General features: G+C 41.0%; 2 protein-coding genes across 7 annotated transcripts in view; one reads left to right on the top strand and one right to left on the bottom strand.

Moving 5' to 3' along the window:
* The first annotated feature begins 81,882 nt into the window (after positions 1-81,882).
* CALD1 (caldesmon 1) lies at positions 81,883-279,919 on the top strand. 6 transcript variants are annotated; one of them, XM_067306724.1, is made up of 17 exons: positions 81,889-82,088; positions 125,118-125,202; positions 160,754-160,847; positions 184,171-184,282; positions 247,570-247,716; positions 249,367-250,465; positions 251,121-251,204; positions 256,273-256,421; positions 261,013-261,265; positions 263,151-263,291; positions 270,960-271,003; positions 271,102-271,180; positions 272,070-272,207; positions 273,195-273,290; positions 276,274-276,357; positions 276,666-276,699; positions 278,252-279,919. In XM_067306724.1, the coding sequence occupies exons 4-17, from the start codon at positions 184,212-184,214 to the stop codon at positions 278,281-278,283; spliced, it is 2,451 nt and encodes an 816-aa protein (XP_067162825.1). In that variant the 5' UTR covers positions 81,889-82,088; positions 125,118-125,202; positions 160,754-160,847; positions 184,171-184,211; the 3' UTR covers positions 278,284-279,919. The 6 variants fall into 6 exon arrangements, with proteins under 6 accessions (XP_067162843.1, XP_067162848.1, XP_067162825.1 ...); XM_067306732.1 differs by lacking the exon at positions 125,118-125,202 and having other exon boundaries at positions 278,255-279,919; XM_067306716.1 differs by lacking the exon at positions 125,118-125,202.
* A 1,603-nt stretch (positions 279,920-281,522) lies between these two features.
* LOC106488362 (aldo-keto reductase family 1 member B1-like) overlaps positions 281,523-288,358 on the bottom strand; it is a 10,378-nt gene continuing 3,542 nt past the window's right edge. Inside the window, exons 5-10 of the mRNA XM_013947216.2 lie at positions 287,683-287,805; positions 284,892-284,998; positions 284,606-284,687; positions 283,448-283,531; positions 282,414-282,496; positions 281,523-282,054 (exon numbers count right to left, since the gene is read on the bottom strand). Of these exons, the coding sequence (XP_013802670.2) occupies positions 282,012-282,054; positions 282,414-282,496; positions 283,448-283,531; positions 284,606-284,687; positions 284,892-284,998; positions 287,683-287,805 (522 nt within the window). The 3' untranslated portion in view covers positions 281,523-282,011. The remainder of the gene's footprint in view (positions 282,055-282,413; positions 282,497-283,447; positions 283,532-284,605; positions 284,688-284,891; positions 284,999-287,682; positions 287,806-288,358) is intronic.

Raw genomic sequence — 288,358 nt, 5'->3', positions numbered from 1 at the left:
CTGTATATCTAGATGAACAAGAATAGAAAACAACCGAATGAATTATTCTGTGAGTACCTCCTGGTCAGCAAAAATGAGCTAAATAATACAAATACTTCCGTGAGCAGCAGAACAGAAGACAGCAGCGTTCTCTATGGAGAGAACCAAATCTTGCTTGATTGACTTTTTCACTCAGTTTTACTAAGATTTTATCCAATTTCTGAATATTTTGTAAAAATTTGCCTCCTCCAAGGAGTATTTTGCAGGGCTTTGGGGGCTGCTTCATTCAAAGTTAGAGATCAAGATCACAAGTAATTAGGCCCAAACCTGTGACTCCTCCACCCTCAGTCTCTCCTCTCCCCAGCTGTCACTTTTTACAAGACTTGCAGGAACTTAAGTGGGTTCAAAATTTATCAGAGGAACAGACATGACGCATGACTGACAGTCCTGTTTTCCACAGAAAACAAGGCAAAAAATTCATAGGTGGAGATTATAAAATAGCTTTTCAGGCCCTCCTAAAAAGCACTTCCCCAAAGACCATAAAATATTGAATGTATGTACTTCTTCCCCTTGTAAGACCCTAAAGGAAGTATGAAGTTTGCCTGTGAGGATGCAGTCAAACATGAGTTGGAAACTTCTTGTGTCATAATTTGTACAGATACTTATTGAGATAAAAGAGATCATAAGGAGCCTTTTCTACCATCTCCTGTATGATTTGGAAGTCTCCCATCTAACCCCTCAACAAGCCTAGCTGTGCTTAGCTCTGTAAAAAGCAGACAGGAGCAGGCATATTTCAAACAAACACCATGTGCTACTATTGTCAAGAGTTGGTTAATTTTTTTCCCCTTAGAGTATTTCAGAAGACAAAAAATTTTTTTTTGTTGAGAAAAAAATGAAATGACAAACCACAACTTTGGGGTACAAATATTTTGTTTATAAAAACTGGAAATGATTTTGGAAAGTGGTTTTAAAAGATTCTTTCTTAATAGAAAATGGTTTAAAAAAACAGGGAAAACTAAATTTTAAGTCTGGTCTTCTTTGTCCAAAGTGAAAACATTTTGTGAGGGAAAAAAAGGAGAAAAAAAGAGCTTTTGTTAACTTCTACAAAAATACTTGGCATTTAAAAAAATATTTCTATGTCTTTGTTTGCATCTTTCTCTGCATCTTAATTGTCGTCATTGTCTTCCCAGTATGCAACATTATTTATCAAGGAATTTTGTTAAATATGTCATACTCTCAAAGGAAGGTGGCAAAGGGGAAGTGAAGGAAGGTGGCTGTTGCAAGACAGCATTCCTGGGTGCAAGGGACTGCTAAAGCTTTATGCAAGGCAGATAAATATGTCATAGAAGATCTTCCCACAAAGAATGTTTGCAATGAGTTGTCCTTTTCTCTCTTTAAAGTATAGCATATATGTCATCTTGCCAAATCATTGCTCTCACATCAAACTGCTTTCCATATTGAGAAACTTCATATCGCCTTGTAAAATTGCAGCTCTCCATAGACAGTTGAAAGCTCAGGATGGCACTGGGGTCTGGGATGGGATAATTTGCTGTTTGTACGTATGCATACAGTCTGGGCATATGCATACTCCTAACAGTTCACCAAAGTCTCACTCTGATTCTGGGCTGTCAAATACTGGGGAGAAATGAACTGCAATATATAATTTATTTTGAACATGAGACAGTCTCTGTAGGCTTTTATAATTTCCTCTGCTAGTAGGCTCAATTACTATTTGTGCTGTCATTTCTTTTAGTGGCAGACATAGCTAGCAGAAGTAGACAACACGGCCAATAAATAAGATTGCCCAACACTTTTAAAGAATGGTTAGGCTTGTCTAGATTCTAGTTTCACTTGTTAATATTTTTGTTAAACTTTAACCCTGCAGATCAATATTTTCCACACCAGGAGTTTGCCTCAGATTGGAGCGTCTAAAGTCGAATCACAAATGGCTTGCTGAGTGTCCGGTTAGGAAAATCACTATTTTTGCCAATGTGAAAAGTTGCAGGGAGAAGGAGGAGGATGCAGTCTGTCCTGTACATGGAAGGGCTGGGAAGGAGGTGGCAGGATGAGCAGACCGGTGACAATTAGTGACCGGGAGGGAGGTGACAACTGAAATGCAACTGAGGCAGAAAAAGTTGGGATGGCACAGATCCCAACTGAAACTCAGCATTTCTTTTCTATTGGCCAACAAGTGGCCCTAAAGTGGAGTTTGTTCTTTCCTTGAATGTGGTTCATACTGGCTACATCCATATTGGTGTGGAGCCCCAAGTGTGCTGTGGCGCTGAGGGTTCTCTCAAGACATGGCCTGTGGTGTCCGTGTCGTTCTTACAGACAGCTTGAACTGAGGCGCCTGTAAACCTTGTCTGCCCTTGTGACAGGCAATATTTGGGCCCTTCTAGAAGGACTGGAGGCCACCCTACCTGCATCAATCATTTGTCAGCTTTTCATGGGCACGGGAAGCTGCCCACAGCCTGAGGGCCTGCCCACATGGCAGGTAAATGATTATGAGTGAACTCTAAAAGTCCAGGCTTTTCCTGTAAATATCTGTATGTACAAAACAAGGGGCACATGCATCCCCATGCAGAGTGGATAGGCTGCTTCAGAGCCATCCCTCTTGTTGTGGTGTCTTTGATGGTACGTGATGTGGAAAAATGCTGAGTCTATTCTTGGGTGTAGCCTTGTTGCTCTTGTGCAGCCATGTAGATGCTTCTTTGGAGGATAAGGGCCAGTTTGTTAGCTTGTGTGGTGCATGTCTTTCTTTGCCATAGATCTAATGCCGTGGGAAAACAAGAATAAGCCCAGCAGTGGCTTTAACTGCCTACACTGACCTGCGGCTGCCAGATAAACTGCAGAAATTTTCGCTTCCACATCAGTAACTCCTATCCTGAGAGACACTGAAATGCTCCAGCTTTCTTATCTAGTCCTCTCTCCAAACTGATGGTCCTCCATGCTAGACCCTCTGTGCTGGTGATATCCAGGAGGACTTTATTTAATGACTGAAAATGCCACGTAATCCTGCAAGGGAGAACCAACAATGGCTGCACAGAGATGCCTTTCAGGCCTTCAAGCAAAGAAACCTGGCAGCTGCCCACAGTGGGGTTGCAGCATGTGAGCTGTCCTAGCACCACCATGAACTGCCGAGAAGGCAGGAAGCCCTAGCCAGTGGGGCTCTTCTGGAGAAGAGAAATGCTTTCACCACCAAAAATTACAGCGTTCCTCAGGAAACAAAGTCAGCATGAGCCTGGTTAATAAAGGTTGTTTTAAACTCTCAAGCAGTCACAGCGTTCTTGAGAGTGGGGAGCTAAGGAAGAAGTGGGTGAAAGTAATCCCTCTGAATTCGAAGAGCTTTACCATATGAGTATTACCCAGGGAGTTCCCCCTAGTTTTCAAGTATTGCTCAGCTACTTTGCTGTGACACTGACATTGCTAGAATAAGCCTACGAGACAGGGGCAAACACTGTCCATGGTTTTCAGGGGCTTGCAAATGAAGTTTTGTCCCAGTTCTGAGTCTCGTGTTATAGCACTTTGGTATATATTCTACTATCTGGATACTCTTGCTCCATCTAGTGAGTAAATTTATTGCTCATCCTGACTTCATTTTGGCTGTAGAGGGGGCCTGGGGAAAAGTAACATAATTTATGAATTTGACCTATGCAAACATGGGAATTACCCAGGAAGATTTTAAGTTTGATTTTTTCGGAAGGGTAAGAATGAAAACGATTTCTGCTTACAGCTGCTCATTGACATGTCTTTAAATTTTTCTTTAAAAGACTTGAGGGTTTTTTTTAATGAACTTTCCCATGAAAATCTATTTGTGTTTATATTCAGTGGGCAGATTTACTTGTTATGTGAAGCAAATGAGGGGGAGAGATAAATGAAAAAAGTTGGTTTAAGTACTTTAACTATATCTGTTGCAACTCATCTTTTCTGTTCTTGCTCAGCAGCCAAAAAGGCATTCCTCTTTTATAAAAGAGAGAACACAAGGGCACCAGCTCACAGGTCTCTAATGCAATAAAAGTCATCTCAGAGACCTCCAGGAGGGGCCCCATCCTGCTGGGCACTGTTGAGAGAAGAGCAGAGGTGTGGCATAGTGGCAGAGAGCTGCTCAGGACCTGCTCTGATGAAACCCCAAGGAGGCTCAGCAAGGTCTGGGTTTGCCACTTCTTCCTTCCTTCCTGCCTTGTCTTTTCACCTCTGAGACCATCTTCCCTACCCCTGGCCAGACACATCTCATGCCATATTCATCTCTTCCCTTTTCCCTTTGTATTTCCAAAAGATATCTGTTGAAACTGTGAGAGGAAAGCAGAGAGAGGGAAAAAAAGAAGCCGTGGCATTTTTGCTGTGGGTTTGTTTTCGGGATCCCATTTGATACTCATGGAAGAAAACCGTGCTCCTTCCAGCTGGCTCTGAGTGAGACCAGGCGGTCTGGCAGGCCCCGTGGGTGCATGCCCTGGCCTTACCTGCCCTGGGCACTGCACTCACCCCACTGCTTTCTCTGCTTGTGTCCCACGACCTTGCTGGCCACTGCAGCCCTCTCCCTCCACTCCTGTCTGGGCCTGGCTGTGGCTGGTGGCCACGGCTGGCAAGGTGGCCCTGCTGGTGGCATGCCCAAAAGCTCTGCGGGGTCACCCTCCACCACCTCCTGCTTGAGCCCCGTGGCCATGCATGACCAGGCTGGAGGCAGCACGACCAAGTACTGTTTGCTCCGTCAGAGCATGCAGGTGGTTTATGGAGTGGTGACAATGTGATGTGCATATTTCAACCAGATGTGATGGCTATGTAACATGGTAGCAGCGGGGACACTTGACTGCACAGTAAGTGCCATTTTCTTTGGGTAGAAGTTTCCTAATTTTATTTGAAAACTCCTGTTATTACTTCTGAGGTTGGTTAAGCTCATGTAATTGATATCCACCATATATAAATATATATATATATACATGTATATATCCTGAAAGCATACAAGTCAAAGACATAGGGCTTCCATGTCTAGCAGGATTTTCTGCTTTTAAGTGAAAACAGTTTTTTATTTTGAAAAAAAAAAATTTAGTAAGGAAAATTTCCACTGCCCCCCTCCAACAAAAACCCTGAAAGAAATCTCAGTACTATTTTGTGCCTGTTATGACCAAATTTATACAGAATTTACAGAGAGTAACTCAAAGCTTTTGCAGGGCCTTTACTGCTTTCTTTATTGGTTCAGCATTAAAAGCCATAATAACAGAGATAGATAGTATATTAGCCATTTAGAGAGGGCCTGATCCAGGTGTTCCCTTTATACAGGGCTCTGTGCTGTTAAATATCTGCAGTGCAATTCTTCTGCACCATACCATTTTCATATTTTCTTGAGCAGTAGGATACTATTTTGCTAAATTCTGGTGTACGAGGGTTGGAAGCAAAGATAGAGGAAGTCTGTTCCCGTATTTACCTTCAGCCCTCCCCTGTGCACAATGTGACTCTGGCAGCCATCCAGGTATAAAGTAGGATGGAGCTGGGCCACTGTTGGCCTGGGGACCTGTGGCCTCCCAGGACAACCATGCTGAAGGGAGTATATCAGTTCAGTACATAGTGCTCTGGCATCTCTTGTCACTATTGACTGTAACTGGATGCTAAAATCCTGCTTTTCTGGAGAGTTATAAATGCCCAGGTGACATTTGCTGCAGTGTTTGTCCTGGTGTCCCGCCATAGCCAAATTCCAGGTCAGGCAGTTGGTTTCTCTTACTGTGCAGCTTCAGATTGACACTGCTCCTTTGCTTCTTCCATTTTAGACAGTCATTTATGCAATTATGTGCCATTAGGTCACTTTGCAGCTCTATCTGTGAGATGGCTGTAGGTCATTTGTCAGTCATATATAGACACTATGGACATTAACAGTGGAGGTAAAGGGGCTTATTTATTATTTCTAAATATCCATGATCAAAAGTATTGAAGAAGCAGACTATATAATTGTCATAGTTAGGAGAGGTCATGGCTGCCTGACTTGAGCTTTTTCACTTACTTTTGTGGGTTTGGTGGCCTTGCATGACCTCCGCAGCTCACAATGAAAATGCTGCACTCTCATCCCATGTGTCCCTTGAGTCTGATTCAGGGATTTCTACTTTCTTACCTATGGACTATCATGAACCCTGTGGTCTTTAATCCCATCATCAAAAGCTCCAGATTTGCATTTCTGCCTAGTGAGCAGAATACCATTTGCAGGTAAAAAATAAATAACAAAAATTAGAAATCTATCTACATGCTTTGAAACAGTGGAGACAGACATAGTTTATTGTGAAACCAGTTTGCTGTTGAAGCCAGTGATTGCTTTGTGTACCAGATCTTGGGCTGAGGAGCAGAGGAGCTAAAGAATTAATGCAGAAAAGCAGAGGGAAGGAAATACAGATGAGGAAAACTTCTGGATGAATTAGAAATTGTAGAAATCTGACAATAAAGTATTAGTGTTGCTCCAAGGCAATGGTGAAAGCATTCAGAGGGCAAAAGAGAGGCAGATTAAAACAAAGTGTGCGCGCTGACTGACTGCTCATTTTTCAGTCTTGTGAAAGAGAAATGAATACACTTTGGTGAAGAATACCAAGGAAAAGCCTTCAAAATATCTGGTCACCTGAGTCTTCTGCTTATGTCTGGGAGCTGGCAGGAATCGTGTGAAGAACCGTATCATTTGTTGTACTTACTGTCTCTTGGTAGGTGCTTTAATCGTTGCCACGGGGTTCAAACAAAGGTTAGATATGCCATGATTATGTTAAGGAAACAGGGGACAATTGGATTGGACAGAGAACTACTTTTAAAAGACTGAAAACTGTCCTGGAAGATTTGGTATTTAATTCATCAGTTTACCTAACAGATAACCAGGCATTTCCTGTAGTGAACACAACCAAAGGCTTTTAGCTGTGCATGGGAAAGTGAGGGTGAATTAAGGAAGCTCAAGTGGTTCCTAAACAGAAGTACAGAGAAAGATAGATTACAAGAAAAGGCTTGTGAATTTACAAAGTGCTCGTGGAGAAAAAAGCAAGATGTTACAGTGGGTGGCAGCTACTGAGCAGCCATTTGGGATAGCTAGTGTACAAGACAGCAGGTAATTTATCAAAGGTAAAAGAGCCTGTCTGTGGAGCTATTTAAAACATAGTTTCCTGAGTAAAACTTAACCAGTCATCTGATCATTTTCCAGAATTTCTGTTTTTTTGAAGGCTTTATGTTGAAGGACATTCATTTCCCTTGAAATATTTCATGTGTGAACCTAGTTGGATGTACCTGGAATCAAACTTGCCTTGCAAACCACTCCAGAACATTTTAGCTGGTATTTTGACCCGGAAATGGAAGTGCTGAGACAGCACCTGAGGAGGCTGTTCATATGGTGTCTTCAGTATGGGCTAAGCTGGAAATATCAGATATTTAGGGCAAAAAACAGGAAGAATTCAGGCAGAGAGAATAGACCAAATGCTGTGAAATGCAAGTCCTGCTGAAAATCAAGAAGTAGCTTGGGAGCTTGGCATTTCTCATGCAGTATGGAGTCATGATGCTGGGGGAACGGGAGCCGGGGCAAAGATTCCTACTGTCACAAATGCACAAGGGGATCCTTATGGAGCACAAGCTCTGTCTTCAGTCTCCTGCAAAAGGCCCCATCTCTTGCCACAAAGAACCTTTTGGACTCCTGATACAGAGGGAGGAACGCTGCCTGGAAATCGCTGCCTCCACACTGCCAGCGCTCGGGTTTCCCCCGGGAGACTTCTCAGCCGGGATCTGGTCTGCTCTCTCTGAGCTTGGCTGCCCTGACAGAGTCACAGCCCAAGGAGTTTATGGCAATTTAGTAGTTGGCAAAACCCAGTTTAGTCCAGGTTGTGCTTAAAAAAAAAGCAGGTATTTTGATTTTCTCTTTTAGAATCCTAAACACCCATTTTAGAAGGAATATATATCTAAAGACATTTCCTTACATAAAAGAACTTTATGAAATTGAAAAATCATCTGCATTGTGAAAAGGTGCTTTCCCTTGAAATGCTATCTGAGGGGAAAACGCACAACCAGCTAGCTTTCTAAGTGACTGATGCAAAATCCTTCCTCCCCCACCAGGCAACTGCTGCAGACAAACTGTGCCCTTGCTATAAAGCTTTGGTTCAACTTCATATTCTCTAACATTTTGAATATTCTGATCTGAGGCTTATGTTTGCATTCCTTTTCAGGCGCTATACAGCTCAGACCCAAGCTTTCCTGGCATTCAAAGACCAAACAACACCTCCACATGCTCAGGGCTGGGGAGGCAAAATTCCTTCATGTTTGCAAAGGGTAAATGACACCCTTTTTTCAAGTTACATGCCCGTGTCCTAGCCCTGGTTCATCGCTTGCCGTGCCTGGGACCATGGACCCTGCTACCAGCACCCAGCTCTGTGCCCTCTACCATTATGATCATTTAAGACATCAAGAACTAATAGGACTGGTCCTTGCCTTTTAAGCTTGGGAACATGCAGCAGACAGTTTTATTCCTGTATGCTGATTCTAAACCATTAAACTTGATTATGCATTTTTATTCAAACTTTCTACTCTTTCAAAGGACTAAACAGTGCAATTCTGCCCAGGGTGTTTGGAAGCAGTATAAAAGTACAAACACTATTGGCAACCCGTTTCTGCTATTTTTGCAGTTTATTTTAATTAGTAACCAAACTTAAATAAAATTTTTCAACTCTGTATTTTTTTATTCCAAATCCTTAATGTCTTCCAGATCCACTCCAGGTTCACTGGACTGGGTGGTAACTAAGCCTTAAATTTGATCCAGAGGAAACTGCCATGCCCATTTTGAGCATTCTTTACTTGCTTACTTTTGCTCTTTTATTTTTAGCTATATTTTGTATTGCATTTCTCTCTGTGTGTGCATTTTATAATTATTACAGACTTTTCATTCTTATGTGGTATTGATTCTTGGCACTGAACTTAAAGGCTGGAATTGAGAAAACTATGAAATTACTGCATCAGCACAACCACTTGAAAGTCTCTGTTGTGTACCCAACTCTGCATTTGTCTAACCTCTGTTCAACCACTGTGCAGGATCCTATTTAATATATTCATCAGCTGAATATATTCAGACAGAAAAGGAGAGAGGGGTGAGAATATCAATCAGTTGTCATTTACCTGGTTAACTGTGGTCCAGAATTTGCCTGCTTAGCCTTAGAATGCAAAACATTCAAAACTTTCTTGCAAGTGAAACTTAAAAAAGGTGGAGTCATGATGACCAAACAATAAAAACAAAAAAAGTCTTTTTTTTAGTATGTTCTATGCCAATGAATTCCCCTGCAAGGAGTCTATTTTATTAAATGGAAGTGCAGAAGAAATGATTCCTTCTTTATTCAGAGGTGGGTTTCCCTCCATGAGGCCCAGGATGGGCAAGCTCTGTGCCAGTGACAGGTGTTGTGCACATGAAAATATCTCGACTTTGAAATCCAGTGCTTTGCATCTTCTCAGGAAGTTAGAAACAAAGAGAGAAAGTTTATATGCGTAGGGAAAAGAGATTTTTCAGTTTCCCAGTTAGACTCCGCGTGCTTTGGAAAGGTATTAAAATAATCTTCTTTCAAGCTGTGTTGTTCTTGTTTAGCAAAGGTATTCTGTATCATGAGGTATCTCTTAGGAGACTACCTTTGCACCCAGCACAGTTAAGACTCATGTTAACTAGTGGGTCTTCACAAAAAAATGAGGGTCTTGATGTTAGCTCTGGTGACTCCCCGGGTGACACAGGTATGACATCGGACAGTGGCCTTAGCTCCAGACCCGGGGAGGCTGACTGGAGAGGTGGTGCTCTGGCACCTGAGCCAGCGTGTCTTTGCTTTAGTTGTTGCAATGCTGACTGGACCAAAGAAGCACAGAGAGCCTCACATGCACTGTCCTTATAAATTCATTTTGCTTTGTGGACATAAGAGGCCCCATTGTGGACAACAGATGCTCAGCTTTGCAGCAGAGATGGAAGTTTGCAGCTCTGTCTGAGGGGGGGAATCGCTGCTGTGTTCTCCCTTCCCAGAGGCTGCTTCCTCCTCTTCCTTCCCTTCTTCCACACTGCGCAGCATCGCCACTGCTCCTTGAGTCCTTCTCTGTTAGCTCAAAGAGCAGAGGCCTGTACTTCTGGTAGGGATAGTATTTCAAATGCTGAGGTAATGATTTACCCAGTAAAACTAGAAATCTTTACACCACAAATGTTACCTGCACCAATACCATTTTGTCAGTCATTGCAGACTGTCTTCAGTAGTCTAGGGGTGTTAAAGGAGTGTTTCTGTTTGGGTGTGAGGAGTCATGGTCTACTGACTGGATAAGCATCTCAACCATGTTGCTGCATATCTATCAAATTACGTGCTACCTGGTAAATGAGGGATGCTGGTATTCCACCATGGCTCTTTACGTGTGTGTGTGTGTGTGTGTGTGTGTGCGCGTGTGCGCGTGTGCACCATGCACTTGTGTGTGAAGCAACCAGCACACTGAATGTGTGAGCATTTAATATACTTGCATTACATTGCTGGATGATGCCCCTTGTGACACCTGGGACTGTTTCTAAAACTTAGCGCCTGCAATCAGCGATGTTGAGTTGTGGCTCTGCTAGGAGACCACGGCCCTCCAGAGCCCCAGCGGGAGCGGTGGTGTCCCCCTTCAGCAGGGGTGGTAGCATTCCCTATCAGCGGGGTCTGTCCTCCGGAGAAGGCTTTGGTTTCTCCTTTCCAAAGGCCTTGCAGCCAGCAAGCCCCAGCCCCAAACCTCACAGTCTGACCTCTCATTTTCAAGCCACTTCCAATTCAGCACCCCGTGTGACTGCAGGAGCAGAAGAGCCACTCCTCTTGCCCATGCAGAGCAGCGGCAAACTGGGGAGGAGAAAGATAATTTTGTTTCCCATTTCCTTTCCAAAGTGAAAGGATACTCTATTCTGGAAGTATGCTTGACCAAGGAATAAGGCACAGAGGGTGAGGAGGGCAAGAAGCCACATGGGCACAGCAGTTACCTGCCAGAAAGGAGGCATCATGTTCACAGGATGTTAAATTCTTTTTTTATATTAAATTAATATACAGGGAGTATTATAGATATTCCTTTTCCATCTTAACCACACTTAGAGAGACTTAAGTTATTAATGCCAAATATAATAAAAATGTGTCCTAATCTGGGTTGAGTTTCTGTTTCTCATTTGCTCCTTGCCATCTTATATTTCTCTACCCCTCTTTCCTACCAGCACCTCTGTTTATATTGTGAGTCTTTCTTGTGTGTCTTGGTCTCCATACTTCCCTAGGCCCTGTTCCTTTCTCAGATTTTCTTTAGCCTTCTGCTCTCCTGTTAGCTGCAAATTGCCTTTTGAATATTTGCTTCCATTCCTTTATTAGCATGTTAATTTACTTATTTCTGGAGGACTGTGGCCAAGTGTTGGGGAGGATTTTTTCTTCTTCATCTTGTTTTAATTCTCTGCTCATTGTCTTGTATCACTTCCTCCCTTCTGTGTTGTGGAAACCTGTGAGAACCTGGCCTGACTACAGCACCATTTGCCTCATGTTAGATTGTCCAGGGGGTCCGAGCTTTATCCTCTTGCCTTTGGCTCCCTGCAAAGCTGAAGAATAACCTGAGCCTCAGGGACTACTGGAGCTACAACACTCTCAAATGCAGCAGGTGAATGCACGCAAAACGTGTTATCCTAAAGTCCAAATCAGTGCTTTGTCTACTTGCTTCTACCAATAACACCAAAGAAGCAGAGTCAGAGAATTAGGAAGGGGAGATCTGTAAAGCATGCTGCAGCAAGCGAGGGTCTCCATCCCCCCCATCTTTGTGGGAATGATGGGGGGGGATGTGAAGAAAATACTGTCATGAAAAATGGCTTATAAAAATCCTGTGTTCTGTTACAGACCTAAGTTAGTCCAAATCCTCTTCGCTTTTTTTTTTCTTCTTTTCTAGTGCATGATTTGAGAAGGTTCAAATATTTCACTGAGACAGTAAAATTTGTAGAAAGACAGGAAAATCTGAAAGCATTTTCACTGAACTTTTTAAAGGAAATCTCTCTGATAATTTTTTGTTGTTGTTGCTACCAGCTACAGAAATGTAATCCATCTAATAATAACATGTGTCAGCATAGGACCATGCCATTTCCTCATGCAAGTTCCCAAAGCACTTTTCAGACCATATATAGGGATCATTCACCTACCTCTTGGGCAGAAGGCACTGTGCCATTTAATAATGCCAACGGCACGTTACTATTAGCCCTGAAGAGGGGAAGTGAAGAATCATTTTTCCTATTGGATGACAATGGAAATTCTTATGCAGGCAGAAATGTGGTTACCTCAGGCATAATTTACTGCACTGAGGGACACCCAGGGCTCCCTCTCAGAGAAGAAATGTGCTAGAGGGCATTTAATAACCAGAAATGTTCAGAGTCTCCATTTATCGTGTCGGCTGTAGGACAACATTTGCTCCTTTCTCCTCAAAGTCATCTGGGGATTGATTTAAACTAGCAATAAGCATATTGGGAGGCAGTAGAAACATCAAAGGACAGTAAGGATTACAGCTGTTTTCCAAAGTATTTATTCACAGAGTGAGTGTATCTGATCCTCTACTTGATGAGCTGACAGTCACATTAAATGCTGCTTCATGGGTCAGTGGGGCAAGATGCTGGAGGTAACTTTGATATTAGTCTTTCTCTGTAACCATCTGTCTTTCATCATCAATAAGTTTCCCAATGATTTACCGTTCAGGCTCAAACTGTTCTTACTTGATCTCTGTCCAAAATTGATTGTTTGAAATATTAGTCATTCATCAACCATTCCTGAAGCCAGATATGGGAACAAAATAAATAATACCTCCCCAAAAGTGTAGTGGTTTCCTCTTTAAGAAAAAGGCTGGTGAGACAGAATGGACTGCCTCGAGGGTGTCCAGAGGCAGCCAGCACTGCTTTAATTTGTGTCTAAATAAAAAAACTGAGCCCTAAGCAAGAGGGAGTCCTGGGAGACAGTCAGCAGCCTGCATGTGGTGAAGCCACTGGTAGGTGACTGCATCCTGGACCTGAAGGGAAACCGAGACAGTAGACAAGAATGTAGGAACCCCCCCTGCTAAGCATTTACAGAAGGAAATGGGTATCTGTAGGGTTTGCTTGACTGAACTCGCTCCCTGTTTCTTTTTTCACTTCTTGTTCTTTCCGCATAGACAAAAAGAACAGCTTATTCCTTCCCTCTTTGGCTGTGATACTGTTCCTTATCAAAGGTTGTCCCCCCTACAGCAAACCTTGGTATGGCAAAAAGATCTTCAAGGAAGGGGGGGTGGGGGTGGGCTACTTTCATGTCCACTTTCTATGAGGGACATTTATCAAAAGGGCTGTCCTCTGGACAGGAGGCATCTTGAGGAAGTGGGTAATGCTCCTGCAGATGTGGAATGCCACAAATGAAGGGAGACAGTTCCCAGGTCAGAGTGGAAATATCTTACACTGCAGTCAAATATTTAAACTGTCCCTACTAATCCTGAGCTACCCCAGAGTTTGGTTTGAGCTAATTATAATTTCCCAGCACTATGTAGCAGCACAGAGCGTCAGGTGGGCTCTGAGTCCTCTGGTGACCAGGCAGACTTCCTGGGTCTGGGGGTGTCACAGCTGAAGAATGAGTAAGTGCAGTTAGCTTATGTCTAAGCAAACAGTTACCATTTTGAGTGCAGTGCAGAGCTACTCAGAGAGTCAAAGGTGAGAGAAAAGTCCACTTGAGGGGAGCATCAGGAGGGCAGGTGTGAGCAGGGGACAAGAGCCCAGGGACTGGAGGAGGGACTGGGTTCAAAGACCGAGTTTCTGAAAGGGAAGAAGGCAGGTAGGGCTGATGAAAATAGCTGAGTTTTGCTCATATTACCTTTCCATAGGGTGGAAGGCAGAATATGTGCAGGATGTGGATGAAATGCAGTCCTTGGAGGTGAAGTAGAGATGTTAGGCAGGACCAAGAGCTCAAGTGCATCCAGCAGCAGCACTCGCTAGGGTGCTGGGTGGGATGTCTCGTCAAAGTCTTGCTGAAGACCCAGGCACTGCCTGACAGAGAAGAGAGTCTGAGGGCCTTTAGTGCTGAGATGACCAGGGAAATAGTCTGCATCCCCATGAGGACAGGCTTGGATACAGTCCCAGTGGTCCTGAGGGCTGTGCAGCATCTGCCCATTACAAGGTGTGAGTGAGTGTCCATGTCTAGCGATCCAGGTGGAGATAGGTTGGTTTAGCCCTTTCTGTTCTCGTGGTAAATCCACCACTGGCTGGGTGAACTATGGAAAAGAGAAGTAGAATAGATGATACATCCCTTAACAGAGGACAAAAACAGGTCCAAGGAGCCACCAGCCTTGCTTCACCATCAAACCCAGCTGAGGTGCTGAGGAGAGGAGGTGTTTCCTAGCACGGGCTGAGAGACCACCAGCGAAAAGGTGATTTTTGTGAGGTATGAGAATGTTAAGTGGTGAAGTGAGGATAGGACAGGGAGAAGCAGCGTGAAAAAGGTTTCTGTTGTCTCTTATGGTCAGGAAAATAGTTTTGTGTTTGAAGATAAACTGAGCCCTGAGGAGAAGGAGCTGATCCAGGCTCTGTGGGTGGTGTCAGCCCTTCCCCGATTACAGAGATGGGCCAACAGTGTACAACTGAGTACATTTTTGTGTGTGTTTGGATTACTCCAAAATGCTTTTTCTTTTAAACCTTGACGTGTGCTTTCCCCCAAGGGATTAATATTGTTTGAACTGTTTTGGTCAGCTGACAATAGAAAGCCGACCATGAGTGAGTTTTTGCGTAAAATCCACTGGTGTGCTTTGGCTGCATTGCACCATCCTTTCAATGCAAAACAGACTGAACGAAGCAGTGAATCTGCTCCAGTTTGTTTTTATAACTGCAGGTTTGGTGAAAGAAGAACGCCTGGAGGTGTGTGCAGTCGTGGATGCAGGGCTGTGTAACCATTTCCTCATAAGTAAAAGATATCGCAGGTAAGGGGAGTTGTAGGAGACAGTGAGTACCGAGAGAGGAATGCTACACACCAGGAGAGAGGCCATGTGTGACACTGGCCTGCTGCACTGCATTTATCTGCAACCATCCCCATTCCACAGAAATTTTATGTATTAGCAGCTGGCTGCCCATTTGTGTGTTGCCTAAATGAACAGCTGCTTAACCTTCCTCAGAGAGGGCCCTAGAGCAGGTGAGGGGCACCAGAAAGCTTTTGAGATACCACCATCCTCTTGAATAAAGCAGCTGCTGACAGGTTACGTACAAAAGTTTGGTTGATTGAAAGAGGCCTTTAAATGGGGAACCCCACTCCATGATGCTTCAAGTTTCCTCCCACAACTTAATTTTCCTGCTTATAATATGATGAATAGCAGTTTGTGAACTTGCCAGCCTTGGTGTAATGCATCCTTGAATGAATGTTATGGGGGTTTCTGTTTTGATTTTTTTGTGTTTGCTTTTTCATTGCAGTTGGCAGTGTGGTAACTGGTTACTTCAAGTCAGTGGGCTCAATGGTATGCAGTCTGAATTTCTCCCCACTTTCTTAAAGTGGTCTTGGACAGCTATGCAAAAATCCACTTTCGAAATGCTTGCTGTCTTATACTTCTCTGTGACAGCAACTTCTGCTATTAGGAACTTCATAGTGTGTGTGCTATGGTTAATAATTTAATAATTTAATAAAAAAGATGATGAGCAATTCCTTTCATCCTCCTTTCATAGCCAGGAGACAATTGTGATCTGTAGTTATACTAAAAAGATGGGTGGGACTCCGATTCCTTTTGCTGCAGGTTGTAAACCTGCCAACCCAGTTACTTTCTGGAAAAAGCTTATTGTTTTTCTTGGCAATCCAGTGACCTAGTCAGTTCTAGATATCATGCAGCTGTATAATACCAGATCAATTTGTGCACCTATGACAGCCAAGCACACATAAGTTTAAAAAGTGGCTGCTGCACATTCACAGGGAGTCTAGCAAGGATGCATTTGGCTTGCTATGCATGAGCAGGTCCATTGTGCATGCTGGTATCAGACCTCCTTGGGGCTGACCACACGCAGCACTTAGGAGTCCGGTTGATAGAGCAGGAATTCAAGATACTGCTACAGTACAGCTAATACTGATTGATGCTCAACTAGCCCTACAGGTTTTTGTCACGCTGCCACAGCTTTTGCATAGGTGAAAGGTGATCCAGAGCTTGCTTATGCTCCAGGAACTCTAAATGAAAATTTAGCAAATATTGTCCTTCATAAAAATGTCAGATGTGTTTCATAATGAGATCTCTCAGGACAGGATAAACACAATTATTTTGCATGTGCAAGACAAAATGAGAGATATGGATCTTTTTAATGTCTATACTGCTCAAGTTCAAAAGCAAATGCTAGTCCCCAGAGTGTGATGCATTGCCATTTTAAAGCTGTGAGTTAGTATTTCCATTCAGTGTGTTGAAAACCTATTGCACTGTGGGGACAAAAACCACAACCCATTGTGCTCAGAATGAAGAACAATACTTGAGCAAAGACATGGCTTTTTTTTCCCCCTAAAGTAAGCCAAACCCACTATCTAAAACGTATTTAAAAAATCCAGCTGAAGAGAGAGCATAATGAGGGTTCATGTTGTGTCCTGTCACTTTTAAAGGGCTAATAGCCTTGGCAGTCTTATTTTAGGTCATGTCACTAGGGAGAAGTTGACATACAAGTAAGGAGGACCCAATGTGTAGTCTGACGTGGTACAGTATAGATAAAGCAAACTATCATTGGTCCCCTGTAGCAGTACTGCTTTAATGGAGTTGGCAAAGAAGTATGCTCTCTACAAGTACCAGCTAAAGCACTTAGTGCTGCTGTGGGAATTTCTCTCCTATTTTATGTTCCTGAAATTCACTTTTGGCACCTTCAGCCAGAGCTGAAGGGATAAATCCAGCTCATTAGGGGTCTAATCCAAAACCCATGGATATCACTGAGAGATTCTGCCAGCAACAGGGCTTACTTGAGTTTATTAATGAGTTGGTATCTCTCCTCCACATGTATCTGTGATTTAATTACTAGTGAGTACCACGACCTGCCCCTTCTCTAAGGGACAGCTGCAGGATTCAGAGTAGTGGGTTTTAGCTCCCCCTCTCAAAAAGACTCATCATTTGTTTTTCTCTGTATCTATTAGCCAAAAAGACACTATCTGAACCGAAAACACATTCCTTTTTTTTACTTTGACTCCTTGTAATGTTATGACACGTCCCTCAGATATCAGCACTGTTAAATGTCAACAAATTAATGTCCTTTCAGGCCTGGCATGGGCACTCCCGGATCCTGTTGGCCCCTTTTGCTACGGAGAGCAGCAGGGTGCCTCCAGCTGAGGCTCTGAGCCCAGGAATGCTCCCGTCCTGCACCTCCCACCCCACAGTATTCCCCTTTGTTGTGGCTGAGCAGCAGCACTGCCGGTCAGTGCCCACACAGCTCGGAAAGCTGCCTCTTCTTCTGCAGGAGCAGGAGAAAATGGCTGTCATCAAATTTACTTGCCTTTGCTGGCAGAACTCGCAAAAAATATTGGGTCCAAATTGGACCTAACCTGGTCATTCCTCCTGCCCAGATTTATATGCTTTACAAAAGCAGATGCAGGTCTTGAATAATATCACCTGAGTTGCATTTGCAATGAAAAAGCCTGTCCGAAACCCTGACCTGGCAGTGTTGTACACTATGCTTGCACACAGTTAAGAGATTGGTGCTAATGCAGGAAACTACAGCCTAAAAAGGCTGAAGGAGGGTAGAAAAATCCATTTAAAGAGCTAGAGGACTGAGGTGTGGAGAAAGTTTAAGTGAATTTTCTGCACCATCCTACTACAGCCTTAAGTTATGACACAACAAGGAACCTGTTTTGCTTCAGTGGATTAACCACAGGACTATCTTTTTTTGAGAAAAAAGACCCAAAAGGTGCCTTAGCAAATTTGTTGCCATCCTATGTTGAGCAATTGTGCTGAAAAAGGCAAAGAGTGAATGAGCTTTGTCCTGCGGCTAGTAGCAAGAGCTGTGGCTCTGGTACAGCCAGTAAATACTCACATAAGTGAGTGTGTGTCCAAGGCCTGGACTCAGGATTTACATCAGTGTGAGAGATACCAGAATCTGGATTCTTGAAGTCTGGGGATTTATAAAATGGTTATTTTAATCACATGATTAGAATTTAGATAAACATTCAGTGAGTAACCAAGGCATGTCCCCCAAACAAAGTGAGTCAGACACACCATTTAAGGGAAATAAAAGGGGAAGAGTTTCATTCCAGCTCAAGGCTTATCCCAAAAGCATTCCAGCACTCGGTTTGAGGCACTGGCAACAGGAAGCTGAGTCTTACAAGCTTCCTCATATACGTTTGTCTGCAGAAAAACTATGTGACTTTACTGCTGTACGATAGTCTTCCAGGCAACATGTTACCTTTATAATATGCTGATGTGGTTTTCTTAAGTAGCTCCTATGTATGCTCATGGGCAAGAAATATTCACATTAATTGTGTGTGAAAATCCCACCTCCTGCCCTGTGCTGAAGTGTGTAATCTGCTGAAGTACCCCACTTAATTTTTGGGCTTGGGGATCTAAAATTTTAGAAACAAATGTGCTGTATCTGATTTTTTGTGGTCCCCAAGCCATCAGCCTAATTATACGAGTGGAATGGAGGGAGTGAAGGAGAACTTTGAGTGCTTGTTAATCAATTGTACTTTCATGCCTGACTCTTGTTTTCTTTATGCATCCTGATGTTCCTTCTGTTCTCTGTTGGCTTGTAGTACTACGTTTTGAGGGACAAGAGCTAAATTCAGGGTGAATTTAGGCATGGAGAAAATACATTTTTGATACTTTAATGCCACCCTTGTCTTTTAATGCATGGAAATTGCTGCCTGGTCTCCTGTGAAGTCAGTTTACACTAAGGTCAAAGTCTTGCAAATATTCAATTAGGAGACCAGTCAAGTATGTGGGATTAAGTTGTTTATATAAACGTTTGCAGAACCAGAGTGTGAGTTCACAGGCAGGCAGGCATGGGAGCTTTGGTTTCCCAGCTGATCCATAAAAAGGGTCAAACATAGTATACTGATAAACATAGTACACTGACAAAAAGCTGGCCAGTCTCAATCCAGTCCTGACTGAAGCTTCTAGTACCAATTCCCTGCTGTTTATGCAGGTTACATTTGAAGCTGATGAGATTGTAATATGTATCATTTAAAAAAAAAATCAGTCTCTTAGCTGGGCACCACTGCACAGCTCTACACACAAATACATACCTGGGAGTATAAAAGCAGAATCCACTTTAAGTATAGCAAGAGTTCCCTTCTGACTGCCAAGGAGCAGGACTGATGTAAGCTCCTTGCAGGTGAGAGCAGGCGAGAGTGGAACAGGTCCCATGGACTAAGAGCTGAAGACAGCTTGGTAGCACCACTCTCTAGGGTTTTCTGCAATCATTTTCCTTTTTTTCTGCTTCCAGTACCAAACTTCGGAAAGAAGCCAGAGAAAGTGGCTAGTTTTCAAACCAGAGGAAGCCAAAGACTTCCATGAGAGTAGGAGAAAATAAATTCCTGTTGGGGAGGCAAGCAAATGCTTTCTCAAACCCTACCTGAATTTTGGTGGGCCAGAGCAAGACTGATGGAGTTACCCTTCATATACTGCCATTTCAGACACTCCCCGGCATGGATGTCTGTGGGGTCTGAGATAGTACCAGGCACAAGAAATGGGTAACAACAAACCCATTTAGCTCCATCTCCACCACTAGTGCATGTCTCAGCTCCAGACCAAATGAACAGAGACCCTGTGCCCTATGCTCACCTTGGGGAACCTGACTTTTCCTGAATGTCATTGCAGTTTTAATTTTAAAAAATGATGCATAGAGAAATAAATGTGTAGGTCCAAGAGGAAGCACCTAGTACTTTTAACTTGGCCTCCTATGTGGCTTAACCCATGCTCTTTACATCCTTTCCTAATGGTGCTGTGCAGCAGAAGGGTGCAGTGAGGACAGTGTCTTGCCCTGAGGGTGATGCCACTTCATGGGGGACTAGAATGTGTTGGGAAATAGAGGAAAAATGAAGACTTCAATATGTGGAAAGTATTTGGTGCCTGTTTCCCTAATTTCCACGCTGGTCAGGGCAAGGAAAAACGAAGTGATTGGTGAACAAGCAAGACCACTGATTTTACCCACCCCCACGTGCCAGAAGGAGGAGCGACTGCAGCAACTCTCTGTGAGTAGCCAGCATGAAAGGATAGGGAAGTCCCTCGTGCACTTGTATTTTTTAGGACAGTTCCCTCGGACAGCTTGTGGTTACACTGCTGAAAATATGCAACTGGGATCTTCTGAGAGGAAAGGTGCTTTGTCAGTGCAATATACTGCTTCTGTTGCTGCACTTGAATTTTTTTCTAAGCAGTGGTATCTATACCGGAGTTATTAATAGACTGAATTGTCCAAGCAGGGATTCTTCACCCTTCCTGATACAAATTATGCACTGTATGCCCGTTGCTACAGCGTGTACAGCTATGTTACAGCTAGTACAGTCTGTTTTTCACTAAGTGCATCAGTGAACAATGTTTAAACAATGTTTTTAAAAAAAGTACTGGCAACAAAGAGATGACTTATCATTTGCAACTTTAAAAAGGAGCCTGCAGCTGTACGAATCTGGAAATAATATAAACTTAACCCACAGGACTGTTGCATTGGTTTTAGAAGAGCTTACTTTAAAGTTGGTATGTGGACTCACTAAGAGACTGAGTGGTTGGCAAGGATGCTAACGATTTATGGAATGTGTCTTTGGAAAGGATTAAAGCAAAAAACATGTTGCTTCTTAGCAGCTCTGAGCTAGTTATATAGCTCTAAGGGGCGAGCGTTAAATTTTAAGCATCCAGTATGTAAAGCTTTAAAGAATAAACTTTTTTCTTCCCTTGCTCTGGTGCTTGGGATCAAATTCAGTCCAGACTGGATAGACTAAAAATCATTCCCATCTGATGTCCAGGAAAAGGTCAGGAGCTAAAGGAGTACTGGCAGTGGCAAAGCAGTTCCCAGCTTGCCTAAGTACTATTTGTGAACTGCCCAAGATAACAGTTAGCATTTTTGCTCTAAAAGTCCCAAGCCTCATATAACTGTGTCTCTTCAGTAATTTTCTCCCTCTATGTTGCTTTTCGAAACTGCTTTACACCAAGTAAAAACACAATTAAAACTGAAGCCTGAGAACTTGACTAAAATATAAAAGCTCCATGATTTGGCTGGGAAGTCTTTCATTTTCTGCATTCATTGGCCCTGTAGTGACTCGATCTAGGTGCTCATGCTCCAGTTTCTCGCCATGTCACTGGCTCCATCCTCTTCCTGTGGCATAAGCAATCCTAAATCAGCTTGAAATGACAGTGACAAATCTCTCTAATTGACACCATCTTTCTCTGCCTGTAATGGAGATTCCCTGCTACTAATGAAACTAACTCTGTTTTTTCCCTGTGTGTGTGTGAATGGATGTGTCGCTGCATCTGTGTGTGTTTGCAGAAGACACTAGGAGAGGACTTGCTGCCAAAATCAACTTTCTATTCAGTGCTGAGGAGAGGAGAGGCCCAGCATTTTTCTCAGCCCTAATGTTGGGGACTAACTGTGCCAGTGCTGCTCCTCCTTGGGAAATCGCAGTTTCACTGCTCCTTTGGGATATGCATAAGGGACAAGTGGCCCCCTCAGAGATAGAGTTAAGCCCACGAAAGGCTTCAGACATCAAAAGGATGCTCTGGTGTATGTTCAGTGCAAAGGGCAACGTGTGTTGCAGGGGCTGTTGTTCATCTGTTGTGCCATTCCTAAGCACAGGGACAGACCCAGACAGCTGCAAAGCAGTAGTTTGCTCCATTTCCAGGGAGCATCTTCAAGCCAGCTACCACTGGAAATCTATTCGTGATGGCCATGGTTATGGAGCATCTGACAATACTGGTAGTCCAAAATGTAGACAAAACTACAGCCACTTTCACACTTGAGGGCAGGTGCCTTAGGAAATGGGAGATACATATCTAATGACAAAAGTTGTTGGAAATAACTTTCCCAAGAGGAACAGTGTCCCTTTTCCCACCAGCATTGCTGCCGTCCCCTAGCAATCTGCTCTTTCTCCACATGCTCATTTGGCTAGGCAAAAAAGAAACCTGGTTCATGATGACACTTCTGTGTGATGTGCAGGTGTCTTATGTGCTACCTGTCATCTACCATGCAGGTCTTGGTGACTTCAGGAGTAAACTCATAGGTAGGTGGAGTCTGAGCCCCAGGTGGGGAGTGGGGGCTTTGGACGTGGATGAGCACCTTAGTGGGTCTGAGCCATTTTGGAGGACTTCCATTGACTATGGCAATTTCTTATTGGGATCCTGTTTCTCTCCAGCTTTTCATGGATTCCACAATTGAGTCCTGTGGAGCTAACAGGAATACGCTAGACAAGATGAGTTAAGTTTAAGGGTGATCAAAGTGAAAACTTTCCTCCAGAAGTTGCACCAAATGGCCAGGCTGTCTTTGTGATCTAACTTTGAAATCCTTCATGGGTCACTATAGAAACTAACAGTGCTATTGAATAATTCATTCTATTTTAAATTTATTCAGCAATCTTTAAGAGAATGTGAGTAAACATAAAATTATCCCTAAGGATTTTTTATGACTTTGTTTTCAGAGTTTAGAAAATATTCTGATAATGCTTGCTTTGACAGTGAATGTGTAGATCAGTGCAACAGAAGCAGAGTGTCCTGTATTGTTTGTGAGGCTCTGAGAAGGAATCAGTTGGCTAAAACACAGAGAGATGAACAACTCTTTCTTCTTTAAAGGGAAAATCCTAAAGCTAATGATTTCTGTATTTAGAATAAGGGAATTTACCTCTAATTCTATGATATGTTATTGAAAACTCCATCTTTTTCCCTTACCATGTTGCCTATTCCGATAAAGTCCCTAGAAAAGGTAGAGACAGATGCTCATTGCTAGGCACCTGAGTGCACTAATAAGCCTTAATGGCCCTGACCAGCCACACCTGGGCCCTCCACCACACCCTGCTCTGGGCTCAGGAGCCCCATTTAAGATCAGTGGGCTGTATTCACTCTCTGCTTGAGCTATGTTCTGGAGGTGCTGGTTTCTAGTGGTGTGTCTGGCTTTGCCTTGTGGCTGGACCTTGGATCTGGGCTGTAGGTAGCTTGCTTGTCTCTTAGATGGGCCCCTTGGACATGTGTTGTAGCTTGTGTCTGGCCTTAACTCCTGGATGGACTTTGGCCCCATGCTGTAGCCTTGTCTCCAGCCCTGTCTCTGGCCCTGTGTCTTGCTGCTCCTGATGGGACTCCCTGGCTAGATCCTGGTCCTGGTTTATCTCTTGCTGTGTCTGGGGCTGTTGATGGACCCTGCTGCCAGCACCCTGCAGGACTGTGCTCCATTGCTTAACATTCTGCCTGTGGTGGGATCGCACTTGGCTCCTGGCTTGCCTGCTCTTGGGAGCTTCTTGCTTTGGTGTTTGACTTAGCTCCTCTGTGCTTTGCTGAGGTGAGAAGAGAATGTGTAGGTACTAACAAAGTTAAGAATATGAATACTAATCTGTTAATGATTGAATTGCTGAAGCCTGATTTCTGCCCCCCCTCCCAGTGGGTTTAAGATTATGGAGTTTTAGAGCTATTTTCCATTCCCTTTTCCCACACAGACTATTTTTGAGCTGTTTTTGTGCTTCCCCCAGCTACTGGTTGGGTGAAGGAAGATAATGTGCCATGTCTGGTTTCGAGTTGCAAGCGTGCTGCTTGGCTACCTGGAAAGTCAAACAGCACAGATAAGCTGCAGCCTTGCTGTCAAAATGGGATGCCAATGTGTGTTCCTATCCTCAGGTCCAGCTGCAGATTTTTCACAAAACTTCATGGAATTTAGTAGGTTTTTTTGAGCACTTCTGTTAAAATGACTTGAAACTATTCAACTGGTTCAAAATCCCTTGCATGGGAGGGGTGGAAAATAATGGATGTGTGGAAGATGGACAGCTTATTTCCACAGGTGACTAGGCTGAAAAGGGATCTATCCTTTCAGTGGTGAAGGGAGTGTGAAGAATCAACTTGAAATTAGTAGAAAGTTTTCTTTCTTCTTGGACATGGGGAATGAGGAGTGTGGCCTTTGAATCTGGGCCAATAGAAAGAAGTAGGGTGAAGATTGCAGGTCAGGGGACCTGGTGACAGAAGGAAAGGTGAAAGATCTGCCTCAGTTCAAAGCGGGATGAAACATGAAGAAAACTTGATTTGAAAGCTGAATAATGTTCTAGTCAGTGTAAGTGCTCTGGCCTGAGCTCTGGTGTTGGGCGGAGGAGAGAATGGCCTCCAGCTCACCACCTGGGCTGAAGTAGATTAGTAAGGAGCTACTTAATGCCATTTTCTGCTGAACAAGAGTCAGGGATTAGTGTACCAAGCCTGCGCTGCATTTGTATTCTGTGAGAGTCTAAGTTTTGGGTGTCAGGGTAATGAAATGTTGGTGTCTTCAAGGGATGATAGTACAGCTGAACTGTACCAGTCTACCTAAGATGAAAGGTTACTGTGAGCAAAGTTATTGCAAGGGACATGCACTGGGATATGCCTCAGCTTTTAAGGTGGTGAGTTCCTGCCTGTGTGGGATGCCATGCGTGTATGTGCTGGGGGACTGGGGTTTCCAGACATGAGGTAGCCTTTGAAGGTTTAATGCTAAGCATGTATCTAGCAGTATCAGGACTTCCCTCCTTCAAGAAGGCGGCTGTCCTATGGCCAGGAGTGACTTTCAAGCAGTAAAACATTCAGTGGGGGGAAGGGAGGTTGCAACATCCCTGCTATCACCAAAACACTAGTCTGTAATGGTTTGGGAGTGGAGCATAGAAATAACCCAGGAAGGGAACTTGGCCATTTTTTGGTGGTGGTGTTTCCCCAGTGACAAGGCTTCTGTTCAAAGGCTCTGAATACTCTTGGCGGCTTCTGGCACTAAAGATTTTGCAAGGATATAGTACATTGTGACATGAAGACACTTGGATATCTTTGTGTTTGGAGGTGCTTTGTGTCCCCAGGGTGGCTGGCTGCAAAAGGCAGCCGTTTGGGGAATCCCTCACAGAGGGCAATGGAGCTGAGAACTCTGGTCATGATTGGTAAAGCTGAAAACTTTATAATGGGTTTAGTGATAGAGCCACAAGACCTGAGCAAGCAATGCTTCTCCCATAGGCTGCAGGCCACTGTGTCTGAATTGTGACACTTCTCTAGTTACTGTCAGCCATCTTAGCTGGAGGTCTAGCAGAGAGGAAGGTTGAATGGACACTGGATATTTGCACCAGTGCAGGGCAAACTGAACAAACTGCTGGCTACTAGTAACACTAATGGTTATTGTGTTGTCTGGGACTGCTGGTGTTTGTCAGACATTCTCTCCACAATTCTCAATATCTGAACCTTTTCTTGCTGCTGTCAACAAGATGTTGAGAGAATGCTGAGAATCTGAAGGATTTATCTGATCTACATAAATGTCTAGAAGCTCTTGGAAAATTGCTCCTGCCTGATATTTCAATTGTTCTCAATGCTTACTTTAAGATAGTGATAAGCAAGCTTCAAAAACATTGTTGGTAATAAGTACTCTTGCAAAAGCTGTTCTATTTGTCTGAACAGTCCTTGAAGAGGTAAATGGTATTTGTGGTGTAGAGCCAGCATGGCTCATGACCTTGCACATGCCAGGTCTCCTGAAGTGTTTAATATGGATCTTGGCACAGGGAGACACTGGACTACGAAGTTGTAGAAGTACCAAAAAGGAATTATGTCTTAAAAATGTGCTGGACATGCCAGACTGAGCTGATGCTTGTATGCTGTGTGGCTCCTGTAGGCTCAGAGATACATATCTCCCAGATCTGGATTTAGTACAGCAGCTGCAGGCAGGACTGTAGCTTGCTTTTGGTCAAAGCAGTTATTCTACCTCTCTTTACTTATAGGCAAAAAGGCCTTTGAGACCCAGTAAACTTCCTTCTGTCTTTCCTCAATCTCTTAAGACAAATGTCCTAAATAAGGAAGAATTTCACTTGTTTTCCTCTTACCAGCAGCTTGTACTGTCCTGTTGCTGGCATCTCCTTTGCTCTGACAAATCTATATAGCTTGATGCTTCTTGTGGGCAGCTCTCTCAGAGTATGTATACTTATTACAGTGTTGCAGGCTGCTCTCACTGCAGCATGTTAATCAACCCCAAACTGTTATTAATAGGAAAAATAATTCGGGGTCCAAGGAGGAGAGCCTGATTTAGGATTAGAAAGGGTTTTCAGACTGGAATGGTGGAAAGAAGATTGATTGCTAGAGATGAGGCAGCTATCTAGAGGATATGGATCTGGCTTTTCGTTTGGATGCAAGGGCATTGAGGGGGAAGAGGAAAAGGAGTGGGTTTAACTTGAACGCTTTCAAGAAGAAACTTGTGTTGCAAGAGTTTTAACCAGCTGTGATGGCTGAGTTTAATGAAAAGGATTATCTTAAAAGTGCTTTTAAAAATATGGGACCTAGGGTGGTGGCAAGGAAAAGGTACTCTTAAGGAACAAACACCTCACCTGTACCAAAAGGCAGGCAGAGTTGAAGATGATACAAAGCATTCATGCTGCTTTGAGTAATAACTGCAATAAGCACAATCCCAGGTGCACCCTGCTGCCTTCTCCATGAGTGGCCCTTGACTTATTTGGGACTCATGAGAAATGTGGACTACTGCAGAGGAGTTGCATCATCTGCGACTTGTGGAAGTTTATCTTCATTGCCTTGTTAAAACTCCTTCTGAAAAGGACAATGTAGGGAGGCTAGATCAGTTCATGTGAAATTGTGGGTTCAAGAACCGAGCTGTCCTTGTACTCTCTTCTGTGGGCTTTATTGCTCTTATGACCCCTGGAAAACCCTCACTTCTGGAAAAGGATCCAAAGCTAATTACAAGGGTCACTTTTGTGGCACTAGCTGAATGGGAAATGCAATTGCTCCACACTTGCACAAACAGAGGCCTGGGAGCAGCTGCCTGCCTCCATGGGACCAGCTTGCTGTGCCTGGCTGGAGAATGAGAGGGACAAGGTCTGAAAGAAGTTTCACAAGAAACTCCTTTATTAAAACAAGTGGGCTTATGAACTTGCATGCTTAGATAAGAAATATGTGCCTTAATGTGATTCTACTCTACTCAGTTCTGAGGGAGGTCTTCAGACTTCAGTCCCAGGGCTTAATTTTCAAGGCTCTGTAAAGACATGTAACAATTAATGCTCTGATACCCTGCTGCTTCTATTGCTGCACAATTAATGTGAAATTAAATTGATTAGATGATATCATTACCTCAGAAAAGGCAGCTTAAGTATCCCTTTTCTGGTTATGATGTCATTATGGGTGTTCTGGTTTATTTTGGCAACTGTTTGAGCTTGAAACAATCATGTTTAAATGAAAACAATTGGACGTCTTATACTACCTACAGCTTTTTTAGTAGATTACTTCTCTGAAAAGAGGTCTTCATTAATCCCTGGAGATGGCAGACCTGATTAAATTTGATCATTCTTGGGCTTTTGGGTTCAAAATCTGAATTTAGATCTGAACTTGGTTCTGCTCTTCAGGCTGAAATGTAAGAAAGGTTAGGTGTGACAGTGAATTAATCCAATATTGACAATACTGAACATTCCAGTATTATGAGTCAGGCTCCTCCCAGTTCTGCACTTGGCTTAAGTTAATGAAAATTAGCAAAAATACGAAGTTATCTATATTTGCTGTTCAGTTTTGAACCTGCAGGGCTATACTTGGGTTGCATTTTGTAGTTTTCTTTCCATGCAATAGTAAAGCTATATTTTTCTAGGGAAGCCTATAATTCTCATATGAGCTTTTGTCTCCAGGTGCTCTCAAAATATTGCCAATTGTCAAAAAACTAAAATAAACAAGATGGTTTAAACAACATAGAACAATGGTCCTGTTAAACTGTTCATAGTTGATATTAGGGCAGCCTGTGGGAACTGAATGAATTTCATTCAGATCTTTTTCTTGTTTTTTTGTGCATTTATGTTGTTACTGAGTAAATGATGGCTGCTGTGAAACAGGGGGAAGGAGGGTTAGTTCTGATACCTCTGAATAATATTGAATTGTGGGTTTTGGTCAATAAAGTAAAGAATATTTCACCTCTCTTAGCATAGTATAATTCTGTCTGGTGAATGTCTCCTTGGTGCTTGGTCTTATCAATCTTCATGCTCTTTATGTACTCTGGTGCTTTCTGCCCTCCTTAGTTTTGTGCTCCTATTGCCTTTGATGATCCTTGAAAACATTGAAAATTCCCCATTGCTCAGCATCCTGTGAGGAGGGGAAGTACTGATCTCACTTCAAAAATGAGTTCATAGTAGCCTCAGATGACTAGAATACTTGCCCAGATCATGCAGTAAGATGTTTTCAATGGCAGGAGAAAATCATGGTAAACCTGCCTATCAGGGTTCATATTTACACTGGAAACATTTTCTAATCAGTTACAGAAATTGCAAAAAACATGAAAGCTTTCCTAAACTTCTTGCATCTATACTATGATTCTAGTCCCAACAAAAATGCAGATGTAACTGGATTTGTTTCTTAGAATGATTTAAAATTAAGCATGCACTGTAGGTCTAATCAGATATTTAATGGCTCTACCTGAACCAATTCTAAATCCTGTGAAACCACACTTACAAAACAGAATGCCTCTGTTCCTCCTGCTCTAACCACAGGAGAATGTGTCCTTGCAGGACAGGATTCTGCTGTTCTCAGTTTATTAATAGAGCATGTTCAGAGTCTGGCTTTTTGCACATGTGTTTTATTGCAGAATACTTTGTTAATTCTTAAGTCTCTCGTCTTCAAACAAGACAAACCCATGTAATCAATCTCAGATCCAGGATTCTGCTTACCTGCTGTTGTCTGAACCCATAGACTCTGTTTGCCCTGGAGCTTTTTTGTCTTCTTGGCAGCTGCTCTCATTCCAATTACAACATATCCTTGGAAATTCAATACCTCATTTTTCTATTATTTAAATTATGGCTCACATTGTAGTTCAATGAATTTAATTAAAGCATTTCCTTACACATATGGTGTCCATGTGGACAGGGAATAAAAACATCTAATCTTAAAACTAGGCATATGTAATAATTGCAACACAAGATTGTTCGTTCTTATTACATCCTTCAGGTAAGATGAATGCTCATTGCCTGGAGGAAGACATAATCTATATGAGCTGGTTTTTATTCCCTCATCTGCTACCTAAGGATTTATCTGTTTTAAATGATGAACAACCATATTGAGAGGAAGTTATAAGCCAGTTTGAAAGTCTAGGAATAACTAAATATGGGGAAACTAAATGTCTGGGCTAGTGTGTAGAAACACTGCCAAATGGCACCAAAACCTGCAATGGGCATCCTCTTCCAGAACCAGCTGTGCTGGTTGCTATTGCTCCTGGTGGAGATGACTGTCACTTTGTGCTTGATGCATATGTGACCTGTTTCAGCCAAGTGAGTCAGGCCACTGTGAAGAGTGTCCACTGATAAAATGAATCTTCTGAACTGCAGCAGGCTGGGAAGGGGCATTAGCAGAGGCGGGGGAGCTACTCTGAAGCACAGGCAGTAAGAGCTCTCTGCATAATCAACTTGCACATGGACAAAGCAGGATGGAAAAGGAGTCTATTCACAGCCTTGAACTCCCTGCCCTCAGGCTATTATGCAAAATAAAAAGTGAACATAGGGTAAACTGTAGTTATGAAGGACTTTGCACTGAAGTAGGATGCAGCATGAACTACACTAGTGTGAGAGCCAGCTATAAAATCAGAATGCTCTGTGCCCTAGCAGTACCTGTGCTAATGCGCATTTTCCTTGAACACGTTTGCTACTTGCTGTTCTCTCCAAGTACCCTTCTGGGACTGGGCTGTTAACCTGATTAATTAGGAAACTAGGAACTTCATAGGATTCTTTTATTTTAAACTTTCTTTGCAGTTTTTAATGCTTTCTCATCTTAAATATTAGTTATAGCTACAGAATTTTTCCTATCTCATGCTACAACATCTTGGTCTTTGTTTTGGTGACTTTAATGATCTAGTAAAAGCTTCAGCTGCAATGCTCTTAGACCCTGTGCCCTCCTGTTTAAAAAGCCAACTGAAACAAATGGATAGACTCCGGTGGCATTTAATGGGCTTGGAATCGGGTCCTTGAATATGAGACTAGCCATCTCCTTGTGAGAAAGGTGTTGGGGAGCAGCAGCAGTGGCTGCTGGTCCCTGGGGGCCGTGGTGGCAGTGGGGACTCCCCAGACCAGTCTGGGGTGGTGGGGCTGGGTCAGGAGGCCCCCCTGTAGATGGGGGCAGGAGGTTGGTGGGGAACCAAGGCTGGGCCAGGAGGTCCCCACACAGGTGGCAGGGGGCCCCCCTCTGTGGTTGGGGTTGGTGGGGCCTGTGGCCAGGCCGAGCAGTGGGGCTGTAGGCCAGGCCTGGCCTCCCCTCACCCCTGCCATGGGGCAGGGGGCAGGCAGGGTCTCCCCCTGGTACCCCTGGGGGTGCTCCCCCAGGGGACTCAGGGTTGTCTCCCCCTGTCCCCCCCACGCTGCCCTCAGCTGAAGCCCTGGGAGCAGGGTGATGTGCCTGGGGCCCTCATGAAAGCTGCAGGCTGCTGAAAGGGGATTGTGATGAAAAACATTGAAAGTGCTGAATCTGACTGATGTTTCTCACAACTTTGTGGTAGGAGTTTACTGTATTTGGAAAATCCAAAGCTGATTTGTAAGCATCTCTTCTGAAAAAAGTACTTTAGCCTAACTTCCTAATGAACTTAAGTGTACATGACCTGAGATTTCCTCTCTTTCTCTCCCCAGGTTTCTTCAAGCCTGAGGGTTAAATTTGGCTCAAGCTGGCTGGAGGATTGACATCTCAAAAATGGTGAGTTCTGATTTTTTTTTTTTTTTTTTTGAAATAATTACTGAAGCCGTGGATGCCATGTGAATTCAGTGTTTGGTTTGTCCCACCAGCTGGCTAGTGGGTGTGTGAAAGCTAGCTGGTCCATCAGCCCCACAGCTGGGAACCAACTCTGTTATGTACTACCCCTTGGGTGGCCAGCGGCTGGGTGCTACAAGAGGAGCTGAAGGTGCAAAGATGCCCACGGGATATAGTGAAGTGAATTTGCAGGTGGAGCAAGAGGTGAGGGCTGAAGCTGTTAAGGAGCTCTGGTTGAAGAAGCTGCAAGGATTTTGGTGATGCTAGGAAGGAAAGTTCCCAGGTATGGGCTATAATCCATAGATAACTGGCCCTCATTAGCGCTATTGGTTATGGAGCAACTTGTTTGGTTTTCATAGGAATGCCTGAGCTGTCACGATGAACTGGGCTACTGGTCTGTCTCGTCTGGTAACGTCTCCCTGAGAATGGCCAGTATCGGATGCATCAAGAGAAAATTGCAGGTGACAGTTGTGGAATGATTACTTGGGGCTAGGCAGTGACTGTTATGTGTCAAACCTCCTCCTTTCCCATCCTTGGTTCAGTTTCCTGCTCATTGCTGCTTCCTTCAGGAGTAGAAGGTGCTGTGCCTTTGGGGTGTGTGAATGTTTGGGATGTGCTGAGGCTGCTCTTGTCCCAGGCAGAGGTTGACACTGACTCTACGGTCAATCCCTTTGCTGTTTTGTCAAGCCTAGAGTGTCTATGAAGTCTTTCCTTCACTCCCATTCTATGTGCTCTTTGAGGGGAAAAAAATAACACAAATGCAAAACCAGCCACTAGATGTCTAAAATAACACAAACGCTATCACAAGTCCAGCAGCAAAATTACTATTCAATTAAATGTACAATCAAGCCTTCAAATGACAGGAAACTCAAAAATTAATATGTGAAATAGGCAGATTCAGCTGTTTGTCCCTTATGAGCCACTGAAGCACAGGTTTTTGAATAAAAGGTGAAATATACTGTGCAGCAATAGTGTTATAACACCTTAAAAGCAGGGTCACCTGACTTTAAGATCACCTACACTTGACAGCATGTGATAATGTTTTGAGTTAAACCGTTTCTGTAGTTGCATGTACTGAGGAAAAGTAATAGAAGTTAGGTACACAACTACAAGATCTCTGAACAGAGGTGAAGGCACTTTAGAAACAAGATTTAGTTGCAACTTTTTTTTTGCTGAATTATCCTAACAAGGAAACTAAATCAAGCTAAGTATAATGAGTGGTTAGCTTATAATCCATCACTTGTTTTCCTAAAACATGAATTTTTGTAGCACTTCCATCTACTATGATTTCAAAGTATATCTCAATGTAGTAACTGCTTTCCCAGCTAAGAAAATACTTTCATTTTTGCTTGAATATAGTGCCAGTCTTTTCTACTTTACCTTTCCATGGAATCAGCGAAAACAATGTGTTGCCAGCCATGCTGGGCACAAAAATCCCAGTTGCATCTGGCAGAAACTTGGGGTAAATCTATTGTAAAACAAAATTTGGAGGAAGTTGTTCTACTTTAATAGTGATCAATTCCAGAAACTCACATTTGTGAGCTTCTGGTGAATCCTTTAAATGTGTGAAAATATCACTAATGAGTGTTTGAAAAAGGGCCTCTTCAGTCAGTCTGCCTCTACTTGGAGGATATTGCTGGAGGTAATGAAAGCATGCAAAGCATGCTCTATTTATAACTTAAAATGTGTGGTATCAGTGCCTGTCCACATGAGCCTGTCATGTTTGCAGAGCAGTTACCCAGCTGTTCTGTTCTGGAAGTGCAACAAAGACTACATGGGCTGTGCAGCCTCCTCCCAAGCCCCTATATTTCAACAAGTGAAAAACAAAAGGGTGTATCACACATGTCCAACCATTATGGGCTGTTAGTCAGAACATGCTGTGTGCTGCAGGAGTCTGCTGGCTTCAGCATATGCTGGATGAGGGCCTTTGGCAGCATCACAGGCTCCACCATCAGCAGTGTCTTCTACTCTGTGCATGTGTCAAAAAAGTGAAAGTGTCAAATGCTCTGTTTGTTTGCATGTTACTCTTGAAAGCTGGGTGTGGTGGTGGGACACCCCCTTTTCCCTCAACAAGCTGAAAGAAAACTGGCTAAATAACTTGTTGTTGATTGCTCATCCTAAACAAGTGGGTTTTGTTAAAAACAGATTTAGTTTGGACTTTGCAAGGGAACAATGTATATCATCTAGCAAATAATCTTCCAGCTCTATTAGCAGAGCTCTCTTGATGCTCAAGCAAAACTTTCAAAAGCACTGTGTGGTGCTACCTCCCCTGCCCCAAAGTGTCTTCATGTGGTTTTGTTTCAGATTGCATTTTATTGAGTGGATATAGATTATTATGTAAAAAGTTCCATAACTCAATTCTATGCTAATATTTATGTACTTTGCTTTCCTGATAACTTATGGATGCTGTTTGCCTCCTTGTTTCTGTTGCTCTGCAGTGGTAGAGCCCAAGTTCTTGGATCGGTTTACTAATATTCAGAAATTGAGTAACACTGAATAACCACTCCCTTTTGGAGCTGTTAAAATACTTTTTCTACTTATTTTACAGACGGACAGCTGAGGCAGTGTGGTGAGCTGCATAAACATCTCTGCTCTGCAGAGTATTGGTAGAGTTGAAAAGAGAATCCAGGGTCTTTGGGACAGTGACCCTTTTATGGGGCAATTTCCTACCAGAGCACTCATTTTTGTACAAAACCACAATGAAATTTAAATGGCAAGTTTTTCTGATAAGCAAATCCAGTCAGCTGCATTGTCCTATCACACTGATCAGTTTCCTGTTCTTATATAGGACTTCTTCACTTTACTGGGAGAAATTCATGTTTACTGGCTTTAATTTCTGCTAAACCTGCAGAAGCCAATGGATGGAGAGAGAAGGGACTTTTCTGTCCTTGTTTATTATCAGTGGTGATGGTGTTTATACACTTCCGTCTGGCTACCCTTGTGGCTCCTTGCTGAGGCTGAAGGCCTCACCTGCTTTGCAGGAGCACTGTTGATATGTGAGACTTAGCTTGACCACTTAACCATTAGATCACAAGATGGGTTTGCAGGCCTAGCAGTTAGGGTGGTGTAGCCTCATCTCTAATTCTGAATGTAAACTGCTTGCAGTTATTTGGAAACCGATATGTGGCAGTCTCTGAGGAGGCCATTCTGACGAGGTTATTCTTGGAGAGCTGCACATGTACAGTTAATTGTAGCTCTGGATGGGTGTGGGGTTTGGGATAAAGACAGCACACCCTTACTGCTGGTGTCTGCAGCACAGCTCTCATGTTTCTCTGCTGAAGCTGTTGGGAGCCAGGTTATTTTCCTAATGTATTCTTAAGATCACTTATATAGATCCTAACATACTCCAGGTGAGCAGGCTTTGTTACCTTCCTTTGCTCTCCCCAATACTTCTAGCACATCCACACCTAGAGTGCCATTAGCTGTGCCATACTACTAGCTCCCAGTGCTTATTGGCAGAGGACATGACACTTGCATTACAAATAACTTCTGCCAGCACTGCTATCTGTGCATAGACTCTCATCTGACTGTTTAGGCAATCTGTCAGGCCTTCTGGGCTTAGAGTAAACTATGTATATTTAAAAAAAAAAAAAATCAGTCCCCAGCACAGCTGGCTCACTTTAAGGGAACCCAGTTCCTGGGAAGAGAAATCCTCCGGTCTCCTTATATGGAAGGAATGGTTTTGGTATCTGTTAGGAAATGCACAGCACTAGTCACACTAAGCTGCTTTTTAGTATTCTGAATACTAAATTGCTGCTTATTTTTTCCATATATATATATGAGAGAGATGGTAGATGACATAATTGATGCCTTCTCCAAGCTGTAGGCAAATGGCAAGAAACTCTTAATGTTGCTTGGCAACTTTTACTTTTTTTAATGTGCTTGTTAGGCCTGCTTCCTCTGTGCAGGTTTTGAGTTGCTCAGTGATGAGCATGTGCACAATGAAGGATTAGAAAAAATGCATGAACAAAACCTTTATATAAATATAAATCACTGAGAAGGAAACCACATACAGTTTACATTACTGCATGTTTTAAAATTGGTCCAGTATCTCACATTTCTGATTTTAGTTAGAATGAATAGCTTTTTTTAATCACCAATTAGCCACTTGGTGCAGGGCTTACCTCATGCTGCTTTCATGCCTAAATAGCCAGACTGAAGCATGGCCCAACAGACACCTTTGCCCCAAATGACTGAAATAGTCAGGTCCTGCCCAGAGGATTGGGAGGAAAAAACCTGCTCTAAATAGTCTATTGTGTGAGAATGTAGGAGTCTGAATTAATGTCACCCTGTGTCTTGTTTAATACAGTGCAAGTACCTGACTTAACTGTTTTAAGTGTTTTGCATGGGCTTTGCACAGGGGTGCATTAGTGCACAAGGTGCACTAAAGCAGCGGAAAGGTGAGACCCTTTGGAAAGGCTAGAGTTAGTCTTGGGGGAGATCTTCCAAAAGCATCTGTGGTCAGACTAAACTTCCCCATGGTAATGTATTGCCAGATGGTCACTCTAAATCATGGCTAGCAGGGATGTTTCCAGGAAGCTGGAAGCAGGGAAGTACTCTGAGGCTGTAGAGAAGACCTCTGCTGAAAACTGCAGTATGGGTAAACCAGTCACATTTATACAGATGAATTTAGCTTGGTGTTGTGGGCTCTCTCTCCAAAGACACAGGAGAAGGTAACTAATCCCTTTGCTGTTGTACATCCAGCTTGCCACTAAATTGGATAAGGGAGTGAATGCTCAGTGTAATAACTTGTTACCTCTTTCTGGTCTTCCCTTCCAAGCTGTTTGCTCTTTACCCAGAGGGATGCTGGGTTCCTCTCTGAGGATCTTGCCTATGCTGTGCCACCTGTCCAGGTGATGGTTCTAACTTTGAGGATTAGCTCTATTAGAAGATTTTAAATCTAAATGGCAACTTTTTTTGTCAGTAGCTCTGGGTATGTTACATGAGTTCTTCTTTTGTGGATGCTAGTAATAAATATTCTGTAACATGTATTTCTTTAAATCAACTTTTATGATCCCAGAATAGAATCCACCTTGGGTTTCTCCTTCCCTGTGTCCCTGGTCCCAGCAGGCAGTGAGGGTATTGCCTCATGTTGTCTGTTCTGGAACTCGGCCTGTGTATGGCCCACTGCCTTTTTGTAGGTATTATGGATTTTCTGGTTTCTCCATCTATTTATTACCTTTGAATAACAATTCCTGACATTCCAGGTCTTTTATTTTCAGTTCTGTAATGAATTTCCCACTTTTTTCCATTAGTTTTTACAAAAAAGTAATACAAACACCTTTTAAGAGAAACAAGACATACAGCAGTCAAGGGCTGGACAAATCCCTGTATTACTGATTTTAGCATAGTTGTATAGAGTGAACTCAGCATTTGATCTTCATTTCAGACATCATTCTACCTTAAGAACTCTAAGCTGTTATCTCGTTATAACAACTTGTACATTAGAGTGAGCCTAGCTCTACTGAGGTTTCTAGTTGCTAGGATTTGCTGCTTTAAGAGTTCAAAGTAATGTCATCTTACAGAGAAAATATTCATTTATTAAATGTTTGTTCTTAAAATTTTAATTTCAATAAACTTTGTTTAAAGCCACAGCTACTCAATTTTAATCTACAATCCCTTTTTACTGCAGAGCCTTTTTGTCTTTTCTTGTCATGTTGCTTGAGCACTCTTTGCTAGTCTTAGCACTAGAGGCAACCATTTCATGATGAAGAGGTAGAAATGCTTAGAATAGCAAGATCTGTCTGGATTTCACCTTGTCACAGGCTTGCTGCTGGATTGTACCCATGAATGGACTGAAAGACATTTAAATTGGCACGCAAGTGTTCGTGAAATATCACACTTGAATAGCACATTTGCCAGCTGAATAGCTATTACATGATGAATTGTGTGTTGTTTTGTAGGGGTAGCTCAGCAGGTTGTGGAAGTCTTTTCTATAAGACAGAGGTTTGAACAGAGCTCCTGGTGATGGTGGCTATTTACTCAAAGCACAGCTGAAATGAGCTTGATGTACATGGGTATCTCTGGGGAGAGAACAGATACCAGCCATAATAGCCTTAATAGGTAAGAGTGGCCTTTTAAAATAAGGTGGTCACTTACAGAAATGTCACTACCAAAAACAAATATTCTGGGATTGAGGGTTTCTATAAAGAAGATAGATATTAGGTGTTTTACTGGTACTGTGCTGATGCAGTGCTGTTTTGTATAGCTGATTATCTAGAATTAGCTTGTTTTGTGACTGCTGTATTCTTAGGAGACAAACACATACTTGAAATGCCGCAGTACTTTGGATATTATGAACTGGAAGTTCCCTTTTTCAATCTGGGGCTGCTCTATTGCAGCAAACTGCCTTGCTCCAAAGGGAGAATTTAACTTGTGTGCTTAGACATTTAACCACAGAAGCTGACCAAGCTGGTGAGATGCAAGTAGCTTTTCTGTGCACCACCTGGGTCTCTTACTGGAGGTAATGGTGGGGATTCCCAGGGAGCCTGACATGGCCGGAGCTCTGTTTCTTTTGCTAGTGATTTGCTTGCAGGAGACATTTCACCTTTCTGAAGGGAACTGTCTCTGTAAACTGATGATAACTTCTGAATACTTACCTTCTTTCTGTAAGTCTTCAAAGCCCCTGTAGAATGGAACTAGTGTTGTTAGCCAAACATTCTCACCTTTGACAACTAAAACTGGCTCAGCTGGCCCAGGCTTCATGAAAAGCAGAATAACAACTGCCAATGTCTTCCAAAGTCAGTACTTGAAAGTTGACCTGAGGTTCAGAGGTGTTGAGTGACCCCAGGTTCAGTACTGTCCACCTTTCAGACTTGGATCACACAGATGCATACCACACTTCTGATATTGGTAGCTGTTTTTATTTTTGTTAGTCCTTTCTAGAGTGACTGGATTATCTTGGAAGTGTACGTGATTACCCTGAGGGGGCAAAGTTGCATAAAGTACTCATGTCTTGTATGAAGTCTAGATTCTAATCACCTTGATGGTACTAAATGCCTTATTTTTTTAACTAGGCATTGGAATGAATGCAACTTATTTTTAGACTGAGGTAAGAATGTGCATCAGAACATGGCTCTTCTAGTAATGGTGAGAAATGGAAAGAAACATTGCCATTTCTCATAATGCAATTACCATACACCATTAAGCATGTGCTGATAAACTTGAAATAGTCTTACATTATTCATTAGGTGTATGCACTCATTAATATAGTCATCATAAAATAAACAGGGGAGTGTCCAGTATGGGGAAAATTTTAGAGAACAAGAGCTCACACTATGCAAAGTTATGATAAGTGTCTCCTGTGGCATAATTCTAACTCTTACCATCTGTGATTCCCTGTTGCTACGACAACTTAAAGTTAAATATTAAATAGTCCAAAAACAGGAAAAGCACAGCAGGGAATGTCTGTCCTGAAAGAAAACAAGCCTTCAATGTGACCAAGCAATGGCAGGAAAAGGACTGATGAGAACTTCAGGAGCTTTAGTTTAGAGAATTTTCAATATGCAAGGGTGGGTGGGAGAAGGATCCCAAAACAGTGTTTATAAGTGGTTTTAGCTGTGCTACCAAAACATTATCAGATGCTCTGTGCTGTACTTGTCATCTGTTTTCAACTTTGAGCTTGAGAAGTAATTTTACTTTAACTGGTAGATTTGTGTATTTATAAAAATAAATGATTTTACATTTTTGACAGATGTGTTTTTGATTTCTTGTTGAGCTAGGAGGAATGAAGAGCCTTTCTGATGCAGTTTTAAAAAGCTATGAGCACTGTAGTGATGCCACTCAAATAGTATTACAAATGAGTGTTTAGTCCAAAAAGAAGGCTTAAAAAGAGAGGTCTGCTGCCAGGCCAGCACAGGAGCTGTTTCCTGTGGCTCCTTTCTGAGAAATATGGGAACTGAGAGCAATGCAGCAGGAAAAGCTGACCAGGAAAAGAAAGGGTGAAAGACTGGGCATGCGGTTGTGGGGGGGATATGAACTCTTTAAGAAACTTAAGGTATTGAGAAATGTCAGAGTGCTTTAGGGACTTTGCTCTGTTATTGCTAATTGGTTAACTGGGGAAGCCCTACCTAAAGAAATCCCTAGGGGAGGAAAGACCTTCGCATGGGAAGGAAAGTCATGCTTGGGGACACTGCTAACTGTTCTAGGTGTGTCCTTGCTTCAGTCTAATTGCAGTGAGGACTTGTTTAGCTTCCTTGGTGAGTGTTTCTATTCCTGTATGTTCTTTAGTGTTACCTTTTTTCCATTTGGTAGTCACTTCAAGAGTGATTTATGAGAAGAGATGAGAAAACAAACTCTGATTTGATATTAAGCAATAGCCAGGGAAGCTAGATGTAATCACTGCTGCACAACCTTCTGCAGAGTTCTGTATTCAGTGCATGCATCATGGGGGACTGACTTAATGTACAAGATCTCACTTGAGCTTGGAAATGAACACAGCCTAGCTATACAAAACCACCTGGGAATCCAGGCACCCTCAATGTAGATCAAGGTTTGTGGCTGGGCTCAAGGTGAATATGAGATTGTAGGGACAGAATAAGCCAAGAGACTTTGTTTGGCCCTACTATCACTTATGATCTTACAGGGAGGTTTTTATCTCCAGCCTTGTGGTTTGCTCTATGATAATGATGCTAATGAATACAAATTCTAAAAGGCAGCCAAATGTAGATGCTTTGATTTGTAAGAAAGCTCTGACCAGCTAGAACTAACTTTTAGGGAGGAAAGTCATGTGAGTGGCAGATACAGCTACTGTATGTCTGTTTTCCTGGACATGTCATCTTTTCTTCCTCTTTCATTCTCTGCCTTCTCACAAACTGTAATATGAGTCTTGTATATTTGGCCAGAGCTGCTGATCAGTGCTGCCCTTAATCTACTGTATATCTAGAAATCGTGGATGCTTCCATGGCACAAAACCAGGCTGACTACACAGCTTCTGTGCAATGAGACAGCTGCTCTGGAAGTATTAAGAGCTCTTGACTATGTTCAGGATAGCTGCTGTAGGTATGCAGTAAGCTGCATGTACATCAAGCTTCCCCCAAAACATCTCTGGGAGGCATTTGGGATAGGTTCATGGCTTTCTGCATGGGTGCATAAATTACTTCTGCCCAGCTAATTGGCACAGGAATGTGGTATCCTGTGTGCTGCTCTGTTGTGACTGGGAAGTCTTCCCAAGTCTTGCTGTGATCTGGAAAAGACACACTACTTTATCATCACTGACGCAGCTCTTCTGAGGCTTGCTGTCCTAGTCCCAGGTGCCCAAAGGAAAGCCTAGTAGAGTACTTTCTCTGAGGCCCTCTGTTTTGGGAAGTGGGAAGGGATTCCAATGCATTGACCTATTAGGATATATTACAAGATAGTTTCAGCCTTACCTTGGTGCTCAGAATGTGTCCATGCTTGATTCCCCAAGTATATGTGACAACCTGAAAAGATTCCCCAAATCCCATTGCTTTGACTCTACTTCTGCCAATAAAACAGCTTATCCAAAGCTTCAACCACTTCATCCAGTCCACAAATATTCATTGTGCAAAAGGGCTTCTTCATAGCCTTTAGAGGAATATTGTGCAGTCTTGTGAGCCTCGCTCTTAGCTTTTCTTATACTCCTGTTTCCACTTGCTTAGTTTGTGGAGAATCCATGCTCATACTGAAGTGCTTTCTGGCATGCTGCAGGAAGGAAGGGTTTTCCAGGAGTCTTGGTAACAAGCCAGTTGCTTGAAAGTTCTGCCGGAAACACTGCTTGGAAGTTGCAGAGAGAATAAAACTTTCATATATCTGCTCAAAATAGGCCATTATTCAAGAGTATATCTAGCTGGATGTGGTAGAGATGCACACATAAGCATGCTGTGTTTGACTGCTCCGTGTGTACATTAGCACAGACAGTGTGCTTGGCTGTCTCTTCTTACTACTGAAGATGAAATGTTTCCTGCTTTGAGGAATTTACAATCTAGATGGACATTTCACTAAGAAAATCCAACAGCAGCCCAGGATGGAAGAGTTCATTTTAGGAAGTTTATTGCTGTGTTTCATGATGGTGATGACATAATTTTTACATGGAGGAACAGGATTTATGCTGATGTACTTTCAGCTTTTATGCCAATCTCCTTATGTATTGCATTAGATCTCTGCTGCACAGGTTTGAAGTCTCAGCTAGATTAAGATATCTGATCTCTCTGCTTCCCCAAAATTCCACTGTGTTGTCAAATGGAAGTAGAAAGCTGGTGGAAGACAAAACTGCAAAAGGCCTGCTGTGTTTCACCAGGATTTACTCTGACATCTGTATGTAGCTAGCTGAATTTTTTTTCTTTGACCCATATAGCATCATAAATGAGATCAGCAGTCAGCAACACATTCTCTATTCATCTAGAGAATTCCAATTACTGCTTCATGGGGGGGAGTGATAGCCATGCACTTAGATATTTGTGTCTATACAATCCTCTGCATTGGTATGATGGCAAACACGTAGCATTAAATAAGCTTATTGCAGCTCTGGGAGGAGAGCTAAGGGAAAACTTACTCTGTTTAAAGTTTTGCTGTAATGCTTTACTGCTTTGAAAACTTCAAATGTTTACAGAACTTTCAAATATTTGGTTCCTGAAGCTAAGCCTTGTCTTTAATGTAGCTGAATGCTTAGATGCTCCAGAAGTTGCCTAGCTCCTTACTGGCATAAAAGCCAAACTCCAGATAGCTATGAACTCTTGCTGTCCCCTTAATACAAAGCCCTTATCTTGCCCTGTCAGTCCAGGGCTTTATAGCATGGATCCATTTGTTTTCAAGAAAACTTGAGCCTTGTTTTGCATGAACTGAAGTAGAGTCTGGAGCCAATTTAAACCTCTATGTAGTTTTGCATTTGGACTATAAGGAATATACAGTTTCATATGTATTTGAGAAACTCGTACAGAATTTAGTGTTTTTGACTGAATCTTGCTTTGCCGTTAAACCGTGTTATCTTGTCTTTCCTTTGTTTTGGAGATGTATTATTAAATTAAAACTGAAAGATGTAGTAACTGCTTCCAAGTTCTAAAAGACACTTTCTTCCTTATCTTATCTCCTTAAACTTCTATCTTGTACAGACTGCAATAGTTTCATACTTGCTGTTCAAGAGTCCATGAATCTGGAGAACTCATGATGACTATCATTTTTATTCTGCTGGGTACTTTAAAAGTTGTAATGAGACTGTGTGGTAAAGTTAATAGAGCCTCCTGGTTATTCTCACAGTACTTGTAGAATTACTTGGTGTCATGACTTCATATCCAGATGACTGTATAAAATAGGAGTACTTTTAATGCTTATTGTCTTATAGAGGGGGAGAGAGATTTTTTTTTTTAAACCTATTGGTGCCATGAAAATGCAATTGCTTTATTGGGAAAACAACTTGGAGCTTTTTCAAATGTTGATGAATACCATGCCAAGACTTTTCTGTATTCAATAAAAAAAAGTTCAAGGCATAAAGCACTGGACAGATGGGAGGAAAAATCACTTTTGCTTGCAGAGGATTGATGTACCAACCTTTCATTCCATTTCCGACATGCTTGTGATTTTTGAGATTTTTTTAAATCTGGTTACAGGCATTTCTTGAATAATAAAAACAATTTTGGGTTCCTTAAAACATTAAGATTCAATATAGCATATCAGTAAGAAGTTCATAAATATTAAGTTGCACATGGCCCTCTGCAGAATACTCTGCAAAAAGTTTTGTGAAATAAACTTTTTACTCAAAAATATTGGCCTTCTTACTGCTTTCTCCTAATAACTGGTGTTGTGTATAAGTAGCTTTCCTATTGCACTGTATTTTTATTAATCAAGAGGGAGGGGAGGAAATGACATGTCAGTATGGTTTTCATCAGAAATGGTTCTCTGTTTTTGCAGATGTTTACTGCTTGGAGCAGTTGATGTTATTACATTGTCTTTCTTACCAGTTGGTTTCAGGTGACTTGCCCATCATATATTTCATCATAAGTTATACTCTGATTATTCATGAACTACAGCACTAAAGTGTGCCCCATGATAAATACCCTCTTTCCTAGTTTACAGTATTTCTCCTCTAAGGCCCCCTCTAACCCTTCCTTCAGCATCAGTCTTCATCCCTTCTTTGTCTTAACAAAAAAACAATGTATGTGACTTACTGCACTGAAATAACTATGCTGAAAAGGTCAACATTTCCCCAGAGTTTGTTTATATTCCCATGTTAAGGATAATACAGTTTATCCTTATAGAACACTAATAACTGCATGATCTTGGATACTATTGTGTGGCCCTAGGGAAAAGGATGACTTGTGCCTCATCACCAACACGTGATTGGAAGCCTTTTGAATCTGGATTTGCTAGATCCTGACATGGATTTATTGGGTTTTCAAAGTCTTTCTGTGGAAAGAAGCAAGTAAATACATAAGCATGGTTATGTGTATGATATGCAGTCCCATGTAATCAGAAGCAAGCATGAAATATAATCTGAGTAACACGTTGCTCTAGTCTAGCTCAGTTTAAGAGGCCACTGAAGTTGATGAGAATTTTTTGAGTCTGGGATTCTTCCTGGGGTGCTGTAGCATCATTGGAGGCCTTGGCTGAATAAAAGCCTGTCTGTTACTGACTAGAGTGAATGCCTTTTATGTTGAGGCCTATTTTTAGAAATGATTGCTGTGTGGTTGTTCCTCATGCACGTGTACAGACCTACTGTTCATAAACGTATGCCACAAAATGCACATTCCTTATAGACTGGCAAATCCCTAGTAGCTCCCCAGCACTGTCAGGCCCAGCAGTAGTGGGATCAAGTGCCTAGCCCCAGACCTGGTGGCAGTGGGTGTTTCATCTCTACGCCATGCATGCAGCAGTCGCTCAGTGCATGCTCAGCAACCCCTGGTCTGGAAAGCCAGGGGACCTCTTCTCAAGGGGACAGAACAATACTGTCTCACACAGACTAAGCACCTCTAATAATCAAGAATTAAGACTTCCTTTTACTCTAGCAGAAATCTGTGGCTCTTTTGAATCATAATTCCTATCAATGATGGATGCTCTGTTCATGTCCCTCCATGTAACGTAGGGGTTGCCTGACTGGAGCAGAGGAAACCCAATAGTCTTTGTCTATGGGCAGCATTAGCTGCTTCAGAGGCACATGATATATGCTCAGGCCACAATACCAGCTGCAGACATATTCTGCATCCTCTCTGCCTAGAGAAGCCCAGGATTTTCCTTCTGCAAGGAATAACTTTACAGTAAATGAATTAGGGTTAACATTTCCCCAATTTATTAATTGCCAAGTGAATAAGCTCCAAAGCATGGAAAAATGCAAGTTTTTAGATGTTAGCAACATACAAGCATATAACTGGGCCTAAGTGCTTTTGCAAAAGGTCATAACAGCTCTGTTAAGTAGTCATATTTCACTGTAATCTTTGGTTGATGTTGTTAGTAACAAAAATTACTGTGCAAAAATAAATGCCTTGAAATTCCTTAGTAAGACAAAGAATAAAAATGGTGTATATATATAAATGTCTGACACTACTTTATCTGAAAACCCAGTGCATCTTTTACATGTACTTGATCACAACCTTCTCTCCTGAAGATACTAAACTATATAGTTTCTGGCTTGTGTGTAAAATACAGGTGGTGGGGAGCTATTTTGCCTGTTAACAGAAATTTTGATAGCTTACAGCTTGGCAAGCAGGTGGTGATTAGCAACACCATGGAAAAAAGTGACAAGGTGATACCTTCCACCTGTACAACTGCCTAGGCTCTTCAGAGTTCTGCAAGTGTATGGAAGTTGCTCCCTCAAAATGCCTCACTCTGCTGTTATTATTTTAAGTTTAAATTCAACTCTCAAAGGTATGTGTGAGGCTGCAGAGCATTTTCTTACAGATAGGATGTGCTCATCAGTTGTATTTTATGCCAACTATGCAGTAATCCTTCTATATAAAGTATATGGTAACTAGGCATGGAACCTGAGTCAGAGCTTTGGCCTTAGGGAGTTTAATTCAGTTGATTGTAGTGTTACTGGGAAAACTAATTCTAAAGTTTTAGACTGAGATCCAATGTCCTCCACAGTATTTGAGCATTCACACATGAGATTTTGGGAGAAGCCCATTTCTAATATTCACAGTAATTTATCATTTTAACGGACATACTTGGAGCACAGTAGAATTGTAGGTTTAAACAAAAGGAGAAGAGGATATTAAAAGATCCAGTGGGCCACATCCAAGTCCTCTGTTTCCCCCCCTCTCTGTTTCCCCCCCCTTCCCCCCCTTCCCCCCTCTTCCCCCCCTTCTTCCCCCCCTTCTTCCCCCCCCCTCTCTCTCCTGCCTTTCATGGAATGCGGCCCACTGTAGAAATACTTCTTGAATTCTTTTCTTTGGAAACGCTGACAAAAATTAATATGCCCCTAAAGTGAAACAGACTTGGGAAACAAAACAAAACTCAGCCTCTTATAATTGTTTAAGCCAAAGGAAGTGCAGAAGCTAAACAAATACCATGAGAATGGTAAGAGAAGATTTATGCTTTCAGTTTTCATGCTTTAAAGTATGAATAATAGAGATAAGGTAAAAGCAGTGGTAGATTAGCTAATTAAAATAATGCTGGTGGCATACCAAAAATGTAGACTTTAAAATGTTCAGAGCCTAACTGGTATTTAGTGCATATTTTGAAAAGTGGTGATTTTAGAGCCTTCCTAAAGATGGCTGGTTTTGGACCCTAATTCTGGAATTTGTGTGTGGTTGCAGCAGTTCACCCCTATGAGCAGATTTGTTCAGAGCTGTAGTGAGTTCTTGCAGTGCAACAGTGAATGGTAGAAGTAAGACCTTTGGGGCTCGAATCCAATGTAAAATCTGGTAGGATACACCTCTGCTAGGATTAAGTCACCTGAAAATTGATGCAACTGTTTTCCTACAGCACATTTATGCTGTTAGTACGCCAGAATCTTTGTATATCTTTGTAGGCAGGTGAAAATAGGATTTTTGATTTGATACATTACTGTCTGCTTAAATGCGTTTGGTAATTCATCACACTAAGTGTGTCACCTTTTAGAGTGGGAAGATAAAGAAGTCAGGAGGTTACTGAGGCATATGTCTTGTTGCAGTCGAGTACTAAATGAAATGAAGCATGTGGAAAAATTTACTATGAAGCTTTTTTGAAAGCTGAGCACCTTCACCTTTTGCTGGGAAGGAATTGCTCCTTAGTGAATGGCATTTTACTTTGCTGTTTGAATTTGTGTGGAATTGTTTCCACTGTGAAAGTATGTAGTGTGTCATGACTTTGTAGCGATGCTGCTGTTTTTGCAAAATGTCATGCAAATGGTAATTGTCAGGATACAAAAATAGGATCCTGGAAGTCATCCTGAAAAACATCATGAAAAATAACATGCTTTCTTGTATGTGTTAACTGCACTGATTCAAGTGATGTTGAATCCCTACTTGCAGGATGATTCTGTCACCTTTTTTTTTTTTTTTTTTTTTGGAGAAGTTACTCTGGGTACAGCACTTTTGTGGGAAATCCCTGTTCCTCAAACTGAGAATAGTCTTGCTGCTGATTTAAATGGTGCCAGTCAGTTTAGCTTTAAAAGTAATGGGCTTAATCCTGCAGGAAGGCAGTGCTTTGCGTGAATAAAGGATGTCAAAATTCTTTTTTTTTCTGCTGTTCTGGGTGGACTACATTAGTAGGTGTGGAAAGACTATTTTTGTAGTTGGGGAGAAAAGCTGCTTCAAAAACCTACTTTTTTGGAACGCAATAATGGGCATTTACATAGGTTTTAGTGCTTGAATTTTGGCCTTTGTAGATAAATCCAGTTTCCACTTCTCAGCAGAGAAAGACTGTAAATGCCTGCTATCCAGTTATGATTTGCAATGTAAGGTACAAAGTCCAGAGCTTCTCTTTGAACGGGTGGGAACCTCACACACACACTGATCCTAGTAAGCCATGAGCACTTGGAGCTCTCAGTGCTCAGTACTATTGAAATTATACTGGAAATAGTTTCTGGACAGGCACCAAAAATCCTGAGGGTTTAAGTCAAGGAAAATCCCTCTTACCTTGCAAGTAACTTGCAGCAATAAATGTAAAATGAAGTCTGCATTAGATCATTGTAGCTACTTACTGCAGTACACTGTGGTTAGGAAGAGGAATATATTATTCATTCCTTCACTGTATACATTCCAGAAAAAATGTATTTGATTTTATTTATAGGCACTTCTGTGGTGCTCATCATCACAGTATCATTTTATTGCTCTTTGGGCATTCATACCTTTAATGGAAAAGGACAGATGTTTTGCTAGTTGCCTCATTAGTTTTGCAAGTGAAGGCACATTACTGAAATTCAGCTCAGGTCTAAATTGTTACTCTAATTAAAATAACTAATTTTTATTTTAAGGAATTCCACTGTTGTGCAGTAAGTGACAGGTTTCTCAGCAGCAATAAAACAATGATTGTATTCTTCATGTTTCTTTAACTGCCCTGAGTATTAATTGTGAAACTAAATTGTAATAAAGCTCTGCTATGCATAGTTTTCCTGATTTGTAACTGTTTGTTTCTCTAGACATTTGTTTATTCTGGTTAAGGGAATACATGATGGGAAGTGCAGCTGCTTGGAAAATGTTAATCCCTTTAGTGGTCTGCTTCTCTCCTTGTCTTGAAATGCTGATGACACTGAAAAGAATTTTAATAAAAATCCTTTTGTGAAAGTTTAATTCAGGAAAGAAAATCTTAGTCATAAATTTTCAACTGAAATAGTAAAAACTATGTGGAGAAGTGAAATTCTCACTTAAACTTGATCACTGACATTTACCCCTGCAATCCCTTACCATCCTAGGATGCACCTCTTTGCTGGTGGGGCTGCTGTGCAGTGCATCATGAGAAGCTCAGACTGGCTCAGATACATGGCCCAAAATGAATGATGCTTTGAGACACCTGTCCTCCTACTCTTCAGATGCAAGGTCTTAGCATTTCTGAAGAGAAGCTTTTCAGATGAAAACCGAAGTCTATTTTATTTTTGTGTTATTTTTGGTGCAAAAATTTAGTAGTTTTTAGTAGAAAATATGATTTTCAGAGAAAAAGACCATCCTACTAAAAGCACAAATTTCTACATCAAAATTTTTCTAAATGGAATTTTTCAGTAAGCCCCAAAAGAAAATCATGAAGTCTGAAGTCCTAACCCACTGCTGCCACTGATTTGCTGTTTAAAATCAACAATTTGATTCTTCTTCTATTACAGATAATACCACTGACCCACCAATTGTGTGTATATTTATATATATGTATATATTTCTATGAAAAGATTAAACTCCTCATATACTTTGCATGCTTGTAACACTATATGTAACTTTTAATGCTATTATATCCTTTTGCTAATCCTTTGGGCCAAAATTATCTCTGGTATATGACCCAAACTGCCAAAATGAGAACAGGAAGATCATTTAGCAAAAAGCAGTGCAGCTGTCAAGTCTTTCATCTATGTTATTAATACATCATGTGTGGTCTCTCTGAAAATTGAAAAGCAAGCTGAAAACTTTGACTCTCATAAAACATATATACAATGAGTATGTCTTCTGGTATATGTTTCCTAAAGTTTTTGCCAGTCTTGAAAATGTTGCAACTTGCAAGAAAGCCTGAAGCTAAAAAGAACGTGCTAAGTAAAGAATACAATGAAAAGAACAGGAAGAGACCTGATATGGGGGAGAAAAATATTTATTTTGGTCAGAGTGAGGGACAAATCTTGTGTTGTCTCTGAGTAACCCTGGGGATGCTCCTTTTCTTTGACAAAGGAAGAGAAAACATGCGGGGTAGATGGCTTTCCAAGAACAAGGAATAGGAGAAGAACAAGTTGCCAAAAGGTAGTTGAGATGCTGAAACTGCTAAGGATGAACTTTCTCCTTAAGCTTGCCTTAAGCTAGCTTTCTCTTATCTGTTCTTTTGCCGCTGTGTTTCCAGCTTTGTCATAAGGAAGCTAACCTTTTCCTTTGTGAGAATAAACTTGCCTTATTTTTATGCTTCATCTTCTACTGTTATAAGAGAGGTTTCAGGGGAAGCTGATAGGCCATGGAGACTTCAAAGCTGTGGGCAGCTCCACTCTGAAGTCCTGATAACTAAGCGCCAAGTGTGAGGAAAGACTTCCTTGGCACATGTAGACTCATGACCCTTTTTGGCTAGCAGGAGACAGTGGGAAGATTGCTTATGGTGGCTAAATAGACCCCACCAGTGTAACATGCACACTATCGGATTGTATGAGGAATAAACTTGGACATTTACGCCTAATGGAGATATTGTTTCTAACACTGTCACTTAGCCCAAGCTTTGGAGATTTGACATATTTAAATACAGCATGGGCACCACAGATATAATGCAAGTTTATCTTCCCTTAAATGTGCTTCTTGTGATGCTATCCTAGGGAGAATACCCTCCTGAAAGCAGAGGGTTTCAATGTTCAGATGTTACAGGGAATTTGTTGTGAGCATCTCTTAGATATAGAAATAACCTGCTCATTAATAACATCTCATAAGCCAAATCTTGTATGACAGTGCTGTAAGCACAGAATGCAACACATTAGAAATATAAAGTATAGGCTCTTTGTAAAATTGGTGATATTGGTTATAAAGCTTAGAGTTGGTCTCCTGATGTTATCGATGTTTGTTCATTCATTCCATTTAGGTGGGTGACTTTAAGAGTCTTGACTGAGTCTGATACATTGACTACTGAATTTTAACTTCAGTGGAGCAGGAGATTCTTGCTGCATCCTAAGAACTGCTGCTTTTCTGGCATACTGGATGCCCCACACCAACGAACAAAAGCCTCCTGCATGGTGCTGACTGTGTTTTTTTTCAATAGAAATAGAAGAGTAAGAGTGTGTGGCTGGAGTGATATGTCCTGGTTGTGAAAGGTTTACATGTATTTGTCCACCTAGCTGTGAGCTGGTGTTAGGATTCTCGGGTCCCTCTAACTTGTATCTCTGAGAAATGAACCAGAAATGGGCTGAGTCTACATGGCTGGGAGACATCAGAGCTATAGGAAGCTGTCTCAGTTTCAGCAAGTGGTATTCTGTTTTCCAGCTCAGAACTAAATTTCTCGGTATGTTGTTGGGGAACGTACCAAATCAGGCTTTCTCCCGCAGTATGATACTCACAAACTCTCTATTGGGTGAGGTGTAAAAATGAGCTTATAGCACTTTTCTCTGGCTTAGCAGTGTAATGTCTTGATGAAAAGAGCAAATTTCAGCTCACTGACTTATGCTCTTCCTAGCTGAAATTATTTCTGCATCTTCCTCCTTCTTTCACTCTGTGCGCAGTTGTTTGTTGGTGCTGTACGTTGCTAAACAATTCCCGTATCTCTTAATTGGTTAGATCTGTTCAGAGGTAAGCAACGTGACTCCTGTACAAGTCTCTGAAACTGTTTTGATTGTCTATCATGAAGGGTACCGTGCAATGTGAAATTTGTTTAGCTAGGGATTTAAGTATGTTTTCAATTCAACAGGTAGCCTCCCTCTCCTTATTGCGCAAACCCCATCAATTCAAACTTAATTTCTTTTCAGACGTATTTGAACTGCAGTTTTTGTTCCTTGTCCTCCAAATACATCCTCTCTGCTAAGAGACAGTAATGTGCCCCATTATGTACATTATAGTTACATTTCAGTGATTATTTCCTTTTGGAGTCTTTGCAGAGACTTCAAACAAGAAAGTCAACTGTAGCATAGACATATGTCTAGTAGGAATTTTACTGAGACCACCAACTCATTTCACATAGGTCATCAAATGGCTTTCAAAGCACCCACTGTCTTGGACTGGTTTTGAACCATTGACTTAGGGTGGAAATATTTCATATCCCATTACTAATCCCCTGAGCCAGCTGGCCTCCCACCCCCATGGTCATTATTTTTAAGGAAAATCAATTAAGTACAGAAACTCAGTTTTGTGTTCTTTCACTTAGGTCTCTAGCATTCTGTGGTATGTCAGGGAACCTTTACGAAGTCTGGGAAAAATGTAAAATAATCAGGAGACTGCAAAGGGGGGAAGCTTGCTTTCCTTTCTAAACCTGCAGCAAAAATTATATACTTAACTAGCAAAAATGTCTGGTAATGTTACACACTAATTATGACTTTCTTAATGCTGCTTGAATTCCATTGCTCCTCTCCAGACTGGCTGGGCTATTTGGTTTCAAGGGTTTTTTTTCTTTCTTCCATCTTTCTTTGTTTTTTAAGTCTAGAAAGAATTGTGCTCTGCAGCCGAGTGTTGTGTATAAAGCAACTTATGGGCTCCCTTTGAATCTCATAGGGAGCATTTTCATCTGATGAGTCAGAGGAGCAATAAGAACTTGTCAGAGGATGTGGATGTCTAATCATTGCAAAGCATAGACTTCAGTGGGAGATTGACAGTCAGGGTATTTTTGATGAAAATAAAATTGCTGAAGGATGATTTAATGGCCAGAATAATGTTTCTAGTGCTGACAAGTTTTTACTGTATTCAGTAGTATTCAGTGTTGCCATAATTCTTCACCAGCCCAGAATGTTACCATATACTTGCAGAAATTCCAGTGGTGGTGACTTCACTTCAGAGGATTAAGTATTTGTGGCAGTCTCCATCTTTCCAGAAATGAACAGATCTCTGACAAACAACGCATACAGGCATGCACTGATTTTTCTGTTTGTTACTTCAGCATTTTCTTCCCAATAAAGGTCATGAGACTGGCACTTGAAGTACAAGGTACCTCAGTATTTCAGGTAGCTATATCCTTAAAAAATATGGAGGTAAAAATGGAATAGTAGAAGTTTATAGAACAATATTATGGGAACTTGACATACTGTCTGGAAAATATGTCTGGAAAACTGTGGGTTTCCTCTTTACTCATATGCCTCTAAGTGGACCTGTTTTATTGCAATGCCAATAAATAATTTAAGCCAGTTATATTAGACATTTGTGATCCCATCTATTAGGATAGACTTTTTCTGTTATGCTAGTTATGCTGATAGAAGTTTGCTTTTTATCTGACAGTTCTATCATGGATAGCATTACTCTAAACTTTAGTCTTTATTGGATGGCTGCCTTATACCTAACTAATGCTCTTATAACCTCTTCTGCACAGAGCACCCATGAGAGTTCATTAAGAGCTGTAATGGAAGAGATGGCTGGTCTTGTTGCCATGGCACACAAGCTAGTTAGGAAAGAGGCAGCTTGTTCCTCATTCTACTAAAGGCTTTCTGTCTTCCCTTCGGAGTAGTCTTTAAGCCCATTCTGTATCTGTAGCTCTTTAATTGGAAAATGAGTATAATATCTTCCAGAGGTTAGGAAACTATGTTCAAAAATGTTTGCCCTTGAGAATCTCTTCTGGAAATAGCTATATTGGTGCAAAATACAAATTGTTTTTCAAATTTGATATTGCTATATATTGCTCTGCCAGCATTTCATGGTGTGTGACTATGCTCTTTTTTGCTTCCCCCCCCCCCCCCCCCACTTTGTAGCCTCTTAGAGATCAAATGATAATCATATCTCATCCCCAGCATCAGTTTTCTGGTGACTTATTCTGTTCTATAAAAGTCAAAAAGCAGTGTTTCTCCACCACCATCCTTCAGCAGCAAGTAAATGATGGAGCTGTTCTAATTTCTTCACTTCACCTAAAGCATAAGTCTTCATCACATCTAAAGAATCTTTCACCGTCCAATAAATGGTCTAATTTGTTATGATTAATCTTATATTTCTATCCAAACCACTAACTTACCATTTTCCCCTCCTTGTTCACACACCCAGAGCATTGTACACCATTTTCATTTGTCTGTCTATATACATCTGTCAGGTCCATTTTTACTATATTAGTCACAGTTGTCATCTCTGGAAACACTGGGATAAGCTATTCTGGTTCTGGAATAGTGAGGAAAGAGAAGCTTTATTAGCTCTTTTGAGTGAGAGACAATACTTCAAAGTTGTGCTGTGACAATAAAAATGTGCTAGAATTCCCGGTGGCTCTAGCTAAGTCTAATTTTAGCCTAAAAGCTTATGCAAGATTTGTGGCTAGCTAATTAAAGACAGTATGGTGGAAGGCACTAAAAAGCTGCCAGTTTTAACTAAAAGAAAGTTACCTCAGCATTTGCAATGTTCTTTAGTACTCCCATTTATCCTGTAACTCTTAATTACTGCAATTAGGGAATTACTTCAATTTGGAAGACTTCCTTTAGGGCCTGACCTCTCAGTAAGCTCTTTAAGTGGATGGATCCTGCTACTTTACACAAGCTTCCTGGAAGTCCATAGGCTTAGTGACAGTTCAACATGACAATTTAATTGCTGGATCAGCACTTCTGTTGGCCAGGCAAGTTCCAAAAGGCCACTGCTGTGCTGTTCTGATTTAAAAGCTATTTAGTATTTTTTACTGTCTTAGAGAATCTTGTTGTGCCTTCTGTATAGGTTGTGAGATGCAAATACTCTTCTCTCCAGCAAACTTCTCTGTGAAATATATTCCATGTTGCTTAATAAGTGTTGTTGAGATCTTCTATTTGATTTTTAACTGAGTGGGATTGTAGTTAAAAATGCAATCAGAGCTGTGACTTGGTAAATTCGGTACATCTTCCTGTGCATGGGGATTTGAAGGGACAGGGTGCAAATGCAATTGTGATACCATAGAGCCTGTTCCAAAGCTGAATGACAGCAAAGATTTTGGATCCTTTTGGTAAGGTTGTGTCATGTGATCAATGACAAACTTCCCCCGGCCACCTTCTGTAAGAGCAGCATTCATGTAAAGAGGTTACTTTTAACTTCTTCTGACTTTGGTGATTAAATGCAGTGAGATATGTTTAATGGTTATTAGATTTCAGATAGCTATGGAAAGAACAAAAAGCCAAACCACCTAAGGATAGCTATTCTCCATTCAGTGCAGTATGTGCATGGAAAAGAATAAATGAGATATGAAGGAAAAGTTGTATTTTCATACAAAGCTTCTTTGGTCACCATGTCCGATTTCTGTGGGTAAACCAGAGTCTTCTCACCCTTTGCATGTTTTCACATTTGTCTTGTGTGTGATTGGAGTGAGACACCTCCAGCAAGCTCTGCTGCAAGGAAGCAGTGGGAAAAGCTCCAGCCTGGCTTTATGAAAGCATTATTGTAGATATGTCAGCTGTCAGCAGCTTCCTTTCCTCTGATATCCTACCCCTCTTGGTTCTAGAAAGCCCTTTCCTGAATATGTGATAGTGTCTGCTCTCTCTCCGTTAAATGCAAATGTTGTCAGAAGCACTGGGAAATGATTCTGTCCATTATGCTGGTGGGCTGCTGGTGTAAATGGAGCAAGTTCCTCTGAAGTTGCTGTGGCTTTGCTGATTTACATGCAAATAATTTGTTGACATATTTTCATAGACTATTTCCACGTTGTGTCTGGAAGGAGAGTGATTAATACACGTCTCATATTTCCTGCTGATATGTGCTGACTTGACCTCTTCTGTTTGTTCTATTTCTGTTGAGCTTCCCTCTGCAAGACAAAGCCACTGTAATAATTTCCCTTTCCTCTTAATTTTTTTCAAAGTTAAAATGATAGCCCACAATAAAGGCACTTTTGTTAGGACTACGAAACATTTTACCCCCCCAGTCTTTTCTTTGTTCCAGAACTTGTTGATTTTTTTCATGCTTCTTGCCCTGTCTCCTCTTCCCCACCTCAGACTGCCTGCCAAATCCCAATTTACATTGCTGTCATGATACAGCAGAAGTCATGCCTGTCCTAAAAATCACTAGTGTCCTCCTTCATGTACTTGAAACACTGAAGTCCTGTAGAGTATTGAAACAAATGGAGGTGAAAAGGTTTTTTTCTCTTTTTGGTTGATGTTTTGTTTCACTGAGTAGTGCAGGGTCTGTCATTTAGGCTGATATTCATCATGCTGAACTTTAGCTGCCCAAAGCATCTAGACTGACTTTCTTGTCTAGAATTCCTCTGTGGTCAGTGGAGAGAGAAATACTTTCAGAAGAAGTCTTTATCTATTCCAATATGGGATGAATTATTCCTGGAAGATGCCTATCTTTCTCTTAGGCTAAAATCTAGGGCAATTCTCCTCCTGGGATAGAAGGGAGAGAAGATGGGCACGTGCCTGGAATATCACAACGTAGCCCAAAGGGAAAAAAATCCCATAAGAATTATTGCAATAAAAAATGAGATAAAGGTACAGAGTGGGTCACAATGCATGGAACAATTTATCAGCCGCTTTCTAGTATCAAAGTATGTAGCTGAGGCATTTTGTAATTTTGGGGAAGGTGTTTATAAGGTTTCTCTTTCTGTAAGAATTTAGACAGCTCTGAGTATCTTATAATGAGAAAAAAATGCAAGGAGAAATCACTGTGATTGTATATCCCAGAGTTATTGCATGCTTTAGGTCCTGAGCATTCGGCTCTCCTTGGTCTCCTCTATGAGAGACAGAAGCGTTGCTGACTCTCATGGGCAAAGGGTGTTACTGTATTTGAATAGCACATGCAGTGTGAATAATAGTGGGAAATTAGGAACAAAGACCATATGAACTTCTGATAAGCAGTTCAGCTATGCACCAAAACATAAACATTTGGCAAAACTGTCTGGCACACGTTTCATATTTCAAAAGTTGAGTTACAGTTTCTAAAAGCTTAAGGGCTTTGATGTTCTCCAGTTCCTCCAAGATCCTAAAACAATCTGAGGAATGGATTCTCTCCTCTAAAAACTTATGAAATGTTTGGGAATTTTTACTTTCATCTTTACCAAAGCAAAGTATTGAGAAGAGTAAAACAGAGAAAAAAAAATTGAAATATACAGAGAGTATCCAGGTCAAGGCTTATCAAAAGTTCCAGAGTTTTTGGCTCAAGAGACATTTGATACAAACAAAATAAAATGAAAAAAGTGCAAATCAACTGTCCAGGATCACTGGTCCTTATTCAAGAAAAACCACCTGTAAAATGAAATTTTGTTGAAAAAGCTATGCATGCATCAAGTCCTTGCTCTGTTTGATAGGAAGAGTTGGAGAAATGTCTACTCAATGTTCGTGTGAAACCACCCCCCCCAAAAAACGTGCTTCATATTGATTATTTTCTGACTCTAATGCTGAGCAAATTATAATGACAGTGTTTTCAGAAAAGATGTGGCATGTAGAACTGTAGACAGCTTCTGCTCTACCAGCACAAGAACTGCATCTTTTACAGTGTAAACCCAATAACTTTGACTTACTCGGGTTCCTCTCTCTGCCTGTCAACTTGAACCTCAAGGAAGAGACCAGAGTAAATTTTCAGTGCAGTCTGCTAGTGCTAACTCTTCTCTTCACTGTATTTCCAAATTTCCAATTCCCTGTATTTCTAAGGGAAATCAGTTTGACTTTGGGTCTGGGTACTGATGGTCTTCCTGAATCTCTGAGGTTGAACAGATACGAAGGGAAGTCTCTATATAAAAAGTATTCTGTTGTGATTTTTTTTTTTTTTTTTTGTGAGATGGGGGGTGGAATTCAGGGGAAATCTGTCATCAATATATTAGAGTGAGACAGGCAGTAAAAGTACATTACAACCTTATATGTTACTCCTGATTTGAGGAGGATGCTGTGAGCGACATGAACTTAGACGGCTATGGTCTAAATCTTCAGTGGAGGCAAGTGGATAGCAGACTGAGGCATAAAAGAAAGTCACTAGCATGCGACTTTCCAACAAACGTCTCATTTACATAGTGTGGGCTTCAAGTGCTACGCAGTCTGAAGAGTGATATTTTATGGTCATTCTGACTGGTTGAAGTGACAGGCCACAGAAAGGTCTGTTTGCTATTCCCAGCACTACTGCTGAGTTGGATTTGGATGCTGAGTGTGCCTGTTCCTAAGCCCTGCTGTCTCTGTGTGACAAGCAAATAATAATACCACTCTGAACTGAGACTGCTAATTAGCATTAGTTGTATTATTTATTGTAGGGTTTCCTTCAAAAATTGGGTGCAAGTTTTCCTAACTAAGATTTGAACAAGTATTTCAAAGCCCTGTTAGGTTGTTGGGAAAAGTAACTGAGGAATAAGGGAATCTATTTTGGGGAGGACAGAATAGATGGAAGAATTTTGGGGTTGCAAGCAGAGAGCCAAGAAATAGAATTCATCATATGAAAAGCCAGCTAAATGCATGGGTAAAAAAAGCTAAGATAGGAAAGGTATTTGTAATCTGGTCCAGCAATCAATGGGGCTTGCTCAGTGGTAGATCCTTAGCTGGCCGGAGTGGCTAAAGGGAGCTGGACAGCTGGCCAAAGGAGGTGCCTGGGAATGAAAGATGCTAGTGGCAGAGCTGAGGCTTTGCTGGTTTTCCAGCATGTCCAGGAGGCCTTGCTGGGTTTGGCTTGCTCAGGATGGCCAGCTGGGGAGAAACCTGACCAGGACAGTTGAGGCCAGGTTTTCCTCTGAGAACCTCCTGCTGGGTGCAGAGCAGCTCTGGTGTCATGACTTTAGAAAGCGAAGGAAAGAGCTCTGTTCAGCATCCGGGTAACCAGATTCGGCACACCTGAATCTTTCACACCCAGATAAGATGTGCCCCTTGGGTGGAGAAACCATTAGAATAATCTTGTGGTGGCACCTGAAGGTCAGGGCCCCATTTTATGAAGTATTAGACAAACATCTACCAGAGAAACTGTTCTTGTCCTGGGGAGCACAGAGCTTCAATGCAATGTGGGAAGGTGGCTTGGAAGGGGGTTCAGGAGGCCTGAGCTCAGTTCCCAGTCTCTGCTACAGACTTGCTGCTTATTATGGTGATTTTAATAATTACTTGAAAATAAAGAGCTGAAATACTTTGCCTGCCTCTGTAGTTTGGAGAAGATGCTAATTCTGTATGTGATAATAGTGAAAGGTTCAGGTCTTCCATCAAGGGGAGCCACACAGGAGGGTGCAGAGATTGTTCCCTGGGACTGACTAGGAGAGATGCTCTCCCTCTACTTGGAAATTGTCTAAGAACATTCAAAGACTCCTGAGGCCCCCAGACCAAAAAAACCCAAACTGTTTGCCATCACACACTACAGCAAGAGATGTGGTTTGGGATGAAAATGTGGATTTTACTCATATGGTGCATAAATCTGTGAAGGAGCTATGGAAGGGGATATCCACAAAAAAGTCCAAATGTTTGGAATGCTTATTTTTTTCTTAATAGCTATGTTTTTATTGTCACAAAAACTTTTAGTGTTTCTTTCTGGAGTTCTTCAAGCTTAGGGACTAGCGCTGTATGTGGGGGAAATGTGGAAGAATAGCATAGAATTGCCCACATGCAGCTTATGTACAATAAAAAAAACCCAACTACTACTGCTCCCCTACTTTAAATTGTTCTTTTGTTTGGAAAATAAGTATCTGCAAGCAGAACTCCTAATAGTCTCAACTTGTCAGCTCAGCAGTACTGTCTTCTGACCAAAGCGCAGGCTCACTTTGTGGGCCTAACTAGAGAAGGAGATTCCAGAAAATTAGTTTAGCATGTCAGTTCACCATGGATGTCCAGACTTTGGGGGGAGGAATGAATGGAGGCACAGTTCTCCTTTAACTCGTTCAGACTACATGGGTTCACAACTGCCCTCTGATTTACACACATGCTGAGCTCAGGGGAGCTGCACAGGTGTATGTGAAGGCAAAAACAGGCAAATTTGTGTTTGTTTTAAAAGCAGTGCAGATCTGGACTATGCAGCCAGATCTGTGCTACTCAAGATGCATGCTTTATGTCCAGCTTCATACCTGAGGCTGGATTACAGAATGTGTTGTTAGTTCGAAGTGCCTTTGTACAGTTGCCAAACAAGGAACAGGCTCATTGCTTATTCTCCAAATCAAAAATATATCATAAAAAGCAGCATAACACAGAATTAGAGTTGCATGGTTTAAACATTAAGCAGTCAGCAGAAGCAGAAGGGAACACTTCTGCAGCAACATTAACCCTAAGCCAGGCTATTTCTATTACTGTTGTTCCAGGTAGAGATGCAGCGCACCACCTGCACTTGCTGTTGATGAAATCAGCAGTGACATTTCTGTGTGATGGGAGAGGAATGGAGCCTTTAATGTGCTGGTATGAGGTTATACCAAGCTGTGACTGTAAACCCTAGTAGTGCATTTGGTTTAAATCTTTGTAGCTGCAATTGCCCTAAAGCCATGCCATTAACTGGTGAGGGATGTCCCTAGAGATGGCACAGTTGTTCTGCATGGATGGACATGGAGGCCACAACTTTGGTTACTTAGGTGAAACATGCAGCTTGATATTGTTTGTGGGCTGTTAATAATGACCCTAAGCCTGAAGTATGTGTGCAAGTCTGGAAGCTACAGAAGTAACTTTTTGTTGTTGTTTGTAAAATAGAGGGCTATAGTATGGAGTTATCGAAACACAGTAAGTGTGGCTTCCTGGTAATGACAGCTACATCTCAAGCCCATCCCTACTCTTGTTTTTCCAGGCAGGTAGCTGGGCTGACTTTGGCAGCAAGTTCAGTTTGAGCCTAGCAAGAGACAGGCTGGGTTGAAGAATTAACATCTGACTCATCTTTTCATACCCAGGAAGGTCATAACTGAACTTCAGTTAATTAGGGTCTTCGGTGAATTGAATTGCATTTATATATGTAAATGCAACTTGAGACACTGACAGTTCTTTTAAATATTTCAGATTTTCATCAATGAATATCTATCTGGCCATGCCATTTAACATGCTGCTTTGAGATACACGCTCTGTAAATTGATTAAGAAGCTTGAGCCCACAGATTGTAGATTTCCCCCCCCAGCCCATGTAAGTATAGTTTTAAGTACAGGCCTGTAGTCACAGCTGAAATGGCCTTGAAAGCTGGTCAAGAGCAGCAAGAGCAAATAACTCCATTTGGCAAACACAGTCAAAGGCTCCACTTCACTGTTATTTGCAGATATTCCAGGCTCTATGGGTTTGATTGAAACTCATAATTTAAGATTCCAGATTAACAGTCCAAGAAATAAATCTTTTTTTTCCCCCTTCCTGTTCTGCTCCACACTGCTCTATTTTCATTTGGAGCAGATCTTTGTCTCCTGAGGGGGGAGGGGGGGGAAACAAACCCAAACCCTGGAAGAACAATGGCTGTTAAGCTTGCACAGTAGCTGCTGGGTAGCGGCTGACATGGCAAGACTCCTGTGTGGGCAATGTAAATGCCTACAGGAAGCCAGCAGGCATGTTTCAGGCTGTGCAGTTGCCCAGAAAAGCCTGTGGTAGGAGAATAGCAAGGGAAAAAGATGCCAAAAATGGCAGCTTCATTTCAAAATCTCTGAAGAATGAATTTATCATAAAAGCAAAAGGGGATTTTTTTTGTTTTGTTTTATCAGCCTAAGGAGATGGACCTTGAGGAGGAGTATCGGGGTAGTGTTAATCATGTTTAAGCACACCAGTTTAGAAGCAGTGATGGAAAATTAACTATTGCTGAGATTGATCTGATGAGTTACTGATTCTTTGCTTTTTTGTGATTGGTTAAACTCAGGCCATGTTGTCAGAAGTCATGTTTTGCTTAGGGACATTGGTTACAGATCATATGCTCCCTTTATTTCTTTCGCTTATGCAATTAGGAAAAACTGCTGTGTGTAGTCAGGATCTTTGTTAGCACCATTCTCTGGCAGTCAAACTGATCTGCTAGACTGAGTGAGTTAAACTGAGGCAGTTTTGAATGTGGATGGCGAAAGCCACGTTCCTGATGCAGAAAGTCTTTCCGTCAAATGTGGAACTACCGTTCCAAAGCCTGGAGCTTCTCAGTGAAGCAGTTGTAAGAACTTTTTCATGTGGTCCAAGCAACATGTTTTCTTCTCAGTTTTGGAAACAGCTGAAACAATTTTTTTGCTGAAACATCTAAAAAAAACCCCCATCAAGTAGCATGAGACAAACAGTATGAGAGACTTCTGCCCAAACAGTTAACATTGAACAAAATTATAAGCTACTGAAAAAGAGGTGTCCTGTAATGGAAAATGTTATGCAGGTTGAAGTAGATGTGCAGCTGCCACTGGCACGCAGAACTGTAAAGCTGTAGGTGGCTTGTTTTTCTCTGCCTTCCCATCCAGCTTGCACAAGCTGCATTTGCCACAAAAGTATTTTTGCATGAAATGTAAAACTAAGAGGAGAATTCACAAGCTAGTTGGTTTAAAAAAAAAGAAAAACCAAAAAATCAGTATAATTATATACATCTTCAAATGGTACCTTCCAACTTTGCTAGGGGAAGTACTTCATACTCAGATTCTACAAAGAGTTTTTTTGAAGCAGCATGTAGAACATCTAAAAACGTTAGTTTTGATTCACTGATTTCGCTTAGTCACTGGAATTGCTTTCAAAGGCTGGTGTCTTCCTTGGTTAGACCTTTCTACCTCCAGAAAAATACTGAGAGGGACTTTGGGGCTCACATTTCTGGGTTAGCAGGCTGCAGTTTCAACCCCTTTAGCTCCTGTCTGTGAATACCAAGAAAGGGAGGGGAAAAAGAGAAAGTCCCAGGCCCCTGTCCTGCCCTCCACTCAGCAGTCTGCTTTCCTCCCATTGCCACCGGGCAATAAATTGAGGGAGAGGGTGGCAGAGGGGCAGCTCCTAGGGTAGAGCAGAGAGGGGCAGAGTAATTAATTTGCCTGGGAGTCCAATGGAGCTCTCTGCTGCCCTGCTTCTCCTCTTGCTTCTTTCTCATCTCGGCCACAGAAGATGACATAATTTCTCTACAAAGTGCCACAGTTCTGGGAACTTTTAGACTTTGAAGACTCATAAAGGTTCCATTACTCTTCTAATTAGGAAATAAAGAGTGCTTGTTATTTTGTAAGGGGCAAAGGGCTTAAGCCTTTTAAGCAATTATTTCCGTAGTGCAATACTACCCAAAATTGTGAAATGAAAATTGAAGCCAAAGAGGCTAAGATCCCAACAATTGGTTTGACACAAAAAACAAGGGAAAAAGCCCACAAGATTTAATTGCCCCTTTTGTAGTAGTCCTTCTTGCCAGAATGCAAACCCTCCCAAACTTCTGGAAGAATTAGGTTAGCAAGAGCAAATGAAAGAATTTAGAGACTCATGAAGGGTTACAACAACAAGCAGAAGGTTATTCGCAGAAACTGGATGTGCAAACTCCCCAGTGCATATGAACTGTGAAAGAGAGGAGTAAGAAAACAATGACCTAGTTTTGCCAAAATACTCAAATTATAGGAGCAAGAGGCACAGACATTGCTAAATATCAGAGCTTTCCTAGCTATTTCTACCACTGCGTGAAGAATGTGTGACTTTCTTCCTCTGACACTTTTGAGCTCAATGAATGTTTACATAGAGATTTAGTGATTCTCTCTCAGGAGAATGTAGGAAGAGGCAAATATCTGCAGGATCAGGCTTTGCAAATGTCTTCAAGCCCAGATGAAAGCTTCCCTCTTGATTCTGTTTATCACTTTTTCTTTATCTGTACAACTCTTACTTTCAAAAGCAATCAATTTAAAATCAGTCATAATAAATTGATATACCACTGACAGACTGATGCAGGTACCAGCCTTCCCAGTTTACTCCGTAATAAGGAGGAAGAGCTTAGGAATGAAAAACTGGATTTCTGGCCAGCTACCCCCCAGTGCAAGCTGCGGAGTAGTAGATGTGCATCCATTCAGAGAACATGGTAGCCATGCAGAAACTGTTGCTCACCAAAATCTGTACCTCTTTCAGCTTAGAAAGGATTGTACTGGCCTCTCTTGAGTTCAGCAGATCACAGAATCACAGAATCGCTGAGGTTGGAAGGGACCTCTGGAGATCATCTAGTCCAACCCCCCTGCTCAAGCAGGGTCACCTAGAGCACGTTGCACAGGATTGCATCCAGGTGCGTTTTGAATATCTCCAGAGAAGGAGACTCCACCACCTCTCGGGGCAACCTGTTCCAGTGCTCTGTCACCCTCACAGTGAAAAAGTTTTTCCTCATGTTCAGATGGAAGTGTCTGTGTTTCAGTTTGTGCCCATTGCCTCGCGTCCTGTCGTTCGGCACCACTGAAAAGAGTCTGGTCCCATCCTCTCGACGCCCTCCCTTCAGATACTTGTACACGTTGATAAGATCTCCTCTCAGCCTTCTCTTCTCCAAGCTAAACAGGCCCAGCTCTCTCAGCCTTTCCTCATAAGAGAGATGCTCTAGTCCCCTAATCATCTTTGTAGCCCTTTACTGGACTTGCTCCAGTAGTGCCACATCCCTCTTGTACTGGGGAGCCCAGAACTGGACGCAGTACTCCAGACGTGGCCTCACCAGGTCTGAGTAGAGGGGGAGAATCACCTCCCTCGACCTGCTGGCAACACTCTTCCTGATGCACCCCAGGATGCCATTGGCCTTCTTGGCCACAAGGACACATTGCTGCCTCATGCTTAACTTGGTGTCCACCAGCACTCCCAGGTCCTTCTCCGCAGAGCTGCTTTCCAGCAGGTCAACCCCCAACCTGTACTGGTGCATGGGGTTATTCCTCCCCAGGTGCAGGACCCTGCACTTGCCTTTGTTGAACTTCATGAGGTTCCTCTCTGCCCACCTCTCCAGCCTGTCCAGGTCTCTCTGAATGGCAGCACAGCCCTCTGGGGTATCGGCCACTCCTCCCAGTTTTGTATCATCAGCAAACTTGCTGAGGGTGCACTCTGTCCCTTCATCCAGGTCATTGATGAAGAAGTTGAGCAAGACTGGACCCAGTACTGACCCCTGGGGGACACCACTAGCTACAGGCCTCCAACTAGACTCTGCGTCGCTGATCACAACCCTCTGAGCTCTGCCATTCAGCCAGTTCTCAATCCACCTCACTGTCCACTCATCCAGCCCACACTTCCTGAGCTTGTCTATGAGGACGTTATGGGAGACAGTGTCGAAGGCCTTGCTGAAGTCAAGGTAGACAACATCCACTGCTCTCCCCTCATCTACCCAGCCAGTCATTCCATCATAGAAGGCTATCAGATTGGTTAGGCATGATTTCCCCTTGGTGAAGCCATGCTGACTACTCCTGATCACCTTCTTTTCCTCCACATGCGTGGAGATGGCTTCCAGGATGAGCTGCTCCATCACCTTTCCAGGGATGGAGGTGAGGCTGACTGGCCTGTAGTTCCCTGGGTCCCCCTTCTTGCCCTTTTTGAAGACTGGGGTGACATTGGCCTTCTTCCAGTCCTCAGGCACCTCTCCTGTCCTCCAAGACCTTTCAAAGATGATGGAGAGTGGCTTAGCAATAACGTCCGCCAGCTCCCTCGGCACTCGTGGGTGCATCCCATCAGGGCCCATGGATTTGTGGGTGTCAAGTTTGCTTAAATGATCTCTAACCCACTCCTCCTCCACCAAGGGAAAGTCTTCCTTCCTCCAGACTTTCTCTCTTGTCTCCAGGATCTGGGGTTCCTGAGGGCTGGCCTGAGCAGTAAAGACTGAAGCAAAGAAGGCATTCAGTAACTCTGCCTTCTCTGTATCCTTCGTCACCAGGGCACCCACCCCATTCAGCAATGGGCCCGCATTTTCCCTAGTCTTCCTCTTGCTGCTGATGTATTTGAAGAAGCCCTTCTTGCTGTCCTTGACATCTCTAGCCAGATTTAATTCCAAACGGGCCTTAGCCTTCCTCGTCGCATCCCTGCATACTCTGACAACGTTCCTATATTCCTCCCAAGTGGCCTGTCCCCCTTTCCACTTTCTGTATACTTCCTTCTTCTGGTTGAGTTTTGCCAGGAGCTCCTTGCTCATCCATGCAGGTCTCCTGCCTCCTTTGCTTGACTTCCTACTCATACGGATGCACCGCTCTTGAGCCTGGAGGAAGTGATGTTTGAATATTAACCAGCTCTCTTGAACACCCCTTCCTTCTAGGGCCCTAACCCATGGGATTCCTCCAAGTAGGTCCCTGAAGAGGCCAAAGTTTGCTCTCCTGAAGTCCAGGGTTGCGATCCTACTTGGTGCCCTGCTGCCTCCTCGCAGGATCCTGAACTCCACGATCTCATGGTCACTGCAGCCAAGGCAGCCCCCGACCTTCACATCTTCCACCAGTCCTTCTTTGTTTGTTAGTACGAGGTCCAGCAGCACACCTCTCCTTGTTGGCTCCTCCACCACCTGTGTCAAGAAGATCCCTGAATTCAGTAGAGCTTGAAATCCCCTTGGGGGTTTCATATCCCCCCTTAGCGTGCCTCCTCTTTTCTAGATGGTTATTCTTCTCAGCACTATATATTCAAGACACTAAAGTAAGATGGTCCAACAAATCAATTCTTTGAGGCAATGGATAGCAGTGGAAGAGCTAACAGTGTTGTTGGCACTGAGAAGAAATAGCATATGATTTTTATTAATGGGATATATTTACAATAATTAAAAGAATTGTTTCAGGCTCTGCAGACTCAGGTGGAGACTGCAGCTGGTTTAACTTTCCTTTGCAATATTTAAGTACAGGCTCTTTTTCAGTTTAAAATGAAGCTTCCTGAGTCTCCACAGGATTGCTCCCTGCAAGCCCTTGATGCTGCCCTAGAGAAGTTTAAATTCATAAGTGGGGTCCTGCTAACTGTGTAGCTCTAGTCACCTCCATGCACAAGGGGGAGTCCTGACGGTGACAGAGGAGGAACAGCAAGTGTAGCAAGAGGATGAAAAATGGTGAATGGGACACAATACAATTAAATGTGTTTGGAGAGCTAGTCTTTACCTCACTGGGCCTGAATATACCTTCTCTTAGAAGCCAAACAAGGCTTCAGTGTGGCAGGTATCTGGATGGGAGACCACCTGAAAAGTCCTATAAATCACAGACACTCATCAAAGTGAGTTTCAAAATGAGAGTGAGCTTGAAAACCTTCATTTGCTTTTGATTTAACAAAGGGAGAAGCGGCATATTGTCTCTAGAGAATTAGCCTGTGCATTCTCAGCAGTTGTCATGTTTGTGTGTGTATTTTAAGGAAAGAATTAAAGTTGAAAATAACCTTAGGAGACTCCAGACAAAGGGGGTGGAGGAAGACAAAAATCCAGCTTTCCATTTCACTTAGGAATATTCCTACACCTTTAGAAGAGGCAATATGAATGTCTTAAAACAACAGGGAAAGAGTTCAGCCAGTTCCTCAGAGTTATAAAATCCTTCATCACTCATTACTGTCCCACTCGATTTACACTGCCTAAGGTGGACCAGCCACACTTAGGTGCTATGATAGCCAAATACATAACAATAAAAAGCTAAAAAAGTCATAAAAATTTTACACAGAGGATGTGTCCAGCATAAACAGCTCGCAACATGTGTCGAACTCGCAGAATAGGTGTCTGGGGCTGAGCGATCAGCGTCTGTGGAGCAAGAAACAGCTATTGTTTTTAAAAAATAAATCATATGCTACACTACACAATCTAAATGTATAATAGTTCTGACCCTGGTGCCCCTCTTCTGGTTTTGTACTGGGCTCTAGCAGCACATAGCAATATCGCACCAAAATTTTGGAGTGTTTCCATTTTGGCAAAAAGCGCTGCTTGAGGGAGATAAGCTGGGTTGCTAAGGTACTGGGATGTGGGAGAGACTGGTTTAAGTCTTTGCTCCCCTGATTCAGGACGCAGTTTTTCTTTCCAGACTTTTTCAAACCAATTAGAGCAGAGACTGGACTCAGCTCATCCATACTGCAAGTCAGTACTGGGAGAGGTTTGCTTTTGCTGTAGTACACAGGAAGCCAAAAATATTAAATTGAAATACAAATTTAACTTTGAGAGTTCCACTGAGTGATGTGATAAATCGTCTGAGAATTGCACTTCTGTACATATTCCCACTGAATGCATATTTTGTGCATATAATATATTATATCAGCATGCCTTTATAGCCTTGGATACTCCTTGTTAAATATGAACTTACAGTAACTACATTTGGGGAGCACAAAGGCTTTTTTGGGGGACTGAGCCCCCTCCCCAGCCTTGTCTGTTTACTTGGCTGAGCAAAGCCTGCTGGCTGTAGGATCTGCTGCTGTTCTCTAGGCAGTAAATACTCGCTAGGTAGAAGTGATTTGTGAGCAAGTGGGCTTTGGCTAGGCATGAAGACTGAAGAGCTTGACACCTCATCAAGGACTGCAGTGATGAAGGAGATGTGTCTGAGGCCCAGTGCTTCTTATGTCTCTTCTGCAACAGTGCTGTACATAGACTATCCTTGATCCAGGTTGGGCTGAAAGGATCCATCAGGTGTTTGCATTGCCTAGAGGAAGCTTGCAACATAAAAGAAGCAGAGCTGTGCACTTTTAAATGGTTTAGGTGAAGGCTTTGCACCTCTGGGGAGAGAGAGAGACAGGCAGACGGTGGCTTAGTAATGATGACAGAAGGAATGATGGGTGGGAATGAAATATAGCATTTTCATGCATTTTAAGAAGGAGAGCTAAAATGCGTTAAAAAGGAGAGGTTTGGAAATTGTGTCTGACTTAATTGATTTATTCCTATTATTTATTAGGTGTAAAATATGCTATATTTGTAAATGTTTTCTTGTACCCACTGGAGACGCTGTACAACACTACATTGTATTGCTAATTAGCTATGGGCAATTGAGCTACAACCTTTAATGGAGCTCTCCCATGGAATGGGATGCACACTTAGCTGTTATATTGAGCCTTAGCAGCCCATTGACCTTTAAATTTGTTGAGCCTGGGTGATGTTCAGATTTGTTGGGGCATATGTGTACACATGGCCTTTCAGCAAGTTTCTGGGTTTCAGGATTCATCTCTGGTTCCCTTCTGTGGGGGACTAGGACTCTGACACTCAGTTCCCTCAGGTTTTGTATGAACTCATCTATCTAGTTCACGCCATCTCCAGAGCTCTACTCTTACTCATTTTCTTGGATTATTGTTTTGCCTTGTGGGGACTTCATGATGGATGGTGAAAGCAAAGCAATGTGGGTATGTTGCAAAGGCACTTTTAAACCACATGTACACTGTCTGGACTGTCTGGAGTCTGGACTCCTCCCTTCTTCCTCCCTCTCAGTCCTGATTTCTGTTGATTTCTGCTCTTTTGTGTGTTGATTTCTCTTTTAACAGCCTTTTTTTTTTCTCTTGTTTCCCACCGGGATTGATCATGCTTAGCTTGCTCCAGCCTGCACCTCTTCCTGCTGAGCATAGTCTTTACTGACTCAAGGGCTCCAGGCCAGCAGATTCTTTTAGGCTGAGTTAGAAAGACAATGGCTCTTGACAACTGTTATTGTTTTATCAAGACTTAATGATGGGGCCATCTGCACCCATCATCTGTCTTCCCACAAATCCCTTGGCCCAGATTACCTCCTGTCCCCATGCTGCATGCATCATAACAGTAATATGATGGGCGGAAGATCATTTAATATCAATAATGTAGATATCTTCTGCAGCCTTAGCAGGTGCTAAGGTTTTGTAAATGTCTTTTTTCCATCCATGCATCCCCTGGCCATATTATATGTAAACTTAATATCCCCGATTGCCATACAAGCTATACAAAGATGAGGAATGACTCAGAATGTTGATGAGAACCTTGATGTTCCTGTCTCCATAGAGAGTGATCGTTTGGGAATGTTTACAGACTATAAAGCCAGGGAAGATGAGGAAGAAGGACAACTGAAAACTCAGTTTAGAGAGTACATCTATGAACATGCAGATGGATACAACTGTGTTACACGGTTTGGGTAAGTCCTTTTTTCAGAAAAAGGAAAAGGAATGGAGGCATCTGTAATGATGTTTGCTGGCAGGCAGCATTGAACAGAAATTATCAGCACTGTTTTGAAATAATCAAGAATGGGTAAATCTATGCATCAGAAGGGATAGATAAGGGTAAGACATAGCTTATGGCATGTGGTTGTATTCCAAAGTCCTTACTCTGATTCAAAATGCCCCCCCAGCTCTCCATCGGTGGTGCCATACTCCAGGCTTGTACCCGCATAAGGGCTTACCACAGCCCAGGCCTGGGTTTGGATTTGGGACTATAACATTGTGGCAGAAAAGGATGATTGCAAAGATATATGACTTTAAACAGGGAGGATGCTCTAAAGCCAAGTGGAAGCTAAGGAAGCAAACTGGAATCAGAAGTTACAATGGTTATTATCAGGGAATATCATGAAAAAAGATGGACTCCTTACCAGTACTTTTCTTGATGCTTATGTTTTTTTCTGTTATGAATGAATCAAGGGGAATAAAATACAGCTAAAATGAACAACTCTGTAATAACATAAAAAGGACAATATTAACAAGCCACAGAAAATCTAGCGATACCAGAAGTTTCGGTGATCGGTAGTTGCTTGACTGAACTGTCCAAGTACCTGGATGAGCCTAACACATTGTGTACTTTCTGCCTCTGCATATTCTTGCATCTGATGTTTATGTCTTATAGAAAAAAAGGAAAAAGAGGCTGGAGAGAAATCTTGTGAGGTAATTTTTCTTTGAGATCTTCTACAGAATTCACTTAAAGTCATTTATAGAAAATGTTATAAGGAAAACATTTTGTTTAAAAGAAAGAATCAATGTAAAGACTTTATGAAAGATGGACATTTTAAAATATCTTCTAAAAATCAAAATTCTTGTGTGAGAAAAGACCTCTCTGATGGTGTTGCCTTGTTACTGAGGGAAACGCAGCCATCTGGGTTGTTTTTGTTTTGTTTGTTCATCTGTTTTCACCAGTTGCTCATATGATATGCTCTGAGGGCTGCCAAACCCTCTCAAATCTTGGGTGGCCTGGGCCTGAAACAATAAGCGGTCCAACTTCCCATACTATTGCAATTTGTAGCCACCAATATATTTTTTTCCTGATTGAATTTGGACAGAGAGATTCTAAAAATCTTTTCTTCCTTGCAGAAAATGAATCAAAATGTCTTTTGCTAATCCTTCTGAGCATATGAGTTCATGTCCATAAGCCAGAATTCATACCATATGATTTTTATGATCAATCACAACTAATCTGGAAGATAATTTGAAAAAGCAATGGGGAAATAGGTCACTGAACTGCTAAACACTTTTTTGGATATTTCTCTGTGCTACTTCACAGCTCCTTTATGGCTTCAAAAAGAGACTGTGGTAGTAAACAATTAATAGTGTTACTGCTGAAGCTAAAATTTTTCATTGGAATCACTTCCTATAGATTCCATGAAGCTAAAGAATTCATAGAAATATATTGATTTTGACTTTTTTTGATTAAATATTGTTGAAGAAATTTTGAATGCAAGTGAAGTGCTTTCTTCTGATATTTATCACAATTTCTGATAGTTATACTTTAATAAAAAGTGCAATGAGGAGTTAGAAAGGAAGTCCTTTGACATTGCCAGAGGAAGCACTTTTGAAATTTCTCTTAACTGGAAATTTTTATTCTTCCTTCCAATTGAATAATGAACTCAAGGAAAGTTTTGAAATGTTGGAATTCCATAAGGAACAGGCATTTGGGACTTTGACTAGCTCAGAGAAGTGTTTGAATAGCATTTTGTCCATTCATGGCATTGTGCAAATGTTATTTAATGTTGAGTTAACTTTGACGTCACGTCTGTTGATAGGGGGAGTATGGCTTCTTTGCATTGCTTACATTTCCCTTGCTGGTATTTCACAACAGCTCTTCGTGGCTTCAGACAGATGCAGAGCACAGTGAACGCCTGTGGGATTCTGCAGCTGAGTGCTGTGCAAACTGAGGCGTAAACTCTCATTATGGGGGCTGAGGAGAATGAACAAATCATCTCAGTGTGATTTTATGAGTTTCTGGCATATACTGAAGGCTGGATGACAATATTTTGAAAATTTATGGTGTGTACAGCCACCCCACAGCCTACTTATGTCATCAGCAATGCAATTGTTTTGTATTCTGGTCTAAGCTCTGTCTGAGATGGGTCTGGTATCTAGCTGAAGACTGATGAATTTGTCTATGATATGATCAGAAATGGAAAGTGTAACCAATCAGACTTTACAGGGACTTGGGCAAGCTATATGTTTCTTTGATATTTTCATTTCAAGGATCTCTGTAAGGAAACACCTTGTGATTCTGAAGAAGCGTTCAATTGATATAACTGTTCAAAGGCCAAGTGTCAGTTTTTCTAGTCAAATATGGAGTATTTGAGACTTGTTTTGAGCACTAAAAGATTGCAACCAAATGCAGGAAAGTTTCTGACCCATGATCACTTTAAAGCCTCCTTAAAAACAAAGGCTTCTTCTCAGAAAACCTATCAACTGTGATAATTTTTTGCTTGTGGTGTTATGGCATGTTAAGTTCTGGAAAGAGTCAAGAGCATGTGATATTTTTCCTAACAAATACAAACAATAGCTATTAGTTAGGAATGCATTCGCACATGCTGACACTCAGAAGCCACTCTAAGTCATGATATACGGATGTTTAACTTGCTGGTTATAATATCGTACGTGGAAGATGCTGGCAAGGAGAGGTCCCTTTCCTTCACCCTTAAACATTTAATGGTAATGACGAGACTTTTGTAAAGGTGAGCATAATTCTTTCCGTGTTTGTGCTTATTGTTTAAAGAAAAAGCTCATCCATTATTTTTTGTTTATGGAATTTATCTCTGTGACTGAAAATAATAAAGGTATTAAGCATAAGCTGCTAGTGACTGGTTTAGGTCATCGGTATCTAAACTTGCAACACTGGGAATTGCTCTTAATGGCTTGCGAGACTGAGTATTAGAAATAAGAAGAATGTGGTAATGGTGCTAGTTCAATAAAGGGTAGCATATGATAATCAAGAGTGTTTCATGCAAGAATAAGTTATTTTCTGTATGGCAAAAATATAATGAATGCCTAGCCAAATGTTCTTAAAGATGTGGCTTTACAATCTTAAATGATGAAAAAGTATGAGTATTCAAAGACTATTTCTTTGCAAGTTTTAGGACCTAAGACCCCTATTTTTTCTGAGCCAAGCTATGAGAAGATCTACATTGAGAGGGATACTCTGAACATGTATATCACAGGGGCATCTCTCTGCCAGTCTTTTCTGGTAAAGTATTAAACAGAAATCCAGTGCTAGAGCCTGTATGATGACAAAGAACATGTTTTATCCCATGAAAATCTGTGACCTGCTTAAATTACTTTGTTCCTACTGATGTTGCTAAAGAAGATAAGCAGCGTTTCTTACAGTAGTTATTCAAAGTATTTGGAAGTAATTCTTGTGTCCACAGTAACCACTGCAAAAAGACACAGGAGCATTACAGTGTTCCCTTACATTATATGGGTTGTCTGACATCGTGGTATCTCATGAAATACCATGACTTACAAAAGAAGAATTCCTGAAACCCAGTTGGAACATTACATTAGTATCACATTTCCATTCTTCCTGTAACAGAACTGGAGGAAGATCATGATGAGCACTTAAAAAAGGACTTCAAATATAAATACAAAGGACTGAGGGGGGAAAGATGAAAGTACTCTCCTAGCACAGCATATTTTTTATTTGATATCAGTGCACTCCATCCAGCTGACACTGGATGCTCAATTGCTGTGAATTACTCTTCAAGAAACAGTTAAGAGACAATTTGACTTTTTGTGATTTTGATCCATCTTTAACAACAGGATAAAAAAAGCAAATATCAATATGTTGAAGGTCACACTAAACTTCAGGAGTCCACAGCTTATCACAGAAAATACACTCCAGCCATTCTGGAAAAGGAAGGGACTAAGCAAAGTTGAAGAGATCAGATATTTTAGTGAGCACTTGATGAACACTGATAACAGAAGAGGCAGAAGGTCACAAAGCAATTTTTCAGGCAAGCATGACTGCTGCCTAGAGGATTAAAGCTAGTACTTTCAATTCCATCTTCACACCAAAGTGCAGGCCAAAGCAGATTTGATATAATGTGCTCAAAGCAGCAAGTTACACTGTGCATCAACCTTAATTTTATGATAAACTGAGGCTACAGTACATGCATAGCATCATGCAGAGATTTAATCTCTTGGAAGCAAAGTAATTTTGAAATGCAGAGGAACTGGAGACTGGAACTGTGAGAAACATATTAGCTGTTACTTCTCTTTCCTGTATGCTTCTTTAGTTACCTCATCATGTGTTACGCCAGTGATTTAGCTTATACAGACAAATAGCATAGCTGTCTGCAGTTCAAAGCCCAGCTTCCCTCTGATAGTTTCCCTTTGAAAAATTTTGTCATCCAACTTTGTCAATAGACACAACTGAGACTTACTTATAAGGGGATAGGAAATGTAAAATGAAATGTAATTTCAAAATGTGCAGTGTGGAAGGTCTGTACTGATTCTATTTTTTGAATTCATATATATTTGTTTTATCTGAAATGAAGCTGCTACAGGAAATTGCCTGTCACAGGACATTACCCAGAACTCTTAAGAGGAAGTTGGGTGTGTCTGGATTTGGAGAGGAGCAAGTCTCATGCTGGATAGTTAGTAAAAAACCACAACCCCTCTCTTTCCATATGAGAGGGGGCAGGGAAAGACATTCCACTGTGTACGCAATGTGCCACATCCTTCATAGCAGCTCATGTTAGGGGTGATGCTGGTGTGGAGTCGTGCCTGTGCAGGAACGATTGCTGTGTACCTGGGGATCTCACCTGTGTGTATCCCTTGACCTGCTGCTGCAGCATAAATGAAGGGAACACTTCATGGGAACTTGACTCATGATTGAGATTATTAGGCAATGTTGCAATAGAAATAGTCATCATTTCAGTGACCCCTTTCACAGCTTTGGGACAAGACCACTTGGCAGTATGTGTGTTTCTACACAAATGTTAGGGGCTCTGTGTGGTCCTAAATCCAATTCTTTAAGTTGGTCCATGGTATTATGGAAGTCATTGCTATTTTTTTCTTCATTTGCTTCCTCTTCTCTTTTGCTTTTAATTCTTTACCTTCTTTTGAAGCAGATATTGCTGTTCCTCTTCAGTCTTCTGGATAAACCCAAGGTCAGATGGAGCTTTTGGCTTAGTGCAGTGCCTATGACAGGCAACACTCTTTCAATGCTGTTGAGGCTCTGCCTGATGTACCTGCTTCTTTCCTATAGCTTCCTTGTCACTGGTGATACCAGAAATTTTGCTTTTCCAGCCAAGTGGCAAAGACATCTTCTGTCCAGAGGGATTGCATAGCTGGAAGACTGAGGGAAGATGTATTTTGTTTGAAATCTGTAATTCCTTCCACAAGAACTGCTGTGTTACCTAGATAAGCTACAGCTGGCTTTAGCTGGCTCCTAATTGTGGCTCTGTCATTGCATTACACAAGCTAACAGTGTGTGATGCAGTGCCCTGGAGATCTTATTTTAAACAACTTGTTGCTCATTAGCACCTATAGCACTTGCATAGCACATGCACGACTTATCTAGTGAATTCTTTCTGATCTGGGACAGTGCAGATCTACCACTCTGGATGTAATAGCAATAGAAGTGTGAAAATGGGGGCTGTGTTCCCTTGTGCACCCCAGTCTTCACCCTTTTGTTCTGCTTAGTGCCGTGGCTGCTGAGGTATCTGACAAGTCTTTTTTTCCAGTCTTCTGCCTTGCAAACTTCTACCTTTTTTCTCTGTGCTGTACAGTACCACAGCTTCTTCCTGCCTGTCAAACACACTCCTTCCTTGCCCTCTTTCCAGCTCTCTAACTTCCCTGGCTCCCTTTGCTATGAACGAAGGTACGTGTTGGCAGCCTCGTGTGAGCTACCCCACAGCTGGTCTTAAGGCAAGCTTCCTTTCTCTGTGGGGAGGTTGCTCATCTTGATGGGGATCAGACCAAGATGGAGAACTCTTGGGTTCCCTTCTTGGCTCTGCCAGATGCTGATGGTATGATGCTCTGCGAGTTACTGAAAGCCAGATCCATGTAGGTGCTTAAATGTTGGGGAACTTAAGTGCCTAACTAAGAGCTAACTGTCTGAGTATCTACATGGATCCAAGCTCTAGACCTTCTGTACCTCAGTTCCCATCTATAAAAAGGGAGCAATACTTCTTGCTTTATCCTTCTTGGTTTTACCTGTTTGAAGTTTAAGCCTGTTACTGTGTTTCTCTTTATAGATGTGCAGTGGGGTCAGAACTGGTTGGAGTTTCTTGGGTCATGGGGACATATAGAGATATGTATGAAAAGACATCTAGCATGAACAGGATGGAAAGCAGCAACTGTGTTCAAGCTCTTCCTCTTATGCATGTGCCTCATGGGTATAATGGGGACAGTAATAGATTTGCTATGTGAGGCAAATACCAGGGGAAACAGGTATTCTTGCCAGCAGCCTACCAGTTATCTCTACTGGATTGTGCTGAGTAAGCGCTGACTTCAGCTGCCTGAGATGCCTTGCTTTCTACCATGCCTTGCCATCCCTAGGGGCATGGCCATGGAGAAGCAGCTGCAAGTGTTGGATTCTGTTATAGCAGCCAGAGCTGCACAGGAGACCTAAGCGAGGATCAAAAACATTGTTTTCAAACATGGGCATGTGTGGAACTTAAATGTACTTTGCCCACTAAAGACATGTTTTTCATTTGAGTCCAAGTTAATGACCGAGACCTAACCTTTACTTATTGCCTGAGCCAAACTGCTGAAGCTGAATAGTTTATTAGCATCAGAGGACAAAGGACCTGGTTCTCCCATTGCTGTAACAATGGGAGACGTCAGAGAATATTGATTTTATTAGGCTGACACTTGGTTTATCCTAGACTAAGTCAGAGGAGAATCAAGGCCAAGGAATATGCCTTACCCTCAAAATGCCCCTACTAGCAGCTGTGCAATTTGTAACTTGGTTGCAAAAGTAAATGATGGCACCATCTTTTCTGCCTGGAAAACGATACTTAAAAGAAAGCCAGTTTTGCAAAGGAGGAGTGTACGCAGTGCAATTGTTTTGAGCAAGTTCACTGATTTTTCTCAAATCAGGACAAACAGAGAATGTATTCAAATTTGCTGAACATTGCTAATTTCATTGCACATAATTTTTCATAGCTGGTAACGGAAAACGGGTGCTTGGAAAAAGATACACATCTGTTGTTCATAGTTTGTGAGAGAAGTGGGCATGCCCTTCATGAAGAGAGGTGTCCCCGAGTGCAGAGTTCTCTTACACTTTCTGCGCAGGCTAACATATGGTAAGGAAAAAAGTCCTGCTTCCCAAAGCAATCCAGAAGAGCTCTTCTCTTTCTCTCTACTAATGTGCAAATGGGCTGTGAGGTCTCCGTTCTTTGGGGGGCGCTGTGTACTTGTAGCTAGGCTTAGTTTCATACTGGAAATGTGCAGATATGTTGTTTTCTTCTGGAATTTGTGCCATTACATTGTTTGTTTTTAGTAAGGTGAATTCACTATGTCCATGATTATTTTTTCTTACTATTGTGGGTAAAATATTTCTTTCCAGCAGGTTTTGGTTCCCTTTTTTGACTATTTTTTAATTGATAAATAGGCCTTGATGATATATATAGCCAGCTAAATCAAGAGAAATAAAAATGCCATGCTTGGTAGAAATGAGCAGATACTCCAAAACAAAATGAGAGTGATAGGTAATTATACGCATGTCTTTTCATTCCTTAAATCCAAGGTGAGGGAGTGCTCTTCTTGGAAAATTTGGACTGATCCCTACTGTCAGGGTGCTGGGATCAGACTCAGTTCCTCATACCTAGGGGGTCTCTTCACTCAATATGTTTATGCAAGCTGTGGCTGGTACCATATTCCACCCTCCATTCTTTGTTTGGTTAACATGACCTAGACTGTAAACACTGTTCTTGACTGCTATGCCTTAAATGGGATCCACTGGTGTTTTCTTTTATTGTTTTTGTTATCATTCAGAACACACTTAGTGCCTTTCAGGAAGGAAAGAGAGCACTGTCCTTGACGCCATGGGGATTTGGTGGCACTTCAGAAGGGGCTTGGCACTTTGGGATCCCTATTTGTCAGTGGATCTCTTCCAGACCTGCTAGCATTGATGATGTGAATGGTCCTTTGGAGGGGTCCAGCTCTTCTGCTGGGTATACAGGAGTCCTAGGGAAGACTCATGTAGGCAGGTACCTGTGTTAAGCAAGATGCACATCCCACTTAATATCTACATACTAGTCCTTGTTATCATGTCCAAACAGCATTAGCTTCTTGTTTCTAGCTACCTGACGTACTGTACACATCCCTAAGTTTGAAGAGACACTTGTATTTCTCAGACAGCTCTCTTTTGTGGTAGCTTTTACACCTTCTTTGCATGCACTGGTGACTTTGAAGTCCTATGGATAGTGCTGCTTAAGGCCAAAAGATGCTGCCTGAAGCAGCCTGTGTAAAATTTTCCTAAAAGCTTACCTCTGCCTCTCTGACATAGAAACAGCTTGTCTGTGCCCAGGAGGTAATCATAAGGATGACCAAATCTGCTCACGGTGTGTGGGCTTCTCCCTCATGTGCTTTGGAGCAATTCCCCAGACAGACCTGCCAGCTGGGTGGCTTGCTCACAAATCTTAGCTTACTCACCTTCATGTCAGATGCACGCAGCTGTGAGCACCACCATCTGTGCTGTATCCTCTGTATATAAGATGAGGTTGATTTCAGATGAGCTGTGGAACAGCATAGCCATAGCATTATTTAGAATACGTGTGCTGGGGTGGGGGGAACCCATGCTGTACTCTCTTTATATTGTGAGGGGATATGAGGAAACGTGCGGAGAGGCAGACTATGCATGTCACTCTGGCCTGGAGCAAGAGAGGAGATGCAAACTGTCTCAGGGTGCATGGCACATTTCCTGCACACTGCTCTCTTGCACCAAGGGAGGAAGAAAGCAAGTCCCACAGGAGAGGGTGCCCCCACCTATCATCTCAGATCTGCCCAGGGTCTGAAGGGCGTGGAGCATCAGCAGAGGTCTGTGTCTATCATCTATTGACTGCTCCTCATGCTGACTTTTCTCTGGGTAGTGGGGTATTGCTTCTCACCTGACCCAATCCTTAGGGCAGCCGTGTCCTTTCAGGGCCAGTGGAGGCTTATTCCTTCTTCCTCCCTGTTCAGGCAAGCAACACAAATCTCACCCAGCTTGCTGTGTATAACAGGGCTTTCTGCAAGATCTTTTCAGGATGAACATCTCGTGTAATATCACAACAGTTCCTCTGTTCTGAACCACTTTAACCATTGCCTTCCGTTTAATGAGCACTTTATGTTTGGGAGGGGCTGAAAATGATGAATGACACAGGTCCTTCTTGTATTTCAGGGGTGCTTGAAGATACTCAGCATCATGTTGGATGGTCTAATATATGGTGAGAAGCAGGTGAGGCATGTTTAATGTTGCCAGGGAAGGGGGGGGACCTACCTTTCTTCTCAAGATGCAGCCTTCTGATGCCTCTTTTAGCTCACCAGTGGCTGTACAGGGGGCAGGACCAAGGCCCTGCCCCTGCTAAGTGCAGCCATGTGCCTTTCTGGGGATATATTTTGCCATTAAAAGTATTAAAGCTCACTTCCCTCCCCCATCCTGCTCAAAGAGCAGCAAACCTTTATTTACAATAAACTGTTGCACTGCACAGCTACAGCAAGAGTGATGCAAAGGGAAGCCAAAAATGCATAGATGAAAGTGCTGCCCCATCAGATCTGAGGGTGTTTGTTAGAGTGAAAACTGTGTTTTGCTGTAACCATAGTTGCCGGACTCAATGGATACTGACCCTTACCATGTAATGGGATTATAATCTTTTGTACCTGTGACCCATGTCAGCACTCCAGTGTGTCACACCTTTGTTATTGGTATCAGGACTGGAAATAAAGACACTTTCTTGCCAGTGGGCCTGAGTGACAGACACATCTTCATTCCCATGGCACCAAGGGAAGCCTCCCTCTCTGTTTCTGTCTCTGCACTAGGGAACGTGGTCAGGCACTCCTAGCACAGACCTCACTATTGTGTTTCTCCCAAGTGGAGCTTTGGTCTCCCAGCCTAAACACCGAGCAGCTATTCTAGCTGGGAGCCGTGGAAGCTCCTTTCTAAAGATGGAAATATGCGTTGAGTGCTAGAATGGTTTGACTCATCATTAGCTGCACCTAAAAAGATGGGCTTTGGGGATGTGAAGTAATGGCCAAACGTGCTGGATACAGACTGGAAAAATGGCATGTTTCCCCATGGCATATTTGGTGCTCAGTGCATCTGTTGGACTGTGGGAACGTGCAAAGGTGGGGAATGCATCTCCTCTCTGTTTCTGGAATCTAAAATGTAGCTGAAGATGCTGTAGTGACAGAGGTGGTCTGTGACTCAGTACTACTCAGTAATGGCTGCATCTGCCAAGTCGAATAAAGGAAAAAAATTCAGGAAGCCCAATAATAAAAAGAGACTTTATTTTGAAAAGCAAAAAATTAGTCCTCTCCAAATACCTCAAACATTTTTGCCAGACAGGGAGCACTGTTCTGCTCTTGCAGCCAGCTTTGGGGAGAAGGAACTAAGATGACTGGAACAGCAATAATCCAAGCGGCCCCTTTGGCCACTGCTGCCTGCAGGGTCCTGAAGGCTCTGCAATGCTAAAATGCAAATTTTGCAGAGTAACTGTATGCAGCAACCAGACCTGCCTCCCAGGGGATGATTTATAGTGTACTTTCTAGACCACAGACTTACCTCAGCTTTAGATTGTAAATTTTGTAGGAAAAATTGATAAACCTTAGAGAGCCACAGTCTCGACAGAGATTTCCAGGTATTTCTAATATGATTCTTCTGAGGAGTGACTGCAGGCCTAGGCCTCCAAGAATGCTCTAACAGCCCTGCACATGCAATCACTTCGGCTCTTATCATAAGCAGTCCCACCCTTGTCTTGAGTTATCATGCTGAAGAGCTTAGCAATGAGCACTTGCAGGTCCCTCACTTACTGTAATAAGGTATCGATATTAAATTGTGCTTGGTTGTGGGGTTTCATTTTTGCATGTACAATATTTTCTCTGCCTTATATCTGTAAGCAGAAGGTGGATGATTCAGCCCAGCATGTTTCCTGTTGTGTGTGATGACATGAAGAGGGTCTCTTTCCACATCCTGACTGTCAGGGGCTGTCGGTGAAGGCAGAGGGGATGGCTAGAAGAGCAAGCCTGGTGATGAGGGCAAGGTCCACCATGATAGTTCCCTCATTTCCTACTATTGTAGGTTTAGGTATATTCTAACTATGTATTTACTATAGGCACTTACAGGTTGGACCTAGTCATACCGTGCAATGAGGCATCTGCTAGAAATATAATTCAACTTTATTAATAGCTCAGGTTTTCAAAAAAAATTGCCAGGAAAACTATGGAATCTGTGCAATTTCACTGGTTTTGAACTTTTCAGTTTTGGCACTTAAAAGTTCCTGTAAGTGAAAATTAGCACAACTAGAAGGATGCAAGCTTTACTTTTCATGGCACCATTTCACCAAAATGAAATTGGTGTTTTCTGCAGAAATCTACTGGAAAAATGACCTAGAACATGAAAAGTTTGGAATGCTTTGACAACAGAGCACCAAAACTTGTGTTAAATCTCTTTCAGAAAAGGTAATTGATTTCAGCCTTAGGTGGAATATAACTGCTGAGTCCCTGTTGCAGGGGACACTGAGATTGCAGGAATCAGTGGCCATGCTGGAAGGAGAACCTTTGGGTACTTCTAGTGTTCAGTTTCTTGCTTGGATCATCAGCATCTTTTAATCCTGTTTACTCCTTAGCCTGTATTCTTTAATATTTTGCATTCTGAATATCTGGGAGATGGTAGGATCAATACAGATTTGTCATTTCCTCCTAAATAAGTTCACCTACTTCATTTGGCTATTGATACACAGGCTAGTAATTTCTGTAGTTAATGGAATGACAGAGGATAAAGCTTTTTATTCTCCCTTGTCTAAAAAATCCTGCTAACAAAGTTATATGTATGCTCTGTATTTTAGATTTAAAATCATCACAATAACATCACAGGAGACCTCTGGTATTAGAAAAAGATTCCAAAGTATTGTTAAAATAAAGAAAAAAAATGTGTAATTCCAAAAGCAAACATCAATTTTTTTACTGCATCAAATAAAGTTGTGAAATTTAAAATAACAGTAGAATAATTGTGATTGTTTGGTGTAAATCTGCATAGCTTGGCCCTTGTTTAATTTTTTTCATGTTATAAAGATTAGTTTACTGTCTGTGTACTGAATTTTTTTTGCGTTATACATGTGACTAAATCCATGGGACCCAATGACCAGAAAAAAAAAAACCAAAAACAAAACCAGAAAGGCATTAAAATAGTTTAGCCCATTCAGGTGCAAAGTCATCTTGCACATATTTTCCCCCTAACTGTGTATGTTATTGTCAAATATGAATCTGCAGAATATCTCCTGGTCTGGAATCCTGTCCTCTTTGAGCAGTCAGAAGTTCTCTTTCAGCCTTGCTTCCTGGCTGCTGCGTGTTCATGTTTGGGTCTATGAACAGCACTGTTTTCCCAAGGAATAATTTTTGTATTTCTTTTCACTCTTTCATAATTAGTTTATGGAGCTCATTTGTTTCCAGCATCAATCTGCATTTGTTCTTTCATTTTTTAAGCTACCTGCATAATTTGCAAAGTTATCAATAGCACTGTGTGATCAGTCTGCAGGTTTCTTTTGATATTCTATGAGAAAAAAACAAAAACAAAAAAAGGCATTGGGATAAAAATGAATCTAAGCTTACTTTATCTATGTTAATGAAGGACAGTGAAAAGCATTCTCCAGAATATGCAGAATACATATAGCTATCCTCACAGTAAATGAACTTACTTTAATATATAGATATACAGCTGTATGCCTAGAAACTGAACTTGTTCAGCTGACTCCTCCAACTTGCTACGGATCATTGTCAAAGTTTTGAATCCCTTTTAATGTTGTTTTTCAGAACATGGATATTCTATATGTAACTTCTGTTGCACTATTTGAAATGGAAATGGGCTGTGAAGCCTGCCAACTCATCTTTCATGTGCCTTTCCTGCTGGTGTCTCTTTTTCTGCAGAATCAAGCTTGCACAGCAGAGCGTTTCTATGTTCCCTTGTACATGTGGTGCTCGTTTAAAAAAAAACACAATGAAGTTTAGCTGTGGTGAAACTATTTATTTGTTTTTTTTTAACTGATGCAAAAAGTAAATATGTTTACTGTGTCCCTTTCCATTCAGTGTATTTCCTTTTTTAAGCTCCATTTGTGTTCAACAAGACAGCCTCTTTCTCCAAGATTAACATTTCTTATGATTGTTCCTGACAGAGGATTTACTTTCAGAGGCCCTGCTAAGGATAACCAAAAAAGGGCATGTAGCAAGACAGTTTTGGCAGCTTGCATGAATTTTCGGAGCTTTTTAGGTCTTGGTTTTCTGATGAGTGGCTTCCTGAGCATGCCTAGGGAATGACAGGCATCTCTGCAGGCAGGCTGAACCCACCTTGGCTTGCGCGTACTCATTGGCTGCCTATTAGAATAAATTGAGGACAATGCATACCGCTGCCTGCCAATTGTAAACATAAGGGATATGTATTCACTTAGCATTGACTTTTGGGAGGGGCCAAGGAAAGGCTGTAGTTTTATTGAATAGGGCCGTGTGTGAGGCTGCTGGTGTGCCTTTCTCGCTGCGCTCCTGCCCAGGCAGCCGGTTATTCATTTCCTTCCTACTAGCTGAAAACTTTGCAGCTGCAGAGGTAAGGGCTTGAGATACGTGTTTGTCTGGGAGCGGTCTGATCTGCCTGCGTTTGCGTTATGGCTAAGGATTAAGCAGCATGCTAAATCCAGTGAGACTGGAAAGAGTCCGAGAGTGTCGGATGCTGTTTCCCCCCTCTCCTCTCCTCTCCTCTCCCCTTGGCCCCCCTGTGCAGATGTTCAGTGTGGACCAAGGGAGATGGGCTCCTGCGCCGGAGGCAGGGGGTGCGACACGGGGCGCAGGGCAGCACCCAGTGCCAGCCCAGGTCCTGCTCCCCAAGCGGGCTTGCCAGCAGAGCTATAACCTCTATGTCCTTTCTTTAATTCTTCTTAAAAAAAAAATAAAAAGAAATAAAAAGGATTTTGGTGTGGTGATGGCTGGTGAATTGCTTTTTATTTCGCAACCTGAGACCTGGGCTTTCAGGGCAGCGCAACCGTAAAGGCAGTGTAACTGATACAGATACAGTAAAGCTCTGGTTAATGTAACCGGGCTGATACTTGCTGCAGCAGATGTCTGTCATGGCAGCCTTTCATAGAAGTTTTGTTGACGATAGACGGCATCCGTTTTTGTTTCCAGCCTTCAACTTGCACAGCAGCGTATTGCCAGAATGTTTCAGTGAAGTTGTCTTTCCTGTTAAAAGGGGGAAAAAAAATGCACTTGGGTGGGACTGGGGCTCTAAAAGTATCAGTCTGGGTGTGCGTCAGTCAGGCTGCAGCTCCAGAAAGCAGCGAGCAGACTTTTATTTCGAGCTCCTTTGACATGCTCAGATGGTTTGAAAGCGTCGTGCAAGGCTGATTGCCAGTAGTGTGATACTCTGCATAGCCGGGAACTTCTTGGAGAAAGAGCTGGGAGCATGAAGGGAGGGATGGAGCTAGCTGTAGATTGATGTCTGTGTCAAGAGAGATGGGCAGAGACTGACCAAACTAATAAGCACTGACCCAACTGGCAGCTATGAGAGTGATTATTCTCTTATGTCCTATTTCACGTATTATTTGGAAGGACAGGCAGGATAACTCTTCTAAAATGACTTTTTTTGTGGAGTATTTATTGCCAGTGTGCAGTTTTTTTCTGACAGTTTTGCCTATCAGAGAAGGTTTCTATTGCTAAAAGGCATATAGCAGAATAAATAAAAGAACAGTTAAAATAATGCATTCCCTCCTTGGCAGCAGCTCAAAGAAAATAAGGTGACAGAGTGTTTCTTTTGTGAAAAACGTCTTTATTATAACTTGTCTGTTTTAGATACCATACTGTGAACGTCTGTGCTTGTGTGATTTGGCATCAAGGAGGTCTGAGATCCAGCATCAATTCTTTTTCTCTCTCATTAAATTTAGCAGTAGGTTGCTGTGTGAGTGTATGCATCTGTAAACAAGTTTCATACTTTTTTCTCTTGCAATTGGGAGACAGTATGGGATCCTACAACTACATACACCAAAACCAATCAAATGCACTTATGTCTTGACATAAATTACAATGGCATGATCCTTCAAGGAAGTAAATGGTCCATTTGCTTAATTAAGATTGCATTAAAGGCAAAGTGGGACAGGACTATTCTCAGTATATTTGAGGAAAGTACAGGTCTGCCTTTCCTTATGAGGCAGGTATCTTAGTCAATCAAACCTGCGCATGGTAATGTAATGTCTAATGTTCTGGCCATCCTGACGGTGGGGAAGAAACACTGGACAGGTTGCTTGTGAACAGGAGACAGAGCTGACACCATTTGTTTCCTGAAAACTCCCCTTTGTTGCAGCCTGCAGTGACAAGGCATCAGTTCCACAGCCTTCATTCATGGGATTAGTCTTGGTGAAATCAATCCCGTCATTAACAAATGACGGATCTGATGTAAGGAGCCAGAATACACTTCAGCGTGGTCTGAATACACTTTGACAACGAGCAATGTAAACACATATTAGGAGAATAAGAGAGTTTCTGCAACTGCAATGTCATACGCCCACAGAAGTATTCTGACACAGAGCAGCCTAAGGAAGAGATAACTTCCCTTGTAATTTTATTTCTTGCCCAGCCGTGATGCAAAGTGCAATAGTGGTACTGAAAGCTAATTGATTTGAAAGGGAAAAGGGGTGGGGGGGGGGTCTAAGTCCCTTTGGCTGGCACTAGAGGGAAAATTAAAGTGCATGAAGACAAGAGGGTTTCTAATTCCTCCAAGTCTCGTTTGCAGGGCCACGGCATGCGCGGCATGGAGGAATGCTGGCCAGCAGCTGTTCAGACCTGTACGGGATTAGGGGCAGCACTACTAATTGCTTGAGATGCCCCAGTTAGTACTGAGGACCCAAAGGAGGGCAAAGCGGCAGTAGTGGTGTACAGAGGGAGCCCTGGTGCCTCCAGGACCCCACTGCAGGTGGGGAGAATAGAAAGACGGGGCAAGGCTCTTTTTGTTGGCTGCCCCCTGGGATGGTAGCTTTTATTGTATGAAGAGATGGACGGCAGGGAGACTCTGCCAAGAGCCTGGCTAGAAGCCCTCCAAGTTTCCCGTCCCTGTGTACAGCTGGGCTGGCTCTGCCTCCTGGGGTTGTCTTTGCACAGCCTGGTGCAGCAGCACAGTGGCAGGGTTGGAGGGCACCAGGCTTAGCCAGCCAAGCAAGCAGGGCTGGGCACTGTTTCTGCATGTTTGCCGGTGCTGGGAGTTGAAGGCTGCTGGGCAAACACCAGAACTTACCCTGACTGCTGCATGTTAGAGCATCTCCAGATGGTTGTGGCTGTGGTGCTGCTGGCTTTGAGTGGCTTGTATGGCTGGGAGGAAGTAGTGCAACTCCTCCTCTTCTGTGAACACTGGTACTGGTTCACCTTTTCTTACCTGAGTGGTGTGAGTCTGTGCTCTGTCACATGTAAAACCTCCCTGCTCTCATGGAGCCTTAAAATGTCCCTTGTCCTGGAGGGCTTTTGCTTCCCAAGAGGATCTATGCCACTGCAGAAAACTGAAAGCCTGCAGGACTTCCCTCCTAGAGGACAAATAGGATTTGAAAGTCCTGGGTCTGTTTAAAGTACACTGCTTTATTAGTAGTTGTTTCCATAAAACATATTCTGTTGGTTGCCCGAGTTGTAATTTGTATTAAAGATCAGTGGAGTTGTGTTAACTCCTATCTGCCAGGAGTCCAACCTGGTACATTTGATTACTGCATACGAACAAAGAGGGGCAGGAAACCATATATGCATAAGAAAGAGAAGGCCAAGCTCCATTAGCTCTCCATCTGCAGTGCTTGTATGGACTCTCTCCGGTGTCAGAGAAAGCACCAAAAAAGGTAACAGGACAGAATGTGCAATCCTGTGAACCTTTCATTGCCTTTGAAGAGAGCTTTATGTATGGGGAGTTTGCAGGATTGGGCTCCAGGTGTATAAAGCCTGAGGCAGACAGGCCTGTGACTGCAAAGAGTGAGAGTCTATCTTCAAAGCAGGTTTTCATTTTTCAAAAATTGTCTCTTCTTAGTAACTACCCCCTGGCAGCTTGTAACAAGAAAGCTGCTTCCTTACTAGAGCTCCCACCTTCAGTAATGTTCATGTGCAAAGACAGGTTTGCTGGTTTAGTTCATACCTCCTGGGTGGTTTAAAGCTTTTCCTTTTCCCCACAATCTGGTGAGAATGGATTTTAGGCATAACTGTACTGGAAACAAGTCACCTATCTATATGCTGTCACTTACTCTTTGGGTGCTGGTGCTTTGCAAGACGCTGTAGCTGTTGCATGCTTCCAAATGGTTTGTAAGGGATTTAGCTGAAGCTGAAATTTGACTCAAAGGCATTTGAAGATCAGATTAGCTTTGACCTTTCTGGATGAAACACTGAGGTCGTATGAATGTTGAACTATATAACAATTTCTTTTTGCCTTTCCTAAAGCTTTGCTATAGTTCAACTAGCCAAAGCTCACTGGGGACACTCAGTATATTACAATTCGAGATCCCCCTTGAGTTTGCTCCTACTTTTCTTGAAATGGGATTTGATTAACCAAAAAGGTTAGGGCACGTAACACTGTCAATTAGCTGCTAGCTGTGGTATGTTAGCTGTGTGGTTTGCATCCTGAGTAAGGAAGTGCTTCTTTTCATGTGCTTTTTCTTTGGAACTGTGTTTAGTGCTGATAAATTGTGTGGGACTGGCAGCGCGGCTGCCGAACAGATATCAGAACTAGCAGCTCAGGCCCTAGCACATCCCTCTCCCAGCACATCACTCGTTGGCTCCGAGAAATGCAGCCTTCTGGATTTTTTCACTTGCAAACCTCCTGACTTCTGCTTTTGTCTCGCAGCAATGGCTGTGTATGCAGCCGCAGTAGTGCCCAGCTGCAAGCCCCTGCCTCTTGCTGAGCTCCCCGGAGGTGAGGCGGGTAGGCTTTGAGCCGGGTATCCACCTCCTCTGCTTCTGGCCAGGCATCACCACCGCCAACAGCTGGCATCTTTCCCCCCTCCCTGCCCCCTGAATCTGCTTTTTCCGTTCTGCCCATGAACCATAGGGAAACCTCCTGTTCAGAAAATCCTGCCTATAGTTTTCATGGGAGTTTGCATTGAAGCCAGGAACTTCTGCTCCTGTGAACTGCTCTGCTGATTTGTAGTGAGGGCAGCAGCAAATAATTGAGGAAGTAGAGGGAGGAGAGAAAGGAAAAAGAAGGCCCTATCTTAAACCGCTGCAGTCATTTCTTCTTTGAATCTTTTTTCCTGTGGTCATAAATACCCGGTGATTCACTTAACGTCTGCGTGTCTGTTTCTGTATCTTTAAGTAAAGGATAATTTGTGTCATTTTGTATTTAGCCCATGGGGCTACTGAGGCTTAATTCGTTAAAGCATTTGTAGTCCTGAAACATCAAGTTTAAGCACTGGCTTAATTCTTATTTTTGATTGATCTCCCAGCAAGAATATATCAGGTTTTTTTGCTTGTTTACAAATTTATATGTTCCACTAGAATTTAACTGTTTTTCTAGGTTACAGGCATAGGAACCCCGAAGCCCAGTGAATAAATTGCAAAATGGAACAGACTCAGTATTGACAATGAGCGGAAATGTTTGACTGGAATTTCTTGGGTGACTGCAGATTTAACTGCACTGATTTAAAAATGCACTGGTATACGCAGGTAGGGTTTGCACTTGCTTCATCTGAGACGATCTTCTGTAAAGTTGTCAGGTATATACCAAAATGAGGGCTCTCTGAGGAAGATGATAGCTTTTACTTGAAGTTATGAAGTAGTGTCATAAGTCTGGAAGAGAAATGACTTTGACAAGCTGACAAGCTGTTGAACCTTATCTGCTTGTCCGGTTTTGTGTTGACACAAGAACATTTGAAATTGGAACTCCTGAGGCCAGGACAGGCTGCAGCAGGGAAAATAGGAAAGATTTCAGGCAATGGAAACGTCATTACATGTTTCCCCACCCTCTTGTGTACAGAATACAAATAATGTGCATTTCCCTTGAGACTTGCTGTGGAGGGTGTGAAGCAAAGTGGAACCCACCCGTTTGCACATTTTCTGGATTATGTCCTTAAATGGAAAAAAAAAATCTTTGGAATTTAGCTCATAGAAGGTTTATAAATAGATTTGTGGAGATAAAGTTTTGTTGTAAATGCTCTGTTCTTGCATCTATTTTGGAGAGTAACCCTGTAGGCCCACAAATAGGAAGAAGCAGGGGGGTATTGCGAAATGCAGCAAAACAGTTTCATTACAGATAGACATGCATGTACACGCATGTGTGTGCACGCTTGCACACCCCTCCATCTGCACTGACCCTCCCATACGTGGAGATCTAAAGGACATGGAAATCACTGAGTGCACTTTTAAAAATTAAATAACTTGGGGTTAGGGAGGATTAGCGTTCATGATTCATCAGATTGGTAAGGGAGTCTGGACCTATGACAGCACTTTAAATGTTCTGAGATTTGTTGGAAGCTTTTGGTATATCCTTCTCCGAAGCAGCTGGTCCTGGCTCCGGGGAAGCTGCTGGGCTGGATGAGCCCTTGCTTTGTGTTTGAACGGCAGTGCCTATGCTCCCTTACAAGTCAAGGTTCAGCTCTGCAGCCTCGTACAAGGCGGATTGCAATCAGCTTCAAAGGGGATTTTGCCCATGTGAAGGAGTGTGTGATCAGGCCCTTGTTTGTTTCTTATTTGCAAGGCTTTGATGTTCCCCTTGTCTTTCTGGGACTGCCACGGGGCATGTTACTACCCTTTTCCCACTTCATTCTTTTCTTTGACAGCGAGCTCTCTAATGGTGAAATGGTCCTCCTCCCTTCCCGGATTTTTTTTTTCTTTTTGAAAGTCACTGTGTTCACTTTGGTAAAATCTCTCTTTCACCCCAGAAGCAAAGGCAGGACCTCTGTTAATTCCTCACCATTTCAGAGGACACAGCAGTGCTTGTTTGATAACCCAGATCATCACCTTCTAATACAAGCAGTCGTACCATGCACAATTTCTTTACGATCTTCTGGGATCAGCTACAGATCTCTTCCTGCATCTTCAGTTCACCCTAAAATAATGAACCAATGATAACCTGCTTTCTCTCAGCAATTTCAAAAACCATTGAGCTAGGAGAAAGTTGTGGCCTCTTCCCATCCTAGTTAAAGCTTGTAGGTATGGAAAAAAATTTCCTAGGACTTGGCTGCAACACGTGGAAGTGGGAGTGAGCTGGCTGAGACCAGAGGACGCCTTTGGTCAGCTCTCGGAGACCTGAATAGCTCAACAGAGCTCAGCCCCTCCGTCACCAGGCCAAGGTGGGCGTCCTTTGGGGCACTGCACCCCCAGGTGCTGAGGATGGCAAGGAGAGAGCTGGCTGCAGCATCGGTCTGCGGGAGCAGCTCAGCCCCATCCAGAGAGCCCCACCCCTGCTAGCAAAATGAGGGGTTTCATTCAGATGTCTGATAAGCCCCAGCTGTTGCTTTGCCACTTCAAACAAACCTGGATTAGAAAGACTGAAGTGCAGCATTTTAATTGCTGTAAATATGAATAAGAGTGTTTAGGCAATCCAGATGATACCAAGCCAAGCATTTCTGTGGCTAACATATATTACACTAACAAAAGCAGCCCAGCTGAGAATTTCCCTCCCACTATCCCCAATAACTTAACACATCAATTGTCTGCGTTTTGCTGTCACTGTATTGGTGAAGATGGGGGAGAAGTTTTAACCTGGACACCAGCTGACCTGAATCTGATCTCGCTTTTTGCAGCTGTATAGTGATGTAAACTGTATTGTTAGTTTAAAAATATATATATATATCGTGTCTGATCTCAGTTATCTTAGCGTAAATCTGCTTGATTTCCTTGAGCTACTCAGAATTCACAGTGGGCTGTTCGGTATCAGAAGCTGACCCTTTTTGTTTTCCTTTCTGTACATCCTCTAAAGGACAAGAGCGGCAGGAAATTGGGTCAAAATACCAATAATGAGCGTTCATTGGGAAATGATATTTCGTACAAGAGAGGGCACTGCAAAACCAGAAAGCCAGTAAAACTCCATTGCTCATTTGTTCCCTGGTGATTAAAAGGCCCTGCCATATATGGGAAAGGTCTGCGCTTCATTCACTGCAACCACAATAGTAAATGGCTTATTCACTGGACGCAGCATGCGAGCAAGGAGCAATGGTTTCTGACAATGAAAAGGAAAAGCAGCAACTTTTGGTTGCAGTTCATTTGCAGGTTTCTCCACTGTGTGATATTAAAAGCTCGGTGACTAGTTTTTTGTTCCTTTATTTAGATCCATGTAAACTGCAGTCAGTTTGTTTTGCTATTTAACCCCCTTCCCCCATAAACCCAGACACATCAGCCTATTTCCTCTCTTTCCCCCCATACAACCCAAACAAGAAAAAGACATTTCCTCTACCACTATAAATAAATGTAGCTCCTCTGTCTTCAGTGTATCTGTTGCGGATTTATATAAGCTAAAGGCTGGGATTAGCAGATGAAATCTTATTCTCACCCCTGGGTATAGAAAACACTAACTTCAACAAAAGCAATGATAAATGCTGGTTTTACAGAGGCAGTGATGGGACCACAGGAGTGAAGGAAGTGTCCTTGCTTGGGTTATGTATCAATAGGGATGAGTTTTGGGGCAGGAAAGGATCAGTGTGCATGTATTCCCCTCCCTGAGAAGCATCTGCCTCATGCTTTGGGGGGGGGGGGGCTGCAGAACGGCTCCCCAGTGCCTGCACCTTTCAGAGATCTTCCTGCCACCACATCGGGTTCTGCAGTGAAACCCTATGCAGACACCATTAAGACGCTAAGTCATTGGACCATAGTCGTGTTTACATTCTTGCTTTTCAGTTTATTTTATTTAGAGATCAGTACTCTCTCAGCCGTCGAGGTTGTGGGGATAAAATAGTCAGACTAGTTGCATTTTTATTTCACGAAGAGAAAGACGGTTAAGTGATTCCAGCACTGGAGCTACATCGGGTTCTCTCTGAGCTGCAGACTTTCCCTGAGTTTTTATTGTTTGTGTTACATTAAGTGAGTACCTTAGAAAGAGTATTTTTCTGTCATATGGGGAGATTTAGAGTTTATAGACAGCATCCTTACCCCTCTGACATTTTGATGTGAAGCCTCAGATCTCTGTGGCCAGATGGGCTGATTGATTGGTCTGATCTCCCAAATCACAGGCATCACTGGACATTATCCGGTTACTCGTGTTTTGAGGCCATGAGTGAAACATCTTAAGCTGGCAGGGTTGAAATGGGCACCTGCCCTTCAACTGTTAAAGTTACCTGCCTGTTGCTACAGGACAAACAGCTGGATTTGAAGCCTGACCTTTGCTCATCCAAAATGTTGCTGTGCCTCTCCTGGAAGGAGCACAGCCTGTGTCAGAGGTGTGGTTCAGCCTCTCTGTTTGTACACATCTGTGCCTCTCTACAATTTCCGGAAAGGGTAACTGGCAACATGAATTTTTGTCCATGTCAAGAAAGCAGAGTTTCTTACAGGTGACCAGCCATGGGGTGGTAACAGATTTACCCCCAGCAGTCCAGGCTGGCTATTGACTGGCAGCCTGCAAGTGGTTTGGCATCTCGTTACCAGCCTTTGGACACACGGCACTGCTAGTATTTCTAGTCTTAAGGAAAATAGACCTTTGATAGCTGTTTACAATAGTTAAAGTTTCTGATACCTCTCTTCAATGAGAAGAGGGTTGTTTTGTTGTTCTTTGTTTCTTTAATATGAAACTGGCTCCCTCCACTTCATCCGAAGGCTCAGGTTCCCTTAAGTCAAGGAGAAGGAGGGTGTAAAGCAGAGCCTGCTTTGAGATGGTGTTGCTTTTCATCTCTGGACTGCAGTGCTTCTAAGAAGGCACCATTTGATCATTATTGTGAAGCTATGCTTTCTAAGACTGCTGCCTGCTGAAGCCCTACAGGAACTCTAATTCAGCCAAAAAAAGCACTGTCAGGTTGTGAAAACTGAAAACAGCCCGATAATGTGGTAGTAACACATGAATGCTTCTGTTTTCTGGCTGTTGAAAGGTTTGGGGAGCCAATTTGGAGACCAAAATAACTAGATATTTAGTCTCCTTCAAATTTCTCCATTTAGGAGCTGGATTGTGAGAAGCTTTGCATTATGTCAGCTTCTTGAATGGTTTCTGGAACCTCTGGAAAAAGCCTCTGAATAACAAGCAAATTGAGTGCAATAAGTATTAATGTATGATTGAATGAACTGTTTATTTCTTCCATATCTACCATCTTCAGTCTTCCTGAGCGCAAATGTAGGATGTGAGACTGTTTTGTTTTTCTTTCTCTTTCCTTTTTTAAGAGGCAGTGTAAATGATGCATGATTTGGAGTGACTTTTTACTCCCTTTTTCCCCTCCCCCTTAAGTGATTTGCGGCTGAGTTTGGTGTTTGTACAGTCTTGTACCGGCTACCTGTAGAGAAGCTGTACAGAAGTTTTTCTTCAACTCTGCTGCTCTGCCCTGGCCCCTGACTGGGAGTTTTCCTTCCCTTTGTTTGATGGTGTCTTTTAGTAAAGGCTGTCAAAGTCGTCTTTTTACAAGATAAGTTTTTTGATTTGCACTGATATTTTTTAGCACAACACCCTTCCTTGTGGTGTTGCTTGTTGCCTTGAAGCTTTCAGTTCATTGTCTAGCAAAGGACTTCCATGTTCAGTAAAGATGTTTATTGCTTCACCTATCAAACCAAAAAGCTAGTGTGACACTCTTCAGCCATCTACTCTAAGCAACGTTCTAAGCATCGACTCTAAGGACTTCCAAAATGAGCAGTTATTTATTTTTTTTTTTTTCAATTCACTACCATCTGTAATAGATGTGAACTCATTTCTTGGAGTCTGTATGTAGCTAACTTAATATTAACAAGAAGGGAGGGAATAACTGTGTTTGCCTTCTGTATCAGAATGTTTGATAAAGATCAGTTCAAGTTAGTAAAAAATGAAAGGAATTTGCTATATGTGTAAGAAATATGTTTCTTTATAATGAACAGATTGAACTGGTGACAGACTATGAATCTGACTTATATGACAAAATACAGTTATACACTCCTGAAAGCCTGGAGACTGGTGTGATGAACTGGAAAAAACATTATAATCTGAGTACATTATTTCTCTCTCTCCTGTGAGCCTTCAAGTCAGTGGAAAGGCACTGATGGAAAGACTGTTGGCATTAGCAGGCATGGAAGTGGTTTCATCAATCTTGGTTCGGTGCTTACAGTTCGCTGAGGTTGAATTTAAATCTTTATGTTCAGGTTTTTTCCTTGATACAGAATTAAATACCAGAGGCTATAGGCATAAAAAAAAAAAGAAAAAAAACCCAACCGGGAAAGACATATTAGGTCATCTTGTCCCTTTTCTCTCAGCAGTGCAGGACGACTCCCTAAAGTATATTCACACCTGTTTTGTCCATAAACACCTCTGTTTATTAACAAAATACAATAGCTGTAGTTTTTCAGTGAGGATTGGGATAGTTTGCTGTACTTTCTAGTTTTTAGCAGGGGGAAATAGCTATCATTCTAAAATGTATTTCTTGGCCTTTGGATATTGCTCATGTGAATTCAAGCAAAAAACCCTAATGAATGGAAACTTGTAGAAGAGTTAATGGCAGCTGGTTTTATTATGGACCATGGCTCTGACATGATCTCATGCTAGTTTAATACAAGTGTTACCTCACTGACTTCAATGGAACTGCTTTTCATTTGTAAGGGAGTAAATGAGGCCAGAATCAGTCAGAGACCAAGTGAGACTTTCTGGGAGAGAGGTTTAGTTTGGGGAATGTACTTTACATACATATAAAATATATGGGCATACTTGCATCATCACAGTAAATGTATCAGGCCACCTGGGAGAAAGGGCAAATTCTGCTTGGAATAGCACGAGTGTAAATCCAGAATGAGACTAAGATAATTTGCCAGGGAGGGCTGAAGAAGTACCTCATTATTCAGAGTGTTATGCCTAGTCGCCTTTATACTGGAATTCTGACGTTTCCTTGATGAGATGGTTGGGAAATGTGGCAGAATACGTGTGTTCTGCAGGGAACTTTAGTTTTTTGGCTTCTTAATTTCAACTGTATCAAATTAAAAGAGAAGTTGTGCTGACTATTATCCAGCTCAGACAAAAGCACCACATGTGCAGTCATTCTGCCTTGAAACTATCAAAGCAAACAGTGAAATAGGAACCAGTTACTTTTTTTTGTCAAACCTCTCTTCAGAATTGTGCAATAGTACATCCTACTTAAAGTTCAGTCTTCAACTAGCTAAATCTTGCAAAGTTCTAGGAAGTCTGCTGTGCTCTACTGAAAGTATAGTTTTGGCCCCCAAAAGGGATAAGAAACTTTAAACTTCTTGAAGAACTTCTTGAAGTCCAGCAGATATGTTACTTTACAGCAGGATTCTTGGGTACTGTAGTAAGTGTGCAACTGTGAAATAGTCTTTGCTTTTGCTCTGTGTGTGAGGAAAGAGCTGAAAAAGTGACACTGATCGATTAAGAGTGAAGACAGGCCGGGGCAGAGGTTTTATCTTCTCAGTTAACTAGTCTTGTTATTTGCTTCTTGTGTTTTGGTTCATTGCTATCCAAAAAAACCCATGTCTAGGAAACATGCACATGTCTTCAGTGAGAGCTTTGAAAAGCTGTGTTTTGTTTTTCCACCAATAAATGAAGATGATGAAGCTTGATCTTCAGGTCAGAATTGAGGGGAGAAAGCAAAAAAGTATGGGAAATGTTTTAAATCATCCTATCTGCTTCTGGAAAGGGGAGCTCTTATGGAGAAAATTAAAATCAGTCCTGTCTATTATAGTGTTCTTGCTGCTCACTATCTGGGCCAAAGCTAATTGCACAGGCCATAGGAAACATGCAGCAAAAGCTAGCATCCCTGTGGTTCATGCAAGTGCTAATTATTCCCCGTGGTGATGCAGAAATGTGTCCTTACAGAACTGGACTGAAATTACCAACTTGTTTCACATAGGGTGGTATTCTGTCATCGAACAGAAATGACTTCTGCTAGCTGCAGTGCTCTGCCAGATTCACAGTGGTAGGCGTGAAGTAAAGGCCCTGTGGCTCAGAGGATTTTTACTGAGATATTTAGTCCTTTCTGGACCTTCCTTCTGAGCAAATTAAGTGCGGATGAGAGAGAAATGTCCTTGTAGCAGAGTCTCATTTGAAAACAGCACATACAAATTATTTGCCTGATTGCTTCTAGTGTGCTTCTGTCCCGACAAATGATATCCCTGCTATATCCATACTGTCTTTAACTGAACAGAGCTTGCCTAAATGCAAATTGATCTAAAAAATATTGTGCACATCAGAAGTACCTCCACTGAGACAAAATTGGCCGAGGCAGTGGGGAAAACCAGTAAAAGAGGTGAGGCAGAAACCAGGAATTCTCATTCCTAGAGCAAGACACACAGGTCTAAACTGTGTTCGCATCCCAAGACATTCTCTTAGGCCTACTATTTATTTACCATTTTTCTCATAGCTCCTAGGACTATTTACTAGGACTGCCATATTGACCACAACAGAGGAAATAAGTAAATAGCAAAGTTTTTGTCTGTGAAGAATGGTTAAAATTTAAGAGCATTTTAACACATTTACAGACACTAGGAAAGAAAAAAAAAGCTAAGTGTATTGCATACAGAGTTATCTGCTGAACATTCTTCTTCATGAAGATTTTTATTGGCAAAAGATGTAAATAGGTGTTATCTAGTGACTTGAAAGTTATGAGAGGTGATGCCTTTTATTTGATACCGAATTCCCCTTTCACTAACTTGTTAAGTCCAAGGTTAGTATGGAGTGTTATGGTATTCCATCCAAAGTAGTCTGGCCACCCTTGATCAATTTAATTTTTGATCAGTAAAATTTCATGGTAAGAGATGTTGAATCAGACTCCTACTGCTGTATACTTGCTGCTGCCAATAATACTAAGATGGTCTACATCTGTGGAATTGTGTTATATCTGCCTTACTGGATTGTTTTTTAAGGAATCAACTGGGATTCCACCTCAAAGCCTGTCTGAGGCACAGATGGACAAGAAGCTATATGGAAATAGTTGTGTTCCTCATACAACTTTGGTGCCGCTTGCTCTACCAGGAGCATAAACATACCTCTCTGAAATATCAGAAAGAAAAGCTTTATGCACCAGATGTGACTTTGCATTTATACAGGTGCAACTGGTTTCAACTGAAGGGCCATTTTGAAGAGAGATGGAATGTCTCATTTATATCATTGATATAAATTACGTTTTGGCATTTACATGAGTGGTAGAAAACAAACACACTCCACTTGTGTTGGTGCTCTTGTTGTGTGCATGAAAGGAGACCTGTCCTCCTTACCCTTATGCATTTTCTGTAAGGATATAATGCCCCTATTCAGTATTCATAAAGAATGTAGTAGCTACCCAGCTTGGCTGCTTGATGAAGAGAGGCAGTTGCAGAATTCCACCCACCTGAAATCACTGATTTTTGCAAATGGAAATTGTTTATACATTTTTCTTCATTAAAAAGAAATGTAAATAGTGGTTTACAACATTTAGATGGATAGCATCAGCCGAATGTTGTTCCTGTTCACTGCATGCTCTTTTAGTATGAACTTACAATATGCATCATACAAAAATCTGACTGGGATGTCCAATGTTAAGTGCAAGTTCCCAATATAAATATGAAATTTTGCCAAGCCGAATTAAGCTCCTTAGGTGGTGTCAGGAGGGTTTTTGTTGGTTTGTTTATTTTTTTGCAAGGGGAGGGATGGAGGAAACTCTAACCCGAAATAAGATACAATTCTCTAACTCTTCAGGATTAGGCCTTGAATTACACTGTTGTATTAAGCATCTAAAGACTGAATTCAAATCACTATCTAACATTCACCTTTTCAATTCAGTGATGTCTAGAAATTCTTTTGGGAACCAGCCACACTCTTAGCAAATTGCTTCCTAACAAGGCAAGGGTATCAAGTCAAAACTTGGGGTTTGCCAGCAGTACTGAGTGTGCATCATGTCTCAGACATGCTGGCTTGTCTAAACTGAGTCACAACATTAAAACTGCTTTTTTTAAAAATTGCTTGTTCTCTTACATGATTGCTCTATTTTGTATGCGTTTTGCTTCACTTGAGCTTTATTGATAAGGCATTACTTCTGGTTTAATAATATCACAGCACATAAAGCTTCTGGACAATTTCTTTAAGTAGCTATTGGACAATTACTCTGTAGTCTTTTACAGCTTTTTGCAAGCAAGTGAAAAATGCCTGGCCTAGCAATTAGAGACCAGGTTTACGTCAGTTGAAAAGCTTATTCCATTTCTAACCAATTGTGATACTACAGAATATATCTCTGGAAGTGACACAAAAAGAACAATTGTTCCCATCTCCCTCAAGAGATTAAAACAAGCTCATAGGTGCAGTAGAGTACCAAAGTAAAAGTTTAATAGAGAAAAATGCCCATTCTGAAAATCCTGTGCACAATATTCAGAGACAACGCATGAAATACCTTATTAGAAGTGTTGTACATCAGAAGTGGTATGTACTCTCTGTGCTTATTTATACTTTGAAGCGTGACATTTCCAACAGCTTTTGTAAGCAATCATTCTGATATTGGAGCATCCCATGACACATGCACAATAAAATCTGAATTGCTCCAATACCACACTTTTAGGATCTCCTAAGTTTGGGTTGTTACTTGCTCTCCTAAAAGAACAGTTGGTTGCTGACTGTTGTGGGGATTTCATCAGTGTCTATTCAATTCTGTTTCCCTATATTAATATCTGATACAGGCCCCCCAAAGACACATATGCCTGGCTTTGCTTTTTACTCATCTGAGTGTGGTCAGTTGCTTACAATGCCAAGTTCATAGTTGTGCTCCACATTGGCGATTGAGGGGAAGAAGGTCTGAAATTTGATTTTGAGTGCTGCTTTGCCCTGAGGCTGTTTAGTCATGCTGTGTTGCTAGAAGTACCGGACTTTGTTAGGAACCTCAGGTGTTGACTCAGAATATTGTCATTCTTGTGCATAAAATTATGTAGATTGAAAACACTTATTTAGAGGAGCACAAAGATATATACATTAAGCTAATTGCTGTCTGATTATTGTAGCCTTGTTAATGTAATGAGAACAGAGAGAAAGGAAAATGAGGTACTTTGAGCTACAAGGTAAGAAATATGGATCCTGTAGTGTATGCTAAGTACAGTATTACATTTGTTAAATGTGTGTATGGTTAGTGGCTTTAAGCACTGGATGCTGTCTTTGATTATAACAGTGCTGAACTTTATCTGCAAAATTGAAACCTCTGATTCTGTAGTACATCAGTAAGTGAAACCTAAGCACACACAATCTGTAAAAATAAATGCAATTACTTTAGCAAATGTATTACAGCTGGCAAGGTTTAATGTTGAGATACCTGTTTCTTATAGCTTGACTAGTGTCAGAAGACAGAGGTGATGGCTTGAGCTGGGCAATGCAGACAGAATGGAGCAGAAAAATTATTGCCCCACATTCTTCTGACTGTACCTTAAAGTGAATTGAACTGAGTTATAGTTCTGGCCTTTGACACCTCTTCCCACTGTTTTCTTCTGTTTAAAGCATCTTGGTAAGGGAAGCTTTTTAATTTCAAAAAGCTCTGGTAAAATTGTAGTTAAATGGACTGCTTCAAAGTGAACACTTGATCTCTTCTAAGGCGTAAGGAACAGCAGATGGGACTCTGTACTCCATTTTTGGTGCTGCTTTGGTTTTTCCTTGGTGACCTCAGCAGATTTTTCAGCCTTGTTTTACTTATCTTTATGAAAATCCAAAGGGTCTGTTTTAGCAGCACTGGGGTAAAGAATGGATAGCAGCAAAAGCACCTCAGTGTGGATCAGAGTTTGATGGGGTGATAGTGGTGAGCTCTTGAAAGGGTGTGGAAGATATCCTGGTGGTAGGGGCACTGACACAAATCCCAGCATAGATGGGCGTAGCACTCTTCATTATTCTCCCGATTCTCCCAAACAGACTTTGGGGGCATTTCCTATTGCAGGTAGGACCTTACTCCTCTGCTACAATAATGTGCAAGGGTGTGCTTATTCCCCAGTCTTTTGGAAATTTCTATTAGAGATCCTATTTCTTACAGGAGTGTTCTGTTTTGAGACTTAATTAGTGTTTACAGAGTGCTTAGGGATTCTTTAATGAAAGGTGCTCTGGAAGTGTTAAGTGCATTGTCATATTGTTGACTAAAGTGATGCCCACAAGAATTAGTGACTAGATAAGGCTATAATCAACTGCTAAGCTTTTTCTGCTCTTTGATCTTGCAGGTTTCTAATTCCTTCTTTTCAACGTAGTTTTACATCCCCCCCCCCACCCCCCGCCTTGCAAAGAGTGTGCGTTCCTAAAGTGATGTGGGCCAGCCCATTTGGGGTGACTAATCCAAACAATTGGGATAAATTATTAGGTTTAAAATTTCAGTCTCGACTTAGTGCACCAAGTTTTTTAGAATTTCAGTCTGGGTGGTATAACAATATTTAGAAATGCTATGTTGAGTAGCTAGTGTAGGTTACGGGACAAGACTACTAATAAATAACTAGTAGTTAGCCCATCAGTTAAAGTACTTCTCTCCCTTTTAGGAAAAAAAATATCAGATTTAAAGCAGTCAAGGGTCTCTGTATTACAGCCAGCCCAGCAGAGGGGTGACAGCTACAGGAAGAGAAGGCTCAAAGAGGCTTCCTGTGCATTTCAGACACTGCAAGGAGCAGCTGTAATCATAGCGTTTGCACTCCTGCAGACAGATGTGTAATCATCCCTCAGCATTGCACAGTGGAGGAGAAGCATCATTCCCAGTGTGTGGTCCATACTGAGGCATGGGTGCAAGGAGTTGCAGCCAGCACATCTCATACCCCTGCAGTAATTCTGTTCCCCAAGGAGGCTTTTATGGCAGTAACAACAATCCTTAGGGATGCCCTGGCCTGTGCTGGGGTCACCTGGGCTGCTCTGTCTCTGATTTAGGGGTGCATAAGTTGCTGCCTGTCTGTCTTGGCTCCAGTTTTGTCTCTGGGACCAGCCTGAACCTGGCTGCTGGAGCATTTAGAGTAGAGGCACATGGCTTCTCCTTCTTTGGGGCTACTCCATGGGGAGTTAGCAGAGGGAGAGTACACACTGGACCTTTTCTGAGAGTTGCTCTCATTCTTGTATTGACGTGTCCTGGTCTTTCCAAGAGATGTTTTCTTCCTGTGAGGTGTTGCTGGGAGTGCCTTGTGGAGTTGGTAGTAACTCTGTAGCCTGATCTTATCCCTGCTACCTCTCATGCTTCATCTGGAAAGCAAAGCTGCAGTAGAGGCCTAAACTCTGTGTTGTTTTTTTTTTTAAGAAGGAAAATTGCAGCTTTGGAGTGATCTGCAGATGTTATATGGGCAAAATTCCTGCTCAGAATGGTTCCCAGGGCAGTCTATGTTGTGTATGGCCCCTAAGCCCAAGCAACTCATAGCTGAGATTTGTTTTGTTTGCTTGCAAAAGAAAATTAATATATCATGATGGGCAATGCATGGCATATAAGTCAAACTACACAAACAACTGAGGATTTTTTGTGTTCTTATATCTGTCCATGGATAATATTTAGAAAACAAAGTCCTTTGAAAACCTTAAGGAATTTTGGCTGCATTTCAGAAATGGTAGAGCTAAGTCAATAAAATGCTCGGTAGAGATTGTATGTCCCCAAACGTATTTTATCTTGACAGGTTATATAGTATTGAGAGCTGCAGCCATGACTTGAAGCCAAGTTAGGAAAAGAACACTTCTGTTACAGGGCTGTATTTGATGGGAATCGGAGGAGGGGAAGGGAGAGAATAGAGTATGCTCTGAGAATGCCAAATGCAGAAAGCTTCCCTAAGTCGAATTCTAGGGTTGTATAAATCATTACAACTCTACTGTCATCAATAGGTCTTTACTGATTTACACCCTCTGGGCATCTGGTTGTTTTTGGTTTTACACAACCCTAATTGCTCTGGATCCATGAAGGCATGGGTTTTAATAGAGGTTATATTGATGGGCAGCAGCTTGTAGTTTAAGTAGAAAAGTTTCTAATTTTTATAATTTTTGAGGCCATTTCTGCAGGTGCCTTTAAAAAAAAAACAACAGGCAAATGGGGTAACGTCTGGCTTGCTGGGCCTCTGTCTGAACAAAATCTGTATACTTTGTTCCTCTGTGCTGACGTGGCTTTTTTGAAGTTTGCTCATCAAAGAACTTGCTTTTCATGCAAGAGTATGACTGGGAAGAATAAGTTGTCTGGGTAGGAGACAGGGCGTTACTACAGTTATGTGACATTTGAGCAGATATTTTATTACCTTTTGGGTCCTTCCCATCTGAGAGGAACATGAAGAATTTATCCTCATAGAAGGAAGGATAAAATCTGGCTCTCAATGACACCTGTTGAATGAGTCTATATATCCAGTCATGCTATTGCATGATTATAACTCTTCTGGTGCATGGGGGCAGAAAACCTGGGTCTGTTTAATAATGAATTACCTAGTATCTGTTATCTTATCTCCAGCCTCCAAATTAACATGAAGATCAGCTCTTCTTTCTCAGTAAGAGATTTAATGTAAAGGGTATAGTCTGGCAATGGGTATTATGTCTATTGACAGAAGGTGTTTTTAATATATGCTAACCTCTTCTTCAGAAACTTTGAATTCACTTTGCAGATTGTACAGGAAAACTATACACAGGAAGCCCAGAATACGTTTTGGCTATAACAGCTTACTGTCAGGGTATGGAAAAGTAGCTTTAAGGGAATTTGCAGGTTACATTTGACCCACTTAATTAACAACAAATGGGATGGTTTGGGGGTTAAAGTTGTGGAAGAATTACAAGAAATTTAAGTACACTTCTAGGTCATCCTATATGAGCTTTGGCAAGACTTTCAAGAAAGGATTTAGAAAAAAGCAGATTTTAAGAGGATTATGCTCCTAAAATCCTTTGGTGCTTTGGGAAATCTTTACTATTTTAGAATGTGGAAGAAGATACAGTTGGCCAGTGGTGGTTGGTGACTTCCATTTTTGACTCTCTCCTCAGAAGCCTGACTCCTAAAAAAATCACTCTTAATGGAAGAAGGAGCTAGACTGTCAATGTTTATTGAGTGTCTTAAAAAATGAGTATGAACATAAGTCACACAGGAGTATATGCTCTCCCAAAACCTTATAGAGTTATATGCAAAACTTCATATTCAAAAATGAATCGAATGATCTTTGCAAGTGTAGGCCAAGTGTGTGTTCCTTCATAGACATACTTGAGAAAATGGTGTTTTGTGTTGCTGCTGTTAAATTAGATATTTTTATAACCATTGTTATACTTTTTGATTTTCAAAAACTGGAGAGATGTTTATTTTTCCTCCTTAGATGTTCTGTCCTTGAGGCAATGAACAGTAGTTTAAAGCTGATAAGGGATGCAGTTGAAAATGCAGCTGCTGGCTACAGCATGGAAGCAGCTGTTCAGAATTAAAAAGCTTCAAGGGTCAGTGCTTCAGCTGGCATAAGTTGGTGTTAGTTTGTGGTGGCTTTGCAATGTAAGTCCGGAGCTTGCTAGATATCCCTGTATTTTAGTTTCTCTCACATTTTCATTTAAAAAATACCTTACGATTTATATATTTGGAGGAACTCAGTCTCTTCTGAAATCCACTGGGCTAGAAATGCCTTCTCTATCTGCTGTGGATTTCCCATTAAGTGACCTGAAGCACTATTAAAGTGTAAGTCTTTTCTTTTTCGTTTCCCTGTGGCTATGCATGTTGGGCTGATAGAAGGTTTTATCTTTCCCTAGAAGTCTTCCTTTATCCGTTCAGATTCAGTCAGATAAATTAACTGGAAGGGGTGGGGGTGGAGTCAGCATATAAAGCGGGGTTGACCACTATTACATTATTTCTCTCCTATGCAAGAGGAGAAAGCAATACATGTGGCTTGGAAATGTATCTGAATTAAATACAACACCTTGCATTCAGTTTTTTTTTTTTGTGGGGGTGGGAAGGCATCTAAAGCTAGTACTGAGATTGCTTGTAGGGAGATTTTAACAGGGTGCAAAGGTGTTAGCTTCCCTCATCCTCCCTAAATTCAACTGGTTCTGCCTGGTGTGGTGTGCAGTCTCTGTAACATGATGGAGGATGCAAGAGGGTCTTCTCTTCTTCCTATTAAACATGTTTACACAGTGGGGGAAAAAATCTGACTCTGCTGAAGCCATTTATTTCATAAGGGCTGGAGTATTGTCTCGGCATTTTAAGACCTGCTGCTAATTATACAATTGTATGGACTTCAGTGAAAGCAGGATTGATCCCTTAACTTCTAGGAATAGCAATTATAAAGCATAGCATGTTCAGTAAAGTGGAAGCTATTCATTTGCTTCATTGAGAGGACCTAAGTTTGAATTAAAGGAGCTCTCACTCGCCAAAGCCTTTATTGAACCTTCATTGATTTTTTTCTGAAGGCTCTAGATCTTGAAAAATGTTTCATTAAATTGGATAATTAAAAGATACTAAAACACTCCAGGAGCTTGTTAACTACATGCTCCCTTTGAACTGGGTTCCTGACTTCTGATTGGTGGCTCATTTTTAGAGAGACATCTGCTGAATGAGACTACCTGCTCTGAAGTTCTGGGGGACTGAATGGCATAGTGTGATGCAGAATTATAAGGTCAGATCCAGCTGATGTCAGTGTAGTTACCAAAAGTGGTTGCTGTCTGACAGCTCTGCTGTGACTTAAGGCATGCAAAATGATATATTCCAGCAATATTCAGGAAACACTTTTCAATAGAGTTCTTAGGACATATTCTTCCCCTGCCCCCATTTATAGTCATACTAATCATTAGTAGATTATAGCTCAGGATATAGTTATGTCTTTAGGGAAGTATAATGAAATCTGTATTGCTTAGCCTCTGCCATAACTGTTTCTAAAGAGAGAACTTCACCTTCAGGTCTGTCTATTCAGCATATTTCATCAGCACTGAATTCACTCAGTTTGTCATGCTGCAATAATCTCTGAGGTATGCATGTTCAGTGAGGTTGTATTCAACATTGCACTGAAAGAGGGAAACCTATAGTGCTATGAAACAGTGATATAAAGTCAGGCAGGTCCCACAGAGATAAAAGAGTTTATTGTAATGCGTATGCTTATTTAGACATGGTTAAGGTTGCATAGGACATATCTGGCTTCTTTTCTTGTGAGCAGCTTCTTAATATTTATGTTTTCACAGTGTCATTAGGACTATTGACTCTAAATACAGAACCTTCCTTTGCTGGACTAACTTTTTGCCTTGGCTAAAACTATCCGAGTGGTATCTGAGGCTTTAATTCCTTCACATTTAATTTTCTGTTTAGTCTCAGAGAAATTGCACTATAGGGACTGGCAAGATAAAGACAATCCAAAGCAAAAAGGCTGCAATGAATGGTTGATACAGGATCGATACAGATTTTTAAACCTGAAAATTACTATTATGAGCACCTGAAGGTGTTGCTATTGTTTTTGAAAGTACTGCTGAAATTATGACCCAATATAAATGAAGTGGCGTTTTGGGTGTGGCATCAGTATTTTTCAGAAGTCACACCTCACAAAAAGCAGACATTCTTTTCTTGCTTTCACTGGTAGGAATCCAGATGCATGTTTCACAGTTCAGTTTACTCTGGATCTGTACTTATGTAAGCAAAGACAGAATATTGGTCCAAATGGGGATGCTTAAATCACCAGCCCATATCTTCATTTCTCTTCTTTTCCTACAGTTTGTCCTCCCTTTGAAATCCTGGCCACCCAAGAAAGTTTCTGAACACAGTGATCTGGAATATTCTCTTAAAACAATACCTGCAAAGTTGTTTCAGCTTGGTGATTCATTGCCATCCTTCCTAGGATTTTTCGCTTTCTAGTTCTTTCTACAATGATCCTTGATTTGGCAAGCCTGAGGGAGTAATAAAAAGAAGTGGCTAGTCTTTCATTTGGTACGTGGTTGTTCTATATCCTCTGATTTCCCTCATGGCCAAACATGTAAGGTACCCAGTGCTCAGCATTGTCTTTTGTATCATGTTTCTTTAAAAATATAATTTTTTTCAAGCCTGCTTATGAGAAGTGCTGAATGAGCTGTGTTGAAATGAAATTCGATTTCTTTGTAGAAGAAGATAGCCTAAACAGAAGCTTTTATCAGACTTCCCTGCTGCCATGAAAGAGCCCAGCTATTAGGAAGAAGGAAGGGCTGTGCAGACTTCATACTCATGCAACTGTTGGCCTTCTCTATGGAGACTGTCAGTAGAGCTGCTCATTAATAACAACTCTAGTTGTTTTTTTTGTCAAGTAAAAAACTGTCAGGGTCATGCCTAAGGAAATCACTTTCCATTGGTGCTGAACGTCATCAGGTGTCATGAGGTGGATTAGAAAAAATAAATTTGCAAATCTTTCCAGCCATTTAGCCCTTGACTGTTATTGTAAAAAGACTAAAAATACTCAAAATACACATTCCATTGGATTTTCTTTTCAAATCTGAAAAAAACAAATAGTCGATCTAAAGCCTTTTTAATGGAAAATGATTCCCAGGGGAATAGAGAGCTTCTGGTTCTTTTCCAGTAACTAAAAAGTTAGCATTGAAACAGGAAGTGCGTATAAATATCTACTCAGCAAATATGCTACACATTTATATAGTTAAGAGCATGGAGGTTAAGAGTGTCCAGTTGGCACTGGGAATGCTCCAAGTTCTCCAGGTTTACAGTTTCATTATTGTATTTAAAACCTTAGGGAAAAATATAAGTACTTATCAAATATTTGCATTTATCCACCCACTTGCAAATCATTTGCAATAATAATATTTTAAAGATTTCCTTGGGCTTACTTAGTGGTTGTGGAAATTCTGTAGTCTACCCTGTCCCATACCTACAAGTTTTTGGTTTGCTTAGATGTTACTTTTTTAATTTCCAAAATAATTCATTAGATAAAGACAGAAAAAACACACTGAAACTAAGGGAAAGAGCAATCTTCTTACCCTGTCCCCTACTGAAAAAGGATTGGAAGGTTTTTACGGATTGGGGGGGGGGGGGAGAGAAGTAGGCCGTGAAAGCTTTGTACATAAAATCAATGGTGGGATATATTCCAAGGTCAACAAAATATACTGTGGATCTACTTCTGTAACCCGCCAATCCCACAAACGCTCCTTTCTGATATGAAAAATACCACAGCTCTGGTGGGATTATTCAAGTGAAATGGGCTAGCTGGGGAGGCTAGGCTCTTACTGACAGTAGTTCTCTTCTGTAATCTGAAAGCAGATGGTCCTCTAGATTTTGGATGTGATTTTGGGAAACATGTATAAAATATGCTAGTCTTTCTTGAACAGTTATTCCAATAACACACCAGAACTAGAAACCTCTGGAAAAAGTGAAATGAGCAAACATTAAGAACTACTACTACTGGGAGATACTACAGCTGCTACTACTTATAATTCAGATAAAACACACAGATGATACAAAGATTGGGTCTAGGGGACAGTGAGCAGTGATGAAGATAAGGCAGCTGTACAGTGCAATCTGTATCACTCAAAGTGGGTCTATTCAGATAAATTGTTGTAATACAGCCATATGCAAAATCATACATCCAGGAACAAGGAAAACAGAATGAAAGATTGTATCTTCTATGTATGAACAATGTCAAAGACTCTAATAAAATTCAAATCTGGGTACCTCCTTGGGGAGAAATATTGGCTACTAACCGACTCTATGATTCTAGCAAGAAAATCCTCTCTAATAGCTGGAATCTGAAGCCAGACAAGTAAGTTAGGCACATATTTTTACACTCAGTGTGATGAACCACTGGATGAATAAAGTTTGGTTGATTCTTCATCTCCTGATGCCATTAACAAAATGTGACATATGCTGTATTTTGCATTGTCCCACTGTTCTGTTTCATCTTTCTCTCAGTTCAAAAGTCCCCTCAAGTATGCTATGTAAAAACTGATTTGGGGAACTGGTGTGTACTAGATTTGTGAATCCTGCTAGACACATTAGAATCTTTCTAATCATGTCTGAAGTGTGTGTTGTAACAAGAGTGTTAAGCTTGTTTAATTAAAATCCCAATAGGAGTACTTTCTTATAATGATTCATAACTGTGCAACAGTCTGTCTGGAGGAGTTCTCATAGAAAAGTTATCCAGAGACATCTGGAAAGAAAAACAGAAAAGACAATATATGGGAGATAATAAGTTCTTATAGAGGAAACGTGAAGGCTAATATGGGCCCAAAATGTCTTGGAGGCTCTGTGCATTAGAGAGCAAGAGACTGGAAATGATCAGCGAGGTGCACTGTTAGAGGCCATTCTGAATGAGGGCTTTCATGGAAGTTTTCAGGCTGGAATTTAGTGTAGATGTAACTGCTACATTAATGATTCACTAACATAAATCAAAGGGAGATAACATCATATAAGAGAGTTGTGTTGCTCTGCTGGGTCTCCAGAACCAGAGCAAGTTATTTTAATAACTAACTAGTGATGTAATTTCTAATTATGAAATGTCTCAGTAGACAGTAGGTACCTCAGTGAAATAATAGAACAAGTAAAATATTATTTGATAATTATTTTAATCTACAGCTTATTCAGAATGGAAGAAATTCACTTTGAGCTATCTGTGAATTTCATATGAATTGTGCTTTTATTGCTTCAGGAATAAAGTGTTAGAGTCCTGTGCTATATATTTATCACTAGACCCAATTAGAGACTGTGCTGATTAACTGCACTATAGCACATTGTGAGCATGACTTAAAGAACAACAACAACAAAACATTCTTTTTGGAAGCTCATATATGTTCTAACTAACAGGAACAAGGCAGAAGCATTTTTTTTGTAGCTTTTTTCATGACACCTTCAAACAGCAAGGGTGAAATGCATCTTTCCTAACTTTAGATGTATCCTTCTCCGCTAGTCACCTTGAGGCTCCTTTTATGTAATCAGGGGAAAGAAACAGGCAGTTTAAAACATAGTTCTTCACATCCTAGATACTACTTATAGTGCTTATTTGTTTTTGTCTGTAGAGTCCGGATGACTAGCTTGGAGGGAGGCACACAAACAACCAACATTTGATCAGAGAAACCTCGCCTTGAATATTTAGGCTTTACTTTTACTAAATTTCAAAGTATTTGGCACCATTCAAACAGGCAATTGTGGTAGAAACAAAATTCCCCAGTGGACTTTTTAAAGCTGACCTTGGTGTTACTCCCACAGTGTGGTAGAGGGGTAATATATGATGGTGCAAAACCAACTGCAGACTGACCAATCAAGGAGAAAAAAGAACAAATGATCATTTCAATGATTCTGCAGATGAGAGCAATTAAGCAAACATTTGCTCAGACTGCTCCAATCTGGGCAGGCTCACAACCGTGGCAGAGGAAGGTGAGCATCAGGAAGCCACTGTCCTTCCTTCCTTTGGTAGCAGCTGCATGGTGGAGATTGAAACTCCACGGGTTACCTGTCTGCTAAACTTCTGGCTGCTCGTTTTGCAGCCTATGGAGTTGCAACTGCTCTGGAGAACTGAATAGGTCCAAGGGAATTGCTGTGTCTCCTTTTTCCCCCCTCTTGTTATGGAAAGGGGAAGAGGGGTCCTGGCTGGCTGAGGGGAGATTGTGTGGAGGTGTTGCAAGAAGGTTGGGATGGAGCCTAGGGAATGAAAGAGATGAAAAAATGAGGAAAAAAGAACTTTAAATTTGTGTCAGCAGGAGATGGAAAGCCTGTGAAAGGATTAAAGGAGTGTGTGTGTGATGTGGCCAGAAAATGGAAAAAAAGGAAGACTTATTTCTGCTGTGGTATTTAGTATCTGAAGTAATGGGGAAGATTGGAGAGAAAGGCAGCTATAAAGGAGAATTGGAAAAGCTTTTTTTTTTAATGTTTACATTTATACTGCTGAGGGGCACTATGAGAAAAAGAAATGTGAGAAATAGTGGAATTTAGCAAGAAGCTGTTGAATTTGGGAAGAAAGGTAAAAAAATTAAGATAGCATCGGATCTTTAAGTTTGGGAGACAGAAAGGAGAGCAGAGCTGTCAGAAATGATAGAGGAGAGAGGCAAAACCAAGGAAAATGGGTGCAGTTTTCAAAAGAATCAGTGTGAAATAATGCTGTGGCTGGCAGGATATGAAAGAACGAGCACAAGATGAGCAGGTGATTGGAATGACACAGTCATGGAGTTGAGCTCAGAAATATCAGCTCTTGGCACTACTGGAGGTGACCAATTGTAACATATTTTGAAGGCTGTTGTATTTGTGTTTAGATGTGATAATTTTTAGTATGTTGTAGTCTAGTAGGGGTAATGTTGTTAATTGTGGGACTCTTCCATCTGGTGGAAAATATATTTCATTTTTAGCATGGACGCTTCACATATTTGATGGTAGTGATTCTGAGTGAAAAAAAAATGCCTTGTTTTAATGGACGAAAAACAAATAATATAATGCTTTCTAGGGATGGAAAAAATAGTGCAAGACACTCGCATGATGTTAACTTTATATTTGTATATAAATTCCCTTCCTTCTTCAAAAGTTGAGATCTTCCTGTTCATCATCAATCTTCTGGTAGCGTCGGTTTACATCCTGTACGCTTCTGTGAACTCCATTAAATTGCCAGTGTATTTACCTTTATGCTTTGGCAGAATGGAGGAAATCACAAGGTCAGGATAGCCTTTGCCCAGGGGAATGAGTCATTATTTGAATGTCAGAATTCCCTTTGATATCACTTACCTAGCTTAACTTCAGTCTGATACAGTGGGCTCGCCTTGCAAGTATCACCTCCGATTCCTTCTTGATAGCTTGCATGCAGGAAAAGTTGGAATAGGGGGCTTTCCATGACAGAAGCAGGATATCATCAGTTTTGTCCTTACCGATATAAAATAGTTGATTCTGGTATTCAGTGTTACCAGTTTCTGCATGCTAGGTGTATGTAGGCAGCATTAAGACTCTTGCTATTTTTTGTAATAGGTCTAATAGTTGCTCCAGTGTTTGTCCAAGCTCAGAGAAGATGTGCTGATAACACTCTCTTTACAAAATTTTAGGGCTTCTAACTTTTTCTTTCCTCCAAAAGCACTAAAAAAATTACAGGCCAAAATGTTTAATTGATCTCTATAAACATTTCCCTGGTCAGTGCTCAACTTAGCTGATGCACTGGGCAAGACACACAATGACAGAATATCTGTCTTCAGCTGTGATTGTGGCCATTTGTAACTTTGGAGTGCATGTGGAGTAACAGATAGATCTGCCAAATCAGGAGATTTGAGAAGGAGGCTTTCCTGAAAGTGGTCGTTGGTTAGTTTGAAAGAGAGGGACCTATATGTGATGTAGAGAAATTTATCATCTTGTTTGTATCTTCAGTATTTTTTCTTCCTTTCTTTGATTGATGAGTCTTGAGTTGTTGATAGGACTCTGTGACATATTTTTTTCATTGTTGTCTTGTGACTTGAAGCTATATTTTTAAATGAGTGCTTGTGTAGGCTTCTCTATTGCATCTTTCATCGCCTTTTCTTGATGTGTCCCAGTAAATGTCAAGCACTTCATCAGTTCTGTGGCTTTATGCACCTTCATGCAGAGCTAGTGACCAGGGATGTTCCACAAGTCTGCATATGTCTTGTCAACAGCAGTCGTGCTTTGGACTGGGCCTGCTCCCAAGTAAGGCAGACAGATGGCTGGGAAGAATTTCAACAGGGCCCTTCTTCTGTGCCTAAACTTGCCTTGTTTTGCCTGCTGTTCAACTGGCAGTGTCATTGTCCTGGGAACAAGGATGGGGGAATACTGGGAATCTGTGACTGTTAATTGAATAACAGGTCTCCTCATAAATTTCTGTCTACTTCAGGTATGATTTGCTTTCTTAACATCTTTGTGAGGCCTTTCCTTCTGTTGAAACTTGCAACATTTTCAGGTCTTTTTTGGACATCTTTGCTGTAAAATGTCTATTTAGGAGGATCTTTATCAAGATGATTCATCACAAAGTCATTGTGTGCTTCCTCCTCTGTGTGGTTTGAGTAGGTCATCACAGAGCGATGGCAGGATGACCTGAGCAGTTAGCAATGTCGGAAGATCTATCTGATCAGCACTCCTTGGGTTTATGTAGTCATTCGCAGCATTTCTAGCAAAGCTTTCATGTCTTCTTGCTTTTTTTGAATCTTGGGTAGCTTCATGAGTTTAACTAGTTGTTAAGATAGTTGCTTAACTCGGTTGTACTCCATCAGATTTTGCTTGTTCTCTTCATATATTGCCATGCAAAACATACAATTTTGATGTCATCCTCCAGTTCGTGTAATATGTCTGGGTCTATGTACTATATTACATTACAGTATATATGACAGATATATAATATTATCTAACTTCCCTAACTTCCTGGCAGAAACAATACTGTGATGTTGACTGACTGGAGGTTTTCTGGGTTGGATGCAATGAATGGAAATTGTGTATCCAATTTATATGAGATGATGTTTCTTCTCTATGTATTTTCAGTCAGGTTTTAAATGTCATCTCAAATTAGGTAGTGGACAAATATTTGCTGGGCTAGGAGTGAGTACCTGATGCTATGGTGTCTCCCATGTTTAATAACAGCACTTTTAACTGTAAGGGGTGAAATGGAGAAAGTAGTAAGCGTAAAAGAAGTGATTTCCTTCTGCTGTGGTGGTTTTCAGTTCAAGTAGAAACTGTACTTGATGCTGCCTGGAATTAAGCCTGGATTAAAATCTGGACACTAGCTCTACTCCACATGAGTGGAAATAAATAGAGAAATAAATTCCTTCTTGATAACTGATTTTTGCAGAAGTGCCTTTTGGTTGAAGTATTACATACATTTTACAAAGTTCATGTACCTCTGCAGTTTATTTTAAGAGATCTGAATTTATTTGGTGTAGATTTATTTCAATTATCTAATCAGAAGCAGACTATAACTTCTTAGGCTGTCAAAGGTATTCAGGAATGTATGACAAACTTCAAAGGAATGCGTAAGATCTTGCTACACATCTTGCTATGCATTTTTATAGAAAAGAGTTAATTAAATTTACTTTTTCTGCCCAGAAATTATTTCTAGGCTAAATTAAATATGTGGGGTTATAAGGCTTTTGAGTGTTCTCTTTTTCTACTTTAGCTTAGTGGCTGATTAAACAGCCAAATGCTTATCTGGATCAAAGAAGTAATAAGCAAAGGGGCATCCTTAGGCTAGTTATCAGTAGAAAAAAAATCTTAACTGTCATGTATCCAAGCATATACTTGACTGAACAGATTAAGCAACAGGAATATGTATGATACTGTTTACTTGCAATGAAGAAACTTCTAAGAAGAAAGAAGTGCTGTTTCCTAGTGCTGTTTTCTTCAGGTGTGGGTTTACCAGGGAACAAAAGGACTGCAGCACCCTTGTAAGCCATGCCTGGTGTGGCATGTTGTTCCTGTCAGATAAGTCATGAGTTTCCTTGCTATGTTGCAGCCTTCTTCCCTGCCTCCAAACTGGGGCTGCAGCTCATTCTTGGGTTAATTCCTATGGAGACTTAATTTATGTTCACTTGCTGGGAGGGAAAAAGAAAAGAGCTCTAGTTAACTGAACATATAGCTTTCAAGTACATTTTGCAGGGACAATATTTCAAGTTATTAGTCTCAGCAATTTAGATAAGAACATGTACTTTCCTACAAATGACCAGGAACAGTGTCTTAATATTAATACATGACACAGAGTAACCCTATGTGATAAAGTACCTGGATAGCACAATGAAAGGTGAATTAGGAATGCCTGGGAAGATATGTGATGCCATTAGTTAAAACATAGATTTATATGTGACATGAACATCTCTAGGGCAGCAGAAGCAGAATTGTACTACCGAAGCTGCATAAATATTTTGCTTCCCCACAGATGCAAAAGCAGAGCATTGTGAGATCTCAGAGACAGTGTTATCTGATGGGTAAAGTACTGCCTGTGGTTTGGCAGAGCTACTTTCCCCCTCAAGTTTTCCTATGTATCCTTTGGCAAATGACTAGGGTCCAAAATTTTGTAATCCATGGTTGATGCCCATGAAGAAGGTGGCTGTGTGGGTGTGACTGAGTAAAGGAGCTGGGTTGCTCTTTCCTGACCTTTAAGTCCCTCAGTTTCTGATGGGAATGCCTATATACAGCATGGGAAGAGTTAAGCAGATAGGCTAGCACCAAAAGAGCAGGGCTGGCTGACGACATGCACCAAGGATAGGTGTTTGTTTGGAGTCCGCTTCTTTTTGGGAGTGTATACATCAGTGTCAGGAAATACAGGCATTTTCACTGTCTCAGGATTCAGAACCTGAAATCTCCCTCAGGGACGTACCTACTTTTTTATCAAAAAGGCCTTTTGCCCTTCTTTGGAAAGATTGGTGATTTCTATAGGACAGCTTAGTGGCTGGCACACTGAGGAAACGGGAGCCTTGGATTTGGTCTCTCCTTGGGTGATGCTCACCTCGCGGGTCAGCAGCCTCCCTGTAAGGCTGTGGACAATTAGCATGGAGATCATCGCTCCACTTCCCCTGCGCCGTGCAGAGGCTGTGGCTGCACAGAAGTGCGAGATTCGCAGAAGCAGGAGGAGAGAGTACAATAGAAAGACTCAGTTATCTAAAGGGATGCTAACCAGGGACTGCAATTAGGGGGAAAAATGCATGGGAATGGAAGACTGGGAAACTCCTCTCTGGCTGAGCCCTTTGCTGTTTTATATTGACTGCTGCTGTGAATTACTCATGTTCTTTTTGTCGTGCCCGATCAGGCTCTGTTTTGCATATATACGGACTGAGGAGTGGGTCAGCAGTGATGCATGCTTGTTCAGCCATAGGGCAAGCCTGTTCTTAGTGTAATGGTTGCCAAGAAGGAGGATTCATCATCTCAGATAAATCAGAATTTAGAGAGATGTAGTCACAGTTATAATCCTCCTACAAGCCTGGAGTTTTAAAATCTTCTCTTTCCCACTGGGAATTTCTTGCTGTGCAAAGTGAATTCAGTTGAACAACAATTTATTAAAAAAACAAAAAACAAAAACCCACTTTTCTATGGTGCAATCTAGGATTGTAACTCCCTCCTGGAGTCAGCAGTCAGTCTGTATTGTCCCAAAAGCAGGGAAGTACAAAAAACTGTCATGGTATCTTGAATATGGAAAATCCCAGGAATAGCTCTGTTTCCAAAAGGAGGAAACGGGTTTCTCCTGAGCAGATCATCAGTGTATGGTAAACTGGGCAGTAATTATCTACTGAAATTGGTTTTGTTTTCCTCCTCTTTGAATCAACTATTATATACAAATAGAAGTTCTGTTGGTTTTGAAGTGTAAGGCTGTTTAGTTTAGTTACAGGGTATTTGTCATTTGGGGAAAGCAGGTGCTATGGTAGGGATGCAGCATATTGAAAAGTTTTGTGAAACAGTAAATGTCCCCAGAAATTTGAGGATCAGAAGTTATGGGCCATCATAACCGCCTTGCAGGCACACTTAGTTTGCTGAAGGTTAAAAATAAATAAATAAATACACACACGCGTGTGTGCACACACACATATAGCTGTTTATAATAAGAGAAATCTTCTGGCATTCAGATATTGAGTCCTTTTATATTTGGTGAAATGTCATTACTAATGCATTACATGTAAAAGCACTTTTAATCTAGAAGGTCTCAGAGATCTTTACAAAAGTGAATTGTGCCAAGCCTCAATGAAAGTATCATTCAGATTTCACAGAAGAGACTGAGGCATAGTGGGCTTGAGGATTTTAACTTAATTTACTTATGGGACAGGGAAGGGAACACTAAAAGCCTGATTCAGGACTAATAGACATATGACAGTCTTTTGCTATGAGCTGGAAAAAATGAACGTCTGCATCTACTGCATGCAGAAAGGGTATAGGGAAGTTGACAACTATGAGAAATGCTGACTTTGCTCATTTCTGATGTATTTTTCACTTTTTATGATGAAAGTTGACCAGAAACACAGCTCCATGGAGCATAACCCTTTATTGGTTAGGGGTTTGTAAGTTCCATTTTATTGTTCATGGCATAATTTTTAATCTTGTAATCTGAAATGGAACAAAACCTCACTTTTATGATGTGTAGGAATATATTTTACATTTATTTTCATAACTTCCACTGTAAAGAAATCCCTCTGAGGAGTTGTAGTTGTGTTAACAGGGCTGGAGGCTTAGGCTCCCTGGAGCAGGGAAGTCCTTGAGCTCCGTTCCGTAGAATGGACAGTCCTGGCTGCCCAACAGAAACAAAGATGCAAGGGTGTAACTTGGCAGCACTCTTTCTTGGTAGTCACAAAATGAAGGGCCTGATGGAAGGTCTTCAGTGAGTTTGAAATAGTTTGTCTATGAAACATCAAGGAATTTAGATTTAAAAATAGACTTTATTGGAGAGCAGGCTTTTTATATTAAAAAAGCTTAAAAATTATGATCAGGATAAGTGTTCATGATTCCTTTAAAGTTAAGAAATAAAACTATTCTAGTGATTTCTAAGAAAAGTGAAAGTTAGCAGGTAAGAAACAGATGCTGAATTTTTGGCCCCATTGAAACTGATGATGAAGCTTCTCTCCTATCCAGTTGTAGTCCATTCTCAAATTTGGCAGCCTCACTGATTTTTGGCTGTTGACTGTTTTTAACAATAATCTCTGGCTATAATGTGCCAGGTTTCTGGATGTCTAGTACCCTGGGCTAGTTCGTAGAGGTCTGTAAATCCTGTGCAAGTGCTTACTGCATACATGCAGAGCACTTCCATTGCACATGCTAGTATGTTGGATGCTTCAGACGCATTCAAGTTCAACACAATGTCAATTAGTGCAGCGGAGAGCAAATCTAATATGGAAATATCCCAGACCTACTTACTTGAACTCGTCATTGCTGGCAGATTGGGAACTCTGCACAGAAATTGCAATGGTTTAATCAAAAGTCACCATCCTTCTAAAGTAAGATGGACCAGTTGAACAAAAACCATATATAAACCTTAACCTCACTAGAACGAGCCCAAGTGCATAATGTAAAGCTCCCAAATGGTCTTGTTAAATTCACATTTTACACTGTCATAGACAGTCATGCGATGTAAAACAATAGTCTGGCTCTTGTGATAGGTCAAAGTTTTGTTTGCTCTTTCATATTTGTCCTTACTTAATTTGGAAAATGGACACGCTTTTTTTCAAAGAAAAGAGGCAGAAACAAAGGGTAGTTTTTTTCCATGTTATTTTTGAAATGCCTTGATTCTTGGATGTCCTCTTAGGACATTTTAGACCTGGCTGTCATTACTATGGAAATCAAGTCCCTTTACAGCAGCTTAGCATAGGCAGCCAAAACCATTAACAGGTTTTGAAAAACTTCATTTAAACATTACTCAGTTGTGGTTCAAGTGCACAAAAGAACAAGGCACTAATTAAAAACTTAACAGAGGATTTGTATCTTCTCGCTTACGTTTCAGCTTTAACCAAAATTAAAAAGTATATCCTCTAAAGAGCTAAGGATGGGATCTACAGTGTTCTCTTTTCAGCCATCCTCATGCATATCCATGCGCACTTTTCTGTTTTTGAGTTCTGTTTCTGTGGTCATGTCCACTTTTATGTGTACATATAATAACCAACTTACAAAGAACTGTGTTCTATGCTTATTTGTTATTCACACTAAACAAGCTGTGGGAACTTGAACTGCAGGTTTTGGCCCACTGTAACAAGCTAGGTCGTGTGCTCCTCCCACCAGTGATGCAGAATATTCCTACTGAGTGGAAGGCCCTTGTATTGTGAAAACCTAGTTAGCATCGTCAGGACTCTAATGCAATAAACTGCTGTGAGAGCAGCTCTGATGCCTGGACTGTCACCACAGCACTGATGGTCGAGTGACCATGAGCAACGTTGTTGTACTTGAAGGATGAGACTTTGAACAGCTCATTCATTTCTTTTTATGCTGGACCTTGAACATCAGCCTAGGATTATTTTTGACTTGTCACAGATCTGAAAGCGTAATCCCTTGCTGTGTTTTAAAGCAAAGATTGTCCTTTGTCCTCTGAATATATTGTTCTGTAGACATTTTTCTCAGTATTTCTACAATGTTTTTCTTTCTTTTTCTGCACTTGGACATAAAAATATGAAACTGAACAAATCTTTTTAATCAGAATTATTCTTGGGGGAACTGACAAAATAACAATTTATTTGAGATACGGTATAAAACTTCCTTTCAGTCCCAAACCTAATTAGCAAGAGTGTCATTACAGGAAATATCTTGGGGTTTAGAAATTTCCTACGCACCTTTGTTACCAGGATGTTATCCCACTTTGGACTCTGACATGTAATCTTTCCCAGACTCAGGTTATCTACCTGCAGAGAATGGACAGTTATTCTTAGTAACTTTCAGCCCTATGTAGATGTAGGATGTTAAATGTGTATTTTTCTTTTTTAAGAAATCTTTAAATCAAACTTTCCTTCTCTAATATAAAGTGGCATTAAGGTCAAGCTGTTGGCAAAGCTTTTTATGTGTTTGTGTTGTTCTCAAAGTTCTTTATGAGGGAGCTAGGTGTTGTTTTCTGTTTTGTCAATCAGAAAAACTGAAGCACAAAAAAGACAAATGACTCCAGTAACAGCACCAGAGGGGAGCTGACATCCCCGCCAAGGGCTCTGTCCGCTATGCCATGCCGTGCTTGGAAGGACTCTAATCTGACTTTCTAAGTAGTATCAAACATGGTACTAAAACGATTGAAATATTATTCATCAAGGAGATGGATGGGATGCAAAGACAGAGAAAAAAATACTTTTTACAATACTCCCTTGTCCATAAATAGAGTTGTAGCAAATGATAAATCCTTTGAAAAATCCATTCAAGGAGAGGATGAAATTAACTTTTTTAAAAAAGATTCAAGTAATAGCATAACTTGTATTCTGTCACATGACATTTTAACACACACGAGTGAGCCAGACAACTATGTTGTTTTAACCCACATTCAACATTCCTATCGGTAAATCTGCACTAAGGGCACCATATCCATATCTTCTGGAGTTCTATCATTAAATCTCTTTTTTGCTACTGCCTGGAATTTCATTATGTACCATTAGTGGTGTAATACTAAACCTATGGAATCTTAAACATGTCTTAAAATCTGTGGAATAAAGTAGGTTCCTACCAAATCAAAAATGCAGTACCAATAGAAAATGTTGCATTTTTTTCAAATGATTCATTTCATTTTTTTCCCCAATGTTTTAACCAGAATGTTTCAAAATAAACGTGCTTCAGTATTATGTGTTTTCCAATAATTTTGTTTTGTTTTCTTCTCTTCCCCATTCCCAAGACACTATTTGCAGGTTCCTTTAAATACAAAAAGTCTGTTATATGCTGCCCTCTTTTGCATGAATAGTGTTTGACTTGCTTGTGTTTGCTGTAGGAGCCTCCCACTGGATTTTTCCTGGAATTGTGGGATTCTGCAAGAGAGACTTTCTCACCTTTATATTCTGAGATCTCCCAGTGTTTCATTAATAGCCTATGTAAACTATAGCAGTCTGAAGCAAACATAAGCTGAAATTTACGTCTTTGAGAAGCTCATTGGCTCACAAAGGAGGGTATAGTTTGCACTGTAGTCACTGTTATGACCTACAATATCTTTAGACTCTAAAAACGTACCTTTAATTATATGGGGAGTGATTCAGGGTTGTTCTGGCTCCTCTGTGAAATGTTTAGCTGACACAGAATGATGCTTCTAGCAGAAATACGAGTAAAAATTAAAGGGTGTGCTTTAAAAGCAGCAGATACTCAGCTGCCAAACAAGGAAAGAGCAGCCTGCTTTTGACTTTTAGTCTGTAGAAAGGCATGTGCAGACCTTTTCTGGAAGTGCTGCAGAAGCCCTCCAGAGCCGGAGGTGTTTGGCACTGAAGGATCGCTGGCCACGGGGAGAGGATCAGGATCAGGGGCACCAGTGGCAGCACAGCGTGCGCGCGGGTGCTGCTGTGCTGCTGCCTGGGGGGAGAAGCTGCCCCATAGACCTTGGTACTTGCAGCATGCAGCGGTGAGAAAGGATGGACCGGAGGGCAGGGAGCATGTCCTGCATGCTCATCTATATGCCTGGCTGCTAGGATCAGCGAGGAACCACGCTTATGAAAAATGAGTCACTGCTGGCTCTTACCAGAGTGTGTGGGAATGAGCCGAGGGCCTGAGCAATGTCGGCTGGAGTGTGAATATCCATTAATACTCTCTCTTCAGTGCACTTGCTGTCATATCTGCTTGTCTAGCTGTCTTCTTCTTCTCACTCCTGAGGAGCAAGTTGTAAGGCTTTGCCATCAGTTCACCACCTCATCTTGGGATATGCTCTTATCTCTAGATACGTGGCTTTGACACCTCTGTGAGTGTTCTGCCTCTTCACTGCTGACACAACCTCTGGTCCCATCCAACTCTCAGCCTGTCTTGACACTTTGGCTGGGTGTCCACTGTCAACACAGCATTTGTTAAAACTGAGTATTTCATGCCCAGTGTGTTCCTCACTTGCAGAACTCCTATTTGAATTCCTCAGTTGCCCTCCTGAAGCCAATAGGGTGACCTTTGTTTTAAAAATGTGTGTTTTTAAGAAGACAGATTGAATCTGAGCACTGCAACAAGGTACTAGTCCAGACAAAATGTGGCTTGGATTGTATTTTATTCTTAACATCATTCTTAACTTTCATGATTGAAACTTGAAAGAATTAAGTTAAGGAAATAAGGGATGAAGTAAAAATTATGTATGGATTATGATATAGATTACTAGTGGTTGGTTTAAACATGTCCAGAGCACTTCCTAGGTCTGTCATTGTGTACCAACATAGGAATACCCATACAGACAGCAGCTAGCATATGGATGAAGCTTTCAGCATGGTGTGACTGGGTGCTACAGACACTTCAGAGCAGATAACACTTTAATTTCTGCTCCTCCTTTGTGAGCCTGATGACAAACTTGTCAATAACAGCCTTGCAGATTTAAAAAACAAAACAAAACAAAACAAAACAAAAAAAACCCCTCTCTTCAGAGCTGTCTTTTCTTTGAGCTATAAATTCACTGCTGATATTGGCTTAGCAATTGGCAGGCTGCCCAGTACAGTTGTCCCACAAAAATGTACAGAATCTCTCTCTTTCAGTCTCCTATAAAGAAAAGCATGGAACAAAAATGTCAGGGAAAAATGTGTAAAATGGGACACAATCTTTGGTGTAAATACATGCAAGACTCGGATAATCCTCAAAAAAGCCATTCTTTTCCAAAATGTGTTTCTGTTGATGATTGATGCCATAATTGATAGAGGCAGTAGGATAGATGAGTGGGGGAGGTGGGAGTCAACCAAATGTCTGATCAGAGACTGTAAAATAAGGTTCTGCCTATAAGTGCAGCATTCAGGCATTTACTGTGTTCTTGTACTTTGACAGGGAAGAACAGATAACCTACATCGCATTTTTTTTCTGTTACATAACTGGATGTGCCCTGCTGAGCTGTCATCAAATTATTGTTCCATTAACACAAATTGTCAGAAATTCAGGTTCCTTTTTGGGGTATAAGAGGGACTTTGAGCTAGGTTGTGACTAACTCTATGCCTTTTCACATCAGTAGTAAAAAATACTGGGAAAAAAAATCATAAATGCTACTCCAGGTAACAGGCAAAACTGTTTCAGCTGTCTTTTAAATGTTATTAGGAAAAATTAAAGTGCTTATTTGAATAGGTAAGACCAAAGTGTAAAAGATGATGCCTCCTGTGGCAGGTAGAACTATTGCTTTGTCATTTTAACCATGTCCCTTTAAACAGTCCTAATATTGCTTGTCAAAAATGGCATTTTGGCGGAGATCTTCAAAAGTGCCCAAGAAATCTATAAGCAGCAACCTGTTACACCCTTTTATCATCTTTCTGTCTTCAGTCTGGTCGGATGTAAAAGTTGGGAATTTGCATCCAAGGATGCCTATCTTACTGAGCATTTCAAATGTGGTGCAGGCCTGTGTATGTACATGATTCTGCACTGTGAGTTGCTTGCTATTAGGACATCAAAGAGGAGCTGCTGCTTGTGGATTTTGTGCTGTCTCTTAAGGTGATCATAAGTGGAAGACAGCATTGCTGATTGAGCTGAATGAATTTTCTGCCATTTGTCTCCTTTAAAAAGTCTGCAGCCCAGATCAGTTTGGGTTGTGATGTGTTTTCATCTCTGTAGCTGAATAAAACCAGGCCAGGTAATCCTAGGGAGCTTCTGCAGCCAGAATTGCTGGAAATCTGGGCAGATCAGCATATATAACACTTTTCTCTGAATTAGTGCCATATATGATATAGTTTCAATGAGGTGCTTTGCTGTTGTTCGTGCCATCAGTTTTAATAGCCCTGAACTAATGTTTCGAAGATATCCAGAAATCAAGATCTGATTTCTGTAGGTATTTCAGTGTTTGTGCCATAGCGGGAGGGAGTTGTCCTTAGCATTTTGGCCAAGCAAGACTTGTATCTTGCCCATTGAAATTCATTTCAGAGGGTATGTTATTTCATGGATATGGCAATGCAGTATAGTATTTGTTTCCTGAGGTACATCATGGAACAGCTGTCATGTTTCATTTTAGGGTATCTGTGTTTCAATAGTAGGTTAGATTACTCACTTTTGGAGTTTGATTTTTGGGATATATTATTTAAAAGCACATCTTTATGGTGCTTTGACATCCTTCGGGAAGGGATTGCACGATGTTTCAGTTTCTTTAAAGGCTTAAAAACTCTTTCCTGGGTATTTTCTTCCATGATTAATTGGGTCAGGACTTAGGGGTAGGTAGCGGTATAGCTGATTGTGATAAACTTTCTCCAGGATATTGGAAATGGGCATGTAAGAAAAGGTCTGCATATACACATGCTCCCTGTTGCCTGGTCTTCTAACAGATAGAGAAATGATCATGGAAATGCTCTGGGGCATTAAATGGTGTACCTGTGCATTGAATGCCCCATATATGGGGATCTAACAATAAGGATCAGTCCCTTTCTAGGAGAAAGGAAGTAGATAGCTAGCAGTACACTCATGTTTGTCCACTAATGCAGGATCTACCATGCAAGTATTCTTATGTTTAATATCACAGAACAGGCCTTGGGACTACAGTGCCTCAACCGTTTCCAATCAACATGCAACCCCCTAACACCATTACGTAGTGACACAGAAGGGGCCAGTCCCTAGGCCCTCATCTAAGTAAAATGGGAGTGTGTAGCCCTACAGCTTGGACCTGATTCTCCGCTTCTGTAACCCTACTAACATGAGCTGAGTTGTGCTGAGATAAAAAGCAGTGTAACCATGAGTTAGCTCTCGTGTTCATTCATGTAGCTAAAAAGGCCTAATCCATTAGAGAGAGAAAGTCATTTGTGCTCTACATTGGTTTGGACAACTTACTGACACTCCAGATTTTAAGGACAGGCTCTGAGAGCCTGTATGTAATTTTTTTTAGTAGGCCATTAATTTTTTTGAAGTAGGGGAGGAACAGACAATGTATACTTGACTGTTTTGCTTGGCCTATGAAGATTCGTGGTGCTATACCATGTTTACGCAAAACTGGCTGCAGTATGCCAAAATAACCCACAGCATGCAGCTTGCATGTCATAGTGGTCAAGTTAAATTGAAGGAAAGGAATTTCTCAAAAATATTAGACTAATGCATTGCAATCTAAGCTGTAATGGCTTTGTTTTCTGAAAATGATCATTTCCCCTTTCCTACAGAGAACAGAATTTCTACTTGGAAAGGAGCAATGGAAAAACAAGATTTAGTTTGCCTATAAAAATGTAAATGGTCTGTTTCTGTGTTTAGAAGTAGCCATCTCTAGCTATGAAATTATGAAAGGAAGACAGTACTGGCAACTTTAAGAGGAAGGGAAAGTTTGTATTTCCACAACAGTTTGGGTTTTGTACCCATACTTCCATTTCCCCAGCCTGGTAACTTCAGTTTTGCTCATAGCTGATCAATATGTAAGTAAGCATAATGGTGAGATGAACTATAGGAAAGGTAAAAGAATTAAAAAAGTAAAACTTATAGGTTGTATTAATTTATAACACATTTGTATCATGCTTTGGCCTCCTTTAGGAAAGAACTGCAAAATAATTAAGTCTTTAAGCCCTCTTAAATTTTTCATTAGGCGTGGCATCCAGAGATTGCCAGTAAGCCAAATAAATCAGTTTTATACAATCTTATTAGTTGTTGATCTCTAGTTAGTTATTTTGCAGGCTATGTGGTATAAAGGAGGGTAAAAGTGTACTGACATGCATCAAATGATCATCTGGCTCAAATCTGGTCAAATCACTAGTATTCCCTCATTTGTAAAGCCTTTCAGACGGATGTTTCAGTATTGTCTCCTTTTAGGAGAAAATTCAGATTTTGATAGCTTTGAGGACACGAATACAGACTTCTTGCATTGAAAATTGCATCATAATTAGAAAATAAACGATGTGAAACACACTCATTAATTTTATATAACTGAGTTTTACTAAGGAATTCTTGAAGACTCATGGCATAATGGATGCTTTTTTTTGCTACTGTGCTTTGGATTACAAAATAACACCAGCCCATGAGAGAGAATCATGTACTCGATCAGAAATATGTGTGTGCACATATATATTGGCTCTGCTTCAGCAAACATGTGCCTAGCTTTAAGTATGTGAGTAATCTTGTTTAGTTGGTTAGGAGCATACTTAAGTACCTCATGAATCTGGACGCTTAAGAATGATGATGTGTTGATGTTAATGTATCACACAAAGCAAGGCTAAATGAAAGCAATGGAAATGAGATGTTCTTCTGATTAAGACTAATATCTACCTTTGGTGGAACTTTATCTCTGAAATATCTCAGCAATCAGGAAGTTTCAGAAGTTAATGATGTTTAGCTCTGCTATATTGAACTTCTGATTTTTTTTTCTTATTTTCCTCATCATATGTAAATGTTAGCATATGTTTGTTTTTCATGACCACTGCAAGCTAGGAAGGGTGAGCACTGTAAGAGCTGAATTCTTCCTGAAAGAACTGGCTTACCTAGTAAAGTTGCATGACTTTTCAATGACACTTCAGCCATTGGACTGTATTAACTACTGGAGTGCAGGATAGATCTAGATTTGTCTGTGGACTAGAACATTCACTGCTATTGATTTTAATGGGAGTTTTACTGATGCCAAAGTATTCCTGAAACTTGGACCTCTGTCATGTTCGGTGGGAATCTGCATTCCTTTAGCTAGCTGTCCTGGAGGTGTCACACCTCTGAAAACAGGTTGCTCTTCAGCAGAGTAGAGTTCCTTTTAGGAACTGCCTCCTCAGCTGGACACAGCTGTGATTTTCCTTTGAGGTAGTTCTTGGAGCAATTAAGGTATTTCTTGTTTTTGTAAAGCAACAAGGTTCAAGTTGTATTTAGCCATGGTGGAGCACAGTACTATATATATTGTGGAGACTGACTCCTTTACTCTCCCATCACATGCTATCCTTAATAAGGATTCATCTGGCAAGCAGTATAGAATAAAAACCCCAAACCGTCCCCCCCAAATAAACATCCCCCCTCAAAAACGCTGTTTGGGGATTAAGAAGAGATGGAGCAAAATTGCACAGTGTCACTTGCAAAAGCATGACATTTTCCAAGGAGGTTTTGTGGAGCTTTGTCATATCTCCTGTTCAAGCCAGTAAATCTAATGAATACTCTTAAACACATATGCTGATTGTGTTGATTAGGGGGAGAACAGGAAAGTTAAACTGTGTATTTGTCTAATTAAATGCAGCTTGCAAAGCCAACTCCTCTGTGAGAGATCTCTGTCTTCACCCGGTATAACAAATATAAAGGTGCTCGGGGCTTTAAGACACCAGCCTTTCATCTTCTAGGTATATAGACATTAGAAAGTCTTGTATTTTCCCTACCTCCATAAATAAAAGAGAACAGGAGCCCTAGAGCTCCTGAGTGGTTTCCCAATTATGTCAATCCAAGTGAAATTTCTGAACCTATTCCCTAGATAACTCTCTCCAGCGCGCCTACTGAGGCATCTCTTGGAGGGAATTACCAGTCTCACTGAATGCTGCCCGAGCTGTTATCATTTATCCTAGCTATTACTCAGAGGTGGCTGTTCTATCACAGTCACAAAGCGGCTTAGTACCTGTAAAGACAAACAAACAACCTGCCACCAAAAGCTATGTAAATGCATTCCAGCAGCTATGCAGAAATAGCCGAGCATTTTTGCATCTTTGACTAGAGGCAGCCAGCGATTAAGGAATTGTGCTGGTCTACAGCCAAAAAAAATAGGGAATTCCTGCAGATACTTTTTGTCAAGCGAATCATGGGAGCATAATCATGTTTGGTTCCACATTGATCATTCCAGTTTAGTTTTCCTCTAAAATTCTCAGGTCTGTGACCGATGCTTTCCAAGCTGTGCTTCAGCTGCACCAGGGGCATTCTCAGGATTGCATTATGTTCCCGTTGGGTTACAGTGATGGCATAAGGCTCAGGTGAATGGAGGAGATTCCTCTGTGGATGGAAGCAACTCTTTTCCCCAGGTGGGACCCCTGATTCCTGCAGACTCTACCAGAATTGCTCCTTCCTCATTGGGAACTCCTCCTCCCTGCTGGAGGAATCACTGGAGAAAGTAAGGCAGCTGCAAGTCAGCTTAGTCAACAGCACAGCAGTACCTAGCAGCTGCAGTGAGGATCATGATCTGGATGTCTTCATTCAAAATCATCCTTGTTGTAAAGCTCCTCTGCCTTTGGTGTCCTCTTCATTTCCCCCCATAAACACTTCTGTCTTTCCAGTGCCTGTGGTAACCCTTTGGTTACTCAAAGAATTCCTTGGGAGCTGAAGAGGTAGCATCTTCCATGCTCAGGGACATCATAACTGGTGAGATATGTCATTAATGCTTGTATTAGTGTGTGTATATATATATATTTTTTTTTTGCTGGAGATATTTTCTGTTCAGTTCAGGCTATTGTTATCATGAGCAGCACTTTGGGTTTAGCTTAGTCTTGATCAATGCTTAAGGTCTGGTGTGAAAAGAGACTCTTCAGGGGTGGTTAGCATCCAGCTTAATTTAACATGTTGGGAAGATACTTTATGGTAGCCCTTGGCTGAACCGACTGTCAGAAATTGGTTATTTGGGAGCAGAGACTTCCACCTTGATATTTTCTTTTGTTAGTGTGTTTTGTGGGCTAAGGATCGTGAGTAAGTGTGTGCACAATGGTCTAGCTTTCTGAAACACTGGAGAAACTCTTCTGCATTGTGCCTTTCATGTGGTCCCTGGATACTACCAGAATGGGAAGGGAGCATTGCTTCCCTTGACAAGGCCTAACTCTCATTTATCTTTGTCATTAAAACTATGTGCTGTCATGCAAGAATCTCTGTACATACATGTGCCCTCCCCCCCCCCAGCTGTACATGCATGTACAGACTGAGATAATTTTTTCAGCTCAACAGCCACACTAGCCTTTCTCCTAGTGAAGGGTTATGATTATGGAGACTATTATATGTCATTAAGATAATAATATTGCTGAATGTGTAGCGATGCCAATGACTATATATTCCCTAGGTCTTCTGGTTTTAGTTTGGTAGGGACATGTAAAACAATTCTGCTTGCCAGTGGGGAGGAAATTTGCCTGGCTTTCAAAAGATTGTTGTGTCAGCGCTTGATAGGAGTCTTGCTAAGCAATAATAATAATAAATGTTCCCAGGCTATGCTTGTTTAATAATTGTGCTTTAGCACAAATTGCTTCAAGTGAGGAAACTCCATCATTGTAAGTATGCAGGTGGAGGCTATAATGCCATGTGTTGCAAATGGTGTTGCACACTGATCTAAAAGGATGGAACATTTATATAAAATAATAATGCAATACAAAGTTATAATAGTGAAGACTAAGGAAAACAATAAAAAGGGATTTAAATTCTGTGAGGAAGCCATTTTTAATCAGGAACTAAGGAAGGGACAGGCCTTGAATGGTTACCCTGCCTCACTGTGGAGCTTTTTGAATGCCTCTCTGAAGTGACTGACACTGGCCACTGTCAAGGCCTGTTGGCTTAGGGATATCACAGATCTGATCCTTCTTGACTTTTCCCATGACAGCAATATTTGCAAATGTCCCAAGAAGTCACGGTGATATGCATGGCAGAACTGATGTCTGCATGTCTGCATTAGCTCTTAATGAGTGAGCAGCAGACAGAGCCTTGCCTTTGAGCTGTGGTGCCTCTCTCGTGCTATTTTCTAGTCAGCCTTTTATGATAGCTAGAGTTCATCAGGCAGATCATTATATCTCTCACCCACTCATGCTTTGTCAGTCTTTTAGAACATTTGCAAAGTCCCAAGCATGGCAAAATCCTGAGAACATACTGAGTTTGTGTGGTCAGCCATAACTTGTCTGTTCTTCTGCGCGCTGGCTATCACAGCCTTTGTCAGGAGATGAGGGCAGTGAGACACAGTGAGCTGGTATAAAGCCAGCAGTAATAGAAACCTAAAAGTGATAGTCTGTTGGACAGTATTGGCTCCTAAACACTGTTTATTTGGATGTGGAAGTGTAAAGGCTCAAGTTTCAGTCCTTGGGAATAATTAATCCTTAAACAGTGAAAAACAATACAACATGCAGTTGGTGAGCTGTCCTGATGAAGGCAAGTAAGAGCAGAATTATTGTTGGGGCTGTTAACTATGCTGACTAACAGAGAGTTGGTTAATTCTGTAAGGACAGTGTTTTGGGCAAATTCCCAACCTTCAAATGCCTGCAGGCAGACTTGTCCATATTTGTGGTATATTTGAGGTCTGGTGTTCCTCCTTTGGGCCATATATTTTAAGAGGAAATGTTACTGGAAGGAAACATTGTTGCAGAGTAACAGTCTTCTCTGAAGCACTTTCCAAAGAAATGTTAAGGCCAAAGGTCTTGTTTTTTCAGGGCAAAAGATGAGAATCTTTGAACTTTTACTGTTATAAATAGTCATGGGCAAGGCTCTAAGGATGGATGCCTATGAGATTATATCAGGGGTTATTGTTCCCCAAACCGAGCAGAGGCAAGGGTTGTCTTTAACTGCTGCATCTTTTTTTTTTGTCACCAAGCACAGTGTTATCATTAAACAGATAGCAAATAATTGTAATAAATCTTGTGAGTTTTTCATTTCTTTGCTCAGTTGCTGCTAATTTCTCCTCCATCCCAAAAGGAACAAAAATGTGTCTTATTTCTAATAATGGATGACAGTTTGACACTAGGGGAATCTTTATTCTAAATATATTGTTTTTCTAGTCATACTAGCAGCGATGCTGATTAAATCCACATTAGGCCAGTGCAGATGATGGGACAAAGTGCAGACTGGTGGGGGGAGCACTTAACTGGGACTTGGGAGGTTCTGCTGTTGGACGGCTAGCAAGATTTGGGCAAAAAACTGCAATTTTCCATGCCTTTCTTCCCCAGCTGTAAACAGAAGGAAAGATTAATGCATTTCTTTGAGAGCCACTGTTTAAAAATGTTGTATTACTTTCAACTGAGGACAAAATTTGGTCATGTTATTGGTGCTACATAGATGAATGCTAGCTAGCCTAATTAATTAACAGATTAGTTTGCTTCCCACAGGCGTTATGAAGCTCAGCATGCAATTTTTGCATCACCAAAGACTTAACATGAAATTGAAGTGATGCAAAAGCCCTGCATTGCCTCTCTAGAGAGCCTGAAGGGCAGAGCGTTAGTAATGCCCTGGCACTTCCAAACAGTTACTGTGTGCACAGACCCAGGGGTCTGCCTGGAGTTGCAGGGCACCTCTGCTCCATGCTTGCGAGGCATCTGCCCTGCTCATATGCATCTACACAATAATACCCAAATGTGAAATTTAAAAAATAAGAAAATTCACAGTATTACTTCTTAGAAGGGGAGGGAAGTTGCTAATTTGCTTTCTAATCTTCTGTTTCAGGAAAGAATGGCTAGTAATTAAAGTATGTGGAAAATGTGTTTGGTAGTAAATACATTAGCTAAGACCTCAAATAGCCAGGAAACCTGAAATAGTCTTTTTCAGACACTGTTGATGTGCCTTTGTGTAGATGTATGTTTTTCTATTAGTACTGTAGAGGAACAAACAAATTAAGCCTCTAATAGTATTCTAAAATCTTGCAGTGTAGTATTTTTCCCTACCTATGCAAGATAGTCATTTAACTTTTTACAAGGTTATGGCTAAACTCTGTAAGATACTTTAAAGTCTGAGCAACCTAACAGATAATCCCATTGTAAACTAGTCAAAACCGCCATGTTATTTATTAATTCACACAATCTTTTTTTTGTCCTGAACTATATTATTTTACAAATAGTTTAAGAAATCTATATTTTTACTGAATGCTATCCACACCCCAAAACCAGTAATTAATACTCAGCACTCAAAAAAACCCCCCAAAAAACAAAAAACCTACCCCCCAGAAAACAACACTGGGTATTAAATGATAAAGGAATTGCTGCCTTTTTTGGGTGGTTGTTGGTACTATCATGTATGCTAAAGTCATTCCAACCAAGGGCATGTGGCAATAATGGAATCTGATGTACAATCATTTTTAAGGAACAGCCTGTGCCTTGTTAATATAATCCATAAAAGGCTTCCAAACTTCCTGAAATCAGTCCTTTCTGCTTCCAAGTCTGCATATGATCTCATAGGAAATGATCTGGGAGAGGCTGACTAACCCTTTTGCATAATCAAGGTGGTATTGTTCTTGTAATGCCTAAAGTTACTTGTATCCCTGATACAAGTTCAACGATCCACTTTTCCTCTGTAGCCAAATCTCTGTTATCAGACTTTGCAGTGATTTCAGTGGCATTAGATAAAAGAGTAACTGAGAGGACTGAAGTGTGACTTCAAGACTGGCCTTGATAACGTTGTTTGTCTGCTTTGTCACCCTTTTTCCTCTTAACTGTTTAAAAAAATCCTAAAGCATGTGCTGCCAAGTGAAATCTGAAAGAGGGAAACACAAATAGCTAATACAAATGGACAAGGTTTATTTTGCGGTAGGCTCAGAGGTACAGCAACAGGTAAGCAGTCTGTGCCTTGCTAAGTTTTATAAGCTACAGTAGTAGCAACAAGGATGGTGAGGAAAATACCTGCCCTGTGTGTAGATGTGATATTACATAACCTCTCATGTAAATTAGCAGCAGATATAGAAAGTGTGTTGCACTGGAGCCCTTTAAACAGCCCCAGAAAGATGTTTTACATAAATGCAGAGTTCCTCATGCAGTGCGTGTTAAAGGTTCTTTTATAGCCTCGGGATACCCAGGGTTTCCTTAATATATTTAGCCCAAGAAGGGAAACACTCCAGGGAGCTTCTATCTCTGAAAGCCTTGTACGGCAGCTAGTGTTAATCTTGTTGGCTGGCGAGAAAGAACAAAAGTATCTGTGTTTTGTAACTGTGTAGAAGTACAATTATGGTCTAGTTAACGTGAATGGATAGTAACTGCACTGAATTGAAATTGCAGTGAGCCTAAGCAGAGGGCTCTGTGGCACCCTGCTTACTGCGGAGCTGTTAAGTTTGGCACTCTGCTCTGGGCTCCAGTCAAACATTTTCTTAACCATATTAGGTTATATGGAAATTGGCCAAAAAGCAATAGGCTTTTGATGTACTTACTGTTTGTGCACATATCTTATGGAGCAGGCAGCCACTGCTTTTCTTAAGAACTAGCAGGTTTAATAAAATAGGACGACTGGAACCCTTTAAGAATGGTCACTGAAGTTTGAAAACAACAACAAAAAGCATTTCCTAGGACAAAGGAACCAAAATTTGACATTATTAAAACAAAAGTTTGTGTTTTTCTTGGGCTGTCAGGATTCAGTTCAGGTTTGTACATGAGCTGGAAAATATAAAGACCTGCAAATGTAAAGTATTTGGGCAAAAGGCTGCAACAAACCACATTACATGACCTGTAAGCTTATTCTGTCCAGGCTTGTGGAAATCAAGGAGGACCATCATTAAAAATTCTATTTGTGTATAATCATTTATCACCTTGTTTGCTAAAAGAAGAGGGAAACTAAATCAAACAAAAAAAGTGAACTTTATATTGGGTGTAACCCCTGCAAAGTTCACCAGAGACCCATTAAGAATATTGTTTTAACATTTCCAAATGTGCTTTGTTGTTTTGCCCAACTGTTGATTTTTATTTTGAGATCTGCACAAGCAAGTATACAATCAGCAGAATGTCTTAGAAAGGGAAGTGAGCCTGTCTTTTGTTTAGGTGTGTTTATATGGGCACAATATGAATGCAATATTATCAAAAAATGCTGAACAACTAGGAGTGGGGCATGGAGAGAATAAAATATTATTTTTACATGTACTCTGAACGTGTAAATGATGAGATTTCATAAATGCTGCCTCTGGACCAGGCTGGTGATCCACTCACTGGCACAGCATCTGGATTAAAGATGTGTGTCATGCCCTGCTGCATGAAACAGGCGCACCCAGAGAGGCTTGTCTAATTCTCCTCTGCCCATCGTCTTTGTGAGATACAATGCTAGTGAGGTTTTCACTGCAGAAATATCCAGTTGATGTGAATTTGTGAGGAGCCAGTGCCTATTGATGCTATATACCTGTTGAGGGGCTTTTCCGAGTCTTGTAACAGCTCTGACAGCCAGGCTGATTCTTGGGCAGAGTATTTTTAATTGGGTCCAATACTGCTTCTATGAGTTGGGAGTTTTGCAGCAATGATCCCTCAGACATATAGATACATGCATGATTTATAGTTTTATTAATCTATGTTTATATTTGGGAGTAAATGCTTTGAGGTGGCTGAAAATAAACCCAGCAGAAGAAAGGAAGTTTCTCAGAGATAGTTCACTGTAAATTGCTGCTATTAGAGTTAGGTTATTGATACATTACAAAGCCACTTGGGTGAAAGTACTGCTCAGGTGAAGGCTGTTGCTGTGTATTTGATAGAGACCAGAGTCATAGATGAGGACTGAAAGGATGGTGGATGAAAGGCTTGAAGAATGCAAGGAGGATGCTGTAGGTGACTATTTGTCTTCTTCCGCGACCTCCAGAACCTGTCAGACTGAGGCAAAATAGTTGGAAATGCAACCTCAATGCTGAATTCACTCAAAGAAAACGGGAGAGGGGTGGCAAGTGAAATGCACATCTGTTGGTTCCCATTTTAGATCCAGTGCAGAAAGGAGCTCTGTTGTAGGGCTCTAGCTTAATTCTTGCAAAAAACATTTCTATGGAATTTAGGCCCAAGGTAGACCCTCTCAAGAAAAGCTACTGTCTAAAAGATTTGCCAGCAGAATTTTCTGAGGACAGTTTGTAAATGTTGGCACTGTTTCATCTGAGCCCTGGTTCAACTTTAAATACAAGAGGAACATGGTCCTGATTTGGATCTAAAAATGCTTCCTTTCCTATCCTGTCCAGCTTGCATGTTAAAATGAATGAACAGAAAAACACCCCAACCAAACAAAAGCCCAAATGGCCAATTATAAAGAAATATGAAAGTAAAAAAGTTGTACAAAATTTGTACAAATCTGACTAAACTAAGAGTATAGTTTTATTTTTGATCGCAGGTGGTTATCAGCAGAGGACAGCGCCTACATAGCAGAGGGGTGATTGTGGCAGGGTAATACAGCAGAGAAACTACAGTGATCCACATTACACTTGCTGAAAGTTTTGGTAGAGTTTTGATAGAGTTTGAGCAGCCTTTGCAGAAATACTTCCTGTCATAGTATTGCTGTTGTCAGTAGCACAACTAATTCAGTTGTTACTGGCATCTGTGCGTGGACTTCTCCTTGGCTTCATCCCAAACCATCAAGACTGGCCTAGTGGATTGAACTGTGTGAGCAGAGGCAGGAATTAAGCAAAAATTCTTGTTTTTCTATACTTCAGTTTTCCTATTTGGAACAACCTGACATGGGAGAACCAGATTAGGCAAAATATGCTTCATCAGGAGTATCTCCATGCCAGTGACACTATAAAGCTCTGTTCAAGTTATGTGAATATTTAGGGAGATACAATTCCTGCCTGAAGTGTTTCCAACTTAAAATAGACATATGCAGAGGAGGAGGAGAGATGTGGACTGATTGGTCATAGAGTTGGGGCCATAGAGTCTGTTTAAAAGAGGGTGGGATTTGGAGCCTGGTCCCCAGAAAGGTCTTCCAGTAGACCACACTATGGCCTAACTACTTAGCTGAACTCCCCTGATATAAGCGAAAGAGTTCTGCTTCAAGCTAAGGGGGGCTTGGAGCCTTAGACCCAATCCCTTTTAAGGTCAGGTGACTTTGCTAAGGGATATGCCTGTATAAAATGAATAAGCCTATGAAAGCAGAAAGATTTGGGTGGCAGGGCCCATGGAGAATGCAGGTCTTTCCCAAGCCGTACACAAATTTGGTTTGGCAAAGCTGGCTACAGCCTGGCCCCAAGCATCAAGGTCTTTAGTGAACTTCTAAATAGGAGGTTTTTGGGTTTGATTTGTTTTCCTAGAGGTGAGCCAGCACTAATGAAGCTGAGATTCAGATGTGTTCTGGATCCACCCTCCTGTTATATGTGTGCATAAAAGGGAGTTATTTTGAAGCAATGATTGATTCTGGCCCACCTATATTCAGTGTATAATTCAGAATTATGATACTGTTTTGGGTGGTTTGTTTCTGTATGCCTCCTTCTATATGCTTCATTGTGGCATGTAACATAGAGGGCTGAAGAATTACTACTATGTTTTCTTGTGATCTAGGGAGAAAAGTCCTCCTATTGCTGTTTTTTTTTTTTTTCCCTCTATCTGTTCCAAAATTTTAGTTAATCAAATTCTTGGCAAGATGATTATGTAGCTCAGATGTAAAAGAAGATTTTGTTTTATGACTCTTAATAAAATGCATAGTTGTGCCTGTGAAGTTAAGGGTAAGTAGAGCTCATGCTCCAGGGTGTAAGCTGAATGCTAAGGGATTCAGGAAAGAATTCACCTGTCTTATCCTGCTTGTTATTGCACAATTTGATAGGTGGATCGTGGCTTTGCTTCATCTTCTTCTGAATTTCACATATACACTTAGCAGCATGCTGAGGTTGGTAGGGTAGCAGCCAGAGCTGGTATGGTTGATGTTATGTGTATGATCCAAACAGAAATAGCAGAGCTCTGTAATAACAGGAAAAGGAATAGCATAAGCAAAATTAAATATGTGGAGGAATGCAAGTGAAAGTAGTGGTTGGGGGGGGAGTTTCAAGGACAGGAAATAGGTATTCAGTAAAAGTCAAGGTTAGTAACTGTTCATTGTATCTCTTTAAAATCTCTCTTTAAATTTTCAGATTCAGATTTTTTTTTTTAAGGAAAAGAAAGTGAATTAACAGACTTTAAACCATATGTTTGGCAAAAATTTTTCTGCATCTTGAGTTCATTACACTTCTATAGCTATCCCAGTCTGGCTTTAGACTGGGGTTTTGTATGTTGATTTAATTGTTATCTATGGTTAACAACACGGTGTCCATGGAATATCTTGGGCTCTGGTTCTGTTACATTTGTCATCGATTTTTGATACCTTTTGGCTATGAGGATATGTTGACTTGCCAGTTGAATCTTGGTAATCTTTCTCTGCAAGAGCTTCTGTGGAGAAGGTAGTGCAACTGTATGCTTCCTCTGCCTTCCCATGGTCTTTTGAAGGGCTCCAGCTTACTGCTGTTCTTGTTTGAGTTAGATAGATATATAGCATTTAGAGTGAAAATCTGACTGGTGGTATTACCAGTCATAGACAGTAGGCTAGAAAAATGTTGGTAAGTATTCTAGTCCATCCTGTTGACCCAAAGCAGAGGTTATTACTTAAGTATTTTCTGAGTGATGTTTTCTGTTCTAAAAGCTTCCCCTGCTGAGCCTTGCAATTTGTCTCGGTTGATCTGTTACAGTGCTTAATTATCCTTCTCTTCAGACAAATTTTCCCTAGTGTCTCAATCACTAGGGAAATCCCTAGTGTCAAGGGGGCACAATCAGTCTCTCTTGCTTCATGTTAAGCACCTTACATGTTGTCCTGTTCTCAGTGGATATGAAGAATTTATCACTCTTCTCGTTTGACTATCTGAGGACTGTGACCACATCTTTAGGCTCGGCAAACCCAACCCTTCCAACCTTTCCATGAAGGCCATGTTTCCTCGATCTCTGATAACTTCTGTTGTCCTCTTCTGGACTCTCTTCAATTGGTCCACATTTTCCTGAGCTGATGCACCTACGGACAGACTCAGGACTGCAGCCAGGAACTGGACAATACTCAATCTAAGGGAAATGTCATTTTTATTTGCTTTGTTTGCCACCATATGATATTGTTCCTACAGTAGGATTCATTATCAGCCCCAAGTGTGTAGGATTTTTGGTGGGTTTTTTTGTTTTTTTTTTTGTTTTTTTTCCCCAAACTGAGAACTACTGCCTAATTTATTAGTTTCCAATCTAATGCTTGTGCAACCAGTTACCAAACCAGTATCTTGATTTTTGGAGAGAACTAGCCTGCAAGTTTAGAATTCTCAAAGCTGGAAGACGCCTGTTTTTGCATATTCTGATACTCTTAGACAGTGCCTTCACTTGTAATTCCCAACTTTTATAGTTCCTTTAAGCTATTAATAGTAAAATATCAATCAACAAAGAATCTTGATCTTTTTGATCAGCTGACTGGTAGCTGCCTAATATATTCAGCCACATCATGACACAGTGTCCTCACTGGATAGGTCAAGCTGAAAAAACAAAATAGGCTGAAAAACAAAATAGAGCAATAAGGGAAAATGGAAATGCATTCATGGAATGCTTCAGTGAGATTTAGAAAGTGTTTAGGAGAACAACAATTAAAGAAACACTGCACGGAGAGCAGGGTGGGTCTGGAGCCAAGCTTCTTCAGCACCTCTATGCACTTCATGTTCAATTCTAGAATCTGGTTTCAGAAATCTTGAGAAGGAAGAGACAATGCTATGACAGAAGAGCAAACATGTTTTGTTGCAAGTGGAGCAAGTCCTGTGGAAGACATCATGTTGTCAATGTAGAAGCCATGCTCCTTCCATATAAAAAGAACAGCTTAAGGCAAGGTGCTTGCTCCTCTTACCTTCTTTGCCAACCCAGGAGTGAAAGACTTGAATCTTCAAAGTGAATTTACCATAGAAGTTAGAAGATCTCCTTAAACTTGGCCTCTTAGAGGCTTCCTAGACATACAAGTGATTGCTAATGAAGAGAGCAGCTCTTATCACATCTACCCCCTAAACAAGTACATTGAGAACATCTGTTTCTCCTACTTTGGTAGCCAAGAAGATGTCAGTTTCTAAGATCCATTTGCCACAGTCTGAATATGCTGAATTCAGAACAGGAACATTGTAGTGAAAGATCCTTCTATGTTTTTTAATACTACTGAGCCATCCATTCAATTCAAGGTAGCTTTTTCTGCTTTGTAAAATAAATGTGAGTTTAAAAGAAGGGGGAATGAAAAGAAAGTGCATATTAGTATAATAATACAGTAGAGAAAGCTTGAAAATACAAGGCTAAGGAAATAGAGAATTAGACTTGTTGTAATGAAGCATAATGGTAAGAGTTCACAATGAGTCCTTTATTATAATTAAGCAGAGACAAGACTCTAATCCTTTGAAGAATACAAGTTTTTCACCTATTTGCACACATGTGGGTGTGACTGGGCCAAACTGTCCATGGTACAATGCTGTCAGAGCCAGTGGGCTCTGTTTGGGTCAAGCTGAATGAAGCCAACAAACTCAGAATAAGAGTCTTACTAAAGGGTTAAGCTTTCTTCCATTGGTGAATGCCTAGTTACAGTATTTACTTTTGGAAATATCAACATATACCTCTTAGGGTGATAACTGATAAACTCTAGGTTTTCACTGTGCTAGAAATAAGAAATAACTGTTGTTTCAGACTTTTCCATACACTGAGTAAGACATGTTTTTAAGCTCACCACCTTCTCTTTTTTTTTGAAAATGTGCTGAAAATTTTCTGTCTGAACCTAGGAATGCCTTGTGCACATTACTGTAGTATACACATAGGCTTCAGCTGAGTTCTAGATATTGTTGATAAAATTCTATTTGTGTATTATGGGCTTTTACAAAATGTTAATTGAAATTTGTGGAAAAATTAAACAGGCTTCAGGTAGGGTTTGGGTCAGGCTCTGAATTATAATAAACATACTGAAAACTGTCAAAGCTGTGCAAAGGTAAAATACTTGTTTTCCCCTTCACAGTGTCACAAGAGTGTAAACACATCAAGCATTTACTTAGTAATGTAATATCTGATTTGTATAGACTTAGGAAGAAAAATCAAGCATTTTCCTTTTCCCTCCCCACCCTTTCCTCTAGGGCATTGTTAGAGTGTGTGCATATTTGATCTGATCCAAACCCAGGGAACTGAAACAATTTTTTTCCACTGACTTAATAGGTTTTGGTCATTTCCCCAGGGCTCTGGCATAGTAGTCCTATCACTTTTCTTCCCTTAGAGCTGTCTCTAAGAGCTCACTGTCTCTGTTACAAAGGCTACAATGGATATTCAAGAAACGTCTAAGCAAAACTATGCAAGTTGAAGTCCTCATCTCACTCGCAGGTCATGGTGCACTGATAGAGTAAATTGTACATTAGGGCTCGTAGTAATTGATAAGAAACATTGTAGTTGGATGGTGTAATGCAATGCTGATACAAACTCTCAGTGCTGATTCATATTAATAGCAAGTAAACTGACAGATTAACTTTCTACTGTCAGGGATTTTGGTGGATTAGGTATTGTCTTTGCTTGTAAAGCTGTCCCAAAGCTGGTATAAAAGCATAATGGTAGTGTAAACTGCCAATCCTGTGGACTGGCTAATAAGATGGAAATGTGATCTCAGATGATCAGATCTGCAGTGTTTGGTAATATGTTTGTGCACAAATCTAATGAATGTGAAACCTCTGTCTAAGTGTATCTAGTCAGCCACAGTCATGAATTTGAACTATTTCAGTTATTTTTAGAATTATAGGTGAATTAATACACTTTCAAGTGAGAATATCTGAGTGACAGGCATTGCAAGACAGGAATTAACTGCTTGCAGTTACCTTTTTTTATAAGGGCCAGTTCAATCTCCGTCCTTCATAGCACTGTAAACAACCACTAAAATCATGCTGTATGGCATCAATAGTATATTTTTAATGTTATTTTTAAGTATAACAATTGAAACATGGTTCAGAGGATGACTAAAATACACATGTAAAAATGGAAAAAGGGAGAATCATTTCAGATATCTCATGAATGTATAACAATGAGACCTCAGATTAATGTCCTTATTTTTTAATTTACGGTCTTCAAGTTTCTAGGTATGTCTGTTAGATTAGGACCTCACAGTGTTAACAGAAGTGACTGCTCTTGTCCTAGTGGAAGTGGTGTCTGTGCTTTGCAATAATAACATTGGTGGTAGGAGAAACAAGATGCCTTGCTTAATGATATTTAGGTAAAATTGACATTAGACTTGAATGTCATGGCTCCTGTAACTGTGCCTTGGCCACAGGATTCTCCTGTTTGTCTAAATACAAACACAGTAAAATCAGCTAAAATAAATTGTCAGCTAAAAAGACTCTGCGAGGGAGTTCAGCCTGGCAAGCGGAAGGCTGGATTATATCTTAGAAGAGGACCAAGGTTATCTTGGACAAGTCATTTCCTCTCACTGTTTTTAGACCTTCTCCATCTGTCACGTGGGAGGAGCCCAAGGATTCCTTGGGTTTTGATCCTGTAATGTGTTTCACTGAGGCTGAATATGCAGCAGCTTGAAGTGGATTTCAGCACTTTACATTACTGAGCTCTTCATTTCTAGGTGGATTGTACAGTGCAGCCTTGATTCATTCTGAAGCTTATGTCGCAGTGAGGCAACCTTTTGGTTAGTATGTTGGATGCTGCATATTTCATGGTTGATTTAGCTGTGCTCGTAGAGCTTTCCATAAACCATGCAATTCTAGAAAGAAATTTATGGGTTTGAATGAGTAACCAGTTACATAGGGCAAATGGCACTGTCTCCGATTACCGTATGAAAGGAAGTTTGGGTTTACCACTAATTGCAGATAAAAATTAATATTTGCAAAGGAGACACGTATGATTTATTTATAAGTGCATTCTGTTTCCATAATGAAATTTCCTTCGGGTTTAAGTATAGTCATTTGGAGGAAAAAGTGGAGGTCTGTGGCTCATTAGTTTCTGGTGGTTGTCAGAAATCATTAATCAATTGCCCCTTTTACCAACATAGGTCCTAATTCAGCAAAGCATTTAAGCACATGCTTAACTGTAAGCATGTGTTTCAAAGCACTTTGCTAAATCAGGGCTTTAATGTGGTTCAAGCTTGCCACATTTCTTTCAAAGTCTAAGGTTACCCTGAAATGACAGGAGTAGCTATTACATCAGCTAAGGTGCCATGTACCTTCCTCACCTGTCTTTTTAAAAAGTGACATGCAAAGGGGAAAAAATGGGTTAATTTCCCCTTTTTCCCTACACCCTTCAGGATGTGTAATTCAAGTCCTACTTCAAATGGAAGCTTCTATACTGAATAAAAAGACACATGAAATGGTAGCAAGAGAGGAGCAGGGAGATTGAAATGAAGGGGAAGCAGTTTCTAGCTGACCATTTTGAACTCTCTGATCTCTGTATGTTTTTGCTAAAACTCACTTGACTGCATGGAGGAAGGGGGGAAGGTAGCAGAGCTCTGTTCTGCTACGGCCAGGTGATACTTGGTATACAAACCTGTTCTCTTAAGCCTAGGTAGGATATACAAATATCTGAGCCTACAGAGCAGACACGTTCAGGGTGAGGGGGGACTTGAATTCACTTCTCCCAAGCACTTCTACTCATGTGAAAATTGCTGTGGGACTTCCAGCAAGGATGAGAGGTCAGGACTGAGGGTTAAGTTCTCCGTCCCAGTCTCGTCCATTTTGACTGGTGCAAAAAGGATGTAAGGCAACCACGGCTAGCCTGTTGAGAGTTTCACTGGCAGAGGTGGCATCCCAACTGGCATAAAGCCAGCATAACTGGCCCATGTCCACCCTTCCCGTTGTTACTCTGGTAAAAGAGTCTGAAGAGCCAAGGCAGCTGAGTTTTTCCCCCTTATGTTGATTCTTAGATGATTTTTAATTCAGTGGAGATCACTGAGAGCTGTCAGAAATTAGAGCAGTTACGAGACCGATGTGATTTTTTTATGCATCAGCAGGAGGTTGGATGACTTGAGAATCAAGGGAACCAGCCTTACAATCCCTTCAGGATTTGTTTGGCATGGGAGAAAATATGGCCTTTACACATTTTGTCCCACCTTTTTTCAATGAAAGCTGAATTCCCCAGCAGTGAAGGCCCCATATCATACAGAGACACTGATTCATTACGGACTCTGAGGGAGGGGTGCTTCCTGTTGAGTCATCATCACTACTTTTAGATAGACACAGATTTTCTTTGGATTTCTTCCTCTCAAACACTGGTGCCACTCAAAGTTGTTCAGCCTGTGAAATTTGACATCACTGGAGCCTGAGGGTTGTATGGGGAAGCAAAATGGCTTCATTGACTCATGTTTCCGTTTTCTTTCCTTTCCATATTTGAAAGTAACAAGAACATATGATGGAAAATTGCACATAAACCTTTGCCGTGCACATTATATGCATGGCAATGACAGCTGAGGTCTGCCTCCTGCCTTTCAGACTTGAGCAAAGCTTCCATTGCTCATAACCCTTCTTGCCTCAGTAACACACAGTCAGTAGTCTAGTGTGGAAAATCTTGCACGCTTTCTTTGACTTTCTGTCCATGTTTCTCTAACTCTATCATGAAGAAAAGGAACTGAAACACTTTCCATTATCTGTATTGAGTAATATTTTTATGCCTGACTTGGGAAGAGCTCATGCCTATTTATGCTGAGAGACATCCCATGACCTCAAAGACTTGTAATCTTCTTCCCCCACTGCCCTTAGATTCTTATCTAGTTAGAAGTACCGAGGCAACCGCCCACCACCCTTACCCCAAACAGTTTCCCCAAATTGCATGGCAGAGCTGAGCAGAGGCATCTTGTCTTGTGAGTCTCAGGTCACAGCTTTCTCTTTTGTTGTCTTGTGAGTCTCGGGTCACAGCTTTCTCTTTTGTTGCTAACAGGGTATCTTTCAATGGTTCAAACTGTCTTCTGTAGTTTGAGTGGTGATGGTGGCAGTGGCTGTCTCGTTAGTAGCGCTTTCCCTCTGTGACCCTAAATAAAATTCTTGTCATGCTGACAGTGGTGGAAGCTTTATGCTAAAGGACTCTTTTGCCCCTCTAAGACAAGTTACTGAGGCAGGTAAAAGTGAAGACTCTTTCTGTGGTGCTTTTTTTTTTTTTTTTGGTTTCTTTGCAACATAAAAGTAATGATTGTGGAAGTTTTAAGACAGCTCTCGGTTTCCTTTCATGCATTGGTCATGTTCTTGTTAGAATTCCTAGTTGCCATATATATATTTTTTAATGTGTGCAAGAGGCTTAGGGGGCTTTCATGTATGATATCTCTGCTCTGGGGATTGCCAAGTGCTGTGTGTTTGGGTACCACAAATCCAGCAGGAGCAGAAGCTGTGGACTTTGTGCAAGACTGTGTTCACAGGACAAGAAGGTCAGTTTTCCAGCCTGTGTTTGTACACCACTCTGAAGCAGTCACATGTTGCTGCTTGAGAATCCTTGCTCTAGAGCAAACAACACATCTGAGGAAAGGGATGGTTAATAGAAAATTGATTACTTATTGGTCTGGATAATCCATCCAGCCTGGACAAGTTCTAAGCAACTATAGCTGCCTGTGGAAACTGAGAGTCCTTGACCATTTAGAGAAATCACTCAGTAACAGCAGAAATTTGGTCTTGAATAATTAAATAAAATGCCTGTGTCTGTTTCTAGGCCATGAAGTTTAACTTAAAAAAAAAAAAAAGGAAAGAGTGGGTGGGGAACAAAAAGAGGAATGGTGGACTACATGTGATTAATACAGATTTAACTTTGCTGTCTACGAAGACAGTACACAATGATGAAGGGGATGTGTTCTGTGATTTATTTTCTTCTACTTTAAAGTAGTGGAGCTCTAAAAATGACTAATGAATCTCCTTTCAAGGTTCATATCTATGACCTAATTCATATGTGTAGGAATCTTGTCTTCCCCTTAACTGCAGCAGAAAGCTGAGGATTGCTCATCCAAAGAGTTGGAGGCCAAAGCAGAGACCCTGGATAAGATCCAACACAAATAGCCACATTCCAGTGAAAACAGGAATCAGATGTACAGTGCACATAATAGTCTAATTGGCTGATGCTATTTACCATATGTTAATTGCAAGTTATATTGTAAGTCATGATGTTGATTATGGTAATGATTAGAGCAGCTTCACATAAGATGCTGAGTTGTTAAAAATCATTGTCCTGATAGAGGCATTTTTATCTGGGTACCATTGAAATACGTTCTTTCAAACAAAACCATTTTAACCATTTTGTTCATATCCTCAACTGCTGCAAATTGGAATAGATAGATCGAGGTTCCATAGATTGGGTCTTACTTAAGGAACTGGCTTGCTGTACTTTCATCCTATGGAAGGTTCCCCATTACAATACTTATATGTTTGTACACTATATTTTTGTGTGATATATATTGCAAGATGCATCTGAGTGTGTGTATAGTTATTATCGCAAAACTTTACTGTTATCATAGAATCATCTAACAGTTGTGGTTGGAAGGGACCTCTGGAGATCGTCTGGTCCAAACCCCCTGCTCAAAGCAGTCAACTCTAGAGCAGGTTGCCTGGGACTGTGTCCAGTTGGGTTTTGAATATCTCCAAGGATGGAGACTCCACAGTCTCTTTGGGCAAGCTGTTTCAGTTTTCAGTCACCCAGAACTTCCTGTGTTTCAGTTTGAACCCATTGCCTCTTGTTTTGTCACTGGGCATCACTGAGAAGAGTCTACCTCCCTCTTCTTTATGCCCTCCCATCAGGTATTTATACACATTAATAAGACCTCCCAAGCTTTCTCTTCTCCAGGCTAAACAGTCCCAGCTCTCCCACTCATATTTCAGATGCCCCAAACCCTTAATCATGTTTGTGGCCCTTCGCTGGACCCACTCTAACATGTCCATGTCTCTGTTGTACTGGGGAGCCCAGAACTGGACCCAGCACTCCAAAAGCAGCCTCGCCAGTGCTGGGCAGAGGGGAAGGATCGTCTCCCTTGACCTGCTGGCAATGCTATGCCTAATGCAGTCCAGGACAGCATTGGCCTTCTTTACCACGAAGGCACTTTGCTGGCCCATGGTCAACTTGTCCACCAGGACCCTACTCACTGTAGGGAATGCCAATATGTAAATGAAACTCAGGTTATGTCTTCTAGACCAATTTTATTTGGAGGCTGAAAATCAGTCTTTTGTGTGTGCAAAACATGTGACAAGTCTTGAGCCTTGCCCAAATGTTGTACTGTCTGGGTACTGTTGGGTATTTTATAATAGAGGGAAGAGTAGAGAAAATCTTTTGTAAGAAAAGGAAAATGATCAAAATGATGTGCTCATCCTGCAGACCAAGCCAGAAGGCACAATGCTTTAGTTCCCTTTCTAGCACAAAGTGGTCCCAGGATTACTCCTGCTTTGAGACCAACTGCAGTTATGGCCATGGTAGTAGTTTGGATCATTAAGGCTGAGCCATGCTTCAGCTGTACCTCGCTGCTTACATTCTATATATGACCTTTGTGCAAGGGGCTGGGCTGGCTGCATTCATGTGGGGGACACAAAGATACCCCAAAGTGAACAGAGTTAATCGTCCGGTTGCACTAATGTGCATGATGGGCAGGGAGCAGAAAGTGCACAGGCAGAAATCTCCTGTGACTTTTCTTTTAACATGCAGTATTGTTCTCAAAAATGTGATGAAAAACACTGTTGGTACATGGTTGTGGGCACAAGAGTACTTGTCATGTGTTACCACACTTCACTTATACCACAGTACTGAGGTTTGCCTTTGTATTTAAATTCGAATGAAGCTAACTTTATGACTATGCTTTCCAGTCAAGTAATCATACAGCACCATGTCATTATAACAGGCTGCTTCTCTCTCTCTCTCTCTCTCTCTCTCTCTCACTCTCTCACTCTGAGTACAGTACTTCACCCAGTCTAGTGGATAGTGTGTGTTGCTTTTGAAGAGACTGATTTGCATCCATTTTCTCAAAATGGAAGGGACTTCAGCTAGGGGAAATTGCTATGCTGAGGAGCACTGAACATTCAAATATGGAAGAGGCAACTTTGATTTACATCATCTTCAAAGTGCTCGGACTTCCAGTTACACTCTAAGCTTTTAAACTGAAATAACTATGTCTACCCAGGGATTTGTAAAGGCTTAACTGCATCTGTTCAAAATTGTACCTCTCATTGAAGTAGCGCAGCTTTCTTTTCCTGGAAGAGACTGTTTGCATACCAGGCAGAGGCTGCAGATGTAAGGGGAAGCTTCAGCTAGTGTAATTTTCTATGGGTTTTGTTGTATTTCTGTTTTAGTAAAGAAGTTTACTTAGATGGTGTGGTCCATAGTTACTTGGGTATGTACATGTTACCGGGGAGGTGAGGCTTGAGGCACCAGAATAGAGCAAACACCACCATGGCTGCTATGTATGACCAGCCAGCCTCTGTACTGGGGCAGGTATTTGAAACTGTGACAAATTGATCCATAGGGCAAATTTCATTTGTGGGAAGGAGACTAAGTCATTTTTATGAGTGTTTGTCCTGGCACTAGGATAGCTTAGTTTGCAGTTGGTTGGCCTGCTCATGAGTCTTAGGCCGCGGGCACCTCAGTGGAAGAAGTGCAAATAGTTCAAAGAATATCTGAGATTTCATGTTAAAGTGTACATATACATATCACATACTACTTCTGAAGTGGAACTTGAGGAATATCTTCCTCTTTCAAGAGAATAAAGTGAATACTTCTAAACTTTGGGACATATGAAATATTAATCAGAAGACAATGAGGTGAAAACCTTAAAGACCATGGGATATAGGTAATAAAATTTGATTGTAAACAAATTTTCAGTTTTCTCATGGATGTCTGTCTGAGATTTAATAAAATCTATCTTGAAATCAGAATGTTGCACAATTTGGGAGGTGACAAATCACAGTCTCTACATTCACTAAACAGATTTTTAACCATTTATATCTTCACGGATCTTTGGTCAAATTACAAACACAGGCAACCCTACTCGCAGTTCCAATAGGACACTAATGATATTGCTGTTGCTTTATGGGCTTAGAACAAGACAATACTTGGGACTTGACTGAAGCGTCTTCTCTTCTCTTTTTCCTTCTTCTCCTATTATTTTAATGGTTTGGATGTAATTAATGGTTGGATAAAGAGGCCCTTCGATCTGTGTAAAGAGCGTACTTTGGTTCTGGTTCAAACAAGAACTCAATAGCAACAGAGCTGCTATTACTAGTGAAGACAGCAGTTTATCATCTTCTGCCACGTTCGTGGACTGCCCTCTCTCCCTTTCCAGAGCATACCACTGAAGGAATTTCACACAAACCAGTTCTGCGTTTCTAGGAATTGAAGCATTTGTGTCTTTCAGAGAAAGTTGCCTTTTTTTGGTAAAGAAAACCAAATGAAAAAAAGGCTAGTCCACAGACACTGACGCACTGGGAGACCTCCATGTAAGATGTTCATTCACAGAACATGTCTGTGACTGCGTACAAGTTATTTATTTTTCCTTTATTACAATCAGCCTATTGTAAAATGGGAATAGAAATTACTCCTTTCTTCATACAGCTGTTGTGAGATTGAAAGCAGCGAATCACTCAGCTAATATTACAATGGAAATCATACAAATGCCACAAACAGAAATGAAAATTTTACTGGGGTTGAACATTGACTAAAACTGATTAGAGATTTGTTTTTGCCTGTGTATTTGCAAGGGACCATACAAACTTAGCCAAGGGAAGAGATGAGGTATTACCTGAAGGCCTTCCCTTTATGGAATTTCAACCATGTTCCTCTCATGCTAGAATGCAGCTCTTTTGATTTCCCATACTAATACAGAGAGCAAAGTGTGTATGGAATTAGTGATTTGCTACTAGAAAGATTACTAAAACTACTGTCCCTCTCTGGCATGGAAAATGCAGAGTATTTCTGGATGGAAAATGCAGAGTAGCCAAACATTAAATGGGAATCAGGATTGGTCAATCTGTCCCTAAGTGGACTGGCATAACTGCTGCCAATAATGTCTATCAGTTTTGCAGATCGGTGAAAGACTTTGTTCTATGAAACTGCTAACCCAACATCAACATTGAAATCGCTTAGAAAACCTCATAACTACTTGTTTGGTTGGCCCTTCGTCCCCCCGCCTTCGTCTCCAAATACAGCCTAGCAACTAGTTATCACTCAAATACAGAAGTGGGAACATATTATTAGTTTTCGCAGTTTTACTGCCAAGTGAATGAATTTGACACATTGTCACATAGAAGCATAATTTCTGCAGCTCAGAGCTAGCATTCCAAGTATTTCACTGCAATATTGAGCTCTATGGGAAAAAGTCAAGGAGCACTGTTTGGAGGAATTATGTTTGCCATTCCAAATTCCAGCTAAGGAATCCCTAGATGATAATTATTTAGAAGGTTTCAGCTCTCCAGTGGGTAAAAGTCAAAATTAGAAAAATATCTGAGATGATGAATGGCTTGGAAGAGAACAATGTAATTGTTTTGGTGAAAGCTGTTTTGTAGATTAAGCTCAGAACTACAGCACTAGCCATCTTACTTCTCAAACCATCTTTCTTCTCTTTTTCCCCTCTGATTATCTCTAATGTTCTGTTTCTGTTAAGATAGGTAGAATGAGCCCTGCTTCATGAAATGCTTGTTATCATAAGGCATTTTGTGCAGCCCTTCTATTTGACAGTAAGTCAACACTGATTCCTTCCCCCTTGGTGTGTGGAGTTTTTTTCTAGATGCAAAATCAAGCAGTGCTGATCAGCTGTCTTTTTGGTGTTTACAGAGTGCACAAGCACCACTGAGGATACTATAAATATAAAAGAATAAGTCATAATGTCTTGAACGTGACACATGCAGCTTCAACAAGCACCAGCCTTGAGCTGGTGGAGCTGTAAGAGTTGCTTTGAGCCTCCTGATGTCATGGTCCAGCTCCAGTTCTATTGCTAAAATCTACCTGCTTATCTGGTCTTGAGGGGTCTCCTTCCCTCTGAGCCAACTGTTCTCCCCATTTCTTACATCTCTTTTGATGCTTCTGCTTCCATGCTGCACTTCCTGTTTTTCACATCTTTCCCCACCACTTTAATTTTCCATGTCCCATTTTCTGCCCTGTTGTGTGTGTTTGGATTTTTTTTTTTTCCCCCAAGCACAGGGCAAGTTTCTTTCTATAGTTCCTCCTTCTGTCTGCTTCTTCCACACAACCACCACTGGGAATGTTATTTCTTGTTTGCATGTAGTGGATGCAATATATGACAGATAGGGTGGTCTAACAGGTAAAGCATTGGGACTACAGAGACCAGAGTTCCTCTCTCTGACTTGTATTGTATCAAAACAAATGACACCAAGCTGGTGCTGACTTCAGGTCCTTATCATGATGTGACATTTATTCTGACAATATAGGCCTCTGCCACTTCAGATAAAATAGTTACTCTCTGAACTAGGAGATATGATAACTTGGCATCCATTGAATGGATGATGTTAGGCATCATTTTATGTATGAACAATTTTATTCCTAGATTTCCAACAGGACCAGGAAAGAAAGATGGAGCATATTCAAATGGGAATGTTCTTTAAACTGTGATTTTTGTATATTATGTAGTATGAAAAATTAGTGAATTGGGAGACTTTTGTTTATTTTTGTATATTTTATATTTCTACACTGTAATCAAAGATCAAGTAAATCCTAAGGCTGACAAGGGGGAGTTTGTTTTAAAATGAAAAATACATAAAATTTTAGTATTAGCCTTCTTGAGTTGCACCTAGTGAATGGAGCCTGATGTCTGTGTACCACTTGGCTGTTTATTGGTCTAATGTGACCCTTATAGAAAGGTTGCTTTGGACAAATGGCTTCAAGATATAAGATTAATAAACTCTCCCTGTGTGCTGTTAACAATGAGAACTGACAATAGACAACATCAACTAGTTTCCCATGAGAAACAAAGAAATATCAAAGGGCTGTAAATAGCATTCCATTTTCTGTTTGCCAGATGAAGATGGAACATGTGAATAGTTTTAAATGTTTTGCCCATTTAGGCAGATGCTTGCATTTTCAATGGCCTAGGTACTAGCTCTGAGATTTAAAAGATAAAGCAGTGCCATTCTCATATGACAAGAGGAGGCTCCCAGTCATTTAAAACACAGCTGGATTATTGAATTATTCTTCACTGATATGAAGCTCTTCTGAATGAAAGGTGGATAGCGTTTCTATGAGACTTTATTACAACTCTTTTCTTCTAGCCAGATCTCTTATCCTCATTTTGTACTTTTGAGTTTCACTTTGGTATACCCATCCTCTTCAGTATTGTGTGATTGTACATATCCCCTGCCCTTATACAGAGAATAGAATGAGCCTTTTGCTTTGTGTTTGTTTTTTTTTTTTTTTGATTGAGTTGTTGCAAATCTTGAAGAAAAAACAAAATGCTGTGGAAATGATAGTAGAATCCTCTGTAGGAATCAGAACTGGGCAGTTCTTATTTTGATACTAAGATACTCACCATATCTGGAAAAACAAGGGTATAACTGAGAAGCCTCTCTCTCAGACCTCTTTTTTTTGTGTAACCCTCAGACTGAAACAGAAAGTCACCATCTGAAAGACAAACTGTCCCTCCAATCATGTTTAATTCAAATAAATTCTATTCTTACATGGAAATCTATGTAAAACCCAAGAAGACTTAGGCATAGCATGTTTATGTCCTGCCAGAGCAAACTATTATTTTTTCTTCCTTTTTCTTATTTTCTAATGCTGAATCCAATTTTGTTTCGCCACAAAATAGAATTAATGTTCACAGAATTAGTTTCAGCTCTGCTTCTATGCTTAATTATCCAGAAAAGTCATTTTCCATTGTATACTGTTGGTCACTAAACTGTTGAATTATTTACATTTGTTTGGGATGAGGAATAACATTTGAGTTCCAAAAGCTTTTTAATGTGTTTTATATGGTTTGGGTAACAATGACTTGAACTCTCACTTGTTGCAGCAACATTTCTTTGTAAGCCAATGTCCTTAAGACAAAACAAATATAATGCTTTGCCTAATGTGGTTTTCTTTCCTCTTCCAAAAATATGCAAAGAATAAAGAAAACTGTTTTGCAACACAGTATCCTCTTTCTCTTGAGCTTACTGTTGCATCACAAATAATATGTGTTATTATGCTATTTAGTAAGCTAACCTCATGTTCTCTGGTTAACCCCAAATTTTCTCTGGAATCAATGGAAGATTCAGATACTAGTGGAATCTGGATGTGAGTCAGCAGATAGTGACCAGAGTTGGGTAAAAATGATTTCTGTATTAATGTTTTCACAAATTCAGAATCTTTCCTGGAATACAGTGGGAGGCATAGAAGACCTAATGAGGTAGAAAAGCAGACAGAGAGACGCTTCCAGGCTAATCCAATGGCTAGGGCTCCTCACCAGATTGAAGGTTCAAATACCACTCTGTACAGCTGGGATGAAGGCTGGATCTTTGTCTCCCTTGTGAAAATGTGAGTCCATAGACTACACTGTAGTGTACTATTCTTGTTCAGGCCTCTTTCTTTTTAGGGCTATTCTGCGTGGAATAAATAATTAAATATTCATATATTTATTTAAATAAATAAATAAAATTCCCTTTGTCAGCGAACTTTTTTTTTTAATGCAAACTGGAACAACTTCAACTAGATACAAGCCAGTCCTACCCCATAACAGCCACTAGTTTGGTGGTTTGCTATGCATGATAGTACTCAGTTGAGGCGCAAGAGGTAGGTTTAAGTATTTTCTTTTCTTCAGCTGAATTCTGTTTTGCCACCAGCTGAATGACTAATCATTAGGTTGATCTTTCTTTGATTCAGCCAGATATTATATCCTTGTTCAATTGGAGATGAATAGTTCTGTAGAAAATTTGGATTTAAGTGTTCTATTTTGAGGGGTTTTGCCCCATCAGCTCTTCCATAATGTCTTTTCAGAACAACTGCCTCTAGTAATATATTTCATATGGATTACAGCCTAAAACATCTTAAAATTTAAATGAGTAGTAAAGCAGATGGAGAGAGAAAGTAAAAGTTGTAAGCAAGATAAGATTTTGAAATAGGATGTGATATCAGGATGGTAAAATAATTATGATAAGGCTGTTTTGTGGCTAAGACCTTGGCAGGAGAAAGCTTCTTTGAGGTCAGACATAATGAAAGCACACCAGAAGGGTATAAGCTAGGTGACCGAAAAACATGGTGGGGGAGAGGCTGAGGAGGTAGCCAGCCTTTAAAAGTAGTTAACCTTTAAGTCCTTGGAATGTATGAAAAGCCTGAACCAAGCCTCTGGATCCTTCAATTTTTCTCTGCTAGTGGGATAACTCTTGTAGTCCTCAAAGAGCATTTGTATAGTAAGGACTACAAAGAAACAGTATAAGACCTTCAGTGGCCAATTTTCTTCTGCTCTTAGATACAAATAAATTGTACTGATAAAAAGATGCAGCTTCTATCCAGGTGTGAATAACCTCTGCCTCAGAATTTGATCCAAGGCTGAACTTGGAAGGATTAACGTGAGTCTGCTGAAATCTTCCTTAAGATGGCTGTCCAATAAGGGCCTCTATCAGTTACACACAAGCTATTGCAGTCTCAGTCAGTGCAGTCATGCATACTTGCATAGCTAGCAAGAAGGACAGCAGTGAAAATGAAATAATTAACCAAGATTTAAAAATGATAGTCTCTGACTATTTTTAATCAAGGAAGCTTTCATGTGAGAGAATGAGGATGCCTTAAAAATAAGTGGCTGTGGTGGTGCTGCATACTGACTTGAATTTTATGACCATTTTTTTTCTGCAAGATCTATAAATACTTTTTTGGGAGGGAAAGGGGGGAAGAAGAGGGGAGAGAGGTGAGGAGGGGAATGAGAATGAAGTAAAACAAAATTCCTTTTTTTTTTTTCTTTTTAAATGGATTGCTAACCAATCCCTTGGCAACAAAGCCCATGTTTATTTTTAATTAAAAAATAACATAGCTGGGTTGACTTCAGTTTTCCCAGCTGCTATTCTTCCATTGCAAAAGCTCTCTGGCCTGTTTTCCCTTGCTGATTTCTTTCATCATTTGCACTTAGCTTGTATGTGTTACATGGATTTTATGTAATATTTCCTACCATTGAAAGTAAGGCTAAAGTCTAAACAGGTAGCTGGGGCTCAGTCATCTCCCAGGTTCTCATCTACAGTACCTGAGCATGCCCTTCCTTTTGGAAAAGTAGTAGGTGTGACGAGGATAACTTTTTATGTGCACATTCCATGCTGTTTATACGGCGGCCAAGCAAGGAAAGATTTAAACTGCATACTGAATTTATGAGTTGTAGTTCATTAAAATAAATGGACTGGGTTTGGCAAAGTTCGGGTATCACTGAGTGCTCAGGTAGTGTTTGAAGGCTGACAGGCAGCCTTGGTTAGTTTTTCTTGAGATGATCTATTGCTAACTGCCAGTTTTTGTGTTTGCACATTAGGTAAAAGGGTGGCAAATAGGTCTGTTTGCCATGCCTTGTCCAAGAACTTTGTCTCCTCCTTCCGTGGGGCAGAACTGGAAGAGCTCAGGACAATGGACACTTTTCTCACCATCTGGTGAAAGAGCTGATGACTTGCATAGTGGAGAAGATGGTGTCTATCCTTAAAAATCAACCCAGTTTCTCAAATGGACTGAAATTTAGATTTTTGTGTGGGCATTTAAGATCCTTGAATATTTAGGAGTATCTGCCACTTTCTGTAGGTGTTCTTAAGCTAATGAAAGTTGAGATGTTAATGCTGTGGCCTTGAAGGTGTGTGTATGTGTATCGGTCAGTCATAGCAAACAGTGCCAGTAGCAGTGGGACCTGACAGCATCAAAGCTAAAACTACTCCCGGACAGAGATCTAGTAGTTGGAATATAAGCAGTGTTTTGCTGGAACCTGTCCATGGAAGAAGATATAACTCTATGTATTAATGACCAATAATGTTACTACTGGGACTCTGTCTCTGTGATGCATGATTTGCAGGCTTTATGTATATAATATAGTCATTTAAAAAGCCAACTATTTCCATTAGTTGTCCTTGAATAAGTGGCAGCATTCTGGTGTACCATGATATTTTTCCTTTGTGGAAGTTTATCTGTGCTCATCTTACCTCAGTTAGAAGCCAGGAGAAGGGCAAGAATGAATGAATATGAAAGATTATAATCTGAAGAAATAATGTTATCCAAACCTTTTTTAGGCCCAAGAGGGATTTGAGAGAGATTGGAGATTTCTGGAGAAAGTTCTATGCTGACTCTTATTTTATCAGGACCGGTTTTCTCTTGCCTTATTGTATCCTTCCTGAATTAACATTAACATGCATTAACAGGTGAAAGAAGATAAAATGGCGTATGTCAGTCTGTGTTAAAGTGGACCTACCATAATACATGGAACTGTTGACATCTGTTGTGATGTTACTGTGACATTTGACACTGATGTCTCATGACATTGGTTCTTAGAGTTCTTAAGAAATGATTTAAGATTTCTCATTAATTTTTGATTTCTGCCTCATAGTATTTGCAGGTTATTTCCCTGATCCAAAATGATGAGTATGGTGGGACTGAATGTACGTGTTACTTGGAGACTGGTGTTTGCCATGTTAACCTTTGGCAGGTGACTGAGTTTGCTGTCATGGTGAACACTTGGGATCAGGACAAGAAATGGAGAGGGAACAGATATCTGGAGGTAGCAGGGAGGAGTAGGAGGTAGTGCAATAGGATACAGGGCAAGAGACAGGTTAAAGGCTGGTGTAGGAGAATGTGAGCAGGTGCATGAGACAAAAAAGTTGGAGAACAGTGTGGTGGAAGGGAGATGGTGGACACGATAGGCAAGAGCCTGAAGGAAAAGAGAAGGAAATATGGGGCAAGAAAGTGAAGATATGATGTAAATGAGGTGCCTGAAAATTGCAGAGAAGAAATCACTGCATATGAATTACTTTGTTAACCTCTCTGAGGAAGGTGATTGAAAGGGATGAACACCATAAGAGGAAAGAATCACTTTTTTTTTTTTTCCTTCTGCCCATTTCACAATTTCTGGGAGGTGGTTTGGCAAAATGGTGGGCACTTCCTGCATGGATTGGGATAGCGTGGTCCTTCCCTTGCTTCTGCAGTGGAGTTAAGTGCATTAAGTGCCTGAGGGGTTTGTCCTTCTGTCAAGAACTTTGTTGGTTCCCTGTGCTGTTAGAAAGCTGAAGGCAGTGACTTTCAGCAAAACATTTGTAAATCTCCAGCTTCTTGCTATGGCAATTAAGGCTTTACCCCTTCTAAAAGATGATTTTTTTGGCTCAGTACTTTAAGATGTGACAGTAATCAAATAGAACGCTTATCCTCAATTGAATGGTTTGTCCCAAGTCCTTTTAAGAGTTTAGAGTAGTGAAATCATGTGATTTGGGATGCGTCTTACTAGGAGAATACTAGAAGAGTGTCTTATTAGGAGAGTAGTGTGAATTGGAAAACTGAAAGGAAAAGGTATTCAGTACAAACCTGAAATAATTCCCAAAGTACAGAAGGTGGAACCAAATGTTCCCCCCAAGTTTGGGAACAGTCATTCCTAGAGTTTCATTTTGGTTCATTATAGAAATGTTCCCCAGGGACTAACCTAGAAAACTTGAATCAAAACTTCTGTACCCGGGGGAGGGTGTTCTTCTCCAGGGATTTTCTGCTATCTCATCTCCAGTGAAAAACCCATGTGAAGGGAAGCCACAGAAGATGTTCACATGAACCTTCCCTGCTGAGGGAATGTCTTCATTTGCACAAAGCTCTTTTCTAAACTGTTTTATTTTGATGGGAGCTGTGAGCTCCAGGATCCACAAATAGTCACTTTTAGTGCTAGCACTAATCCTGTCAATCAAAATTCTTTTCAGAAACACCATTAATTAAAATTCCCTGAAAAGAATGTAACTTGCAGAATGTTCACTGCAGCTTCCCCTCTCCTGATACCCATCCCAGCCATGTGTTCACATTCAATAACTAAATAAGACATAGGAGGAGAACAGAGCTTTCTCAAGAGACGTTTTTGTTATTACAGACTTATTTTAGCTGTGCTTCTCTTCCTGTTTTGAGCCAATTCTTTCATTTGTCATGTCGAATGATGCTAGCAGCTGTCAAAAGATGCTTTAAATCTGTCCATTTGCTGTCTGTTGCAAGTGACTGTTTTCTGAATCATTATGCATTAATTCTTTATGGATTATTAACATTTGGATAAGAGCTCTGAGCATTCTGAAACCTTTTCCCAAAAGGTACAGTGAACCCCACACATTTTGCAGTTGTTATAGCAGTTGGCAGCAGATGCTTTGGAAGTTTTGCAGTAGCCAGTTGACTGGATATCTCAGGAGATGTAGATTTGCAAGGAATTTGGGACTTATTATCAGTAAATGATGTCCCTTGGTAGCATGTTCTATAGCAGACACACTTGTATCCATGGTCAGTGATGTAGGAGAGCTTATGTTCAGTTTGCAGATCATCAAAAAAGGAACATGGCAAGTTTTGACTTTTAAATGTAAAAGCATTTGTTCTTCTAGATCACAACTGGAAAGGGGAAAACCCTTCTTCAGTTGGCTGTTCCTTGCTGCACATGTTGCTGCTCTACTGGGGAGACAAGCTTACATGAAAACAAATGGTTATTCTTCTTACTCTAAAGCTTGGCCTGTTCTTGTTGCCACTGATGTCCATGGAATCTTGAGTGCTATCCCTGTGAGAACATCAGACCCTGTGTGGAGCACGTGAAGAACGCAACCCTCTTGTCTATTCCTGTGGGCTGTAAGTGCTGAAGAAAGCAGGAAGAGACAAGGAATCTGATTTTCTGCTAATGTGAATGTCACTGCTCTGTCGTTACCAAATGGTTTCTGCTTAGTAGCATGAACGTGGCCAAAGAAGGGAGCAAGTGCTGTATTTGTGTGGCTGAGGATGACGTTCCAGCCACATCTGCTCAGATATACACATGCCTCACTTATTTGTTAGCCTGTACTTTCAAGAATAGCCACACAAAGACCTTGCAATCCACTTCCACTCAGTAAGCTACATCTAGTCTTGTCTTTTGTGTTTAACCTTACGAAGCAGTTCTCTTGCCTTTCCTGTCTCATGTCAGGACATGTTGGATAAAAGCCTTTATCTAGGCAATTGTTATATCAACAGTTGCTTACTTCTGTTGAGAGAGTCACTGAAGGGGGATGACTGTTTCCTAAAAAACTTGTGGTGCTCCACTCCTGAGATCAATGTAAGGCATTTTTTTAGAGGGTTGAGAAGAAGCATGCTATTTCCTGAAACTTTGTAGGTCAGATAATTTGTTATTTACTAGTGTATTAGCAGTTTGATCGAAGGGAAGAGATAGATCTTCCTCCTTCACAAACACTCTCCCCTAATGTATATTAGCCTGCCTCACATTATTTTAAAGACCCATAGACTCTGATTCAAATTTGTAGTTAAGAACATTCATTGAGCATCTTGGCATATGGGATAGGGTACCCCGGAGTCTGGCTCTGGAGAACTATTCTGTGTACTGCTATGCCTATGGGGTTGGGAGTGGATTAAAACTGGGGTCCAGTGGGCCCCAACAAGCTGAATGCCAAAGGGTGGATGTTGGAGAAGGATTTCTTTCCTCCCTGCCCCTCATGTCCAATATAGTCTGCAGCTGGGCTGGAAGACGCACTGCTGACATCATGATTTCCCTCTTCTCTGACTCTTTACCTCTAGACCCTGAGCACATCTGGACTATTGAGACCATCAGCCCTGTACCTTATGCAGCCTGTGTGTTTCATGAACAGAAAATAGGATGGGGTGGGGAACTTTTTCCTCCATCTCACTTTTCCCCATGCATCTGTACTTATTGATACTTTTCTGTGTCATTGAAATCCTCCTCAGATGAGACCATGGAAAGATGAAGCTGTAATAGGCTGAGTGCTTTATGTCATTTGAAAACTAACAGTGGTATATATGCATAGCTACATGTTTGAAAGATTAAAGATTTCATTGAAGACCTGTGGGCTGTGTCCTAATGGTCACAGGACCACAGTAAAGCTATCATTCTTCAGCTGAGGTTGAGATGGCACTGGAACTCTCTAATCCTTTTTTTAATAACATATTAACATATATAACATAATAGCATATTAAAGTCATTGAGAAGAACTATTGGATCAGAAATTTCTACTGTGTAGATTCATCCCTTTTGTACTTGTTTTATAAGGTCTTTGGGAGTAAGAACTATCTTTTTGTCTTGCTGTTTGTATAGCACCCAGCATGCTGGGGCTTTGCAATACTACAGCAGTCCCAGTCATAACACTGACAAAAAAAATTGCGAACTAGGAGATCGCTGCAGCCATCTGGGAAGTAGAGCTCAGACAGAACAAACCATCCATGTTCAACAGATCATGTAAATGTGTGCTCAATCTGAAGTCAATGGGCTTTAACTATAGTTTTTAAAATTAAACTTCCATGTGTATTGTTGCAGGGGAATTAATAGGTGTTTTTATTTAATTTAAATTCTGATGTTGTGTACTGATAAACTGCTCAAAAGTGGTTAGGTGAGCAGTTCACAGGAGATGAGGAGACAGCCCACCTCCCCTTTTTTAGGTCATCCTGGAAAATAAATTCCTTGGGCACCTGCTTGATGTTAGTGGATGAGTACAAGGCTTCCTGTGCCCCTCTTCTGTCATTATGGTAGTTCTGCCAAATACCATAATAAAAGCCTCCTTTGTTAAAAATGATTGAACATCTGAGGAGAAGTTGGAAAAATTTTTTTAAGTGCTCCCTTGAGGTAAAGTTGGAAAGCTTTTTTTTTTTTTATATATAATTTTAAAATGGTCCCTCTGTAATGTTTTCCTATATAAATAAACTACATGGCAATCCTGACATAAAAATTGAAGGGAAAAAAAGAAATCTGGAAGAAATGGATAAACAAAGAAATACTTCACCTAGACTGTTTTTTTAAAGATGGTTTCCTCCTCCCATTTTCATAACTTGTGAAAAAATTAATTTGCACAAGAGCCAATACTGAAATCTATTGGCAAAAATCCCTAGCTTTAACCTACCAGAATGAGATCCCAGGTTAACAGCCACTCTCTGTGGCTGTGGGGGAGTAAAGATGATGGAGCCAGATTCTTCTCAATGGTGCCCAGTGAAAGGACAAGAGGAAATGGACACAAATTGAAATACAGGAAATTCCATTTAATCATAACAAAAAACTTTTTTACTCTAAGGATGATCAAACACTGGAACAGGTTCCCAGAGAGGAACAGGTCCTGGAGAGGTTTTGGAGTCTCCATCCTTGGAGCTATTCAAAACCTGACTGGATATGGTCCTGGGCAGCCTGCTCTAGCTGACCCTGGTTGAACGGGAGCATTGGACTAGATGACCTCCAGAGGTGCCTTCCAACCTCAAACATTGTATGAGTGTGATTACCTCTTTTGTCCAAAGTGCACTCAAATTGTCTTTATGGTGCTCCCACTCTCCTACTGATATTATTTCATTTTTCTAAATGATTAAATAAGTACTTGTGATTGAAATCTAGATGTCCTATTTCCAAAAGAGCTTCTTGACCACCTGGCTGTGGGGCAGTTTGGGATTGCTTCATAATGGGTGGTGCAATGAAAAACACTTTCTATTTGCATACCATGCCTAACTATGCATTAGGTGACTGAATATTCAGCTGGGAAGTGGCATAGCTGAGTTCCAGTGTTAGTATGAAGGTTTAATTACTTCTCCAAAGTGAACTGTTTCTTCACATAGCACTTTAGTGAGCTGTCGATCTCTCTGCTGTGGGATTTTACTGAATGTTTACAGCTAGTGGAAATACTAATGGAAAAAAAGCTGCCATGGAGAACAGTAAATACACACGTTCCACTTTTCAGGCATTCTGGAAGTCACAAACTGTGACTGGGAGGCTGGGAAAGTATTCACGGGAAGCATCATTATATGCTTTTTCTGTTCTTGTGCCCTGCCCTAAACATCCGATATTGGCCACTGTCAGAGATAGGGTACTGAGCTCATTGGATGTTTACACTAATGTTGTCTAGTCCCTCTTTTACCCTTAGATAGGAAGGAATGTAGAAGAACATCCTAGAGCTAGGGTGCCCTTGGGAAGATGTAGGCTGAAATCCCTTCAGGAAGAGATGAGATCTGAACCCTATCAAGGCCCTAGCCACTGAACTAGCGGATAAAATGGGCCACCTACAGCACATAACTGTTAATTGGACTCTGTAACTTTATTTTCATTCAAAGCTACCTGGTGAAATGGACCCAAATTCACTAACAGAGTAAGAGGGAACCATGCTTTTTTTCATGTGTGGGTTTGTGCATGCATATACCGTTCATCTGAAAGTCCTGATTGTCAGAGGTCACCTTCTGAAGGCCTTGGATGTGCTTTGGTTTCCCTAGCTACACAATCAAGGTAGTAAAAATTCCCTCACTTCTTAAGTCACAAAGAACTTTTGATAAAAGCATTTGTGTTTTTAAAATTGCAATTTATAGATACTAGGAACCTAGTTCCACTGTGTGCTTGAATGTGCAGTGCTAGGTGTGTGGCTAGGTTTGCAATGCTGTTAATGCCATTGCGTGAATGTTAGCAGAATACGAACCTAAAGTTTGTGGTTGGGGGAATTCTAAGGAGAGAAGAGTCGGTAAAACTTGTGCCAATTTTTACCATTGAAGATTACAAGCCATAATGTGTCCAAACCCTAGTGATGTTTCTTGGATTGGAGGGTTTAAATTTATGAAGTCTGGATTTTGACCCGGACCTGAACTTCCTTCATGCTCAAGTTGTGTGGAAATTTCCTGTTTGGTTCTTAGCCCTTTATAGTCATTTCACAATGGAATTGTGGTGTGATGGAAGTTCTTTTGGATAGCAAATAGCGAGAGAACATATTTCAGTTATTTTATTGATATTATAAATTATGTTGAGCTCAATTCAAAAAAATGTTGTTTTAGGACAGAATGGATACAAGAAGAATAGCAGAAGAGGACTGTGTGACTTGAATATTAGCAACAATGTGGGAAAGAAAAGGAGAATCTTTCATGGGGCTGTCTCCAGTTTTAAAAAATCTTGAAGAGATTGTAAGAGAGCAAACCGTCTGAAGCAGAGAAAGCCTTTTAGACCCAGAAACCCCTGTAGCTGATCTGATCTGAATGTCATCAAGCTATTCCTGCTGAGAGTCAAGTGGTGTGCACTAAGCAAATAGAAATAGGCAAAGTCAACTTTTCAGAGCAGTGAAAAAGTCTGAATGAACTCAGTAACCTGGAAGGGCTTTCACACTGTACATGAGTCAGAGCTCTGTGGACTGATAGAGCCCAGTCTGCTCTCTCTATAAGCAGGAGTAACCAGTGAAAGGAAGATGATGGAAAGCTCCTGGTTGCTCTTTTCAGATCTTGATTATTAGGGATGTCCTCTCACACTGCTCTTCTCTGTGGTGTGGTATATGAATAGTAATGCTTACTAAGCACCAAAAGGGGATTCCGATCTCTTTTGAATCTGATATTAAAACTTATAATGGAATGAATCAAAGTCTTGGCTTTGACCACCCCAAAGCTTTCAATAATGTAACCCACAGAGAGGTGTCTATAAAACCTAGTGACCAGGCTGTGGAAACCATTTTTGAAGTTGCTGAACAGTCATTTACATCAAGAGTCCCCAAAAGTCAGTGAGAGTGCCCTCTGAATAACCAGATATTAATACAAATATGTTCTCATGCTCTGATCCTAAATTACTTACAGTAGGCTTCAGTAATTGTAAATAATCCATTTCATCTGTATATCACATTGGCAACAGGATGTTCTATATGGAGATGCCTGAGTATGAAAAGAATGGACCATGCAGACTCTCTGAAGAAAGCGTGCATTTTTTATTTTTAGTGTGGTGAGTCTCTATACTGCCAAGTGGTAGCTGAATGCAGAGTGAATCTTCAAAGAAAAATAAAGCTGTTTTAATGAAGCTGTTTTTTACTCTATTCCTGGGTGTCCATTATGAGTTTCCACTACATTACCCACAAATTATTGAACCGTCTTTGTATCAGGGTGGCAGCTCTTTTATTCTGCTATAAATTGACATTTACAGAAGTGTTGTCATGTTGGGTCAGAGCGAAAGTCCATCTAGGCTAATACCCTATATCTGACCATGACACTGAGACAACCACTTATGGTAAAGCAAAAGAGACAAGGTAAGTTTGGAATGGCTCCTCTTATGTGCTCTCGCAGAGGCTGGCCATCTCTGCTTTGAGACTTTCTAATCTAGAAGTCACATCCAGATTATGATATCTCACACCCAATAAAACAATCCTTCTTTTTTTTTTTTTTTAATTCCTTCTTGAACTCTGATTCTTGTATGACAAGAAACAACATTTAGTGTTTCAAAACCATTCAGCATTTTAGAGGTCTTTCTCACATCCTGCTTCAGTTACCTCTCTCTTTCAAATGGAAGAGTCATGCTCTACATAGCCTCCTAGCTAGGAACTGTGTCATAGCTCTGATTGTTATTGGTGTCCTTCTTTGGGCTTCTTCTTGAGACATGGTAACCAGAACTTCACACAAAAATGAGAAAGTAGGTATGCTGTATATTTGTGTGTGACCTAGATAAAACAAAAATTGCCCCCCCCCAGTTCTTAACTTGCCTTTTGATAACTGCTGACTGGTCAGCTGGTATTTTTAGAGAGCAGTTTCTCAGACTCCAAGATCTCTTTGCTGAGTGATTTTGGCTCACTTAGAGTTGATCACTGTGTATGTACAGACTTACCTGGTTATTTTTTCCCCCGTACTTCTACTTACGAACACTGAATTCAGTCTGCCCTAGATATTCGTTACTGTGAACAATTTCCCTGGCTTGTTGCATTGACTTTTGATTTTATTATAATGAATAGTTTTGTATCATCTGCAGACTTTGTTCTTACTGTTCATCTGCTTTTGAAGAGCACTTCTGAACATGTTGAACACCACAAGTCCCAGTATAGATCCTTAGGGAGTTGCACTGGAAGCTTTGCTCTGTTGTGGAAACTCACCAGCTAGTTTGATTCTTTACTTCATATCTTACTAATCACAAGAGAATGTTCTGCTTAGCCCATATCAGCTTTACTTAAAGAGGTTTTAGTGAGAGACTCTGCTGAGAGCTTTTGGGAATTCCAAGTCTGCTTTGTCAAACTCTAGCTTATAGAGCTTTTGATAGTGTTTTTTTTTCTATCTCTTGCAAAACTTTGCTGCATTTTATTCCATTCTTTAAAAAAATCTCTGTAGAGGCTTTGCTAAAGAAGACTTTACCAAAGGCATATGAATAGTGCTTTTTTTTTTTTATGTGTGCAATTACTATACCATTACTAAACAATGCTCGCTCTTTGATTTCTCCACAGTGATCACCTCTATTTTCTGGAGTCATCATTTTGAATTCATCAGCAGCTGGTTTGTTACTGCAAGGATCAGAATATTTCCTCTGATTGCCTTCCTGTGAGTATGATTAAAGTACTTACCTCAGATTTCCTTGTTAGTGAAATTCAGAGGTTTTTTATATTGCTTTATTTAATATCGGGGTTTGTTTTCTTCTGTGTGCTTGCTTGCTTCCTTGGGGGCTAATCCAAACCCCTCTGAAAATCAATGGACAGCTCTGCCTTCAGTGGACAGCGGTTAGACCCTTGACTGTTATTCCTTTGGAGTCACTGTTGCCACAGACTACTTTCTTCAGAACTGATAGCAGATTTAAAAGACTTTATCTCGAATTTTATTTTTAAATCAAAAATCTTGGAATTTTGCAATACTCATTTTGTGGATGTATGGCTTTTTTTTTTCCACAGCTGTATGTATTTCTCTATTGGATTTCAGCAAGTTTTCTGCTTGCAATGTGCACCTTAAATCATATTTACTTGTGTTAAGCTCATGTATTGGTCATGTTACTGTCCTACTGTATTTTCTGTTCTTTTTAGAGCAAGCAGGCTCTGAGGGGACTGTGTGAGTATGGGAGGTCCAAGTAACTGTGCTTACTGACTACTTACAACATATAAGACTTAGAGACATTTTTTACAAACATTTTTCCCCCACTTCATTTCTAGAAAAACAGAACAAGTGAGTGCCCTGAAAGGGCTCACAAACCAGTTAAAGGAAACGTTTCTAATGTCTGTAAACTACAGCCCCTTGGTATACGGAAATTCCAGACTGGAGACAAACTGAGGGCTGGCTTTAAGTTTAAGCAGTGCTTATGACAGCAGACTGATGGGGTCAGAAATATTGCACTGAGGTCAAGGCAACTCCCTTAGATACTGGCATCCTCAGTTAACTCAGGGTACAGTGAGCTTCTTATTTCTGCTAATGGGTGACCACACTCTCTGTGTGCCTGACCCTTTTCTGTACCTCTGCCCCATTCCCCTCTTTCTGGCTAGAGCAGTGTGGAGGAAGGCAGTGACTGGGCTGGAGGCTGAGCGCTGGTTGCATTTCTTTTCATCTCAAGCAGCCTCCCGCCCCCCGATGAGGAATGCTGGGTCTGGGCCTGTTTTAGCTGTTTTTGTCATTGTCCTTGGGGAAGCAAATTTAACTTTGCCTACACTTCTGAGAAGGTTTGTGTAAGTGCTGAATGGACTGATAATTGTTGCAGGCTGTTCTCTGCCCTGATTGCTCTCAGTTCTGTATTACTTTTGAGCTCTTAGGGAGTATTTGAGACTGGAGCCAGACACAGTCTGGGATTTCCAGTTTGTCGGAAATTTTGATATTCCAGAATTATGATTTCTTTCTGATTCAGAACAAGATAAAATTTCCCATAAAACACTTCTTCCAGTGAGATCACTGAATTTAGGCTCATACATGCTTCCTTGGGTGCGTTTGTGAGGTACCTAAATACCTTAAAAATCTGAGCCAAGGAGATTAAGGCCACAGTTTCCAAAAGAGAGTGGGATCAGACATGCAAGTGCTCTACCCTGTGTTTAGGATGAGACATTCAGAGAACAGTGACTGCCATCCAGAGTTCCTCTGACAGCTTGGCAACTGGAGTGGTAGATGTGTCTGAGCATGCAAACTGTGGTGATTCAACAAGACTCTTCAGCTGCTCAAAACTGAAGATCTGCGCTTCAATGTACTTCTGAGCTGGTGCCTTATTTTGATGCATAAAGTGCATCCCATCTGAAAATCTGTCCCTCAGTGACTCATTCATCTACTTCAAGTGGAGAGCACAAGGAAAGCTTAATCTGTCTCATGCTAAAGTCCCGTTGTGTTTGCACAGCACTTGTCAAAGTGGGAGAAGAATTCTGTCAAGAAGAAAAAAAGGCAAAATCTGATAATATATTCCACAATTAACCTTCTCTTCCCATTGTAAATCTGGCCAAATGGGAAGATGATCTTTACAGGACATGAAGGAAAATACTATGGAAAAAGCCAGTAGTTGCTTTTAGAAAATTATTAAAACAAACTATGTAGACCAATACACTCATTTGGAAAGGAATAAAAATGAACAAAATATCTATGAAGAACTGGAAACAAGGCACATGTCTTTACCTTAGTATAAAGTGCATTAATACAGCTTGGTATTGATGTGACAGTCCTGTAACTCTTCTGTTAGTTAATTCTTGAATATAGCCAATTCAGAGTTTTGAACAGAAACTGAGACACGCTTATATAAATTGCTGTCACAGCATAGTGATATCTTATATGGTTAAGGTTCAAAGGGACTGGTTAACAATGATTGGTTTAATCTTCCTTGGAAACGTATATTTTGTTAAAAGTCAAGATACTCACTGTTAGGAAGTATTCTGCGTGAAAGGGTTTGGTCAGCTCTTAAATATTCAGGACAGAAAGCATTTCTGCATAGCCTCTGATGGCTAGTTTTCTATAGTTTTTTTTGTGATGAGTTATACCAAGATGTGTGTAGGGTCTTCCTTCTCTAATCTGTCTTTTCTGCTGCTTGGAAGAGGAGATGCAGCATCAAATCATGCCTCAACTCCATCAGTCAGGATGTGCTGAAACTGGGTATAGCTTAGCAGCCTGAGTTTCCCAGTAGGTTCTGGGACTTAAGGTGACCTCTGTTCATGGCCGGGGCATTTTTTGGTAAAAGGTCTCTTGTGAGAGATGAGAACCTGGTGGTTTTTGTGTAGCGTTACATTCTTGAAGAGGTGTTAAGGCCAACTGTTTGGGGTTTTGTTTAGTTTAATACCAGGAAAGCGAGCTCAAGAAGTAATAGCGTTGTTCTTCCTGATGCAATTCACAGTCCCATGAAAATGGGATGGCTGCCTTTCATTGCTTGCTGAGCCCCAATTGGTGGGTATCATTTGCTAGAAAAGTCTGACTGCTTGAAAGAAATATGCAGCTAATAAGCAGCTGAAACAAAGAAAAGCAAAACATCCTTTAGATATAGAAAGTTATGCTTCATTTAAGGGTGAACCAAAACAAGCAAACCTGCTGTGACTCATCCAAAATTCTGGATGAAGAACATTTTTTATTTTCCAGGAATTACACCACCTAGGAATTGTAAAACTGACACACTGAGTAGTTGAAGAGCAATCTGCTTCTAATAAACCAAGCCTTGCCAGACAGAGGTTTAAGAACAAAAAAACAAAAAAAGAATAAGCATAAGGATCCTATGTAGGGGCAGACTCACTGTTGCACTCGGAGTGAAGGGAGTGGAGTTGATTATCTGCATCTTCCCAGTAGGTAGAGAGCAGATATAGCTCACTGGAGAGGATGTGGCAGGAGCATGCTGCTCTTTGGCTCCATTAGCTGGCAAGCAGTCCTTCAGAGAGCAGTGCCAAGCACAGCTTAGGCACAGCAGAAGCTGTATCTTATCTTCTGTGCGATATTAACCTTCTAAGGCAGGAAATGTGTGCGCTTGAGGGAGAGAGAGGCTGGGCGCTGCGATTCCTCAGTCTTCATTGATGAGCACTCTTTCTCAGCTCTGTCACGATAACTTCTCCTATCACTTTAAAACCAAAATATTGATGCTTTGAACTTCCCAGGGATGTTGTTCACTTGTAGTAGTTACAGTTTATGGAGCAGCTGAGCTGTTTCAGAGAGATGGGGCTGATTGTTCAAAACCCTGATAATCATTATAATGTGAAGCATTTAAAAAAAAGACAATATTTCCGTACTTTCCAGGATGTTGGGAGATTTTCCTTGCATACATTACTATAATGTTTTCAGATCATGGGATGAAAGAGGCTTGGTCAAATACTTTTAGATCATCTGGAAGCAGGAAGTAGCTGAAATCTCAAAAGGACATCTTGTCTCAAACTAATGCTGTAGACTCAGGTGCTGTGGAGGGTAGTCTTAGAAGTGCACCAGCCCAGTTAGATGTTTATCTGAACTGAGTTTGAACTCCCAATTTCTGGAAATTCCCCTATGTCTGTTTTCCAAGAAGAGCCTGATCTTTGCAGTTCTTTCGCACATGAGTGCTGCAGGTTTGGAGCTGTTAAGTCTTTGGCCTGACTCTCACTTTCACTACAGTCCCTTTACACAGTACAAGCATTCTGCTTCAGGGATCTTAAAATGAGAGTAGATGACATTTAGTAACGTAAATGAGAAACAGGTCCCTTTAAAAAAAAAAAAAAAAAAAAAAAGTGAAATTGGCCTTCCCTGAATTGCTTGAGTGCTGACCTTGAAAAAGCCCTTAAAGTCTCTGCAGGCAGACTGACATTTTTTTTAGGAGAACAGATACCCCAAACTACAAGAGATTACCTGAGGCAAGTGATTTTTTTCTTCCCTTTTAAGAGAAAATTCTTTTCCACTACACTTGGTACCCACATGTCTGTCTTACAGCTCTATTTTCTTGTCACACAACTTCAGAACTCCTGGTGTAATTTTCTCATCCTTCTTTAGGATTTTTTTTCTTCAACTTATTAGTTGTTATAAATTTTCCTATATTTTTGTTATATGAAACATGTTAAAGCATTCCACTTGCATTTTGAATATGGGGGGGAGTTATGTGGAGGCAATGTTTAAATATGTTTTGAGAAGGAAGGTAAGAAAAGCTGTCATCCATCAACTGGTATTAGTCCAACTTTGAAAGTTTGATAGAAACTGAATCCGACTGTTAACGCAGACATGATACAAATTAGCTGTGACTTTATGATACCAGCTGTTTCTCTGACGGGGTAAAAGGGCACATAGCTAGAATAGCATCTTTTGTTGAAAGTAGTGTTTCCCTGTGTTAAATTGGGAGCCTCAGGGAAAAAAGCGTAGTCCTTAGTTATGTGATGTGCAGTCTGCAACATGTTCGTGGAGCTTGGGGGGCTTTTTGCTGATGTTTTTCAAAGACAGGGTTATCATAAGTATTCCATTTTTGCTAGTTTTATCATTGAAAGACAAATCTCACTGCCATGTTTTTGCCTTGTGTTAAAACTGAGGACTCTTTTCTTTACAAATACAAAGAAAACTTTGAATGGCAAAACCTGAGAAAAGTCCGCGAAAAAGAAACCACAAATCTCAAAATAAAATTTAGGTCCATTAATTATTTTTATTCACTGAGTCTCACCAGTTATTTTTTTGCTTCCTAGAATTTGCTGAAGTTTTTATTCCATGCATTTGACTAAAACTAATAACCAACAGCTGATTATTTGATAGCATTAACAGGGTACAGTTTATTGAGGCAGTGGATTAATTATGACACAGATGCAGTGACACCAGAGCCAGCTTTGTGCAGTCACATCTTGGGCCGTAACTCTGTTGTGGTGCTACGTGGCTGTTCACAGCTTCCCTGCTGAATCCAGTCTGGTGCCATGCCCGAGCCAGTCTGGTGCCGGGAAGCCCAGAGCGCAGGAAATGCACGACTGATGCACCTGAAGAGCTCTGTGTGGAAGCAGCTGGGGGCTCACCTTGGTTCCAGAACTAATAACAGCTACTAATACACTAAGATGGCTCTGAGCAAAAAAGCCATTTGGGTGACTTTACGTCCCTATATATTCGTGTCCCCACTGTGTTTCTATGACCATAACATTACCTCTGACTACCTCAGACTGCATAAAGTAGGCTGTAGAATGTAACTAAACTGAAACAATGTGATTTATTAGGCAATTGAATTAATCTTTCTTCTGCTGCTTGACTAAGAGTCAGTAAATCATTGGTAAGTTTTAAAAATTTATTACTACATGTAATAAACATACTCCAATTGAATCATTCAGGAAAGAAGCAATATTAAGAGTGAAGGTATGTTATTAGTATGCTGGTGACTAACTAGGAGTACTAAGAGGCCCTCAATTTATGCTAGAACTACTAAGAGAAGCAATATTTAAGCTTTCTTAGACTAGTGGTTATCACTGCTAATGCTAAACTGAAAAAGAAAGCATCTAAAAAGAGGTACCTTTCAGAGCTGTTTTTTTTTTTTTTTTTTTTTTTTTTTTTTTTAAGGTACCATGCACTGACTTTTGAACTTGGAGCAATATGAAGGGCATTGCTCCTTCCCAGTTGTAAGTGGTGCTCCTCAAAGGAAAGAGGACATCACTAGCATGAAGGTGGGAAACTCGCTGCAGACCATAATTTCTATTTGAGATAGGTGGAAGTTAGAATGACGTGAAATGATATTTTGACCACAGCAGAAATTATCATACAAACCCTGCATATCTCTCTCTATGAGGAGTAGAGAAGCTTCTGTATAAGCTGCTATAGGAGATGGTATAGTAGAAAAACCAAAATCCTATTGAAGATTCAGAAAAGGTAGGCTATATGGACATAGAACTGTAGCAGGCACATGAGTGAAACAGAAGAGTTAAGAGTGTTGCAAAATACTAATTTCTACTCATAAACTTCTTGGAGTAACATATGCTTAAAAAATAAATACATTTCCAGATGAAGGCTAGGGTCTAATAGCTGTTGTGTTCTTCATCCATTGCTGGTACTGAAGTGAAACACAAAATAGAAAATTCCAAGTGCTAGTAAGTAGGTCTTGGCCATTTCTGTTGCAAACATGCAATTTTTACTATCTAACATCTGTTTCTGAAATTTGTGAAGCATTTATTTAAAATCTGCTTTACCAGGAAAGTCAAAGGGCCTAGAGAACATCTTGTTTTCATGAGTGTGTAGAGTTGTATGTCAACAAAGGTCCATACATGACATTTAAAGAACAAAACTTGACTACAAGAAGTTCTACATTCCGAGTTGATTTTTTGATGATGTAAAAATCCCCCTGGACAGCCTTCTGGTTTTGGTTATATCTCTGAAAACCTGGAGTATCTCCAAAGAGAGTAGGCTGTATCTCTTCTATTCCTCCAGCCAGGCTGAGTATGGAAGTACAGGGCTGGTGATAGACACAATCAAAATAAAAATGCGCAGGAGGTGCTGGAGAATGTGTTTATTGCTAATGTGCAGTAACTATCAACAAGAAAAAGATCACATGGAAAATTTTAACCACTAGCATTGTAGCAAGGAAATGATGGGCTATCAGACTTACAATAGCCATGGAAGTTCTCATCAGAGAGCTGAATTGTACAGCTATGATGTCACAACCATGAATTACATCATAGCCTCCTACAACATCATATTCAGGAGATCTCATAATAACTTTAATAATAGAAGAGATGCTAGCCCTTAAATCTCAGAATTTAAGTTTACTTTTTTATTCTCTGTAATTACATTACTTGTAATGAAAATAACATTTCCCCTTATTTTATGTTCTAAACTGTTGAGTTCTATTGTTCTGAACTTTATTAAAGTTGCCATGTTCCACTCCACGCTACATTCAGTAGTGAAATGATGTTGGCTCCTTTGGGCATTTGGGAGAGACCAGGCCATATATTGTCGTCAGCTTGGCAGGCTGCATTATGTCCTCTGAGGGGAGAGGAATTTGTGGAGTGACTGAATTACAGTCAAACACTTGGATATAACTTCACGAACTCAAGGAGGAATTGGAGTATTGGAGAGCACTCTTCATTCATGTGACAGATAGGAGGGTGGGTATTCCTCATGTCAGGTTGCTCAGGGATTTATGGTTTATGATAAGGAAAGTCTCTTTTAAGTGCCTGCTGTTTTGTAGATGCTGATTACGCAAAATGGCTCACAGCCCTTTTCATGCTGTTACCCCTCTGGGTGGCTCATAGCTGCCATCATATTCTTGCTTTGTGTTTCATCTTGCTTAACTCATGAGGGTCAGGAACTGCTCACTTTCTATGGTTATTTATTACCATACTCTGTGAGCTCTCTTTGAAGACTCTGAGGACAACACCACTATTCAGTGTGAGTAAAAAAGGCAAAATTTGGTCTTGAAAGTGAGTAAACATTAAGGACTTCCTTCTGCCAGATACTGGCATGTTGAATACTAGATTAGTTCTTAATTAGTTGTGTTGATAGTAGGGGTGAGGTGTTAGTAAGAGCTGCTGAAATCTGGCTCAAAGCAAAGATTTTCCTACTCTTATTAACCCCCCCCCCCCCCGGCAGATGACCACATTCCCACAATAGCAGGGAAACTAGGATGCATCCCTCAAAATATTAGGACTACCTATTAAAATAGCACTCACATTGATGGAGGAAAGTCTGTCTGTAAGCAATGGTCTTCTTCAGATCTAAGCAGGCTCAAGAACCAACCAGATCTAGCCTTGCTTAAGTTTTAAAACTTTGCTTGAGGGGGCCAGAATCCCTTTACTTAAATGACTTAATTTTCAAGCAGTATGAATCATGCAGCAACTGCACAAACTCTGGCTAGAATATATTGTACATATGTTTGTTCTTCAGGCAGTAAGAAGAGAATACAGAACTGGAGGTCATTTGAGTTACAACTACTTTGGGGGATTTTTTTTTTTTAAACATTCCTTCTAACAAATGCAGTTTAAATGGGTTTGTTTGTATGGTGTGGAATTGGAAAGGCCCAAACTAACCAGGCTTTACACAATGTGGCCTTCTTCCAAATTAATCTAAAATATTTTAATCCCTCTGGAGTTTCTTTATCCTCTGCATCTGTGCTATAGTGGAGACACATTTTTAACATTTCTTTGAGGAAAATTACCTTTCTTTCCCTCCAACTGTACTCAGCAAGGTCAATGGAGCACTGTTATATGCTATTTAAACATCTGAGATTCATCATATATCTGCACACCAGAAAGAATCATCATAAAAGGTCTAATGAATCCCGACTGTTAGCCAAGCAAGGGAGTCCCCTTACGGATATAGTGTATTAGAAACAAAGAACACATGCAAAATACAGTTTTTACACTTTAGCTTTATACAATTAAGAATTAAGCTGCCCCTAAAGAAGAGGGCAGGGAAGGTTTGTGACCCCAAAACAGCTTTGGTAAATCAAACTCTATTTGAGCCAAATTCTGAGGTCATTGCCTGGACTAAGGTTCTTGCTGGATCTGCGAGGGAGTGAAGGACCTTCTCGCCTTGTGGGCCCAGACAGGGCCTAAGTGGGAGCCTGGAGGGGCTTATTACTCCTGGGGAGGGATATGTTCTGAGTCACATTCAAGCTCCAAAGCTGACTATCTCAGCCTCTGGCTGTGTGCCTATACTTGTTTTTAAGGCCTTTTTGTTTTCTAATTCAGTAGCAGTTTAAGAGACTGAACTCATTTTACTACCCAGGAACTGAAATACTGAAAGAAGACTAGGTGGGTTTTTTTCCTATTTCAATTTTTATAAAATTCTTTCCAAGGCATTTAAAAAGGCAGCACTTCCCCTTCAGCTGCCTGTAGTTCCAGTCAATCTGAAATGCCCACAAGGAGCAGATATAGCCCTGAGCTTTTGAAGGTTTCATCTGAAAAAACATTTCAGGTTACTCTAGGGGTGGTTGAATACCGCAGTTTATTCTATACTCATTCTTCCCTTGGATACTGCTAGGTCATGAAGTTCAGATAGTTTTAACAAAATTCAAATAAGCATTTGAACCTCTGAAGGACAAAGGTTATGCTGAAAGCCTCAGTTCTATAAATTTATAGGGTTTTACCCCAGATTTCTGCACATCACTGGAGAAGTACCGTGGAGAATGCAGAGCAACTGGAGCTTCTCTGCCCACACATTCCAGGCTGGTGTTGACTTTGTTCTTAATCCCAGTGTGCTCCATTTTTCCCAAATATAACATGCAAGTAATACTACTGGTTTCCTGCATGAGGGGCTGCAGGGCATGTGTTATGTGGTGGCATGCAGTGATAATTGTGGTCTAAACGAAATCATCCATAAAGATCAATCCCCTAGACTGCCCCTGCTTTTGAATGAAGAATCATACCTACCCCAAACACCCTCTTCCTGTCTCTTCATACAGTCAAAGGTATTTTGGGACCATTGCAAGCCATATAGTAATGGAATAAATTCCAAGTGCAGCAGGAGACCACATTGGAGGAAAAACTCATTAAGTGCCAAGGGCATTTCTTTTACTTTTCTTACTGGGACTGGAAAATATTCCCTAAATAATACATCTGGATGTAGAGGAATAGAGAGAGAAAAGATGAAAAACAATCCTTTAAATTCAGTAGGAGCCTACTTTAATGGCTTGTTTAATCTGCCAGCTGCCATGGTGTTGACTTCTTGCTACACATACGTTAAGGAGACCTATGTAGTTCTTGGAACTGAGTTCATATTAAGTTGTAGAAACTTAAATATTAATAAACTGGCAGGACTGCTTTTTGGTACTTAATCAAACCCAAGAAACTGCTTAGTCATCTCCAAAGATATTTCTGTCTAATTTGTTTTCTGTACAATGCCAGAAAAATACAGGCTGGCAGCAGTAGTATAGATGGTATAAATTCAGATCTGCCCCTAATATGTGCCCTGACTGATGTATGTGCTTGCCCATCAGACTTTGTAACCACAGGTGTTCCCCGTGCAATACTTTGCTTTGGGCAGACCATTTTGTTTGCAATCACCGCTTGCAAGAAGTATGTTACGTTTGTGCCAGGGAGGTTTCTGCAGCACTCCTTTGCCAGGAGAAAAACCAGCACCATCTTTGTGTGGATCTTTGTTTGGGGTGTCTTGCCAGGGGTATCATTTAATAGGTGCTTTAGAGTATATTGCATATATATTTTATGTGACTTTAAGTGTTCATGTGTGTGTTTTTCACCTGGCTTTGTATGAGGGTATATGGATGAGACTGAGTGCAAACTTCAAGTGTAGTGTCAGCTGCCTAACTATCATTTATACTGTTTGTTCCTAAAAAGTTAGGGTACATCAGGAAGTATGTCTTGTTTTCAATTACTCTCAGCATTGGAAAAGCAAAAGAGAAAAGCTTTAACTGTCGATCAGCCTCTTTTGTTTTTAGGGAATCCTTTAAATTAATAGTATCTGAAGTGGCAGTTGTCAGTATTTACAAATTTGTATAGGTTTGATTTGGTTCAGGTAAGCACTGAAAAATCTGGCTAGTTTGCTTGAGTTCATTCATGAAATTTTATTTTCTTTGCTCACCTTAAAAATCCTGCAAACAGCTTTTATCCTTTTCTGGGGTATGGATTGTAAAAATTTTCCAAGTTTGCAAACATTATGATACGGGGTTTTAGTTTGATCCTTTCTCTGTATTCCTTTTCCAGTTTCTAGTTCTTTCCTCAGATGACTTTTCTTGTCCATGCCTTGAGCTCCTTCTCCTCATGCTGACTAGGTTATCCTTGCAGAGATTGTCTCTCTCGTACTCTACCTCTCTCTGTCGAGCCATGAGTTCTTGTGACTTCTGCAGCATCTGCCATCAGGAGACCTTAGAGCATGTGGCAGTCATAACTGCAAATGTTTCTGCTTTCTTCATTTTGACAAAGGTATAAGATTTGAAGGCCGAGTTCAGAATTTTTCGGATAGTTCTTGACTAAAGGTGAGGTGAGGTGGCTGATCAGTGTCTACATGAAAAATAATTTGCTTAGTAATCACAGTCTGCTTTCCTAGCCATACAGCATTTGCAAACAGATTGGGACCCTCCCCTTCCCTTTCCCCCCATTTATTTTTGATTTGGGCCAGAACTTTCTAAACATATAACCCACCTCTGTGGATTGACTGTGCAAAGTGTGCTTTGTGTGCATTCAGTGCCCAGGACTTAAAATGTGACTAGCCCTGTGTGCTCTGTTTCTTGTTCTGAACTGGACAGACCTAATGCTTACAGCAATGCGGGAGCCTGGAGGAGCCCCCACTGGGGTTTTGGATCCCTAGGGCAGAGGTCCCAGGGAAAGGTAGCAGATAATGACGATACAGAGATTTTTCTTTTTTTCATTTATTTTTTGAAGGAAATTTAAACATTTTCCTTTCTGGACCACACAGACATTGTCTGAGGCACTGTTCCTAAAAAAAATTAAACAACTGTAAAATTTATTGGCTTGATACAGTGCTTAACTTTCCCTTGTCACATTCATACAAAGTAGGTGCGTATGCCTGTGTGCTCTCGATATTAAGTGTACAGGATACTGTCTGGCCTCACCTGTCGTCTTTAATTGACTCTGAGCCAGGCTCTGTTGAAGGTTTTTGGCGATGCTGTTCCCCTGCTGTGCTAAGCAATACACAGTCCCATACAACGTTATTGATATGCGATGTATTGCTGTCACCATATTTGCTGGCAACAAGTGTTTGTGCATAAATGTCTAGATTGCAGTCAGATTATTGTCAAGATTATTTAACAACAGCTCTGTGCAAGTGTCATGAGGAGAACTGGAAATACTGTAATTTTGCTGTGTCAGATGTTATGCTGGCTCATGCCCAGGGTGCAAGTGCGTTATGTTGCCAGTCTCGTTGTTTTCTGTTGTAACAAAGCCTCACGGATACTGGGCCTTCTGGCTTGGTGACACTGAAGTCTCGGTGTGTCCTTGCTCTCCGCTAAATTCGGCATACAGAGGGGTCTGGGATGCAAACTTCAAACAGGCAAATGATTTAATGCGCTTCTCTTTTGTGGTGTCCAGTTTGAGTTGTCCGATGGAGAGGGCTGGAGTTTTTGTTGCCCTGCTTAACCTGTTTAAAGCTGGCACTGACCTTATGCCTCAGCTCTCAATGAAAATGACAAAGAGCTGCTGCTCATTAGAGATTAATTGATACAGGTACTTGGCTAGAACAAGCTGGCTTTCATTTGTTAAAGCCATTTAGAAAGTGTGAACTGGAAAAGCCCAGTAGAAATTTATGTAGCTGGCTTCATCCCTGGGGTAATTCCACAGATTTCCATGATGTTCTCCCAACTTGACTTTCAGCTGCAGTGTATCTATCACGGTGAGATGCATTCTCTCTGTGCAAATGGAGTGTACAGGTACTGGGAAGGAAGATTAATGAATTAAAATTCAAGAGCAATAGACAGGACCTTCAGAATTTATCATTCATTTCTTCTTGAGGAACTGGCTGTGTTCAAAATGCTTAATATCTCTTTAGGCACAGCTAGTAAGATTAGCAAACTGAAGAACTGTAGGAGTGTTTTTTTCTTGGTATTCCTTTTTTCATTAAAAAAATACGGGGATGACAACTAAAACTTGGTATCATTGCTTATTGCTGGTTCAGTAGAGCAAGCAATGAAGAGCCCTCAACTTTCATTAGAGTTTATGAAGCACAGCACTATGCAGAGCTGGATCCTAGGACTGCCCGTTTTAACAGGAAAAGAAAAAAAGAGTTGAAAATACAAAAACGAAGCCACAGTAAGCTGGCTGCACTGTATCTTCATATTATTTTCTATTACTTTTTTATGGCTGACTATGTAGCTTAATATATCATGATTTTGTATTTTAAAATGTGTTCCAGAAAACATGTGGAGTTTGCAGTCTGGCTGAGTGAATGTTGCTGTTGGAACTTTATTTTAGACTTACTTGGACATTTTATTATTTTTAACAGTATTACCTTCGCTTTTTAATTCAGGACCTGAGATATGCAGAGAAAGAGTGTGAATAGAGTGCTAAAATGTTCATAAAATCTACCTGGCCACAAATAAGTTTACGCAATGTATTGTTGAAATACTGCTTGTGGGTATGCTGGTCAGCAGGGCTGGTCCAAGGGTAGGACGAGATGGGAGCATCAAATGAGAGGGATGGGAGCATATAGTAGCAGAGGTGAGAAGTCAGGGAGGCAGAAAGGTAGCTCTGATATTTCACCTCATTATGAGTTGCTGGCCCTGAACAGCTCCTCACCTGGGAAGGGGAAACCTTTCTCTTGGTGGAGAGGTGAGGATGGAGAGCTGCGCTGCTACTGCTGGCTTCCTGACTAGTGCTGGAGTAGGAGAAATGCTCCTGTGGTTGGACAGAGCAGCACCTTCCTGGGCTGATGCCTGCCTGACTCCTAGCTAGGACCCTCTGCCAATTGCCAGGGCTGTGGCTGCTGCTCCCTGCCAGAGCCAAAACTAGGTGTGATGGACACCAGTCTGCCCTGCTGGGAGTCACTGCTGCCCACGTCACTGGGCAGCTATCTTGGTGTGTGGTCAGCTCCTGTGGGCGTTTCTGTCCCCAACTGCAGCTCCACTGTGCCTAGCTCCAGTTTGGGGCTGAGGTGCTGCCCATCATCGCTTCCAGATGGGCAGTCGTGTCACTGAGCGTTTGCATCCTGTTGCACGGAGATGCCCCCCCACCTTGGCCCCCCAGGAGGCTTCACCCTCTCCTCTTGGAGAGGCAGCAGCGGGACTCGAGCACACGATGCATCTGTAGCATCTGCCAGCCAAACTGGCATGAGGCTTTGTCTCGAGGGGACATGAGGCCAGATTAGAGACCAGTGACAAGAATAAGTAAGTTTTTCTTCTCCCCGGTGAATCTAAAGGCACAAGTTGAATGGGTGTAATATTGCAGTTTTATCTGTGTAGACCAGAAACCTAAGAATGACTTTTGCTTAGTTGTGGCTACTTATGCTGCTTGTATGATACTCTCTCCAATGCTCTGATTTTTCTCTAGTAGAAATCAATGGGAGAATTGGCATTGCCTTTTATAAGGCAAGAGAAACTACATTTTCCACCTTTAATGTGGCCTTGGTCACGTGAGCTGGAGCTAATCTGTTTCTTGGTGACACTTTTCTGTTGTTTTTCATTAGGAAGAAACAAACAGCTGCCAGCTGGAAGGTGTTGGCACAGGCATTAGTTTTCAGTTCTCAGTGATTTCAGTGGGAGATGAAGCTGGCGAACAGCCAGGGCATTGCCAGAAGTTTCAACAGTCAGGCTGCAGATTGGTGACAAAGCCTTCGGGAGGAGTAAATGCATGATGTGGGCGTTCTTGTGATTAGATTAACATGATGAAGCTGAATGTCTTAGTTGGTAAAAGCAGTTAAAAAACCAAGGGTAACTAGTGAATGATACCCGATGAATCACAGGTATCCCAGCATTTGAATACAGAGAAAAAGTGAAAACAAGTCAGAGCTCATTTTGGGTCTAAGCACTTCTATAAACTGTTTTGTGGCCTTAAAATCCATTTGATTTCAGAGTGTTTTGTCCTTACCAGGTGAGGTCTTATTTTCATTACCTGGAATATTTTTACTCATGGTTAAACAGTAGTAAAGGGCACTGCAATTTTCAGCTGCCCTTTCTATCTGCAGCAAAGGCTAAATATTTCATCAACAATGACAACGAGGAAAAATAATTTCTGGTTCTTGCAAGCAAGTCTGCCTTTATGTGTGTGTGTGTGCACACACATGCCCATACAACAGGTAGTGGTTTTGCACAAATGTATGAGAGGACAAAATAGCCTATATTGGCATAATCTGAGAGCAAACCAGGTTCTGATATGCAGGGTAGGTTCACTGATATTTTGTAGCATGCGTTACAGATAAATTTGGCCTGCTAGCGTGGAATCCAGTCCTGATTGAAGTCTCTGGGAAGTCTGCCAGGGATTCCAATAGGACCAGGATTTCAACCCTAGTCTGTATACGAATAATATTTCAGTATCTTCTGATCTTTGGGGACAACATATTTGGAATATTTCAGAGGACACTTGAAGGGGAGAGTCAAGGGTCAATCCTTCTGACATGAGAACCAGTGGCTGTGCCAGCAACTTCCAGCTATGTGTTGTTTCTTCCTTTGTCTGCTAATGGGAAACGATAGACAAATGTCACCAAGATTGGGGTGGGAATACTATATGCAAATCCAAATGTCAAGAGAAAACTCTGCTTGGCCCATATGTTAATGTGCAGTAGGAGAAAGATGAGGAAGGAAGTGGAAGGAGTGGAAATGGCATACCCGCATTCAGCCTGCCCGAGGGAATAAAGACAAATGGGGACTTTCCATTGAAGCTGTCTGCCTCGGAGGTGCTAAGTCTGCTGCTGCGTACTTAGAAGTGTGTTGTAGTATAAGCAGCAGGAAGCTAGAAGCTTGCTGGCACCTCGGAGTTGATGCAGCTCAGTAATGCTTCTTCCCCAGTGCTGACTGAGCCCAAGGGCTAAATTAGACTATGGATATGAGAGGTGGACCCAAACAAATATATTGCTTTTGAATGTCTCAAAAGCTACCCAAGCAGATGTATTTAAAGACATGAGTCTTTTAGTTGCAGTGACAAGGAGTGAACTCTTTGGCAGTGAAAATGTCCTATAGAAAGCTCCATGTCGGCACTTTCTTGGGGTTCACCCTGCAGCAGTGGGAGCTGACATAGGGCCTGGCACCTGCAAGGAGATGCGTGACACTCACTGTGGTAACATACGCTGCCGCCAGAGTGGGTGCAACCTGTCAGCACCCGTTTGAATCAAAGGCCTGGACCATGACATGGTCATGTGGGCTGTCAGTGGTCTGCAGAGCACCAGCTGTGACTCCCTCTTCTATGTACTAACTACATATTTTTGCTCAAGATGCCTCAGAGATATTTATTAACATGTTATTAGGCTTAAAAGTTTCTTAGCAGTGTACATAAACTTTGTTGAAGTTTGTGTTTTACTCCAGGGCAAGCTGAGATGGAAAGAAGTGACTTAGCTTACGCCATAGGCAGAGATTTCAGCAGTCTTGGAGACTAGAGTTTTTGACTCCCTTGTCTAACTTCTAGGTTGTTCTCTGTCTCCTTCTCCTTGAGTGAGTGGTTTTGTCATGTAAACAGAAGTGAAATGTTATGAGAACAGAAATTTGGACTTTGAGCAACCTTCAAAGTTTGATTTTATGGAGCTAAGTATTAACTGCATTTATTTGGTTGGTTTGCTGGTGATGAATTTTCCTTGGAAGTTCCAAGCAGCATGGTCAAGGAGCAAGGCACAGGCTAGATTAGAACAAAACTGTATGTTCACATGACCTAATGTGTTTATTTTTCCTTGAGTCCCAAATAAGCTATTCTGTTTGGGAAGGAATAAAGCTGCCTGATATGTGTATGTGTATATATGTATACGTACAAGAGTTCATTATCTGCAGTCAACATGAATACTCAGACAAGTTTATAGTAACAATTGCAGATGTGGTTACATGAAAGGAACATTAAAAATGAATTTATAGTGCAAAGAAGAGCCTCTTTAAATGTAAGCTTTACTATTGGTAATATATGATTGCCAGCCATATCCAATATCTCAGATTAAAGAAAGAGCATGCATGGGGTGTGACAAAGGACAAATCAATCAGTTGAATTCCACCTCTTGACTTCAATGGAAGTTGCGCCTGTTTATGAAAGATCTGAAGTGGCCCTAATGCCTCTAATGCAAAATTAAAAAGGGAATGGGGAACATCATTTCCAAACATCTTCTGACAGATTTTCATAGAAAACAGATTTATTTGCTTTGACTGAAGATAGATTAAGGGACTCTAATTCTCCCAGATATTATACTAGAATGCTTGTCATACCTGCATTTCATGGGTGCCAGATTAAACAAGTTGCACTTAGGCAAGGCGTGCTGCTTGCTAAGTTGGTCTTAACTGCAGAAGGGGGAATGAATAGGTAGTTTTCACTTTTGGGGTAGGGGGAGGTAGAAGAAAAGGGCAGTGGTAGTCCTAGGGATACAGTGGATGCCATGGCATGTGGTCAGCTAAAGCAAAATACTCCATACTAGTCACAGGCCAGTCCTTTACTGACATTTGGAAGGTCCATGCACCCAAGCCAGGGCCTTGGAATAACTGAAATGGCGACAGATGGGAAAATGGGATATTTGTCCTAATGGAGTGCAACTCACAAAGCTGCTTGCAGTCTCAGTTTATGATGAGCTTTACAGAGATACTTGATGCTTCTTGCAGGAACATTGAAAAGAAAGAGGGCAATGACAGAATAATTGCATTTTGTGTTACCACCTGATCTTGCAGTGAGTACAGGTTGGAAGGCAGAGGATCAGCTGCATGCATGTAGAAGACCTCTGTGTAATCAAATGGGATACCTTTTCTTTATTACTCATCTGTAGAAAAAGTTCAGAAAGAATTTCCCTTTATCACCTTCACTCAGCTGTTCTCTGCTTCATACACCTCTAGCAGTAGGATTTGGCTCTTTTTAGTGCTGATGTTACAGTTGCATCTGGTAGCCGTGACTGAAATCAGGGCCTGGTTGTGCTTTAGCGTTTTGCAAAAGCACAGTGAGAATAATTTGCAATTAGTGGAGAGAATAATTTGCAATTAGTGGAGGTGGTATAAGGAGTAACAGGCACAAAAACGGCTAAGGCTCAATCTCTAAGGTCATAAAGTAAATCAGTGGTAGAACTGAGCAGCAGCATCCACTGTTGCTGTGGTCCAGCCCAGGATGCTAGGCACCAGACCACATTATCCCATTAGCCTCACCTTTCATGTGTTACTTGAGTTCTCCTGAAAATCTCCAGGTCATCTCTCTTTGCACCATTCCTGCCTCCAAATGCTCAGGACACGAGAGAAAGAGGGTAGGAATTGGTCATGGTTTCTTTTATGAAGTCCTCCTTTTTACTACTGTAGCCCTGCTCTGTGCTTCCTTTGGGTCCTAAAATTTCTACCAGCCACCCGCATGAGAGCCAGGTTGGGTGAGAAAGGGAGGGGATGCACCTGGTGCACAGTGCAGAGATATCTTTAGCTAGATGAGAAAGGAAACTTAGCCAAAAATCTCTCCTGTTACGGAGGAACCGAAGGCCAAATCCCCTTCCGTCCCTGCAGGCTGGCGAGGGTGTTTTCTGCCCTGACTTCCTGAAGCAGAATGGGCCAAACTGCTGAGAGGGGAGCCTTGCAGAAGGCATCTCTGAGCTGTGCTCACTTGCAGGGGCAGTAACTGCAGCTTGCTGTCTGCCTACCAGTTGTCTGAGTGAAGGCTGCCTTGGGCATTCATAGAGCCAGAGCAGTGAGTGATGCTGAGTGAAGGAAATGGGCATGGCTTACTGGCTGTTTGTGTCTGGAGGTCACTGAGAGGAAACCTGCAATTGTTTCATTGTGCTGGGAGGGAAGCAAAATGGCCTGTGTTCGCAGGATGCTGTCACCAGACGCAGCGGGCTCCAAGCCCGTTGCAATACGCAGCCATGCTATATTAGGGAATGTGCTTTGGCTCTATGTTTCTTGGCTCTGCAGCACTGGTGTGGAGGCTCAGCATTAGCATTGCAGCCTGAGAGCTCAGTCGGTATATGGAAAGGTGACTGGCAGGTCTGGAAAGAAGGACTTCTCCATTCGTTAAAGACCTGAGTGACAGTTTGCTTTTCCACCTGCTTGTTACTGATCTTGCTCAACCACTGTTAAGGCCCACTGAGCGCCGAGTTGTCTTGGAAATCAGTGCTGGAGAGGAGGTGAGGACATTATTAAATCAAAGCTGGAGCAGGACATTATTTTTTTCTCCATACTGGAATTATACAGGTGTGTGTTTGCGTGTGTATTTCCACTTAGCTATATTACTGTGTTTACATTCCAAGAATGTGTTATTTTAGAGAATATGGAAATATTTTGTCACGTATTTTATGATCACTGTGCATTCCTGTGATTCCCACCTTGCTGAAAGCTGTTTATAAGAGGACAAAATTTTGAACTCTTTCAGGAAATGAGAGGTAAAGGGGAGTGGGATTTGCATGAGTGTGTTTTATAGCAGGAGGGATTAAATGGGGTGTCCCTAAAGGAAGCACACTTTAGTAAGACAATGAAAACTCAACAAATTTTAACAATAAATCATAGTCGACCGAAGATCAAAGGCACTATGTGAAGTGGAGGGATGAAAAAGAGGGAGACTCTGGTACCGCTTTTGAGATGAAGAGGGATTTTGCAGGGATGTGGTTTACTTGCAGAATACATACTTTGCTATGATTCTGATTCAAGGACTGTCTTTGCTGGGGCAATGCTGGTAAATGTTGTAGGAAAGCTACTTTGGTCATCTGTAATTCATTGTTTGTTGCCTTTTTTTTTCTTTCAGTCTTTCTTAGCACTAATTGGGTCTTTTCAATAAGACCATGGGGTTAAGTAGAGGTCCTGTGACCTAAAGGTCCAGTCTTAGAATCAAAACAGATAGGGACCTTGAGAAAACCCCTCTGTGGGCAGCTGTGGAAAAGCTGGGAGCAAGAGCTACCTTCAAAAGTTTCTGAGAGGTATTGCAAAAAAAATGCGAGATCAGACACGCGTGCCACTTCTGATTCTGGTGGTGGAAAACTCATGAGAGTTCACTTCAGATTCTTTCAGTATGAGGAGCTGTATAAAGGTCAAATGGTACTGAGGGTCTTGTTTTTTAGGTAGAAGCAACAAAATGATCATTCTTGTGATGCACTATTTTACAGTATGAGAATAGCTGTATTTCAGCAATTTGCATATGTGTGTGGGCATTGGGAAATGGAACTGGTCAAAGGATTTTATTTGCTAAAAAAAAAATCCACTTCGTTAAAATTTATATATGACTTTTGAATTTGGTGAACAATTTATCTGGAAAGAAATTGGAGAAAGAACTGAGAGGTCAAAACTTTTTCTAACATATTTTTAAAAAACAAATATTTATATTTAAGTAAAAATGAAGTATATTTTTTATTTTATGAGGTTGAATGGGTTGCTTTTGATCTGAAACAGTTTTCTTAGGGGCAGTTTTCCTGTTGTGAGAAAAATGAAACTTTTTTCGGTCTGACACCAAACTATTAAAAATAGACAACACAAAAATGGATCCAATCACAGAGCAAAAAATTAATTTCTTTACCCACCTTTAATCAGGAAACCTGTTCTTTTTTTCCCCTGTTTTGTGCTGATTTACTCTCTAGATTTGGGAAGGTCACACAGAGAGACATTTTCATATTTGGCTCTGGAGGAGGGCTCTAGAGCTGTTTGAAAGGTTATGTTTTGGCCCTGGATGATTTCACTCACAGTCAATTTTCATTTAAAAAAAAAAAAAAAATCAAAATGTACATGCTCCCAAAAATGGGGGGGGGAGACAGTGGCTGGAGTCAGGTGGGGAGGGACGGAGGGCAGTTTGGTAAGGAGAGGTGGAGAGGGGGATGTACCCGGCTGGGTAAGCAGTGGCAATGGGGCAATTAAATGAGATGTCAAAGAATGTCTGTTTTGGGGAGGAAGAAGGCAAAACAGCGTGGGAACGGCTGTTCGAGCACACGAGGCATGAGTGTGACAGCGGGGAAGTCCTTGGCAAAACCCTGGCCCAACAGCGAGGGGGGAAACTGCCGTGATGCCCGTGCAGGACTGGGGGTCCCCGGTCTTTGCCAAATCGGCCGGGTCTCATCGCACCTGGCTGTGTGCTGGCCCCAAGAAAAGGCACCGTGGCCACATTTACAGCAGCAGGCTGCAAATGGGCACGTTTTGCTGGTTTATAACTTAACGCCGCAATGGGGGTCTCTGCTCCGCAGGGTAAGTGCGACTGCCTGACGCAGTCTTAGTTCCCCGTGGATGCCAACATTTGCCCTTCGTGCGCGGAAACCCAGGAAGCTGCTTCGAACTCTGTGGCATTTAATCCTCTTTTGATCCTTGTTTCCTGAGCCTGGCAACCACATCAGTCCTGCAACGCAAGGGCCCTCTAGCAAAGGAATCGAGGCAGGATTTAGCTGCATGTGTAGGTCGAGATGAAAACGCTTCTTGGGAGAAAAAGGCAGATTTGGTGTTTAGTGTTTTTCAAGGGGTATGTGATGGTAAGAGTAAACAAAGGCAAGACTGGAAAAAAATGTCTTGTTATGGCTTGCCTTTTCTATATATTGTTTAACTGTGTATTTAAAAAAAAAAAAAAAAAGAGCAGCAATTGTAAAGTCACTATCAGATTTGCAAAATTAACATTCCCTTTGAACCTCCAGAAAACAACCCCAGCCAGCCAAACATGTAGAAAGTCACAACAACAACAACAACAAAATTTAAAATCCCCCAATCCAGGAACAAATCAGAAACAAAAACACCCCCAGGAAAAGTAAACTAATAAAATAACCTTCACAAAACCCCTGCCCTCAGCAGTGTTTTAATGCAAAAAAGAGGGCAGAAAAAGCCGCAGATTCCCTTAAGTCGTGAGAGGCTTTGCTATTGCTAGAGATTTTATGGGGAGGGTGCTTGGCCGCTGCACTGGTGGGCAGGAATATAAAGCCGCGAGACAGATCCGTATCTGCAAACAGAGCGCTTCAAATAATTCACAAATGCACCTTGGCTTTGTCTCCCTTAAATCGCAAGCGGTTTGTAAGACACCTTTTAATTTTTGCCTGCATCTGCACGCTTGCTTTCTTTGCCAGGTAAATGGCCGGTCTTGTAGGAACGGGCTGGAAAATGTTGGGGGGGGGGGGACGGGGATGGCAGGGGGGTGGAAATCCTCTGAGTGCGGCGTCTAGGCTGGGACTGCAGAGGAAGCTGAGGCCTCCAGCCCTGCACAGGAAGCAATCTTAGAGCAGGCCTTAAATGCCAGATTCCAGGCAGAGTTTAACTAACCACTGACAGCTCTGTAAACAAAGCAGGGACAAAAAGAGAACAGCTTTCCCTTTTCTGGTAGTCATTTTTGGTTTGGGGGCTGCAGGGGAATTCTGTAATACTCGGCTTGATGGGATATAAACCAAGGCTGAAAAGGCTTTGTATATGAAGAACTATAAAGGGGAAAATATTTCATGGACTAAATCATAAAGGAGAAGGTAGGGCACGGGGAAAATTCGTGGATTAAACTACAAAAAAAATTGCTACTTTTAGTTCTTTGAGCAGAATTTATACGTAGCTTGGCTCCTCCTGGGTGGTATTTAAAAGCTCCAGCTTTTTTTCTCTTTTCTTCTCTTTTCTTCTCTTTTCTTCTCTTTTCTTCTCTTTTCTTCTCTTTTCTTCTCTTTTCTTCTCTTTTCTTCTCTTTTCTTCTCTTTTCTTCTCTTTTCTTCTCTTTTCTTCTCTTTTCTTCTTTTCTTCTCTTTTCTTCTCTTTTCTTCTCTTTTCTTCTCTTTTCTTCTCTTCTCTTCTCTTCTCTTCTCTTCTCTTCTCTTCTCTTCTCTTCTCTTCTCTCTTCTCTCTTCTCTCTTCTCTCTTCTCTCTTCTCTCTTCTCCTCTCTTCTCTCTTCTCTCTTCTTCTCTCTTCTCTCTTCTTCTCTCTTCTTCTCTCTTCTTCTCTCTTCTTCTCTCTTCTTCTCTCTTCTTCTCTCTTCTTCTCTCTTCTTCTCTCTTCTTCTCTCTTCTTCTCTCTTCTTCTCTCTTCTTCTCTCTTCTTCTCTCTTCTCTCTTTTTTTTCTTTTTCTTCTCTCTCTTTTTTGAGGGGGGGTGGGGACAGAAGAATGGGGGCTAGCTTTTGCAAAACGTTTATCTGTGCAACTAGAGAAAACAAGAAAACTCTTGTGTGGCATTTTTACTGCGTCCAGTAAAAATTGGAAGCTTGAAGTTAAAATCCTGCTGAATTCTTGCTATTGTTTGTAGGAAAAGACCTGTGACATTACAAATAGCTAGTCTGCAGCTAGCAGATGTATACAGTCCTTACTTAAAGCATGTTGATTTAATTTTAACTAGGAAACTAAACTCGGGCATGGGCTATGTTTATCCTACCAGGCATTTCGTTAATCTTGTTTATCTCAACAATACTGAGGAAGTTAAATTTCTGATAGAAAAAGAAAATAGTTGCAGCAAAGTTAACTAAACTAAAATGGACTCAGTAGGTTAAATATATCCATTGTGTTTCCTCTCTCATCTAAACGGTCATCTCCCTTTCAGATTTGGATCTTTTCAGAGCCCTGAACGCTTGAACACCCACCATGGATGACTTTGAACGTCGCAGAGAACTCAGGAGGCAAAAGCGTGAGGAAATGCGCCTGGAAGCAGAGAGGTGAGGTATTACGTACGGAAAATGGGTGCCGGTGGTTTGATTTTTATTAGCAGTGGCTTTGAGCATTTCTGCCTCAGTATCCAAAGTACGCAACAGCTAACCAAAGAGTTCTTGCTAATGATACGTGTTGTAAAGTGCCTCTAGTCAATATTGTGGCAGAGGCTGGAAGTCAGTGGTGTCTGGTGCCTAATTCCCTTAGGCTGTTGTACATGCCCTGGCTTCTAGGTATTTTGTTATGTGGCTGAATATAAACACTGAAGGTGGACTATGGCAAGGTGAAATTATTAATAGGAAGACTCGTGCTCAGATATCATGTGAGTGACTGTTCACTGCACAGAAGGAACTGTGTTTATCTTTTCAGACACAGAGCTAAACTTATAGGATATCGATTGAAAGCTGAGATGAAACAAACCCCTTGGTATACATAGCATAGCATATCTGTGAATTGTGTGCCATTACTGTGCAATTACTGTAGTGTTATTAGGGCCTGTCATTTTTATTCATTTAAAGCCACTTCATGTGGGCAACAAGGGCAGCATTTGCTCTCAGGTGCTACGGATTTACTTTGGTGCAAATGAGAACAGAACTGGGCATGGGTATGGTGATGTCAATTTATGAAAGCAACAGTGTGAAAATATTGGGAGTAACATTTCATTAACTAAGCCCATTTTACACTGGTACAGTTCCACTCACTTTAATGGAAGTTCCCATGACTTACACTGAAATAAGTAGGGAGAAAGTCAGGCTCCATACATATTTTTGTAATTCCTTTTTTGATAGGAGGATTTGATGTAGTATATTAAAACTGTAATGGTTTTTAAAAATGGAACTGATGTATCACTAGTTAAGCACATTTTGGTTTCATTTCTGTATTTAGTTTTGAATGTGGACTTCACTTTTGTTTCTAGTCTTTCGTGTTCAGTTTCCCATGCACTGACAAAACTGTAGTGTTTTGGGTTGTGAGTGCTGTTGGAGAAAGCATGTTTTTTAAAAACAGCTTTAAATGGAAGTCAGCTAGGCTTTGTTTGCCTGCTTTTTAATAAAGCCTTACTTACATAGCAGGGTTCTCTAATGGACATTGATGGTATTTGGGGGGAAGTCTCAGGTAGGTGAGATGCAGTAACTGCCTTTCTTTCGAAACAAAGTGTTGCCCTGCCGAACCGAGTATGTGAGCTCTCGTCAGGCTGTAAGACGAATCTGCGAGCTCTGGAAAGCCGGCAGTGTTGCCTGCAGATAAATAAACTTACATGAAGTGCGGTGGCCAAAGGGAAATGAGGCAGGAGCCTCCCTTTGCAAAACCCACCTGGCCAGCAACCTCCCCCCAAAGGTGGAGAAGCAAATGTGCCATGGCACTAAGCTACCTTCTTCTCCCAGAAGGTTTCCCTCCAGGCCTGGGGCGATATGTTTTGGTTGGAGCGCGCGGGAGGAATTGCAAGGCCTGTGCCAGCGCCGGTCTGCTCAGCTGGGTAAGCAGAGAGCTGCTGCACCCAGCAGTATCTGGCTGGCACTTCTTATCACAGTCCTCTTCTAGGCAGAAATGAGATGAGATGAAGTGAGTTGTGTGTTGTAGCTGTTGATGTGGATGTAAATGCTGGGCCCATGTACCAACTGGAAAGAGGTCTGCTGTTTATCTGAGGAGTCAGAAATGTTCAGATTTATTGCATGCCAGAGGTTTGGACTGAGGCCCATTTACACTGAATGTACATTCACTCCATATGCATCCATTTTAGCAGATTTGTAGCAGCATGGTATAATGAGAACACATGGTATTTATATAATTTTAGTCCACTTCTGCTTTAAATTTTTTTTAAAGAAAGACTGAGACTTTAAGGTTTGTTGCTAATACGTATGCTCGGATGCCTGTGGAGGATTCTGGGGGGTGTAGTCTAGGAAGTATTTTGTACTATGGAAAAATGTCACTTGAACTTCCCCATAAAGTCATTCAAACTCTTATACACGTGTGCGGAGCCTGCAGAGTGATCTGGGCATCAGTGATGTGCTGTGACCAGCTTGTGGATGCAATGACAGCTGCAAGGGGTTTGGAGCAGCAGGGTCTGCCATAGAAATCCAATACTTCCAGTGTACTGGTGAGTCAGGCAGAGCCCTGCCACCCAGGCTGGCTGATACATGTATCCTCCCGGGGGTTCGGGAATTGGAGTGGTTAGGCAAGAGAGCGACAGTGTCTGCCATTGGAAACAGCCCCCTCCCCACCCATGCACTCATCCTTTTGGGAAACGTTTTTGCATTGTCTCGAGCAAAATCCCTGTGGCAGCTTTGCTGGGATTTTGCTGGTAACCTCTGTGAAGGAGGTGAGGTGAAATTCGTGGGAGCCCAGCTGGAGGAGCAGGGCTCAGGCCTATTTCCCTGTATTCTGCTGAACTGCTGCAGGAGCACTCTGTGCCCTTTCCCACACATTTGAAGACTTATAGCAATAAATTGCTGTATGCCAAGTCTTGCTGCACTCTCTCTGCTGCTGCCAACTTCAAGCATTTAAGTATCATGAGTCAGACCCCTTAAAAGTCACAAGACTGCTTTAAAAATCTTGAGATCTTAAAAATAATTTAGTCTGGACTTTTTATTTTTATTTTGCCTTAACAATAATAGAGCCTGATTCTCAAGTTCTGATGTGACTCCTGGAGCTGGGACTTCAAGCAGCCTACCCTGAGAGAGGGAGTGGAGCATCAGGACTGTCAGAGACATATGCCTCTGTTGCTTAATACCATTCAAATCAGAGCGGAGGGCAGCAGGCTTTGGGCAGTTATTAGCAAATGAAAATGTCACACTGAATTCTTTCTGGTGAATTCATATTTTAGGGTTTTGGGGATTATCCTCACCTTTACAATTATGATGACAAGGTGTCTGCATACATGTCTTTTTCTCCTACTGTAAGCCACAGCAGTATGCCTGTCTGAATGCTTTCAGGTGCTTTATGAAGTGAGTTGTGTGTTCCTAAAGAATGGCATGGAGGCTGGAAATGTTCCTTTGTGCTGAGTGTTGGTACCTGCTGCAGTTACAGGATGTTTCCTTGCACCATCCCATCACTGGGCTGTAGCCTTGCTATGAAGAAAGTGTCACTGATGGTAAGCATATTTGTTGTGAAGTGCACAGCCAGATGATTATGTGTAGGCGGTAACATATTTGCTAAGTCTTCCAGGCACTATTTAAGCTTGTTTGATTCAAACAGTAAACCCAGAAAACAGCCATAGCCAACAGCAGAATATGTAATTCAGCCAGCTGCAGTGACACATTTTGCCATTTCTTGGGATAAAGGCCCGTGGAAAGCCCATCTTCTCAGGCTGCTCCCTGTGCTCAAGAGAGATCGAGGAGTTAGGATGTCTTAAAATGTGGACTTGGGCACCGCACGCCCAAGAGGCTGTGACTTGTCCTTGCTGGGTCTTGCCCAGGAGGGAAAGATGGTGTGAGGACTGGTGAGGGTATATGTGCTGTCTGCTTCCCCAGTGTCTGTCAGGCTTGAGCTGCTGCAGATCATGTTGTAAACTGATGACAGTGACTGCCTTTTATCTGATACCCAGATACCTTATGGCAAGTCCGGTCCTTGAGGGCTGATGTTAGGTATTGGGTTGTTTTTCCATTAGAAAGCAGTTGAAAATGATGCTTTGTTGTGGTGTGTAGCACTGGCCTTCTGGAGTGATATACATAGGAGTGATCCCGAGGAAACTGTTTTTCCTTATAAAGAGCAAGGGTGTAATTCACACTTGGCATGAGCTTTAGCTAGGCGTTCATGCTGTGGCAAATGGAATATAAATTGCTACTGACTCAGAAACCTAGTGTTTCACAAGCATTTTACACTTTTATCATTTCCAAGGTAACCCACGTGTCTTGGATCCCCTACTCAGGCCCATTTTGCCCTGGTGGAATATTCTGGGTTTTCATATTTTTGGGGGCTCTCTGGACACTGAGCAGCCTGTTTGGAGCAGCAGCATGGACGTGTGTGCAGGGCACGTGCCAGGCAGCAGGCATGCGGCTTTGATCAGCTTTACCCCAAGGTGTCAGATTTACTGTGCGTGGTCATTAGCTCCCACGCCTGCTGGAAGAACAAAGCCTGCTGGAAGAACGAAGCTTGCTGGGCGTAAGCTAGGAAACCCAGGAGAAAGTATGGCAGCTGTAACCGTTGCAGTCTGCAAGCACTTTACGTGTGGTTTGTAATGCGCAGGTGCAAGGTCACAGGAAATCGGACCCTACTGGCTGTATGGTGATGTGATGTGCTACATCTATGCAACCGATGTGCAGAGGCTTTATCCAGCTCCTTAACAGCTGGGGGAATCCTGCACAGGGGCTGGTGGTTATATAAGGCCCAGAGCGCCTGATCTGGAGCTGGCTGAAGTCAGTGGGAAGCCTCTACTGGTTTCAGTGATCTTTGGATTAAGCCTTACCTGAGTGATTCCAGCTGGATGATTTATGAGACAGTCTCAGTGGCAGCCTTGATGAAGCTGGATGAACACTGTGCCTGCCCAGCCACGGGGTACATGCTGTACTGAGGTATCGGGGCCGTCACGGAAATGGGTTACACTCACTTGACTGGAAAAAGCCCATGTGTAACCAGAGCACAGGGAACTGAGTGCTTTCCAACGAGGGAAAACCAAATGCCACCTACTGCTTTGTGCCTCTTTCTGGGCAGGAAGAGATGTTCTCTGGCCATCAGGTTTTGTCATTTTTACATTAATGTAACCAATACTTGAAGAATTCAGGCTAGGGCTGGGCAGTGTGTATGCACAAGAGTGTGTGTGCATGTGTGAGACCGGAGGGGTGGTGTTTTTTTGAGAATTTCTTGCTGATGCATGTTGGTCTTGCACATCTGTGTGCAGCTGCAGTGAAGTATTGAGGCGAAATACTTCTTGAAGCGACAGTGGAATGACCTCTGCGATTTCAGTGTAATTGAGAGGAAAAACTGGCCCCTTGAACTCTCGAAAGAATAGCTCTCAGTCAGGTTAGTCTGTTTAGTACTCAAGGCGTGATTTTATGATTGGCTTACTCGCCACTGCCCCCATGGCATATTTTCATCTCTCCCTGGTGTCAGGGCTCTTTAAAAAATTAAACTAGCAAGTCAATCCAATTTGCTTCATTGCCATACAATCACTACTGCAGACATCAGGAAGGTCTTGGAGTCAGTATCAGACTGGTCTTTGTTTAGCTGAAGCTTAACTTTGGTTCTGAACCACAGCTTTGCTCCACATGATGCTCTCCTGCAAGGGACTGCAGGACATTTCACAGGGAAGGACATGTATTGGTCCTCCTGTTGTAGAAATACAGCAGAGAGAAATGGCTATCTAGCATCAAATCATGAGTCACTGAAAAGACTCTCTAAAACCACTGTCTTACTTTGTGGACTGTGTAGGATCTCCTGACTGGGGCAACACCTGTCCTGACTACAGGACTAATCTCCTTGCAGATGCTTAGTAAGACATTACTAAATATACTGTAAAAGGGAGAGACTCAAGCATTGTCTACATTTACAATGTAAAGAATTACAAATGGAAGAACTTTTCATGTCATTTAATACATATGCTCTATTCCTTATTGTATTTGAATTAGTGTTACACTGACTGTAGCAGGAAGCTATTTAACACTCTTGTGGATAGGGTGTTCAGGAAAACACTACCATTAAACTCTGTGGTTCATCCTAACATTAGTTACTAAAGGCAGTTAGGTAAGATTTTTTTTCCCCCCTAACTACTCAATTACAAACTCTTTCCAGTCTGTCATTTAAACTGTTTTATAAGGCAATGAATGTGGTTCACTTTCATGGACATATGTTAGGGAATGCTCATAGAAACAACTCAGTTTGCAGATCGGGGATAGAAGCAGCCTCCAGCAGGCTGAAAGTCTCCTGGGGTGGTAGCTCATTCAATGCAGTTAAAAGAGTTAATCCCAGAAGGTTAATCCCCAAATTTATATTGGCACAACTGAGAAGAGAAGCCTAGAGAATTTCAGTCCAAACAGGTGAAAGCAAATGCAGAAAAGGAATTTAACATGGCTTTTATTGTAAGAGTGCTCCCACTGAGGCCGGTGTAACTGAGATAAACATGCTAAGAAACAATTTACCAAGCTAAGAAAGTAAAACCAGCAGGATCAGACAGGTATGTCCTTGTAGGACTTAATGAGAAGTGTGTTGGTTATCTTCTGGACAGGTAAGACAGGATACATTTGTTGCCACAGTATCTTAATACTTATGGAGAGCAATAAAATCTTATCCATGTCAGCCACAGAAAGCGGACAATTTGCATTCTCCTGTCCAGGACAGCTCAGGTGAGGATAAGTGAGTGTTAAGATTAGATCAACACTGAATGACCACAGATAGCTTTCCAAATCACTTCTTGTTCCTGAAATGGAGTCATCTCTGGTACAAAGTGTACATCAGAGACAAACATAGTGATATCAAGGAGCTGATTGGGAAAGGTAACCAATTCTTTCCTGTCAGCCATTAAAAACCCAAACTCTCAGAAGGCAGAGATTGTGTGGTTGTTCCTAATAATTCAGAAATCTTAAATGGGTCTTCTTTCCTTTCATTAAAATGAGAGTTTAGAAATGAACTTACCTCGTTCCTTTTTATTTATCCCCTGCTTTTTGAAACATTAGGACTTGCCCAGGTCTTGCTTCAAAATACCTATCTAAATTTTTATGAAGAGTTTTGAGACCATGTTTAGATTCAGGCTTATGTAAGTGAATGAACAATATGATCTTAATGTAAATTTTCAAGGAGTGCATGTTTAAACATAAGAGAAGCTGACTGCACATGCCTAACACAGAATTTCCCAGTGTTCACAATCCGTTATTTCAGAACACTACTTCCAAAAATGTTCAGTCTCTGTCCTCTTGAGGACTGTACCCTTGTCTGGTCCAAGCCTCTCTTGCTACTTGAAAGAAGAGCTACAGTGCTTTTATCTCTCCATGCTCTCTTCATATATCCTGTAGTTCTGAATATTTTGAGGGTTTCTGCTCATCTTTCCATAGAATATTCACATTCTGGAAGAGCTGAGACATGACATCTTCTGCCTAGGAGTTAAATATTTTTTAAAAATGAATAAATAAGATTAGAAGTCCATGAGGATTGAGAACAAATTGAGGCAAAGTTGCTCCAGCTGTTAATCTGTCTTCACAGCTACCTTGAATTCCAGGACTGACAGGAAATATTTGGATTGTCAAAATGAGTTTGGCCCTGCATTTTGCCATGAACATGGTTTCTGGAGTTCTCAGAGCTCATTCTTAACCCAGACAGAAAAGCATGATCCAGTGGCTCATTAAAGCATGCCCTACTGCTGTCATTCTCAAACAGGGTGGATACTAGACAAATCTTTGCCATTGTAGCATTTCAGATGCCCTGGAGGAAATAACCAAACATATGCAAACCTGAGCAAAACCTCACAGCTTAGTTTTACAGCCATTGTGTGTTTTGCAGATTATATTTTCTTTAAATGTCTTGATGGAGGAATGTTTTATAAAAGAAGCTTTGTTCTTCCAAATAGCTAGACATGCAGAATGTAAACTTAACTGAGCTAACCCCACTGCAATTCCTAAGCAGACAACAAAATGGGCTCCTTAGTATTTCAGATATTAATCCCACGTGTATGTTAAGATCATTCTTTAATCTTTGTACTATATCTACCATACCAGCCAAGCTTTTAGGAGGAGAGCCCAAATCCAGCACCCAGACAGTTGGCAAAATGCCACGTCTTTCACCTTTTTCAGCAGAGTGGCAGGTTTTCTTTGGAAGCACCAAGGAGTGTTGGAAATTCTTGGGTGAAAAGTGCCTCCCCCCAGCCTATAATCAGCTGACCCACCTACCTCCATAGAAAAGTCTACTTTTCTGTTTCCTACTGTATTTTTATTAGTTTTAACTAGACTGAAGTCTTTGATGAACTGGATCTTATTTAAATACCTAATAGATATGGACATTGAGGCACAGCTTTTGGTGCTTGTTATTTTCAATTTTAGTATGCATATTTAAAAGGACACCATCTGAGAAGTAGTACAACATAATATTTTATCATGGTTTTCAGAATTAGACCGAGGCATAGGCACTGCACAAAGAAAAACATGAGGGTGAAGGAATGTACCTGGTATAGTAAGTATGTGTCAATGGCTGTCCTGTCATATCTATGTGAAAAATGACAGCTCTTTAATATCTTATGTGCAAACTGGCAGTATACGCTCAATTAAGTTAGGGTAGCCTGAAGCTGTCTTGCAGCTCTGTGCATCTGCTATTGTACCTTCAAACAGTGTAAATCATATCTATCGTCAGAATTCTCTCATACAAAAGACTTCAGAAACTTGAAATGTGAAAAGCTACATTAATTGGCGTAAGCTTTGCGAAGGCACAGAGCCTTTGAACTTCCCATAGCAGCCATGGCTGAGCTGTTTGGCATCTGTGACTATAGGTATATAGTCCCTTGGTGGCAGGCACAACACCTCAGCTTCTTCTGCAGCGTTTTCTGTCCCTTGGCAAGGAACACATGAGCCCTTAATGCAGGTTACCTTTTGCAAAAGATCAGTTAACTCAGTATGGCAGAGGCAAAAGTCACTGTCCTAAAATAACCCAGAATAAAGGAGAGTCATTTCTTTGTTGCTAGGACAAAGTTTTGTTAGACTCTTTCTTAGGTATGGCCCTCCCCCATCTTCATCTGTCTTGACAGACAGTGTCAGTTGTCAGATAGACCTGCATAAAGCATTGGTGCAGCTTATTAGATTCCTAGGCCAGTCTCTCTTTGTAAATGAAAACAGTTAATCTGTGTTTCTTCCTAGAGAGTAAGCATATGATTGACCTCTCAGCTGCTTAGACCCTGTCCATGTGCCTGATGTCCTGATGCAGCTGGTGCAATAAGGCAGGGCTGAGTTCATTGAATTAAGGCTTGTCAGGCCATAGGATTTTGTATATCTTATCAGGCCTTGATGCCTTTTCAGATGGAGGGTCATCAAGTGCTGCTCATTCCTATTCCTATTGCCTATTCCTTCTGACAGCCGCTGCCACCACAAGTTAGTTTGTTAGTGCAGCCATCCCTGCTGTTGCCAAAGAAGGACGCTGGGAGCAAAGTAAGCAGGGTTGCCCCACGCTACCTCCCTGCTGCAGCACCTGCCTGGCCCCATAGGATGAGCAGCTACTTGTGGATAGTGGGTCAGGGCCTGGACTTGGATTGGGGCTCCTGAACGCAGGTTTGAACTGCCCTGCCCACATAGTAACACCCTGCCCACGTAGTAACTCAATATTGCCTCTGGAAGAGGTGTTGAGTAGAGGTGGAAGGAGAGCATCAGTGTTTTTTAATTTGTTCTTTTGCTTTAAGCAGAACAGAGTAAGTGAAAATCAGTCTCTAAAACTTCAAATTTCCAGACTTGGTTACATATGATCTCTCAGCTATAGCATTAGAATGCCTTCCTTTTAGTGAATAAAAACATTGTAGGACTTCTTGTTCAGTTGTGTCCATTCTTCAGGGCATTCTAGGTTTAGAAAGGTAAAAGTTATTAGATAGATGCTCCAATTTTTTTACCCAGCTTTGGGACTCTTGAAAGAGTGACATGAAAATTAGTTCAGCCAGTGGGTTTCTAGGAGCATCTGCTTCTCAGTGTGAGTTTGCATTTTATTAACGTCTTTATGATCTAATATCTGAAATTAATGCAGATAATCAGAAGATTAGATTTTCCTTTAAAAAGCTGAGGCCAATTTGTTTGCAGGGATAATAGATTAAATGAAGTCAAATGCTAATAAGTTTTACAGATGAATAAGCATAGTATGTAAACACTATCAAATTGCTGGCAGCTTGGGCAAAGTTACCCTTTCACAGTTCAGTTGAAAGAGCTATAGAGGAAAAACGTGATTTGCAAATGAAACTCCAAACTGATTTCAACTTGCAGAAGCATCTCATTTGGTCTGTTAGGTCCTGCATTTTTGGCTTTGTGCCTTTAAACAAAGCTTTAATTACTGAAGATAAATGTTTATAAGCAGCTTTATTTCTCTCATCATAACCTACTTATTAGCTCACGCTAAACAAAGAAAATCCTTCTTGCCAGCAGATTGTCCTTGTGTGATTAAGGTCTTTCACAGAACGAATTGAGATGTCAGATGGATGCGATTCTTGGGCAACTTAGTTCATCAGTACACGGATCAAGAAATTTTCCTGCCCAGAAATAAGGTCAGCGGACAATTGCTGCTTAGAAAAGAAGTCTGGTGACAACGTGGTCCCCAGGGATGCAGGCATGGAGAGTGAGCAGAAGGTGCAGTTAACAAAGCCAGACAGCTACAGGTTAGAAAGCACAACAGTTGTGTCAGCTGTGCGGCTGGGCCCTTCTCTTCCTGGGGGGGCAGGGAGGGTAATGGGAAGTGGAAAAGTAAGCAGGATGCTTTTCTTTTGGTTTATTGGAAAGTATAAACTAATGTGTAGTGTATTTAATAGTTAAAGGTCAGCTTCATCTCAGCTGACATTATAGATGTTGTTTTTCTCCCCTTTATGTCCAAGCCTGTTGGTTTGACTAAATAAACTTGTGTATTAATAGTCTTAGTTGGATAGGGCTTTAGAAGTCTGTTGAAGGAAGGCCAGTAAGTTTGTCATGCTGACATAGCAAATCAAGGGAAGGCCATAACTCAAAAGCTATTTGTGACTGTCTTTGTTTAAAAAAAAACAAACCAACAAAACCAAACTTTTTCTATCCAAATCCCCCCACTCTGATATTAGCTGAAAACATGCCTCAGTTTGTTTTTACAGAGGGAACAAAAATTAAGCCAACAATAATCGCTGCTCTAGCAAGAGGTTATCTTCCAGGCAGACTATATTTTTCTTATGATGAGGCCATAAGAGAGTTGCTGGAAACTGGTACTCAAAAGTGGGGCTTCTGCAGTGGTTTTGCTAAGTTACTTCTCCATATTAGTAGTTCTCTTTTCTACCAGCATGAGACAGCATCTTGTCTACCATTGTTTAAACTGATTCACTTGAACAAAAGCTCACTTCTTTGTGATCCCTCTTCTTATGAATTAAACCTGATATGTATCATTGTAAATTTTTATATGTCAATTAAGTGCACACAGTGGAAAATAACCAAATTACCATGACTCAAGTTACTGCTTGTCGCTGAGCCTTTGGCAAAGGGGAGTATCTTATTGTAAAACAGCATGGGAGGGTAAGTCCGTTTACATTTAGACTGGGAGGTTTGCATAGATTTAACTCACTTAGTTTCAAACCACATTTGAGGTAAACTTCTGCAACTTCTGTGTACAGACAAGGCTCTTGTGACTGTGGTGAAGAGCGCTGGTGTTGGGCTGGTGTGCTGCCCGCTAAAGGTGTCTGTGTAGATCTTCAGTGTAGCATTTTTCGTGCAAATCCTGCCTCTGCTTACAGCTGCTTGCTTCTTCTGTGAACATGGCTCTACAGAGAGATTGGAGGCTCAGACACAGACCTACTTGCAATCCCTTCATGTTACCATATTGTTTGAGGCCAGGTATAGATTAGGGAAGGGCTGGTATTAGGTGGGTGGATCAGGTGTTTTGCCTCTCCACCAACCTTTGCTGACCACATGGCAAGAGACGGAGAGTTTAGAGACTTGCTGCAAGCCTCTATGGAATTAGCAAATGGCTACAGATATTCATGGTCATGGCAGTAGGATTCCTGCAAACTCCATGATTGTTAGCTTGGACTACTGCAACTAGCCGTTTCAAAGGAGTATCCTGCAAAGATAAATGGAGAGATAAACTAGAAAGAAAAATCTGAGCAATGTGACTTTTAAAATTTGCAAATGAGCAAAGCACTGCAGGAGTGGCTCAAGAACGTATGCACCTAACTGCTTGTTCACAGGACGTACAGCTTCTTACAGCAAAAGGGTTTTTCTAACCTAAATGTAGTAGCTTAATTTCCAAAAATATGCCTTTTCTTTTTCTTTTCCCCAAGTTAAGCAAAATTGCGACTTGTACAAGCAAACAGTACTTACAGGAGAAAGCTAGTTTCATTCATAAAATTGCCAGCCCTCCAGTGATAGAGGGAAGATGAAATGCTCTGTGTATCAATCCTGGACATTTCTGAAAGGAATTGTTATAATACAGTGTGAGAATGGTACAGCAGTGAAGTTGGCCCTAGTGCAGAATGCTAGCATGTCCTCTAATATAAAGAATCTATATTTGGGGCAGAGAAAAGGAAGGAGGAAGGTATAAATGGCTTTTTGAGCAATAATTTTTTTGGTGAGAAAACCACACCTCATAAATTTTTTCAGTGGCTACAATCTAAATTCAAAATCTCAGCAAATACTAGTTATCAGATTTTCACAAAAACGCTCTCAGTGGAAAGTCAGCAACCAAAAAAGATTGTCTCTACTCCACCCATTGATAGCTTATCAGCTCTCAAGAAGACCAGACCACAGTGGAGACTTGAGTGGAGAGCCCTTTTCTTGATATTCTGTACCTAGATGATTTCTGTCCTTATGCCCCCTCATGAGATGATTATGCCATTGTATTCAGATGGCAGATCATGCCATCTCTTGAGATGAAGTTCCCAACATCCAGTTGAACACCCTTTTCCTCATGCTAACAACTTCTATGACTGGGCTGAAAGGAAAAATTCGTGTTGTGCATTTTTACAGGTGAAGTGGCTGAACAGGTATTTTCACAAGTGCATGCAGTCCCTAGCAATAACAGTATTCTAGTTTCTTTGAAACTGGTTTCTTTTTACTAGTCTGTACCTGCTAAGCTCAACAATCTCCGCAGCTTCACAAACTCATCTTCAGCCTGAGCAAAATGACAGCTTTTTCTGGGCCCCGTTACGCAGAACATTCCCGAGATTCTCCAGCTGACTGTTACTGCAGTGTCTTAATAAGGCAGCGCAATAGCCCCGAAAGACAAGGAGGTGGCTTTTCTAAACACTCGCTACACATAGATTCCTTTTATGGTCCAGTTTGTGCAGTGGGGTATTCCACTGAAGGGCAGCAGTACAGATAGCAAAGTACGTCCCGCTGCAGCACGCGTTTTGAACACAGACATCATGTGTCTGGTGCCACAAGTACACGCTGCTCTGAGAAGGGGCTGAAAACCAGCTGGGTAGGGAAACGTAGAAAGATGGAGAAAGCAGACTGTGAAGTGCAGTATCTTGTGTGGATGCCATCACTATTGCTGCGCTCATGCCAGCTGCAGAATGTAGTTGCAAATGTCATGTGCAGAATACATGTGCGTGTACTGGATTGGATTTTGTAAAAAATGCCCCATAGGAAGCTCCTCAGCAGGGTTTCTTGGTTCAGGTCACCTCATAGCAATTCCAAGGGCAAATTTTCATGTCATGCCCATGAATTTGGCTTTTCATTCTTGCAACAAATGGGATAAAATGCTAATGACCTTTTCAAACCAGTAAGTTATGATGGCCTGAGGGGTTGTCTCTAATGGAATGCCACAAGATGAAATTGTTTAAGCAAAAGAGTTTTTTCCCCCCTTTCTCTCCATACAAGCTAGTAAGTCTTTTCCCTCATTAGTGTGTAATTGTCATCTTGCACTGGAGGGTTGCATAAGTTCCTCTGGGCCTATTGTCTTATTTCTCACCAAAGTGTTTTTTGCAATGAATGAGTCATTTTAATATCCTAAAGAGAAGGAATATATTGGTGATTAATTTAATATGAGAAAAACCTCTACTAAACAATGAAAATCTCATCATGTTTTGTCAGACCTGAATGTATATACAGGATATACATAAATTGAATGAAGAAAATAAATCTTCAAGGCAAACCAGAAATATTTAGGCGTATTCAATAGATCTGTAATCTAATTTTTCTTTTACTGATTACTGTCAGATGGACTAATACAGTACCTAATAAACCATGAAGACAATGAAAGACTTTAATTGTGTCATCAACTCTGACACTATTTGAGAAGAGAAGCACTTTAAGGTGTTGTTTTGATGACTCACATCTTAAAAGTCTAACTTTCTTCATCTGTTTCTCTGTTGTTTAGCTGGCTCCATCCTGATTTCACCTATCGTGCTCACATCATACTTACAATGAGATCCTGATGTAGTGACTTTGATATCATTATAGGTCTTGCATGTTTGTGGTTACACTGGCTTGGGGGAAATACGACTTTCTCAGTCTGTCGGCTGTATGGTTTTGCTGGATGTAATGTCTTGCTTTGAGAAGATAAAGGCATAAATGCACAGAAGTGGAGCAAAGATCACAACACATGCAGTCTGGTTGATGAAAGCTTTTAAACTCTTGTCAGTGCTTGCTGATATCAGAAGAATTCCAAAACAGAAACATATTTTAAATAATATGGTTTAGAGCAGGAAAGGCTTAAGGAAAGTTTTAGCCCTCTGGCTAAACTCAGAGAACCCATTTAATGGGCTGTGTCATACCTTCACAGTGCTTGCATGCTATGTTACATACAGTGTATAACAACTCATTTCAATCTGAATCCTTTTTTCATTGGTTGTGTGTGTCTGGCAATTACTTTGAATTTAAGCGCTTGGTATAGCTGAGAGCAGAGATCAGCTGTCCTGTCCTCATTCTAGTGCTGGAATAAAATATTGGTAAGATGTCTTGGTGACTAGGAATGACTTTTCCGTAACCAGCCCGTCTTCCCGTATTTATTGGTCGTTCTTCCCTCAACTTGGGCTATACCCTGTCATCAGTTTTTAAGCCAAATTCTTTATGAAAGTCAATAGGGAGTCCTGCACAAAGGGAAATGACATAATGTTGCCCTTTAGTCCTACCTACAGAGAAGCAGACTTGGGAAACATGCACATTTTCCTAATTACCAAGCACTGAATTTACAGCATGTGTTCATTTTCTATCGACATCCGGCAGCTACCCAACATATTGTAAATTTGTGTTCAAGACAATTGTTTTTAATAAAAATATTCTGAATGTTGTCTTTATTTGGATTGCATGTGGTAAATGTTGAAGTCTTCACTGCTCTGAGGTAAAGAATGTGCCATTTTTATGAAAGACAGTGAATGTTTTTAGCTAAGATGTCTCCTTGTCCCACTTGAGTGCACAATGAATTTGTAGGCTGCCACCTTTTGTTCAAGCAGTAACTGCGTTTTACTAGAGATATATGTCTCTATAGTTTGTAAAGCGCATTTGGTATGAAAGATGCTTTTGTAAATGTAAGCTATTATCATCTGACCTGTCAAATTTGGGTGCAGGTACTGTACTAAATGGCCCACTTTTATAGTGTCTTCAAGCCGCTTTTCTGCAGGGCCAGATAAACAGAGCTGCAGAAGGAGTTTAAAATGAAGACCTTTTTAATAAGATAATCTCTTTGCTAGTTAGAATTAGGATTCAGACTCTTTAAACCTTAAGTACATAAGTAAACGAAGTAAGTATGTAAGTGTAAGGACATAAACATGAAGAAAGTTGGCCAGAAGGGATTGCTTCCAAAGGAGCCACAAATGATCCCTTTGTTGGGAAGAATAAAGCCATTTTAACTCTTTTTTACTCCTTCCTTTAGCACTACAGTGCCTGTCTTTTGATATAAACTGCTTGTATAGCCCCATAACCATAGCATCTGAGGTCTCGTCAATTATTTACTTCATGTATATATCCCTGCATCATCCAGGTAATGTGGTAGTGCTGTTCCCTTTGCTTTCCTGATAGGGAACTGAGAGACTCCATGGCATAGCTAAAAACCTAGCAGAGGGAATGGATGAATCCTTTTGCTTCACTCTTTGTTTATTGGATTCTTCTCCAAGCTGCAGAATTTGGAGAATGATGTTGAAACCACCAAGACCCAGAGGTTTTCAGCACTATCCTTTAGGGTCAGGACTTTTTTTAGAAAGAGAAGCCATGAAAAATGAGATTTGGGGGTAGGCTGTAAGAATCCACCTCTACAAGTTTTAAGGTCTTTAGATTGGAAGTTGGCTCACCTCTGATTACATTTAATAACAACTCTATGTACATTTTATTGCATGGAAATTTGGATTCGGAGCCGTTGTTTATCTTCGCCACTAACTGACTGTTGACTCTTGGATGTTGATATAGAGATGTCATGGAACAAGCTTTAAGTGCGTTGGCTGGTGATTTCCCCTGGCAAGGAATGAAGATTAGGTTGATAACCTGATAATACTGGAGCTATTAGCTGTTGTGTGGCTGGCACTGAGATGGCATGAGCTGATTTGCACAGCCTAAAAAGTATTTGTGGGGCAGCTCTATTCTTAATTCCACAAACACTTCCAGCAGCTGGAGAAGGGTAACAGCACCTCCTGTAGCTCCTTTCCACTGTTTTTTTGTGGCATTTCATCTGGTATACCTTTTGTTTAAGGATGGGCTGCAATATTTGTTACATGTTGGTTCAAGCTTTTAGTTATGGCTTGAATGGTCAGTGGATAGGGCACTTTAATGCATTGCAGAGTGTCTGTGTGAGAGAAGGACGTGGAAAACATCTGGAGACTTGTTCTGGCCAAAACTAACAAACATGATGCTGATATTTTTTGGGAAAGCAATCAGAAAATAGGGCAGGAATAATACCAGACCCTTTGATTGAAGGTACATTTCTGCCATTTGTGAACTGGATTCACCATCTGGGATAGCATCTATGGCAATATCAGATTATTATTCTTACTCTGTTTCTTCTTTTTTTAAAAAAAAAGCCAGAACCATGTCCCTGTTTCTTGTAAATGTGCCTTTGCCATCACGGGTTTAGGCTGTCATAACACATTTTACCTCAAGCTCCATCTTTAATCACTTAGTGGCAGACCTGGGAATAGAACCCACGTTGCAGCCACTGGACCACATTGTCTAACTAGAGCAGGAAACAGCTGTGAGCTTTCTTACAGTGTAGCCTGATCTGCAGTTTGCCTGCAAGCTGTATTTTGGGCATCTCATAAACTAGGGCAAATGCAACTTCACCTTTTAATAACCAGCAGTATGAGTTTCAAAAGACGAAACTGCTTGCAACCTTGTTTGCGCAGAATGGAACATGGCAGTTCAGACTGCATTTGTGAGTGAATGTTGTGAGCAGATAATAAATTAAGACTTTCAGGAAAAAAATAAGTCACTTATGTAACTCAACTCCATTTGCTAGACTTCCTCCTCCCTATCTCCACTCCCTATTATTTATCAATTAAATATGCTGTGAGTAGTGAGCTGCCGACCACAGAATTGGGGAGGGGGTGGGATAATAGTTATTATCCTGTTCCAAAAGCCATAATACTGGATACCAGAAAGAATGAGAGTCAGATGTAGATGATGCTGTTGAGTTGCCATTGGTAGAACAGAATGTACTGTACTATCCAGCTATGGTCTTTGCTTTGTCTAAAACCATATACTATGGTTGAAATGTCGATGTCAGTCTGTAGCATTTGTGTGGTTTATAGGCTTCTCATTACGTTGCTGAACTGGGTGCAATAGATTAAACTACCATTAAAATTCCATGTCTCAAAACAGTTTATTTTGCTGTGCTAACTTTCCTCTGCTTCCACATAGAGTTACAGACAAGCGAAGAGAGTCTTATCATTCAGGCAGTCAAAGATTCCTATTTGTTATTCCTTATGTGGACAAAAGTCATATTGACTTAAATCTTACAAAAAATGGATGAAAGTATGTTTATTTTTCATGAAAGCCTATGTTGGTAGAAGTTTTCAGTGAGTGTTTGGGAGCTAGAAAAGAATACTGAAGACTAGAAAAGTTATCCCATACCATTCTTTACCAATAAAAATGGGCAGGAGGGGGAGGAGGAAAAGTTCTACATTTCCTGCAAGGCGACAATGAGCAGCTATAGTTTTCTCCAGATGGAGAAAACTCTCTGAAGTGGTAAAATTATTCCATTAAGAAATAAGAGTAGTGGCCTTGCTTACTAGTACTGAGCTCTGAACAGCAACTTCTAAGGGCAAATAATGAACAGGCCAAATGCTCTCTGTTTTGGGGGGGATGGGGTAGATGTTATCACTGTGAAACATTTGCTGCTGCAATTTGAATCACTTGGCTGCTCAGACTCTCTCCTTTGCAGTAGCTAAAGCATCCTTAGCAGCCTCTCTTTTTCGATTGGGTATACTTAACTTTGAATCAGTGGTGTTTCAGGTCTATCTGGAGTTACAAGTTAGAGACTAGCACCGAAGAATCTGAATCTGAACTTAAAATGAGTTTAAGCTGTTATTTTTTTTCTTGAACAGAAACAGTCCAAATCATTACTTTAAAGTCTCTAATTCAAATCTTAACTTTATTTGAAGTAGCCAAACCCAAACCAAATGAAAGCTGAGCTGAAAAATATATATTACTTGTATTTGGTGATCAGAACTTGCATTTTGCAATCAGAGCTGTACTCTAAAGTCCCTTGTACATATGCACTAAAGAGAAGGGTCTTTCCTCCTAAATTCTTGCAGTCTAATGAGTTAGCACTGGGTGAATACAGCTGATAGAAATGCAAGTGGTGACAAAATACACAGTAAAAGTCAGGTAGTTATAGCTAGCATGATCAAACTGTGTAATTAGCTGTTTAGCCATCAGGAAATGTGATCCAAGCATTGCACTGAAGGAAGGGCTTTATAGGGAGATCGGAAAAGGGACAAACCAGGATCTCTCTCACATACCTCTACACTCCAAGATATGCATACTGAGACCTGAAGGAAAAAAGAAAGGATATACTTCCTGGGTGGGATTAAAGTGGACTGTGGTGTTACTTTTCCTATTCATATCACAGATGTACCCTGCCCTAAAGACTTGTCTGCAGTACCTGCAGTCTGGTACTATGGGGTATCTCAGCAAGGTCTTCCATTGATTTAAACAGTTTATTTTCAAATGGTTCTTCAAAATTTGTTTTGCTTTGTTTAAAGCTGAAGGCATGAATATAAATTGGCAGCCACTGGAGTGATCAGCCCCTCTTTCTTTCAAGGTCTGCAGATGATTCCTGTCCTTCTTTTCCTCTCTGTTCCCATTCTGTTTTGAATGTCAAGTGCCTCAGGACTGATGAAGCTTTCTGTGTGAGGCAGCGATTGCTTACTTGAAATCTTACTTTGAAATCTCCATTGGTCTCTAACTGGGCTCTGAAGAAGCTGATCTGTGTCCGCTCTCGAAAATGTCACCCAAGGTTCCTACTACTGCCAGTGGCTGCACTGTATCCTTACTTACACTACATTTTTCCCTCCCCCAAAGACCAACACTGGCAAAAAGATTTCAAAGGAGAAGGGGCTAGCAGAAAGCATAGCTTTTTTTAAGTGTTTCCTCTCCAATGAGTTCCTGGCAAAACTGTTCCTCATGACTTCTGCTGGAGCTTGGGCAAGCCCCAGTTGGTTTCCCAGTGCTGTGTGGCATGTGCAGGGCCCCAGCATGTTCTTCCCCTGCTTCCCCCAGCTGCTCCCAGCTCGGGGCACTTGGCTGCACAGAAGCCCCAGGGCTCCCATGGAAGTGCTGAACAACCTGCATGTTCTGTATTTCAGCTCAGCACCTTGCCTTCCAGACAGTCGGATGTTGGCCTTTATGACAATGGGTCATTTGGCTTGTGATAAACACCAAGAGGGTTTTTTTTTCCCCCTTTAGTGTTTAATACTCAATTGTCAGCATCCAGGAAAGCAGTGTTTAGACTGCACTGGAAACAGATACCAATATAGCTAGCTGACGCAAGAGTGGTTTATTTTCCATTTTAATAGTTCTTTAAACAGGTCCTGCATTCATATACAGCTCCTTTGTTGGAATAAAAATCTTTGTCATAGGCTACCAGACAGCTATAAATAGCCGTGGCGAGTATTAATGCTGAGGATAATCTCAGGAGAAGATATTTTTAACTTTGCACATTGTTTAGAATAGGAAATTCTTTTAATGCCCACATTTTCCATTCCCAGTGCCATTAGCTTTTCCCCACCCCCTCTTATGATGTGTGCTTTGCTCTTTCTTTTTCTTCTCATTTCCTTTAAGGTTCAAGGTTACAGCCAATCTGCTCTAGAGGCAGACTTGAGTTTATTATTTTTTTTAAAGAAATGCTAACTTTGGCCTTTTGTGACTGTGTGGGAATTCAGTTCATTTCATGGGGCTATCAGAATGTAAACGAGATATCTCACTAGGCTGTCACCACAAATTGGGTAATGAATGAGCACTTTATTTCTCTAGCACATGGAACTAATACGCTTGTTAGAATAACAGTGGCCAATCTATTTTATACTCCCACAGAAAGTATTCCACTTTTTTGGCAAGTTTGTGTGAGTTGCTACTTGTACCAGTACTAGTGTTAATGCTGGGCAAAAAGAAAAAAAGCATGCTGAAATGTACTTGCAACTTAAAAATATGGCCCCCAGCAAACCCCATTCCCACACAAATCAATAAATAATTGTATTCCACGTTTATAGTCAAATATTGTGTTAGCCTGAGAGAAAGTGTTGTGTAGATTGTGGGCTAAATTCACAGCAGGTATAAGCTGACACAATTTAATGTACAGCCTTTGAGAGAAGTTGAGAGAAGTTGTGCTTCACAGTTACCTGTAAACAACTGTGCAGTCTAATCAGGCTGTTTTATTTATTTATTTATTAACACCAACGTAACTTAATAGCCTTGATTTTATTATCAAAAGAGACTGACGCATGCAGACAGTCAGGGTTAATGGGAATTAGGTACCTTTGTAGGGTGAGAAATCCTCTTTCTCTCTGTTGACTAAAGAGGGAGCCTAGATGATTGCCATGAGGTTTTAGCTAATTATTTGATGGATAGAGTTAGGCGAGGTGTGTCCTGTCCAAAGAACTGGATTTTAAAAGGTAATACCTCAATTCTCAATACCTTGGAGAAATGGACAGGCACCTTGTGAGACTGTATTTGAAATCTCCATTGGTCTCCAGTTGGGCTCCAAAGAAGCTCATCTGTGTCCACTTTTGAAAATGTCTCCCAAGTTTCCTATTACTGTCAGCAGGTGCAGAGTGTCCTTTTAGCCCCTATGGAGAGAGTAGTGGTTTTGGAAGTGAAGGACGAATGTTTTAAACCTCGCTTCCTCTGTAGAGGTGATAGAATAGGATTTGTGACTGGTAGCTCACCTGCCCGGTTTGTTGAACAGTGCTGTTGACTTAATGGAAATTGCATTTGTGGTTTTGGCAGCTTACGTTACTATTAAATTTGGCTATTACATTTGCCACATTCATATGTATGCAGATGTGTATATATACCCTGCAGTTTTGAAACGCTGCCCTGTTTGAGGCAGGGGTTGGCAGCCACATGGCCCACTCCATGTACGAATGGTGAGTAGAGAGAAGAAATTTGGAGGACAGGAAAACTGAAGCAAACCCTTTTCAATGCAGGCTGCAACTTGATTTGAAAGACCTGCAGAGTGAACGATATAACAGTCACAAAGATTAGGGTTTAATTTCCTACCCGTAATGTTGTTTGCCTGAAGATCACAGAATATTAAACAACTACTAAATCGAAAATATGACCTTCAGAGTTATGTAAACATTAGTGAAACATACTCGTTGCTTGGTGCTCAGCTAGATCCTGTTGGAGAAATTGTTTGTGGGGTACCTCAAGGATGGTACTAGGATGTTCTGCACAAAGGCAGCTGATGATCTACCCCATGCGGATTATGGTAGTCTTGGAAGGTCTTCACAGAAAACCATCAATGATCCATCTGGGAAAGAGCATGGGGGGAGTATAGCTAATGACTGTGCAGTAAGTTCAGCTACCTTGGGACACCTCCTGCCCTGGGCTGCAAAGGTGGGCAAGAACCAGCAGCAAGCAGCTGGACACAGGTCTCGTTTTATTCCTTACCCTAGGGTCAGTACCAGTCACATTATTCCAGTGGGGAGGCCAGAAACCATTGGAGGTCAGTACAGAGAAAGGTGATGGATCATAGCCACGTAGACTTCTCTACTCCAAAGTCAAAGTCAAAGACGTCATGAATGGAAGTTTTCTGCATGTGCCATAGCCCTGACTGAAAGATGGCTTGGCTGAGTTAGCTTGCAAGGGTGCCAGATGTAATGTGTCCACTAAAACCTGGCTGGAGACCACTGTTTCTCACATTCTTGGTTTATGGGATTTAGTCAAATGATTTCTTTCACAGTTACCTTGTCTTTCTTATCTGAGGAAACTGTGGCTATATTCAATTTTAGTATTTTGCTTCTCCCTCTGTTGTCTAGAATGTGACTATATCAAATTTCCCCTTCTGTCATGAACATTAGTAACTTAATTTTTTTTTTTACATGAAGTTTTTTTCAATAATAAAATCTCTCCCAGACTGCAGTTACATAAGATTTAAGGTCACAGTAATCATAGTAGAACCCATCTCACTTAGTAGGATTGAGCTCATGGAAATGAAAATGCCCCAGCAGGATTTTTTTGCAGGATTTTGCTACTGCACACGCAATTTGTGAGACTTTTGATCCATGAAAGATGACACCATTTTTAGGCCCACTGTACTGAGCTGTTTGTATCTTAAATTTTTTAGTTGTGAGGCACAAGTAACAGACGTGGGTCATTCTCTCAAAGCATAGAGCTAGGGATAATGTTGTAACTGCAGAATTTCATTGATACTGCTGTTTTGCACATATTCTTAGGGGTTTTGAATCCAAGGTGGCCTGAAATTAAAAAGTACCATATCTACAGGGGTACAGGGTCTTCTCAGAGGCGTTTTGTACTTTCGTTCCTTGTGTTCCCTCTACTTCCTTCCCACTGTTTTCTCAGCACCACAGAGTCCCCCATCTTTAGTTTGCAGTCATCCTCACAGGAATTATTCATGTCAGAGGAGGACCTGACTGCGGGTAGAGGAATGGCGATCTAGGGGGAAGCCATCAAACCGATTTGCTGTCTGACCAGCTGTACAACTCATGGCGTTTCATTTTCTTCATTTATATTCTTCTGCATCTGCTATTCTTTGCCCTCTATCCAGAGAAACTGGGAGTGTATTTTGTCTTTGAAAATTACGGCCTGTACGTGACTTTTCTCAGATGTCAGGACAACAAATTTAGTGCAGTTTCACTGACAGAAGGATGTGTTGCTAAAGGGACCTCCTGTTCAAAGTGAGACATGCTGCTCTGGACAAGAAAATACAATTGAGTCCTCAATAGTAAGAAGTACATCATAAACAAAAAGCCGCATCCACTCCCCTGCTGCTTATGGACTCCCCTCCATGAAGCGAATGCAGAGCATGATTGCGTGGGAACACTGTCGTTAGGGAAGCTGTATAAAGATTTAATTTGGCTTGATCTTCATGAGGGACGTGCTCGCATAACTACTTATTAAAGCAGACAAATAGAAGCTCCCCAAATATAGCCACTGCTTGACCAGACCTTCTGTTTTCTTCAGGAGCAGTTAGAGCTACTGATGGTTGATATAACTCATGTAGGGTATTCATTTGTATTACAGTTATTCTTCTCTGCCCAATGTATAGGGGAAAGGAGAAGTCTTTTACTTGGGGAATGTTCTCTCTTTGGGATGAGCTGTAATAACTTGCAATTGTTATCACTATAATCCTTTGCATCACCAGTGCCAAGATGGCAGTGGTCCCTTCAGCGCAGTCTAGAAGTCTTTACTCTGGTTTAAAAAAAAAAAAAAAAAAAAAGCAGTACTTTAAAAGCAGGACTGGACATAGGCAAAATGTGTGCACTTTTGGATTGCAGTGTGTTGTGCAATGGCAGATTGTCATCACCATGTTTTCCCTGGGTGAGGATGCCACCAATGCCTCCATGAGGGCTTCTAACCCATGTGGGGTTACAGTGCTTACACGTGTCCACAGTCCTTGCTCTCAGCCAGATTTAAGGGGTTTTTGAAGAGCTATGCTGTTTGGGGTCCTAAGTGCTTTTGAAGTGGCCCCTTTGCATTTCTGCAGGAAATCTACAGAAGGCAAGAGTTAATGTTTAGCCTGTTTGCATCAAAAGAGGTGCTATTTAATCCCACTGAAAAAGCATAGGGCCGGTGATTTCTGGCATGGCATGGTTGTGCTAGGAAAGGTGGAAAGCATGGGAGTCGTCTTCTCAATAATACAGCAAGACGATAGCAGGCTGCACTATGAATGGAAATCGCTAGAGAGGAGAAACACTGCCAGGACAAAAGAGACTCTGCTGAGTGATCTCTGTTGAAGGCATGTCTGGCTATGCCACCTCATTGCGTTGGTGAGAGATTGCACATATCTTCAAGTCCTGGGTTAAATCCTGGAAGCAATCTTTGTGACTACATTTGTTTGTGTAATATCTGTGTAATTGGATAGTTATATAAAATTATTTAAAAAATGTGTTTGACATAAGTAAAAATGCTTGTGTTTATTGTTGCTTTGAAACTCATGGGTAGCAGGATCTTGTAAATGTGGACAAAGGTAAAGGCACAGCAGAGTATCACAGTAACAGACTCAAGACTGTGCCAACAGTGGTTAATTTCTAAGGAAGCATTAATTTCCTCTTCCTGTTTTTCAAGAATTTTTATGTGTAGCAGATATGCTTCTGCTGCATAAACATTTTTAAAATAAGGGCTTTAAAGGGCACAATTGAGAGCCTGAATACAAATGTTTTGCTAGTACTTAAAGAATCTTTGTTTAACTCTTGCTTCCTATTTTTTCATATTGTAATCCAGCTCAAGCCAAGATCGGTATAGGACAGATGTGTGTGGGGCGGAAGGTGAAATTAATAATGTCTGCCTGTCCATAACCTGTTCTGTTTGTTTGGCTAAAACTTTAGCCAAGAAGAGCCAAAACAGCAAGGGGAAAGCAGACTGGTCTCTGCCCTGCTTTGTGTATTGTCAACAAACTTGTGGTTGTCATGGATGATTTTCTCTTTCTGGTGCTGATACAAGAAGGGAACGAACTCAACCAGCGATTTGAGATCCTGGTTTCGGGTGCACATCTCAGAATATTTGTTCTGGATACAATTGTCATCCAGCTTCAGGGGGAACAGAGTCGCCAGGTGACGTTTGTCTCTGAGAATACCGTTTGGAGGCAGCAAACACAAGTGCTGGGGGTGGGAACTGCATTTGGTTGCCTGGTAAATAGCTAGAGGAGCACAGTTGGCCTAAACTGGGGCTAAAATAGGCCCATGAACAAAGAACTGGTGCACCTGATTACTGCAAGGGTGATTTGGCATCACTGGAATATAAACCAAATCTGAATTATTTTCTTCACTGTTGCTCTTCACAGTCAATAACACCTGCTTAAACAGGTAGAGATAAATTACCGCATTTGGTGGAATAATGGGAAGTTAAAGAGAGTAAAATACTGTGTGTGCTGTTTTAGGCTGACAATTGAGAAGGTGATAATGTATCACCCAAAACAGAAGAACTCCATCTACCTGGGACTGCCCTCAACTGTACCATTGCTGGCAATATTTGAGTTGATGTGCATATTTGTGGGTGATGAGGCCGTTCCTCTGCTGCTTCTGCTGCAGCTGGCAAATTTGCTCTTCCTGTCACAGATGCAAAGAGCAGCAAAAAAGCAGTTGCTGTTCTCGGATCTTAGTCTGAGTCTGCAGGGTGGGCAGTTACATGTCTTGCTTCTGGTTTCTAAACATGAGCTCGGGGACTAAGGTGGACAAACTATGTGTGTGGGGGGAAAGGTATTCTAGCTTTTCAGTGTCATAAATTTCTTTGGCTGGTAAATTGTCTAAAAGAAAATGTATGTTGCTAAGAAGTTGTGAGATACATCAGTTATCTTTTTATCCACACATCTTTCCATCCGTGCTAGATATACTGCTCTTGAAGAGGGCTGTCATCAGAAAAAAAAGTGCATACATGTAGAAATAGGTCATGGCATCCAACTGACAGGCTACTCTCACTTTGTGGAGAGGGGGATCAGAAATGTCATCATCTAACCTACTTTTTAGAGAAAAGCTACTCCGCATGGAAGGAGATAGCTGGTAATTTGCCTTGATTAATTAAAGTGGTCTCTCTTTTCCAACTTGTATTTGTGAGTAAGCTGTTCACAAAGAAAGAAAGGTAAAGCAGACCATAAAGGATTTTAAATGCACCTTGTATTACACCACTGAAATATGTCACCTCAGTTGAAATAATGGACCATGTCCGAATGTATGAGACACGTCTCAGTTTCTTATGAGAAGGCAGATGGAGTGGCTTTTAACTTACAGCAACAAAGATGTGTGTCTGATTATTCTTATTGTTCAGATCTTGGTCCTGTCTCTGTTGCTCTTGGTTCAGTAGCACTGTTCCCACAAGCGAGGACACTTGGATGAGTTAGGCTCAAGTGACCTCTTCATCACAGACAGTTCCCTTTAGAGTCCTCTGCTTGGCTGTGACCACGGTCTTTGGGTTCTGGATGCATTCAAAAGATGGGACCAAATGAGGGTTTTTTCTTCCATGTGGAGTCCCTAGTTTCCATTGAAAAAGTTTGATTATATTGTTAAAGAATCTGATCGGCTTTCCACATTTGGGATGAAAATCTCTGTCTGCCACTGTTTAGAATACATTATTTTGTAAGCCCAATGTTGTCTTAAAATCTACTGGAAAAAAGCTGTTGAGTTGGGGTAACTTGTGTGAAAGAGCTGCCCTAATTGACGCTGCCATAGAAAGGCAGGGGATAGAAGAAATGTGTCTGCAGCTGTGGCTTTCCCTTGTTACTACTGATTCTTTTCAGTCTGTCATGTTGAATATATCTGGGTTCAGAAAATAGCAAAGGACTCCAATGCACAGACCGGAGATAGCAGAGTTAAGGATGCTCTGGGAATCTGATTCTGCATGATGAAGGTGTATTCTTATGATAACATATGTTTCTCTTCCTCTCCCTGTGTCTGATTTTTATAGATGGGCATGTACAAGGGCATATCCCAGACTGACGCAGAGCAATATGCATTGTATCTGCAAATGCTGGTATTATAAGCATGGATCAAATATATGTACATAAAAAGAGCTTGCTATATCTCTAGCCAGCCGCAGTGCAGAATTATTTCTGATCTTCCTGATAGTTGCACATGCAAATTGTACATGAGCTTAGTGTGTGCTTCACCTCTGGGTGTAAAAAAACCCCTATCCTTCTTTATTCATTACTAGCAGGCTCCAAATTGCAAGCCTGTTCTTGTTTTGTTTTGGGTTGAGCAGGAACTGAATATTTTTCATAACTTTAAGAATTCTTGTCTGTAGAAATTTTGGGGCAGAGAAGCATTTTATAAGGTTCTAATTCCTACTCCTGAAACAGTTTTTGGCTTCTAAGTGAGGTAAGTGTTTTTGGAGAATTTCACATAAGTAATTATGAAATAATATATTAAAGACAATGGAGAGAAAGCTGGAAGTAACTTGTTGGAAGTGGTGTAGGTAGTCCATGCTGTAGGCTGGAAGAAAACCACAATGGTCTCTAGGCCCTTCAGCTGCTGTTTAACTTTTTATGTTTGCTGTTCCTTTCACTGTGATGTTTGGGCACATCACACAGATGGAGGGATCACAATAATTGCTACTTAATTCAGCTGGTTTAGCTTATAAACTGTAGCTTATAAGGTGATGGGGTAGAAAAAGTAGTCCTTTGGCCCTCTCTTCGCTGGGACAGGAAACTCCTGAGAAAATAGGAATAGACCACTGCTTGTTTGATTCAGAGCATATGGCTGGGATGCTGCATGGGCTTTACATAGACCATGCAAGATTGGGCAAGGCTCTGTACACCCACTCCTTTAACTGTGCTTTAAAGAAGGATCGTGAAGCATCTGGCCCTCAACTAGAAAGTCAGAACTCAGGAAATGCCTTTGCTTGTAACATTTGCCAGCTGTGGTTTCTGGTATGTTGGTGGGTGGGTTCTGAATGTGACCATCTTGATAAGAAAATGCCTAAAGCCAGATCCTGTTCATCAAAGGATCGTTTTCTTTATCTCTCATTTCAATTAAATGTAGAGCTTCTAAAAACAAAAACGCACCGTACTCTTCTCAGAACTACATTTAACCTCTTAAGCCTTGTCATGTGCATCAGGAGTAGCCAGTTCATGGTTAAGGATAATGCTTATCTTCCCAGTTGAATCAATTTCCCTTGAGGTTTTCCAGAGAATTTTGTATCCCTTCAAATTTTGTATGTCACATCTTATCATAGATGAGATTTTTTTTCTAGGAAGATTTTAGAGGGAAAAATAACAGAAAAGGTTATAGAGTTTCAACAGTTGTCCCTATTTTGATTTTGTAAATGATAAAAATGTAAATATAAAAAGATTCTCAAGCCTAGGAATTATGATTCATGTTTTTCCTCCTAAAGAAGAATGGAGAAAGAAAACATCACATAATTTGATTGGGCTATTTAAGAGGTATATTGTCTAGGTTTTGATTTTGAGAATTGCACTTTTATAACTGTATTTGGGATTCAAATAGAAGGATGTGGACAAAGTTGGGTTTTGGAAAGGGATTATGTTCAGGAGCAATTGTCTATTTAAATAATACTCATAGGAATAAAATACTGGCACACTATCACACTATACTTGTTGCTTTTGTGTACAGTTTCTTGTGCTCTTTCCCCAATTGTCTGCTGTTCACTGTTCTTTGGGTTCAGATCTGTCCCAGGCTAAGTGTTTGATATAAAATCACTAGTGTTAGGGATGTTCATTAAAATCCCATGATGTATAATGCAGAGGGAGTCTTTCTTTGCCCAAGGAAGTGTTTGTGAGAGGAAGGACCTGCTGTTGGTCTCTTCCACAGCCGAGGGGAGGCAATGCCACCAGGGCCTGCTGGGGGCCCGTGAAGCCAGAAACGTGCATTCCCCATCTGCCATGGATGCCTAAATGCCATCGTTCCTGCTGTGCGGTGAGCAGGGTGATGTTTTCCGGCCCTGCAGCTGTGCTCCTGCCGGCTGCACACCCTTCTTCCGGTGCCTCCTTGAGAGTGGTGGGGACGTGCAGCGGGACATGCAGGCAAGGAAGAAGAGCGCGCGGTGCACTCCAGCTCCGCGGGCAGCAGCCCTCCAGGATTGGCACCCTAGTTGGGTGCTTTGCCCCATGGCAAGCTGATTGACTGGGGCCAGAGCCACGCGGAGGGAAAGGGGAGCCCGCTCTCCTGGCGTGAACCGCTTGTCACCGCCACGCTAGGCACAAGCCTGTTAAGCACCCACCCAAGAGCTGTTTGTCTTTGATTATGCAGTGTGCTTTGCACAAGTATCGGCGTCCTCAGAGGTTTTAATGAGCGTATCAGAACTATGTATCTTGGCTTCCCTTTCCCTTTCTGAAAGCGTTGAGAGAGCCCAAAGGCTCTTGATCAGTTTCAGAGCTCTTTGGAGGCTTTCGAAGCCCTTGCAGAGATAGCATCTGGCTTATCAGAGCCTGTAACATTCTTTTCAAGAGCTTCAACATTAAAAAAGAGCTAAGTTTTATCGCAGAACATCTCATCAATAGCTGGTTAGCTTACTTGTTGGCAGACTGTGACAAATTCAGTTTAATACTTCCATTCTGCTTTTAGGCCCTACCTTGGCATTTGCAGCTGATTGGATTTTCTACTTTTATAGGGCCAAAACCTAAAGTCTTTGCTTAGTTTTAAACCCAGAATTTCACTTCAGTTTCAGTGTAAACAAATGAACATGTGCTGATGAAAAAGCTGCAAACCTTTTTTGTGAAAAATGATTGTTCTCAAATATTAGAAGTTTGAAACGCTGCCAAGTTTCTGAAAATCCTTCTGATTTCTCTCTCCGACAGTCTTTTGAAATGTTTATTAGAAACAATATTTTAATATTTTTCATGAGTTTTAGTGTATTTAAATATCTATTGGCCATTTTAGTGAAATGTGATTGTTTGTGATCATTTCTGTGAAAACCTAGAAGTGTGAATGAGAAGCACAGTTCAAGTTTTCTGGGTAAAAACACAATGTTTGTAATTCTGCAAAGCTCTTCCTAATTGAAAATGCTTTTTGATTGACGTGTTTCTTGTTTGGAACATTGTCGCCAACTCCGATGCATTTAAACATGGCATTTTTGTCCCTTTGTAAATGCAAAAATGGTGCTCTAAGAATGGGTTTGTCTCCAGTTGCCTGCACTTTGGAGTGACATAAAATGTTCACTTTCAGAATATAAGTTGTTTAGACTGGAAGGGTAAGCTCCTGTTATAATGACTTATTTTAGGAAGAAGGTTGTAATACTGCATATGCATTAATCTCTACAGAACTTCTAAATCCTGTAAGAGCCCATGGAAAAGGAGTTCCTGGAATCTTTCCAGTACTTGAAGTTTATTCATAAAATACAATGTTTTGAAGCCTTCTCTCAGTGCACAAAATGTTATTATGAAACTATAGCCACAGCTTTAGAACTAAGGTTTTAGCTTTTCGCAAATCTGGAAGGAAGTTTGCCATTTAAAAATTAACATGATTTTTCTTTTTAGCCAGTGGCCAATATTACCCTACACAGGCTGGACTGCTACTACCCCTTTTGATAGTTACATTATTTAAATCTTCTTGAAAACAAGTTTGTGAGCTATTTTGGGGAAAAGGTTAAATTTCTGTTGAGCAAGTTATTGATGGATCCATCTTAAAATGAGGAACTGAATGGAAAAGAGAGACTGTTGTCCTCTACTGGTTATTGGCAGATTGCAGAGAATGTAAAACTGTCCCATCCAGGGAGACCTGGCAGGACTCCTTTCATGTTCAGTAATGGCAGAGGGGATATTTTTCACATTCCCTAGGGAACAGTTGAGTTTCTGGCCTTTTCTCCACCACCTTGTACCATGTCAAAACTTTTCTGGCTAATACAAATATGGGGAAGGTATCTCTTTATATCCAAACCAAGTCCCGAAGGACACCTTGTAGTGCAATGGGGGGAAGTTATCATTTGGAGATCCAGGAGAATTTTACAGGGATGCTGGTCCTTGTGAGAGTGGTCCAGTAGTTGGGTTTTAAAGACTGTGGGAATGGAATACTTTGGTATTTCCAGCTTCCCTGAAAACTAAACCTGTAATACAGCCATATTATGGCAATAAATAAAAGAATGTATTTACAGAATTCAATCTCAAGCTACAAAGGTTTATAAACACAGACTGACACATACATTTGCTTTTCCTAATATCACATCTGTGAGGCTTTTCTTACTCTGTTATCCAGCTGGCTGGCAAACTGCTTAGATACTTACCTAACCACATGGTTAAAGTCCTTGTGCAAACTTCTGTGTTACCTTCACGGAAGAGAAGTGAGGAATGCATGCCACCCCATCCCTGCTTGGGTGTCTTTGAGGTTATATGAGTATAACCATCTCTCCAAGCAATGTTAAGAAATCTTCTGTGTGTTCTGCAGATGGGCATATTTTTTAGGGGGGGAACTCTCCTATGGCAGAGCAAAATGCACAGGTTCCAGTTCTGCAGCTTGAGGACTTGATCAGTCACCCACACAGTGCCGCATCAGCTTTCACAGTCACTGGCCTGATGGGCTGGATGAGATGGTTTTCTAAATCCGTGAAGAATTCAGACAAACTCTGTCTTCAAAGACTGAACGCTGCACAGACGTTTGTTTACAAATGCATTTCTTCATGGATACCTTAGCATATAAGATGTTTAAAAATGAAAACCAAAACAGACCTAAAAAAATAACAAAACAAGCATGTACAGTGAGAGGGATTGCAGCTGCTTCTCTTCTTCCTTCCCATGGGCCTGCCTACTGGAGAGGCTCACGATTTTGTGCTGTCAGTGGGAAGCCAAGGCTACATACACATGATGAGGGGCTTGAGCACACTTGTGTGTGCTTAGCGGAAGTTCAGATCTGACAGGCTTTTCTCATACTCTGTTACCCAGCTGGCGAACTGTTTAGAGGCAAAACTGTTTCGGCCTCTGATGCAGGGCTTCCTATCCATAGAGCCAGCTACAGGCTGGCACCGAGGTGCTGGTTGTGCTTAGGAGGAGCTAAGCCTGGGTTGTCATTTGTCACAGGCTTGCACTTGTCTCCATGCAGGCCACCTGGGTAACTAAACTATTAGGCATGAGCCATGGCTGGAGGCAAGAATTCATCCTTGCTGGAGTGCTGACCTGATCTGATCTGACAGGCCTTGTGGAAGTGTTCAGCCTTGAATCTTTGTTGCTTTCAAGAGGGAAATCCCATTAGATAACAACTCTACGGATGAGACTGGAAGCTCTTGTATTTAGATTTCCTAAGACCTGAAGAAGGAAACCTTTTTGTTGTTGTTGTTTTTTAAGTCTCCTTCAAAAAGGGAGAAATGTTGTAAAAAATAGAAGTTGGATGTATCCTGTTTCTTGAATAGTCCAGAAAGTGTAATACTTTTAACATTATTTAATTTTCTATTTGGTTCCTCCCCAGAAGAAATTGGAAAAGAAGAAATTGGGAAAATAAGTTTCATGGGTTGCTAGGTCATCTTGGAAAGCAGAATGGTTTGGGAAAGGAGAGCTAATGAGATTTATCAGACAACAGGAGTTGTGAGTGAGTCTAAAAGCTAGGACAGAGATTAGTGTGCTGAAAGAACTGCGCTTGTGCACCACAGAAGCAAAGGGATAACGGAGACAGTTCAGATTCACTCCTTGCCAGTTTGCTAAAGTAGACTTAAATGAAATTGAATGTACAACTAGCCCCTAATTTCCAAAGCATTTTTGTGTGGGTTTAGCAATCTGATTCCTGTCAAACCCAATGACTGTCATACTGATGCAAAGACCAGGCAGTATTTAGAAAATTTGGGAAAGGTATTTTGCCAAACAAAAAAAGAAAAACACAGCACCCCCCTCCCCCTTTTAACATGCATTCCTATAGGAATCAGAAGTACAGAAGAAGGGGAAAAAACATACTGACGCATTGACCATTCTAACAAAAATCATACTGTACTGGTCTTTTTTTTGGAATGTTTTTTGAAGTTTTCCACTGTCTGGAAGCTTTTGAAGGGAAGAAAAGAAAAGAATCATCTTCTGTCTTCAATTAACTTTTTTAATGATTAACAGAGCAGCGCAGTATGTGTGGTGTGCTTTAATTAAATCAGAGGAGACATGATTTGGACAAGATTTTAGTTTCACTTTGAAAGTTATTAAATAAACTGACACTGTTTGCTCTCTGAAAGTTCTTGGGAGCATCCGGTTTGATTGTAATCCCTGCGCAGCTAGTGAAATAAAGCCCATTCCAAAATACCTAAGGGCCATTACCAGATATTAAAAATGAGCAGTCCAGTCAGTCAGGGATCTAACTGCTCATCGATCTGCATGAGGTGGGGGCCTGTTCTGCAGCTCCAACTTCATATTTTTAAGCTAAGTTCAGGGATAAGAAAAGCCCAAACTGAGTATTTCCAGCCTAGGTTTGCGTTTTGAATACCTCCGAGCTGTTCAAGTGGCATAAGCTGTTGAACAGTCAGTGCCTTTCAGTGGAATTCTGATAGTTTTGCTAGCTGAGTTTATTGGGTTGTTTGTGAAGCTGAGATCCCAGTCTGGGCTTGGATCTTGCTCACCACTAAAATTTAGGGAATAAGAAGACGGGAGCTTTTGGTACAGGAACGCCATAAGTTGGCCCAGCAGGAAATGCTCTTCTCTTTCCAAAACCGTGTGTGTGTGTGTGTGTGCGCGCGTGCACGCCTGTGCACACACTGAAATAAATTATTCCAGCAGAGAATGATCAAACCCAAAGCCTGTGCTCCCAGTCCAGCTTCAAACTGAAGCAATACGATGGATACTGTCCCTGATACGTGATGACAGATGAGGGTGAACAGGTCCCACGTTTGACTTTTAAGTTTACTGTTGTTTTATGGCATGTATGTTAAGGAGCATTGGATTAGGTTTCCACTCATGCCCATTCAGCAGTAGAATCAAGGCTATAAACTCTTTTGGCTAGGAACAGCGTCTATCCTCCATGCTCGTATCACACCTACCATGTTGTGGCTCTTTCTGGTGACATATGTAATGTTCACAACAGTAACGAGGTTGGAACTTAGCAAAGATGTAAGCGGTGGCTAAGTTTGAAGTGAATAAGAATGTTTGGACCATGCCTGTTAATATATTAATAATAATGTTAATAATTTTATATAAAACCTATTGGTGAAAGTGTTGCAGAAATTAGCTATTGCCAAAAACAGTTGAGGTGCAGGGAACTTGCATCTATATTATTGGCCGCTTATATGGCTTTCAGTTTGGTGGACTCTGCAAATATTGTACTACATGACTGTAAGCAGAAGGTCCTACAAGTCCAGTCATAGTCTTCTGGGCTTGGGGTGCTACTCTTGTTACTGCTAAAGCTGAAGTGCATAATAGCAGTTATTGCTCAAAACAAGTAACAGTTCAGGTATCAATAAGAGACAGCAAATTTTCAAAATTTTCAGCCAAAATAATAGATTGCTTTTTATTGGTGTAAGAATTGGCATCTCTCCCTGAAAATGTGTAAAGCACAACAGTACGAGCACTCATGAGTAACACGGAAAGCGTGTGGGGAAGTGATGGCCCTTCCCTGTGCTGGTGGAGTCTGGAGAGATGCAGGTTCCCCATGAGGACAGCTCAGTGCAGGAGGTCACCAGAGCCTGTGTCACGCAGGTGGCTGTGCCGGGTCTTAGGGAGAGGAGGTAAAGGTAGCCTTTGTGAATGCTTCCCTCCTACGGTTTCCTCCATTTCAGTTGTTCAAATGACCAGAAGGTAGCTATGTCCTGGCTGTTATACGGAGACTATTGTTCTGATCTGACTGTTTATTTGAAAGCAGTAACAACATGACATAAAAGAAAAGCTGTGCTTTAGTGGAAATAGTGTATCATGCTGTGAAATACTATGCTACTTTATTTCTGGATTGTGCCTTGCCCCATAAGTAACTGATAGAGAATGAAAACACTAGCAAATATGTTTTTCTAATCAAGTTCAATTTACAGTGGAAGTTCTTCTTGGAATATCACTCTAACACTTGTCTTGGAGTTTTTGTTTACTGTCACAGCCATACATGCAGTCAGTAACTTTTCCATGTGAGAGGCAGGGTAGTATTAATACCTGAAGAACTGAGGACAGAGAAGATGAACTTCTCTCTGCAGAGGACTAAGCTCCTGTCTGTGCTGCTCAGGACCAGCCTGTTCTTCAAAAGTAGACATCAGATAGGGCTGAATGCTACATGGGGTCTATATGGGTTGTCAGTACCTTGAAGTACTTTACTGTGAGTGGTTAAAATTTCAAAGACTTCAGGCTCTCGTGTTTTAATGTACAAGTTTATGTTCCAAATCCTGCAGAATTTGTCTGTGCAAATAGTTCTATCTTCTGACAAGTCATTAGCTCCATGATAATGTGTTCATGTGAGCATGCAAACTCTATTTGCATGGGTGTCTATGACTTGCACATGTGTCTCTATTTCTGGAGATATTCAAAACCCACCTGTACAATGTGCTCTAGGTGACCCTGCTTGAGCAGGGGGGTTGGACTAGATGATCTCCTGAGGTCCCTTCCAACCTCAACCATTCTGTAATTCTGTAATTCTGTATGTACAAAAGCAAAACTGCACATTCCAATCTGAATATATATGTCTTCACTTACATGGCTGGGTAATTATTATTTATGAATAACACTGAACACATTAAAATATCCGGCTTCATTGCTGTTTTCAGACATCCAGGTTGATATAGCTAAGAGCTACAATTAAGAACAAGGGGAGGAATCGATGTCATAGCTGTAGGATGGCTTCTTATTACTCAACTCTTTAAGACTGCAGAAGACTTACCACTGGGAAATGGCAGAATCTCCATTACTTGAGATATTTAAAACTGGACTGGGGGAAAAAAAAGAGTAAGAGACAGCATTATTTGATGATGAAGTAGGTAGCCTTATTTTTATGAGTACTCAGAGATTTACTACAAGATGTTTTGTATGGGTTGCCAGACTTTACCTACTGCATGTGATTTAACATGCCAAGTGTTGTTCATCTGTGAAATGAAGTCCCTGCCCACACGCCAGTGTCCTAATGTGAAATCTCATAGAAGGGTGAATGTAGATCCTTTTTGCCTTATGAGATGCATACACTGAGTTCCATGTGGTGAACTATGGGGGCATTTCAGAGCAGACCTTGAAAAAAAAAGAGTGTTTGTCTACTCCGTGAGAGCAGGAAAGACATTGTGGCATCCTTCATTTTCCCAGGGAGGGAACAGTTAAAAATATCCTTCAAACAAGGAGCAGATGTTAATGTCATCAGAGTGGATTTTCATAAAAAACACAGAGTTCTGTTTCTCTTGCAAAATGCCAGTAGCTTTGCAAAGTTCTCTACAAGTCTGTGTACTGATTTCAGAATAGCTGCACACAGGAGAGGAGGTGGTGCGGTGAGGTATTTACTGTCTCTGAAACAAATCAGTTACATTTCTGTAAGTTATTTGCCTTCCCATTGCAAAATTGCCTTGGCTTGGAAAGGGACTAAACAAAGAGCTGAAGGAACATGGAGGTATTTGAGTAAGAGAACAAGAGCAGTGGGTGGCCCAGTGACAGACAGAACCCACTACTGACAAACACATACAGAAAGGAACAGACTATGTATGGAAAGGCATGGTCTGGACTACTTATGTGCCTCTGTCAGGTTCTAAATTCACTACAATCTCTAAAGGAAAAAAGATTCAAGGGTTGTTATGGTCGACTCACTGAAAACTCTGCCTTACATGCAGGAATGGTTAAAGTAAAAATAACAAACAAAATGTTAAGTGGCTCTCTGGATGACCTCTGGACATTCCTATTGTTAGTTTGAGTAGACATTGGAACCTCCCAGTAATAATTTCCTTTTGGAAAGCTCTCATGTCTCCTTCCTCCTCCTCATTTTGCTGCTTCTAATGTTGAGAAGCTATGAAAGGCTCTGTAGTTCCTTTCATTGTTGTAATAGATGAGCCTTGACTCTTAAAGTCATTTGAATTGAATTTGTTGGAGTGAATGACTCCTTTCAAGTGCCCCAGTTTAGTCAGTGTTTGTTTACTTAGTTTTCTCTTTCTTGTGTCCTGCTTAGGGGTCTTAGTGTCCTGGAGCAAGTCATCATCTCTGAAACATCAGAACATACAAGGAAAGCAGGTTGTAAGACATGCATCTCCTGTCACCATTATTTTTCATGTTCCAGATGCCCATGTGAATTTTTGAAGTGATCTAGGGGAAGATCATTTGCCTCATGTTGTTCCATATTCAACATCTTCACCTTAGGGCAAAAAAGGAGATTGCATGTCCCTTTCAGTTAAGTTATTCAAGAAAGTAAACAACAACAAACTTGTTTCTGAAATAAAGGGGTTATTAAGTGCAGGGATCTATAAATGACTTGGCTTCTCCTCCCCCTTCTTTTTAAGGGGGTTGCAAGCATGGCAAAATCTTGGCTCAGTGTCAGCCTCTTTTGCTGGAACCAGTTCTGCATTGCTGTAAACTATGGAGCTGCTGGAGCTGCACTCAACTGGGTGTGAATGCTTGGCATTGCCTGTGTTGGCCCCTGTGGAGCCCTCCTTTGAGAGGAGAGAGACAGCGTTTCCAGTAGTGCAATCCGAGTCGTGAAAATGTCCCTGTAGCTCTTGTTAAATTGGAGATGTTCTTCAGTTGAATGGCCTTACTATTTCAGTGATGTGCACAGCTCTGAGGATACAGCTGATGGTGAAGCCTCATGGGCAATCACCAGTGCCACAGTACACCACTAACACAGACTAGTCCAGGTCCACCAGGCAGTGTGCACATTGCCTATACACAGTGGATCAACATTACTGTGCCCAGAATCACATGTGGTCTTGCACCTTTGCAAGTGTGATGAATCATGGTTATAGCACTTTCTGGATGGGGAAAAAAAAAAAAGTGTCACATTGGTGCTGTCAAATTAAAAACCAATATGTTATGCTCCCACCTGCAGAGCATTTCAAGCAATTGTTGCCAATGATACTCACTGCAGGTGAACACTACAGCCAGTTGGACAGAGAGACTGATACTCTTTGGGAGTGGGGCTTTGCTTACCTTATTTATCTTCAGTTCTTCATTTGCAGGCAGAGATGCAAACTGGCACATCAGCCGAGGATAGACTTATGTGGCCAGCGTTAATCATGGTTCAAGAATTCAGTAGACAAAGAACATTTATTCTCAGTAGTGTTTTAGAGGTAGAAGCTATAGGCAAGAAGATGCAGTTGAATGTTAGAAATTTTTGCTCCAGATCAAAAGTAGGCATGTAAATCAGTTGTGTTTCATCTAGACAGGAAGTGCCCCTCCAGATTTTTCTGATTCAAAATGTTATTTAGAAAAGCAGAGAAAAAGAAATCCTGTTTCTCCTGAGTGCCCTGATCTAAGGGATACATTTTAAAACAGTTCTAGGATATACTACAAGTGCAAGAGTTTTCTCTTTCTCCTACTGACTCAACAAATAGGTCAGATTTGCCATTGAGAGCCAGGATCTGCCTGATGGTAGGAGCAGTGGGATTTTTTGAAAAATTTAGGACTCTTCTTTGAAGAAGTAGTGTGTAAAGTTTTAGAAGACACTCCAGTTGCTTGTATTTAATCCTACATGGAAACAGTTTTGTTTGTGAGCACTGCAATAACCTGAGTATTCCAGGATACATTGAAAAGGGTTTAGAACTCACTTAATTGGAAAAATATCTGTTTCTGTGACATAGTAGTAAATACAGATCTGTACTAGAAATCTGTAGGACTGCCTTTGGAGCCCAGTTTACAGTTTCATAAACATAAATTCTTAGATCTGGCATCCGATTAAAATGTATTTTGCCAGAACAGCGATACAATCTTTGTTTAACTGACTCTCTTACAAGAGGGAAGAATTCTGCTTCTGTAATTTCCCAATCATGGAAATTTCTTTTCTGGGAGGAATAAAGATGACTCCCTTGTCACCACCATTTTTTAAGGACTCTTCACATTCACACTGCCCTATATGTCTTCTTTCAGTTAAGGACAGTGTAAACAAAATGGAGATGGCCTCTCTGCTGCACCCTCATCTCATTTGCAGATCTCTCTGTCATCCCAGAATCCACATTATTCTCCATTTGCAATCAGCAGTGCTGCCCTTTCCTTGCTCCAACCCAAAATTCCAGTAAATTTTGTACCCGAAAAGATGAATAAAGCAGGTAGATGAAGAAATAACAATTTTGGGGGAGTATGGCAGGCCTAAGCCCATATATTCTTGCATGGGAATCATGCACCATGCTATAAAGCACAAAATTGTAACTTGTCCTCACAAGCTATCTCCTTGAAATTGTACAGGGAATTTTATAGAGGCAAAAAAATCAATTAGGTGCTTCGGCATTTGAGCAGAACACAAATGAGTGACTATGTTTCTTAAAATCACTGAGAAGGAAGCTGTCAGGTTCATGCCTCTGTTGAAAGCTAGCATCCTCCGTGGCTTTTAGCAGAGAGAATTGACTCAGTGCTTACTCCAAGGTAAGAGTGCCACCTACTGAACCCACCTCACTCCTTCCCACAGAAGTGTGAGCTTCTGGGAGAGATTTACCTTCCAAGTACTAAGCCATCCACCCCCACCCCCATAATTTATGAGGTTTAGCAGGATCGCAGCCTGGGGTGGAATGGCTGCAGGACTGTGCAGTAAGCTGTTTCAGTTTACTCGCATATGCTGGCTTAAAGGGGTATGAGAGCCAAACATGTGAAATCATGGTAACTGATGGTGCCTCCATTTAAATTACTTTGCATTTCTGTTTCCTGCCTCATTCATGGGATTAGATGGAAGAACATTGAGAACAGTCTGTTAGATTGGATTTTGCTGCAGCCATGTTTTTAATCCCATTGCTCAACATATGATGGTCTTATCCTGACTCCAGTTGGGTTTTGCAGCTGCTTCCCAGCTCCCTGGATTTGTTCCTGTTTGGAAATCACCCTCTAGTCTTTTGAGCTTTCTGTTCCAGCTTGACCTTTCACAAGTTCGACTCGATGCAAGTGCCTGCAATATATTTAGGCAATGATTTATGATCAAAAGGGAGGACTGTTTCCTGGACCATTGTTTTACATTTGGGTCCTCTTCCCCTCGTTGTCTCTGGGCAGGCTGGAATGCGACTACAAGCAAATTCTTGTGAAGGCACCTTTATACGGTGTATCTGGTTCGCACTGCTCAGTGCCCTGGCAAACTTGCTGAAGCAGAAGCACTTCTTGTGGAAACTGAATGGGAAGCGAGCATTTGTCTGTCAAACTGAGCAGCTGAGAAATCCGCAGGAATTTCTGCAATTTGAGGTCCTGACATAACAAAGAGGATCTATTAGAGAGAATACAGTAAAAAAAAAAAATCATATGATTGTAGTGCGGAGGGACCAGAGGGGGCGCGAAGGGAGGGGGAGGATACAAGATAGATAATGAGCTTGACAAGAGGCGAACAGAGAGTGTCATTTCGGAGCTACAGGACCGACCAAATGGTTAACCTGCGGGGTGGAAAGAGCATCCAATGAGTCTCGCATGCCTGAAAGGATAATGGCATTTTTATTATCTCATTCCACGCCCTGATCATCCGTCCATTTGCTCCCTGGAGCTGGCAGCAGTTTGCACTGATTCATACACTGCAGACATGATCAGCAGATCATACTGCAGGCAGAACTTGTCAAGTCTTTCCAAGTGAGTTACCGATTTATTGTGATATCTGTATGACTTTAGCCTTTCTGTGTTATGTAGGAAGTGCTGGATGGTGGTGATGGGAAAGGGGAACGAAATAGTGTGCGACGATCCTGGAAGTTGGGTGAATTGGGGAATAAGCATTGGATACAGACCGGGTTCTTTTGCTCTTCTTTTTGTTATATTGTGCTCTGTTGTCTAAAAGAAAAGTCGTTGCATTTATGTGTCTTTTTGAGCCGAACTGCAGAATTTAAATTGCTTTGTTCAGAAGCAGAAGTAGATAGAAGAGTAAGTTGGAAGGACTGGTTGCTAATTAGAGTGCTGTTAATGAGAAGTTTGCAGAAGTTTCATAGTTTGTTTGAAAGCTTTTGCATAACTTGGATTGCTTAGTCCACTAAGTAAAGTCGTCATGGCACATTCATCCCTGAATATAGGAGGGAAGCAAATGAAGAAAATCAATTGGCCTGTGTAATATTGCTAAAGAAATTATCTGGTTTATCTGGGTCTTGTGTTGTTGCTTTGTTCATCTGCTTTACATGTTGAGGGGAGGAAAACAGGGCACTACTCTGTCTCTAAAATACTGTGATTTGCCTCAGGGTTTTGTTTAAAATCTGGGAGAGATTTTCAAAAGTGGCTGAGATTTTTGGGTGCTTGTTTTTGGAGTTTCCAGAATGAAATCCTGTGCTCTTGGAGGGAGAGTGCTCAGAGATTTCTGAAACTCAGATGCTCCAACAAGCCCCTTCCAGGAACATAAAATCCTTAATCATGATTTCAGATAGTGGGGAGTAAATAGTAATTAAACTAAGTGCACATCAAATGAGTTTATTTTGTGCTGCATCCTTGGTTGAATATGGCCACAGATCGTGGCAGCCAGCCCTCAAGGGACTCTATATGGGAACAGGGAGTTACTGGGCAGAGAACTAGTTTCACTGCAACTGGTGCAAGGGGAAAGCAAGGGAGGGGAGGGAGGAAAGGGAGAAGTGAGTGAGATTTGGACACTGGTGCTGTTTTAACTAGAGCAAACCTTGACTCTTGATCCTACCATGGGGAGCTGGCCCCAGGTGTAGTGACCCGGCTTGAAGGCACTGGGGCGACCTTCAGACCCTTTTCACTGGTGTGCACTGGGGCCAGTTTAGCTAGATGCCAGCATCTGGCTGTTTTGTTTAAAAAGCTAGAAATCTTTGGATATCCTTGCTGAGGGAGATTCTCCTGCGCTCCCCAACTGGGCGAGAGAAGGCATCAGTAATGTGCTAACTCTATGCTTTGCGTATGTCTGAGGTGTTCAGCTGCTGCTGAAGTTGGTGGAATTTTATCTGGGTGAAAACAGTTCAATCTCTGTCTTTTAAAACACGGTTAGCTGCTCTTCTGTTGGTTTCCTGCACCTTGAGAGATTCATATACAGTAACAGTTTCTACACGAGAACAGACACACCTTGACAACGAGACATGGGTTTTGTTTTGCCACGTCTCACAGCGGTATATTTGGGGAGGAAAAACAAAACTCTTGCTGGTGAGGATGTTCAAGAGAAATCAAATCAGTGGCCAAAAGCTGGAAACTGATTTATTCCCTTTTAACAAACATCTCTGTGACCTTGGGCCAGAAGCACAGAAGACACCTTTAGTATTACCCACAAAGGCTTCTTCAAAGCATTACTCAGTGAAATACATGATGAAATACTGCCCTTCCCAGGCTGAGGCATAACGTAATCATTCTAAGTCCTCGTGCCTTCTCAGGAGATTGCAATGGAATAGAGGAATATTAAAGTCTTTATAAGTTAATTCTCTGGAGATTCTCCAGGGAAAGGAAGGAGGCGGTGATTGCACTGTTTTGAATGAGGTACTATATGATTTTTAACTTCTTTCAAATGTCCTCTAATGGCCCTTTTGTGTGGCGGTTTCGGCTGCATTGTTTAAGATACCGTCTGTGCCCTCAGTATACCTGTATTATTTGTAGAAAATTTTGTAATTGCTAAATAGCTGAATATAATCCCATTAGCATTTGATACACTGGAAATTAAAAGCAGAAGCTGTTGTCATAGCCAAGGACTCATTTGGATTGCCCTGAAAATATAGAAACTGATTAGTAAATGTATAGGGATTAAATAGGCTAACTTCACTGGAGGGAGGCTAAAATTGGTGTTTATCATGCAAGTTTCTATGGAAAGCAGAAGTATTCTTTGCCAACAGGGAAAATGTTTCTTCCTGAAAAATACTGCTTTTGCTCAAAATCAATATATTGTTTGTGGGCAGTTTCCTTATTGGAAATTCACTCTTTCACAGCATTTTGTGTTTGGTCCCTTGCATTGTAGGCTATCTTTTCCATTCCTTGACTGGATGTTTAAGCCAGAGAATTGACTAGTTTTATTAGGATAAGAGAAGGACTTGAGGGAGACACTTTACTCTTCTCCACAGGCAGAAACAGTGTTAGTGGGACTATGCTATTTGTTTATTTCTGCTTGGAAAATTGATGGTGTTCATTTTCACTTGAAGCCATCTCCTTCCTTCTTTCTAGTCTTCTCTGTTTGCCATGCTTTTCATTCCTGTTCCGCAGAGGGCAATGGCCTGATTCCTTAATTTTTCAAAGCCCTTTTACACTACTCAGATAAAATAAGGTAGGCATAATGTAACTAAGGACCAGATGCACAAAGATGTTAGCCCGTAGTAAGTCCATTTGTCCCAATTTTAAAAGCCAAGAACACTGCCAACCTCTGAAAGTAGCTCTTCCCCAACAGCGACAAATTTACCATGTGCCAAGAAATAGGCAATTTACTCATACTTTTTAAATGTCAGCCCTTTCATACTCAACCTGTCCATCTGTGCACTGTACAGTTTATACCCAAGTTGCACATCAGTGTGATGTCTGGGAATGAAGCATTTGGGAAAGTGGTAGGTGAGCACTTCAGATGCAAATATGTTTATCTATGGGTCGACCATATTTATGTTAAACATTGTGGTAACTACATTCCATGTACATAGAGGATTCTTGATATATTAGTTGCTACCATCTGAATGAAATGCAATGGCTTTGGTGTTTGGTTCACACATCTGCAGGAACAGCGGCTGTTGCAGACTGAATGTCCAGTTCGAGATTTCATAGCTGGATTTAGGGGTCAGAAGACATTTACTGGAAGAGCTGAAATTTTTTTGAGCGAGACTATCCTTCCTGATGGAAGAAACAGTATGGCAGAGGAAGGACAGGTCTGTAAGGAAGCACTTCGTTTTTTGCAGCCTTATTGCCTCAGTGAAGGATGGATGCTTCTCTTCCTCCTGCACAAGCAGAGCGGCCAGGGCACAGTGTGTGACTAAACTGTGTGTGGGGTTTTGGGCAACCACCTGAATCTGAAGTCATAGCTCTGTGGGGACTCAATTTCTAAGATTTTCTCAGACAACACGTGCGTCTGGAGAGTTTCATGAAAACCTTGAGCTGAATTCTCCTCCCTGTCCAAACCTTGGTTCAAGCCAGAACAGTGAAAAATGTCAGACTTGCTCTAGTACTGCTCTCTGGGAATCCAGATGCCTGAAATTAGCTGTAGGTTGTTTTTGGTGAATGGTAAATTTAGCAAAAACAAGAAAAATGGGGAGAGTTCTGGGCAGACCAGAACTGGTTGGGAATTTATGTCAGATTCTCCAAGTAGCTTCATTGAAATGAAAACAACAGGAATTACATTTTTTTTAAATTCAAACAATTTCTTTTGACACTTTCTAAACAGGAAAAGAAATTACCGAGCTGCTGCTTTGCGGTATTTTTTTGAAATAAAACATTCTGTTCTTTTGATTCAAAATTGACCTAAATTAAAATAGAAAGGTTAAAAAAAAAAACACAACGGGATTACATGAAGATTAGCCTTCTTGTTTCAGGCTGAATTAAAATAAAACAACCCTGAACATTTTCCATATCACTTCACCCTGACAAGGGTTTTTTTTTCTGCTTCAGCAAAACTAGAAAATTCATTGTTAGTGCAGATCTTAAATCCAGATAACTCCTCCATAGTCACACTGTTGGCCTAGGTGTTCTCAAATGGTATTCAACCAGCATGGGATGGGGGTGGCAAAACGTCATCCTGCTGCTTTGTACCGCTGCCCTTCCCTTCTCTGCCAGATCTTCAGTCCCGGTCCTCCTACTCCACCCTTTTCCCTGATTTGGAATAAAAAAAGAAGGCTCAGAAATATAGAGGAAATTCTCTGGTTATTATTTCAGGGCCTCTGTGCTCTTCTATGCAATTTGAGTACCACAATGCAGATGCAGTAAACTAGATAATCCAAAACTATACATTTGAAAACCCAATCAAGCAAAATAGTTCCATCAGTAGTTTGAATAACTGAAATAGATCTAATGGACTTTGTAACTTTTCAACCCCTTTGCATTTTGTTTTGTTAAAGAAAGTGCAACAAAATCTTTTCTTTCTTTGCAGTATTTTAATGTACTGACATTTATGTTTTGAATCTTGTAAGGACTAATGTATATTAAAAAAAAAATCCCTTTGACTTCAGTAAGGCTGCTTACATGTATAAGTAGCTGCAGGGCCAAGATTATAATTATATATGTGTATAATGTTAGCCTTCTTACATTTATCCATTCCAATTTTAATTCTCCATTTTAGAAAATCTATGATCAAATTTTGGAGCCCAAACTAAGCTGATGTCGTCCCTTTTAATTTAGGACTCAGCCCTTTTATTCTCCTCCTGTGTTTTATTTTTATTAGTTGCTTTCTTTTTGTGCTGATGTGCAGCACATATTGTTAAAGCCACTTATTAAAGCCAGAATTTTACAGCATGGAGACTGTCCTAATAAGGGAAAAAAGCTAGCCCTTTATTGGTGAGGTAAGAGGAATCAGGCAGTGGATAATTTTTTTGCTGATTGAGAAGGATAAGGTGCGGTTTGGCAGGTATCACACTGGTTTGGCATTTGCTGACATGGTTCCTCTTTTCTACAGTTCAAATCTTTTGCAGAGTAGACAGTCAGGGAGGGCTTTTTCCCCCCTCTTTCCCTCCCCTCGTCCTTCTCTTTCTCACAAGTGCTCAGCAATGCCACAAAATCTCACTGCAACACACAAACTGGATGTGGTAATGAGAAGTTTTTGCAAGTCTAACAGTGCCATATTGTAGTCACATTTAAAGGAACACTAGGCACGTTGAAACACACTTTTCCACGTGAGTTCTTTGCGTCTAAAGCATTTAGATGTCTGTGAAGCTGTCAAAAAAATCACACTTTAGTCCAAAGTATTACGGTCCAATTTCTCTCTTCCCAAACATCCGTCAGTGAAGGAAAGTACAAACTGCAGTTTTCAGTTGATGCTTTAAATTGCTTGACTGTTTTTCTTTCAAGTTGCTTTGAAGGTTCATACTGAATTCCAGAAATGAATAACGCATCCCAGTTCTGAATACAGGATTCAGTACAGACTTTAAGTTTAAATAGAGTTTCTTGGGTTTTAAACTGAGTTACGATGAGTGAAGTTTCAAGTGAGGGCAGAAGCTGGTATCTAAATTCTTTCCTTCCACAGTTTCTGTTTGTCTCTTGGTAACTGAAATAGTAAGCCAAGTATTGGCTCTGCTTAAATTCACTCTCTGTTACATCAGGAGACCAAAAGTAACGTAAAGGGCCTGCTCCCTTCCCACCTATGCTCCCTGCCCTTTATGTGCTTCTTTGACTGTAGGACGAATAATGGTTAAGTAGTGACTAAATGCCCAGTTTTTTCTGTCACTTGGTTATTTATTTTCTTCTGATTGGTATAAGTTTGATTGTATGCCTTGTGAAGCACTTTTTTCCTTGTTTTTTTCAACATAATAATTCTAGCGTACATATCCTGTTATTGTTGAGGTTAGCTTACTGGAGGCAAAGGATATGAAAGATAAACTTGGATGATAATAAAGCAGAAAAGAAAAATAAACAGCACCAGTAGTAGGGACTGGATGAACCAGTTCACATTAAACAAAGCAGACAGATGCACTGTTAGAGGTGGGCTATTCCCAACATCTTGCTGTGCAACCACTTCCCTTCTGTTTCTGTGGATGGTAAATTGAATTACAGGCCCCTCTAATTACAGCAGAAACTTCTTCCTTGTGACCTGCTGTGCTACTGTTGCCCCTTGTGGGCAGCTCAGCAGATGGAGGCAAGAGCTAGAAGTATCATGCTTGTCTGGTCATCTTGACAGCCTAGAGCTGATAGCTGATCCTGAGAAGTCATTAACTATGTCAGTATTGAGTACTTTATGTGGCAGATGGACTGCCCTTGCAGATGCTTCTTTTTTCTTTTTCTCTGATACCTATTCCTATTCAGACCCTCCTTCCTCAAAGTCAAAATTCTTCTTGAAGGTCAGCAGCTTGGCTGTCTTTGTTGTCTTCTTCTTTTTTTTTTTTTTAATTTCCACCCACCACTTTTTATATACCTTGACTAAGCAGCAATGAGAAGTATTCAGACTCTCATGAGAAAGAGTGACTCCAGCAGAATTTGGCATGCCAACCTGCAGAGATTAACTCCATGTAAGCAGTTTTGCTTTGACCTCTGAATCGTTTTCCTACCACTTTCAAGTAAGAGCTCATCTCCTAACTCGTCTGCTGTGCATTTCAAAAAATTAGAGAAAGTAGCACCTGCAGAAGCAATCCATGTGTGCTTGTTTTCCTTCCCCAATATTCTAAGAAATGTGAAGTCCTGTCCTGGAGGTGTGTCCCTGGGACTAACAGACTTGTCACTACAGGATGTGAGATCTTGGCTTCTGTTCAGTGTGTCATAGCCAAATTGCCTGAAGATTTTTAACAATAAAAATATAATGCACGTTTCTGAAAAGGAGTTTTTTTGGCATGCCACATTCCACCTGCAGTACTTTTGATACTGGAGTTGCTTCAGTGTAATTAGAGAAGTACCTTCTAGCATCACAAATGTTAGCATCCTGGCACCATCCTCTCACTTTTTTTTTTTTGAGGGGAATTTGTAACTCAGCAGTAGGCTTATGGGGTGGATGAGCCTCACAAGGTTCAATATTGTAGATTTAACCATCCCAAAATGATGTGGACCATGCCATGCTGAAATGGCCGTGGTGGAACCCTTATAATCCCCTTGTTCATTTTCAGGTTGTCCCTGGCCTTCAGCTCCTGTCAACAACAGCGGCCTCTCCTTTACCACACGCTTCCTTTCCTTCTTCTTCTTGTTCTTCTAAGTTCTCTGTTGCTACTGTGTTACGTGATATTTTGCAGAACCCAAATGAAATGTGTCCCAACCATACTGTATTCTCTTGCATATTAATTTCTTCAAAAGTATTCTTATGTTTTTTAAACTAGTGTCAAATAATAGCCTTATGAGTTTTGCATAACACTCATCTTTATTCTGTAAAGCAGGAGATTTTTAGGACTGTGCTTTCCCAGCAGAAGGGAGATGACTGGCATGGATTCTGGGTGCATAAGATGATGCTGTGCATCTCAGTCTTAGTCATCTGCCTCCTGCTGGAAGAAGAGTGGGCAGATGCCACGTGTCAACAGTTTCCTTTCTCAGGATCTGAAAAAGTCCCAAAGCCTAATTAGCAGAGGTCAGGTCTGCTTCCAAAGCTAACTAAACATTCCCTTTTATTGGGAAGATTAAGGCAGAGAACTAACTTTCTCCTGGCTTGTGCAGCTCCTCTGCTACCTTTACTGTAAAGCCTACAGAAAAGCAGTTTTGAAATCCTCTGCAAATGGCAGTGCAGTTTTCCTTGAGACTTGTCAGCATGCTAAAGTTCTTGTAGCATTGTAGCAATGCTATCTTGGAATTCCCACCAGTCCTTATCTGCATGGCTGTGAAGCTCCCCACTGATAGCGTGTGCATTAGCGATAATTTGCAGCCCATCCAGTTGAGGACAAAAATTCCTGTGTTGTGCATATCTGAGAGCTGCATTTGATCCTTTGTCATTTTGGGATAGCCATGAGGTGAATTCCTTACTTGATTTCCTGGATTCTTCTCTCTTTTTCAAACTCACCCAAACCCCTGTGGAGTGATCAGTTGGGAGACAAAGTTCAGCTTGGTACCTGTCATACAGTCCCCATGCTTATAGCCCTTGAACTAGAAAGGTGAATGCTCTGGATCTGTGAAATGGTGTTTGTTTCTGTTAAATTTTGTGTGTGTGCTAATTGTTTCCTGTGCTATTCTGCCCTGGCATTCATACCAGTGTGTTTTCTCTCCCCCCAAAGGATATATATAAATACAGTTTTTACCAGATTGTAGTAAGCAGAGATTTTGCTGTTTAGTGCCTGTCTTTTGGCCCCTTCTAGCACTTCTCAGGATGCATGACATAAATTTAGTGAGAATCTGAGTCCTGGAAAGGCTGATAGTGTTGCAAGGCTTAGGTAGTAGGAAGGTTCAGGCTTGGGAGAATTTAAGGCAGGGCTCACAGGTGTGGAGGAGGAAGATGCAGACATTCATTAAAATGCAATAAGGTGAGGAGTGACAGGGTCTACTTGAAACATGAGAAGAATTTGAGGAAGGAAATGGAAAAGCTTCTGGAGAGGCGAAATGGAGGAGTAAACCATTTGACAGTTCTCTCTGTAACATGGGAAAGTAGGTAGTGGGGCCTTCCCTGGAGCTTCCTGAATCTTTGGTAATTTTGTGGGAGTATTTTGAGCAAAAGTTTGGGCAAAGGTCCAGAAAATGTGTTTGTATACACTCATAGCTATGCACTAACACTGACATATGACTCTGTATCATACTTATGTTAAGCCGGCAGAAGAACCCATAAGTACATCCAATAACACCTTGCTGGTAGAGAATTGCCAGTGTTTGTGAACACAGCCATTAAACTTAACTCATTAGGCCTGTTGGTCTTATAATACTTTATTGCTGTAGGTGCTGCCCCTCATGCTAGCCTCTGAATCTCCCAAATGGTTGTTTTTTTCACTGAGCATTCCTGTGTGTTATTAGTCAGATGAGAACTGAAGCACAGGGGAGTTTAAGCATTTCATGCAGGAACTTGTAGCAGAGATGGGGGCCAAATGAAGCCTTCTAAATCCCATATTAAGCATCTTAATTACCAGCATTTTAGCTTGAGTTAAAAGCAGGCTTAACTTATTTTTCCAGTTCGGGGGATTGTTGATCCCCAGACCCTTTTGCTACCTCAGTTGCTACTAAAGTTGATCCTTCTTCTTGAGGGTTCAGAGGGATGATTGCAGTACACTTACTTATTCAATAATCTTAGTCAAATGTGCTGTGGTAACAGGTTGGACCACACTCTCGCAGGAATTCAAATTCTCTAATGTTTGTCCTATTTGTTTATCATGCCAAATATTCTGCTGTTTACACTACTGCATCCTCGCTTCCCAAATGTTATATTTTTACAGAAAAGTATTAAAAACAGATTTTTCCATCCAGTACCTGTTTTTTGGCCCCATGCTGTGTCTTTCAGGATGCATAACTTAAATTCAGTGAGAACTTTTATAATGGGGAAAATTGAATTGTCTCTCAATTGCACTGGGCTTTATGTGCTTATGTGAATAGTTACTATGGTTTGCTGGAAAGAGGATACTTGGACAAACCATGACACATTTATCTGGACCAAATGTAAGGTCTGTTCTCTGTGTCATTACTAAGGATCCATCTATTGTGTGAATACTGTCCTGGTATTCAGGAGTCCTAATTGCTTCCTAAAACACTCTTCTGTATTGCCGTGCAAGTGAGACAGGAAATGTTTTATCTTTGAATCATGAGGTAGCCCCTCAAGAGCTGAGGTGGGAGTGCTTGGCTGATGTTCAGGTCAGTCCCATCCATACTGTGGCAGTGAAGAGGGTTGAGAGACCACAGTGCACAAGAGCCTTCCCATGTGATTTTTTCTAGAGTTTCTGTATGACTAAAATCTCTATGGCATGGGCTGATGTTTTCTTACTGAATCACCCTTTGGGAATCCTGCCTCACCAAGCTGGCTTTTTGCACCTGTTGAAGCATGAGAAGAAGAAAGGTTTGGCAGCAAGCTAACTCCTCATTTCCCAATGGTAGGGTGAGAACTCTGAACCCCACTTTCCATACTTTCAGGCACTTAAGTGTATCTCAGTTCACAACCCAGTGCTTCAAAGAGGTGCCAGGCTGTGTTGAGGCACGCTGACCCAAGTGCAGCCTGAAGCGCTTTCACAGTGACATGGCCGCAATATCCCTCAAGGTAAACTAGCTTTTCAAACTTTCTTCCCTATTTCCCAGTGCACACAACTCTTCTTTAAAATGTAAACTACTGATCTGGAAGAACCTAGCAACGGAAGAAATTAAACAGAGGAGAGGCAGGCTATCACTTGCTCAGAGAGCTAGGGGAGCTCAGAAGAGGATGTCTCTTTGTTGAGTATGCCAGCAAAAAGCATCTCAGGATAATCACTTCTGCCAGTGGCTCTCACACACTTTTGGGCTCAGTAATGGGAGTCAGTGCTGTGCAGCTGCTAAAGACGGACCTGGGAAGAAGGAGTCAACGTACCTGAAACAACGCCTTTTGGAAGCTGCTGGAAAAGCTCCTGGTAGCTTCAACAGGTTTTGGACCAGGCCTGAAGTTGTGCAGCCAAAGTGAGAATCTTATCTGCTGAGTGGTTTAGGCTAAAACGAATACATTTATCTATGGCTCCATTTTTCCATTTCATAAACTATCACTATAATAGTAACACTCACCAGGCAGAAATCGGAAGGGGTTATGAGGATTAATTAACATTTGTAAAGTACTTTGAGATCTTTTGTTGGAAAGAAGTTAGCGAGTGCCAAGTATTAATATAACAACGAGGGGAAAATAACCATCAGTCCGAGTTCACTGTAGGAACATAATGGATTATACCAGAAGTCTTGGTTTAAACATTTTTTTGTGTTTAACGATGAATTTTCAATTTCTGTTTCTTTAAAATAGTCAGTTAGTTGTGGGTTCGGTCCAGGTTAGTGCCTCTGGGCCTCTCTCACAGTCCAGGTGCTGAAGGAGGAAGAGGAGTGTGAACATAGTTTGCCTCTCTGAGAGGCTGGAGCTGCAACAAGAACAGGGACTGAAAGCTCAGGGCTGGGGTTTTTATCTGATGAACATGAAGCACAGAGGGGGCTGGGGAGAGGCTGACCGGTTGAGGGGAGGATGGCTATTTGGCAGTGGAAGAGTTGCCAAATAACAAAGAAGAGCTGGTCAATAACTTGCCATGAACGTACAGCTGGTAAATACCATGCAGCTCCCCCCATTCATGAAGAGCTCGTCTGCATGGGGAAATTTGTTGTGAGAACTGTTTCAGTGTGAAGTGTTCTGCTATAACTATTACAGCTATAGCTCCCTGTGTGCAACTGCTGTTCCAGAACGAAAAAAAAAATGTGCACCATAATTGCTGTGATTTGGAAACATGCTATACATTGCAGAAGAAGTCTCTTATTCTGGCACAGTCTCTACACAGCAGTTTCTCTGGGTTAGACACACCTTGAGGAGCTTGTATGCTACTGGAAGTCCACAGAACATGGGCACGCAGGCACTTCCAGGGCAAGCAAATGGTTATTTTATCTGATTTATTAGTTTTTATCTTGGTATGTTCTTTGAATAACTCATGACTTGTAGATAATTTGTTAGTGAATATTTGAAATGAGAGAGGTTTTTGTTGGAATTGGGGGTTCCATGAAAAGTTTCTGTGCCCTCTTTGAAGAACTGTAGTTTTTAGATTCATATTTCCAGTGTGATTGGTCATTTATTGTAATTTCAGAGTCAGTTTTCCACTGACTTCCTCCAATATTTTACTTTGTGTAAGCTGTTTGGTAGTTTCTTACTGGTAACTTCTGCTGGAATAAGGATTGCAGTGGAGCAATGTAAGGGAAAACTAAATTAAAAGGCTAAAGTCCAAATATTTTGTTCTGTTTATGCGGGTGTAGTTGCAATGGCTGCATTTCAAATTTCCAGCTGTTTAAATTGCACGGTGTTGTTATACAATGTCTGCAAATCATTGTAACATTAGTGGGCTGTTCAAAATGCTGTACGTGACCTAGCATATCTGTACGGGCCTGTTTTATGGAAGGGGTTTTTACCTTTCACGAAGGTGAAAGACACATCAAGATTAGCTTTCAGAGGGATGCATGGAATGTATCTGCCCCTAATCCTGTTAGCAAATGACAGGATCTGCACTCATAATTCCTCTGCTATCTCATTGAAAACGTCTCCTAATCACCTTGGCTGTTGACAGTAGGTTTCTTAAACACCTGAGAAAGAGACAGATGCTTGTCCATGTTAAAAGTGAACAGTCATGAACTGCCCTTGAAACCAAACCTCACCTGCACAATATCCCTGCATTGTGTGTATGGAGAATTGGTACAAGAAAACTTTGAGACATCTGATTTTCATTAATTTTTTTTTTTCCATTCACCATATGTTGTAGCACTGAACGTATTTGTAATGCCATATCCCCCCTAAAGTGGTTTATTTTGGTTAGCGTAAGACTTCACAGTCCATTCTGTTTTGGTGCATGTTCTCTTCTTGCATTTCAATTGCTTTCCTGTTTGCAGCGTTTATTTCAATATTTAGTCTGCTGTGGCATGTTAAGGCTGTGTCCTCCTTTTGCATATTTGGTGCCAGGAAGAGTGGATGAAAAAAAGATTATTCTATGATTATCTGAATGACTATCTGGTAAAATTATTTTTCCAGGCTCCTTGTGTGCAAATACATATGTACCTTGTACTTTGTTCGTGCAGCACAAGACTTTGCTGTATTTCTGAAAGCTACAGCAGACATTGTCAGAGACCTGTCTGGCTCTGAGCAATAGTAATATAGTTACAATCTCAAATCCCCTGGGAAATACAGAGGAGTTCAGACACTTTGCAGAGCCCAGGCTCGTGCTAACACCCAAACTTTTGGTGAATTGAGCAATAAAAGTAGAGAGCTCTGACTGTTTGAAGTCATTTCAGATCACATGACATCTCAGGCAAGGCCGAAGGAGTTACTGAACAATATATAGTCTAGGTAATTGTGGTCCGCTACCTTGCAGTTTCCATTCTGTCAATCACGGTGGAATTTGGTTCTCTAGGTTGTGATACTGCTGAGGTTGGGCAGCCATGTGGAACCTGTCCCATGCTGGATATCCTCTGTTATCTCCACGTTCACCTTCCTCCTCCCTGCCCCACTGCCTCTTTGTCCCAGTTTTGTTCGAATCCATATCCAATTTCAGTATCAGTCTTGGATCAGAGACCAATGTTACGGTTATGGAGTCAGAGCCATAACGTGCATGCTGTTCCACCCTAGGTGTGGCTGCATTTTGGTGATGGATGAAATAATTTCTTTTAAGATAGGTCTAGTGCTATTGGCAGGTGGTGTCCCTGATGCCAGTCAAGGTGATGCTGTGAGTGTTGTTCCCTTCAGGATTCACTCACTGTAGTTTCTTGGCCCCTGGTTTCTCATTATTCTCTGCAACACTTAGTAGGCAAGTGAAGGGAAAACATGAATGCAAAAAGGGATTCTGCACATTGAGAAGATTTGTCACCTTAGAAAACCAAAGCCATGTTTCATCTCAAATTTTACATCTCGTTTCAGCAGCAAGGATGGTGAATGAGTATATGCTGGAAGCTGACTATGAGTATGTTGGGCACTGTGATGAATGGATTAGAGTGTGTGTGACTGAGATTGGTTTGCATGCTAATGAATCCAGTGAGTTTCTGATTTAATATTTTTTAGTGTTTGTCCTTACTTAACAGAGCAGATACAAATTGAAACTAGAGAGGATTTCTGTGTGTAAGACTTCTACTCACTGTCTTGCACCTCCTTTTTAAATATAGTGCTCTTAAAATACAGCAATCCTATTAATTTTTGTGGAGGGAATGAGATGCAAGTATTGATTTGTTAAGAGGCTCTCTATATCCTAGCATGGTGCAATAAACAAGTCTTCAAAGTAGGAAATCAAGGTGAAAAGTAAGAGGAACAGATGAAACTGAAAGGCCAGAGACTGGGTTTCTGGGTCGGAAACACATATATAACTTATAATCACTCAGTTTGTGCTTTCCTGAAACTATAGCTTCTTTCCTGTTTGCTGCTTTGGGAGGATGCAGCGTGCTGTTTTGGTATTTAAAAATAATACCAAAAATAGTCTTTAAAAAAAAAAGTTTAAACTTTCTTCTTCAGAAAGCAGTATCTGCTAGAGGTACAGGGCTAAATTTGGCACTGAGCAGAGAACAGTGGAAGCTCATTCCACTTTACACTCCTTCCATCAGACCTCCTTGCCTCTGTCTCAGAGGGAAGCCTTGCTGAAATTTCCCCATGTTACCGTTGCCGCTGTAGCTTCCGTGGGGTGGCGGCAAGGCATGCGCTGAGCACTGTGTTCTGTGCACCCCTGGCTGAGGTGGTGCTCACAAGAGCAGGGCTTGCCTGCAAGGCCTGCTTCATGTCATTGCTGCCCTCAGAATTGAACCATGAGGTAGCAATACTGGGCTGCTGTAAAAAGCCAGGCGTAACAAATGCTGGCTTCATTACTGCATCCTAATCCTGAGCGTAAGAAAACCTAAGGCACAATTACAATTCAGCTGGAAGCTGCTTAAATTCATCTAACAAATAGGCTCAATCTATTGCATTTTTTTTCCTTTCTATTCTTTCATTTACCCCTGTCAAAATGCCTCTTCTAAGTAGAGGACCAAGTAGGACCCTGTTCTGTTCATTCTGCAAGTTTGATAGAATTGCATTTTTGGGAGGCGAAGCTGCAGGAGATAGGGTTTCATTCAACAATAACACTCATGCATTTAAAGGGAGGTGGTGACATCAGAAGACTTGCACTGCTATAGATATAGGGAAACTGAACAACAGTAATTGGGAATTCTCTTGAAATGCTTTATAACTGTTGTGCTTGGATAAAAGATAAAGCTCTGCTTCCTAATGACAGCACAGTTTCCACTCCAGCCTGTGGAGGAAAAACTATCCTGCACATGATGCGAGTCCTTTTATTTTTTAAATACAAAGATGAACTGTTTCTCAGCTCCATTGCTGAGAATTTATACACATACATACATATACATACATGTACAGACACACACACGCATATATATTTTTATATAAAAAATTGCTGTTGGCCATGAAAAATGTACTTGCACTCTGTGTCCTGTTCAGGTTCCTCCCCATATCGCTACAGAGCTCCCTGTGCACTTTGCTGCAGATCCCCCCAAGTCTGCCCGGTGGGGTATGCGTCCCTGCCTACAGCTACCTCACTGGCGTTGTTTAACAGCCCCCAAAACAAGAATACTTCTCTTCCCTTCCCCACATCTTTTTTTAAGATTTCTGATAGTTGTCACAGATGATGACTTGAATCTTGTAAGGATTAAGAAAGATGTTTGGAGGAACTAGAGCTTTATAGTTTGAGCTTAACACATTTGAGATGTCAGTTTGCCTAAAGGTGTCTGTAAGAAAATGTAGGTTTGGCTCCTCAAATCTTTTACATATTTCCTTGAAAGACCAAAATTTTCAATACCTATGGGATCTTTTTTAAGTTATAAATCCTAGTGTCCTTCATCATTTTTAAGTAAGTCTCTCAGTCATTTCAGGTGGAGTTTTGTTTGCAATGAAATAAAAAAAAAAAGAGGAGGAGTTAGGTCTTAATTTTATATACATTTGGTAAGCTAGCAATTTGAGGTATAAAAGTGCCTTGAAAGCCTTATTGAATACAGGGGCCCGAAACCACAAGAAATAAAATTTATGACTTGGCTTTGTAGCAATTGTGGATTGTATATGCTGGGGCGAATCCTGTAAGTCCTTGCTTATGCCTCAGCTAGGCAAAATGCCTATTATTCTCAACAGTCATATGCCTGAAATATTACTGGGTAAGGATGTGGCATAAATGATTTTGGATTTTATTTGCAATAAAGCACTAGAAACTGGAGGTGGTGGCAGCAAGTAGAAAGCAATTTGCTACAGAGTCAAGAAATACCACATCAACCACAGTGGTATGCACAATAGTTGGTTTTTGCTCCCACTTTTTTAAGTTTGAAAAAGTAAGCTTGTTTTGTACACTTCTTTGCGTGTTTGTCATCTGCCAGAGAAACAGATTTCTGGGTGAATTCCACTGAGCTTCAAGGAAAGCAGTAAAAAAGTAATAGTTATTAGTTAGAAGGTGCTTGGCCATTTATTGTTTTCTGTCCAGTTGCTTTTTTTTTTTTCTTTCACATGACACTTCTAAATTAAAACAGGTTAAATATACTTCATTGCTCCCTGACTGGTCAATGTCAAATCTATTGTGGATGAAGTAAAACTGCAAGGCATTACAGACTTCACATATTGAGAGAATTACATGCTTTTCCCTGGGACATTTCCAGCAAGCGCTTTTATCTAAATATAATATATGTTGGAGGCAAATTTGACATTGTTTCAGTAGCTGAAGGTTTTTACCCTTCATGTTAGCGGCCCTGCGTGCGATTTATGCTGAGGTACTCTGAGGTATTGCTGAAGCAATTTACCAGAGTTGTTTGAATGTGGTTGGAGAATCTGCTTGCATTTCATATTATGAAACAGATCATCAGTTTTCAGCCATGAAGAAAAAACATAGGCGCGTGCATGAGTCATTCTGCCTTTGTACAGAGTGATGCAGTGATATTACATCCTGGCTGTAACTACAAGGCTTAGGTTTTAGGGCTTGAATCTAAAACCAGAACAACAGTGTTGCCATGAACAGAAGGCTGCAAGAAAGTAGACAAGGCATTGGAAACCCTGTGCCGCTACTGAACTGAAACAGGCATTTTGAATAGACCCCACTAATTTTGGAAGTCAGGATCTACCCTAGAGGCATGAGTGCAATCTTCCGCAAGGAAATAAAATCCTTGGCTACTTTTGGCATGAATTACTTGGTAGTCACCAAGTAGCATTAACATCAACATGGAGTCATTTTCCTTTGCGATTATTGGCTTGCGCATCACTTTTTTATGCTTTATTGTCCCATGTATGCTGCTCACAACTTTTAGAATCCAATTGTTAAAGGGAGGGCGCCTAGTGTTTCCTTACCTGTAAACAAAGCTTTAACTGTCAAAAACGTCAAAGAAAAAGAAACATCAAAGAAGAATGTATGCAAGCTGGACCTCAGGGAAGACCTTTTCTTTCTCATACTTAGCTCTTCTGTCATGCAAAAAAAGCAACAGTCATATTTTCAGGGCCAGATCCTTAACTAATGTAAATCATCTGTGGATTTTGCTCAGATGAAACAAAATTTTAGTTGTTAAGATACGTGTTATTTAACGTTTTCAGTATTTTAGATCAAGGCTTAAAATCAGGGCAAAGTAGGCTTCTAAAGTAACAGTAGGAAATTAAGAGTGCCCAAACTGACAGAAAGAATGTTTTCTGCTAACCCACTGAATAAGTGGTTTCTCATTAGAAAAAAAATTCCCTTGAACTCTTTGGAGCTAGGAAAAATGAGTAAGGATATGAGAAATCCATAGTATAAAATTATATAAATGAGAACAGAATACATCAAAAAGTGTCAATCTTTTCATTTTTCCTGGATAACTATGTGGATACATTCTGCAGATAATTTGCCCACTGAGAAAATACAGTTTGTGTAGTTCCAGAGAATATATTATTGAGAAGATTAAAAAAAAATTGTGTGAGAGAGAAGCTGTGAGCAGAGTGAGAAGGCATATACCCTCTGTAAATGGAAGACTTTAGTGTTTAAGTCCAGAAGGTGCCACAGTATCATCTAATCTTAAAGAAATAATGGAAATTCACAAGTTGTGTCTGTAATCCCAGAAAGGTATCCATCTTAATGTGGAGATGCAAGAGATGGCTATTTCATCATTTCTGGTATATTTAATCACCCTCACTGTGAAAAAAATATGCTTCATTTCCAGTTTTAATTTGTCTGGATTTAATTTTCAGCCATTGGTTAATTTTATCCATTTGTCTCTCCTACATTCAATGTGAAAAAAAAGAGTGCATGTCAAATTGAGAATTATGTGAAAAATATGGGTGTTAATAACAACATTCATGCACAATGTTGGACTGAGAACTGCGGTGGCATGTCTGCATGTCTCCAGCATAATCCTCTGTTTTCACTCACTACATCTTTTTGAAACATGAATGTTTTGGACTGAAATTCTGCTTGTTCCCTCATAAAAATGAATCTTCTTGAGCAGGTCTGAGAGAATCCTGGCAACTGTTGCTGAATCATGGAGGAATGATTAGAAGAATTAGTTTTCCCCACAACTGACTCCCCCCCACCACCATTCACCACATTTTTAGATATGACTTGAGTGAAATACAGCTGACATTTGACAAATAAACCTTGACAGGGACATAATCTTCAGAAGTGTGAACATTTGTTATGTTTTGGAGGTGAAGATTGATCAGTTGTTTGTATTCGCATTTTGAAGTATGTGTGCCTATCATAACACAAATTGCATGAACAATAAAAAGATTAAAAACATATGTAATCATAAATAAAATTTGACTGAATATCAACAGTGACACAAAGAGCACTCCCCAGTGTGTTTTATAACTGAGTCCATCCTCACACCACCCATCCCTTCAGGAAGAGCCTGAGTAAATAGATAGGCTTTATGAGAGCACAGAAGACCAATAAATGCAGCTTCTATAGACTGAATCTGCCAATGAACTGTGTCATCAAGAACATTATATTGACGTCCTCCTTCTGCCATGAATTTGGAGATGTGCAGATCAACAGATGTCACTTCAACTGTTGTGGGGTTAGGTAATGAAGGGTGAAGATCTGAGAAATAGGTTAGGCTGCAAGTAGAGATGCAGTAGTTTGATAACAGGATGAGTGATCTCATTTCTTGGACTGGACCACAGAGAAAATCAATCTGTAATATATGTAGCACGCAGACCGTAAAGGCTTCCTGATAACAAAGGTGTGCTGGAAAGTGCTTGCTTTATAGGTACAATTGCATTTAGTTGAAATATGTGTTGGGGGACAGTTCTGTGTATGCTTTGTTGTATGTTGGGCTACATGATAGTTGATCTTTTTATTTTCATTGTCAAAAATGAAAAAGAATTCAGAAACATCAGGTTTAGTGTACAAATGATGGAGGGCAGGTAGTTCTGCAGATTATTAAGTTTCTCTTTAATCAGAATACAAATTGTTTAGAACAGAGACCAGATTTTCTCATATATTTATAAAATGCCTACTGTAGCAGGCCTCTGAATTTGGTCAGGAAACTTCAGTGCTGTCATAACTCAGACAATAACAGTAATGTAATAATATTAGGCAAGAAACTCTAAAACCAAAGTGCCTCAGATAACGTTTGAGCTGATTTGTCGTTTCAAGTGGAAACCAGTTGAAACTGGATTGTATGAAATAGTTTCAGTCCCATCATCATTCTAGCCGTTACCAAGTTTCTTGCTGGGTTATAACTTTATCTAGATTTAATGCTCAACATAAAATTCATAGGGCGCAGAATCTCTCAGAACAAATTCTGTGATAGATAGCCTCATTGCTTGTATTCCCAGTCCAACAGTTACCTACAGTTCTAGTCTGTAGAGTTTCTACATCCAGCCTGAGGATAATGTTTTGAGCTTATTGAAATAATCAGAAGATTTGTTGTTGACTTCAACAGGTTTGGGATTTCACTCCTGGAGCTGTAAAATTATCCTGCCCACTCGATTGGCTAGAATATCTGTTGCAACTTGTTATTCCTACCTAGCATGGTGGGAAATGTCCTGCCGGATACATGCAATGCTTGGTCTCCTGTATTTGAGTTGTGCTGCATGCAGAATATGATAGACTTTGGCGCTAATGCTTTACCAGAAGGACTTATCAACAACACACACAGGTTACACTGTCTTTTCCCATGTCAGAAACATGAAGGGGGTAACAGGAGAAGCAGCCAACAATCTACTTTTTTCTTTTTTTTTCTTTTTTTGCATGTTAGATCAAGAGCATATTATCTTTGGTAGCAAGGTGGAGGATGGTTTCCAAGTCATCTTCTTTTCATCTGAATAGTTAATAAGAGATATCATGTATCAGAAGGCTTGGCATACCTCTTTGACATCATGCTGTTCTCTCATTGCTTGAGATAGCTGGAACAGCTAACTGTAGTGAGACACTTGCCTGCAAAGACTTTGTACAGTTATGCGGAAGGTGACAAATGGATATAAGGTTAGTTTAATTTAGTTGCGGGGTGTATATCGCATGCTGGGCAGCAAGGCTGTTCTGCAAGGGTGGAGAAACACCACCGGCCAGCATGGATCATTAGATTTCCATCTGTCTGATAAACAGAGTTGAAGTTTTGGCCTTGTACTTTATTATTTGTGTATTATTTGTCTGGGTGTAATGAAAGCTCAAAGACATGAGTGAGTAGCAGAAGTACTCTGAAGAGCTCCCAAATTGATTTTGCTTGTGACATATAGCTAGGGAGAGCTATAACAGTGGGAGAGCACAGGAGTGAGTGTGAATCTTCTTGTAACACAAAATGAATGAATGTACAGTGGAGTGGGTGTGAACTCATGTGCTTGCCTGTGTTTTATTTTCTAGGTGAAATTAGTTTGCTTCCTTAGGCAACACAGAAGGAAGAGGCTTCTAAGATAGCTTAGGAACATCATAGTCAGAAGAGCATACTTTTCATGGGTAGAAATGGCAGTTGTCTAACTTGCGCTGTCTTTCCTATGACTGAATTTCTCATGGAAAGTCAATGGCAGTTAAAGTACCTATGCTGAACCTCTTCATAAGTGGTCCTGCTATCAGTTTGCTCACAGCATGCTCCTTAGCCTGTTAATTAACATCAGTCAACCCGACCCTGTATTTCAGCTTGTCTTACTGTTTTTATCACAGTTAGTGTATGAGGACTATTCAGGTCTGTTCCAGGAAAGCTTGCATTTCTGAGGCAAGTAAAGCAGCCCTTAGAAATACAGTCTGGGAAGTGGTTTAAGGTAATTTTAGAGAAAATATGATACAGAAATATAAAACAGTTATTAGTTATTGATATTGCCATTTCCATCATATATTGTGGATGTGTCAGGCATTTATACTGGTGAACAAAACTGAATACTTAAGATGATCATTATGGATAGGGCCCATAACTGGTGTGCTTGTTTGCTGTAGGAAACCACTATCATGTGCAGTGAAGCGGTGGATATGCTTAAAAGGACTTTGAGAAAGACTGTCAGCTTTCTTAACAGAGGATTTATGTGATAAGTGTCCAAGGACAGGAAATATATATCGGTTTTATTCAACTTATTTAATGGGTATCATTTGGTGGGAGTTTTCTGCTTACAGGTTTTTGGTCCCCTTTTTTAGTTTTCTGAACAGCTGGTAGTTTTAAAAAGGTTTTTAAAAATGGTTGTTGTCTGTGCTGTCTAGGAATGTTCTGTGTGGATGCAGACAGTAGGATAAACTACTTCATCCTCCTCTGGTCTCACCGCAAAGACAACCCCTGAGCCATAGGCGGTGGGAACTGAGTCACTCATGGCCATTATCCAGCCGCCACAGGCTAAAAGCAAAGGTCCTGTGCCCTCACATGTGGAGTTCAGAACTAAAGAGATCATAGGCTTCTTGCAGCCAGAATGTCTTACTAATGAGTGGGCCTTCTATGATCAGTTTGCCAATGCATTTTTATTCCAGAGTCTCTTTTTTCTGCAGATTAGAGACCACATTAGTTTATTATTGTATTCATATGCTTTCTGTTCTAGACCTGAATGAATTGTTGATCCCTGTTTAAATTATTTAGAAATGATGGAAAGTATTTTTCCTTGCCTTCCCTGGCTCACCTGTAGTGCTTTTAATTTTTCTTCTCCCTTTCTTCCCCCTTTCCCTAGCACAATGCTTCACTGTCATTCTGCTCATGGTTTTCATTCTCTTTGAGGGATACTATTTTGTACAAGGAAAAAAGTTACAAGCTCTTGAAGTGGAACATGGAAATAGCAAATCAAAGCCTCAGAGCGCTAAGGCCAAGAGAAGTTGTACAGGATGAAAATGCTGTTCAAGCTCTGGCAAGTCGCTAAGCTTTACCCTCAGCCACGCTGGGTTTTTAACTTCCATTTTTAATCTTAAAAGAAAATTGAGATAACTGCATCTCTGATGAATCTATACTTTCACCCTTTTTTCAGCAAAGGAAAGCAGTGCCTATGTACAAGTACCAGAAGAAGGCAATGGGAGAGGTTTGGACCCAGACAGTCCGATTTATGACTAAATCAAAATGTTTTTGTTGCTTTTAATGTTAAAATATTCATTGAAACACAGGCTTTAATAGTGCTTGCTTTGACTATGTGCAGAGCTCTTTTCTATGTGCATTGCGGTACAGCTAGCTAAAATGGGTGACTTTATAAGGAAGGGTGACTTCTTAACCATCGTATATCAGAACACTGCTGGAAGCAAAATAAATGAATGCCCTGATTGGGTTTGGCACATGTTAGCGTCCTGTTTCCCTTTCCCTGCACAAAAAAATAACAGGAATGCAGGCCTTTCCCTTTATCTCATACAGTAATAATGAACCTCAGCAAAGATTTGAATGGGCCACGGGATTATTAGGATTGTAATATCTTGCTTTCTTTTTCAAGTAGGATGAAACTAATTGTAATCATCTGCTGTGTTAGATGAACACAATAGGCTCTCAGCTGTAGGCTTTCATCACAGTGGAGATCTTGTATGATTTGGCCTGGCAGGGCTTCGGGCTTACAAAACTTTTGTAGTTGTCAGATGTTTGGCACTCAAAACTGAGCACTGAGAGAAGCATTGTCGTACTTATATGTTCCTGCTTTTCTGTCTTTCGTTTTTAGTATAATGTCACCATGTTAAGGGTGTTATATTTGGTGGAGGCTAATGAAAGGCTGCTCAGCTGTGACCAGTTTCAGTTACATGGGCTTGAGTGATAGTCTGCTCAAACAGTGTTGTGTACACTCTGGCAGAATCATGATGCAGTCTAGCAGGATGTTTGCTTAGCTGTAGAGCTGGGGTTTTATGCTCTTGGTACCTTCCAAGAGCAAACTGACAGTGCAGTGTGGCAGCTGCCTTCACTATGACTATTTTGTCATGTTCATTTTTGAAAAGGAGAACAAAACTGAGCTCCAAAACATGGAGTGGCCACACTAACTGAGCCTGGGTCAAATCCTTTTTGTAGTTTTACAGTGACACTGTCCTACACTCTGCAGCCCCTTTATTTGTCTCTCCCTAATGCTCTGTTGCAGGTTGTCCTACCAGAGAAACGATGACGATGAGGAAGAAGCTGCCAGAGAACGTCGCCGACGGGCTCGACAGGAGAGGCTGCGGCAAAAGGAAGAGGGTGATCTATCAGGAGAAGTAACAGAGAGATCAGAAGTTAATGCCCAAAACAGGTAAACCTTTAATGTGATTTACTGATGAGTCAATGATATTTTTGTTCAAAGGAGAGATGTACTTTGAAGGGCTCTGTTCTACTGCTTAAATCTTGAGTTCCAGGTTTGGCCAGCCTCGCTCTGATGAGGACCAAACACTGTGAGGAGTACCAAACCACAGCTGAGTGGGAATATTACTAAGACTGGGCATGACCCATTCCCTTATTTACTTACTAACTGTGCTCAGGGCAGTTTATGGGATAACTCGGTTGGCACTCATGAGGGGAAATACCTCCGATGCATCCTGCTGGTAGATTCTCTCAGGCATGCATGTGTCTGCTCTGTGGATAGGCCGTAGTACTCTGGATCTGGCTCCACAAACCTCCACGTAGTCCATCTTTTGTCATGACTATAAATGGACAGAGGAGAAGGTTCAGGAATCTGGCTTACAGGGGCTGTGGTGTCATGTCCCACAAGGGCACATAGGAATGGTAGTCCCCCAGGACTCAAGTTGCAGATGAAATATGAATGGGAGGTGCTGGATGTGAGAGCTAAGCATCGAGTCACATCTGGCATTGTGAGGCTTATACAGCTATAAACAACAGAAAAGCTTATGGAGTGAGATGCTATTTGTTGCAAACTGGGAGGGCAGAACCGGCCTTCTAGTCTGTCTGTCATTTGTTCAGTTTCACATATTCACAAATAATATATCCACATGTCCAGTAGACATAACATTTGATAAAAGAGACCAGAAATATGCCTTGTGATACCAAGCTAGTAAATCAAATACTAAGCTCAAGTAGCATTCTATTAAATACAAGCAGAATGGATATAGACAAAAAAGCAGCAACACTTGATTGCAGATGATAATCTTTTTCCAGTATATAGTAAAAACAATTAGAAAGAGGGAGGAAACCTAAACATAGGAGAACTAGCTGAATTTTGAAGAAGTCAAAAAACTTTCAGAGACTGAGAGCGAGATCCAGTTCTTGTACCTACCAGTGTTAAGTGGTATGTTTAAAATTTGGTGCTGGATTCACAGCATTTTCTAAAAGGATACATGTCCTTCTGCAGACAATCACAACTGCACCTCACTGTAAATTACCAGGTTATCCCATGATGGACTGTCTGTGGATGCTGCTGAACAGGAGTAGCTACTTTCTCAGTGCTAGAGAAGGTCACTGAAGTCAGGGAGTGTCGTGCTTGAGTAGCATCTTCAAAGATTTTGCCTGGTAGGAGGACCTTTGTGAATAAGACAAAGAATTTTTATGCATCAGGCCAAGCTGAAGGAAGGGGTCCTTAAAACAAGTTGAGGTCTTCCAAGTATTCTGTTGCCAGGTGCAGAATGGGAGGATGAATTTTTCAGGGCTCTTTATATTTCAGCTGTTCCAAGCATCAGGGACCAGTCCAGTGCCCCAGGACTTCAGTGGCTCTTGGAGCATGGCTGGAAGGGAACCTTTTCAGGTTCTGACATTGTGAAACCTCACATTCCTATATGTGTAGGAATGCCAAAATTAATCCCCAGAACCAGTTTGCTAAATTTTGAAGTATGTAACCTATTCTGTTTTCACACTATGGAATGATGTTACAGTAAGCTTTTTTTCTAGAAACAGCTAAGTGCATACCTTGTTAGAAAGGTTTTTTTAATGCAAAGTTGTCGCTTTTATGTAGCGTGGCGGAAGAGGAAACCAAACCTACTTCAACCACAGGTGGAACAGATGACGATGCTGCATTCTTGGAGAGACTGGCAAGAAGGGAGGAGAGACGCCAAAAACGTCTTCAGGAAGCCCTGGAACGTCAAAAGGAATTTGATCCAACGATCACAGATGGGAGCTTGTCACTACCAAGCAGGAAAGAAGTAAACAGTGTGGAAGAAAACGAGACCATAGGGATAGAGGAAAAGGTTGAAACGCGCCGAGGACGCTATGAGATTGAAGAAACGGAAACGATTACCAAGTCACACCAAAGGAACAACTGGAGGCAAGATGGGGAAGAAGAGGAAAAAAAAGAAGAAAAAGACAAAGAGGAGGTACAGGAGGAGAAGCCAAAGGAGGTACCTGTAGAGGAAAATCAGGTAGATGTGACAATAGAAGAACCCATAGATAAAGAAGAGTCAGGAGAAGCAAAAACTCTAGCTGTAAATGCAGAGGAACACAAAACAGAGAATGACACCAGTGCTGTGCTGGAAGGGGAGCAGAAGGGAGGAGAAGAGGCTGTGGATATAACTGATGCTGTAGATAAGCTTAGAAATGAAGAAAAGGAAAAGACTGAGGAAGAAAGGAAGAAAGCAGAAGAAAGGGAGAAACTTGAGGCAGAAGAAAGGGAGAGGTTAAAAGCAGAGGAAGAAAAGGGGGCAGCTGAAGAAAAACAGAAAGCAGAGGAAGAAAAGAGGGCAGCTGAGGAAAGAGAGAGGGCTAAGGCAGAAGAAGAAAAGAGGGCAGCTGAGGAAAGAGAGAGAGCTAAGGCAGAAGAGAAGAGGGCAGCAGAGGAAAGAGAGAGCGCTAAGGCAGAAGAGGAGAAGAGGGCAGCAGAGGAAAGAGCAAGGGCTAAGGCAGAAGAGGAGAAGAGGGCTGCTGAGGAAAGAGCAAGGGCTAAGGCAGAAGAAGAAAAGAGGGCAGCTGAAGAAAAGGCTAAGTTAGAAGCAGAGAAATTAAAGGAAAAAAAAAAGGTAGAAGAGAAAAAAATGGAAGAAAAGAAAATAGAAGATAAACAGGTAAAAGAGAAGAAAGTACAAGAGGAAAAACCTAAAGCAGCTTTCCTAAGAAAACAGGTACAGTAAACATTTTGCACCAAAACAAAGACACCTGTGGTTTGTGAGAAATGTAATGCAAGAAAAAAAAAGATTGGATTGGAATTTCCTCACAGTTCTACTCCTGCATTTAAATGACTAATATTCATGCTCTCTCTTGCTCTCTCTTTTTTAAACTAAAGCTCCTTATTTCTGCTTATCAATAATGCAGTATGCAACACACCTGACCTAACTGCATCGTACAGAGAAAACCTTGCATGTTCAGATCTCTGCATGTTTTTTTGCTGCCATCCTTCTCAGTTGCTGTAAGCTGGCCTAATGCAGTACACATGAGGTTGGAGCAGGCACAAATTGACACAAAATATATGAGCACCTAGTAAGCTCAGTGTAAGGAACATGTATGTTAAGTGCAATCATAAATGAGGACTCTCTCTGCTGGGACTTGTGAGCATGATGCTGCGCGAGGGAGGAAGGCCGAGGCGGGGGAATGGAAGCTCTTGGAGAGGAGGGAGGGAGCATGGCTGCACATGGAGATGTGGCACAGCAGCTTATGGAGGAGATGTGGATGCACACTGTACTGGTACGTGAGCATGGTGTGGCAAAACACAGGTGCAAAGGGATGCTCATAGAATGATGTGTTCATCTTAAAAAATTATTAAAAAACCCAAAAACAAAGGGGGAAGAAAAAGAGGTTAAAGTGGAAGTTCAAAAGGAAAAGGTACCAGATGAGAAGCTTCGACCTACTTCCAAAAAAGATCAGGTAACATTTAAACCTTTGATTTAGATGTTGTAAGGAAACTTGAGATAAGAAAATAAAAAAGGTCCCTATAACTGAAAGTTGCTTGTTCAGCAAAGTACTTAAGCATGTGCCTCACTTTGAGAACATGGGTAATCCTGCTGAAATAATTAGGGATGAAGCTACTTATGTGCTTAACATTAAGTATAAGTTTAAGTGTTTTGTTCTTTTGAGGCCTTAGAAGCAAGTCCTGTTTGTCATAATTAGAACAAATACTTCAGTGAAACTTGGTTCAGTCAGTAACACAAGGATGGTTTGGACTCTAGGGATAGATTTTTCAGGACTGTGTCAACTAATCATCTTCCCTAGTTTCCTCCCACTTTACTGTGAACTTTTTCCCTGTGACTGAGACCTACTCTCATAATAATAATAATAATAATAATCTAGGTCCCTTTGGCCACCTGACTGCCTTAACTAATGATTTTCCCCAAAACTGCAATGTCCTATGATATAAACCGTGCATACCCAAGATTCTTCTTTTGTTTTGAAGAGAAATTCTACAAAATTTACTGCATTGCATTTCCACTGTAAACACAGGAGCTGGTGCCATGGTGTTTTACTGTATGGTAAGTAAATAAGATTTGGGAACCATTTACTCTTCAGATTGCAGCTGGCAAGCAGGGAGCCACGTTCAATGTTATATAGCAACTGTGCTATCAATTTGATGCAGCAGGTTTCAAAATATCCACCGATTCTAATCAGACAGTGAGTTGGGCAAGACCTTGCAGGTTTGGACTCATTTGGGTTCATCAGAGTCTGAGTGGCTTCAGGAGATCCACAGCATTGAGATTTGGTAAGGGTCAGCTTGCTGCCTGTGCAACTGCTGTGGAGCCCTGAGGGCTGGAGGTTCTGCTGCTATGTGGGAACAGCAGCAGGGGGTCCAGTCCTGTGTCCTCTGTTGGAAAACAGCTCAATTAATTCACAACAGGCTATAAATGCTTAGCTCATCCTCAGGGGGAGGAGAAGGCAAATCCTGTCATGAGGTTTTATGTACAGTTGTCTGACTTGATTGTCCAGCGTGTTTCTTGAGTAAGGTACAGGTGAGATTGAAAAGGCAAACGAAGTGATGAAGATGGTTAGAAGAAAGGTACCTAACAAACAGAGAAAGAGACTGGCAAAACTAGAAAAATTTACTCTGGAAAGGGGAAAAATTGAATGAGAGCTAATGTAGATGCTTAAGAACACTGCTTTAGAAAAACTTAACAGTTGCTCTACTCTAAACTCCCCTGATTATGAAACTAGAAGAAGAAGCTGTGCAAAAATTTAGAGATGGGTTGTGTGAGAAACTTCGTACAGCAAAATCAGCCTGTAATACTCACTGTTACAGAAAATTTTTGAATATTACAAGTAACCTTAAAAAGGAGGCTGTAATATAACCACAAACATTGATGGGGAGGTGGAGGGGGACCCTTGAGATGCGGTTGTCTTGCTTGTGTTTATGTGGAGCTTGCTCAACTCTCTCTGGAGCTCCCATCATCCTTTTAAACCATGCCCACAAGACTGGATTCTTCCAGGAAATTGGTAAGACTTTTAAAAGTGACTAGTGATTTTAATACTTCTATTCTTGGATGCTCAAGTTGAGACAATTTAAGAGTCCCCCATTTTTGGTACAATGCTGAATATCTGTGTGCTGAAAAGTATGTGTATCAAAATAAGCATTCAGAATGATTAGTCATTTTTGAAAATCTCTGTTGTTCCTTCCTGCCTTGGGAAGGAAAAATGACAATCTCAGACTGCAAACAAAGTCAAGGAGATCAGGCTCCCATCTTTCCCCCCTTCAAGTACATACAAATTCAACAAGGCCTTTTTTTCAACTGTATATGCAGTTAAGAGGATGGCAGTGTATATTGAACAAGATCCTAAAGGAATACCATGTCTTTACATAACCAGATTTGTGCTTCTGTAATTATGCAACATAAGAGTATATCCTTTCTTATTGTGACCAGAATCTGGCCCTCAAAGTTTAGGTTTTAATCAAATTAGCAAACAAAATTCATCTCCTTTTCTGAACTGCCCCACAATTTTGGGTTCTCAAAACTGTCCTGGAAAGCTCATAAGAGCAAACTTTCTCATGATGTGAGACTCCTGGTATTTCCTGCTTCCAGTTTGGCTAGACGTGCTGCAACAGTTGCTTTTCTCATGGTATTTGGGTATATTAGTTGGCTCCAAATGGAAGCCCTAGCTAGACCCAGATGCCTACAGCTTTTAAGACACTAAGAAACTGCACCCAAATCCGGAATCAAATTTGTCAAATGGATACAATCTCAGTAATTGATTCACTGCAGTCTGAAGGTGTTCAAACTCTAGTTTTGGAAACTTGACTCTCAAGGATTAAAAAAATCCTAAACAGGAAAGAAGCAATACAGAGAAAGATTAACATACACATAAATGAAATCACAAATTAGCTAAGCATCAAAAAAACTTTTGGTTATGTTCTATTTTGATTTGAGGGTCAAGATTTGAGGGAGGATGTAGGCTGTTTTCTATTCAGGTAATAGCATCCATCCATTCCAGCTGGAGTCAGGTGGTCCTTTTCATTAAATTCAGCAGAAGCTGGATTAACCTCTAATTCAGTGAAACACTGAGACAGAGGAAGATACTTTTTTGGTGGCCTTCCTTTGGAATGGCAAAAAATGGTTTCTGCTTCTGTGCAAATCAATCACTGTTTTGGCATTAAAATTAGTAGGAGCAGAATTGGGCCCTAAAGCTGTGAAATGTTTCTATTCATCCTTTTGAATAAAGAAGCCAAGTTATATAATGGTTTTCTCAAATGCACACATGCAACCATAAATCCTGCTGCCTTCTGAAATGTTATTTCCTAACCTATTAATTTTTAAACTATATTGTTTTAATATTAGTTTTCTCAGTGATTTCATTTAAGATGTAAGAGATATGACCTTCCCCAGTGGACTTCAATACATCAGGCAGCTGGAAGTATTGGCCTTCTAAAGAGACTTAGAAAGATCTTGATGAAAATCTCAGCAAAGGAAATCCTATGCTCTCAAAATTCCGACATAGATATCCTGGCATTTGAAATGTTGCAACAATCAACATCTCCAGTCTCAGTATCACACTCACTGGGTTTGAAGGTTGAGGAGATTGCTAACAGGCAGCAGAGCTTTACACTGTGAATATGTCACTAGTTAGAATCTGGCCCAGATTTGGGAGCGTCCAAAAGACTTTGCTGTCCAATGGCATTCATTAGACTTGATGAATAGAATGGGTTGTCTCAGACCAGCTCCTAGAGAACAGAAAACCATTGCTGAGGCTGCTCGCGATACTGGCCTTGTTTGCTAGCCGTCACAGCATCATGGCCAAAGAATGCACAGTCATGGAAATTGAACTCCCCTCTTGTCCGCCGGAGTGATTCTGCTAGGTCATAACTAACGGTCCTTGGCAGGATGGTGTGGGGAAGTTTTGCACGGCTGCTGCCTGTTTGCAGGACAGAGCAAACTTCTTGGTGGGTTGTGTCCAACCAGTGGCAAACTTGCTCAGATTGAGTAAACCCCTATTACTGGCCAGTAATGCGTGCCTCCTTGGCATTGTCTGTCATATAAATTTCTGTGAATAAACAAACTGGACCCAGATAAAGTCAGAGCTGATACTGGGACTTCATTCAGCAGCTTAAAACAACTCCTCATGAGGATTTTGACTTGAAGACTCTGAAGTCGTCCCTTATTGGTGTAGATTTTGCATCCCCAGAAGTTCCTCTTTGTTGAGGAAGGATAGAAATAACTGTGATTTACAGTGTGTGTGTGTGTGGGGGGGGGGGGTTGGTTTTGTATTACTAGGAGCAGAAGGGAGCACCATAAAAACAGTTGTGTTCTAGACAAAATTGTTACCGAAGTTCTTTTTGTAGTTGGGAAATGGGATGGCAATAGGCTTCCAAGACACAAAAGTATCTTTTTATAAAGGTCTTCAGATGAATTTTTCACAGAAAATATTTCTTTCTTGCCCACTAGAATCTTCCTCCAACATGGTAGAGCATATTAAAAAAAGAAGAGAGAGAGAGAGATTTTTTGGGTAAATGTTTGTTTCATGTGCTGCTGTTGAAAGTTTATTTAGGCTGATATTCCAACTAACTTGCTTAGTAGGAATAATTCTGCTTGCAGGACAAAGAACTCAAATCAGTCTGTATCCTTTACTTCTTGTCAGCATCTGGCCATGATTCAGTGTGCTGGGATCAGGCCATCTGTGACACTGATAAATACTTCAAGCCCATAACTCTGTTGGTATATTGGAGTGTGAATCCATGCACTAAGTATGCTTGATTGCTATCAAAAAATATACAGCAAAGCTTTGTAAGGGAAGGGAGAATTCTTGCTTAGAATATTTTCTTCTTCCTAGGATTAAATATTCATGCCTGATAACACCATCCATGATTGGCACCTGGCAGAATTGTGCTTTTGGTTAGAGCAACTTTTATGCTGATGTAAAGATCATTTTGTCTCCTGGCCACTATACTTGTAATATCAAAGTATCCACCTGTTGTGACACTGGAAATGCTAGATCCATTTTGGTAGCACTCCCATGCTGTGCTGCTGAACTGAACTGGCATGCACTAACTTTGTCCAGCCATCTTGGAAATCACTGAAGGTTATGTGTTATTTTTATTGCTCAATGCCCTAAGCCTTCTGCAAAGACTGTAACAACAAGCCTAGTCCCAAGGAGTTTGCAGCCCAGGATGTTAATAGGCAACAGGTGAATAGTGCTCCAGTGGGGGAGAGAAGGATCAGGGTGCCTTGGGAAGGTGCAGTTGCAGAATGAAGTGGTGTGGCATGGTAGTCCCATGGCCAAACAAACTTTAACAGAACACGGAGGGTTTCAGATGCTTTCATCTTTAATTCACAGCTGGAAGGCAGGGTGATGGTTGATCATATTTTAGAGCTTTGCAGACTACCTCTGCCATAAAGTACATAAGCATTTTGAAGACAGTGCTTGGTTAAACATTAACACCAAGAAATTCCTCAGCTATTATTTAGAAAGCCTCACTGTGATTTTTTTTCTGTGACTTACAATATCTCCTGAGCAGATAAAAGATGACAAGGGTAAAGACAAAGCACCTAAGGAGGAAATTAAAAGTATCTGGGATCGTAAGAAAGGATTTCCTGAACCAAAGGCACAGAATGGAGAACGTGAACTCCCTGCCCACAAACTTAAACCTACTGAGAATGCTTTTAGGTAAGTTCCAAATGAATATTGGGTTTATGTTATAGCAGAGCAGGTGGCCTTCTCTGCATCTCTGTTAATATCCTTTTAGCAGCTTAGTATAAAATTTAGGTTGCAACTGCAGCAGAAGCTCTAATATTCATTGGGTTGTTAGGCATGAATTAAGGGTCTTGGGCTATTTTCTAAAGAAGTGCTCCCACAACGTTGCGGTGACAAATGCGGTACACAAAGCAGGCATAAATAACAGCCTCATTCCCTCTGTAGAGATGAATATCTTATTTTTGCTTTGCTGGGGTTTTCCTTCCTTGAAGGACATTTCTTTTAAATGTATACACAGATGCCAAGACTGACCATAGCCCAGTTCTCTTATTTTTCAAATGAGATGTCTACCTGTACTTAAATAACCTATTTCCAATTACACGCCTGAATTTAATCAGACTCTGCATGATCAACGTAGAGCAGTATCCCTTGATTGTTTATTATGGAAAGCCTTGAAAGTAATGGCCTCTCTACAAAGTGACTATTCAGCTAGGTGAAAACCTCTGCCAGCCATAATGTTCTGTTTTTTAATCCTTTTATAAGCACCAGCAAAGTTTGATTTGTTCAAGGAAATACTGGCCTTATGGCTATAGTGGGGAATCCAATGAAGGTAACAAATTGCTAGTGAAAAGCTTATTAAGAAGAGATTCTGCATGCTAATGGGGGATACATGAAGCAGAGCAGAAGTTCTTCCTTTTAGCAAAGGCATAGGAATGAACAAATTAGAAAAGTTCATTTTTTCCTTCTGCACCTCTCTCCCTCTTTTACATTGACACAGGCAAAGAACAGGTTAAGCTCTGCAGGCACTTTTTAAAATCTCTGTATGGCAGATGGGTTTTGCTGTTGTATCTCAGCATTCCCCTTGTGATTCTTCCGGGAAAAGCAAACTTTCTCAAAATAAAATGCAGTTCAAAAGTCCCTGGAGACACCCGGACCTAAGGCCAAAAGACAGACAAAGTCAGACAGCGTAGAGATGGAAGAGCAGGAAATCAGTCTTGCTCAGAACTGTCTTGTATCTTGACTTGGGTCACATCATCAATAATAGGAGAACAGTTTTCTAAAAATATTTTTGTTGTGTTTTCATTTGTTTTGCTTCCTGTGGGAGATAGACTTTAGTGGCAACATGTAGATTTGAGTTTTCACTCTTTTTTTCTTTTTCTGTTTTTCTTCGATTATTTCCCAAATATGTGAAGAAGGGTGTCTAACCCAAGGCTTTTTTTGGAACCATCTTTTTTCTTGTTTTTACATGAACATATCAGATGCAAGTAAGAAAGCCTTGGCTAATTCTAAATGGCGAGGATGAGAATAAAATAGGGTAGTGGAGACTAAAGAAAAATCTGCTGAGTCTCATTTGTCCACTTTAGTCAATACAAGAATTATATAAAAAAATGTATTTTATTGCTTCCCTTTCCCATCTCCCCTCCCACCTGCCTTCCTCCTCATTTTCATACAGGGCTGCAAAAATCCTATGATGTAACACATTCTTCACATTGTTCTGACATTTTTGGCTCCCACAAACCACTTCTTTCCTTTTCCTCCTTGTCTGAAAGCTGACAGCCAACTTCATTTCTTAGCACCAAAGAGGCGCTTATGAAACTCTTCCTCCACCCAGTATCTCAATACTAATTTCTCAATATCGACAATAGGGAGCAGCGATTCCCAGAAGCTGTTAAAAACAAAGGAGTTTGGGAGGTGGAGGAGAATAAGGAGAATTACTGCCAGTAATTGTTTCCTACTTCAGATTCTGCAGAACCAGCAGGGGAAGTCCAGCATGTTGCACGAGAGTAAAGTAAACTAGGAGTAGATATACGTGGACGAAAATATTCTTTGTAAGGAGGACAAAATAGTCACTTGATTCTCCAAAGAGAAATATTAAGACTAGATTCTATCTTTTGCTTATATCAGTTGAAAGCTGAGAGTAGCTCTGTTTATTTCATTGAAGTTGTCTATACTGAAGTCAGTGAGGATTAACCCTTCTCGTGTACCAATATAAAATAGAGCAGCAATTTGTTAAGAGAATCTTGGCGAATGTTAGTACTCTTAATTTTTGAGGGCTGAGTGTTCGCCCTTGCCAACAATATCATTACGTCTGTCAGAAATGACCTGTTATATCTTGTTTGGGCCTCGATCTTGCAGGTGTGGATGGGCTGACAACACAGACTTCAGAGAGCAAGAACAAAAGTCAGTGAGGTTGCAGGGGTTGTTTGTTGCAGAGGCTGCAACCCTGCAGCGAAGCAGGAGGAAAGTCTGAAAACAGCCAGGGATTTCTCATGGTCTGTGCAAGACAGAGGAATTGGATCCTTAGATACTTAGGCTCATGGAGCATTTGGGTTCTAGACATTTCTGCAAACTGGGTCTGAGGTATTTGATGCTGTACACCCCAGATCATACATCATACCTCAAGTATGGGCCCTCATTTTGTTTTCAGATGGGTTCACTGGAATTTAAAATAGAGTTTCCAACATTTTCTAGCAGTGCTTTAGTTAATTGTATATACCTTTTGTTTTAAAAAGGTGTATGAGTTCCCTTCTTTAATTAGACATTGCTACATGAAGAAAGCCCTGTTAGTGACAGTGCACATTGACATGATGCTTATGGTGGAGGGTAACCTTGTGGGTTTACTTTAATAGGTTAACTATACTGCAAAAATATTCAAGAATAGGGCCTAGAACAGAAAAGGATTGTGATAAGGTGATATTAGGGAGATACAAACAATGTACCTGTAACTCTAGGTTAGAAAATCAGATATGAAAACATGCTAGGGATACAGAAATTCACAGAGGTCTAGGAGATTTTCTTTCTTTAGCTTTGCTTTGTGATATTACACTCTTACACAGGAAAGACGTTCTAAAATGAAGTAAACACATTATAAAATAAGTATCAGATCCTTGCCAAACTTACTCAGATGAAGAACAAAAGCTGAGATTCCCACAGCAATAATAATTTGCTTTTGCTGTTTTGCCATGTGTTTTTTAATAATACAGTTCCCAAATCAGGCATTCTGCCCAGCTAGTACAGAGTTTCATCCAAGTCAGTAACAAAATGTAGGGGCAGAGGAATCTGTATTAGTAGATCCTAATGTGATTTTGAAACCACGGATAATTCAGCTCCAATTCTACAACCTGTTTTAGATGATTAACCCCAATGGAGTTAGTGATTTTCTGTGCTGGTGAGGGATCTATCTGAATGAAGTGGAGAACCGAGTATGATTCACTGTATTGCAGATTTATGATACTTGGTTTTAATGTTATTTGTTATCTCTAATATGATGAGCCCAGTGATGAGCTCTACGAGTTAATATTACTATTGGAAATCCTGATTTGTACAATCTTGCTGTATTAAATTCTGTAATACTCTAGTTCCATTACTGAAGTCATTAGTATCCAGCTTCTCTGAAAGCTGTCAGAACAGAGCAGAAAGTTTTTAAAAAATCCATGCATATTCCTTTCCTGTCTCTTGTGAATACCACACTGATGCTTTTTAGGTGCCTATCTCTTTGCCAGCAGTAATAATAAACACACTTAGCAGACACTTATCAAAAGACTGGTGTGGTAATTATATAGCCAGGCAATACTATTTGACGCTCTTAAAAGTATGCACGAGCAAAAGTATGCATGAGCAATTTCTAATTTTTTAATTTTTGTTGTATTCTTTCTTTCCATCACATATGTAGTAGAGCTGGTTGGAAAACTTCTCATTTTCTCCTCTGGAAAGTTGCCATTAAAAAATAATTTCCAGTTTCTTAAGAAAAAGTCATACTTTCCCTGGAAAATATCAGCAAAAGAGCCAATGAGCCTCTCTATTCATACAAGCTAGAAAAGTCCAAGTGATAGGTGCTTTAGATGAGATAGGAACATTGTACTGGTGAAGCTATAAGATTCTCTCTCTCTCCCCTCTCTTGTCTCCTTCTGGCTTCCCCAAGTCATGTATCTTGTTCGCTCCCCAAAAATACTTGTCTTGTTTTATATAATCCTGTTAGAAAAAGACATTTGCCTTATAAAGAAAAGGGTTAGTGCATCTTTTAGTATACAGAACATGGTACAATATTTTTGCTATGGGTTTTTAATATGTAAATATGTCTTATTTAAAACTGACAGAGAGGAATTAATTATTGTTTTCCATTGCTGTGTTTTCTACGCCAAGTGTAATAAGTTTTTGGAAGTGTAGCCTCTGTACACAAACTATAGAGCAGAAGTGTGAAACTGTAACAGTTTATATACCATATAGATGGTGATGAAGTAAGGTACCTCTTACAGAAGTTACATGAGATGTTAAATATTTCAAGCTCAGTTGTTGAACCGTGCCAAAACTGGAGGTGACTTGAGTTCTAAGACAATGTGGTACAACTCCTGCACTCATAAGTGTATGAGACTCTAAATATTTCAGCCTACTTAATTCCTGATAAAAATGCTTTGGGCCTGTTGTAGGAAGTTGGGAAGAAGCAAAAGATCTTACAAGGGCAGTATCTTCGTGTGCCAGGTTGTTGTGTTGTTGGCCAGCGGGTGATTCTAGCCAGGAAGGGACAACCTGTGGTACATGAGCTTTCCTTTCCTTCCTTTCCCAGCCGCTCCAATTTGAAAGGGTCCGAGGAGGCAAAGCGGGGGCCTCAGCCCGAAGCTGGAAAGCGGTTAGAAGAGCTGCGCCGTCGCCGAGGCGAGAATGAGAGCGAGGAGTTTGAGAAGCTGAAGGAGAAGCAGCAAGAGGCAGCCGTGGAGCTGGAGGAACTGAAGAAAAAGCGGGAGGAGCGACGGAAGGTCCTTGAGGAAGAGGAGCAGAAGAAGAAGCAGGAGGAGGCTGAGAGAAAAGCCAGAGAGGAGGTAAGTGTAAAACAAGTATTGGACCCTGGTTTTAATCACCTGTTTTTACTTTGCTTCCACTGGTCTTACATTAGATGATAGATCTCTACAGCAGTGCCTGTACAGACACCTTTAGGCAAAGAAGTCAGTGGGGCTGGACACGGAGCGAGTCCATATTTAACAAAAGAGCAGAATAAGGCCCTGTGAGACTTGCTTATAGGTGAGGAAACACCGGGTGACAAGGAGGGTGAGACCAAACCAGACCGTACAGGCCAAAATGTGCTTCTCATTCTTGGATCTGACATTGTTGCAGGGTTACGTGGGGAACTGGTCCAGTGACTTTGCTTCAGATTGCGTTCTGTATCTGGGGCCTCTCTTTTGGTTGTGCCTTCTTTCAGGCAGGGCTGTTTCTTACTGTGTGTCAGGAGGTGGTCTGTCACAGTGGACCCCGATTTCAAATATACTTCCTGGCATTAAAATTGCTCCATTTTTCTGACCTTCAGATTTAGCTGAAGGCATGGCATATTTGATACCAAATGACCATATCCTATAGGTGCTCTAGTGAGGACTTGAGGTAAAACGCTCATCCATCGAGGTAGAAAGAAAAATTGCAGTTCTAGCCTGAGGGGAAGACAAGGCTCTAATAATGTCTTCATAAGCCAGGATTTCATCTGTGGAAGTGGGGAATTTCTTTTTTTTTGAGGCATGGAAAATTTTCGGTGCAGTGTTATAGCCACATAGCTCTTAATTTATTTGGGATGTCTTTTTGACTTGTGCAGCATGAATTACAAAGGGCACGGTAGAAATTTGTCCACTGCAGATGAGCTGGAATGCTAATGTTTTATATAGTAATGATGGGCTAGATCTCATTAGGAAGTTATTCTTGTCTATTTAAATATTGAGTACCCAAGCACATCTGTTTGCATGTGCTTCTTCTGCCAAGGGACTGTATAAATAGGATTTTCAAATCTCTGGTGCATCATTTAGGAATCTAAGTTGTTTGGAAAACAAATATAATTTTGGTGGATGAATAATAATAGCATTTAGCAGCTGAACGCCAATTGCTTTAATGTACTAAGTTCCTTACAGGATATCTCAGTAGAAGCTGAGATTGTACAATGCCTTGCTGTACAAGAAAAGATTCAGTTTACCAGCACTAACAGTGGTTGTTCTTTGAGGACTTCCAGTTTGACTGGTAACTGAGGAAGTGAAAATTCCTGTTATCTCTTTGGAAGGAAAACTGTAAGCATTTCATCTTCACTGCTTTGGGCATCTACTGATTTTTCCATCTACATGTGATTGGCACAGCAACCCCGAGAGCAGGGGGAGAGACGAACAGTACAGAGATGCTACATTAGGGTACAAAGATGGTTCATTAGGGTACAAAGAAAGTGAATTTGAGAAACAAAATGAGACCATGGGCGTTTCTGATTTTTATACCTGTTTGGACAAATGGGAATTTGGGCAAACTGATTGGTTCTCTTGAAAACCTGCTTCTATCAATGTGTGGACTTACAGGATGTTTAAAAGTATTCTTTAATGTTTTTAAACTGTGTATAACACTGTGAAAACATAACATGTAGATTCTAAAATCCAGTCCTTAATGAAACAGCATTTTTATAGATATGCTTTGTTCTCTCTTTAGGTGGCACTACATGCAATTAATTTGGTGACCTCACTGTGAGGAGAAATTAAGGCAGCATAGAGTAGCTGTCTTCCCCACTTACTTACTTAATACTGTGATGGATTAGCATTAATGTATTACCAGATTTCAGTTAGGTGCCTGGAATTTCTGGCTGGTGTGAAAAACTATTCTTGGAAAATTTGGCAAAAGTCTGCAGGACTGCAGAGCCCTGTGGTGGTGACAGTTTCTGAAAGGAGAAATGACCATTCACACTTTTTTTAGGAGGAAAAGAGGAGACTGAAGGAAGAAATTGAGAGGAGAAGGGCTGAAGCTGCTGAAAAACGTCAAAAGATGCCAGAAGATGGTGTAGCTGATGACAAGAAGCCATTTAAATGTTTCAGTCCTAAAGGTTCATCTCTCAAGGTAATCTCTCCACTAACTTCTACATAGTACATACAAAGTAATGAGGATTGTAGTCCAAACCAAACACCCAAGTAGTGTGGAAATACTTGAAATCAGGCCCAGGACATTGCTCTGAAACAGGCCTTAGCCTAAAACCTTCAGCTGAAAGATTTCATACACAGGGATGATTGAAAATCAGCAGTCCTTTCTAAAAATACAGTCTGGGCTGAGAGTTACTTGTTGTTCTTGATCAAAAATGTCAGAAAAGGATCTTCACTTGCAAGAGGACATTATTTTGGAAACTTAAAGCAGTATTACTGTACTGATTTGCAATGTTAATTTATTATAGGAGTGTTTTGTGAACTGGAGTAGGGAAAAATCACAAATATTCCCTCTCTTCTTGGGCATGCACAATTACTTCTTTTCTTGCCAGATTATTTCAAACTGTCCCATATGGGAGGTCTAGCTTACGTTTAATGCTCCTAAAAATCACATCTAGAAGTACTGGGCTCGACTGCATTTTCTTAAATAACAGAAAGAACCCCCTACCTTTGCTGCAGGAATTGCTAAGTGGCCTTCTGTGGCCTATATGACACTGGAGCTCAGATAACTCATTAAAATGGCCTTTTAGTATGCAAGAAAAATCCTGGCCCTACGGAAATTACTGGGAATTTTGTTTTGGTATTCATTCCAGTCACTTTCTCAGTTCAAACTCAAACTACAGACCTCTATTCATCATTTTCAGCTATGTTTTTCTTTTCTCACTTTGAGTCATTAGTCAGCTAAGAATCCAATATGTCTGTCAAAAAAAGGCACCTTAGTGGACACTAGGAAGGGAAGAGAACCAGGCAGGACGTTATCAAGTCAGAGCTGGAGTTGGGCCATGAAGTGAACCTCCTGGGAGTTAGGAAGGGCAATGCATAAGCTACAAACTGCGTTTGGTCAGAATGATATTTGTATTCACAGACCTTTGTTTTGAACTGATGTGCAGCTTTGGCTCTAGAGTATTTTGGATCAGATTCCAGCAAAATGTGGTGGCTAAATACTTCTGACTGAACTTGGCTTTGACTTCTCAGACCATTTGAGTCACAAATTTGAGGACAGAATATATACAGCTGTAAATGAAGGTTGCCAAGGTGCACGATTCTTTCCTATTAGATAAACCTGGTCTTGCCATTTTGGTTGCAAAAGACCATATTGATAACTGATGCTAATTGTACAGTTTCTTCCCAGCCCTCTTGAGAGGGCTTCTTTTTTAATTTGCTCTGTTTATTAAGATGCCTTTTATGACATACATTTGGAGCTTTAGTTCACAGATGACTCAGAAGAGAGGAAATTATAATTGAAAGTGCTTAATAGAAAGATATAGATCATAATTTGGGGGAGAGTGGGACAAAGCAGTGGATTTGGCAGGTTAATAGCTTTCAGAGAACTTTTGGACTGATGCTACACTGTATTTTTTTTTTTTTTTGGTATTATTTCCTGGAAAGCTGGAATTTTCTGAATGTTGTTTAGCATCAAAGGTCCTGTTTTTTGTGATGACAATTGCTGCTGTTTTTTATGGCATGTTAAGCAGAAGTTGTTTTTTACAAAAGTGCATATATGCAACTCCATACACTTTTTTCTTTCTTTCTATTTCTCTCTGAAAAAACAGTGATACTCTAAATGTTTCAGTCCTGGTATCTGTGGGTGGTCAGAGTAGATGTGTAATGCTGCTGAACTGTTTCATGGCCTTCTGTGGTCAATAACCAAGCAGAGAATGATCTTATTTTAATAACTTGATGTAAAACTTGATATCAAACTCCAGTTTTTAGAAGAGGATATCTATTGTAACCTTTCATTTGGACAGAATGCTCAGGTCAGCCTAACCTGACTGAATTACAGCTGAGATCTCAAGAGGCTATTATATAGTGCCCAAGTTATCTCTTGACTCGTAAAGCATTTGGCACATATGTTCTCCCTCAATGGATATATAATCTGGTTAGGTGTGTCATGAGTCATGTGAAAACCATAAATGCACAATTGTGGGTGAGCAGGTGGAATTAATAATGAGAAAGGGGAGGCTGAGTATTAAAAGACTGTTTGAAACACGTGCACATTCTGTGTTTTCCTAGATAGATCCCAGTCTGGCAAGGAATCTTTTTCTCCTTCCTTGTTCTTACTGACCATGATAAACTTTTGGGAAAGAAAAAGAAGTTCCTGGGAGTGATTTAGATGTGGAGAGTATGGCATGTTGTTTACCAGGTGGACCACAGGAACAAAAGGAAGAAGGGAGGTAAACAGAAAAGGAATATGGCATATTGCTGTCTTACAGATGCTGCACTTTATCCATCAGGCAGGGAATGGACTAGCATAACTTGCAGACTCAGAATTTAGAGACCAACTTATGCAGCTCTGCTTCATATATTACATTGGTTGTGGATGCACGTTTATAAATGTGTGTGTATAACACAGACATAAATAATAAATGTGCATAATAATAAATATGCACAAATGTGCATATTTGTATTTAGAAATAACCACCACAGTTATCTAGTCTGACTTCTGATAGATCACAGGCTACACAGTGTCGAACAACTCCTGTTGATTTAACTGCTGAATAAAAGTATTTCCCTGAAACCTGAGGCACTCTGCTTCAGAAGTACATCAGAGGGTACCATGGTTGCCGTCACAGACAAAACTGGGATCTGGGATATAGGATGAACAGAGCTTCACTTGGCCCTGGAAACAAGGAAACTAAATTTGAAGTGAATCAAATAGGAAAGAAGATATAGTATTGGCTGCATTGAGGACTTTTTGCAGATTAATTTGAGGAGAGTTATGAGTGGCAGTGTGGAGCTTGCAGTCCATGTAGCATGGAGACCTTCCAGTGAGAACGCAGGGGTTGGGTCCTTTCTCGGCGACAGTGAGGAGGAAGACTGCAAAATGAATACAGGCCAGATCCATCACTAGCCTGGGGCAGAAGCAGCTGGAATTTCTTAGGGCTAATGGAGTCCCTGTGGGTTGTGGTAACGATACCAAACCTCTTCCTACTTTGCCCTCTCTCATGTTTTTTTTTTGTTTTTGTTTTTTTTTAAATACAAAGGCAAGCGTCTCTGGCACAAACTCTGCTGCTCTCCCATCCTTCTCTCACTCATGCCCTCCCTAGCTTAGTTCACATAAATGGTGCTGCAATACAAGAATGGAGTTTGCTGTGTGGTCTTTGTTCATCTTCCTTTCTAGACAAGTTCATTTCTGATGTTTTCTTTGGGAAACAGCATATTGGCATCCTGTACAACTGTTCTCCAGGTTTACCAGGAGACAACAGGATATTTTCAATGCTAAGTCTCTTCTGGGGGTGAGCCCCACCACTACGCTTGAGCAGAAATACAAAAGCAGTTAGGCACTGAGGGAGAAAGTTCTCCCAGGCTGAGTGTGGGCAGGAGCAATAGCAGGAGGCCAGAAGCCTGGCATATCTTCTGCCTTTGCTGCAGACCTCTGCTGGGTGATGTGGGATTATGGGGCAGCCAGCTCTCTCCACAAGGTCATGCTGACTACTGAACCAGAAGACAGGACCTTTCAGGGCTTGAGAATTTTTTTTTTTCTTAAAGATCTGTCTTTACCTATGTCATTGTTGCTCAATACCTGGGGACTGGAGCACCAAGTGGAAAGAATTAGACTCCATCCAGTTTTGGGGAGATGAGCTATTCTTACGGCTCATGGAAGATAAGATTGGCAAGAACAGGATTTGTGACATTTGTTTTTTTCTGCTCATCTTCTGTGCTGATGACAGCACTCTAGTCTGCCAGGTGAATTAACCCTCAGGAGTAAATTGGGCCCACTGTGCACAGATGCTGCTGACATCAGGAAAAAGCCTAACTGTGCTTAGTGGAGCAAAAGAGCATGTAAGGCACTCAGACTGATGAGAAGCACTTTCCTCCCAGGAACTACCACTCAAAATGGATTTCCACCAGGTTCTTCCACCTGTGTCAGACATAAGACAAAATTACAATAAAAGGATTTCTCTTTTCTACATGTATTTCCTCTTCCCTCTCCTCCTTGGCCCATTTTTCTGAAAATAATTTTCTATATATCAGTTTAAATACTTTTTTTCTCATAACATCTAATACACAGTCTAAAGATCCTAAGAATCATTTAATAAATATGTATGAAGCAGGTTTTACTGGGAATATTTAGATGGTGCTTTCTTCCTAAGTCATTGGCTAAAATTATGTGTTAACTTACTCCTTTTCCATTCTGTTCCTGTTCCTGGGTACAGATGCAAAAAAAATGCAATTTGACTCCCACACTTTAACTGTGTCTTTAGCCTGTATTAATAGACCAAGCAACTTCTTGCATGAATCAGTGAACCAAACATCCCTATATAATATTGAGTGTGGATAAATGCATAAATAGATCTTTGTATAACCTTTAGCTTAGCTTACTCCATTCCACCTGTATGTGCTGGCCCTGTTCAGTAAGGCCCTGATCAGATGTGAGGCCCTGCATGTTTTTGGTTTTTGTCAGTCGGTGGCTACTCCCGTGAGTCAAGCAGAGCACTCCTAAGTGTTGGGCAGGACTGAGACTCTGGTGTGTGTTATTATCTTGTAGGTATGTAGTTAAAAGGTTGGATGCTTTTGATGAATTGACACAGAGCTATCAACCTGCATCAGCCTTAGTTTCTGTAGGCAGGAGCTAGCTTCTCTGAAGCAGAGAGATTTAATTTCCTCTGACATTATCAGTGAAAAGGTAAAAGGTGTCCATCTAAGCATTTAGATGTCTAAGCTAAACTTCTTTGGTAGTCAGTGGAGAGAAAGAGACAGGCACCTTCAGTGGGAAGGGACCCTACCTTTCCTAGAGTGAGATGAGCTGCCCTGTGTCCCCACTGACTATGGAGGAAACCAAAATGTATAATTTGGACTGAATACTTAACTTTAAAGCAACTGAGGTTAGGTGGGGCAGATGCTGCCTTGAGATCCTGTGTTCATTCTCTCCATTCAGTTTAACTAGAGACTGGCACTTGGACTTTTTGGAGTATCTGTGTATTTCTGTGTCATAGGCTCTGGAAAGTTTTCCATGTTGACAAAAACATAGTTCCAAGCTATTTAACAAGATACTGTTAAAGAGAACACAGCAAAAAGATTATTTTAGTGCATGATCTCAAACTGAGGAAATACCTTGCATTGTGTGCTAACCACCTTGCTTTCCCTATTTCTCTTACAGATCTATTTTGTAATTTTGTTTACTGTATGTGCCAACCATTTTGAATTCTTTGCATGGAGTTTGTGTGATGTGCAGTGGATAAATAGCCTTTGGCTGTTGCTGTGCAGCCTAGGGCTGCCTCCTAACTCTGCTCTCTTGTTTAACTTATTTCCTGGTTTGCTTCCCTGCCTTCCTGTGCTGAAAGATCCCTGACTTAGGTCCTGATACCATGGCAAGTGCTCAGAGAACCCCTATTTCCAGTAGATAAAGAATGACTCCGTGTCTTTTCACAACGACCCCAAGAATACAAGTCCCTCTTTCCTCCTGGTGCCCCCCTCTCACCCCAGTGCATATGCCAGCCAGGTTTTCCGGCTGTATAGAAATGTTCAGGCTGTGTGGGCAGCTGCTCCCTTTCCTGAACACGGGAAGACTCTGGAAGGAGTCGAGTCTTTAGCACTTTTTAAGATCTCTCCTTTTTCTAAGAGTTCAAGTGCAATCTGGGTTCCCCTGAACTAGAAGATGCTGTAGACGAATTATTAATGTCATTGCACTGAGCCCTGGTTCCTTGAGGTATTTCGTATTGTTCATCTGTGCTACCAGTTGGGATCTCACTGGTGCTGCCGAGGGAATTACCTGTTCATGCAGAGCTCAGGAAATTCCTGGCTCATGTTGGTAGGGTGCATCTTCATGAGCATTGCTAGCTGTGACCCAGAAATCAGCATTGTGGGATACACCAGTCTCCATTCAGTATTTGTCCAGAGCAGATTTGACTGTAAAAAAGTAAGCCAATTGCTTAAAACATTCAGTTGTTAAAACATTTCTCCTTGAGCACTTTTTCACTGGGAAAAAGTGTGCATGGGGTCTGCTCCCACAGTTGAGGAGAGGTGAGCTTTTTTAAGTTAACATCACAGATCTGTTTAATCAATTTTAACCAAATAATTTACTTGCTTGTTTTACAGTAATGCTTTTTGTACTTCCTTTGGGTTGAAAATGAATTCCAAAATGTTAAAGATGGGAGAGGAAGAGCCATATATCTGTATCCACGTGTGCGTGCACGCAGGGGTGTAGTGTTCTTCAGCTCCTGTCTGATATATTGCTGCCATCTTGTGACAGTATATTGGAACAGTTGGTGTGTATCAGAGCAAAGCCCATCTTTCAATTTAGGACTATTTTTGAATCATATATTGACAACTAAAACTGCTAACATAAATTACTCCGTAAATTGTATATTTTTAAAGCTTTAGAGATGCCTTTGACCTGGATGTGATGCTAACTGGAATTTCTCCAATTAGCTTATTTGGCAAATTCTGCACTGAAATGAGCTGTCTGAGTTTTTGCTAGTATGGACTTGAAAAATAAAACATCCAAGCCCTTTGATGGGCTTGATGTGGGATTTAGTAATCTTAGACAGCCTTGCTGCTAATGGGCACGGAGAAGAACCATTTTAAGGAATGGCAGTCATTGACATATTTTGAAGGGATGAATGCTGTAGCAGTTACTGTTAAAGTGACTTGGAAATGGAAAACCCATATTGAGACTGGAGAATCCCCGTAAACTCAACCAGGCTGATTAATAGTCATTTCTGTCCCCTGGAGCTGCTTGTGTATTTTTTACTCTTAAGCAAAACTGTAGACCTGGGACAAGATGTGGAACAATATATTGGGGAAGACGCATGCAGTTGATTGTTTAAAGTATTTCTGACCCAGAATGCAAATAGACAACCCCTCCATCATGACATGTTTTGAAACCTTATTCAAGGATGTAACCCCTTTTTGTCTTCAAATTATCCAAGAATTTGGGAGAAGTCTCATGAGTGCTTCATGATTCTTTTTTACTGGAAGCATTACATTATTTTCCTATACATAGAGTAGATAATAATGATGGAATGTAAGATACCAGTTTGTATAATAACAGCTGTTAGACACTGACTCAGCAATGACCCTACTGAACATGAGCAAAGTACAATTTGATTGCTTTTTTGGAGTTCAGATTAAATTGTCAATGTCCTGCAAAAACATTCATGAGATAGGGTACATGGCTGAGCTCCAGACCTGGCCTAGTCTGTTGTCTCATCCCAGAAAAACTTTATTAAATTTGCCTGTTTGCTTCAAGAGATATATACATACTCTTGTGTGGGATGTATGAGTAAATTTGGCATGTAAGATTTTGTGAATATTAACTCCTTGGGTAAGGTAAATATCTTCCCTTTTCTCTCTCTCCTGTACTGAGAATTTATTCTCTTGCTACAAATGAAACACTGAAGAATATCCAGGATGCAAACATATTAATGTAAATAATAGCTCCACCCTTGTGAATCTGCTTAATAACTGGGTCCTAACTGCAAAACCTGTGTATGTGGTTGCAGTGATTTCCGTTAGAATCCTTCTCTTTCAGATTGACCTTGAGATTGACTTTAATCTTGAGATTTAAAATGATGTTTTAGTCTGGCCTTACATTACTTATTACCCGAAAACTTACAGCCCATGTTTTTCTGTTTATTATTTCTAGATAGAGGAACGAGCAGAATTTTTGAACAAATCCGCTCAAAAGAGGTAAAACAATAAAACAGATAGTAGATTCAATCAGAGCAACAAAGTGTTTAATTGGAGGGAATAATAATTTCATTCTTTCTCTTTTCCATTCCCTGCAGTGGTATGAAACCCACCCACACGACAGCAGTTGTCTCAAAGATTGACAGTAGACTTGAGCAATACACTAGTGCAGTTGTGGTAAGTTAATTCCAGGTCACGTTGACTCAAGTTACTAACGGCTTCTGAGACTTCTCTAATCAACCCATGTTTTACTATTCAAGAATTTCAGGGATTTTCTCACAGATATTTTTAATGAGACTTCAAGAACAAAACACTTGAGGAAAGCCTCAATCCAGATGTATATCTAAACAAAATCTCAGATTCTTTGACTTCCTCAGCTTGTATAGGTTCTTCTTTCCCTTGAATCTGTAATGTGCAAAACATACTAGAGTTTTGAAAAGAAGGAACAGACAGAGTTTGGCCCAGGGTTTTTGGAAAAGACACATTTCCACCCCTTCTCCTGCCCCATCCTCCCCCAAAACCCCATTCCCTAAAAAGCATCATTGCAAATATACTGTAGCTGCTGAAATTTAGCCCTAGAATCTGGAGCTGTGAGGTTAACTTGTCTGGGACAGACAGGACAGAGTCTGATGCCGAGTGACAGATCAGTCTTTTTCTCCTGCCTTCACATAAAGACTTCCTTCCTTCTTTAGTTGTGTCCCTAAAAAAGATATATTTATAGGCAGGATGGACTGAGACTTGGAAGAGGACAAATCAAAGCCTTGGAGCAGTTGAGCGCACAGCTGTGGTTACCATGAGATTTAGAAATGTAAAAAATGCAAAAATCTGCCTGACTGCAATTCTCATAGACTGGCCTGTCCAGCATGTGGGAGCAACTGCAAATCAAAAAGGGGAAGATTCTTAGTGACATCTCTTGAGTTGGATTCTCTTCTCCACCCTTGCATGATCATCACTGGAAGTAGCTCCAACTGCTTCCAGTGTATTCCCCAGCCCAACCCCAGTGTCCAAGCATTCTGCATATCCAGCTCTTAATGCCAAATACCAACTAGCCTCAATTCTTTTGCAGGGCACAAAAGCTGCAAAACCAAATAAGCCAGCAGCCTCTGACCTTCCTGTGCCAGCCGAGGGTGTCCGTAACATCAAGAGCATGTGGGAGAAAGGGAATGTATTTTCATCACCCTCTGGGCCAGGAACACCAAATAAGGTGGGCATTTAATTTTACATGCTGATTATAAAGGATTATGTTTTGGACCTGACCCTGCAGTTCTTGTTCACATGAGTAAGCCTGGCTGCTCCTCCTCATGTCAGGGGCAAAGAATATCTCAAAGGATCATGAGATCTGGTCCTCAGAAACCCACATAATGGTGTGGCTGCAATGTTGAGTACACACAGAGCTTAGTTATGAGGCAAATATTAAGAGTCACATCAGATATCTTACACAAATATAGCTGGCTAGTTCAAGCTGAGTACAAAGAAATTCTTTGTGTTGGGAAAGATCCTTTTTTGGGGCAGAGGGAGATTAAACTGTAATAGATGAGCTACTAATGTCTTGTAAATCACAGAAGCATTTGTGAGACTTTTTTCTATGTAAATTCTTAAGTCAGCATTTCCTTCCTACAAGTTGTTGTGAGTTGATAAGTGTTCATCATAGCTGAAAAACTGAGCCATGGATTGAAGGAGATTATTTACAGATACCAAAGAAGCTTCAGCAATTTGTTCCAATCTTTTTAGAATTTATTTTAATATTTTAAGTCTTATGCCAGTTAACTGCTCTATTAAATTCCTTTTTGCAAAATTTTAGTTTAACAAAACAAAAATATAGACCAAAGAACTTACTGATATCTCCTCTTCTTTTAGACTAAAGATTTTTTCTCCTTTGAGTGACAGAAACAGCAGCTGAGGTTCCGGAGTCATCAAAGACTATTTAGGATTTATCCCTAGGTTAGCGCTATAGTGAATATGACTTTATTTGCCAGCCCACATTTGTCATCACTGAAAACTAGAGGCAGCAATACTAGGTAGTTTGTAGGGAAAAATCTTCGGCCTAGACATGATAACTCTTAGTCAGCCATGGCCTCGGTGAGGATGTCTATATTAAACTCAGGTTTGGCTTTGTTTTTAAATCCAAGCCAGGGAAAACATAGCAATAGCTGTTCTAAAAGTCTTCGGATAAGATTTTATTATTTTGCAGGAAACTGCCGGACTGAAAGTTGGTGTCTCCAGTCGTATCAATGAATGGTTAACCAAGAGCCCAGACACCAATAAATCACCTGCTTCAAAACCTTCTGTAAGTAAACCTGCAACAACCATCTCTTTGGTAGGGTTGGGTCTCTCCTGAGGCGGTGGCAGTAATGGTTTTCCCACTGCAAGCTGATGGTTTTTTTGGAGGAACTTGGCTGCACGTCCTTTCTTGGAAGCTCAGTTCACAGGAGCCCCGTGACTGCTAATTTCTGGATAACTGGGAGCGAGGTGAGACAGAGCAGTTCTCACCTTAAGGCTGAGGGGAGCTCCAGAAAGACAGTGGTCACCCAGCAGAGAAGGGCAGTCTCTTACCACCTCTGAAGCAATACCATTAATATAGAAATTACCAGCCATAAACTTTGAATGAAACGCTTGTGCTTTGGCCCTTGCCCGTTAAAAAATCTTCCAAGTATTTTTGTTTAACATAACCAAAATTCTTAAAACCTTTAAGGGCCTTAAATGTCACTTCTAATGAAGGCCCTTTAGCCTGTTTGTTCCTTTCTTGAGTGAAATCAGACCAGAAAACTCTCAGGATGTAATAAACTGGGAATGTGGGAAGGAGCAGAAACAGGTAATTGTGGAGCAGGGAGGAAGGGATGAGGAACTGGAGCTGAAGGTGTCTGTATTGGGGAATGGCAGGGCATTGCTCATGGTGTTAATGGCGCTTTACTGAAGGACTGGTTTCCTCTCATATCCTTATGGGGTATGCTTGCTACCAGTACCCTTGCCCTTTATCAAAGGTGCAACCTAGCATATGCTTTCTCAGTTCACACTCCTGTTTGTCCCAAAGAGGAGCTTGAAATTTGCAGTGATTATCCGTACAGTCAGTATTTACTAGTGGTTACAGGGAGCTTGATATAATCAGAGTCCAAATGGAAATGTATATGAAAACAAAAGCAGTTATTGTGGTGACTCTAATCACAGCTACTGAAAACTAGAACATGATTTGCCTCCAGATTTTCCTTTCCTTCTTCTAAGCTGCATCTTCTCGATAATGTAGAACTAATCTCTTTTTTTCCCTTCAGCCAGCTGCTTCTATGTCTACATTTCCCTCTTTCTCAATAGATTGCTCTTTCTTCTTTCAATATTTATGCTTGAAGGAATCTGCTCTTCTCCTATGCTGCTTCTTTGCTAAATTGGTCAGGTAAACCTGTTTATTATTAACTATGAAGAATGATATACATCTGTAATGTGTGTATTTTTTTTTAAACCAGAATAAATCAAGTGGAAACCTAGAATTTCTTAGTTCCCAAATAAACCCCTACTCCCAGCTCCTTCCTCCAAAATAAAGAACAGTTTAAAGTTTTTGGCTGTCAATTTTCTTTTTTGGAACAGCATTCAATAATAAGTAGTGAGAACAAAGATCTCAATTAGATTTATGGTGAACCTAAATTATGGATTCCAAATGATTTCAGGATTTATGGAAATGATTATATGATGATGTTGCCTGTGGTGGCACAGAATTGTTGTGTCCTTGGTGACCCTGTGCTGTAGAGAACAGCAGGCACATGGACAGTCCACTGGAATTTTGCTCTGTTCTTCCTTCTGCTGTTATTGCTGAATGGGCTTTTTGGAGTACAGAACGGGCTCAAAGTCCTAATCACTGGCAGCTCTCCTTGCGTGTAAGTTAGGGTCTGCTCTAGAGCATCACTGTTGCCGTGCATACGCCTCTTGCAGAAATCAGACTTTTCTTCATCACTGGGCAGTTTTCCATCCTGAGTTAGCAGTTCTGGTGTGCAGAAAACAACCTGCCTAAGGATGGCAAGAACAAGAATCTGGAAACCATGCAGGATTTTAATACTTTCTGAAAAGGAGTGTAGTTACATCCTAAGTTGTTTCAAGAATCTTTTCTTTGCTGTCTGCACAGGTAGATACCAATCCATCTGCATTAAACAGGTGTATTGCTGCTAGCCTAGCATACATTTTCTTGATTCACACTCTTGTTTTTCCCAAAGAGAAGCTCGGGATTAGCATTGGGTTGTGCTCCAAGTCCCCATGTATACTCTTTTTCACAGAGTGAATTCAATGCAAAGTCAAAGTCACTTTACCTCACTTGTTTTTTCTGTCAGAGTAGCAATTGTTCCATGTTATGGGTTTAAAAGATGCAATTGCCCTTCATATTCATTTGAATTTCTACAGTGTTAAATCCTGAAACCCTTACTTAAGATGCAGAAGAAGCAATGCAGAGGAAAATCTTCTTTAATGTTGTATAGGAAGTGCCTACTCTATTTTTATAGTTTTTTAATGAAATATTTTGTTTCTGATCTGAGATATCTGAGACAAGCTTCTTTCAATTTCCTCCATAATGGAAACTGCTAGTTCTGAAAAATCTTTTTTTTTTCCCCCCAAATCGAAATTTTCTTGCTGAAAAACCTGACGGTCAAGTAGGCTTTCACTGTACTCCTTAGGATGAATGAAACAAAGCATGGCCAGTCTGTGCAGAACTAAATAGATGCAGCAGGGTTGAGTTTTGTATTAAAGCATGTATATGTGCAGAGGGGTTATGTGAGGTGCCATCCTGAATAGCTTTCTAACTGATAGAAAATGTATTATTGTCCACTGGTGATGCTCCTAGTGCCTGTGAACTTTAAAAAAAAAAAAAAAAAAAAGAGAGAGAGAAGTTTGAGAAGGACATCTACCCTTCTGAGATTTGGAAACCAAATGGTAGCTGCAGCCTCTGCTGTCGCATTATTGTTATATGACTTGCCTACGGCTTAGAAGTGAAAAATTATCCTCTGTATCCCTTTTTAGCACTCCACTTAGTTCTGCCACCTTAGATGTTACTCAGTATAGAGGTAAACAGCCCCTACACCCCAAGGTGTACAAACAATTTACTGGGAAGGCTCTTTAGGCCAAATGCTATCTTCAGGTGTTACATGACTATAAAAAACCTTCTCCTCAGCGGGTTCTTCACAGCACAATATAGATATTTCTCATGAGTAAGTCATATTATAATTTTTCTCTACTGAAATAAAATGAATCTGAACTAAAGCTGGTTTCTGTTCTCTGACATTGATTTTAAAATACAGGATTTAAGACCAGGAGATGTATCTGGCAAACGTAATCTCTGGGAGAAGCAATCAGTTGAAAAAGCAACAACTTCCTCTTCTAAGGTAATACTTCAGTCCATTGTAAAAAGGGAAATACCTCTGTGAGAGGCTTTCTAGGGGGAAGGCACTGTTCTCCTTCTTGTACTCAGTCAGTTGGAATTGGGCCTCTGTTGGTCCTGTGTTTCTAGCCTCCCTTTTTAACTATAGTAGAGAGTACAATGAGGCATCAAAAGGCTTGAGCAGCATTTAACTTTTACATTCCTGTTTGGTAGAAGTGAATTGTGTGTAGAACCCTGTCTTTTTTCCTGATATGAATAGCTACATTTTCTCATATTCAACTAGAATAATGGGTTGTTATTTTTTCAATACAGGTAACATCTGTGGGGAAAAAATCAGAGACTAATGGTAAGTAATTCTAATAATGCACTTGCATATTAAATAGAGACATTGGCACTTTTTCATACAGACACACCTGGGCTTTTAATTCCGTTGCTGTTAATGGTGATGCAAAAAAACATTTTCTTCCTTTGCCTTTCAAAAGCTCCATTAGAGTGTCATCAAAATGTGACTGCTGTTTTGGGTAATAAGCCACAATCATCTTTTTAGGAGGGCTGAGGACAAGACATTCTCCAGGCATGTTTGCAAAGCGTTGTTTGAGTAACATATGTAGCACGTTTGCTATAGTCGGAGAGTGTCATTAAACTGTGTGAGGTCCGAGGAATGGGATAGTCATTTAGCTAATTACAGCAAATGTCAGGCAACTAGGAAAGGCTCTCTTAAAGGTTGTAGTGGGAGTGGATATGCTTTTTGTGAGTGGGGAGGGGGAACCCAAAGCAAGGCTGGTGCGGCAGCGTTCCTGTGCAGAAATGAAGACTTCAGCACTGCTGGGAACAAGCCCCTTATCTGATTTTAAACACTGCCACTGGATAACGGTGCAGTCTGGTGACAAGTCAACATAGTGGATTTTTAAAACTTTACCTGGCTGGTTCCAAGTCCCATGTGCCCTTGCCTGCCTAGACAGGGCTGGACTGGAGCTTGGATGCACACAGCAGCAGCACTGTTTGGGCTGGAGCTGTGCATTGGTGTCTTCTCAAGGCAGAAATGGTCTTACTACTGCTGTTTTGAAATTACTAGTTTGGGAAATACTACCTAGTTGTACTGGAAGAAATCAGAAAAATAACCCTCCTAGCTTATGTGTTGGTGTTTTTTTAAACTAACTTAAACACTTCAAATAAAATCAATTCGAAGAAATAGGTGTCTAAGGACCTGTGGGGTAGAAGGGAAATTCACTGATCAGTTTAATAAATTTAAGATGCCCTGCAGCATCCCTGGATTTTTCAGTAGGAATAAAATGGTCAAATGCAGAAAAAACATACTGAGGTGAAGCCAGAGCTACAGTGTGTTTTGTGGACTTCTCATATCAGTTTAGAGTCCCACAAAACTTAATTCTCTTTTTCTTCTTCTCCTTTTGTAAACCAAAGGGTTAAGAAAGGGGCTTTCCAGCTTGCTCAGTGTTAGCTGCACCTTGCTCCCTGGGAGCCTCCTCTCTGTGGCCACCAGCGGCAGGTTGCGAGACGGGGCTTGGGTCAGCTTTTGGTTTACCTTGGGCTTGCAGGGCACCTGCCCAGCGCCATTGCACAGCCTGCCTCAGCATGGTAGCCCTCCCTGAGGGGTTTGGGAGGTGGTGAAGGAGGATGCGCGGGGTAGAACGTCCTCGGCGTTTCGGGGCAGAAGGCTCCTGAGGCTTCCCTGCCCCGCTGCCGGGGCCGTTGGACATGAGCGAGGTGCTGTAGGGGAATCCTGCTTGTCCTCTCTGAGCAGCCCAGCGTGGGAGCATAGTAAGGTCCTTCGTGGGTCCTGCCTTTTTACATGCTGTGTTCATCTAGAGCTACGCCCGCTGCGGTTGAGAGATACATTCGCGTCATTTTGAGCCATCTTTAATCTTTCTCTCTCTCAGCAGGTTTGAGACAATTTGAGAAAGAACCGTAGGAGGCTATTAAAGACGCTGGACCAATCAGTTGGGGGAAAAAAAAAGAAGTGCTAAATTGTTCTTTTTATATTTATGTTTATTTACCAAAATGTCTTTTTGCATTATCCCAGTTAAAACCATGTATATTAGCACTGTATTTAATAATCAGTCTAGACATTCATCATAATAGTACTCCCTTTGCACAAGAGCCTTTATTCCTAAAGAAACCCATGCTGTGAAATATATAGACTCTCCTACTGATAGTCATAACTAACTATGTATCTGAACAGTGATTTCAACTGGCATAAAAGGTCAACCCAAAATGCATGTGAAGTGAAGTTTCTTAAGAAAGGTGTGCAGTAAACCTATAAAAACAATGGTTACTTTTGGAATACAGAAATCTTTCTTTCTGCACTTTAGACTAAGGCATGGAAGAAATATCTTTAGTTGACAATGTAATATTTTCTGTAAGTTGCCCATGTCATGAGAAATACTGCATCAATAACTTGTTAAATTTTTTTTTGTTTTATACTTTTTTAAGTATCAGTTTCTCCATTCTAGTTTAAGTTAATACCTGAATTTGGATGATTATGTTAGCTGACAGCGGTACTGATATTTCTTTTTGTTGTTAGTGACTAGTAATTGATTGCAATTTAGAATATATACACACATAGCTTTACAAAGTTTAGCCTAAAGGCACTACTAATGGTAGAATGCTTAAATACATGCTAGAGTATTATATTTAGTAATAAACATACATAATTAGCCAATATCACAGCTTAAAAAATAAAGACAAAATCACACACTTTTCTATAGTAAGATTTCATAATTGCCATTAGAGGTATGGCGAGATAAGTATTAAAAAATTTTAAATGTCAGTTGCCCAGTAATGGGTAATTAAAAAGAAAGTTATAGTTTTTAAAAGAGGGAAAGGTAAGGGTATAGAGGGTCAAAAATAGGACACTTGTATAAAACTTTGTAGTTTAATTTATATAAAACTACCATAATTAAAAAAAGTAAAACTAAACACAGAGAGCTTGTTTCAAATGACTGTACACTAAATCTTGCCATTCATCAGTGCCGTACACTAGAGCCACCTGAAATGAAGTAAACCTCTATCTTTATAGTGCTTCTTTTTAACTCTCTCTCCCGAATATCTTATTTACAGATGTTTTGATTTGTATATAGTAAACACATGGCTATAAGATGTCAGCTTGGTTTGAATTTACATGCCATACGGTTTAGCATTTACATCCTACAGTGTATGGGTGGAATAAACTGAGCAACTGAAGTAGCCCCAGAATGAGTTGTTAGCAGCTTTGTTGTGCATCGAAACTACCAGGATCTCCCTTTTCACCACTTCAACTTTTATAGCATCCGATTTGCTCCTAATGAAGAAGAATGTTATATTGCAACCCAAAGATGAGCTCCCCTGCTTGGTTGAAACATCTTGTTTACACGTAGAGATGCACTCAGTTATCTGTAGGGGGTGAAACTGTGCCTGACATTGTCTATGAGTTGTCATGTTTTTTTGTTTTGGGGTTTTGTAAACACTCCTTTGAGTCTTTCAAATACATTTGATAGCTGCAATAAAAATGATTTGTTCAAACAATGTATTCTGAAACTGCATCCACAATAAATGGAGTATTTCCGTCAGCAGCCCCTGTTTGTTAATGACTAGGAATGAGCCAGTTGTTGGAACTGGGATAGTATTCATGCTAAGGCGGTGTAAAACAAGGCATCACAAAAGGAATTTCAAAGGATGTCTCTCCTGACATACTGTCCTATAGCAGACAGCAAAGTCCTACAATCAGCAGCTTTAACCTGCATGTTTTTAAGGGGAAAAAAGAAAAATCTTAATTGTCACCCACATCCATACAAGACAGGAGCTGTGCATCATCCAGAAGTCAGCGTGCTCAGCCAAGTAAGTTCTGATTTAATGGTACAGCCGGCTGCTTTGAAAAATGTTTGCTGTGTGATAAGACCTGTAGCATTTCTTCTGTTTCCCTTGGTAAGAAAGAGACATCTCTGCGCAGATGGGACCAGGCTGGGTGAGCCGCTGGCTTTCCCATTTGTCCCTACACCTCCTTTTTTTGCTTTAATAGCAGCCCAGCAGGTGCACCCGGCTCTGCCCTGGGCACCGTCAGCTCTGGCCAGCTGCTGCAGGTAGCATGGGGAAGCCTGCAGCAGGCATGCTTTTCTGAACGACTGGGGGAAATAATCTGCAAACCTAGAGCATCTTTGCTGCCTATTTTAACCTGAAAACAAGTTTGTGGGCTTGAAAGTGGGCCTCTTTTCCTCTGTTACTGCTGTTCCTATGTTACTGCATCTCTCTACAGGCTTTGCCTAAGTGACACTTTTCTGTGTTGATATACACTTTTTTGCTTCTGGTTATTATCCACTTTGAGAGTGGAAGTGCGCTGAGTGCATTCAACCTAAAAATTAATTTTACTTTTAGGCAAGCCTAGCAAGGAGGTTACTATGTTGTGGTTTGTTCCCACCAACTGGCACCACCTCGTAGTAGATTTTGCCAAAGACAACCCCTGTGATGGATTCAGCAGTAGTACGATTTTTTTTGGCATTTAGTGCCATTACAAGGTGATAGTTTTCAGACAATACAGAAGTGTCCCTGTAGTTTCTGATCATGCTTTACTCCTGCTTGCTCAATGTCCTAGCCAGACTTTCTGTTGTCAGTGTGTGGATTCCCACAAAGCAGCCTTTTAAACTCTGCCTTTGCTTTGGCCTAGCGTTACCTATTTGAGAATACTTTAAAGCAATTTTGAGTCTACCTCAGTGCTTGTTTTGGTGTTTTAAAGGAAATGTTTTTCTGCATTTTCCTTAGATAAATCCAAACCTTGTTTGGATGTATTGTTCTGGATACTGCCAGCAGGGTTGCAAAAAAATCTAATTTTGTGTTTGAGACTTGCAGAACAAGTTAGCCTTATTTTCTAGTAGCCGCTGTGTTCAGCTGGCTGTACTTTGATGTGGGTTATCAATGCATACGATGCTCTGCTCACCTTCTCACCTCTCATATTGTAAGAACTCGATTTCTAGTTGTCCAGAGGGAGGGCTACACAGAATTACAAGCGCAACTTTGTTCTTTATATTCTAGCTAGAATACTATCCTGTTTGATGCATAAACCAGAAAGTAGCATCTATCTATTGTCCTTGCACAGGAACCATAAGAGATCTCTCCTATCTCTATTAAAATTCAAAGAGCAGAGTTCAGGTGTGTTTTATAAGTAATCACACAAAATAATTCAAGCACTACATTTATTAAGTTTTGTTGTTATTCAAACTTTATTCATACAAAATTTTAGAGTATTAAAAAATTCACACTATAAAAATCACAACTATATAAAAAATTTTGCAGAGTAATTAAAGACTGCATTCCTTGACAGCTGCTACTGGGTCAGTATGACTTACCACACTGAAAACTACATGTAAAAATATCTTGTAAGTAACCAGATTTTTTGTTAAACATGTCTTTAATTAAGGAAGACAAGGAAAGAGGAAATGAAGAGACATTGTCTTTTTACCATTAATCATGAACAGATTTCTGCTTGCCGTCTCAGCAGAAGACCCATCCCCACTGATGCATTATTTGATCAACTAGCGGTCTCCTCCTGAAGAGGAGGGCAAGTAATTCTTCTTAATGATTGTCAGTACAAAAGAACAAATCAAAACTAAGCTATGGGGTATATCTTCTGATCTGTTGTACATGAAGGTCTTGTAGAAACCACAGGCATTAATAGTCTGCTTTGAATGGGTAGTCCTTGTGATTGACAGCCCTAAGAAGAAAAAGAATCATTTGGTTATTTAAGTATTGTATAAAGTATTTTCAACAGTATTTCCCTAGTGCAGTTTCCCTCCCCTGCTGCCAACATACTCAACTTTTGCTGCTGAGAGCAGTCATTAATTTGCACACACAGGCTTGTGAACAAGTACATGCAACACCAAGATGCAGTCTTGCTAAAGAGACTACTCCGAATGAATTCTCCCTCCTGACATGAGTCCTAAGACACGTCTCATTACCTGAGGTCCAGGGTTTAAGATAAGAGCTCTCCCTAGTTTTAGTCATGTTTGTTTTCAAGATGATAAAAACAGGGGATATCTGGCAGGCTATGGAATATGAGAATAAGGAACATACTGGAGCACTGGAACCGCCCTCCAGTTTCTGTTAAAGCTGAGGATGACATCCATCTCCTTTTTAGACAGTTCAAAGTCAAACACCTAGGGGAGAGGGAAAAAAAAACAACAACCCTTTTCACTTAGGTTTGTAAGTAGTTAGATACTAAATGCATTTCATGTATTTATGACTTGAGGCAGGAACATCCTGCATCAAAGTAAGTGTATTTAAGAAGTCCTCTCATTTCTCAGCCAAATAGTAATTTATTCTTGAAGTAATTAAGATAGTTGTTTGTTCTCCGAGGTGAGTTCAAAGCAATGTCCAGTGGTTTTACATAGCCGACCACAAACACCACTGCAGATTGAGTTGCAATGCAGACAGACAACTTTGGGGCTATGGACAGATTACTCAATGTGTCACGAATATTGGAACTAGCAGTAAATGCTTCTGCTACAAAAGACTGCTACTGGGTACCAACCACAAATCCGTTATCTCACAACAATCAGTCATCTAAGAATTCTTGCTGATGGTTAATAGGAGAAATGAGTCCAAAATGTAGCAGCATGAACTAAAAGTAATACAGAGATACCATCTAAAAAGGCCAGGCCTTTAAGCAAACATGCAGCTGACTCCCTCTTCAGAGAACCTAGCCTCAAAATGAGCTATTAACTTTTTAACAGGTCTGGTGTTCTCTAACCTCATTTGAGTTTGTAATGTGACGGCTGAAGTAGCTGAGGCTCAAGGGTCCAGCACTGTTTAGAATTTGTTTGTGCCTTTACAGCTTGAAGGGGGGCTCACTAAGCATCCCCCAAAGGGTGATCCCAAAACTGGGATTCGCTTCCAGTGTTGCCGTGCTTGGACCACCCCGGTGTAAGTCATTTCTCTCCTGGTTGTGTCAAAGTGTGTCTCCCCACAGGAGGAGTGCAGCTGGTTACACAGTGCTGAACACAGGTTGTTACAGCTCTGCATGCCCCTTCCAATGCCTCTGAGGTGTCCCATGGAAATACCGAAAACCTCGTGTGAAGAGGTAGCAGCAATCCCAATGGAAACTTTACCTTCATGTTTTCCTCAACGCGCTGTGGTTTGTCAGACTTGGGAATGACAATCACGTTCCTTTGGATAAGAAACCGGATCAGAACCTAAGAAAGGACAAGGAGCGTTATGAACACAGGGTGTCGAGAGATCTGCTCAGATGCATTTTCTTCTTCTCTTCCCTCTGTTTTATCTTCCCACAGCCTTGTTAACTCCTCAGAAGGTTTTGCCAGATTGCTCTCAGGAGTTTGATGTGATAGCATATGCTTGCAGTCTCCTGACAAACTACTATTTGTTTCTGGCCTATATCATTTCTATATCCTGGCTTCTTAAGGATTTGTTTTGGTTTCACTTGGTGCAGGAGGGGGAGGAAAATAATGATGCTTCAGGCTTGTGTTAGATAGGTGCTCAGAGCAAATAAGCATAGCGATACTGCGGGTTATTTTGGGCTCACAAGTAAGCATCCCACCTGGGTTGTACTTTTTGAAGTCTTCAAAAAGAAACAAAAAAAAAGGATAGATTTCTAAAGATTTTCCCCTCAAAAGAGGACTGTTGCATACAGTGTTTTTGTCCTGCTCTGCCTGTCTGAACGTACGACTACTGCTGGTTGCCTGAAAACATGTTGATTTGTTTGAAGTGCATTCCTGTGTTTTCCTGTGAAGTGTGCACTCTTGCACACCCTGGACAAGACCTTATTTGTGTGAATAGTAGCTTATGAAAAACATTTTCAACTTGAATAATCAAGCAATTTTCAATGATTCTTTGTGAACAGTAGCAAACAGTGAACAATCAAATGTGTTTGCAGATGACAGGGCTTCTCTGAAGAATAACTTAGATGGAAAAAGGAGTAACAGGTTGGCTGGACGATATGCAAGTCTCAAAGGAAAGGGATTCTCAGGGAGCAAGCACTTCTCTCTGTGAGCAGAAGAAATCTCGCTAGGAACGGTATCCCCAGCGTAAGCACATAGCACTACTAATCAGTCCCTAAAAGCTCAGCACTCAAGACCTTCAGAAAATTCTTCATAGTTCATAGGAATGCTAGAAAGAATAGGAGTAATATGAAAAGTCCAATGCAGTTCAGCCACTGTAGATCCTACCTTTAGAGCAGGTGACGTCTGCTATAGACTGACCATCAACTTGTAACAACACCTGAGGAGGGGGAAGAGTTTGTCCTGACTTACCTGGGCAGGGGTTTTATTATGTCTAGCTGCAATCTCTTTAATCTTAGGATCCTCCAGCAGCATAGGTTCCCCTGGCTTGGCCCTAATAAAATAAAAGCCAGGATATTAATGGTAGAAAATGTATTAGCATCCCTGCAGGAAGCATTTCAAACATTTTGTCTGAACTGATCTGCAAAAAAACAGCAGCAGTTTCCTCATTGTACCTGCATTATTTACATAATTTTTCTCAATGATTCTAGCTGCACATGCATGTTTTTGTGGAGAGAAAGGCTGCAGTCTTCCTTACCATGGACGGTTAGGAGAGCCGAGGGGACTGTATGCAGTCACAGCAATCCCTTTAGACTGGCAATATTTGATCAACTTTTCCTGGGTAAGGTATGGATGACATTCAATCTGCAAGCACAGAAACACAGTGGTTGGCATAGAGGCAAGCTGCCCTGGGCTCCAGAGCATAAATTTCTAATTCCTCTTGGGTTGCATACAGTATAAAGATGATTCCCAGTATCATGATTAAAATCTATCATTTTAAAAAAGTTATTCAGGTTACAGCAATATCTAGAGGCCTAGAACACAGAACAGAACTCCCTTGTGTCATGCATTACACAAAGAAATAGATGGGAAGAGTCAGCCAAGTGCTAACTTTGGCAGAAATCAGGGAAATTAATCTTCCTAGACTACAGCCAAGAGAGCAGGATAGCCTCTTTAGAGGGGCAGTTCAGGATACTTAAAGTTTAGTTCCCACTCCAAGTCAGCCAGCCTCTACTCTCGCCAGGAGTCTCCCTGATTCCTGGATGTGCCTGGGGAAGCTGAGCTTCCCTAGGTCAGCCTTGGTGGATAGCCTCACCATCTCTTCCCTGCAGAGATGATGTACTGAACAGACAAAGTTCATCTACAGCAACGAAGCCCAGGTCCTGCTCACTGCTCTGCAGCAGGCTCTGTTGGACCTTAGGAGAGTTGCTTCAGGCTGTGCTTTGGCTGCTGAAGTTTCTACTCAAATACATAGCTAGGATGGTCTTCCTTCTGCCAGGAGAAGTATGATATAAAGTTTAGCCATATTTCACATGTGCATAAATAACATTTCTATTTCCCCAAGTTTGAAGCCAGTGCTTTAAAAATAATGTATTTGCACAGTGCTTCAGTCTAACTTCTTTTTGTAGAAGAAAGACCTTTAAATTTCATGAACCTGTGGGCCTGACTTATTTAACACAGCAGGAAGACATTCAAATGAATGCAGTATACAAAGGAGCATGCCCTTCTTTCAAAAGCATTGCATTTGTTGTAGACTTGGGACTTACAGACAGCTGGGAAACACTGATGAAGGTTTAGGTGCACTAAGTATTAGATTGTAAAAGCAATATGACAGTCACCTTGTTTAAGGTCTTGTCCTTGGACCTTGTTTAAAGGTGGCTACCAGATCTGGGGTATAAAAACTCCCAGACCTGGACTGGGTGTTACAGCTCCGTAATAACTAATTTGTAAAGGCCATTTCTATTATATAAATGTTTCAGGCAGAAGGGCTGTGAAAAATGAAAACAGTTATGTTGGCAAATGAAGACTCAAAGGAAAGAGTCAGTCTGCTTTCCAAAATGACCTGAGCCAGGCTGAACAAGGTTTTTACATACAGACAAACACGCACACAAACAGAAGAAAGATGTTGATAGTTACAACACTGCCTTAGTTACAACACTGTCCTAAGATGGTGTGAGGCTACCAAGTTTCAGCCTGTGCTGCTCACCAGTGCTGAGAGCACGCTGCAGCCAGGTGCTCAGCGAGGTGTCCTGTGGCAAAGCGGGGATCACAGCACACCAGCAGCCTGCAAGGGGACGCCACTCGCCTTACCGTCGTGTGGCTGCGGCATGACTGTGGCACTGTGTCTGCACTACGTAACGTGGCACTAAACACATACACAGCTGTCTCTAAATACTACAGCTTTGCTGCTGGATGTGGTTACATGAAATCCATGGATTGTAGTTTATTAAGCCCTGAGCTAGATTTGGTAACTACTGTAATGGCAGTGCGTGGTGTATGCACGCCCATGGAGAAGCAAGCTGGAGCCAAAGCCTGAAGGGCTTTGGAGTGTTGAATTTGGTGCCGTTCTTAACTTGGAAATAATTGGAGCCATTCCCACCCAAACTTTATAACCCTTGGTGAAATCTCTGTGTCCTATTCCCCCTTGTGCTAAGCATGGCCAGAACATGCACTAGCCCCAAGCCTGGCACCACATAACACCAGCACAGGAGCACCATGCCCGCACTGGACCTGCCGGGGGGATTTCCCCAAGTTGGCCAAGAGAGGCATGCGGCAACTCCAGCCAAGTCCAAAAAAGAACAGCAGGGGAGGAAGAAAGAAGCTCCTGTTGCCTCAGCTATTTTGTGTGTTTGTTCATGAGGTGAGTGGTGAGAGTTTGTTGTCTAATTGTGTGCTTTAACCCTCCTTTTTACAATGAAGTTGAATGAAATGGATTATTTTGTGTTGGGGGGGGGGGAAACAGTGAATCTGTTAATGCATTCCCATGCCTGGATCAGGAGTTCTTAGTGGGGATTTTGCTGATTATCCCAGAGCTGGCAGAAATGGGCATGTGGCAACCTGGGCTGCGAAGTCTAAGTCTCTGTGGCACTCAGGAATGTGAAAGGGTGTGTGTAGGAGAAAGTTTCGAAGTCCTCTACAAGGCAATGGCTATTTTTTCTGTTTTCCAGTTAGAATAAAGGAATATTCTTGTCTGGTTAGTATTACTGTGCTAAGAATAATTCATACTGTTTATGTTTTGTATGATACTGCTCTCTTAAATCTCCACTGCATTGTACACACACATGTCTACAACAAAATTTTCTGTTGAGATCCTCACCAGCTAAAAAGCATTAATGCTGACACTGTATTGAAGCCTAGTATACTGCAGAGAGCACAGACTTGGAGGGGCTTTCAGACAGCCTGAGATATCTGGTGCTGTGTGAGATCTTTCCACAGTACCTTAAATATTTAAAGGTTATGGCAGAAGTAAGTTTTAAGAGCTGAAGTGTAGATCAAGTAGCTTTAGAAATATTCCAGTTAGCTGACACCAAGGGAAATAAAGATCTTACCTGGTTATTTACAGGCTTGTATTTCAGTCCTGGCTTGTTCAAGATTCTCTCAATCTGCTCATGGTTAAAGTTGGAGATACCGATGGCTTTTACCAGACCAGCATCCACCAGCTCTTCCATGGCCTAATGGGTCAGGACAACCAACAGGTATTTATGAGGTGGTATTACTGCCAACTACACTATCTTCTTTCACTAAAGAAAGTGACAAATCAGTAAATAACCCAAACTAGATTAATGGTCTCTCCAATAAGAAAAGAATAAGTCTTTGCACCTTTTATTATCTGTACACTTCAACGATATCTGACTGCAGATAGGAAAGCAATAGAGGAAGAATGGCTTGGCCAATTCTTTTGTAATGGGACACATCTTTTTAGTTTAGGCTTCTCTGAGGGTCATTTAACCAGAGCTGAAAAAGCAGGAGACCCCTCAGCCCCCAGGACCCCCAGGGTGCTACCTCTGAGTTGGCAGAGTGCACTAAGGAGGATGTTAGCCTAAACTCAGTTACCCCAGCACACTCCCTAGGGACTGCAATCTACTATTGTAGAGAAACAATTAATTCCCAGAGCCGCAGCATCACACAGGAGCAGGCAGCAGGAGCAGGCCCTGACTCCCCGCAGCCCATGAAGAAAGGAGGGTTGTTCTGAGCAAAGGACAGTCAGCGATGCTGATGCCCATT

The sequence above is a fragment of the Apteryx mantelli genome, chromosome 1 (assembly GCF_036417845.1).
Source record: "Apteryx mantelli isolate bAptMan1 chromosome 1, bAptMan1.hap1, whole genome shotgun sequence".
Taxonomy (NCBI): Eukaryota; Metazoa; Chordata; class Aves; order Apterygiformes; family Apterygidae; genus Apteryx; species Apteryx mantelli.
The sequence above is the reverse complement of the archived record's forward strand: the minus strand, read 5'-3'. Positions and strand labels throughout refer to the sequence as shown.

Excerpts from the sequence above, each read along its gene's own strand:
- CALD1 (XM_067306716.1), top strand. The coding sequence starts at position 184,212 with ATGGATGACTTTGAACGTCGCAGAGAACTCAGGAGGCAAAAGCGTGAG. Across the intron at positions 271,004-271,101 it reads AACAAATCCGCTCAAAAGAG|TGGTATGAAACCCACCCACA; the intron begins GTAAAACAATAA and ends CATTCCCTGCAG. Across the intron at positions 276,358-276,665 it reads CAACAACTTCCTCTTCTAAG|GTAACATCTGTGGGGAAAAA; the intron begins GTAATACTTCAG and ends TTTTCAATACAG.